The sequence below is a fragment of the Aulostomus chinensis genome, chromosome 11 (assembly GCF_037954235.1).
Source record: "Aulostomus chinensis isolate RoL2024-O1b breed Wild chromosome 11, RoL_Achi_v1.0, whole genome shotgun sequence".
In the NCBI taxonomy this organism is placed as follows: domain Eukaryota; kingdom Metazoa; phylum Chordata; class Actinopteri; order Syngnathiformes; family Aulostomidae; genus Aulostomus; species Aulostomus chinensis.
In genome coordinates this window covers 7,537,072-7,822,448 of record NC_141330.1, presented here as the reverse complement: position 1 = coordinate 7,822,448, position 285,377 = coordinate 7,537,072, and the positions used below count along the sequence as shown (strand labels likewise).

The window sequence follows — 285,377 nt, the reverse complement described above, 5'->3', positions numbered from 1 at the left end:
GTTGGAGGAAGCCAGAGAGAACCCACGCAGGCACAGGGAGAACATGCAGACTCCACACAGAAAGACCCTGTGCCCGAGCCGGGGCTTGAACCCGGAACCTTCTTGCTGTGAGGCAACAGTGTTAACCACTGCACTCTCTCGAATATTGTCATTATAAAACATCTCTGTTCAGTCTTGTGTACATCAAAACAATTTAAAGTTTTCAGACTCAAGACAAGCACATAGTGCAGCATGAACATTACAGTGGAGATGACTTTGAAAGTCACGCATGAACTCTGCTTCAGGTGTCAAAGAGCTGCACAGCCTGGTACCTGCAGACTGGACCTCACTCCCATCTCCTATTTAACTTGTGTTGTGTTGACATGAATGGTCTGAAATGGACTTCAATCTATGACCATCAAAAGAGGAGGACATATTAGTAAGGAGGCTAAAGCGCCTGTGCACTAACATCTCTTGTCAGCATGTCTCTTAGGGCTTGAGGGAGTGAGATTATACTCACTACACAGCATTATAACCGCTGGCTACCGTTACATCAGCACATTTTTTGGAACGTTGTGTACCTTATTCTCCCTATGTGTTTACTGCCTGATTTGACTTCTTTCTCCCTGAAATTCTTGTCACACATTAAGAAGGTTTGCTGATTTGTTCCCTCAAATAGGGTTTTATTGCAAAAACAGGTCACACAAACAAATCTTTCCATGGTTGTGTCTTTGGGGTTTTTGTGACATTACTGTTTTCTGTTAAATTTCTGAGCATGTAGACTTTATATTTCATCACCTTTATTTATTTATTTCACTTTTTTTTTGAGAAACAAGAACATCAGGTGAACTGAACTGTCATTGATTTTTCAACACAGCCCTGTGTGTGCGCAGCATCTGTCACATGGAAAGACTCTCTATTTGTGTCTGCCACTGACACAAAGTGGTTTAGGGATTTGTCGCCTCCCTCCCTGCATTGTGTACTGGAATGACAGAATCCTGGCTGGAACTTGTAGGTCACACCCAGCATGTTTTTTCTTGGACTTGTGCTCGACATCCAAACAGACATGCACTCCTACCATTTTACACCTTATGCACCTGACCTCCACAAACTGCAGGAGTACAAGCACAGGTGAGGTGCAGTTTGCAAGACAAAAATGACAGGAGGATCGGGCCCAGCGAGTAAGATATGTTCAGCTCCTGTTGATGCGAGAAGGATTACATAAGTAGATTTAAACCAGTGAAAAGGGGGACATGTTTCATTAACGTCACTGGTGCCAGGTCTATATTTGGAGCATGAGCCCACAGAAACAGACGTGCAGGGATGAAAATAGCCTTTAATAGCCCAGTTTGGGAGCTTTATTCCATCCCACTCTCCTGCCACAAGGATAGAGACAGACGGAGCGCAATCCGCAGAGAGCAGCTCTATTCACCCAATCACAGCACTCCCTCGGGCAGAGAAGGAAGGAGGTGAGTGTGGGAAAAAGGAGAGGGGTGGAGGCATGGGGGATGGACATAAAGAAGGATGAGATGTGGCGACAAAAATGAGCTTGGAGCTGTATTTTTTTTTTTTTTTTTTGCCATTTAGGAATCAGAGTACAAAATAGCTGAGTAGTTTAGCCCACAGGAGTGTATAATATTTCTAAGAATGCATGACATTTTTTCGAATCCTGCACATTGTATCATAGTTATTGGCACATTTAGAGCTAAAATGCAACATAATTCTTTGCCATTAAAAAGCAAATTATATTGAAAATGGTTGGAATACACATTTACCTGTGAAAAAACAAAAACAAACAAAGTTCTGCATGGACAAAACAGCAGCAAGGCTCATTCTAGTTAGTAAACTGCCTTAAACAGAAGGACAGACAGTCACAGTCACTGCTACTGCTACAGATGAGGGGCTGGGAGGGAGTGGGTGGTGGAAACCCAATCTCCTCATATTGGGTGCACATTACCCCAAGAGAGAAAGGAAGAAACAAGAGGCCCAGCTGTCCTTAACAATGGACCTGCTCTCAACGGCCAGGACTCAAAAGGCCTAATTCTGGCTCTCTGGGGGCTGCTTCCAGGGAGACTAGCCAGGGCATGCTTACATTCAAGACAGACGTGTCCATTGCTTGTTTGGGCAAGTTGGTGTCTACGTCTGTATGCATGTTCAAGCATGTATGCATGTTAAGAATCATTAGAAATGGTTACACTAGACATTTTAGTTGTGTACCCTCTATCAGCACCCCAGGGCTAATTAATGATAACATTCGTCTGTGTTTTATCCCTCGGTACAAATTCAATTTTTTGACTTTGATTCTGTTAAGACTCAATGACAGGTTAAGCTTATTAACCGTTTTTTTTTGGCTGCTGTTCATATTTGCTGCACAAAAGAGAGGGACAGTCACATGAGCTTTTGGTAGAATGATGCAAGCAGCTGAGACGAGTGTTTTTCGTAGGTTGGCTCGTCTGGGCTGCTGCTCCCTCATGTCACGGTGCTACAGGATGACGATCTCTGGAGAATACTTGCTAGTTATGTATCGTAACTCAAGGCACTATGAGTATAGGCACAACCCTCTGCCGCAGCTCGTCTGAGCAACAGTGACCCACTCTGAAGCACTCCGGAGAGAGATCGGAGTGAAGCCGGCACTCCTTCACACTAGAGTGCACTCACTAATACCTCTAGGGGATCACGGTGGTATTACCAGGACAGACAGGTTGATGCCAATACTTACAAATGATTTCTTTAATACTACTGTTAACAGATCTTTAAAGGTCATTCCATCTGTTTTTTTAAGTGATTCGTAGCATTTTGGTGACAAAGGTGATCTACTGTTAGCGTCAGAATATAAAAACCTATTTCATCTTTTGGGTTGCCGGTTGTTTATTTAAGATAATCATGTCCTATATAAATGATTGGGTTATTGATTTCAACTTTTATGTCCCTACTCAGTACCTATCACAGCTATGTGGCTCTCCAGGCATAGAACTGTTGAAAAAAAAGAAAAAAAAAAGAAGAGGTACAATCTGTTAAACGATGACTGAGACAAATTTGCCCCAGAGGGGATACAAAGCAGCAATGCAACGTTATGGGGTGGTTTTCATTACACATTAAAATAAATCAATCAAATCTATACATACACATGACTCTGTAGAAAAATAAGTGTACACACTGATAACATCTGTGGTATGTACTGCTTATGTAAACAGCCGGAGCATCCTCAGTATCCTGCTAAAGAAAAACTGGAATAGTGGCTGCTTGCAGCAGAGATGGAGCTGGTTTAACAAGTGCATTTTTTTTTTTAAACATACGGGATATTAACAGTTAAGATTCTTCCCCATAGTGTTTTCCTGATTTTTAATCTTCATGTAAATAAAAATCTCTGTCTGTTTGGATGCCTTCAGATTCAATTATATCTCCAATATAATGAATGTTCCCAATTTACCCTTCCAAAAAGTCTTTACTTATCACGACTGAAGGGGACGGCAACTCAATCTAAGCCACACAAGCTTGGCAGTTAGTCACACCCAGCCCATCCCAGGTCTGATCAAGGCCATATGTGCATCTGTTTGCTAGGCATAAATGCAAATGATCTTTAGAAACAATAGAGAGCCACAGGGATTTTTGTAGGTCACCCCAAAAGTTAGCATTGCCATGGGCTCCCTCAACCTAAAGCCAAAATTGGATTATTGTAGAAAAAACTGTTGTATTTTTTAGCAAGACAAGTTACATAAATGAGCAGTGCTTGTATGATTTTTGAAGAATAAATGCAGTCGTTATCAGTAAGCACAAAGCTAACTTTGGGCTACAAATTGCACTGCAGGCTAAACACAACTAGCGTCACAAATCTTCTCTTTTCACTGCAATGGCATTTACTGTCTGCAACAACATCTCGCTTCGCCTCTTTTAAGATGCAGTGATGTTTTTGAAATTAAGAAGTGCAGGATTTGCTGATGCAGAAGGACAAATATGAATTAATTTCACTGAAAACTCATTGAAAAAAATCCTGTTGACTTTGACATGAGGGAACATTCATGCTAACTTCTTTTAAACTTATTTTTTGGGACTCTTTTATGCACCATTCTATCGCAGAGAACCATTCAAAAGAAAATTCAGTGACAAGCATTTATCTAAACTTGACATCTTGCATTGGAAAGATATTTTAACCCAACCCATGTGGTGCTCCAAGCACATTGTGGAAAATGATGTTATTTACTTGCAAATACTTGATGATTGGCATGTTCTCTCAATATTCATAAAGTGCTTTTATAATAATCACCGCCTTCGGCTGTCATTCTATATTGTGTGCTAACTGTTGATTGTTGATCGGATGACGTGACGGTGAAAAGTGCATGCGTGAGTGTATGGCGTTTGAGTAAATATATTTGGCAGATAGATGTGTGGGTGAGACAAAGAGAGGACAACGTTGTGTGTGATGGTGTTTTGTGTAGGTGATGGTCCCTGGGGTATTCCCTGCCAGCGAGGTCTTTATTCCATGCAGCACAAACAGCCAGAACTCCGCAGGGGAAAGCACCAGTCAGTCAGTTCTAGGGCTTATATTGAAGGTTTCCCCTCCCCCATCACAACAATGATTCTCTCTCACACACAGGCACGCATGCAAGCTACACATATGCTCAAAGGCATATGAGAATGCTTCCACACACATGCATAGGACTGGCCTTTTCTCCTTCACACACTCAATTGTCCTCAGTGCCCTCCCTCTGTTTATTCATGGCGACCCCAGTGCTGATACCATCTCATTCTATCTCAATTACATCAGCCAACTCCCTATCCTCCTCACTAGGAACTGTTTTTCCTCCTCCCTCATGCTTGCACTTGCACCGTCTGTCAGTTTTAATGTCTCTTTCCATCTGCATTTGGACTTACATAATAAAGCATCTATATTTAGAGAAATAAAATAAAATAAAAGCAATTATGATTGCGTTCGTCAGTATGTTTGAGGTGTGAGGTTCATGGATTATAACCCAAACAAACAAACAATTGTGGGTTCTTGACAAATAAGAGAAGTGTATGCTCCATGAGAGATGATTGGGTGGTTGCAGTCAATTGCATCACCACTCTTGGTTACTGCAAATAATAAGGCGCACTGGTCACACATTATAAACTCAAAGATTTGCAAATGGTAGCATGATGTAATTAGACAAAAACATAAGACAAGATGCAACAACGGGTCTGAAATGATTTATTACTTGTGTTCAGGGTTACGCGCTCCCATAATTACATGTCTCCCTCCTTTTTTTCTGCTTGAGAAATCAGTTCTAATGGCTGAAGACATTCAAAATATTCCTTACCTGCTGAGGTACATCATTCTCTGTGGCAGATAAGCCTTTAAGTGAAGAATTGGGGTCTCGGTGCGTCATAAATCATTTTTACAGATTAGATTTTTAACACCCAATTGCATCTAACGTTTCACCCTCACGTTGTCGTTTTAAGTCACATTTATGAGTCACAGGTGTCTCACTGCTCAAACAATATTGTCACACAAACCAATCTGTTCTATTGCAAACCATTCTTTGTAGTATTTCATCACTATTCCAGTGTGAAGTGTCAGAAAAAAAAAGCTTTATGATCCAGATTGTTCACATCCCCGCTGCCTTTTATCATGATTCCCTTGCTATATTTCTTGCCCCCTGGTCAAGTGCTCCCATTGTGTTTTTTGCACCGCTCTTGACTTAATCAACTTCCTTTTGAAAATAATATCTGAAGAACCTTCTCTAAATGCAAAACAGTGAAATTAACTGTGATAATGACTAAAGCTACTGTGCTGTGAAGTGAATTACTGCTCTGCATGACTCTTGCTGCACAAATGATAACTCTATTCCTTTCCTTACTTAGAGGAGCATTTTTGTCAATTCAGCCCACTCTAAATAATGTATAAATGCAGTTATTATCCAAGGTGGTGGTGGCAATCACACTTTGTTTGCTTGCTTTTTGGTCTGGACAGTTGTGTTTTGTTTTGTTTTTCCTGTTTCCTGAATGTGTTAGGAAATCTGCCCCTATCCGCTGCAAAATATGGAAACACAGGAAAATAGAAAGTCTGCCATTGAACTTCTGCAACGCAATGACCATCTAGTTCCTGTGACAGACAATAACAGGAAGTGCTTAACAAGGTACCCAACAGGCGTTCTCAAAAGTGGCGAAGCATGGGATTCTTTCCACAACAATGTGGCTGTTTCAAGTGGAATGTTCTCCAAAAAAAAACAAACTAGTTTTTGATTGTAAAAAAACAAGTTTTTGAAATATTTTTTTTGAGAACCCAAGCAACACTTTGTATCTTTGCATATCCATGTTAATATGTGATAATAAGAGGCTGAAGAATGTTTATTTATCCGTATCTTATATCATATCAATTTATCCATTTTGACATTTGAACTAATGAAACTGTAAACTGGGGAATTTATTGTTTTTTTTCATCCTTTAGATTTGCGGTGGAGGGATGATTTCTTTGTAAAAATAAACATTTGATTCTAATTTTTAACGGCTATGACGCTAACGATGTGTGTTTTTGTACTTTTTCCTTCTCTGGTGTACTCTAATCTGACATCACTTCAATTTTCAAAATCAAATAAATAAATGGAACACATGTTAAAACATTAACACTATTTTATTATCAAACAGAAGAAAGTATATTATAATTATTAGTATCATATTTTTCCACAGTTTCTGCCTGCAAACTTCATGGAGGTGTTTCATTCTACAATATAAGGCAACCAAAGATGTGAGTCCAACGAGTCGAAAACTCAATGTGCTTAATTAAAAGTGAAGAATAGGAAAATGTCATAAATGACGAAATAATAATAATAATAATAATAATAACAATAATAATAATAATAATAATAATAATAATAATAATAACAACAACCTGGTTTTAAAGAAGATGCTGTCTCAGCAGACCTGAGATTGTGAGGTAAAGAGCTCCATAGAACGGGACCATAATGACAGAGACACCATGAGCTGACCGAGAATGACTCATTGGTCCGGTGAGTTGGTCTTTAATTGTCACTCTCCAGGGTCTGTCTGAGCATGTCAGTGACCTGGATGGGAGCTAAGCTAAAATGCAAAGAGGGTCGGCCATCTTGGACTTCAACTTTTGCCACTTTTGATGCATGACGCCAAGTATCTGTCTATTCACATGAAAACAACTTCACAATATGTGCTTAAGTTCAGGTTCATACCTAAAAACAATACAGTGAAACTGTAGCTGTCCAATGTTCTCATGCTGACTCGTATCTGTGGTGGAATCAGATGGTGTTAGGATGAATTGTTGAAATGCAAACTGAAGGTCTTTGATGTCTTGTGCTTCGAGTTGATTTGTACAAGAATGAATCAAAGCTATAACATTATTCAGATATTCTGACTGCTCAAACATGACTATAAAGTTCACATTAGTCTTAATGAAAGTGGACATTGTAGGAGTGGACAATGAAACTTCTCGGGTCAGTTTTGTACTGATATTTTGCAACTCTACGGACATCTTCTTTAAAAATGTTCTCAATTAGGTTGATTAAAAACTAAATGTTACCAGTACCCGTTTGTAACTGTGTAAACTCATGAGAGGAGTTGCACAAGGATAAACCAATGAAGAAAACTGGCAGAGGTCTGTTTTTGTGGCTGTAACCACAACAGATCATAACACAATGCAGCCAAAGGTCATTTAGTGACAGAGAAGAAACGTTTCTTCCTGATTGTGGTCGCTCCTATTGTGGATTACATTACTAATTTCATCTCTCGTTATCATCCAAAGTTCAGTTGTATTCCTTCTCAAAGATTATCAAGTAAGAACAAGGAAATGTAAATCTGGATAAAAAGTAAATGCATAAATCTTAACCTTCATCTTACCTGTCGTCCAGGTTATTATTTGCTGTACAGGCAATACTAGTAGCCAGTTTTATTGTTGCCAGATTTAATAGGGACTCTTTCTCAAAAGTGTGTCTATGAAAGGGTATTTGAGCTCAGTAATTTCAAGTCCTCTGTACTCCACATATGATCTTTTACTGTATCAAAGCCAGCATAATATTTACCATCTTTAATAAGCATTCTTATGTGCAGCTACCAGAGAAGTTATGCTACTTTTTTTTCCTCCCTCAGTCTGTAATTAATGTTCTTCGGGGGATGTGTAAATATAGTTGCTCAGTCTTTTAGCCAATTACGCAGAACAAAGACGGCGGATGTCAGCAGAATCCTCAGCGCTTTGGGAGCTCCCAGCACAACCAGGACTGACCTTCAGGCTTTCACTTCTTTGCTGCTCCTTATCAGCACGCATTACTTTGTTATTGTCATCCAGGCTCACTGCAGTCTTTCAAGGACATATGAATTATGCCAGAAACAAACTTTAATTTGTGAATTTCCACCTGCATTAATACCTTAATACCTTGCCACCAACGTCTGGTGCTGACCCACTTGTCTTTGTGCAATTGTGTTGATTTGATGATCAACGATTACCATGATCGGTGATGGTTTTGTAAATCCTGGAACAACACTTGAACAAGACTTTCCTAAGTCATTATCACCAAATTCTATTCAGTGTGATTCCATAACACATTAATCACAGTTCTCACTTGAGGAAAATCTAAATTAAGACACCTTAATATCTTAATAGAATATATCTTCCAAACCATGTCCCCCCATAAATTTGTATACATATATTCCAAGTGAGAGGACCAGAGTGCTTAACATATTTCTTTCTCAATGAGGTCATTGCACTTGCTGTAAATCATAAAGCAAGATCTTGAATTCTCAGAATATAACCGGATCACTGTGCAATCAAAATGCAAATTATGATAGGATTTTACCAAGAATGTATTTTTAAATGAACTGTGATTGAATCTATCAAAGATGGTCACACAGCCTGGCTATACAGAGGACAATCATGAGTGAGAGCTTTACAGTTTATAACAACTTTCATATGCAGTATCTCAAATGTGCAATGGAGATGCATTAATATACATAAAAAGAATTTAAGCCCGATTCTGAGATGTTTATATCTGGAGACAACCTCTAACTTCCTCAAGCAATAAAAACGCCCCCAGTGTTCTCAGGTTTCTCCCTAACATTTGAGAAAAGCATTACTTTCTTTTTTATCAGCATTTCCAATCAGTTTTGAATGCAAAAGATGAAACTGTGTAATACTAATAACATGCTGTATTTTGGCAAGAGTCTCTCTAATGAAGGAAACAGTCCAATAAATCACTGTGTCATCAGCATAAAATAAAAGTTGGCAACATCGACATTGTGAGCTAGACTATAAATTTATATAGAAAATAACGGCAGAACTAAGACAGATCCCTGGGGTACACCATTACAAATGTTTTACTAGTTAAAGATGAGGTCATGAAACTGAACACAATGAGTCCTTTCAGAGTAGAAGTTGACAAATCATCCTGTTGCAGGTATTCATATGAAATATTAAAATACAGTGGTCAAAAGTGTCAAAACATTTGGATGGATCTTTCAACAGAGACACACATCTCTGCTAACCAATGATATTGTTCACTGCCTTTGCTAAAACCCCTTGTCCACTGGCCAAAAACCTGCTAACATCTGGCTTTTGTCAGCAGTGGGAAAAGATTTAATCAGTATCAATCCCAGGTCAAATGATCCTGGGTATATGCTGTAATTTGCAGCCTGCTTCCGATGCTGTGCTATGATGCATGCTCTCTAATATCGTTCAGCCTGTGCTGAGTTCGAAAAAAAGACAGAGCAAATTATATAAATTGCTAACCACTGCCTGCAGTGCTGTTTACTGTACCGTTTGTTTAATCTCTTTTTTCTGGCGTGTTTGTGATGTTCCATAGGGCATCAAGAAAAAAGAAAATCATCGATTTTTTTTGTGTGTCTTTTTGTTGTTAGTTTACCAAGTTTTCCAGGTATTAAAAAAAACAGTTGTAATAGGGCTATATTGCTTTCTGTCACCAGACCAATGTTTGGATAAATAAGTCCCTTTACCCACTTTTGTCTCGAACAGTAACATGTTGAGGCAGTGCTAAGTACTCCTGAGTTAAACGTAGTAGACAAAGATGTTCATTGGCTCCAATTTGCGTCCCACTTCAAGAAATTCCAATCTCACACCTACATATGAGGAATGGTCTGGGCTCCACTGTCATCGATATACACGGAGCCAGTGAAAGCTTATGGACTCTCCTGCTAATTCTATCACTACATAATGTCTGTCACGATTATAGCGGTGTCGCAAGTGAGTTGGTCCCTTTTTTTTTTTTACATCATTGGCACTCATTTACTTACATCAGTAAACAAATCAACATTCATACGAATTTCTCCCCATGTGTCGTAACAGGTAATTTACATTATTTACATGTCCTAATTGGTTTAATTTACATATGTAAGGAGCAGTCAGATCAACCTACCCTCCAGGCTTTTGACTGAAAATCTCAATAACAGAGACCTGATTTTTTTCCCCCCCACAGAACCAGAATCATATTTACTCTCTGTCACACAACAAAGTATGACACTTAAAAACACCAACAACATCTAGGAAATGTGAGCCACATTGGGTCATTATAAGAAAAGGACACTGTATTGAAAAGGACAGAAATGCCCTCAATTTTCCTTACCACTGCCTTATTCTGCATTAATTTCTTGTCTACCTCCTACCTCTGTCAAAAGGCCACACATCAATGATAATGCAGTCTATAGGACCCTTAAAAAGTGCTGTGACCTGTGATGAAAAATCAGACAAGTCAGCCGGAGGTGAGCCTCATCGCCTACAGGATGTTTGAAAAATAGGTCACACGTGTGGGAAGACTAATTCTTGTGTCCGAATTATAGAAAATAAGAGGATTCGTACTTGCCACTGTACACACAAGGACCTTGACTCTCTCAATACCAGTGGGACAGTGTTTGGGGTCACAGAGCATTGGTGACCATTATAAATTAGATTTAGTCTTGATCGCGTCCAACCTGAGGGAGGGATGAATGTGCTGTGCAAACAAAGTGGTCATTCATCAGCATTGCCAATCACACCAGACATGATTGAGTTACACACCCTGTGGTCACAGGGCTAGGGCTTGCGTTACACTGCTTGCTAAGGCAAACAGAAGCATGTTGCGCTCATAAGCTCAAAGGTCAAAAGGTTTTGGACTCGTTGGTTGCAAAGATTCCCAAAGAGGTCACATCTAAGTTTTACACTTACTTTTACAATTACCATTTAAATGTCATGACCACATATATGTTAAAAGGTAAAACCAGTACGCTACACCTTGAGTTTCTAAGCAACACACACTTTCCAACTCTATAGAAGTTAAAAAACGAATCCATTACCTGCAGATTGGTTTCGCTTCAAAAGAAACTTCCTTTCAAGTTATCTCACAAAAGGAGTGATCTCATTTCTAACAAGGACACACAAATGGAAAATGAAAACATTAAAAAGCCAAAGTTTCACATTCTAGAAGCAGATTCAATAGTCATGCCAAGAACAGCATTTTACATACAATCAAATTTTCTGTACACACTGCACTGGTTCACTGTGAATGTGATGCCATAAGCATGTGCTGAATTCCTGTCATGCAGAGTTGCATCAGTTGAAGTTAATTGCTTTCAGCATGAACTGTTCGGATCCCCTCCGCTGTGTGCAATTCTGTTAACACGCCTAGTTTGTCTCAAATCGGGACATTTAATGTAACATACTAGGAACCTAATCCCTGAGATTACATAGTCATAATCATTAAGCAGTAACAGCGATTCACATCAACGGTTTAACAGAAGCTGAGTTTATACGAGGTGACTTAGCAGGATTTTTAAAAACAGTGACTATTGTGGCGTATGTCTTGAGGGATTTTGAGGAGCCAAGCCCAAACCAAATAGTCTGCTTTTTTCTCCTCCAGTTGTCTCAAGAGTAAACAGGATGTGTGTAGCACATTACAACGGGGGAGGGGGGGGGGGGGAGCTCAGAAGGAGGGAAGGAATGAAGAAAGAAAGACAAATAGACTGAAAGCAAGAAATAAATACATTTGTTTGACGTATTTGTGCAGCTAATTTGAAGTAGCTTTTTAAAACAAATGTCATCACTGACAGAAGTGGAAAGCATGATTCGTAACAAACTTTCATGGACGTTTTGTGACAGACAACATCTGACGTGTCTTTTAAAAATAGTGCTCCAAAGAGGAAGTGAAACATTTTGTGCTCAATTTTGTCAGCGACACATGACACAGAAACAGCAGCTCACTCAACTCACAAACTCAAGTCAAACAATGTAGATGATTGTGATGGAGGCAGGAGCTGTACAAGTCATCTCTTAGTCTTGGTTGCAGTGTCACAGACCTGCTGTGTATCACATAACTTTCATCATGCAACTGGTTTGTTGTTACTCAACAGCGCACATTACGCAAAACAAAACACACACAAACACACACACGTACAAAAAAACCCTTACAGACTCATACTGTCAGCCTCTCATCACTTGGCACAGACGCACCATGTAAATTTTATGACCACAGCATGTTGCTGCTGCCAATTCTTTGCTCTGAGTGAGATTCACTGGGACACCCACAAGAGCCTCGGGCATTCATCTTTTATAATGCTGTTTTTGTCTCTATTTGATGGTGTCAATGAAAGATTTAGGGAGATGCTTAATCCTGTGGGTCCAGTCAGGTAGATGGATATTGCTACTGCTGCCGTTGTGGTGATGAGACCCACTGTGGAGGGATTGAGGGAGGCAGGGTGCAGACTGACAAGCAGACAGACAACCATGGCTGATAATATTGCAGGAGGGAGGTGCTGATGGCCTGTTGCCAAGGTGACACAGGCCAGCCGGGTTCTGTCTCATTTGCAGATGCAAACGAGACCTTGCAGCTCCTACCGACGCTTACTAAACCTCCTCTAGAGACACAAACTGAACCCCCCCTCCTCCCCGGAGGACAGCTCCTGCATACACCTGATCGGGGAAGAGAGGGGATGCGCAACCATTTATTTGCTTTTCACGTTTTCCTGTGATATGCCTCCATTGTGGCCAGTCTGCCTTGTTTCCTTTGCTAAGAAGGATTGCTTATGGTGTCTAAGTGTTCAACAACCCCCACATTGACATCTTCCCTCCTTGTCTCCTCTTCCATTGATTCTCTGTTTTGAATTGGCCTATTCAGAGAGGGGGGCTGATAGCAGCGTGCGCTGTTGAATAACAGCCCTCAGTCGACGCAGCACTCCACCCCAGCGACAACAAAAAGGCAGACTCCTTTGTTTGGCTAAAGGTAAACAGCTGGGAACAGATGATGCAGGCCAGGCTGATTTAAGTGGCCACTGCTACTGTGGTGACAATGTTTTGTTGTGGTAAAGACAATCAGATGAGAGGAGAGGGAGGGTGAGGAGTAAAGCAGGCAGAGAGTGAGAAGCCGAGTCAGATAAAAAGGAAAAAAAAAAAACACTAATTTCAAGTGCAGTTTGGGCTCACTCTGTGTGTCTAAAATTCCTGTAAGAGCACTTCCTGAAAACACCTGAGAGGAAAGAAAGAAAGGAGTGCCAGAGAGAAGACGTGCTCTTGATGTCAAACAGGTTTGAGAATAAACCTCCAAACCGAAGAAAAACCCAACCAAGAAAATAGCCAATAACAGACAGAGAAACACATAAAGTCCTCATTCTCCTGTTGTGTTTGCTAGAAGCAAAAAAAAAAACATTTTCCTTACATAGCAGAAGACAATTATTGTATTCTGTGTCGTTTTAAGGTAAACACAAAACAACGGCAATGAAACTGCCATTAACAAGTGTGGCTGACGCACACTTATGAGAAATGCCACATATGTCGCGCAGACCAAATCCTGAATGGTTAAATGGTCATGAATAATTAGGGCATTCTCTCAGTGAGCAGATGTCTCTTTCTGCTGAACGCTGCTTCTCGCAAGATTGAACGGACGGGCAAGATAAGCCTGGTGCGAGGGGCTCGAAGGATAGAAAAGGAGAAGGGAAAAGATTGGATGATGTGGCCTGTAAGACAATATACCATGTGTGCACAATCACACACGCGCGAGTATAGATAATGCCAAGTCTCAGGATGCACTCATAGTCTGATCAATGCCTCAAGCCTCCTGACCTCCCCCCAAACACATAAGCAAACTGCACTAACATTATTTATGAGTATTCCCACTTGAAGCCCCTGAAGTCTGAAGAGACTATGGAGGCTAGGACCCACTCAGCTACATAGTCATTGTGTCACTGATCCCATAAATTACTTACCGTGGCCCTAAAATATTGATAAGGCAATCACCATCTCACCAATAGAGAGAGGAAACGTTCTCTTCCTGAGCTCCAAACATTGTTGTATTTGAGAATGTTCCAATTTCTGTAATAAGTGTTGAGTACAGAGACGTCAGATTACTCAGTATTGCAACACAGATGCGAGGTCATATTTCAGAGAATGGGAAGTTTATTCTACATCATGGACAATGTAAAAACTCCACATTATGTAAAGAAAGTGGTGAAAAAAAAAGATGACATGGGGAAGCCTTGCCTGGAGGTGGTGGGAGATTTTCTCAAGAAACTCAAACAAAATAAAAAGAAATAACAACTGAGGGCACGATGACAACGTAAAAGAAAACCTTCGGCGCTTGACTTACTACCTCCTTTAATGAGCTCGCCAATGTAATGAGGAGAAATGCATCATTGCAAAACAAATGGTATATTCCAGAAAATGCTCCCATACTTGATTGAAACCATGACATCACTGATGATGTCAAACCTTTGGCTTCTTGGTGAAACTCCACATCTTTAGAAACTGTACACGATTTAGAAACTTCACAAATAAGGAAAATGATTCAGTTAGGGACAACGTGAGGAGTCTCAGAATTTTATTAAAATCCCTTCTGAATGTACACCACGTATGCTTTCTCCGAATGGAACATGTGAGCTTGTGGTCAAGACATGGAAATTTGTGTAAACCACTCGTGAGCCCAAAACTTTTAGCAAATTTCTTCTTAAAGGCCAGCAATGCATACAAACAAATTAACAAACCTGAGAGTGTTATATTAGCAATACCCCAGATATCTGAGTTTGCATGAAAACTGATGCCCCAGTATTAAGTAAATGCCCAAAATTCTGAAAACGTGGTTGTTATAACAGTTGCACAGAAAGTACTGAAAGTCTTGGAGGTGCAAGAGCACTGGACAACAGCCACATGTGCAACAGTAGCGGCGAGTGCAGCTTCAACAGCCAGTTAGCTTCAGGATTTGAAGAAGAAAAAAAACAAAACACAAACCCATGGAGATGGCAATGAATTAGCGAGTGTGAGGTTCTAGCCCTGAAGCTAGCAACGACGTTAACCTCGGCTCACAGACTCGCGTAAAGAGAGAGTTCTGTTCACTTATGTGAGCGGGGTTGTACGAGGTAGTCATCCGTCGTAGCGGTCTTACCTTCTGTAGATGTGGGTCAGCGCTTCCTCCTTCCAGCAGTGCGCTGACACTCAGGATCACTCTGCCGGACACAGGACACTAGGAAACAGCCATGTCACACGTTTTGTTACTCAGCAGTAGCAGTTTATGATTCAAACATAATCTGATGTATGGATACAAAGTTCTACGGTTGCAAATGTAGAGCTAAAAGAAAGTAGCGTACATGTACACTGATACTGCCTGATGGTTTTGCTGCTGGATTTTTAGCTTTGGCTTCTAGGCTGGGGGGGGGGGGGGGGGGGACTTGTTATTGTCAGTGCTTGATTGACACAACTCACCATGTGAGTCTGCTACTAACCCTTCGTTCTCCGGTCAGCGCCACAGTCAGCATTTACTTATCCCCTAATGTGTACCTCAGGACATTCTTGGTTGTTTTTGCCACTTCATATGTTGTAATTTAGACAAAGTACGACAACAGAGTGTCAAAGATTTATGGAGGCTGTCATTTAAGGGTAATTATGGTACCATGACAAGCATTCGCTCCTCTGTTCAACAGAGTAACCCTGTGTAAGTGTTATCCAGCCATATTGGGCAAAAATAAAGGTTTATTGTTTCAGAAATCTAGTTGTTTGCTCAGTTAATTCAAGGCAGATGATAAACTTGACACCAATCATATAAAGGTAAAGCTAGAAACTGATTAACTTTCAGCAAGAACACTAGCTCCTATTAAAATGTGCAACACTCTATTGCATAACAAATATTTCATTAATAAGTGGTGTAGGCTTTTGTTTTCATTAGTCTTCGCTAACTGCACAGCTCTAAAATCCGTGCTGAATGACCACCTACACTTCAGCAGTCACGGACCAGTGGTTTTATCGTGTACAACGCAATCAAAATATCTAAAGGTCATGTAATGCCAGGCAGGATGAAGTGTATTCAGCCTTACAGCACATTGATTTGACTTGACTCTTTAAAGACTGGGGACGGTAATAACTGTCAGCAGGAGGAGCAGCAGGCACAGAACAATGTTAGTGATGGTGGTTCATTGTAGTTGTGACACCATTCAATCATAGGAATTCTCATGTCTTCACTCTTGTAAAGGTCAGCGAAGGAAAGAACAAGCGAGCTATCAATATATAGATTTGTCTCTTTAGAATCAAACAAGTGTAGAGGACTTGGACTCTGGGATTTAAAGCTGGAGCAACAATAATTGGTTGTTATTAAGCGGATTGTATTACACAGATGTAAATTCTACAACAACAAGAAAAAAAATCAATGGTAAGCAAACAACTTAGTTCCTGAAGCGTTATAGATTCCCACAGCTTCCCATACGTGATACACAGATTTTGAAATGCCTGGATGGCTCCAGGTGTGTCTGTATTATGATGGCGAACAAAGACGTGAGTCAGACGACAATGCTGACATACACTCCTCTGCTATGCTGTGAGGTGCTTCTCATCTCCCTGCTTTATCCAGCTCAGTTAAATCGAGGAATGTCTTGTAAACTGTTGGTACTAATGCCTCATTTCTGCAAAACCTCTTCATAAAAGCTGTGTACGCAGTGACGGAGAGCGAAAGGCACTCCTATCTGTCATAACTGAAGTGACTAGATAAAGGGAAAGTGTTTTGCACTTACAGACATTTTGTTTTCTGTCAAATGCTAACAGTCGCCTTATCGCTCACATAAATCTTCATGTCTGAACAAGACAATAAGTTACGGGAAGCCTGTAAATCTAGACAGCTATGAGTGATTCTGGCTGGTCTTTGTCATCCTATGAATTTGCTCATGAGTCAGACACATCACCAGTCAAACTCCGCGTTCATGCTCTGACATTTGGTAACGAGGGAGCTGGGTTTGTCTGCCAGTCTCAGACAGGATAGAAGTCCATCAAAGTCCATCAAGTAGGCAATGGTATTTGTGTGTGTGTGTGTGTGTGTGTTTGTGTGCGCGCGTGCATGTGTGGGTGGGTGCGCGTGCATGTGTGGGTGGGTGCGAGTGATCACCACATCTCGGGGAAATCCCTCTAGGAAGATTCAGTCAGAATTTTTCGTTTCGATGTTTCACTTCGAAATGGCAAATGGTGCATCACAACAAGCTGGTCAGCTATTTCACAAGGAAGTGGACTTTGCTTATGGTCTGGACTTGTTTTCCTTCCTCTTGGCAGAAAATTGCGTCACCATTTTTGAATATACTTCACACCTCTCAAAATGCGAATAGAAGTGTGAAGTCACTTTATCTTCCGCCTCAAAAAATGTTTTGCTGAGCCAGCTGGAAGAAAAACTGGGAAATTATGAAGCTGCCAGGAGACAGTTAGTGCTGTGCTGCCGGTTTTGATTTGGCAAAACCTCACTTGCTCTCATAGGTCTGTAACTATAGGTGACGTTCTTTCTTTTATAGTGTATGAGACAACAATGGAGAGACAACTGGTATCTGCATCAATCTCATCAAATCTGAATATTTGTTTCAATTTCATTTTCATGGTCAATACTAAAGTTTTTATTTTCCTTAAGTGACACGTATGTAGAAACTAACTACAGACGGGTCGGAGAGGTGTTTATGGTCACAGTGTCATCATGTTTTTGGAAATGAGAGAAGCGTAAATGGGAATTTGAAACCCCCACTGCGAAATCCAGTGGTTGTGGGAACCATTCACTACACTTCCTGACTTTCTCCCTGTATTGACGTCAGAATCTGAGTGCATGAGTGATATTGACATGAGTGCCTTTCTACCGGAGTTATTTGAAAGCCGTCTGCGTCTCACACAGACACCAAGAATGCAGGATGGAATAGCTAGACGCATGAGGAGTGAGACAGCATTGTTATGAGATGTTGTTAGATGAGTAATACAGAGATGTTGCTCAGGCTCACAGCCAGGGTACATTTGTAGGTGAGGTCCACCGGCAGCCCTCGACAACAGCAGCAGCTTTAACCTTTTTATCATCCAAATAGTGTCTCTGCTATCACTACCGTCTCCCCTTTCCATTAACTCCTTCCATTAAATCCTTTCAATTAAAATATTCTCAGCCGGCACTGGTAGTTTGGATGAGATCCCCAGAATATTCGGTTTTATGAATAAATCAAAAGAAAGGCCTTGTAGTTTTAGTAAAATAAATATTTTTTGTCAACCAGGAAAATATGTGAAGTGACAGCGACATTTCGGTGTAGTGGCGGCACATAATCTGTTCGAATGGCATGAGGGCAGCACAGGAACAATATTTATGTATTTATGTTGATCAATTAGGATCCTTTTTTTCATGGTCAAAGACAAATTCCCCCAGTTCAATGACATCTTGCAACGAGTAACGGTTACTTTGGTAGGTTTCAAATCAGGGGCGGGCGTTAGTGGTGGTTGGAACAGACTAACGCTTGGTTTTGCAGCAGTTGCTCAAGTCCTGTCGAAGTTGCCTGACATCACATTTCACAACTTCAACCCAAACAAACAATGCTTTCTTAACCAAATGGCGAATTTGCCCAAACCTCACCCAAAAAATGATATCCGTATATTTTTCTATATTTTAAAACGAGAACCGGCTCTAGAAATTGTAATAAACACAGAGGGAGATCGACTACACCTGTCGACTATTGTGGGGTTTTTTTCATGTGATATACATACCACAGTCATTTTCTACTGTAATAATAGCGTCATTGATTCAAGCTGAACACTTGAGTGTCTGCAGCTGTTATATGATATCTCATATGACACGGACTCTACAGAGCTTACATGGGCCATGTGTTGACGTCACTTTTTTACATGATAGCATGTTCCTTGACATTTCTCAGATGAAAGCTGGAAAAAAAAAAACCCAGGATGTGGCTCTGGAAGGAGCTGAAAAAAGTAAAAAGCAAAGGAACCTATCAAGATTTGTGTTACCTGCTGAATTCAATAAATCTGCTTAATTTCAATCAATGATGCAAGAGGTTTGTTTGTGTCTTTTTTCCAAGCAATGAGAGACTTTGTAATTTTTTTCATGGTCTGTTAAAATTTAAGTAAAATAAAGCTGATTAGATGGCTTTTTTTTTTTTAAATGTCAACTTTGGAGTTTTCAGTATATGATGACTTGTAGGCTTTTGTAACAACTGCAACACTAAAGTTTCAACACTTGCTTCAGGGTGGGTTGAATGCATATGACGGCGTAACCTTGTTGCAAACACCAAGTCCAAATCATTACAAATGATTAAGAATCTGCTTTCAAGTTTAAATTACAATATTGATTATTGATACTTGTTTTCTCTAAATGAATTATTTATGTTTTGGTTGTACAATCAGCTATTTTGAAGACTTTTGTTTTTGCTTTTCCTCACCACGTTTATCAAAAAAAAAAAAAATTTCCACACAATATCAACTGCATATTTCTAATACATGTGGATTTACCGATTTGTTTTTTCATTTAGACATACAGTATGTATCACTGTGCATAACTTGAAATTTATCAGTGCGAGAGCCCGTTCTAACTTAAATGACCAAAGTTGTCTTGACAATGCTAACCTTAGAGAGAATGAAGTCCAAAAATGGATGAAGCTTAGCTGTGTCCAGTTATATCTAATCCTACTGTGTCTATCTAAAGGATAAACTGCTCCAGAGTCAGTTGCAGGGCATTAGTGGATGGGATCCATTTCCTTAACATGACTGCTTGTTAAGTCAATGCCTTTTAAAGTAATAACTGATGCAACCCTTCATTTTCTTTAATAAATGATGATTGCAGTGTCATTTTCATTTGTGGAAGCTACTAACAGCTGTGTAGAGTCTCCACCTCCATGTGCAGAAGATAACAACAAGGAGGACAGAGGACAAGATAAGACATTGTGCTCTGCGGTCAGGGAGTACGCCCTCCTCTCCTTCCTCTTCTCTGTCCCTCTTATCTACTGCCTCTGTTTTGACCTCCACCCTGTTGCATGGTGTTTAGTCAAGGGAGAAAACAACATGGGACTGGAACATGTACAAGTGAGGACCGTTGAAAACGTTATCCGGTAAATTCCTCTCTGAAAAATGTAGGTTTTTTCTTCTCTCTTCAAAATAAGCTATCAAACTGTTGCTGAGTAGCTTCAATTTGGTATGCAATGCATTTGCTCTATAAATGCAGTTTGTGAGGTAATATACCCAGGATGGAAAATTTGTTTTGTTGACAAGTTTATAAAAATAAAAAAAAACCTTCAAGTATGATGTACGTTGTTAGACAAGGGCAGCTATCAATCTCTAATTATATCAGTGTTCCAGCACCAATACGCAATAACAATAGTTGCAATAAATTGTAACTGCCATGCAGGAAAAATGGCTGGTTTATAAAATTTTACTGCACATGTTTGATGGGTAGACTCATCTTTTAGTGCAGCTTCCTACACTCCACAGTAAATTGCACCACACTTCAGCCTTTTATTCTCATTGGTCTACTTCTACACCCGAGTGCATAATAACTTGATTTTAAGCACTTGAAAGAACCGTCAGTGTTTTAAGTTGAGAATGACTGTACCGACAGACTTATGTAAGGCTTGTGTGGCTAAAACACTGTGAGCTCTTTTGTTAAGAAGCATTGTGATGAATGTGACTGTTAATGTCTTATTCACTACGCAGTACAACATCATCTGCTTTTACAACTCAGTGTAATTTGCGTGTAACTTTGCTCTTTATCAAGATTAATCAGTAAAGACAGTCATCTGCTGCAGTAGTCAGAGGCAGCAGCCTGCAAACTGGGACAACAAAAATACTCAGTGTCAGTTTCATTGATTTTCATTTGCTGCATAGTTAGTTTTTTTTTTGTTGTTGTTGTTTTTTTTTTACTTCCACCAAAAGGGCAATGAATTCTCGAACATTTGCGAGCTGTGTGACAGAGGGGGGTGATGTTTTTGGGTGCCGTTTGTCTGCTGGTTAGCAGGATTATGCAAAACTATGTGGCTGATTTGAACTAAACTTGGTAGAGGAGGGTATCATGGGCCAAAGGAAGAATACTTTAAATTTTGGGGCAGATAAGTTTAATTTAGCAAAAAACTGTATTGGTTTTATCCTGGGTTTGTTTTTGGTGGAGGTATACGTTCCTTGCATTCTAGTACGCAATTGATTTGGTCTCCTGTCCTTTGGTGCCACTTTTCTACCCGTTGGAAACTTTTTAAGGGGACCTTCATTTAACCCCGTTGGAATACCTGAATCTTATTTGTCTGTACAAATAACAGTTTTCCCTGAAATACACTGGGGCCATTTGTGAGTTGTAATATCAGAGGGGTGGAGGGTTTTTTTTTCTCGCATGCTTTATTTGTTCTGTCTACCCTGCGGCACAAACGGAGCCGGTTCTGTAGAGTTCCTGTGTTATAAATGCCTGGAGGACCACGTCGCAGTGCATCAAGGAAAACAACCAGATCAGCTGTGGAAAAATGGCAATCTGCTGTGTGGTCAAGAGATTCTCTTGCAGTGTGATCAGTGTAACTGCTCCAATTGATGACAGCGACTACTGACTGTAACATCCCTCACTACCCTCGCGTTACACATAACAGTTTGGCCCAGTGTAGTCATGGCCTTAGAGTAATACTTCACCCTAAAAATTAGCATTTATTTATTAATTAATTACTCACTGTTAAACATCTTGAATTCATAAAGATATTTTCCCTTTCACGACTTCCTGGTGAATGCAGAAGTCAGAGAACTCTATCCACGTACTTAAGCTAACGGAGACCGAAGACTTACAACAGCAAAACTATCCACGCTTAGTACTTCCAAAAAAAACCAAAACAGATTTAAAGGAAAAAAAATACCAAACTAAACAGTTATAGTTCTACATGAGCTTTACCATGTGCACATGTTTGAAGTCAGCTTGTACATTCAATCGTGTTCATTGGCCAGGACTCTGCTTTCCACACACCATTTGAACCCCCAGCCATGGATCGCTGGTAAACTTACAATTTGCATATTTTCCCAGTTAATCTTTGGTCTCCATTCGCTTCCAGCAACAAGTATGTGGCTAGCTAAATATATAGACCTGCAGTTCAAATAAACATTGATGTAATGTGAAGAATGTCATCTTTCAGTTGTTTTAGATATATGACAAAGGCCTGTTGGTTTTTATACTGTATCCTCTGTTCTTGATTCATGGTTTCAAACAGCAATATCCAGGGATGAGCCCAGAGTGGATCTTGGATAAGCCTTTAGCCCTTGGCTTAGGTCCCCACCCCCATCTCTCTAGTGCTTGCTCCTTCTCTTTCTCCCTCTGTTTCCTTCTCTCAAACAGATACACACATACTGGGACTACAGAAGCACTACAGACAATCTTTGCCAATTTAATAAAGAGAGACTTTGTCATGCGTATCTCTCCTACAGCTTCCTGGCCAGAGTGACAACAGTGTGGGTGAGTGGAAAAACAGGAAGAGGACAGGCAGACCAAATTCATCTCTAGTGGGCAGCGGATCGCCTGTGCCTGTGTTATCTGTGCTGAAGCTTGAGTGTATGTGCGTGTGCGTGTGTGCGTGTGCGCGCGCGCCCTCACCAGGACATTGCTCAACATTTCAAAGTGATGGTGGTGTAACACAGATAGGCCTCCTGGTCCGGAAGGAGAACTAGCTGTTTCCTGCTGGTGATGTCTAACTGTCAGCGCCAAATTACAAGCAGGATATGGCTCTACCATTATCGCATGACGCGAAGACCACTGGAAAAGGCCACAAGGGAACATGACCCTGCAACCATCTTTTGGGGAAACTCAATAATGCATGATTTGTGTTTTCTTTATGGAGAGGCATGATTGCTTGCCTGAATGTCCCTCTGGAGTATGAATATCTCTGAAAATGAACAGATCCCTGTAAGTGTTATTGACTTCTCGTTCAAAGATACATAGTGCCTTGGCTGCACTTTTGTCACCCCCCCCCAGAGACCAAAGTTAGCCAGCTATGTTTACCATTGACGCAGTTTACCACCTGCAATATTTTCCATATTCACACACACTTTCCCTCTCAATGATGTTGCCGCAAAGATGTTGTAACCAACTGCTTGAATACTAACTGCGTGTATCCAAACTGATTTCTGCTGTGAGTGAGTCATTTTGTAAATATAGGGACTGACAGCGCTGACTTTCAATTTGGGCTCAGCTGTTTAGTAGCCCGGTAGGAACACACAAACATGTGTGCATGATGACAGACGCACACACATGCACAGCTGTCAGTGGTTTGAGAGCTCAGAGAAGACGACATTTGAATTCTGCAATGCATACATGTAGTGGATGAAACTGCAATGTGCGAACATGGCATGACATGAAACCCTGGCTTGGAAGTAGGTCATATCATAGGTTGAGCAGTGTTTTAGCTGCCTGAAGTGTTATTGTGCCTTTGTATCAGAAGATTAGAGCGGCTTTAGCTTGACAGCCAAAGAAGTTGCCCAGATGGTAACCAGAAAATGAAGTTATGACCACAACAATTGAGATTCCACAAAGCTAACATATCTGTCATGCCAAGATGTTGGAGTAATATAAAAAGCTTGTCTTCATTCCCTTAATCTGACACATAGACATACTGTATCTGTTAATGGAAAAGATGTGTGATGAACAGACAGTAAGGCCACATGTCCATGTGCGTGGGTGTGCGCACCACCTTATGCCGCTGCCCTATCCTTATGCGCATGAGCATAGGTGTTATGTTTGTTTGAGGAGGGGAAAAGTGTCACCGGGTGCCTCAGCTCCACCACAAACCCGACTCCTCCTGACATCTGTGAGTCAATTAGCTGAAAGAAGAGAAAACATCCCTACCCCCTCTCTCCTACACCCTCCCTTCCCTTCATGCATCCCTTCCTCCACCAAACAACTCCAACCAGCCAGCCAGTCAGTTAGGTGGTGTAGCATAGCAGCTCCTGTCTGCCCCGGCTGGTGTGAGGCACTGGGGGAGGGGCGGTAGTGAGGGCCATGGGTGGGAGGGTAGTGGGGGTGATGAGGTTGGATGTCAAGAATGTGGCTCATGGTCTACTCTTTTGTGTGTTTTGTGCAAGATGAATAGGCCCATGGCAGGCTGTGGTGCTAGCTGGCTGTGGTTCCCCGTTGACTTGTGTGTTAGGCCTAAAGGCCTTGGCTTGCCCCTCTTGAAATGAGACAGACTGATAATAAAGGCTGCTGGAAGAACAACTTCAACGCCCACTACATATAGACAAAACTATTTCAATGTGTTATTTCATCCATTGCTCTTTCTTGTCTCAGAGTTGCTCAGAGTGTGATTCTCTCTTTGGTCTATCTCTCTCTGCCCATGTTTCCCAGAGCCCTCCATCAGGATACTTATTGTTTGCTAAAACTGGTGTGGGGGCTGTTCTTTTCTGTGCCTAGTGCATCCCATCTTCCCTTTCCCACTCGTCCCCAATGCCCTCCACGTCCTCAGGCTACTGCTATGGAAATATGCTTCAGTCACATTGCTAATTATTTAAGAGTCGTCACCTCATTAACAGTACTGGGAGATAATGAATGATTAATAGGTCACTCTTCTCCTCGTCACTTTGTTCTCCCACTCTCTCCCACTCCCTCTTTTCATAATAACTACTTGTTTGACAGGTTGAGCTGGCTGTTTGTTGTCCGTTTCGTCTGTGTATCCCCCGCTCGCCTGCGCTGTATGTGCATTCCTGGAGGTAACTGGAAACATCATCAGTGGCTGTAAGGCAGGAAGTGCAGTGAAGGGGACATGATTAGTGTTTGTGTCGACAATGATCCCTCAGGCTAGAGAGCCTTGAAGAACGGACTTGCCTGGAAATACAGGCAGCGGGCTTGTGGTTCTGACTATATGACTGACATTGCTTGGTAATGAGCCAAGATTGGATACATGAAACTAGGGAGAACTCCAGCCATGTTTGTATAGCGTGTATTAAGTCATCATTGGGGTGTGTGTGAACACCTGCAGGCACTAATACTACTTATCGCATTGTAGAATCAAGATAAGGGAAAGGGAATTCTCAGCTGTGGTGGGGACCTATTTTCAGTGGTTATCTGGTGCCTGAAACATCTCCTCTTGGTCTCAACTTTCTCAGCTGAGTGGAACCTTTCATTCTTTGCAGCAGTGTGATGTCTCTTTTTCTGCTGACATTGAAAGGAACAGAACGATTCAAATGAATACAACACTTATACAAAATACATCTCTGTGTACATGAAATTCATCCTGTATAAAGCAAGAAAGGCCCCTGCCAAGAGAGGAGAGGATGGCAAGAATATCATGGAAAACTACCTCTTACCCATTCTTCTGTGCATGCAGGTATTTTAAACCTCACTAAACACAATCAGATTGACCCCCTTGCCATTGAATGTAAATGAGGTACCTTTCTGTTTTATTTCCTGCTTTGTTACATCGGAAATCACCAAGGCTCTAGAAAAACTGAATCTAAAAGCAGAACCTTGCCGTCTTGCCAGAGTTAAGTCCTTCTGAATAAAGGTGTTGACCGGGCATAACTTCCTCAGCCTGGAAACAGAGTTGCTCCTCTGCCGCCCAATACTTGGGGAAATGACGAGCAAACGCGTGAAACGTTGCATGACATATCGCACTGACCCGGGTTTCGTGTTTACTTTGGTGGCGAGTGGCACCAGAGCCAGTAAATACCTGAGTCTACTCTCTGGAACCTGACATTGTGGTTTTAATGAGTTGATTCAAAGCAGAATTATCAAGAGAGTTTTAGGGAGGTTGCATGCAAACAAATGGAAACAATCACACAGTACAACTTGCAAAGGACACAAGTCGGAACATCTAAAGCTTGCTGATAGACCTTGAGGTGCCACCCTATTTTGAGTATTTTTTTTCAGTTCCAAATCATCTCATAAGTTCCTCGTTATTATTTTTCATCATGCATCATTCAACATTTACAAAAACCCGAAATTTCCCAAGAAGCGCGTGCTTGATGACACTATCCAGGAAAAACTCCCTTTTTATTAAAGGAATTACCGCTTGATAGTCGTCTGTATGAGTGGGGCTGTTCAGAACAGCTTTGCTTCTGGTCATACTACAAAGCATGCAAATTAATTATTTTATTCAATAGTGTCACACATTAAGTTGGTAGAATCATCTCACGACTGAGATGATCACTAAATTAATATCTTTAGAAGTGTTTTCAACCCTACAAACCATGCAAGATGAAGATTTTCATATTCCTTTGTACCACAAATTTAGGCTGATTTGCTTTATGTATCAAAAAAAATTCTGATGGCATAATTCACTCTATCATGTTGCTCATTTCTATTAACAAACTATATTTCTCTACAGGGTGGAGCTTGATTCATACCTCCGCACTGAAGGGTTACACCATACCTACAGCAAACCAGTGCTGTGCAACGGGATGGAGGTTCAGTAAGAATCTGTCGTCTTATTTACTTTTGGGATTATATTGTTTTATAGAATAATAGTTACTGCACAAAATAGGCCCGTTCAGTACATGAAACATCCCACTGATGAAAAAAGACATGCAAAATAAAAAATAAAAAAATCCCACTGTTTCACCATCGGATTGTACAAGACCGAACAGAAGGAACAGGCTGTAATAAATGGGGAAAGGAGCGCTCCTTTAACTTCACATGGAATGATGACAAAAGTTGTTGGAAAGCTGCTTTAATGTGGTGTGTTCCGTCAACCCCCCACCCAACCAAATTACTACTTTCACTCAGGCCTCACCCCCACTTGTGGCCTCAAGTCCGTGAGTGGCAGTTACCAGCCACCCTCCCTCCCTCACCCACTTCTCCACCATGCTAAGTTGCATTCAGACCCTCCCCCACTCCCTCCCCCCAATAGCCTTGACTCAGGCTTATTGCCCTCTCTCAGCTGCTCAGCTCAACAGTGACTGTTGATTGGTGGCTGAGACTGAGAAGGAAGCAGCCTTGGGAGTATTTATAGAGACTCTCTCATTTACCAGAACAATAACAATCCTCCCCCACACGGAGAAAGAGAAGCAAACTGACTTTTGGTTTCACACAGATCGCACTTTGTCCTGTTGACTAAGACGAATGTGACAATGATAACGAGTTAATTTTAAAGTTTCAGGTTAATGCAGGTCAAAGTTCAAACTATATTTGAACTGATTTGACGTGGCAACATGGCACTCGGTGACTCTTAAAACAGGCCACTTAAACATCAAGAAAGACACTGAATTCTAACAGTTGTGAAAATCCAACATGGGTCTAACTATGAGATCCAAAATATAAATGGGTAACACTATTTGAATTTCGAGCTTTATGTATTGGGCGCAGCACCTCTACATCAAGATGACACTGGCCCTAGACATTTTTAAGAAGTTGAATTTTGGTTGAAACCTACAAAGCTTTCATCTCACTGCATCATTCAAAATCAGACATATTCTTCATAAGAAGTAGATTGATTATGTAATCAAGCAGAGATGGAAACGTCCCATAGCCACCTGCTGGTGCTGAGGGTCATTTCTTCTCCTGCAGGTGCTGAATGCATGCTAGTCGACCCTCAGTTGGAGTCTTTTTCGCTTGCGAAGAGTGCAGACACGGGCAACTTTAGTGATTAAAGCCACTTGAAAAATGACAATAAGGACATAAAAATGACTCCATTTTGATGCAATTTTTGTCTACACAGAACCAAAAAACATAACCACACTGCCACCTCAACAAAGCATTTTACATCGCACTCTGCCAGTAGACAATCAGACAATTTGGTGCTGTGACTACCTCTGCAGGTTGTACACAGATGGTGAGGCGTAGCAGCATTATCTTGAAGAAGCTGGGGAAAAGGTGCTATGGCTTAAAGATCATTTTGTGCCTGTTCACTGAATCTTATGGTGTGCATCTAATCCTCTAGTACTGTAAACTCAGGATAACTCATTCAGGGATATATTCAGTCACTGAAGGTAAGGGTGGAATCAGACTGATAGTTAGAGAAAGATTGTTATTTAGATTTGGATTTGAATTCACCGCAAGCAAAAATAAAATACATGCCTCCATTAAGAAGTGCCTCCAAATTCAGGTTTGTGCATCTCCAAGGCAACAACATGACCCACTGGGCTAGCTGAGCAAAATCGGTGTTACTGCTAGGTGTTAAGTCTTAGCAACCCTATTTAGTTACAGTATTATTGATAGTAACCTCTATTGCAAGTATTAAATCTGCTACAGGTTTTATTGTTGTGTTTCTACCAAGTTATTTTTTTCCGCGTATTTTGAAGTATGTGCGACATTTCAATGTGATGGAAAACGGCTTTGAGTAAAAAAAACTGATCGTCCGTCAGTCACAACTTAGAACGTTTTGTTGGCAAAATTAAGAAGAAAGGAGTAGAAAGGAAACCACGCAAATCGCCCTGACTAATGTTAAGGAAGAAAACAGCAGGGCAGGGTTAAACCTCTTCAACATTCAAATGTTGTTGCTATCTTGCAATTCCAAACTAGTGATGATTAATGCCAAACAGGTTAAGACATGAGTCCAGATACTTTTTTTTTTTTTTTTTTAATAAAAACGTGTCTAATCCCTGGTGCTATTTATAGATCATTACTACTACAGCGCAGTGCTGTTTGTCACGTACAGTGGCTTGGAAGCCAAAGTCGCTAACACAAGCATCGTGTTGAGTTTTGTCACTGCTTCTGTCTCTTATTTACAGAGTCAGTGTTAGCTATGCAAAAGTAGAGGATAGTATTTTTCTGTTTACACACAGAATCCACTATGTTTACACCCCCCCCCCAAAAAAAAAGTATTGAATTATAATCAGGCACTACACATTTATTCAAAGTTTACAATCACCACAGCGCTAATATAGGGTTTGATATAAACCTGGAGAGAGGATGAAATAAGTTACAATCAATGGTTAAATCCTGATGCAATACAACAACTTTAAATAAGTTGAACTCATGACAGCAACGTCACACTCCCTTAGACTTGTTCACAAGCAGTGAGGTAAAATGCAAATCCTTTGTTATTTTTTCAATTTGGTTTGGACATACCAAACAGCACATGGACTGGCCATTCGAACAAACAGCTTGTTCCATCATTCCATTGTTTTCCAACTGCAGGTGCTACATTTCTTTACTGGAAAAGAAATGAAGCTGATAGACAATGCATCATCCAGCAGCAGGATTCCTCCGCACAGAGTATCAGTCACTCTATTCCAGTGGTTACCTTCACTCCGAGGGGGCTTTTCACACGCTGCCAGACACTGTTGGAGAGCAATGAACATTGGCCCCGACAGTGTTTGTACGCTCCCTTGAAGTCTGATGTGGAGGGCCCGGGAGCAGCTGCTACATGTTTGGTGTGTTTTATTGCCAGGTATTGGAAGTTAGAAGGTGGCAGGAAACTGCATTCGCCTCTGTGAGCAGATCAATTCTTGCAACTGAGCTCAGGAAGAGGAGAATTGAGCTCAGTCTTCTGACAAAGCAACGATTGACTGTCACCTGCTCTCACTTGAGTTAACAAGGAATATCAAGACCTCGATAAGTGCAATTTAAAAGCCTCTAAAAAGGTATGGTATTCTGAGAAAACAAATGTGTGGATCTAAGCAGCAGATTCCTTCTGCCCTGTTAGAGGGTGAAACCTTTGTGAAATCACATTTTATTGCATGTTTTACAGTGTGGCAGAGAACTTTGTCCAAGCCTTGAATGGAAGGCTTGCTCCTTATTAAAACATAAAGTCTCTTGTTTCTTCCTGCATGAAATTCAAACATGCATGAACACTCACACATAAGCATAGGAATCAATAACAGCTTAAGGCAAGGTGTTAGTCGGCTCCACCCCAAAATCGTGGCGGTGAGGTGGATGAATCCATCAAACATAAACAACACAGAAGGGTTGATGGCGTAGCGCTGCAGTGTAACCCACCACCTTATCAGAGCGGCACCAGCATGCTCACTTGATACTGAAATACAAAATGCATATATTCCACTACAGCCATGGCTGATTGGGATTTCATGCAAATATCTTGGGTCTTAAACAGATGCAGCAATGTGATCAGTGAGGTCCGGAGGGTAGGAGTACTTTGCCTGTGTTCTTTATTATAAATGACACCATTGTGAGATTTTTGCCCTCAGATCAAACACAAAAAAATGCATTTTCAACATATGTGTGTCACAGGCTGCAGGAAAAGTGCACTCATCATAACTTCTGTTGATTCTCTTTTATTTGCAGTAACTGGCTGGGTGAGTTTCTCAGAATGTGCCTGCACCTGGGAGTGGCTTATTAACACGAGCTTAAAGTGGCTGGACAATGTCAAACAATGACAAATGCCTGCCAATGGTTGCCCATTTATAGACAAATTCCCTGGACAATAGATTGGCTTGCTCTCTCAAAGTGGTTCCATTCATTTGCAATTGCTGGCGAGAGGTCGTTGTCCTGAAGTGGGCAATCACGAACACGTGCATCTGCTGGAGTGGAGCTACGCACACACGCACAGACATGCATCCATAGTCCATGCACAAAGCAAACACACATCCGTGCACAGCAGTATAGCTTCACTGCTGCTGTAACCGGTGTTGCCTAGAATAGCACACGAGCTACATTCCTCTGTCCTCCCTGCACCGGCTCACACAGCCTCACACTGGTGGGTCACATGGACTCGTTGGACTCTCAGTGATCTCGGAGATGAAGTGTACATGCACACACCCGGGTAACACTCTTACTACACGTACGCAGAGGTCACACAGATAAGTAGGTGTGGACAAGTTAGGAACGTGCATAATTGAGCCTCTCAGATGGCTCACAGTGCTCATTGTGTTTATCTAATTATTAGTTCTATAAAGCTCATTTCCTATTAGCCAAAAACACACTAACATTTGGCTGTTGTTTAATGGTTTAATCAGCATTCAGTCCTGAGTCAAAGAACCCTGCAGTATGCACGTGTATTTATTGGCTCTGATTAGTATTGATGTGAACACAATACCCAGGTGAACACGGTCATTTGCCTCCACCCACATATGACCAACGGCTGCAGCTCCACCATCAACAATCCACACCACCGTGGCAATGAAAGCTTGTCACCTCTGCCACTTTTCGTCAGCTCGGCTGCAAATTCAGCCCATCAGTGACCTGAATGCTGTTTTCTAGTGTAGTGTTAGGGAGCGTTTTCACTGTTTCACTTTGGCTCGAGTCGGGTGGGGTCAGGTCAGTACGGCTCGGCTCTGGTGCATTTTCACTAGCACTGGGTACCACGTCAGTGCCAGTATAAACATGCTCGTAGTTTACTGTGTTTTTAGGCGTGTTTCTAAACACATTGTTTGCAATGCTAAAAGTGGCCTAACAGAAATGAAAGAAAAAACACAAAAACCCCCCCAAAAAAACAGCAACGTAACTCATGTACTTGCAGTAGAATCACAGGGAAGACATATTTTGGATCTAGGAAGTTAACATGGACGTGAGATGATCATCTTCAAAAATGAACAGCGCTACCATGATGTCTGAGCTGGAAATGACTGTGGTAGAAGTTGTAAATAAGGTCACAACAACGAGCTTTGCTCCTTTTCTCTTTTCAGTCTGACAGTGTTTGCAGCCTCATTTAGCCACTTGTAAGCAAATGCCATGTTTAAGACACATCAATACTTTGTAATTGACAATTGTTTTATTTACTGATGTGACTTTATTTCGGACACTTAACAGAAAAAAAGGCCATGAGGGAACTGGATGTTTCACAATGCTAAGTTCCTGCCGGGTTTTAGGACTCATTCCTACACTATTTCATGAGAAAGGGATTTTTTTTCTTTTCCTTGTATTTTTTTTTTAGCTGTTGCTTTTGTTTAAAAGACTTCTACAAAGGCACGCATGCACAATGCAGAAATGCTATTTTTTTTTGGTATATTTGTGTGGAGTGTAAATCCCTTTCTGTGTGCACCAATAATGGACCGTAAAGCCGATTCTGACTCTGAAATAAACAATGAAAAATAAAGAATAAAAAATACACACTTTAAGCCTCCATTTCTTGACCTCCTGTCCATGCACATACACACCTTAAACACACAAAAAACATGACGTTGTTGCGTTAAACATGTCTTTCAATTCTATATTCCATCTTGATGTCTCCAGAGTAAAAAGGAGGTCAGCAGGCTGCTTGCCTTTCTCGATCTGTAACAATCTCCTTAATGACAGTCTGATCTATCTATCTATCTATCTATCTATCTATCTATCTATCTATCTATCTGTCTGTCTGTCTGTCTGTCTATCTGTCTGTAATAAGGCCCTTGTATTGTACAAACACAGGAGCAGCAGTTACGTGTGATGACAAACAAGATGTCCACATCTTCTCTCAAAAAGAAACAGTGGGGAGGAGGGTATTTAAATTGGCTACAGTGTCACAGCTCTCCAACAGCCTTTTTTTTTTTTTTTGTCTACGCCCATGCACAATCATATTAATAGGCCAATAGGAACAAAGAAGAGGCAGGACCGAGGCTCCACCTCTCCCCGACTGCCTTCCTCTGAGCTTTTTAGATGTACATAATCCCGGAGTTGACCCAGAAAATAGGCAGTCGTTTCAAGATCTGATGCGGCAGTCTTTGTGCACACCGTCCCCTCCTGAGCATGAAGCGTAACCCTGTGGAATACACACTATAATTCGGAGGAGCTTCGCCTCGCAAGGAAAAACAAACAAACAAACAAAAAAACTGTTTAAACAGACGGAGCTGAAGCGGAGTCGCGCAACTTTGTGGAAACGTAGCCGACACGGGTGAGTGATTTTGATCGGGTTTATTTGTTAGAGAAATTGGGTTTTTTTTTTCCCTATCGGTGTGTGGTGGTCTCAGGGACTGCTGCTCTATTGTTTGCATTTCCTTGTTTTAAACTGGAGATTAAAGAAATAGAATTTGTAACGTCGGGGAATAAAAATTAAAGACCAATATTTAAAATCCGAGCGATAAAATAGAATCGGAAGGAAGAGCTTTAATAGGTATCATTAGGAATGTGGTGCTTCAGCTGTTGGGGAGATGTTGCATGATGTCAGTGTTCTTTGTTGCAACATTACGTGCGTAAAATGTAACAGATTTTTCTGTCCCAGCTGACATGCAACAGAGAATTAAAGCAATGCATTAGGCGATGCACGCATTTGCCTCTGTTTCTGCCCATCTAGGCGTGCATGAATTATCCGGGTGAAAATTCCAAACAATGTCGGATGTTAACCTGTAATTTCAACCTGGGCGTTCATTCCTTGGCACAAAAGGGGAGGTGTTAGGACGACCAAACACACGAGGAAGATTCCCAGTGTTGGTCGTAAAAGCAAAACAATTTTGCAGATTCCCCCCCCCCCCACAAGCCTTGTAGATGTTGAGAAAATATCATAAATTAATCCAAAGGTTTGTGAAGAGTGTGTTCACAGTAGAAGAAGTCAGTAGTGGTTTGCACTGTAGCAGCGAATGTCTCTGTGGTGTATTTTAACCAGTTTGGTCACACTGGATTGGATGTCATGTCAGCATCAAGCAGAATGGGATCTTGTTTGCCTCTGTAACAGATTCTCCTCTCTGCCTCTAGACAGGAGGCATGGCCGACCATCTCATGATGCCCATGAATCACAGCTCAGCGGGCGCCAGTCTCCACGGTTACAGGATGGGCATGAACGGCCTGCAGGCAGGTCACCAGCAGCATGCCAACCAGCAGGGCATGCGGGCACTGCCCAGTGGCCAGATGATGCACTACGGTGGCGCCCAGGCCAACATGGAGACCGCCATGAGGCAGCGGCAAGGCATGGTGGGTGGACCCATGAATGGACAGCTGAATGGGGCCCAGATGGGTCACCACCAGATGACCTCTGGTAACATGATGTATAATGGCCAGCCGCAGCAGCAGCACCACCCTCAGCAGCAGCAGCAGCACCACATGCATCCGCAGCAGCACCAGCAGCAGGCCCAGCACGCTCAGCAGCAGCAACAGTTCATGAATGGAGGCTTAACATCTCAGCAGCTCATGGCCAGCGTGCAGCTACAGAAACTCAACACCCAGTACCATGGACACCCACTTGGGCCTATGGGTGGTAACCACATGGGGCCCACAACCCAGTACCGAATGAACCCAGCCCAGCTGGCTAACATGCAGCACATGGCCGGCCCAGCCCTGGCCTTGAATGGTATGGATGCGGATATGATCGACGAGGAAGTCCTGACCTCGCTGGTCATGGAGCTGGGCTTAGACCGGGTCCAAGAGCTGCCAGAACTCTTCCTGGGCCAAAATGAATTTGATTTCATCTCAGACTTTGTCAGCAAACAGCAACCCAGCACCGTTAGTTGCTGAGAGGACCTGATTTATGAAGGCGAACTAACGGACACTGACGAGTGAGAATTGTCCAGGATGGATGCAAAGTGCTCATCTCTTTACTTCTAATTTTGTGAGCACCTCTCTGAACAACCAAGCCAAGTTCAGCGCGGCGTGCACAGGAGAGAACTCTGGATATCCACAGCGAACGCACAGTGCTCGTGTGCTAGTGGCCAGAGGGCTGTTGGCTATCAGGCCTCGTCCCACCTCTCCCATTTCCTGGACATGAATGTAATAAAGTAAAGCTGAAATTGTCAAAAGCCACTCTGAACAATGCTATGACACTGTGTTTCCTCCAAGCCTGGACTCCATGACAGTTAAAAGGTGTATTTATTTATTCCTGTCTGAGAAAAATGATATTAAGAACAACCTCTGGGGGTCCAAATGGTTTTATTTTTTTTTTTTTTGAGGAAGACAGAGGACAAGGTTAATTATAAGTTCTCTTCTTGATTTTTTTTTTTCATCATTCTATCTGGCCTGGTATTAAATTAAGCTACAATGACAAGGTCGCTTGAAAAGAGCTGCAATTTTCTATCCAAAAACACCACCCGCCCACCCAAAAAAAAAATCAGGCACCACAGAAGTAGAACATTGAACAGATTTTGAAGTTCAGAAGTGCTACTGCCCCTTTTAGACGTGGTGTTCTACTGCTTGTACTGTATGAAGCTGTAAAACTCCAACATGTCCACACTGTTGTGTTCTGTTGGAGATTTAGAACCGCCTTAATCGTGCAGATTCTTATTTATTGGTTGTTTATATTGTCCCCTTTTTTGTGGATAAGATGTGGGGTGGGTGGGGGGCTGTGGGAGGACTTTGTGAAAGGTTTTTGAGGATCAATAAAGATGGCCTGGATAGAAGTGTGGCCTGCTTTTCCATTCATTGCGCAGCTCCTCCCCCAGGCTGTGGGAGAGCTAGCTAAGTGCTTGGGTTAACCTGTGGGTGAAGGGAGACCTCAGTTGGAAACATTTAAACAGATACAATATTTATACCTTTTTCTTTGTTTTTGTTTTTGAAGGGCGATGTACCTCATTACCATAGCTACCTATAATTTGTCCTTTTCTTCCCCCGATAAAAGAGGAGCGATGTGACTGACACCGTATGACTGACATATGGTGATAATTACGTGTTTCTCGGCCGCTTAACAAAAGCAAAAGCTGTATCACGCATCGGTGTTCACCTTCTGGTATCTCAGGTAGTGCTATCTAAACAGCTCAATTCTTGGGGATAAGCTCCATAAATGCCATATAGTGACAGTGGAAACGTTAAGCATAATTACAAAAACCTAGGGAGGCTTCTAAAAGCAGTGTTTAAATATCACAACAGCTCTGCAAACATTTGTTTCTTTACTGTGTGTAATGTGTGTATGTGTGTGTGTGTGTGTGTGTGTGTGAGCATGGTTGGGGGAGGTGAAAATGACCAAAGAATGCTTACCTTGATGGGGGTTTAACTGACTTAAGACTTTTAAGCCCTGACTCAAGGAAGGGCTGTGCCTTTTCTCAGCTCAACCATCGGATAGTCAAGGAAAACCAGCAAGCTGTCCATCAACAACAAACAATAACTTTAAACAATCTAAAATTGGCCGTTTCCAGTCTTCGCCACAGCTAGTCAGTGTGAAACAGTTTCCCTCACATAATTGCATTCATTATGAAATGAGGGTTAAGAGATTCTCTGCAGTGGTTGAGTCTGTCGGGTTGGATTGAACCTCCAGGCTATGAAAGTGCTTGATTGGGGTCGTGTTGGGAATATCATCAGCTTTTCACATTGTCAACAAAGGCATCTTTAGTGGCATCATTACTAACAAGGGGAGAGTGAGAGCACCGTTGTTTTTCGCTACAGTAATAGTGGCTTGCTGATTGCTCAATGTTCGAAGCAACTCTTGCTTTTTAAAGCGTCCTCATCTCCTTTCATTTATCCAATTGTGTGGAAGTCGAGGAGCTCTCAATTCAATCGTGGCATTGCGGATGATGTGTTCTGAAATCTCCTGGCCGTGGATGCAGGCCTGTTTCAAATAACAAAGACTCTCTTAAGAGTGTGCATGTGTGTCTTTTCTAAGAGAATAGACTCAGAATTAGGCCAACAGCCTTGGCGCAGCTTACCAACGGTAGCAGGATTCTCATGCCAATCTGGTGAGATGGTCTTCTGGTGTGTGTCTGTGTTTGTGTGTGTGTGTGTGTGAGAGTTCATGGAGCATGCTGGCACACTGTCTCCTCATGTATCTCATAATTGTATGCTGCTCCTTGTTTAGCCTCAACTAAATGCAGAGGTTTTGTTTCTTGATGGCGACTCCTTAGACAAATGGCTAACTATGCCAAACAGCCCTGTTTGCCTTCCCAATCCCTTGTTATGACTGCCACCTGCCTCACACAGGCCGGTCTAGACGCAGGCTAAGCAGGGTGGGACACCGAGACGTCTACAGTTAGCTCTGTTTTCGTTTTCAGCCCACCCACAGCAACTGAACATTGTGTCTTCCTGTGGCAGCTTGCTTTTTTCTCTTAATAAGTCAGCAACTAAAAGCCACGTTATGAGAGAGAGAGCGTGAGAGAGAGTTAAAGTGAAAGATAAGAAGAGGTGGAAGGATCAGGTTTACAATTTGAAATTAGAAGAAGGGATTTTTAATTTTTTTGTCTTGGGGGATTTCTCAGCTGGGATTTCCAGCAACGATTTTAAGATTCCAATGAAAACTTGACATGACTTATGCTTAATACAGCCCAGTTAGCTTAGCTGACTTCCTCCCCAGGCTGGTGTTGAATCTATGAACTGAATATTTTCTTTTATTTTCAAGCTTTGGTCCAGCTGGTGCCAAGCCTGAGCTCAAGGTAATCTCAGGCCTTAGCGCCAATGATAAATGGCTTGTCATTTGCTGTTGTCATGCATAGCCAGGTCTACGTGCGCGCACACGCACACACACACAGATTCAGCACACAGCCTGATCAAACAGGCTAACAGGGACACCTCAATATCAGTGTGGAGCCAGGGGAAGATAAAGGATTTATGTCTCATTGTGTCCGATCCTCCCACCCACACCTACAGCATGTTTTCAGATGATGGTGTATCCACTGTTGGTTTATATAATCTCAGTGGTGAAGAATTAATAATAAAAAATTAATAAAAACGAGGTGGAGGTTTTGTCCTGTATAACAGACGATTGATTTGAACACTGATTTAATTGCTAATTTTAAGATTAAAGCTAAATGAGATGGGGAATCCCCTTCAGTGAACGGCAAAGAGAGTATGAAATACACAAAGTGTGAATCAAAGTGGGAAGACAACTTCAGTTTCCCACATGAGTGTGTGTGTTATTTATTGACAACAGGGGCATGTTTCTATCTGCGTGTGTGAATATTGTGTGAAGAAAGCGCATGCTATAACTTGTCTGTTTTAACAAGAAGGTTTCAAGGTTTTTGGCAGGTTTTGTGTTAACCTTTTGTGTTCATGGTTGTGTGTGTGTGTGTGCACAGGCAGGGGGTAAATAAACAGCAGATCCCTCGGGGCAGGGTTCATTCCGTGGATATGTTGCTCAAGCCGAACTTCCTGATTTTCGAGCCAAACAGTCACCTTGTACACGTCCAATCTTATTGGACAGTGTTCTTCCCTCCCTTTGCTTTAGATTCCCCTCTTTTAAAAAGCAAAAAGTGTGCAACAGGCCTTTTGAGTAAAAGATCAGTTGCTGCACTGTTGGATTCTGCTGCCCCGTCTTTCTCTTACATGAAGGAAAAAGCTGTATAATCACATCACACGTTCTTTCCTGCAGACACAGTTTAGCTGCGTGTCACTAATTGTTTTGGTTTCCATACGTATCCTGCTGAGCAGGCTTTTAAATGCAGTCGTGTACCTCATGCATGTAGCTTCCAGAGGTAAATGGCTGATTTTGGCATGTCGAGGCAGGTGACACAGAGGTTGCCTAGTGACTAGCAACTCCTCCTCCATCCCCCCCTCCCCAAATCTGGGGTTGAATGGTTTGCCAGCTCTTTGAAGTAAAGGGAGGGGGTATAAATAATTTATTTTCCTGCACACAGCTGACACTTCTCTGTCGAGTCAGCTCAAACACATCAAGGTGTCCCAACAATGTCTAAAGGTGGTAAATATTTAAGGGTTGTGTGATTTACACAGTTGAGCCAAACTGAACGGAGCTGCGGTTTCGCAATCGAGGCAGAAAGTTAACCTCGGCGTCAGCATAAACATACACAGTAGAGCTGTTTTGGTAATAGTCATAATGTTTTTATTATGCTTTTCTGTTCGCCTGTCTGTGATCAGGAACAGTACAATTCAAATGAATTCAATCAGAGAAAATTACCCTTCAAGTACACTTCCATCGTTTGACACTTCGATGTGTCAAAACCTGCCAGGCAGAGTATAAAGACTTATTAACATTAAACAGCAGATTGACACAGCAGCAGCAATGCGTGCGCTATTTAAAAAGACTCCGAACAAAAGGCAGCAAATAATTTTACACCTTTGAAGCTTAAAGTGTTGCATTTGTGTTGATATTGTGTCTGCAAAGTGTTAATTCAACAGCGGCGTTCCTGTTTTCACGCTGTATAATATAAAATAGAGTTAAATCAACACCTTACTTGCAACAAAGATTGAACACAAATCTGAGGTCGAATTCCGCTGCAGGGCTTTTTCACTGGATTGCATTATGTTGTATTGAGTTCATATTATTGTATTTACACCTTGTTCTGGCAGTTTTATTTGACCCAGGTCTGTTTTACGGGAGCAGGGAAATTATTTGGGCCAGCCCTGAAGAGCTGCAGGTTTGTAGGTTAGAACAGAGGCAAACAGTATTAGCACAGGCTATGTTCTGTACACAGTGTCTTTATGAGCAGGGCTTTAAACCTACGTGCTAATCTGGTGACAGTGGCAAGCACATGCTACCAAAGACTGGGGGTGGAATTAATACAAGAGAGCAGTTCTTGTCGGGCTGTACATGTGTCATTCTGTTGATTAAATCTCTATTCTGCAGAAGCGTCATAGAAATGGCAAGAAAAATCTTGCAACATCTGGGTGTTGATTGTCATTTTTCACCCATGTCTTTGATTCATCCAGTTTTGTTTTTAAAAAAATATATTTTTAAACGTGTGATTCATGCAGTTTGGACTCATGGATAGATAATACCCACGCTGCAGGGTGACTAACATTTTCCTTGCAGGACAATCCTGACATCAGCTGGCCCACACCATCTGTGGGCAGGGACGGACGGGGCGGGAGGCCTGTCAAGATTAGCAGATATTTTCTCTCAATCAAAAGTCAAAGGAGACCAGCAAGCAAAGCGGTTCTGCAGCTGCAATTATGGAAGTTGATTAAATCAAGGCTGATTTTAGAAGCATCCTTCCTAGAGATAGAGATATAAATATTCTACCGCTTCTTAAACAAAACAGAAGTGTTTGCGGATAAGTACTCTAGATTGTTTTCACATCTTTTGACTCAACGCTTAGGAGCTTTGTTCCAGTTCTTGACCAGTCAGCACATCGCTTTTATATCTGGCAGAACTGTGTGTAGACCTACTTGTAAATATTGTGACCCGCTGTTTGATTGACGTGTCTGTTTTCATGACACTGCTGTCCCATCATTGAGGCTCATTCTTTAACTTGTACACAATGTGTTTCAACAGTAAGAAGTCAGGCTGACTGAAGCGTCTGTCAAGTGTTAGAACACCGCTGGCATCACCTGAGCGGTCCAATCAGCTGATCTGAATCAGCTGGAGATACACGTTGCCGTGGTGACGCTAAGTGCTTATTTTCTGCAAAGCAAGACAAGAATTCTGTTGAGGGAACTGGATTATCACTCAAAGACCGACAGCCACAGTTTAAATACCAAGACAAGACCTACACGAGAGGTAGTGATAACACGTTGTGGTGACAAACGTGGGAAACAGTGAGTTTACATTTGCGTTTCTCTCCAGAAAATCCTGTTCTCACTTCACACTGGAGTCTACTGAGTCGTACTCTCACTTGGAGGGTCACAGTGCACCTAAGAGAATTAAAATGTGTGAAAATCAACTGTTCTGATTTCTTCAAAAATGTGATAAAGTGAAATTTGTGGCTGTGAGTTGACGCAAATGAAAGCGAAGCACCGGAACAGCACCCCCCCCCACCTCCCGTTACTGAAACCCTGCTAACAGGCATACAGATGAAATGGCACAGAAAACAGAACCTCCTCCTCCTCCTCGGAGGTAATAAGCCTTTAACAATGACAGTTGAGAGAGATCTTCTGCAGAGTAAGTGAAGTGTGCTCCTCCATGCTCAACTGTTGAGGCATTTAGATAACGCACTGTAAGCCAGGATGTTGCACAATCTGAAATTGTTTCAAAGGTCACCCTGACAAAGAAATGTGAGTATACTTTTTGCTACTGATGCCGGGGGCTCTGCAAGCACACCAGGATCTAAGGCCAGCTGGACCCTCACCCCAACTGAAAGTACCTCAAATGCCCAAAGGCATGCTGGGAATTCTCGTTTCAGCTGGGGAGGAAGGGTGTGTGTGTGTGGGGGGGGGGGGGGGGGGGGGGGGGGGGGCACTGTTGGACAGATCGCGCTCTTCTTTTATCATCTTCTAACTGTGCTGTCTGTGGAGCGCACCGTGTCAGTCTGAGATTACGGCACATCCAAGTCAACATGTGAAACAAAGACCAGAGAATTTTTTTTTCCTGTCATAGTTTTAACCGATATGCAAGCCCACAAGACTTCCTTTCACACATCCTGAAACTGTCTTGCTGCTCTACATGTTCTATGACTGTTCGACAGCCGTGGATGACTCAGGAGCTCTCCACAATTACCAGGGGCAGGATTTCCCCTGGTATCTTTATACCACTGTGTCAAAACAGTAAAGAGAATCTATTGTGCTTATATGTTCTGAGATGACCCACCCACACACATATATACACACACACATATACACACTCTTAAGGGCTCTCCCCTCTGCATATCAGTAAAGAGAGAATGGCACCTAATAAAAAAAATCCCACTGTAGTGTTAGGAGCTGAAGTGATGACAACGTTCACAAACACAATATGCAGCACAAGGAGCTGTTATCTCTATAAATAGAACTGGTTTCATGCACAACACTTTGGCTACTATTACACATCAACAGGCACAGACATCAACCACGAGCTGCGAGCTTGTCACATGTGCCCAAGCATAGCGCACAAACACAGCACAGATTGTGTGTATGTGTCATATGCTCACACACACAGAGACGTGCATTCATACTCATCCATGTCAGTTAGAATCAGTGGGTTTGGTCACTGTTTTCAACCTCGACATATGTTTTCCTGTTTTCACAAGGAGGATGTGGTTAGATTTTCTGTCTGAGTTGCCTCAGTAGCAACGCAACATTCGCCCACAGGCCTAATAGCCCACTCATGTACTGACAGGAATAATGACAGCAATATTTACCAGAAACAGCATTGATAAATGGTCCAAAGATCAAAAGGAGATGAGGCTTTAAAATATGGAGCATAAATGACTGTACGATACAGCTGATAATTCAGGAACAAGCGTAGTCTTCATGCTATATAAAAATATCACAGCCATCATCATGCTGAGTCTACCAGATGGATATATGGCCACCCATGGCAGTGCACGTCAGTGAGTCCCAAGGAGAAACACCAAGGAGACTCACTGAGTGGGACTGACACGGAGCTCTGCTGTCCTCTACTGGGGAAATCCTGTCAGTGGGAAATTGAGAGTTCAATAATTTCTTCTAAATTATACGAATGAAATTGTTGTAATTAGCTTGCAAGCACACACGCATTTCTAAAGTGATTGGCCAACATCATCAGCGTAGTGTAATTAAAAAAAAAACAAACCCAATATCTTTTACAGCCTCAAAATGTCAAGAATTCTCCAATCAAAGTTTCTCCATCTTGGAAAACATTTACGTGATATATAATGAGTGTATAAAAAGGTCAGGCTCGTTAGAGGAGGAAAAAACTGTCAATCACAGCTATGCCTCACAAGCGATGTCCAAAACTTTGCAGCATGGTTTGAAAAATAAACAAAGAAATGAATTAATAAAAACAATGCCGCTGAATTATATATATTTATTGAACAGTGTTACATTATGATAGGGCTCTCCATGTAGGAACTCTAATAATATAGTATAAAAATTAAAAAAGTACAAATAACAAAGACAAGACAAGGCATTGTAAACATCCAGAATAAGAAAAAAGAATCCTCATGGCAGTATTTTCAGAGTTAATTGTCCTTTCATAAAGCATGATTTTTCTCCCTAGAACTGATATTATTGTAGTTGCAAAACTGTGCCTCTAACAGAGACATTAATTAGAAGCATTCCCAACTATTGGGATGAGTGTAGTGATTTCCTTTCTTTGTTTAGAGTTTTCTCTCTTTTAAGCACACCCAACACAAACTGTTGAAAAAGGCAAAAATACAAGTCAATATATTCATGAAGTACAAAATATGAAATGTACAGAATAAATGTAACATATTAAAAGCAGGCCAAAATAGCATTTTACAGTTAAAATGGCCACATATGAGTCTTTAAGTTATACTGAAATATTAAAAAGATAACGGACATGTGGGCGGTGCTGTGTATTCCCATGCTGCCTCAGGGCTGGATTGTGCTACACAAAATAAACATCCTCATTGGATGAGGTAATGACAGGGGTATGTCATACCAAATATGGCGTTTTTTTTTAATGAAAGTTGCTACATGTAGTGGTCAGTATATGTCCAGTCTGCAGTGCATTATATACTGAGCCTAAGTCCTTTTGAAGGTTCTGTCTGCTTAGCTGACCTCACGCCCGTTTGAGCTTGTCGATGTGAAAGGTGAGTTTGAGGGCGGGGCCGAGCTTCAAGCCCATGTATTTCATCATCATGTCGCTCCGTAGCAACAGGAGGGCTTTCCCGTCAATCTCCTGTAACACAAGACAGGAGGGATTTACTATTTAGTGAAGTTACAATCCCAGTTATCATCATCTTTATGAAAGTATACTTACATGTTTTCTGAAAAGGTCAGCATGCGGCGCCAGCACTGGGTCAATGTCTCTGATATATTGCATGACATCCTCTACTGTCCAAAGGTTGGGGTCCTGACCACTGGGCCTGGGGCTCTCCCGAAAACTGCCTGAGCCTCAAGAAACACAAGCACCCAGCATCTTTTTAAGTACGAACAGCCTACTTCCTCTCTCTCTCTCCCGGTAACCCCATCTCTCTCTCCCACTGTGCTGCTTACCTTTGCCACTTCTGATTGTTGCCACAGTTTCACAACATATGAAACACAGGTTAAGAGCTAACTGCCAAAAGAATAAAGATATTCGTCAATCTATTCATCTTGACTTCTGTTTTTGCAATCTACTTAACAAACCATGTCCTTTAACCTTTCTCTGAATATTATTGTTTAGCTTGGCCATCCGTCTGGATACAACGGGGTTTAGGTCCAGACCCTGACTGGGATCCACCAGTTGGTGATGCTTGCTCTATACCAGATGAACTTGTTCGTGTTCCCACATAGTTGGTACTCAACTCTCTGATTTCTAAATTACATGAGGTCACCAGGTAACACTAGTCCCATGTCAACAGGACTTGTGTCTCAAACGTGACAGGGAAATCCTATGCAGCCTCATCAGTCAAAGTGTCTGATAACCAAATGCAATCTCTCGAAGGTGACAGAAGATTTCTCCACAGACGGCTGGCACGTGTCTGAATGAGTGAGTCTTCCTACCTGTGGAGTTGGTGTGATGCAGCAGCTTGGAGGGAGACCTCAGGCCTGGTGTTTGTGCTTTAGTGTTTGGGGAGAGAGGACTTTTCTTTAAGTGCTCTGATGTGGAAATGCTGTTCTCCATGGACTCCCCTGAGGAACATGGAGACAAAAGCTTTACTGTGAGATGATAACTACAGATTGAGGCCCATCTTTCACAGGAGTTTAAACTATTGTGTCTGCCAGCTTTGAGCATTTGCTAACATTAGCATCCTATATCAAACAGACCCGATACGTCACATGAAGAGAGGGAAAGAGAGTCTGACTTATGCTGATTTGTTGGGCCGATTAAGATACTGGAAAGTGTGAAAATTGTGATGTAAGCAGTTTCAAAGCAAATTAACCTGAAGCTGCAATGTGAAACAAATCTCTGCTTCACTGGAATCTGGAGGATTCAGAAGTGATGTTTTTAATGTAGACTAAAATTAAAAACGAATGCAACAGGGTGATCCTGATTACAAATGTGGCTGTAATCTTTACAAAACAACTATGAACAGAGTTTGTGCTCTGGCGTCCAGTTACTTTGAGGGGAGGTGGGGTTGGCTTTTAAATGGGACATTGGCCTTTATACATAAATCTCTTATTTTCCATTAATGTAATTATAATCCAAGGAAATTGAAAGATGATTAAATGATTAACCTTCTGCCCTAGAAAGTAATAGCACTCATTCCAGAGCCAAGAGACATTTCTGCTTTACTACCTCTATTTATGATTATATTAGGTTTTAGTTGACAACTCAGTGCAGCTGAATATTAGAATTAAAGGCCTTATGTAAATGTGGCACAGCATTAGCACTGAGAGACACTGATTATATACAATATACATTCTTGGTAGGCTTGTTTAATTTATTTATCTATCTAAATGGATTTCCAAACCACTTTCTTATCCAAGAAACACACTGGCCAGTAGTATTTTACAAAATCGTCATACAGAAGAAGAACACCCTGCATACACATGAATAAAGTACTGAACAAGGTGGTATTGGCATGAGTAAAGGTGCACAGATGTTGTGAGGGGAGGCGTACAACCAACAGAGGAATCAAAGCTGGTCATTACCACACATGAAGTACTTTATGTGGAACATGCAGTCTTTGTCCAGATCTCAGGTACTGTCGGAACATTCACACTACAACCTATATTTGGAGCAACATATGACAACCAAAATGGCTGAGGTGAACATCATGAAGCAAACATACCATCAGTAGAGTGACGGGGCATCTTGGAGAGTTTCTGCGGTAGGGGACTACTGTAGGAGTCCTGGAGGAAGCGCTTGGTGCCTCGGCCTGGGCCTGTTGTTAGGTTCTCTCCAAATCTCCTGTCTAAGAGCAGCAGATATTCTAGAACTTAGTCCAGGAGACAACAAGCACTACTCGACAAATAGAGGCAATTGGGCAAGATGATATATGCTGTTGGTTTCTGTCAGTGAATTAAATTTTAGGTTCGATTTTTTTCACGTCACACAATGTTTGTAAAAATTTAAATATGAAACACAGATGAACAGAATTCCCCTTTAGAAAAGGTTTGTGTTACTGATGTTGTATTTAATTAACTGTAGGAATCTAGTTTCCAGCTAAAAATGAACAGGTTTTCTCCTTGTCGGTATGTGATGTAACTGTACATTACAAGCATACAGCCAACATCTTTACCATATGAATAAAGCAGACACAGTCTCTGGCTTTAGTTCAGTTTTTCTATCACATAAAACTTAGCACATGCCAAAACCCAACCTCTCAGCTCTCCAAGCAGCCTGAGAAAAAAAAATGTGTTCAAGACCTGCATTAAGTTTCTCAGAAACCAGAGGAAGAGCCGTTTCTCTGTTTAAGTTTAAATAGCGCACTGATGCACAAGTGGAGCAGTTATCAAATGTGTGCAGTCGACCATAATTTGCAACCCTTTTAGCAATGTTTTTGCATATAGATCTAAATGCAGGTGTCATTTTAGACTGAGTTCCTTCTGAATCAGTAATCAGTAGAGAAGTATTTCTACCATGCAGTACATCTGTGTGGTTCACAGTGATTTGCTTTCATTTTTCACTTGTAGATTTATTTCCGAGGAAGATAAAGGCACATGTAGTTGCTTTAAATTAAATTGGCTATTTCCTTTCACGAAACACATTATTCAAGAGTTTTGAATATTACCAAGATATTTTGAGTGTGTGTGTGTTTGTACACAACAGCACTGACCTGTAGTGTATGTGTGACTGTCGTAGTGCAGGCTTCCTCTGGCCACAGGCTGACTGCCAAACAGAGGATCACAATGAAGGTTGTGGCAGAGTTTCTCCAGGAAGCGAAGAACGTAAGTGACACTACTGACTGTAGGCAGGGTCAGGGTGTGCTGCTGCTGGTCGATGTAAGCTGCACAAGATGCACAAGCAAAGAGAGGCAGATTAGATTGTCCTCAGTGTAGAATATGTCATTTTATTGCAAATGCAAAGGGGAAACATATTTATTCATAAAAATAATTAAATGAATTATTCATGTGCAGTAGTATCGCATTGGTATTTGGAAAACAGCTCTGCTGCTCTACTGGAAGATAAATAAAATGGCATACAAGTAAAAACGCTGGTAGAATGCTGCTTCATGTTCATTTAGAAAAATACAATAATGTGTTCTAAAATTAAAATAATCCCTACCTGAAATAACTTCCCCCCCCTGGCCAGACTTGAGGCAGGAGAAGACAGTACCCTGGTTGTGTGCCGAGTCTACACATGCCTGGACACACTGCTGAAGTACTGATGAGGCCCGACCTGGCCCAAAATGGTCCGGGAGCTGCTGGATCCGCCGTTGGTCCAAATGGGGTCCCACCTTGCCGTACTTGTTAAGGTAAACACACACTAGAGGGGAGACAACATACAGATGAGATAAGATTCACTGTTATGATTTATAACTGTAATTTACAAAAGTAAACAGGTAATTTTTCCATCCACTTTTACCGTAAATGTGACTGAAACTAAGCTACCTATACTATTTCTCTGAGCTGTTTCTGTCAGATTCCAGATTCCATTTACAAATGCAAATTAAGCGTATGTGTGGGTGTGCGTATGTGTAAGAAAGAGAGAGAGTGAGAGAGAGAGTGAGACTGTGTGTGAGTGAGCATCACAGAAAGGTAATCTGAATAATAGTACATACTGTGTGCAGGGAAGTCCAGACCTCTGCATGTGACGTACCTGTGGGCGCCTGTAGTGCAGAGTTAGGGATGGTGGCGTTGTCCAGAGGCACAGTGCTGGTGTCAGGCTCTGGGGTGCTGCTGGTGGGAGACGTGGGGACTGGATTAGGTACCACGCGTGGTTTTCTCTGGATACAAATACACATATCAGGAAATACTGTAGCATATGTATCTTAACTACTTCCATTATCATCTTTCATTTAATAACACACAACATGGCTATGTAAATCATGTAAGTAAAGCTCCTTTATGATGCTTTGCATAAATATATGGCAATAAAAGAATTCCTATCCTATCCTATCCTATGAAAACAGTGCAGTTCTGATGAAGCATATAGTCATACTTTGTATTTTTTGGCCAACAAAGCATCATAAATTCCTGTAAATGCACCAAGGTGTAATATACAGTACTTATATCAGATAGTCTGCTATATCATGTTGAGGATGACCATGTTTTAATTTGGATATTGAGTTGAGTTGTTTGATTAAATGTAAAAATAATTTGTTTTGATAATTTGTTACTTTTTCTGTGCCATCGCCACGTTCATCAAATCAGCTGCAACTTTCTAATAAGAAGATTTAGTTGTCCTAAGGGACGAGGACTGTAATGTGAGAGTTAGTTCTGAACTTGTGTGTGTGTGTGTCACCATGCAAAAAGCAGCTATTCTGAGAAAAGAAGCTCATAAGAAAGAAAAACCCTCTGAATAAAGTATGGCAGCATGTTCCAGGCTCGTTTCAATCAATCTCTCTTCACTACATCAGGCTGCCGACAGAATTCAAATCCAAGCTGCCTACCTTTCAGTAAAGTCATGGTATTCGTTTTTGAATTTTATCTCCAGACATTAGACAAACTACGACACAAAGGACCCTTTTCAATTTGGCTCTAACTTGAGATACACTATGCCACGTTGAGTCTGGCGCTGTCTTGTCTCATTGGTAAGGAATGTGACAACAAGGACAAGAAAAGGCTGTGGAGAGCAGAGAGAGAAAACACAACAGGGTAATTTCCAGCTGGTGGTCTGTTTCTTACTAAACAATTTGTTCACGTACCAGTCAGGTCACACTGTATATTCTGGAAATTAAATCAGTGGTGTTCTATGTTCAAACCAAAATGTCTTTCTCCAATATCCTGAATGACAGTTGAAAAATTGAGAACTGAATAAATCATTTCTGCATTGAAGCTTTGAGCCCGCAAAGATCTAACTCCTTCCAGCAAAGAAGAAGAACCCACCAGTGTCCTTTTTACACAGAACAGTAGCGTCCCTTGTGTGGTTAAATGCTGTCATGGGACATTCAGTGGTTTAATGGTGCGTGCGTTTGTGTTTGTAATCACTACTACCTTGCTGCCAGGCTTGGGCCCTCTTTTCTTTGGGATTTTGATAGGTTCTGCCTGAGTCTGAGCCTGCTGAAGAGCTATCCTCTGAGCCCAATTGGCAGGTAATCTACCCCTGGGTCGTCCTGGGCCCGTTGCTGGCCGTCCAGGACCAGCCATGGCATCTTCCAGCCAGCCAGCTCTCTTTGCCCAGCCCAACTGCAAATTCAATGAAGGAAGCAGAGAAAGGTAGGAGCAAACACTGTAATCCCTGTAAAATTAACTGAGGACATGCATGGTGAGAGATGAAGAGAATATATTTGGGATGAGGGTGAACCAACCCTTTTGGAGTTGCCTACCTTACTGCCAGGCTTGGGCCCACGTTTCTTAGGGATTTTAATGGGCTCCAGGCCTTTGCCTGGTTGGATGGTCTGTGGTCCCAACGCTGGGACCTTTGTACTCCAGGGCCCCGTCACCTTGGCTTTCCTACGGCCTGGTTTACGTCCTCTCTGACCTGGAGGCCTGCCCACCGTGGGGGCAGGGTGCATGGCCGGGCTCTCCACACTCCCGTCTGTCAATGCCCCAATACTCTTAGGCAACACTACTACATAGGCAAAAACAGACAAATAGATGCACAACAGTAGGGAGTTAAGTTAAAAGCTGTGGGCCAACAAAACAACGTTTCAGAAATCTGAAGCAAAGAGATGCACCTGCCACGTAACATGCATGCAACACTTATACACAGCAAAATAATTGGTGTCCCTGACTGCTCATACACAAATCTGTTTGACACAAAAATTACACACTGACTATATGTGGCTCAGGCACTAACTTTGTTATAAATAACTTTCCCAAATGCTCGACAAGTTATGTACTACTTTCACTCCACAAACTCATTCTGTTTGTTTAATGAATTAAACACCAGAGCTTGTGCTTCTCGCAGCAGCACAACAAAAAAGAAAATAATGAATCTTTCTCAGCAGTAAAATAGTTTTTCCTCCCATTATATCCCTGAAGACACCACACTGCAGTGCCTAGACAGTAGTGTGCTTCACACTGAAAGAGCAAATAGGTAGAGCAAGGTCACATGAAGAAGTGCATGCTCCAGATCATTTCATGGACTGCTGCTCACTTGGTGAATTTGCAGCTTTCAGAGAACTCAAGGGGATTTTTTTTTTGTTTGTTGCTGTTTTGTTTCCTCCAAATTTTCAGAAGGTCACAGAAGTAGATTATTGAGAATTTCAATGCAGTGAGAATGATGTCAATGCTACTCAACAGTATGGGAAATAACAGCACTGTACTGTCACGCATTCTTGCAGTACACAACTACGTGTATTTCTATGCTGTGTGCACGCATCTATCCACCCCACAGATGTGATCCCAAATCCCTCTGAAAAAGTCATACAACATTCAGTCAATAATGATCCAGAAAGCTAACATTTAATCACCAAAGAATAACATAATCATGTGTTAAATCTGGATCTGAAGATGAAGTGTATCAGCAGCATAACCTGTCATCCACACCAACTGACAAAAAAGAAAGATGAAGCAAAGGGGAAAAAAGTGAGTGAAACTATCAGGTAAGAGACAGGAGGTAATCAAAAACAGTTTTACAGCATTATTTGACACAAGTAGATCAAGAAATTACACTGAGGGAATGCACACATGGTTAATCCATTAAGGGTGGGGTGTGTATAATACATAAACAACATCCACAGGAGCTGTAAATAAGCTTATATAAGCCTTTATATTTACTTTATATAAGCCAACACAGCTGGCACAACTTCAACATGTGCATGCAAAAGCAACCACAGTGGAGAAAGAACCAGAGTATTGCAAAGATAGCTAACTTCATAGGCACCTGCGAGCCTACAGTACGTACACGTAAATGTACACGCACGCACGCACACACACACACTTAAAAGCACTGTTATTCATCCTGGATCAACACACGACAGGTTTACAAGAGGAACGATCACATTCATTAGCATAGGTCTTGGCCCGTGGGGCTGTGCTTATTAAACACTCTTTCAGATGGGCACAACAATCAATGCAATGCTCAGTCTGGGAGCTACTGGAACTCTTCATAAGGGAGCAGTTGTGAAGCTGAGAAAATAAAAAAAAACAAAAAACAATTCACCTGATTGATCCTCACAGAGTGGTTGAGTCCTAGATCATATGTTTAAAAGGTTTAAGGAGATCTAGGTTACATGTTCATTGATCAGTGGCAGCCCTTGTAAATACGGCACAACAAGCATGCAACAAGCAAACCTTTGTTTTTTTTCGCTTCCCCTTGAGTGCACTGAGTTCATTGAGTTCACAAATCCACCACTGCCAGCTCCAGCTTCATGTTACAGGATGATAACTTCTCAGGAATGTTTATTATATCATTTTGAATGCATTTCTGTAATTTGATTCATCTTAACTCACCTCTCTTGCCCAAACGAAAGTCAAAAATGTCTGGTTTCTGTACAGCTATCCTCAGATACACTCTTTCCTTCAGCTCAAACCCACTCTTCCTCAGTGTTGCTCCTCCCTTCTTTCTTTTTCCTCCCTTCTCCTCTCTCCTCCCACCATCTGCTGACAATGTAAACACTCCAACTTTAAAACTCCATGTCTGTCTTTTCTCTTCTTCTCTGAAACCTGTCTGTGCTCAATTCCCTCCAACATGTCTATTCAGACCCCGCTTGCCAGGGTGCCAACAAGAGGCCTGTGGAGGGGCATCCAGGCATGTTTCAATCACGTCATGGTCCCCACAACTCTGCCAACTGGGTAAGTGCCAAGCCTTCCTAAAACATTAGCAGGCTACAAAAACATTTCCCCCCTTCCGTTTCCACTCCTTCACACAGAGGATTCTAACAGATGCAAACAGATGGCACTGTGGCTGATAACCCTGGTCCTGCTTTCCTGTCTCTTCTCTTTCAAATGTCTTAATTTGAATCTGACCATTCCTTAAAATGACTGCAATGCTTTAAGAAAAGGGTGACTAGTAAATGAATAGAATACAACATAGACGCAAACAAAACTAATGTCATTTGGAAAACAAGCAAAACTACAGGAATGCCATATTCAACGTTGAATCAGCTAACCTGAACTGATTTGGATACAAGAAATCCAACACTCAACAGAAAAGGCTCACCTCCAGGTCTTATAAAACATCAGGAATGAAATAACAACAAACTCACGCTGACTCAGTCAGCTCTGATGCTTTCAGCTAGAGAATGTTTACAAAGCATTTCATGGAAATGTAACAGTAAACAGACACACTGATGAAATCTATCCATTGTGGTGGCAAAGATTTAGCTTTTCTGCATTTGTCAGGTTAATGAAAAAAGGTCATGCGGTACATAGTGAACTTTCTGTACTATTTTGTAATATCCAGTAAATGGTTTGATACAGCAATATACATTGTATAATGTGATCCTACAATATATTGTATCATACTGTGACGTTCTTGTCAATATCCAGCCCAAAGAGATAAATCTGACTCCTGCACTACTCTGCTAAACAAATGGGTCTCACTATGAGTAGCGATCATGTTAACAGCAACACCTTCACAGCACATATTCACAGACCTGTGAGAAGTGATCACACACTTACAATGTTCTGTTTTTGTTTAAAAGTGTTAAAATCAAAAACAAGCAAATAACGATTCGAACCTTTGGTGCCGGGTGGCTGCAGATTGTCCCCGGTGAGGGCGCACCAGCCAACTGGGAAGATGTCACGTGAGTCATAGCGGCAGTAGTAGTCAAATGCTCCTCGCCAACCATCAAAGGTGACCAGCACCTCAACTCCGCGTAGTGCACCCACTGTAGCCGGGCAGATAAAGTGAGGATTCTTTCGGTCTACTGCCTCCAGTTTCATGCCCACCTGGAAGGAGTTCTGCTCTGGGGCGGGAGGCTCCTGCTGGGGAATATGGAGAGGAAAAGGGGGGTCAGATATGGAAGTTGGTCCGTGAGGGATAGGAAAAACACTCCCGGTGAACACTAGTATACATGAAAAATGAGCAAATAAATATATTTTGCCCCACAAAAATACTGAGCAGCAACTACTTTTCAGAAATGAGCATATATATGAGTGCTGACCTTGTGAGCCTTGTACAGGTACCTTGTGAAAGATGCGAGACGGTGCCATCTCAGCTCCATTAAGTGTTTTCAATAGGAACATGGGCCAGGAGGACGCATTGAGACGAAAACCTGAGGATAACAACAACAGTTGTTGTAACTACCCCAGCTAAAATGTCCTACCTCTATTCCTGAAGGTTGAGAACATTAAAATACCAAAAGTAAAGAGATTTATAAGCTGTCAGGAGCTTATATTTCAGCATTAATATGATGCATCATCATCATCTGTAAACCAAGGGGACAAAATGAAAAGAGAAACGGTAAGGTAAGTAAAATTGTAAAAGTCAGCTTTGGGTGTCTTTACCGAGTGGCGGTTGCAGCATGCCGCCATTCTTCTCACAGTTGCCAATCGGCTGGATCTCTGAGGAGTCCACCAGGCGCCAGAAGTCGTTCTTATTGTCCGAGCCATCCAAGCGCAGGCGCAGCCGTGAGCCTGTCAGTCCAACCACTGTAGCAATGCAGGTGGACGTGGTGTTCCGAGGGTCCTGTGCCTCCAGCTTCATGCCCGCCTTGAACTCATTAACTGGGGGTGTAAGGCTCTAGAAGTTGTTGACAGACAAGTGTTAGTACGAGACTGCCAAACAAGTGGAGTGGAGAAAGACATTTGTATAGTTCAAGGTGAATTCCTTCCAAATGTTTTGATGTACACAGCGAGGCAAGGACATTGTGATTAATCTTGCTCACCTGTCGGAAGCAAGAAGCAGGTGCAGCATTAGCGCCTGTCTCTTTCAAGTATTTCTCCCAACTGAAATGCCCAGCTGTTGAGAAAAAAAAAAGATTGAAAATATCCATTTAAATTGGGAAAGGTTTATTAAATGTCAGCTTTCATGCAATGTTTCATTTTAAAAACTATTAAAAACATTAGTGGCACATGTCATGTTGATGATTAATGAAACAATGCAGAGAAACCCTTGGGAATTTTCCCCCTTTGATATCGCTAAGATCTTAATTCATACATCCCCGGCTGCTGTGGGTTATTTACCTTGGTACTGTGAGGGCACCCGGGAGGGCCGTCCACTCCGAGGATGCTTGATTCTTCTGGCATCTTTCCACTCTATAGCTAGGAAAACCAGTTCAGTTTCATCAGTCAGTATCTTGCTATGTCTACCCCAACCTCAGACACAAACATGTATATTTATTGTCATTTTAACATTTAATATGTGAACTTTTACATTTTACTACCTTTCTGTGGCACAGGCTTCCTCATGCTCCAGCAATACTGACCAGGCTTAAGACACAACAGTGACCTACACTATACAGAAGAGGGGGAAAATACACAAAAGTTGTAATTAAATGTGTTGAAACGTGACATTTTAAAAGACAGTTTAAGAAAAGTCCTCATTTTCACACTTTGATAAGCACTGATTTAACTGTAAAAGGACCCAATCAGGGATGTCTTGAGAACAAGGGATTAGGTAGCACCAACATGCTTTTACTGTGTTTGAAAGGGAAAAGAGAGTGTTTTCCTTGTCTTCAGGCAGGAGGCCATGCAGACAGACTGTATGCAAGTTCAGCAAGGACACCTGTGATGTCAGCGTATTTCAATCATATGTTAAAACACACAAAAAAGTTATTGCTAGCTAAATGACTAGCCAGCTGAATCTGGAGGCTGACATGAGGGTCACAGGTGGGATCCTGACAACTGTGCAGTTAGTCCTTGGCCACAAAAACTGTACTGCAACAGCACTGCACATTCAAAGTTTTAAAGACTATGTGTAGAGAGTAAGTAATTTATAGAAATAGAGTGGAGTCGATGCAATTTTTTTTTGACTGGAGCAGAAACATGAAAAACATGTTAGTAATGTCATCCAATTAGCTTCAGTACTTGGTGGTAGATATTCTGTACTAGCGATCAGTAAATCATCACTACACTCAAAGTCTACAAAATTTCTAGGTTACAATGAATGGATGGAGAGGGGCAACATGTTTGGAGGCTCAATGAACCCTGTAACTTGAAGCCTGGGCAGAAAAACACTGACATCAAGACACAAACACACAGGTCAACAGGTCAAACTGATATAAACAAATGCTTCAAGTATTTTCCCATCAACTCAGCAGATACACACTGCAAATATTGGCAGATGTAAGACACAACCATATTCCAGATAACCCTTAATTTAATGTTTGCAATACAGCAATAGAATACACACAAATATTTCCCACATATTATATAATACATGCTCAAGAGTTTGTATTTTCTCACCTCATTCAGCAACTAAAGCAAACTCAAACATTTTAATTAACAGGGGAAAAAACACTTCAGCTCTATTATAATGACAGCCAAGTAAGCAAAGATAGCAAAAAAGAGAAAAAAAAACAGTAAAACTACTACAAAGGACATGGGTTTTGATCAATGTGGATAGCTTTAGCGCTCTAATTTAATAACACCCACCTTAAAACTTCATAACCGTTGAGCAGCGTTTATCCCCTGTGGATGGTTTCCTTTTCAATAGAAGTGCGCCTTTTTCTTCCGCCAAGGGGGGATGGCGTTCAAATTAAAGCGACCCGCTACCTGTTTTTCCGCCTGGGATAGTGACAGGACGAACATTAGACAGCTCAGCGGGTTCACTATCCGCCTGTTGAGTGTGGAAAATGGAAAAGAAATGCTCACTTAGCACCTGAACGATAAGCTCCACATCCATTTAGAGCGGGCGCAAAGCGTCTAACATTGGCGAATTTTGCTGAACTCCATTCAAAACACAAAGCCAAAACATAGGAACCCCCCTCCACCACCACCACACACACACACACACACACACACCTGAATGGGAGCCAGATTTACGTGCCAGCAGCGCAAAACAGTTATTCAGGAGTTAGCATTAAACTGAAGGTAACCCCCGGCGTAAATACCAGCCGCAACAATACTGAATGAAAAGGCCAAAATGCACGCAGTAGGTCATGAATTACACACAGCATGCATGCTATGCTACACACGGCCAGACAAGAGACATGCCCACTACCAAGGATGCTAACTTAGCATGCTAGGTAGCTCGCTAGCTAGTTGACCTGGTTATAAATATTAGCATTAGCAAAAGGGGAGCATACAAGCATACTGAGGGTTGCTAGGGTTAATGTGGGCTCAGCGTTGAAGTCGTGCATAAAAGGAGACGTTGCTCGGTGTTTCCGAGGGTGTTTACCTTGCTTTGTAACGTGTGTATTTGTTACTGATGTGGATTTAGCGCTTGTCCGCCATTTTTTTTCCTACACGGTGAGGGGGAGGTGTTTTGCCAACATTTCTTGTTGGGCAGTCAAGCAAGTTTGATGTTGGAGGAAATGGCATATTAGTGACCCCTGGCGGCCAAAGGACGCCGCGTCAAGCACGGACAACAACCCGTGTGACTGTGAAACATCCGTTTGACAATTATTTGGGGACACAGAAACAAAGAAAGTATTACAACACAAAATCCCCGCAATACATCCTCCCTCCATTTGGATCATACGTTTCATGTTTTATTTGACTTGTTTGAGAGGGAAGTTTCTTATTGCTATATTTTACATTTTTAATTTTGTTGTGCTGTGTTTGATATCCCGAATATTTTGTCAAGCTCATGTATATGGATTAGGGTTGCACAGGGAATAACTCTTAGTTCACTGTGTGCATTTTTCCCACTTTTTATGAAACTAATTAGATTTCTCTGATCATTAATAACTGATTATTGTAGGTGTGAATAACCATGATTATACATTTATTGCAAGAAAGACAAATAAATGAAAGTAATTATTTTAATAAATGTTATTATTACAGCATTAAAGCATAACAGAGCATTTTTTTATTATTGAAATGGAATCTGAATTTTTGCCTAAAAAAAATTGGGGTATTAGCCTTGAGCATATCATGAATAAAAGTTGATTATCATTGCACACTAAGTATTAACCACTATTTCTTGCAGTAAATATTTTAACATTCTGAATAGAAATGTGGGAGTTTAATAATTCACGAATTCAAACTCTCAGAGCGAAACCGTAATAATATAAAGGAATACGGTGTGACTGCAGTTGTGTAATAAACCTGGAAGAGTACGACATTGCAAAAGATATTCCAGATAAATTGTATGTAGGTGTGAAAATTAGAAATATGGGCCATTTGGTAAAGCCATGCCAATTAGGCTGGCATAGCAACTGTAACTATGTGATTTGGAGAAACACCCAGCAGTTCAATTGTGTGTAATGGTCACCTGGCAGCACTGCTAATGCCCATTTCAGCCTACGCTGGGCAGGCCATGGCCCAGTGGCCCCCTGCACCCCAGGCAATTATGTTTGGTTTCACACGGTGAAAAGGGTTAATTGGCAGCACCCACGCGCCTGATTGGACCTGTTTCACGCCTGTCGGTCTTCATCGCATCAAAGGAAGCCTCAGTCCACCAGGGACCATTATTAGAACACACAAACACACACACACACACACACACACACACACACACACACACATATACACTTCTGAGTCTTTTCCTAAATTTAATGTTCTAATGACTGTGCAAAGACAGAGGAATGTACACATGAAAATGAACACACAAACACCCATCCAGACACATGAATGTACCAAATTGCACACAAACACAACTAAACCCCTCATACTGAATCACAGTTTTACACGTAACTACTAAGCATTCTCATTTAGAGTGTATTCAGCCTTGCCTGCACATGCACGCTTCTTTAAATGACTTTCTGGAGGGTTCTAACTCATATCACTAGGGGTCAGTGTTGGTTTATACAAAGTGAGGCCAGGTAATCAAGCGCTCCTGCTCCTCTCTCAGCACATTCATTTCATCATGATGTCCCTGTGCTTCCCTCCGAGGAGCTCATAATCCATCCCTGCTTCAATTTTCTTGTTTTATTCAATCCTAATGATGATTGGCATCGTATATTATATAACATTTCATGCATTTTTTTTTTTAGCTTATATCTTTCTTCATTTGAAAACTTACTAGACTTCTCTCACGGAGTTATTGTAATTCAAGGCAAACTAAGTATTGTGTGGTGAGGCTCTGTGAGCATGTCTTTCAGTTCCTCCATGTGGCTCTAGTTCTTTATTAATAAGCCTTTAACCACGGAGCTGCTGGCAGCCTATGAAACTCCGTCAGCCATTATACAAGAGAGTTTGACTGGCAAATAACATTACTTACAATGTGTCCCATCTCTAGTATAAATGACTTTCCAAGAGTTCTACAAATTGAACGCACAGTTTTTATTACGGGATATATATTTGGCAGTTGTGCAAGTCCAGCAGATGTGTTTTTGTGAGAGAACGACAGGATATTAACTTAAATTGCCTTCACTTAAACAATGAAATCATTTATAATAAGAGAAGAATTCTCTGTCTGCATGTGTCTATTCCTTATTTCTGACTTTTCATCCTATCAACTTCACCCTTGGCCGGTGTATTGCTCCCCAACCCAAGGAAGAACAGTGTCAAGTGTGAAGTTTTTTTGGATGAGAGGTGTCGCTGTCATAATTTCTCAACAGCATGTTCTCAATGACGTCCACAACGGGCCTTCGTCATCAGGGGCCGTCGACGGAATTTTCACAATAGTTTTCAGTTTTGTCATCAGTGAGCTCTTACAGCCTGCGGCTCATTGACTGCAGCTCAAGTCAGAGCAGAGTCAAGTGAGACGTTGTTTGGATGAGCGGTTCTCGAGAAAGCTGTGAGCGGTAATCCTTTTGAATGGGTGCTGCAGAGAGTAAAAATTGGAAAATGATAAGGAGAGATTTACATGATGTAGCTATGAAGCCACACAATAAAGGCACTTCATAAAAGTTATCGCAGAAAGAAAAAGAGCAGGGTTAAAGCAAAAAAGGCAGGCAAAACCATTATTCTAGTCACCTAAAACGCTTGCAAATCTTTTATACAAGCAGCACATTTGCAGATATAACGACAGCTGTCATCAGAAGACATTTTGAGAGGTAAAACCTTCTTGTAACCAGCAACATTCACATAAAATGTATGCCTCTCAGACAGACCTATTATGTCAATATGAATATAAATTTTCACATTAGTGTGTTTGCTTTTTTTGGCATCAATATGAGTTTTGGGTCTGTTTGGAATGTCTAACTTGCTCTTTTCAATTTATCACACTAATTGAATCTGGCCCTCGTAGCTGGCAATGTGTTTTTGGATTTCCAAACATGTTGCTGTAGGTGTCTGCTAGCCAATGGCATGGCTCCATCAGCGTGGTCTGTTTCTGCACATACAGACAGTACAGCGAGGATCTTTTCCCACTGTGCCTCCTTGTCACTTTCAGCACTCTGGCACGCTCCAACAAAGTCACCCCTCTCTCACATATCCAGACACACAGTTATCCACACACACACACACACACACACACACACGCATGTATGCAAAGCACACGTACATGCACATGTACACACAGTGAGAGGCAGATTGCGTGTGTTCCCTCCCAACTGTGCCTCAAAGGACTCTGAGCTGTTCCACAGACGAGGACATGCGCTCTCTCACACACACACACACACACACACACACACACACACACACACACACACACACACACACACACACACACCACACAAATATAAGAGTCCTGATACACACTTCCCATCTCTGCTGGCATCCTGGGAGGGACATGTGAGAGAGAGAGAGCAAGAGCATATGTTGGATAGACATTTGTTGGAGGGGGGATATTTCTCTTTGGATGTTGTCTCACAAGCTCTGACGGCATGGCGCAGAAAAAGGCATTTTTTCGTCCAATTTATTAATCCTTTTAGGCGATGTTCTCTGTTCAGAAATGCAAATTGAATCAATCTGAGGCTGACTTTAAGACTTTTCAAGTGGGATTTAATTAGAAGCCAGGGCCTGCAGTTTTTAATGAGAGAGGGGGTGGAGAAAGAGAGGGAGAGAGAGAGAGAGGGAGAGAAAGAGAGAGGCATGGGGAGGGAGAGTGGGTTGCGGTTTTGATCTGGGGGTCCTGCTGGAGAAAGGATACATAAACACCCACAATACACACATACGCACACACACACACACACACAAAGTTACACACAAGCACACGAAATTCATTCTGTCCCCTGTGCGAGTTCAAACCAGAGATTTTGTTACTGGGTTATGCATCTCAAATCCACCAACCTATATCAACACAGATGGAACAGACCATCACCCTGCTCGTCAACAATGAAGATCCTAAATAGAGGAAGACCTCGTAGTTAATATCAAAAAATAGTTTTGAAATCTGTTTCACTGCCGTCGTCATCACAGGACACGAAGAGTACAGGCCGTTGTTGCATTGTGTCCCATGTTTGTGATCATTACCTGCTGCTTCTCCTTATTCTCATGTATCAGTTAAAATAGAAGAATGTTCATTTTTCACCAGCGATCGGGCTCTTGAACAGGCCCAAGGATTCATGGGATCCCTAAACTATGGCTCCTATTAATAGTAGTTGTTATTAGCATTTCCTGGTGGGTAGTCCATGGCAGGAGTTTCTAGATCACATGATTTTCACTCCACAGTAAAAAAAAAAAAAATCCCCAAGTTGTCTTAAATACAAACCCCTCTATCCAAATGACAAGCTACTTGTTAAGCAGTTCCTTCTTATGTAAAACGGGATGAGATTTTCTGAATAGAAACTAGAATAATATGCTTTGGTTTTTGCAGTGCTGCTCTCTGAAATGTTACTTAGAATGACAGAATGGTAAGTTTAATGTCCGGCTGCTGCGTGTCTGTTGCATGTTTGGAGATCATCAGTTTTATAATCTGCTCTTCTCAACCCTGCAGCAGCTGTCTTCAAGGTTTTTGGCTTTTGTTACTCCCTCAAAATTAAGGATTGCACGTCAATATTGCATGTGCCTTGTGTTCTTCTACCCGCTTTTCTTTGACCATGATGTAAAATATCAAGGAAAAAGGAGAATTCATTCAGGAAACTACAAATGCTGCATTGCGGTTATATGCCCCCAAGATTTGTACCTGTCACCAAAATCTTTTGAATACATCCTTGAGTCGCTTGTACTGTACTTGATGAAATTCCCTCTAAGCGTTCCAGTCATATTGCATTAATTTGAGGTGACAGTGACCTTGACCGCCTACTAAGGTTTAAACCCATTTCAGTATGACTTTATGCAGGATAGGATAACAAGTTCACTGCTGTGGCCTAAATATGATTAAGTTTCAAACTTGTTGGATTAATAAACATCATCTGTCTACAAAAGTAGGAAGGACATTTTTTTTTTTGTCAAAAAAGCGTATCTTATGCAAAGGAGATAAGACGGGATGCACTGAAGCACATTTCCTCTGCATGGAGGATTCGACCAGCTCTTATCATCAATGCCACTGTGATATTTTCAGGTTATTTCACTCGGTAAGGAACCTTCCAAAGCAAAAAAAAAAAAAAAAAAGACTAGTACCACAACCACTGCACATATGAACTCACATCACAGGTTGAGCTAAGAGCAGTTCAAATGTAATTTTAGCTTCCCAGATGGTTCCTTTGGAGTAATTTTGAAGGTTGCAAATCGTCTTTTGACCGCTCAGATTTATCTTGCAGACCACTGGGGGATCCAAAAGTGGAGCATATTCTGTGTGTGCATGCCAAAATGTTTATTTTTAGTTATTATAGTTCTTTAACCATTGATGGACCCTCCCGTCCCTCCCTTACAAATGATTCTAGCAGACAGCGCTCCCTTCAAGAGAAAAAACTAGTCCCTGGATTTATCAGAGATTTCATTGCCATTTGGCTATCACGTGCTACATCTGATACATTTTGTGGAAATATGGTGCTGTTAAAAAGGGTGAAGTCGGCCTGTGGTGTTGGGATGTGGTTTGAGAGCTCACGCTCTCCTCTCTACAGTAACTCTCCACCTTCATTCCCTCTCCCCACTCCATTTCCTGTTACCCACTCACATTGGGACCAAGGCCAGAAAGCGTTGGCATTTTTGTGGGGAGATGTGTGACATCTTCACGACCGCTCTGTCTGATTTTTCCCTCTGTGTATTTACCCTTTTGTTGAGGAATCAACCTGAAGGAGGGGAGGGATTTGACTCATTAGTGCTTCTAAATAGACAATTTCCACTTCCAGGATTTTCTCTGTGATGCTGTCTCAGAGAAGATGTAGTTTGCCGTAAAAAAAAAAAGAGCAAAAGATAAATGTCAGGAAGATTGTTTCAAGCTTGCAAAGCTCACTATTGGTGAGATGAAATGATATGCATGAAAACAACAATTTTGGGTGCCAGCAGAGTTGATGTACAGTATTGAAGTGGAAGGAAGGAAATGATGTGAAAAGATGACTTTTAGGCTGCCACAAAAAGCCATGAATTTACCCATTAAAGTGAAAACTCTAGTGAGTGCCATTGCAAAATGTTTGACAACTAGTTGATACTGTCAATGTTTAAATAATACTAATTAATCTCCATTATGGAAACATGTAATTAATCTCTCTCTCCACTCTATGGCTGTCTCTCTGTTTCCTTCTCTCTCACATTTAATGGAACATGAAAGGGAAACCCAGAGAGCAAATGCTGTGTTGTGGTCCTCGCGGGGAGCTCATTGAGGGACTCACATCAGAGGAGAAGACTGCCAAAGAGACAGACGGGTGGACATGTTTTGACAAACAGACAGTTGGTCCAAAACTCCTCCCTGTCTCAGTGCTCTGTGCCACCTCTCCCGCTCTGTGTGTCTTTGAACTTAGGTCTTCATTAACAATCTGCTGATTAACAAGCTCAGGAACACAAGGGGTATATGGATCAGAGGCAGGGAGTGAGAGAGGGGGGTAATAAGAGAGGTATACAAGAGTTCACACACACTAAGAGCGCATTCCTGGAGGATCAGTTTGTGCTATCAATTATCTAGCTGATCAGTCAAGTCATATAGTTGGTCATGGTTTTGATTAGTTTTACTTTGGTCCTTGTTATCTTTCTCTTTTTCCTCAGAAAAACTTAAATGACACAACCATCATTTCAAAGGAAGTAACAAAGGAGGAGAAACACTTTGAAACATTTGCTACAGGGCTGTGTGTGTGTGTGTGTGTGTGTGTGTGTGTGTGTGTGTGTGTGTGCGTGTGTGTGCGTGTGTGTTTATATATGTTTATGTGTATATATATATGTGTATATATATATATATATATATATATATATATATATATATACATATACACACACACACATATATTCCTTTACAGCCACTGAAAAATTCTAATTACATGAATATATTTTTTCATTTCACGAGCTAAAGTTCCCCTCCATATGGAATGTGGAGAAACAAAAACTCTTGCTTCTGATGAGTTTTTTTTTCATAAAACAAATTATTCCTACATTAAATCCTTAAAAAAATGTCACCTACTTTTCTCCCTCATTAAAAAAATCCAGATTACTTGAATAAACATTAATTTTTCATTTCCATGTTTAACTATGAGTACAAGATGCCTCCCACTTCTCTATAAAGTCGACTCTCACAGTTTATTCACTGTAGGGTTTAATGATCCACATTATATTTGTGTATGTTGAATTTTTAGACAGGATTAACTTCCTTAAATATTTGTGATGTCACAAATCTTGTTTTTATGGCAGGCTCCTAAATCAGGCTTTCAATGAGCACAGAGACGATTTCCACTGTCACCAAGCAAAGTAAAAACAGCCTTCAAAACTCTGCTTATACGTAATTAGATACGGTGACACAGTCAGCTCAAACATTCATCATAAAAACATGTTTTTTACTGGACGAGAGCTTTAAGGATTTTTGAACAGTTATGCAATCAATTATAACGTGGCTTTAACTTGAAGTGAACTATTTACAATTTCCTGGTACTTTACCATATTTTTGTTTTATACACTGAAATATTATTCTAACTTACAACTTGGTTCATACTCTGCCAAAACGCTCTGCAGTCTTCCCCAGAAGTGTCACATGACATTGCTGCAACATGTCTTATTAGCTGATTAATGCAAAAAATAGCTCGAAGTTAGTCTAGACAAACTTTTAGACTAAATGAACCTTTTTGAGCTATTTGTTTGTTTTGTCTGACATGTACAAGTAAGCAAGGGACATTATAAATAATCTGGCAGAGCGAGAGTATTTCGTCTGCCAATGGCTGGCAGTCGGACCAACCTTGAGAGCAAGTCATAAAAGTGTCCACCATTGACATTTGCTGGAAAAGTGAGGGGCAGCTTAGTCCTCTGTGGCGTTGTTGTTTTCGAGCGACGCTGTAGAGATGTTTTGTAAGGCTATTCCTTGGCATTTATTCTGCTCAGTTTTGGATACAAGTCAAAATTGTTTGAAATTAGTTTATTGCTCGCAATGACCTCAAATGAAAGTTATGAAATGACACATAGCTCATCAAATCATATTTTAATTTGGATATTGTTCAGTGACTCTCAATAAAGTTTTTCAATTACTCTAATGTTTGCGTGTCCTTTACTGCTCATGACAGGGCATTGACCATCGTCTACAACTGTCTTTGGTCATTAGGACATGATGATGGACACTCGTGGTTTTTATTTTCGGCAGATTTTACTTTGGAACGTCATAAAATAGCTTTTCTGTGTGCTGTATTTATAACAATGGCAAACAGCATGTTGAGCACAGTGTGAAACTACATAAACATGTATGATAACTTCACTTTGTACAATTTTGTACCTCCAAGCAGGTCTACTTCTGTTTGTTGTACAATAAAAAAAAACCCGAATGTACCTTGAAGTTTTTTCCTCCAGAGTAAAGAAAACTCAAACATAAAAAAAGGACTGGCAGGTCAACTTTGACCCAGCAGATTGGCTTGATCAGAAAACACAGACACTGCTGCGCTGTGTTTGCACAGTGTGTGTCCATTATTACACTAACTGCAGCTTTGCTCTCATTCAGTATTTATAGTTTGAGATGGCTTCTATCAATATTTATTTATTAACTGCTTCAGAATATTTCATTACATCATTTTTCAGGCTGAGTATAGTTCAAGTTTGTTGAACAGAAACAGGACCGTAACTTGAACCTTCAAACTTTTAGGTCCATTACTCTGTCTGAATGAAATATCATCATCACCAGAACCTGAGGCAACAAGCTCCCTCCACTGTTGTTAAACCTGCCTTGCGTTTCAGAGTTGATGAGGAAATTGTCATGTTGGAGGACACTGATCGAAGCCTGTTTGGCAGTGAGTGGCACTTAAGGGATATTTCTCTGTTGCCACTAACCTCTTCTCTGACCACTTGAGTTAGGTGCTGTCATTAAGTTGCATTTGTGGTGATTTTTTTTTTTCAGGCAGCTTTGCAATCGTGAAAGTCTGTCGCGATGTAACGTTGTTGTAGTCTACGAATACCTGGTTAACACTGAAGATGACTGTTTTCCTTTAGCTGTCTGAAAAAAAAAACATTTAAATGAAAAGAACTTAATCTTGAGCTTGGTGGTATCAAAGTAATACTTCACCAAAATATTATAATTTCTTTATGAATTATTAATTGTTGGACATCATGAATTCATTTATAATATTTTTCCCCAGCATGACTTCTTGGTGAATCCAGAATTCAGAAAATACTAGACCTCATACTTCTTGCTTAAAGCAGCTGGAGACCAAAGATGAACTCACCAAAAAACAAACAAACAACAACAGTCATTAATAAACTCATCCAGAATAACCTCCTTTATCCTGTGGTACGCTCAATATTCACACTTTGGTTTTATTTGAGCTAAAAAACCAACCTTTCTAAAACAGTTCTGTGTCCACTTGGCACAAGTGTGTCCACGTGTTTGAACTTGGACTCGTGTACCCCCTGCTCACATTAAGAAGCGCTCATGTTCTATTCTGGAAAGTTTTTTTTTTATATACATATATATTTTAATGTTTGTTTTACTGAATGAAAGAACCCAACAGACTTGCCATATTTTACAACCCTTAATATTCTGAGGGTGTCAGTTAGCTCACTAGTTAGCTAGTTTTTTTTTTGTTGTTGTTGTTCCATATAGCAGTGCATGCATGGAGAGTAGAGAATGCTGAACTGCAATCAGTCACCCAGTAGCTCATACTCACGATATTCTTCCAATAAGCTAAACTTGAACTAAGCTTGAGTATTCCATTAAAATCCTGCCTCGCTGTTCCATTAGCTTCTAGCACCAAATATTTGACTAAAATTTTCTGAACCGAATCACAAAAGTCACACAGAGGGGAAAAATAAAACTTAATGAATTAAAGACATGTGACGGTGAGTAACTGATAAACCAATGATAATTTTTGGGTGAAGTATCGCTTTAAAATGCAGTATAGTTGACCAGAAAGAGCAACATGAGGATACAGTGGAGGTTGAACGAGCCGTTGTCATGTCTGTGTCAGTTTCCTTTCCAGATGTTCCCTGCAATGCACATGTGAAATTTTGTTGATCGAAAAGCTATGATGTCAAAGAAGGTATTAATTTACCCATTTCCTTATTGTTGGGTATTTTTTGGTGTGGAATGACGTTCTTGAAACTAAATGACTAGTATGGTGTTGGACACATATTCATTTCACACACAAACAACATTTTCGTAATTAGTCTGCTTAGTATGGACGAAATCCGAGAAAAGGGTTGCTGGGAAACCAAGAGAGACAGAGAAAGGAACATTAAATAAAACTGGGAGAGATTGAAAAACCCAGAAAAAGAGAGACAGACTGACACAGAGGGTTAGACAGTAGGAGAAATTTAAGCTGATGGGCAGAGACAGACAGCGAGCTCGTCTGATGGACAGAGAGAAAGAGACAGACTGACAGAGGGAGCGAGCGAGGGATAGGCCTGTTCTGAATTAATGACTGCTCTCATCAGAAGATGAATGCTCTCCGGCTCTCCCCTCGGAACCAAGCTCGCACATAAAAAGAAAGTCAGTCCAACGAATAATGAATACACAAATAAATAAATAAGTCAATAAATAAATGAATAAACATGATAGAACTCCTGAAAGACAGATTATGATCGATATACAGTCAGTGGTGTGCATTTGAATGCGTACATTTTTATAAACGCATTTTGCATTTGATAGTGAGGTATGACTTTGTATCGTGGCGTGTGTGTGTGTGTGTGTGTGTGTGTGTGTGTGTGTGTGTGGTTTCGGTTACACTAGTTTGAGGGTGTAAACAGGCATGTTTTTATTGTGCGTTTCCTGCTGTCCACATATATGTAATTGCAGTTGCCCATGAGTGTGTGCTACAAGTTTATTTGGTGTGTCCATGTGCATGTGTATTGGACTTCATGTGAGTTTGTGGTAGTGCGCTTTTGTTATTGTGTGAGTTGGTATTTACTTGTTTGTGGTTTTGTGGCTTTGTGATAGTGTATGCATGTATCCATTTTTATTAGTGCAGGAGTGTGTGTGCGTGCGTGCGTGCGTGTGTGTGTGTGTGTGTGTGTGTGTGTGTGTGTGTGTGTGTGTGTGTGTGTGTGTGTGTGTGTGTGAGTGGTGGGCTCTCTGGTGAGTCTCCTTAACATCAAACAGCTGGAAGTAATAAAATATTTAGGAAGCGCTGGGAGTCTGTGAATATTAATACTGCCTTTTCCTTCTGTCTCTCCAATCTTCCTCTCTTTTTCCTGTCTTTCTGTTTCACTTTTTTCCCTACCAGTTACTCCGACTCACCCAGCCTACGTCTCTCTTCTGCTGTTACATCTGTCTGCTTGTCCTCCCCCCCCCCTCTCTCTCCCCCTTTGCTTCTTCAGTCCAAACTCTTGCTCTCCTTCTCCCCCACTCACTGATTCACGTCGCTTTGACCTTGTTTATGAGGGAATCACAGTCATTTAATTGGAGTCCACTATACCCGCTGGCTCAAAGGGTGATGGAGGGAAAACAGAGGAGTTGACCTATGTCATGCTAGTGGCGCTGGCATCTCACTGTGTGGGGATAAGCAGTGTCACACGTCCTCTGCGCCACCAGGCAGCAGAGTTCACCACGCTGCGCCCTGCCATGTCCGACATGAAAGTGGACCAACAGTCAGATGGATGAAACTGGCTCCAGAACAAGGAGAGCCACGGGACCTTTTGGCCTGACAACAATGGAGGCTTGTGTCTCCAGTTGTAAAAGAAGATATACAATTTTTTTTCTTCACCTTTAAGACATTTTTATCATAGGAAAATGACTGTTTTAGCATCTACTGCATAAGAATTACTAACGCCTGAACAACTTGCTTGAATGTCGGACAGAAACAGTTTTACACAAGCGTTTTTGTATAACAGGAAGCAGGAATAATTATATTGTATAATTGAACGCAAATGAATTAGAGATGCAATTATAGACATATAAATATAATATCTAATCTATGCATTAGTTATCCATCACTGAGTTATCGACATAGACAAATGTCAAAAATCTGTAAAGTAAACAAAACTTGATTTTCACTTCAATTAAAAGAATATTTATAGTTTTATAGCTCACAATTTTACCTAATAGAAAGAAGAAACACAAGGCACCTGCATCCGTCTGTTTGTGTGTCCATCAGTCAATGTGTTGCTGTCAAGGCTGTTGCCATCCCTGCTGGCTCCGTACGACAGTTTAAATGTTAGGTGAAGATGAAAATCAGATCAGCATTCAAATCCAACTTCACTCTGGCATCAAATTCCAACAATGGAATCAAGACTGACAAAATCTCAATGTAAAAAGTTTGTGCGCGTTTCAGCTGCAGGGAAAAGACGAAAGTCCACGGTGTAAGGGTGTTAACATTTATTAGATGTTAGATTTCCAGTTGTAACTCAAGAAAACAACAAACCATCATCTGCTCTCGTCAATATGCTAGGGGCGTTAAGATACACTGATGCACCGAGATGTGCCAGACTATGTGGCTATACTGATTCAGACAGGCTATTGGTAAAAAGCTGAAAGTTAATGGTAAAAAAATCAGTATGGTATAGTAGAGACACATCGCAATGTGACACGCATAAATTCCATTTTTGCCTCTGACAGACTGTCATTGCTGTAACTTTTTTGAATGGAATAGCTGAATACGTATCGAGATGCGCATCAAATCAGTCATAGCGGGTGAGATACTCTGAGTCACAGTCTGGCACCAGAGGCTATGAAGCTGGCTTTGAGCGAACCTGTCAGGATGCTAACCTGTTAGTTGCCATCGCTGAAAAGTGAATCTGTCTCTTCTAACGGAACGGAAGTAGAATTAGTCATTCCTTCATAAAGTAACTGACAAAGAAAACCTGCCTGCATGGTGACCGCAGTGAGGTAGGAGTGCTAAGCGTTGACATAATTGTTCCCCCATGATCATGCAAGTGATGAGCACAAACGTGTGTGTGCCTCCGTTACACTCAAGGGTACCAGTTTGAAATATGGTCTACATTAAAGTAGTTTAATTTCTTTTTGCAAAGTTTTATCCTGTGAATGACAACATGCGCGCACAGACACACATATATAAATAGATGAGAGTTTGTATATGTCATGAACATGGACCCAATGAACCTGAGTTTTTGTGCTTCCTTTTACTTGAGACACAGACTTAGGTATGAGTCGCAAACCTTAGACTCAAAGGCAGGTGTCTGACAATACACAAGGTCAGTTATTACGACAGACAGCACATTAATATACATAAGGTAAGACAGGGAAACAAAAAAGAGCAAACACACAGACAAGTCAGACACGAAGTAGGACAGAATCCAGAGGAAGGTTGTGAATCACATCAAGGTCATTTGTTTTGAGCTGCCATTCCAAAGCTGTCTTTCTCTCGGTCTCCTCTGGCAAAAGGACTTTCTTTATGTGTGTGACAAAGAGACACGCAATCAGAAAATTGCACCGTATATTACAATTAAAAAGAAAAAAAAAACATGCACAACTAATACAATCAGAATTATAGAAGGCAGGTGGCAGGTTAGCATGGAGGAAGGAAGAGAGACAGAGAGAGAGATGCAGGCAGACTGACAGTGAGACAGGCTCTGTGCAGGCAGACAAAGAGATATAGTCATCCTGAAGGACAGGCAGATAGGAGGGCTGGCTGTTGTCAGCATCAGTGACAACAGCAGCAATGTAATTATAGACTCTCTGATTAAAATCAATCTCATTTCTGCCACTCACAACACATTTCGCCTGCTGAAAAGATCTCTGCCTCTCTGACACCTCAGCTGGTGAGAGAAATGGCAGGAAGTTAAGGTGGACAGATGGGCAGGAATTAAGATGGTGACCATAGCAGCCATCTAGCACACAAAAAAAAAGATTTCTGCTGATATATCACTTACGTCTCGTCTTTTCTCCTCTTCTGCATTTATGTCCTTTCATTACGAAGAAAAGGCAAGACAAAAGCTAGCAATACTGTAACTCGCACTCAATTTCAATAAATTAATATTACATCATAAATAACGTAACCACTCAAGCTAAATTGTTGTTTCATGAATTATTCTCATCATCCATAAAAACAAACCTAAAAGCTGGGTACGACACTATTAGAGTTGGTCTTTTTGTTTTAACATAAAGGAAACAATGGCTCTTTAGCTGATGAGCTCAAACTCTGTTGTAATAATCAGCCAAATTTACGTTCAGTAGCATTAACTGAGCTCTAATGCCGGTGTTGTTACAACTTTCAAGCTGAGCTTAGAGGGTGGCGTGGCTCAGGGGGTAGATTGACGGTCTTGTAACCATCGGTTTCACCACCCCTCACCCTGGAGACAGTGTCGAACAATCCTAGAGCAAGAACCGCTGACTAAAATTCCCTGACAATAGCTTCAATTAAAAATACACGTTGTGAATATTGTGATAATGATTAAAACAATTCAACCTTGTCAGGCTAATTAATAGTCCCAAGCTTTACATTTCATCACATAAACAATTTAAGTGATCATAGCGTAAAGTCTTGCATTAAAGCTAAAGCGAAGCACTCATATGCTCATTGATGTCATTGCTGACAGGTGAGTCTTGCAGCTACATTTTCAGGTATGGAGTTTTTCTATGTGGCGACATTCCCCTGCTGCCTCCAGGGGCAGAGCAAGTGCAGCAGCATCTTAGATCAGCTGATGGCTGCTTCTGTTAGCCTTATTTAATCATTTGGCTCTTCTAGAGATTTCAAATGTTATCAGACCAAATGGATCCGCATCAGATCTACATGATAAATCACAAATTACCACTTTTTAATTCACTCTTTACATAAGAGGGAATTCTGCACCCAAATACTGTGAAAGTATCACATCAGGAGGCAAGTATATCAGTCCAGCCCTAAAAGCCCTCCATAACATTTATGTTCTGTAAGTGCAGTAATTATTCGGAATGAATTTTTGCATTGTAAAAATGTGAAATAAATCCTACACATTTTCTAAAATTAATCATCTTCCCATGCACAAAGGCTATGCAGAGGGTCTGGATTCATTTGGATCTGAAGTATTTAATGGTGATGAAATTAAATCTATGAAGAGAATTTTTCACTGAGTTTTTCACTTTGGAGGGAGTAAGAACATGGTACTGTAAGTCCCATTCAGTAATTTGCAGATACAAAACCACCTGTGTGACATGTTTGTTTGGTAAACCATACATTGTAAAAAGGGCATCAGAAGCATTTCGATCAATATGTGTTAACAAGGTTCATACTTGCTGATATTTTTACCCCCAGCAAGAGGTGTATAAAGTAGTTAAAAGGTCTAATCACAGTGTTATTATGCAGATGCCTGAGTGGGATGCCAGAACAGTGAATACTTCCCCTACCTCCCTGAATTGGTCTGTAGAGTCCTTGTTCATAGACCTTGAGGGGTACAGTTTTTTTATATTGTAGACATATTGCTCTAGAATATTCCACGAGTGAAAACTCCCTTTTCCCAGCTAAGGAGACAAAGACACGCAAACTGAGTGAGTGAGAGAAGACAGAGAATCACATACACGGGCACGCGTGCGCGCACGCACACACACACACACACACACACACACACACACACACACACACAGCTGTTGAAGTAGAGAAAAGACAGACGAACAGAGAAAGGGAGACAGAGATGGAAGGGAAAGGCGTCAGTGTGGAGAGGATTTATGAGTGGGGCCTGTCTGTTGGCTATGGGCCTGGGCCCTCTGTGGTCCACTCCTCTGTAATATTCACCGCTCCTCAGGCTCCCATGTGTCTGCCTGTGGCTGCAATGTACACACACGCACACACACGCACAAACACGCACACATATACTGTACAAATGCGTGCACATATAGACCACTCCAGAAGAATCCAGTCAATGTATAATTACCCTTCTGCTATGTCACTGGGCAGATAACATCTGCTTCCTCTTTTGTCTTTTGTCATTTACTACCTCTTTCTGTCTGTTCATCACACACTGTTGTTTTTCCTGACTGTCCACCTGACCCTACGGGCAGACACTGGCAGCTGAAACACACCACAAACCACCAGTCAGTGTGTTCAACTGTAAATGAATTTCACGTGCATTTGACAAACAATGAGCTGCATTTGTAAACAATACACTTGGAAAGGTTGGTCACTTAAGCAGCAGCACAATAGAGATGAGATGAAAATAGTTTACAGTCTAGTCAGCGACGTCTCAAAAAAGTGGCTCCAGCAAAAAGATTTAAAAAGAACCAGTCTAAGAGCGAACTTCCAAAGAATCAACATATCGAGGGCAACACGTGTGGTATGAAATGATGTATGTATGCTAATAGTAAGCTGGTAACCAAGCAGCTTGTGAATGGGCCAGCACACTCACTCACTTGTGGCCCATCTGTGATACCCCAACTAGAGGCCCAGCCAATTCTGTCCTCAGTTTCCATGGAGGTCCCTCAGTGGTTAGCCCATATGGGTAATGGTTTGGAGACTGTAGCCTACTTGGGACCCATCCAGAACCCATTTTTACTATCTAACATTTCCAGCCCATGTGTATCCTGGATCCCAACACCAACCCAAATAATAACCCCCTCCGCGCCCATGCCAGGCTGACACCCTATCACAGTTAGAGCTCACGCGCATTTTCTGTTGCATAATTATTATTCATCTCGGCACTTCTCTGCAGATCTATGCAGACCAGGCTGTATGGGTACCTGTAGGGTTCTGGTGGTCACATCCTTCAAATCTGAATGTCCCAAGTCAGTCTAGTGATGAAAATCATTCTCGTCTTTATAAAATTTAAGAAAATGTACTCTCTTCTAGCCTATAGGTGTATGTTTCAGATATGTGGTAGACTTGAATTTTAAATATCTGACTCTAAAAATGAAGCTTGTTAGCATGCTAAAACAGCCATCGAACATTCATTGAGGAAACTGCATAACAGCAGTTTGTAGGCCAGCTAGCTAATGAGCTGCCTCGGTGCATTAAACAGCACAATATACCTGTGCATGTCATTTTATTTCCATTAGATGCTGGTAAAGTGTCTTAATAATCCACACTAGCAACATAATATGTGCCCTTGATGTAGCAACTGTTGGCAATTTGTTCACATCATCTCAGCTTTGTATGGTGTAACTTCCAGCTACCATAAATCAATCCAGCTAGAGAACCTCCCAAAAAAATCCATGTAAAATATTTTAAATATGCTAACATTATTTTTGACTGCAGTGAGGGATGATTAAATGTGATTTCTGTTGAACTTTAATAAATAAAGGAAAAAAATTATGGTTATATTCAGACATGCGGGTTGACACTCTATGTTTTCCCTGCAAACATCTGACACAAGTGGCTGTCACATCAGACGCAATGTACAAAATGATGTTTGGAAAAGCATTAAATGTCATAATAAAATGGATGGATGCCTACGCCCACAAGCTTTTAATAATGTTCATACTTTACATTCACTGCACACATTCACCAAAGCATACACGTTCAGAAGGAAATCAAATATTGCAATATACTGCACATATTTACACATACACACAAGGGCATGCACACACAGAAGTTCTTGATGCCGTACAAAAGCGAGTCAGGCCTTCATGATAAGTGAGTGTGACTGAGGAAATGTGACGTGTCCATGTTGAACTGAAGAGGTGGTTGTAAGACAAGGGAAAAAAGGAAGAGAAGGACTTTAGGAAAAGGAAAAAGTCAAAAGGGGATGTGTGAGTGAGTGAACAAAAAAGATGAGAACAGTTTTCACAATTATGGAAAGACATAAGGGAAGGATAAGAAAGGAAGGGGGAACAAGAGAAGAATAAAGCTGAGCTGATAAAGGAAAAAGAAGGTGAGCGGAGAAAGAAAAGGACAGTCAAATGGGAGCGATTCATGAGGGAGTCAAAAGAGAAAAGAGTATTCTGAGTGTTTGTGGCGCGAGCTTATGAGTTTGAGAGTGCGTCCACATATTCAAAGAGAGCGACTTGACAATAAGAAAGACAGAGGGAATATAAAAACATCAGTGGCATCAAAACAACAAAAGCAAGAAAAAAGAGGCAGAGGGACAACTGAAGAAAAAACAGCAGGGAGAATGAAGGGAACTTTGGAAATACCCCATAAAAAGTGTGTGTATTTGTGTGTGTCTTTGCATGTGAGGCTTCCCCTCAGTTGTCTCATATGGCTGGCAGTTGTGATCCTCTATCTCTGCCCATGACATTTCAAGAGGACAAAGACAGACAGATATAGCCGGCCCATGTGTCTTTTTTAACAAAGAATGTTGGACTGTTGGTATGTTTTCTGAAAATGGGATGTGATAGAGAAAAAGCATTGTGTTTGATCACACATTTAATACAGCGTTGATGAGTATTTCACAGATTTCCACTGGAATGCTGTGACAAGCAGTAAATCCATCAAGACATTTATATTGGATACATGACGCAAATACATCCTACACAGAAGTCATTCATTTATTCCTCTATAAATATGTCTTTATATTAGCTCATTTTAGTTTATTTTACAGTCTTGCCATAAGTGCCGGAGTTAAAACCATCTTTTAGAACCCTTCAACCCTGCAGAGAAACTCTAAATCCCTGCAATTAGTGTCTTCACTGGTCAAATTGGCACAAGCAAAATGCAATAAGCATAAATCCATAAAATATTGGTGCCTCCTTTCAAAAGTAGTACACACACACACACACACACACACACACACACACGCAGATAATGCATGTGTGTATGAAGAGTGAGGGGGACTATGAATGGGCACTGTGTGTATTTGCGTGTGTGCATGCATGTGTGATGCTGGGTTCACTTATGTAACAACCACAAGATACAGACAGTGGGAGGTTGAATTGGGAATTACAAATCAAGGAAGAGGGCAGAGAAAAAGAGAGACAATAAGATAGAGAAAACCACAGAGAGAGCTTCACATCAATGAGCCAGCATCAGCGAATCAAGGCAGACAGTGAAATTTGAAAGTTAAATTTAAGTAAAGAACCCATACTTATTAGACATTTTAGTTTATTATCCTGAGAACCCCCCAAAATAGTTGTTGTTGTCTGTGATAATTGAGCTGAAGCAAGAGTGAGAGGTAGATTCACTCACCACCAGGAAGTCGGACAGTCTTCACAGAGAGCCTGAGCTCAGAAGTGGCCTTCTGTGATCCCTGCCACTTCCAAACAGCATCAGGAAAGAGTGCTGCTCTGGCCGCCAGCCGGGCTGTCGCCATTGGGACGCAATTCAAAGAACCCCCGGCCAAACCATCTGAAACATGCAGAGGGGGGTGGGGGAATATTTGAGGATGTGAAGACCCAGCAAAAGTGTGTATTCAGGATCTTGAGTGTCTATCATTCTGCCCACAGAGGAAAATCCCCATTTTTTCCTTTGCTTTCCTCTTCTCCATTTCTATTATCTCTATTTCTTTACCCTCTGTTACTAACTTAGACGTTACTTACGAGGAGGAGAATCCTAAATTTTCTCTGTGAGTCAATGTCTGTCCCTGGCTCTCACTCCCCCTGTGTCTCACTTGTTTCTCCCTTTAGCTAACAGAGAAGAGTTCAAAGTGTACTCTTAATAGCTTACATGTGTTTCGATTAAGAAGCTGGCACGCACTTCCCATTTTAATGGGCTTTTTGCGCTCTTAGTTCACTGCTGGGCTAGGTTATGTGGTGGGGAATTGGAGGTAAAGGCCCTTAATTGCCAGGCTATGGCAAGAATGTGGTTGGTCAGATGGCAAGAATGTGGCATCGCAAACACACATATTTTTTTTCTTGCTTTTGGACGCATATGCTGGCACAGATGCTCTAACGATATGGGCACGACATGCACACCAAAACAAATGCTTGATGAAAACATCTGACATAACAGCTTAAGTCAAGGGAGCATGCTGCACTGTATGGGTTCTCCTTTAAGAGCCTTCAGTGTTTAATGTGATCACATTTTTAAGAAAATGTCCTTCGTTTATTCAAGACTGAGATTTTGAATGAGCAGAGAGAACAGCATGGTTGTTATGCCGGGACGCATTTGGACACAGCCTTGAGACTGAGAGGCCGCTGGCAATATAAATGTAGTTTTAGAAGAAAAAAAAGTTACCTGTACAACAGATATAGAACAATATTTCTCATCAGTTTAATGAGAAAATCAGTTAAAAGATTCATTATTAACTACTTAGGGGATTCAATTTTCCCTGCATGAAATCGAAACTCTTTATGTTTGTGTTCATCTTTATCTTTATTCTGCAGGATTATTCTTTCTCAACACACGTGTAGCTATGAGGTAGACTGTCACCAATTTAAAAAAAAATAATAGTGAACATAGTCAAAGCTTGCAGTAATGGAGTACAAAATACAAGTATGTCACACCTTTCTTGACAACAAAAAAATTCAGTTATAAAACATGTTACTGTCTAAGGGATAATAAGGGGATAAAGGGCTATTCACCCGGGAAAAAAAATCAGGAGAAGATATATTCACCTGATTCTGTGAGCAGGTACATATCAGTTGAAATAAACTAAACTGAACTCACCAGTTCACCTCATGAAGACAATGTTGACATGCCAGTGAGCATGACCCAGGGCTATTATTGCTTCTGCGGATTTTCTTTTATTTCTCTTTTCTTGTTTTTTCCCCCCCTCTCACATTAATGCATTATTTAGCTCATTCTTTTATGCGACAACATACAGAAGCTGGACGACACAGCGAAGGCCTCCTCCCCTCACTAACTCGCTCACTCTGATTTTCTCGCTCTCTCTCTCTAGAACACTTTACAGGCCAAAACCACCCTGCGGTTAAACAAAAAAGAAGAGAAAAAAACATACTGGTGCAAAATGATCCCAGCCATGTAAAATTAGAAAAGGGGAGGAAGAAAATTGAGTGCACCCAATGTGGCATGTGAACTAATGATGGGTTGGTGGGGTTGTTGGTTTCGGTGGAGAAGTGAGGAGACCAGTCATGCATGTGATGCAATCGTCACCTTTCGTCCAGTGTATGGTTAAAGTGGGCCGTGCCCCAGTAGTTTGTGGTGTGCCAACAGGGTCATGCCAGGGCATGTGTGTGGGTGCTGGGTCTGAAGCGGCAGGATGTGGCTGGAACAGAGCCGTGAAGAGTACAGCGGGAGGGGGTATTGAGGTGAGTGCTCATGAGATGGGGGAGAGCTGAGAGGATTGACAGATGAATCGAGGAAGGAAATGAAGAGAGACAATCCAATATGCACATGAACGCTCAACACAAATACACATACGTATACACACACACACACACATACACACAACCACTCCAAGTCACCCTATTATTATCATTATGCAAGTGTGACTGCAAATGGTCCCCCTGAGCAACAACAGGACTGAGCAATGAGCCCATAAACAGATATGTGCAGCAGTGTTGGCATTTTTGATGAGGCAGCACACACAGACACATATACTCATACACACACACTCACTCTTCCCCTCCGACCTCTGCTCGAAGGGAAGACATGCTAGCACACAGCCTGCCGTAGGGATTAAGCGACAGTGTGCCCAGCTGCATGCCAACTGCGCCCGCGGGCTGCCCTAACCCACTCACCCAAGGGAGCAAACGGCCTCTATGCTCGCAATATCACTATCTCGCCCTCTCCTTCTCTTGTCCTCCCTCTTAGCCCTTCGCTGTCCTTCTCCATCTCCCACTTGTTCTCAATACCTCTTCTTTCTCCTGCTGTTCTGTCTCTGGCTCTTTCTTTCTTTCCCCCATCCATCTCTCCATCTCACTCCTGCTGCCAGTCCTAGAGAGAGACTGACAGGCTGTGAATTGCTCTGAGGCTATACCCAGATAAAAGGCAAGGAATGCAGCAAGTAGACACACACACACACACACACACACACACACACACACACACACACACGCACTTCGCAGGGAATCACATCCACTGTCACATAGACACAAGTCCTGCCATTCCCATATTGGTGAGACCAATACACACTCCTCTGAATGTGGAGTGACAATGTCTTTGTCCAACTCCCCACCTCCCCTCACCCGATGTGGCTGGTCACTGACTTCAATGGTCCCAAGCATCAATCTGTATATATATATGTGTGTGTTTATATATGAGGACGAAATATGGGGAAAGTTGCTAGACTGAGGCAGAATGAGACGTGGAAAAGGAGAAACAGATTGAGAGTGTGTGTGAGTGATGTGTGTTTGTGAGAGAGAGAGGGAGTGAGAGAGCGAGAGAGCGAGAGAGAGATTGCGTTGCACAGTGTGTGGTGTCAGGTCTGGCTGCGTGAGCTGACACTGATTATAGTCTTCACAGCTCACTCCCATCACAGGCAACTATAGCCACGGCCAAAGCCTATATTTCAAAAAGTTGCAACACTGTGCAGTATCCAAAATTGCTTTTATGCCTCCAGCAGTTCGACCATTGGCTTCCCGGAACAAAATCTAGAAGCCATGCCATCTGATTGCTTGGTAGGTATAATGACAGGGCTTTAATTTCAGTACTCCATTTTGGTCCAATTTTTACAAAGATAAAACATTTCCATTACTTAGGACTCTGTATTTCAGCTAGTTTTTAGAACTAAACTAAATTCTGTGGCATCAGCCTATGACAGCTTAATGATCTATTTTGATTATATTTTTGATCAAATAGTTCTTACCTATGTTTTTCTAATATTATTTTATTCAGGGGTTGTTTTTTTCTTAAACTGCTGACATTTAGATATAAATTGGAAGAAAAAAAATCCTTCCAAGGTATAAAAAGATACTGGTCGCAGTATTTTTTTCTCACCCACTACCTTAAGCCTACAATATAAGCTAGCCTATACTGTACATGGTCAGTATATAATTATGTATAGCTGTAAAAAAAAAAAAAAAAAGAAAAACAACCCCCATCCACCCCAACAGTTTTCTATGTGAAACAGTTCTGTCCTGTTCCCATTGAGACACATGCTCCTTTGTGCCAATTGTGCCAAATGATAGGCCATATTGTCGAGTGTATAATTATAGCAAGAAGCCTCCTCTGTACACACCAATGATTAGGAAGCAGCGAAAAAAAACAAACAGTGACACTGATGACTGATGCCCTCTTCGAAGCTCACATTTTAAGTGACCAAACCATGAGACTCCTTTTTGTGTGTGTGTGTGTGTGTGTGTGTGTGTATGTACCTTTTTTTTTAATGTGCTCTCTCTTCTCAGTGTCATTGACTGCTTTATGCCAGATATAAAAAGCGATGCATGTCCAACGAAGCGCATAATGGGCAGATTTGACTAACGTATTAGTGCAGAGGAGTGAAAAAGAGGAGACCAGGAGGGAGGGGAGCAGACACAGAGAGAGGCAGAGCGAGGGAGAGGAGCAAGCGTGAGGCAGGTGAGATAATGAGAGGGATAGACAGATTGAAAGACATGAAAAAGGAGAAAAAAAGAAGAGACAGTTAGGGGAAGAGGTTTGTAACCTGTGCTCTATCCTTCAACGGAGGGAGTCAGCCTGGCATCTGCAGGCAGAGGGGGCATTAGCTGACATCCGCGACTCGGAGGCTGCGCCTGATGTGGATTGCACCAGCACATTCATGCTGAGTCGTGGTGGAGGGACTCTACTGTCAGATAAAATGACTCTCTTGTCAAGTGAAAACAACTGATAAACTGAGTGGATGTCCAGTCCGAATCAGTCTGAATCACAACTGAGGTAACTATGATGTAATCCAGGCAGGCACTGAGGTGAATTGGGACTGACTTTGATGTAAACCTGTGCAATTTAAGATCGAAGAAGCACCGAAAATCCACCCGCAGCCAGTCATGAAATGTTACCAGCTAACTGTTTGAAAGTGGGCGCGAATTTTTGTCGTCACAATTTCCAGACTAATTCATTTAAACTGAAAACGTGTTGTGTTGAGAGGACATGCAGTCCTTGGTTCTACAGGGGAAGCCCAAAAGCTGTGATAAGAATTGTTTTGTAGTTCAGAAAAACTTGATTTTCATCATCATTATTCACTGAAAACAGCTTTTTGAAGTGATGCTCACTGCTGGAAAGTAACATTTCATGATGTGTCAGTACAGTTAACAATTACAGTTATGAAATGCAGCGTCATCAACAGGACTTGAACTGGACTTGAACGCCTGTCCCCATTTAGAAAGTCCAGGGTTTAATGGAATGTTCATTGGAAATGTGGGACTCAAAGAAGACTCCAACACTTGTCCCCCTTTACAAAGCCCATGAACGTGATTCACAGGACTTTAACAGAACTCAAACACCTGCCTCCCATGACAAAGTCCACTTGTGGATCCAACCACCAAATCTAGACTTTCTCAGCTACGGTAGCTAGTACCCATCGGGTTGTTCAACTAGGGATGTGGTGTAGGTATAAAGTATGCTTCCAAAGTCATGATGTGTGCCACAAAAGTATGGAAAATAATGGGCATGTACATGAATCAATGCACTCAATTTTATGACTATTACAGTCTGGATTGGAGTCCACCTGACTCACACAGACTCTGCTGACGTGAAGGACGTAGCAGGCCCTATTGAGAATCTTTACGGTATTCATGCGAATCACGTACACCACGAGCATAGTTGACTCCAGCTGATTTGTGCTGACATGGAAGTGCCCACAGTGTGAGATGTTAAATCTTGCACTGTTCCTCCATTATCCATGCGTAAACTCCATGCTGTGTTGTGTGTACCGTGTATTAACCCCTGCTGGAGATGATGTGATTGGAACTCAGAAGAGGTCAAGCGTTGTCCATAGCCAACTACTGGCCTCTGCATAATGTAATGAATGCATTAGTTGCATCACCATGTCAGTCTTCATAATATCTCCAAAAGCGCAACATACTGTAAATGCCTTAGGCAGTCTTTACTGTATATATCAAGATGCAACAGCAGTATGCCTTAGAAATGCAGAACTCTAAATTTATACGTTCATTTGGCCTTAACTGCCAGCACAGATCTCTTACGATGTTCTTCTATCATCTACTTGAGAAATAAAATCTGAGCGCAAGCCCTTTCTCCACAGCTTGTTCAAGTAGATGTTTTTGCAACGCTATTTTTCCTTATTCTCTTGGATAAAATGTTTGGAGAGATGTGGCAACACGAGCCACGTATCTGTTGTTATAAGCGATCAATCAGATCAACTATAGTTGTGAGTCAATATAGTGCAGACACATCCGTACTGATTTGGAGTCCCTGCAAAAGCTAATGAATGCATACATAAGATTTATAGACACTATAGGAGGTGGTAAATGCAATAGAAAGAGAAGCATCCTAGTACTAATATCTGATACTGATTTTGAGTTCTTAGGTCACTTGACATGGAAGCTATTGAATTTTTGTACATAAAACATGGGGGATGAAAGTCATTCATATATTCATATAAAATCCAAGAGGTAAAATGCGATAAAATGTGATTTCCAGTCTCGTACTAATATCTGGTACTGATTTAGATTCCCAAACAGAACACTGAAGCAACAAAAAATAAATAAAATTGAATGCAGTATTTTTCAAATACAAAAAAGTACAATGACAACCATCACCTCTAGGAAGTAAAGAAGGAGAGGCAAGACTTTGAAAATTTTGTTTTAGGGCCGATGCTTGTTCCGCCACGCCACAAAGCATCCACAAAGACGCCTGCATGACATCAGTTATTCCCGTCAGCGTGAACGTCAAACTTTGTCATTCATCTGAGGCCCAGCGATGAAACTAGCTGCACAGCGTCATCGACATGAACATCTCCAAGCTTCCTGTGGCACTGAAGCGGCCTCTCATTTACAATTCACAGCGGGCCACATCAATAAAGCAATAAAAAATATCACAAGTGTTTTTTTATAGCAGCTGATATGTGACCATACACACTCAACACCTGTTGGAAAATAATGGAGCCCTTTTACAAAAGATCCCTTGTTTCAGTCAGCAAAGCATTTCGACACTTTTTTCTTTTTTTTTTTTTAACAAGTACAGCTAATTTTCAAAATGTTACACTGTTTTATAAAAAGACCAAAAAAATTAGCAGTTATGTTTTGTTTTTTGTACCAAAAACACAGCAGACTGTGACTTGAAAACAGAGAGGAGCAGCGACCCATCATTTTTGTGTACAGTTACAACTCTGATCATTACTGACTGGCTTAAAAATAAAACATCTGAAACTTAAAGCACATGGCATTCCCCTTTCACTGCTGATAAACTGTTGTGGTCTTGATTGGCCCCATATGTTGGATTTTTTTTTTTTTTTTTTTTAGTCTTGTTGTCATTTCAGTGGGTGGCCATACTGCATTGCATGAACATATGATGGAAGAATACTGATTTGTGGGCAGACAGACATGCAAGGAGCAGGTGTATTCTGTGGTGGCTCAGTCTTGGTCCCCATCACCCAACCCTCTGCTGTTTAATGACTGTGGTACAGCCTCAACTGTGGCTTTGCCCCACCCCTCCTGACTTTCTGAGCTTTTGAAATGTGCCAGCCAGATGTTCTGGGATTACACCTGTAGGAGACACAGACTTTGACATGGTCTCTGTGGATCTGCACAACACACACACACACACACACACACACACGGTGGTGATCATGAACCCAGATCTACGTCCATGTGTTCTGCAGAAGTGCATGCTCACAGATATGCCAACAGATGGATCGCCAAACATGAGCCAACATGCAGGCACACAGGCAGAACACACATCTTCATTCATCATCATTCACTCACCCACAGATGGGTGAATTTTAGGACTCGGGTGGGGAAGCAGGGTATGCCACCCTGGTGCTATACACTGCTATCCCACATCTCGCACTCCCCCTGCCTCCTTTTCTCTTTCGATATTGTGTGCCATTACACTTAAACATTTTGTAACTGGAGACTGTCTGGCTGGCTGGTAGAAGCTAATGGAGAGGAGCAAGTGTACAGAGAGGCTATAGGAGAGACAGTCTTCCTTCCTCGCACGCTGCTGTCAGAAAGCATACAGGCCTGATTAACGACAACAGCCACAATAGCTCTTTATGCATTCTCTCCTCACCGCTGGCCTGCTGCCAACTCACCCTCAGGGAAGGAGAGGTATACACGGTGTGTCTATGTGTGTGTGTGTGTGTGAGTGTGTGTGAGAGACAACCAGAGAGAGTGAGAAAGACAGAGAGAGGAAGGTGAGATATGTAATATGTTCTGATTTGGCTTGTGTGTGAGAAAGGTATGGGGAACATCCAAAAAGTGCCAAAGGAGAACAATAAGATGGAGTAAATCCAATTCACAACTCTCCAAACCACCAATCGTCTTTGTGAAATGAAATTAAAAAAATAAACAGCTACTTACAGATGCTTTTTATATCCATAATGTCTGTCAACAACTCACAAATTGACATAAATGTAACCCTTGCTCTAAACACTAAAAGAAGTCAAATATAACTGTGAGTCCAATAAAAATAGCCCTAAAAGTTTATATCTCTTTTAGGTTGTGTTTTGGGTCTCAGCAGATACTGAATACTTGTGGGTGAGTGCTTGCTAGTTTGTGCGTGCATGTGCAACTGTATGTGTGTGTGTGTGTGTGTGTGTGTGTGTATGTGTGTGTGTGTGGCTAGCTGGCAGCTATCTCCCCTCGCTCCTAACACAGAAAGGTTGAGAAGAGCCATCTTTCATCTCCTCTGCATCATCACAGCGTCTGCATTATTAATGGTCCTGATTACTGTAATCAAAAATTCTTATTTATTTGGAGGAGTCGGAGGAGGGGGAGGAGGCAGCGAGGCCTGGGCTTCTCTCTCCAGACAAAAAACCTTTGGTCTCCTGCTTTAATTTTTCAGAAATAGCGATGCCGCAGTGCCCTATCTTCTGCAAGTTCGGAGCTAAGCTAGTTAGGCGCACATAAACATGCAAATACTGAGACACTGACGTTCAAACTTTTCCTCTCCCAGTCTTTGAGCATCCCCGACACAGTCGCGCACACACATGCAAGCAGATGCACGCACGCACAAACAAGCACACTCACTCTCTCTCTCACACACACACACACACACACACACATACACACAGATAACTGTCAATAATAGCATCTTAACGAAGACAATCATCTAGACCTCCAGACAGCCAAGGAAATAAAAAGCAGAACGCTCTCATGCCTGCCTTTCATCTGGTTTTGAGCTTCTTTACCACCTCCTTTCCCTCCTTCAATAAAGTCTGTCTCTTTCCTTGCCTTCCTCATTCTCCTCCTCCCTTGCTTCCTCCACCATCCACTCCACCCTGTCTAATCTTTCCAGGCACTGCCATTTGCATGCAAATAGTCCATTACCCAGTGGCAGGGAGACACAGCCAGGAGCTCACTACTAGGTAATCAAGGACAAAAGAAGAGCAGGAGAGATGTGAGAAAAGAAGGGGATAAAAGGCAGAAAGACAGAGTGGAGGGAGAGAGGGAGCAGTGAAAGATCACAGGTGAATTACCATTGAGAAAGAAAGGCGCAAATCGACTTGGCAGAATGAAGGGAAGAAAGAAAGGAGAGGTGAAGCAAGGAGACAAGAAATTTCAGGAGAGATGGCGTGTTTGAAGGGGTGATTGGAGGCAAGAATGTTTGTAATGTAAAAGGTACAAGTTAAGTTGAAAACTAGAGTGAGTAGAGTGCAGCTTTGAGTGCAAGAAGGATCAAAGAACACTTTATTGCAGTTTGTCAGCTTGCCAATCTGCTACAGGTTTATGAAATAAGAGAGTGTTACCCTGAAGTAAGCATCCAGAGGAAAGGTTGTTACCTGCATGTTTTGTCTGCATTTTAAAGAACAGCTTGCAACAAATAGCTTGTCACTGTGGCACTGCCCATCAAAGGGTAATTTTCAAGCATTTGAAAAAGGTACATTTCAAAAGAATTAAGGGCGTACTTTGACATTTTTTGAATATATTCTGTGTGTGTGTGTGTGTGTGTGTGTGGGGGGGGGTTGTCAGCATATATTTGTCACAATGAAGTAAAATGGTTTCAAGACCATTTAGCTGCTTTTGTAAATATTGTTCATATTGTCAACATTCCTCACAACAAGTGCGCTTTGATGATTGTAAAGGAAAAATGTAAAAGAAATTTCAGCGTTTTGTGACAAGTGGTGAGGAAAAAGGGCTATTTAAAATTCCAATGGATGACAATGTCAGTGTATCTCTTCAAAGTACTTGTACTCTCTAATCATACAAATAAATTGATGGTAGAAAATACTCCTAACACACTAATACACTCAGTCCATGAATTCCAATTTGAGAATACAAGTACTGATGTGATAAGTCACTTAATCAATGAGTTGAACAACAGAAAGTTAACTGACAACAATTTTGATGAAGAACTTAAAAATGTCAAACATTTGTTGGTTTTATGGAGTGTTTTCTGTTCTGGTTCCCTGTAACTTTAATCTTTATCATGTGACCTTTTTCACTTTTAGTTGGATTAAAAATTGCAATAGCAGTTTTTCCATTGGTTTATACATTTTGTAGAGTCTCCAGTGTGAGATGTCCACTGAGGTAAATCCTAATATCTGGATGCTAGTATGCACATGCTGGACATGCTGATGTTTAGCAGGGGCAACAAACATCACATCCACCAGTGTATTTGTTGTATTGGCATGGTAGCACTTAATATTTCAGCACTAAAGAAAAAATACAGCTGAAGATGATAGGTTTTACTGGCACAATATATTTTACCACATATTGTGCCAATCCTTTACAGTGATTTTGAGATTTATAGTGTGATAAATGAAAAGATAAGGGATCATTGAGGTCAGAGGGATAAACAGTATCATCTGAGGACCATGTATGTCTGTAGAAAATTTCTTGGCAAACCACCTTGAGAGGGCTGCATGGTGGTGCAGTGGTCAGCACTGTGGCCTCACAGCAAGAAGGTTCCAGGTTCAAGTCCCGGCTCGGGCATGGGATCTTTGTGTGGGAGTTTGCATGTTCTCCCCGTGTCTGCGTGGGTTCTCTCTGGTACTCCGGCTTCCTGCCACCGTCCAAAGACGTGCAATTTGGGGACTAGGCTGATTGGATTCTCTAAATTGACCGTAGGTATGAATGTGAGTGTGAATGGTTGTTGGTCTCTGTATGTTGGCCCTGCGATGGACTGGCGACCTGTCCAGGGTGAACCCCGCCTCTCGCCCGTAGATGCTGGGATAGGCTCCAGCCCCCCCGCGACCCTTACTAGTAAGGAATAAGCGGAAGATGACGACCACCACCTTGAGAATGGTGGGATATGTCAGTCAGCATTGCTTCATATTACCAAGGCTCTGGATCTAAAATGGGAGGATTTGCTACTTTCCTCTTACTCTTATGATTACTAGTAGGACATTTTCAAAGCAGCAGCTATTTTGAACTGTGGTTACGGGATTAATGCAGGTGCAATTAATTCCGTTAATTAATTACTGCTATGTTCCATGTAAGTGGGTCTGATGCGGCTTTCTAATGGAACTCAAGAACATGTTAGTTGTGAACTTGGGTAAAGGAAAGGCTTGGTGTTCAATTAGTGAATGACACGATAACACAGACACAACAAATACAACTACCAACAGTAACAAAAATAATGATTAAGATAAAAAAGAAACGTACAAGAATGACTTAATGGAAAACAAAAGAGAATGAACAAGACAATAACAATACCACAACCTGATGGACTGGCTGACTAACAAACTGCAGGCCGAATACTGCTCGTTTTCTAGATATTTTCTGAATATATAAAATGTTTGTGGCCACTAGAAAGATAACATTACATCTATTTACCAAGTAAGGTTGCTGTAACACAGCTTTTATGGTTTACTGTCATTGTAGGCAACTTATCAAAAAGTGCATCGGCTAACGTTATAGTAGCTAACTTGGCTAATGTTACACGAGCTGGTAAATTAAATGATTATGCTTTCAGTAACATCAGCATTTTAATCAGACTTATAATAAAATGGTCAAGAAAACTGGCTTGATCAAAATTTATCCTCTGGGTAACGAAGGGTTCAGGGGTTCTGCCATTTCTGAAATTGCCATCAAACGCGTCACAACTCATGGACTCAAATCTTGGACTTACGATGTTGTAAATACCACAAGAGGGGATTGTTGTTGCAGTTAGTTCTCATGAAAACGTTAAACACATTTGAAGGCATCATGTGACCTTGTGCTGTGCATGTTGGCTTACAGGGATGGCACATTAATTAACAAAATGTTTGGGTTTTTTTTAATTACCCTGTTATATGGCAAAATGTCTTCTGTGTAAACAACCCACTCAACACTTTTCAGTTTTGACTGTCAATCTGATGTTTACCTTAAAAATGCTGTAGCCCCTGGAAATAGAGGCCACACAGGACATGATACTTGAGAGGTTCTTGGAGCTTTAAATTTATTGTTAGTCACTTTTGCAAGACAGTTTGTTAAGCAGCTTTAATGCTTCTACAGTTATTGGCTGTTTAACCAGGTAACCATAAAGGTTTAACCATAAATCCACTTACAGTATTACACTCTGCACATGTAACCTGTTTGCTTACATTTCAAAACGTTCCACAACAGACGGAACTCCCTGGTGATTGTTAAAACCAACACTGCCATGTACCTAAAAATGGAATTAAAATTAATATAGACTATTTTCTAGTAACAAATAAACTAGTATGGCTTTTTGTATGCTAACTTTACCATGCAGCTAGGAAAACAGTCATCATGGCTACCGCCCAACATTGTTCACCCTCTATTCCAGTCGTGCCGGTTAAATTATTAACAGATAACACCTTTAAGACTGTATTTACAAAAGTTTTCACAAAATATATCTATTTATACCTACTTATTTGTACCATAATGTCTCAGCATTGCTTACCACCGATCTCCAGGTTATCCACACTTAAACAGGAAGCATAGACCATAATGCATTTGGCAAAGTGACAATACGGCAAGTCATTGCTAGCCCCTTGACGCCAAAATATGGAACCACACACAACATTGTCAGAACTTTCTTACAATTTGTGTTCCATCTTAGCTGCATTTTTTAAAAACAGTATTTACAAACTGTGCCCTAAATGAAAACAACAAAGAGTACATGTATAAAAATTTTAACAATCGTGAGTGATATTTAAAACCTGAGTGTAGATAGTATTTGTCTAAATTTACCACCCGGTTACAATACGACAGAGCTATTCATGAAAAAACAATGACAAGCACATTAATCGAAAAGGAAACCAGGTAGTTGCAGTTGTCAGTATTAGGCAAAAATCTTAATTCCCAAGTCTGCATTATTCTGCATTTGAACACAAGTTTTTCCAGCAAACAGCTCCTCTTGGGAGTGAGTAATTCTTAACACTGCAGCCAGAAATGCTTGCATGTAAAAGCTACATCACTCTATTTTGTCAGCTGCATGGAAAATAAGATTGCGCTCCTGATTGTGAAAAGACTACAAACGGATGATGACATCTCAGTGAAATATTTAAAAGTTGTGGTTTTCATTCTGCCATCCATCTCGCTCCACAACCTGTCAGCACAGCCTCCATAACCTTCTACTTAACCTCTTGACGCGCTTGTTCCACCTCAAAATCTGAATATCACCCAAAAATCTTGTCTCACATTCAGAGCATCTCTCTCTCTCTCTCTCTCTCTCTCTCTCTCTCTCTCTCTCACTCTCCCTCTCTGTCGATGGATGCTTGAAGGAGCTAAACTTCTTATGGGAGAAGAAGTGCATAAGCGTCAAAGGAAATGAGCCCCCCTGCCGCCACCTCCAAGCCCCTCCTGCCCCCCCCCCCCCCCCCTTGCGAAGCGGTTGATTGCGGCCCGTTTGATGTCCTAAACGCAGCGTGCTAAGATTTGCTCTCTGTTCCTCGCCGAGCCCGTTTGAAGCTCTGCATGAGCGACACACATTTTCGACGTTACACTCTGCTAAAACGGGCAATTATTTTTTTCTCCCCCTTTTCATGTTTGGCTTTGGAATCGCTGCACATATGGAGGTGGCAGAGGAGAGAGACAAGGAGCGATGACTTGCACCCACACACTCCTCTAACTAAGATGTAAATATGCATGGTGCAAAGACCTTTCTTCTAAGACAGTCACTTTACTGTTTCCTGAACTTTTTTTTCTTTTCTCTGTCACAAGCATTACTGAAATTACACCTCCTGCAGATATCACCAGCATGCACCTATTAAGACTCATATTACTGTCAGTAGTGCTTGGTTGAACCTGCCTCAACCACTTCTCAGCATCTCTAAGCACTTTCATAAGCTTCCTCTGTCAGTTGTGGGAGTATAAAAGAGTCCTCTGTGATACAAGGTGGTGTAAACGGTTTATTCATTGTATGAAGCTATACTGAAACTGCCCCAGGCTTGCTTCTGTCTACACCCACAACAGCAAATTCAAGACAGCAGTTTGGTGAAGAAAAAAGCTCTAACCTTGGACCTGCTCCTGACCCACCCCCTCATCTTTCTTTAAGGTCACCATTCATGTAGTTTTGTCATTTTATAGACTTGGATTTGACACATAGTTGACCCTCTGCTACAAAGATCTCTCAGACTACGATATCGGCTTGGCTGCAAGTTTGACTTCATATGCTGTGGCACACTGGTAACATATGCAAACACACACACTCATACGTACACATCCAAGTGCACAGACACGCATTTCTCTTAGAGTTTGGCCTGTGCCCAGCATTGCACTCCCCTTTTATGACCCTTGCTTCATGGTTTATTTAAAAAGTAACAGTCCCTTTATAGGTCATTAAAGCAGAAATAAAAGACAGCAGACAGCCTGCAGTGGAGAGAGGAGTGAGCAGACGCCAGCCAGATTGGCTTGACACTCACACACGCACACGCACTATCACACACATACACACAAATGTAAGCATATGCAAGGGTGCATCCAAGGCCAGGGGTTGTGATTAGCCAAGTGAGAGAGAATAGTTGCACATCATCACTTTATGCATTGTTAGCCTGGTGGTGTATGGTGCCATGACAACAACAGGGCTGAATGTATGCATGCAGCAATGCATCACCAGATTAATTACACATTTTTCTGTAGATACATAAACATAACACATGTAAAATCGAAACACACACACACACACACACACACACACATCTACCAGTTTCACATGCAATTTCATCCTCTTTCATCTCTCTCTATCTCCCTCTTCTCCTATTTCTATATCACACACACACTTACCCTCTCATTCGCACGCTTTGACCTGTGTGTAGTGGTAAAATGGGCGTGATTAACTCTACAAAAATGTCAGCTGAGAATAATAGCTGAAATGTAATTATTGGACGAATGGAAGGACAGATACGACAGAGAAGACAGGGGAGATAGAAAAGGGGATGGGGGATGTTGCATTCATTCTGTTGAATTGATGACGCGTGTACAGTGCTTACAAAAATATTATCAGCATGGGACAATCGTGGGATTAGGCATAGTTTATTGAGAGGATTAATTACATTTATGTGAGCATAAATAAAAATAGTAACATTTAAAACAGACTGATGTTTTGTGTCCTTCTAAACATGGATTCAAATGAACTTTTCCCATCCACCCAATCTACTGAATGATTAACGGTGACTTTCTGATTGTGTTTGTCTTTTTTTTCTGCATTTTTAATCATAATGCATGTCTTTGGTGAAACACACAAATAAAAGAAGAGATCTGCTCCTTAAATTATGAACTGCAGTGCATTTTCGCAAGAGCAAATGTGAAAGCTTCTATACATCTTATGAGTTAGTTCTGCTTTAGAAATCTGTGTGACTATTAATTTCATTTAGTGTAATGTCCTTGGACAGAATGGTGGTGGTGTATACATGTGTAATTGTTTATGAGACAAAGACGAGAAGAAACAGTGACAGTGCGTGGGTGTGCACATGTTGTATTCCAAATTGTAAGATCGTGTAGGTCTGTATTTGTGATAAAGGCAGATAAATATGGTTATAGAAAGGCTTCGGTGTGGAGAATTTAAAGGAGGGTCTGTACATATGATTCATTTGTGCCGCTCCAGACAGTGTCATTTGGATTATGAGTCATTTTAAGAGAGAGAGATCCTTGTAAAGAAGATAGTCTGGAGCCGTGACATAGATTCTTGTGTAATGTGTAAGATTTGTGGGGTGTGTGCATGTGTGTGTCTTTACTTGCACATGTGAGCCTTTGTGAAATTGTTTCCTTTCAGGAACAGGGAAGCAGCAGCCTTTTCCTCCTCCTCTCCTTCTATCTGTTCATCTCGGTCTCATCTAACCGACCATATAGAGCGAGACAGTGAGTGAGGGTGCAGAGAGCAAGGCCATAGTCTTATTAGTGATAATGAGAGAGAGCCACTCTGCCAATTTACATCCGTAATCTGATATTAACTCCTACCACCCACACTGAGGGAGCACAGAAGTGTGCAGTCGTGCACGCGTACACGCACACGCATGTGCGCACACACTCACAACTTTGAAATTTGTTATTCATATTCATGAGTAAAGAACATAACTGCTTTTGGGGGAAAATCTACGGCAGCCTCTAAGGACAAAGGAAAGAAGCTCTGAATCAAAAAAAAAAATTGAATACATATAAGTTGGAGCTAAATAATGTTCTTAATACTAACTAGCAAGTTCACCCAACAGTCTACCTGGAGGCCACTTCTGTTAATGTTTGTGTTTCACTTGTTTAGCTTTTGCAACAGATTTATAGAGCACTTCTTTTATGTTTTTGGTTATATTCCTTCGTAGAATTTAAATCTGCTATAGTTCAATATTTCTTGGTAGCCTTGTTTTACAGTGCTGCGCATCATTTAAATGAAGATCACCAGAATTAAGAACATCACATGCAGAGGAATACACACACACACACACACACACACACACACACACACACACACACACACACACACACACACACACACAGGCTGTCACTCATAAAAAAATTATGACATATCAAAAACCCAAACCCCTGCCTCTGTTTCTATATCAAGACACAAATGGATCCAAGAGACTGATTGATTCAGGGAAGCAGGATTCCCTCGGGAACTTGACGAACTTGATTGTACAAGATAAGCCTGTCTCTCAACGCTTTGTGTTCCAATAAGATCCAAACCACCCAGAAGGTGGTAATCACCGTAAGCACTTATGTCAGAATCCATACGAGGATGCAAGAAGAATCAGTTACATAAACCAGTTTCATGAATCTGTCTCCTAAAATATACTAGACTATCCATTTAGAATTCTGATTAATAATTTAATTAATGGGTAAATTAGCATATCAATAGCGAGTAAAGGTTGAAGTTTGGAGTTCTAATTAGTCAAGAGGCAGTGTTCACTCTTGTGCAATGTTAAATAGACCCCAAGATGATAGAAGTATAACACCATATACAAATGGACTTAACTAAAGAACAAAGGGGTGTGTGTGTGTGTGTACTCGTATGTGTTAGAGAGAGTATGCTTGAGTGTGTATACACACGCTTGAAAAAAAATGTGTGTTTTCTCCTTTGTTCTGCCTTCGTATTTTCAGTGCGCACGGGTATGAACACGTGTGAGGCCAGAAACAAAAGACAAGTGTATAAGCAAAAGGTTTCACCTTCCTCCTCATTTAAAATTGGCCAATATGGCTAAAATCATTCACGATGGATGCCATTTCTTATGTCATGCTATATTAATTGTTCAATAGATTATTTTATTGATTACGTTGGTATGGAACTAACAACCTTTACTGGAAGGCCTCCTCTTGCTCTGTATTTACAGATTGTGTCGTGTCCTTGTAGGTGAGCAGAAATCCCACAATAATCCTAGTTGCTAAATAACCTGCCAAAACTTAACATTGTGGTAGAAATTCTACTGCCAAATCTCTGTTGGTAAACGCAATCAGAGGGTATGTATTTGTGTGTGTGTGACATCTTTGTAGAATAATGCTGCCAAATTTGAAAATGGGATGTTGTGAATAAATAACAACAGTGGTGTAGCGAAGCAAACTGCAGAGCACCTGAAAAATGAATCTTTGAGATCCTTAAAATATATATAATATAGCTGGAACGAAAATAAACAGCCCAGTGTTCAGCCATGCTGCTGGTTAACTGCACTGTGAACATGGGAAGGGGTTCCTCTGTGGGCAGCATTGCTGATGGAGTCGGGAGGAAACCAGTTCTTGGCTCTTCCTACAGTGACAGCAACCCAGCATACCTTGTGTTGCTGATGACGAGAACTGGAGGACTTTGCGACATAACCGCTGGATAAAACATGTTGACTCTGTCGATAGCGCTGCTTACTTTGCTGACACTGGATTGTTAGCAAGGTCTGATATTGGGAAGGAATTTGCATCTGGTTCAAGAGACCAAAATGCGGGGGGCTGTCTAGTGGTCAAAGAGACATTAAAGGAAAAGAGGTCGGAGAAGTAAGATGGACCTAAGAGATCATCGGCGAGTCAAGGGCGTAGTTCAGACAACAACATGTTACAGGAAGGGATTGGAGGAGACGTGCCAAGGCTTATACACCATTGCAAAGCAAAGGTTCAGTCTAAAAAACACAATGAATAAAGTCAAAGTCTAAGCATTATGCTGGGTGATGTTTTATCATGAAAATAAGTCGCTTCACTGTCCTCCATGTACTACAGTACCACTGCAGGCTGTGATTACACTTTTCTATATTCATCTTTCAATTTAACTCTAATTGTTCAGCAATGCCTAGCAACCCAGTTATAAGTGCCTTATGGATGTAGGATGTCCATTGCTGAGCATTATAAGATACCAGCACATCTAATCTCCTCAGTTCCCAAAGCCTTACTGCGAATCAAGCGGAATCATGATTGTCACTGACTGTGCTGATATCTATGTTCTCCTTCAGATGGGCACCTGTTTGCCATTCAAGTATCGGCACCAAGCACACACTCAAAATACACAATTAAAATACGTTTCATTTGAAATTAAAATAGTTAAAACAATAAAGTATGTTTCAGGTGTGTTCCCATCTTGTGCTTGGTCTACATAATATCTGCTAAAATTCTCCATATCCACTTTGTCCTCAAACATACTCTAACAGAAAATTACATTTGTTGTTAATGTTGTTCATTTAGGAATGCATTTGTCATGAACACCAACACGGGTGCCTTCTTATATTTGAAAATGGGAGAGCAAATTTGGAAAGAGACATAATTGGACTTGGAGTTGGTCAGGAAACAGCCATCCACACTAGCTTACACCAGGGAAGTCAGTTGCCCACAACAGCATTACTGCTCACACCATCAGTCACTCAATCCTCCCCATTCACCATTGAAACAATAGAATATCATAGTACACATGTTCAGCGAACACAACTAAGCTGTCATGGTCAACAAAAAATAACATCCATATCAATTCAGCAATGGTACAATCCTGCTTCCCTGCTAATTTAACATTTGGGTAGCGTCTGAGAGCTGAGAGGGTTCATTCGTTCTTTTCCTATGTTCAATTTTCACTTCATGATTATAGACAAGCTAAATGGAATGTGTCTCACTTTTGCCAGTCTCCCATGATTGACAGCCAAAGAATGCCGTGGCAAACGATCAGCGACAGGTTCAACTTAACCAACTCAGAGGGTGGTCCAAGGATGTGTGATTTTTATTTTTATTTATTTATTTTTTTTATTTCTTGGTTTTGTCAGTTGCTGAAAATAGTAAAATAATGATTGCTAAATAGCTGCTTAAATATAATCACCTGCTTGCAAGGACTGCGTGCTGATAAATGTATCTTTAACTGACAAAGAGTAGGGTGGATATACCATGACACTGTTCTCCCTGATAGAAATGGATGATAGATATTTTAGAACATCCATTATTGAGGTACTGTCCTCAACTACATGACTTGAGGTATTCTCAGTAGTTTTACTTGCCTTCAAAATAGTGACTCTTCTCGATGGAAGTTGGTCATGAGCTGCACAGAGACCTGCAGGCACGCCCAAAGTTTTTTGCTCAGGTGTGCTGAATTGAAGAATCAGAGCAGTTCAACTTCCTAATGACGTGCCTAACACCAATGCATTTTAAAACAGATGAAAGTACTGAGGGCGACTCTGCCTCTTCTTCATCAGGGTGTTTGAGGATCAACTGACTCCAAAATGGACTAAGGAGCAAGTGATGACGAATGTTTTAAAGCATTTTTTTTTTTACATTTTGACATTTTTAACAGTATATAAACATGTTGTTTCTTATTGATGCATATAAACTTACTTGTTAAGTAAATGTTTTGACCTTGTCCATTCTTGGATATTTCTTTGGCTTTGTTTTACGCTTCTTCTTCTTCTTCTTCTTCTTTTTTTGCCATTACTCAGCAGTAGGCAGCTGAGAGGTATATATAAAGAAGAGGGAAGAAAGAGTGGTAATGATGTGCAACAAAGCTGTAATTAAATTTGGGGAGCTGCAATCACAGAGTATAGTTCACATCTTAACCAGGCCACTCCAACTCCCTGAAAAACACAAGACTTTTAAGTGATGTTCCCACGGAGTGCAATGTACAGTATGCATCTCTATTCTCCTGAACGAAGAGGACTCTTCCCAGCCAGAAGAGCACACATCCTGGAACTAATCCAGCCGTCTGTCAGCTTTATTCTCACATTTGTTGCACTGTATGTTGATATAATACATGTCTAGTCATCTGCTGAGTCAGAGTCTGGCTCCAAATTGGGATATTCATCATTTAAAGTGCAAAAACACCTTGTCCTGATTTACAAAAAAATATGGTCTATATTTGTTAGACCATAATTTATACACGCTCGCTTGACTAACAACCAGCTCAACCTATGTTCTTTACATTTCTTTTATAAGATCCAAACAGTAATTGCTCCTCTGATTTTGAAGTCATGCAAAGCATAGAAGAAAATAACATATTAAAATGATGGCATTTAACTCTCCTTCTTTTGATTACAATATATAACTATGACCTCAGCACAACTTTTTCAGCTTCCTACTCGCACTAACCTTAGCTACATTTACCTTAATCAATCACAATTTCAGAACACATCATGCATCGAGTGGTACTCAGATACTTCACAATCTCACTTTTTAGTCTGCGTTGCCATGGTGCATATAGTATGCTCTTGTGATTATAAGTAATCTGGAGCAGTGTTGTTAGTAGAATACTCAAAGCCTCATCAGTTGTGCCATTATTTGCTATAGGCTAAATTACACTGCTCTTGGCAGATTGCATTAATCATCATGAACAGACTGTAACTTCTTCAATTGTCCATTGATAGTAGGTCACCCACTGAAATAGGCTTTCCCATCAGTGCTGTTTTTGGAGTGCAACATGGCAAAAATTTGCACCGCTAAGTCCTGCCCTTTGTGCTTAAAAGTGCCTAAAGCTTCTCGCTTTCGAGTAAGATATTACGAAGAAAAATGCAGCCTGCCCGATGATTGTGCTAGCGTGTGCACTGCATTTTGTTTGACTGAGAGTGACTTCTCCTTCTCAATATTGTGTGTGCTGCCTCCTCTGCACACTACCAGTGCACTGTACCACACACCCTTTCTCACCAATTACCTGTCTGTATATCTCTCCGTCTGTGTTGTGTGATTGAGAGAGGAGGGGAAAGTGAGGATGTGTGTGTGTGTGTGTGTTTGTGTGCATAAGGTAGTTTGTGCATGTATGAGTGTGTATGTGTGTGTGAAAGAATGTGTGTCTGCGTCTCATTCTTCTGCCTCTGTTTCCCCTCCGGATCTCATGTATAATTTATGGTACCTCTCATGAATATGCTAATTAGCCGGCGTGCAGGGAGAGGTGAGAGGGCTTCCCCTGCTCTATTCTTACATTCGTCAGATGAGAGAGGAAGAGAGAGAGAGAGAGAAAGAGAGTGAGATGGAAAACAGAAAGATGGAGAGATTGGAGGAAGAATCTTGAAAAGTGCATTGCTATGGATGAGAGTAAGGGAAAGAGCGGAAAGCAGGAAGGAGAGAGTGAGAAATACACTTTTGAAATCACAAATAAGCATTGTGGCAATATGGACGATGGTGAGCCCATGTTGTGCTATATTGTGTTGGAGACAAATGAATCACCCATGCTGAGGGGACGTGGAGAGGCGAGATTGGAAGAGGTAGTGAGAGAAACAAGGAGATGAGAGGGGAGAAAAGGGAGAAATAGTTGTCATTGTTCCATCAGCATTTCAGCCATGTTTTTGATAGGCTAGACAGCCAGGCAAATAGGACCCTTATTCCATTTTCAATTGCTTCTCCCATAAATAGATGATAGGTGCCAAGTTTCTGAAAAACACCCTTCTGAGTAGTTCTAGACAAAAGGCAAAGGGGGTGATGCAAGCTCCTCACACTAATCAGATAAATTGCAGGGAGAAAGAGGTAGAAGGTAGAGAGATTAATCCAATAGCTAACAAACTAGAAACTAAACATCAAACGAATCGTCTTCAAAGTTGCATAACATGAAAAACCTTTTAAACCACATCAAAACCCTCACAGACAGCTGAGGGAAGATCTCACTCTCCTTTCTTCTCTCTTTTTCTTGAACTTTCTGTTTGTCTGTCTGCCAGCCTCTTTCTCCGCATCTTTTTGTCTCACTGTCAACCTCTCTCACCCTTGCGTTTCTCTTCTCTCCCTCTTCAACTACCCCCCCCCCACCCCCCCGGAAATCAATCATGAGAAGTGAGTCTCATGTGAAATAGTGCATGACATGCAATGAATGCCTATGTGTTTTTATGTGCATGCAGGTGTGTGCATACAGTTAGTTGAGTGTGTGTGTGTGTGTGTGTGTGTGTGTGTGTGTGTGTGTGTGTGTGTGTGTGTGTGTGTGTGTGTGCGCACGCATGTGTGTGTGTGCCGCCTCTCCCCCTGGCACCCTCTGGGTAGAGAGAGCATTCCAGCGGGCAGCTGATGACTCAGCATCTGTCGCCCTGCTTATGTAAGTGAGCAGACACAGCCTGGATAGCTGACTGACTGCGTTAACAGACTAACTAGATGAATCGCTGAGTTACTGACTGACTGACCAACTGACTCTGTGAATCAGCTCTCTGATGTACTGCCTGACGGAATACCTCTCTGTTCTAAACTGGTAAAAATGTGATTTAACCTTGTGTACGACATGCTAACAGCCAAATAATTCCAACCAAAAATGACCAACACAACCAACATAACATCCAGATTTTTGGGGGGGATTAAATGACTCATTGGAAAGGGAAAACACACTGAATAATAAACAGGCTATTGCATCATAGAGTCCTAAAGATCCAGCCAGAATGGTCATTTATCAACAGTTGTCATGAATCTATTACTGCAATTTCACCAAAAAGGTGAGAAAACTTAGGAAAAACATAAAATTAGGATGTGATGGAGGATGGAGGGACTCTAAGGACGGTCAAGCTGCAGAGCAGTGGCTGGGTATGCATCCCTAGACACAGATAAGGCATTTGAAATACCAAATTGGACATTGTTATTTGTTCCACTCTATAAATTAAGCTTTGGGATGTGAGGAATACTGCATAATTAAACAATAGCTTGAATTTTCAAAAGTGGACCAGAGCCTGGCCCCATGTCTCCTCCTCTTCGTGTGGAATTATTTATGTGTCAGTCTTCATTTTGGCTAAAACTAACTAAAAACACTCAGAAAATTAGGAACTATCTATTGTGTAAAAGCAAATTAGCTGATATGAGCTGTACAAAAAAAAAAATAAATAGAGCAGCCATGAATTCCAATCTCCATTTTACTTCTCTTCACCCCTCCACAAAATTTCAAAAACATCTCAGTTCAGCGTATACATACTGCTCAGCGGAAAACTTGTTTCAGTTAATTCACAATGACACCATATAAACAAAACAGTATGGCACTCTCATCACGTGGAAACAAAGAGTTATCTCATATCTTCACATCTTCCACAATAATTCCACAATAAACTCTATAAATTCTACAAATTATTACAATATCTATACCGGCTCAAGATCAGAATAAAGACATCATTCTCTCCAGAAACAAACTTCTGAGCCATAATACCTAGTTATGCCTTTACAACAATTAGAAAATACTAATCTGCAGCTAACACAGACATTACCCATGCTCCCAGAGCTCAATGAACACATCAGGCAACTGCTTCCACTCCACCTGGCTCTGGCCACCGACTCATTACTTCTGGAAACAAGTCACTGACAGAATTTCCCTCATTATGAGCTGTAGCATCGTTCTCTCCCTCTCTCCCTCTCCGTCTCCCTCCATCCCTCTATCTGCTCAGGGACCTCTCAGTTATCAACTCACCCATCCAGAACTCCAGACCCCTACTCGATGCTCCCGCTATTGCCAAGACAACCATCCTAGAAAACAAGACACAATTACCATTGCACAATCGTTCAACCTTCTCTGAGAAAATACTTTCATCGGAAAAAAAACCTCACATTAGCTGCAAATCATACAATTTCACAAAATCCCCCCCCCCCCAAAAAAGCGTCAGTTAACTAATCCCTCATACACACGTGCACACGCACAAATTTAGGCATTTATGTATACTGTCATGTCTCACAATATCGGCACTTTTTCCCGATAAGACAGGGCTTTACCAGCAAAAATCAAGCAGATATTTAAAGGGTAAAGCACAAAATCCAATTGAAATTAATAAATGCAAGTAGGCCACTTCCAGTCATGATATAAATATAAAATTAAAACGATCTTAATTAGGCCTTAAAACCACACTGTAACACATTCATGTTCCACCTTTCAGTGTTACCTGGTGAAGACTGGAACAGACTCAGTCTAACCTGATCCAGTTCTGTTGTGTAAATCTCCATTTTGTAGTACGTGTCCCCATCTAGCTGACTCTCCAATTTGCCAACTTGCTGACCAGCTAGTTTGTCATCCTCCTGGCTGGCTGACTCACATGGCTAACTGGAGCAGGTTAGTTGGACGATGTGGGCAAAAAACACTGGATGTCTGATTAAATGCTTGATTGGCCTTTTTATGTATTGGACTGGAGTCAGATGAATGAGGTCGAGAGAGGGTGGCGGTGGGGGGGGGGGGGGGGGGGCACAGAGGCAACCCAGAGTTCATTACAGTAAACTCTGAGAGGCAGTGGTGACAGGTTGAGAGAGAGAGAGGATATGGGGAAAAAATTGAGGGTGACAAGAATACTCTGAGCCCCCATGCAAATAGATGCAGTTACCTAGATGGCTTGCTCCTTATACACAAAGAACAGAATCACAAGCACCTGCACACACAATGCAGAGTAGCAGGGAAAAACACACACAAACAACATTCACAGGTTTACCCTGGAGCTGCAGACACAAGACACTCAGGGTGTGACAGTGCATGAGTGGCTGACAGGAGGGGAAAGAAAGAAAGAAAGAAAGAAAGAAAGAAAGAAAGAAAGAAAGAAAGAAAGAAAGAGACAGATCCAGGAGAACCAAGAGGAAGGAGAGTGAAATGTGGAGTAGGTGTGAGTTGTGTGACCTTCAGTGCAGGGCTACAGGGAGGATCGACCTCAGGGAAGCATGGGTGGCTTGGCAAAGTCACTCTTTTACAGGGCTCACGAGCAGACGGGGTCAGGTCAGACAGCCAGCCTGTGCGCAGACACTCTGCCGTCAGACATGAGGTGCAATAACACTCCACTCTCCATTTAAAAAAAGAATACACCTCCAACATGTACACAGTTTGCTCTCCAGTTCACACCTCTCACTTTAGTGGCCACAGACAGTAAGAGGAGGAAAACCGAAAGTAGAGGAGGAGGAGGAGGAGGAGGAGGGGGTGAATGCGGGAAGTGAGAGAGAGATAGAGAGAGAGAGCAAAAGAGGTGTCGCCTCTCCTCACTGATCCCTTATGCTAAGAGGGATTTGCATACATTTTTAATCAAAGCAAATTAGATCATAACCAAATTAAATCACGCTTTCCAGCCGCCCCCTTCTCTGTCTGCCTCCTGTTCCACCCACCCACCTATTCCTCATCATTTAATTATAGTCACTAATAGGTATGGTTAGACAAAAAAAAAACCTCTGGAGTTAATTGGCAAAAAATATACGTAGAGAGTGTATTTGCTGCCACTAAACGGTATATATCCATCAATCTGGTGAGAGCATAGAAACTAGATTTCATACAATAAGCAAAACTAATTTTACATTGCCTGCAGGTTTATGTCTGGCTTGGCCGCATTTAGTGGCTTTGCAACTGGAACTGTCAAATGCGTACCTCCAAATACAAAGCAATAAATCAAATGAAAACCCACGTGCACACACACATACAGTGTAAACAGGCGTGCATGTTGGCTGACAAATCAGTCACCCACTAGAGAAACTAGACACCTCCTCCTACATTCCTTCAACACCCAACGCCAAAAACAGATTGGTATTGCAAGCTATTGACCATTACACAATGACTTCCTCCTGTACCTCAATTACAGCGCTTTTCTGAGCAGTCATTACGAGGTCCACCCCACTTCACTGACCTAAACATAGTCACAATTTGTCACGATTTGATGCCTGACAAAAAGAATCCTCACAAACCAATGAAATCGTACATGGATGTGACACTATGGATGCATCACACCTGCGCATACCCATAAATGCACCCCAAATAAACACAAAACATATGTGTGTTTGAGTGCATTCAGTCTCTTTCTTTCTTTCCCGTTCTCTCTCTCTGTCACACACACACACACACACACACGCACACACACACACAAGCACACTAACTCACAAAGGTGCCTGCAGGCCTATTTAAGATGCAGAGTCCCATGTCCCAGTAAATGATATTAAAAGTCATATCATGAATAAATCAGCCGGCAGGTTTCTAAAGTGTCCTCTATGACAAATTCACATACAGTAGGTGGAGGGAGAGGGTGATGGTGAAGGAGGATGCCATCATCAAGATCACAATAGGCACGCACTCCAACCAAACACACGTGGAACCAAGCAATTTGATGGAAAGGGTCCATACTTCGTCTGAACTTCCCCATCAAATATTTTGCATTTTTCTCCTTCAAACTTAAGCTGCAGTACAAAAAAGGTCACTGAGAGGTCACATTGGACATTTGAATGGTTTAAACTGGTCTCTCGACTGAGATTATATTTTTTTCTAAAAAAGACGATGCCACAAAACATGAAGGTAAAACATGTCTTGCAAATGTACACAACCCAAAAGATAAACACAATTTAAGCTTCACTCTTGACAGCGAAGTCACTTTTCTCCCTTCAACATGGATGTAATCAATTATTAAAAATGCAAGTTGACATGGGGTGAAGCACAACTGGAAAAACATTTTTTGTTTTCTATACACTGCTCAATTTTAAGATTTGGGCCTATTTTGCTTCCATTTTGATAGAATACATCCAAATTACACATGTAGGTGTTTATTTATTGCACATTTTAATTAGTTAAGTCTTTATTTGTATATTCAAGCATTCCAGAAACTCAAAACACAAAAACAGATGACCATAATGTAAGTCGTCATCTCCTTGCTGACATCTGTTCGCTTATGTTTTTTTTTTTGTAGTGTAGTAATACTTCTTGTTTTGTTTGTTTCCTCTCAAAATGTATGAAATTTTATTTTTCCTATCTTTAAATGCTGTTTTATGTTGTTTTTTCCTCTTTAATCTTTTTTTTCCCCCCCTTCAAACTCTGAGCCAGAAATCTCCTCCTCACACACATACACAAAACTTTTCAATTTCCTATTTGGATTCTGAAGGTTTTTATACACTCATATATCATTCATAGCCTGATTTATAGAACATTTTATTCTGAAGAACAGCTAGCTAAACCAGTTGCTATTTTCGAATAAAAAGAAAAGATACCTAAAATCAGCAGAGAAAACCTTTAACTCTAATGTGAAAACAAAATGAAACAAGAATTTTGAAGCTGGCTTTAGGTATTTGTTTTAAACCTGTACGTACTAAATTAAACATCTTATTTGCTCATTTTAACAATAAATCATGATTTAAAATACCAAAATATTCGCCCCCATGTTAGCAGCTTCATCAACAGGGGAGGTTTCACTGTTAAATTTATTCCCCATTCACCTATAATGTCCCACCCTAAGTCTGGCGTATTTCAATCTGCAGTGGGAAAAAGCGAGGACAGCTCTTTTCTGAGCCTGTCACGAGAATCTCCATTAACAGGTTAAACCCACCTGGAGACCGACTTCTGCTGCTTTAAGCCATTTGAGTTCCATTAAGATAGAGCAGAGTTCACTGAGGCATTTTTGGACCATTTCAGCTCTGACCTGTGGGAGAAATGTGAGACACAAATCCTGAGGCTATAAACAGCCATTTCCACAGTATATTTAAAGGAGCGCAAACACATAGCAGGCTTTTAGATTAAAAAATATACTTAGAGTGAAGCATTTTGAATCTGAGCATATAAGCACTGACGTTAAGGTTTAGAGATGTGATATGATGCTTTTTTTTTCAACAGCAGTTGCAGAAAACTAGAGGAATATGAGGTTATAAATAACAGAAGTGTTTCGTGCATACCCAGTTTTACTAACGTTTTCTTCTCGCATGATTTGATGGATAATATTTCCCTGATAATAATCCAGCACAGGTTAGAAAGCACCACATGCTATGAGCTGGCACGCTATAGGCTAGCGAGCAGGCATGTTAGCAGGCCTCACGTCCGAAACTAAAGCAGTGAGCCCATGATATTCCATAAATTCATTCAGCCAAAAAGACAAGGACACAAGTTGATAGCAGCGTTTAAGTTTAACGAATAAAAGCTGTCTGTTGCTGTCGGCAATTAGAGCTAGCCAGCTTGTTTTTGTAGTAACATTAGCTACATCATGTAGTCCTACCTGCTAATTAACATTGTCCACATTGCATCCACATTAGAAGTGGTTCAGCGTGTTATTTTTCAGAGTGCTTGACTTGCACTTCTAGAGAGAGCAGAACTATTACACGCCACTAAGAAAAAAGTCTGCGACTTTTTGACAGTCTTATAGCAACAGAAAAAGGTTTTTCAAATGTGCTGCTTTTAGTTCATCATAATTGGCTTTGGATGCTTGGTCACTAAATTTGAATGACAGTATTTTCTGAATTATGATGAGTTATTCCATATTACCATGTGTATTGACTGTATGTTATTCGAGTATAGTGAAATGATACTATTTAAGCATTTAGCATCATGAGAACGCCATAATTGGATCACACAACCTTCATCTTTAATTCCAGCAACAGGTGAACATGGGAATGCAGAAGGTTTACCTGTAGCCGAGGTCCGTGCAGATTTGATCAGTCCAAATGAGCCAAAGTTCAAAACAGGGGACAAAAGACAAGAAACACACACAAAAAAACCCACAAAAAACTACGGATGTTTACAGACATGACACTGACAGAAAAGAAAAATGACAGAAATTATATACTTTCAAGATTCAGAAGGGGCAGAGGAAACGAGGTATATTTAAGCAGGAAGACAAAGGATTTGTTAAAGACTATATTCAATTCAGCCGCCTCCAGCGTCTTTTATACCCTGTACAGGATAAATATTGTACATGATGAACGAATGAATGAATTCACAGTTTGCTATGCAACCCACTGCAGCGGTTGTGATCTATCCTTGAACAAAACATATGTTGTGGTAAGTTCAGTCATTTATGTAACCGCATGTTTCCACTTTGTTGAGTCTTTTAAGTCAACCGGGTTGCACTGTAGTTAATGACTGAACACTTACGGAGACAGATACAGCAATGCCTATCACTTCAACCAAACAGAACTGCGCTCAACTGGATTTCCCAGACCTTGCACACATGGAGTGAAGTGCAATTGGCTTTTTGTTTGCAGAAAGCACATTTCAGGGTGTAGCTGTTGAAAAGAAAAGTATACCAATATCACCACCTGTACAAACCACAGAATTGAAAAGACTCAGTGCATTCTCCTTGTTTGGTGTATTTTTGCTCCATACTGTGCGATTCTGTCTTGTTTACATCTAATGTATGGATCAAATGTTGTTCCTCTTCGTGTTTTTTTTTTCTTTAGATATTTTCTGTATCTAGAAATTATGTTTGTTTCTTCCATTGGTATCATAAAGGTGAAAGATCAAGTATTGGTAAAAGTACAGTTCATTCTAAATCAGTTTAATCTGTCACAGTTACAGAATCTTGAGCCAAAATTTTGAGAGATTAACAATGGGAGAAAAAGGAGTGTAGGACTCCACTGGGAGATGTATGCTAAGGTGTGTGTGTCTGTGTGTCTGTTTATGTGAGAGAGGGAAAGGGAGAGAAAGAGAGATAAAGAAGAGAGAAGGGAGTTGGCTGATGGGCAGAGGCATGCTGCCTGCAGGTTCAATCTGCCCGCGAGTCAGTCATCAAACTTTCACATCCACACATCAATTATTCAACGCTCTGCATTGTCAGAGTGTTAGCATGCCACAGTGGCAGACGACAAACCTGGGTGAGAACAGAGTGAGAGAAGGGGAGGGCCAAGGAAATAAACTAATGATTTGATAGATGGAGGGACACCGCGACGATGCCCCACTTGAATTTAGCAAGACCTCATTTTAAAAGGCCTTTGCATATTTATTAGTTTGAGCATTCATCAATTACCACTTTCTTATTTTTGTTTTTCCATTGAATTGATTAGATTTGTCTTTACCATGTCACAACATCTGAGGGTGTATTAACGTTGTACACTTTCTTAAACTAACTGAGACTGATCCATATTAGTTTTGGTCATTTTAAATGCAATGATGCATACTTGTTACCCTCCCTTACTAAAGTCTGTCTCCTACGCATGCATACATGAGCAAACTCAAAAGAAACATGCTAACATGTAAATGCATGGCTGAGAAACAAGCATTCCTCAAGATCAGTCGAGCTAGGGAAATCAGATTTCTCTAATCCCCACACCAATTATGAAAACATCTTTCTTTATGTTTACTAGAGAAGTGTATTCTGCATTTACATACATGTAAACACTCTGCGTGTTGCTCTTGCACTTGTATCAATGTTTTTCTGGAAGTCAGGGATTGTAGGGTAGCATGGGACAAAAAAAAGATTCCACCAGCACTGCAGAGTTCCCAGGACGTGTGTGTGTGTGTTTGTGCGTGTGCGTGTGTGTGTGTGTGTGTGTGTGTGTGTGTGTGTGACCTAGTTGTGCTGAGGTAATCACAGTGGGAATATCAGAAAAATGGTGGTAATCTGTTGGGAGGACAGAATGAGCCTCTGTGCAGTGAGCGCATATGATTCCCAAGCATTAGTGCTCCTAAGGAGAAGTGCAGTGACTCCATAGGTATGCTAATAGTCTACACCCTCCTACAGCCGACTATAGCGGTGAGTTAGCGGTGACAAGAACCATAACACAGCCCCGTTTGTTATGACCTGAAGTTATATACTTTATCAAATCAACCAGAACTCACTGAAGTGTCACAACAAAAGTCACATTGATCAGAACAATTAAAACATACAACTATAAAAAGAAAATACATAATACAACAAATCCATCTTGATTCCTTGCGTATTCATCTTGAAACTCACACACTGGTTCTCCATCGAGACTAAGATATCCCATTTCCAGACAGAACGAGTCCCTGGTCAGAGAAACACCCAGTAATGTTCCTCTGAATGTCACCAGGTTTTCAGCTGATCAAGCACACAAACGGTCAAGCACATCTGCACATGAGATGTGCTCACACACAACATGTGCTCACACACACTCGCACAGAGGCCCGATTTCCCACTTGTGTGTGAGCCAGCCATTGGAGAGAGCGTGGAGACGACTGACAGCCAAGGTAAAGTGCTGATGGTAGGCAATAACATTCCTCAGGAATTCTTCTCCAATGCTGAGGCAGAGGGGAGCATATGAATGTTTGGCTACATAATCTTCTTTATCACTCTAATCTTTTATTTTAATCTTCTAAGAAAATTATATTGGGATTTTTGTATAAAACTATGTCAAAAGGCCTTATTGAAATTGAAATTAATTCACTAAAATGAACATATTTAATCTGAACTCAAGTTAGCTGAAGGGAATTAAGCAGGGAACTATAATGCAAATGAAACCAAAATATGACTAAAGTGAAAGAGAGACCGAGAGACGAGTTGATATATAAATGAACAATTCCCCCGTGTCTTTGGCTTTCAGTGGATTCCCTAAAAATAACCACAGTTGCAACTAGGACTTCATCTGTCCTTTACCTTTGACCTTTAAACATCTCTGCAGCTGCAAGGCAAGCTAGTGACCTCTTCATCTTCGTGGTTTCCACAGAAGACACAAAGACTCACACACAAATATGTTTGTACAATTACACTTCTCAAACTAACTTCTAACTCCAACCTCCAAACACACATGACTAGAAGGTCAAGCACTCGCTAGGGAAGAGATGTTCACCTTACTGTGGGATGGGTGCGATTCCATGGAAGTACGATCCTGCGCACCTTGTTTAGAAAGTTGTGATTGTAATCACACATCTGATAGAATAGGACTCAGTATGTGCATGTGTGTGTGTGTGTGTGTGTGTGTGTGTGTTGATAATCACGTTCAAACAAAAAGGCCTTAGAAGGGTTTTTTTTTTTTTGGCATGAAAACTTTCATCACCTCCAGTTAAAACATCCAAAGTTTAAGAAGTTAACAGTCATGAAGAAAAACAATACTTTTTTCAGCTTAATTGCAAAGCAAGATGTTGTGTTTCAAGCCCCTGGTTTTCTGCTAAAGGATTTTTGTCTTGAAATTTTTCTCTTTATATGTTGAGGGTTGAAGTTTTATATGTAGAAAGTGAGTTACAAATATATAATCTCATTTATGTCATTTAATTTAAGAGAATGGGCATAAAAGGTTAGGATGTGTTTTTTTCAATGTCAAGGATACCTGCAAGTACATTATAATTTCATCATTCTCTGTTAAAGTTAAAAAAAACACACAAAAAAACAAAAAACAAATCCACACAATAAGATATTTTATTCACAATTGTATTTACAGGCAGGTTTCATTCTGTAGAGCAAAACATTCAAATATGTTAAGCAAGTGTGAGCTGCAGAACTTATTTCAGCTATTTAACAATTCAAAAATCCAAATGTGTTCAAGATGGGGAAACAGAAGTTCGGCATTGCTTAAGTTTCCTCCAGGTTTTAGAATTCATCCCTGCCTCTCTGTTGCATTACTATTTACCAAAAAGAGCACTGATACTGAACAATTCTGCAAAATCCTTGAGTAATTTGAGATCTGTGAGCAGCTACTGCTAATGTTATATTATATGCAAACACAGTAAAGAGGGCATGATTGATTTATTAACTAGAGGTAACACTTTGTAGCGCTTACGTCTGCCAAGGCCGATGTGATGCTACCCATCCATGAAACTTTGTGAAAGCCGCCCATGTAGATTTTGCATAATTCTGCTGACAGTAGGGCGTTCAGAGAGCCCAGATCTCCACCAAGACCACTGTCATAAAAAGCTTTTTTCTTTTCTTTCCTTTTTTTTCCTTTTTTTTTTGCAACGTCAAATGGATCAACCACAACATTTAATGTGTTCTCACATCAGCAAGTTTGTGGAAATCACCCAAGTAGTTTTTGCATAATCTCACAGACAGACAGACAAACAAACAAACCAACATGTGGGTGAAAACACAACATCGCTGGTGGAGGTAATAAGGTTAGGGAAGGGATGGCTGGATGGTTACAGCTAAAAAGCCAAAGTTTTTTGTCAACACGCATCGTCGTCTGTCCCACTTCTACGCTGTCAGCTAAATTGGTCAACAATGTTGCGGTTCTGGTTTACTGCATCCTCTCCCACCACATTTTTGTCTACACAACTCCTCACCACCAACATACCCCTTTTGATGTGGGCAGTGTTAAACAAGGAAAACTAATTAAACTTAACCTCAACCTAGGACCAAAATAGTCACTAAGTGAGGGAATTTTTGATTTCAAAGATTTTTCTCATGTTTACCTTCTTGTCTTCTGTCAGAATGGTTTACACACACACTATATATATGTAGACTTGTACACACATTAAAGCTGTTTTCTCATCTGGTCATTTTCTGTGGTACAGATAATCATAAATATTCACTTTCTCCTTAGGTGCTCTCTCTTTCAGTCTCAGACACAGAAACACATTTTGACCAACTGTGCTGACCGTTCATGTCCACTGGACCATCCCTGATATACCTGAGGTGCAGCGAGGCATGGGCATGCCAACAAGGCGTCTGCATGCAATCTTGATCTCAAGTCACTCAAGCAGGCAGCCAGAGGATGTGAGGAGGAGGATAGGGGGGTGGTGGGTGGAGAGAAGAGGGGCCCACCGCAGAGATCATTTATATTTCATAGACCTCTCAATTAGTGTCAGTGTTCACGGGTAGGAGGTTGGGGAGCGGTCCCCGTCCACTTGGCCTGCTCCTCTGCTCATGCTTAGCCTGTACCATCAACCTCCTTACCTTCCCCCTCCTCCCTCTCTCTCCAGTACACAATAGGAGGTCTGATTTAGGTTCACGTCAGAGCTTTTTAAATCATAATGGACGTGATGCCACAGGGGATCCCCGACAGCAGCTTCATCTGATATCATTCCCTAAATGCAGTAATGATGTTATTCTAAATGGGAGAACATGAAGAATTAATAATAATCCCACGGGATGCTTAAGTCAGATGTTAACATTTATCATTCTTTTCATGATGTACATTTGGCAAGGTAGGCGTTGTCATAAAACAGCAAATGGTGGCAAAGACTATTTTAAACTGCATTAAATATAACGGTCCCAGATTAACGAGTCGGCATGTTTTCAAATCTTATCAATAATTTAAAAACTCATTATCTTAAATGATGTGTAAATTTATAGTTGAAGGTTAAAAACAAGCTGCACACAAGTTCAAAGTATTTGAATTAGCAACCCCTACCACCATCACCTTTCCAAATACACCTCTCATGTGGCAAAGGAATATGAGGATCGTTATGTAATTTCACTGCCAGAGCCAAATATTTCAGTTCATTGACACACCACACGGGTATCATCTGATATTACCCTACTGTTATCTTACTCGGGCTGACTATAAGTTAAAAGTGACAGCTTTAAACTGTGGAATCACGCAGGCAAACACCATTACACAGTTAGTGGTGTACAGGCGCAGTAGTCGGTTACAGTCATCTAATCAAGGGTATAGCCAAAAGCTAATCTGAGGTTAGACAAAACACTATTTTCTGGTTTATGTTTCATGTAAAATGTAATGTTTAATTATTTGACCGCAAATTACTACATTCATGCAAAAGCTTATGGTCAGGTTGAAGTGGTTTTGGTATGGTTCAGGTTAAGACCCCCTACTACGGTTCTCACGTGTCATGTGATTTGTTGTCTCGGTGGTTTCATCACAACAAGTTGGGGCACAAATCTTACTTTCCCGCTTCTATGACTGCATTCATGTAGGTCTTGCTGTCATTGCTGCGTTCTCTTAATTTATGTTGTATTATTTTTACACCAATTACCATAACCGGTTCATGAATCCCCATGGAGCAGACAGCATGATCAGTAACTTCGAATCGCTGATTATGTCAGGGATGTTTTAGGGTTGTTGTTTTTTTGGTCTTGTTTTTTTCAAAATTTTTCAAATTTTGATATTTCGTTTACAAGCACAAACACATAAACAGTTTTCCCCAAAAATTCTGATCGTTACTGTCATTCCGGTGTGTATGTGTGTATGTGTGTTTCTGGGTGTTATGTCAAAAGTATCAAAAAGGATGGGATGGAAAAGAAGCACCGAAAATGTTGTGAAGAGTAGACTTTTCTGTAAGATGACATTTGACTTTATGCATCAGGTTCTATCACTTCAGGCCTTGCTTTTTGCCGTCTACATAAAGAGAAACAACTTTTTCTTTGCCTCCTCTTCTCTCTTTCCTTCTTAACCCAGCTGGAAGCTCCAGCTGCTAGGTTATAGCTTGTCTGATGCTCCCCTGTGGCTCATTTAACCAGAGAAGGCAGCAGAGTAGAGGCGAGGAGTAAATGAGGGTTTATCAGACAGACAGAAAACTCCAACCAGCCGATGGGAAGCATAACTGAGTGAAATATTGAAGAGAAAAGAAAGGAAAAGTGATAGAACCAGAGCAAAGGGGAGAAATGGGGAGACAATTACTGCATTTACATGCACACAAAAAAAAAAGAAGATCATCGAGAGAAGTCAAGTTTTCACTGTTCATCAATGGGGACTTTTAAACTTTTCTCGACAGAATTTTAGACTGGCAAGAACATAGGCTACAGGTATCAGTATGCACCTCCAGGCACACATGGACAGAGAAGAAATCATTGTGCAAACCGATATGCATATGCATGGACAACAAACGCTGTTCCTCCAGTGGAAAGCGAATTATGTTGGCCATGTTTGTTTGAATCTTTCACCATAATGGAGGAAACCAGGTTTATGTGACATTCAAGAAATCAGGTTTGGACAGGAACCTGATAATATCTAGGCAGGCAAAATGCACTGAAAGAAAGAGAGAAGATAAGTGCTGTCCAAATGGAGACAAAACACTGTGAATTGATGGACTCAGAGAGGAGAGACTGAACAAGAGTTACTATCATCCAATCGGTGGCCATGGGGGGTAAAGGTCATACCTAAAGGCCAATAGCAATTGGTTCCCTTGAGAGGAGTCACAATACACATCTGGCCTTGAGCTCATCCATGCATTTTCTATCTCTCTCTACCTCTCTTTTAACACACTGCAGGGCGACCTTGAGAATGTCTGCTGAATTTCTTTCCGTTTTTGTCCTAAGCATCCATCCTCCAACTCACTGAACAATTAAAGCTATAGGAAGCTCGGAAATAGAAGAACCTCCATTTCTGCGAGGGGGAGACTAGACTGCTCAAGGGTATGGGTGTGCATGTGCGTGGGTGGTACCAAACCTTAGGTCAGGGCCCCATCTTTTTTTCTCTTGATGCACTAAGTAGCAAGCAAAAATGGCTTCAGCGAGCACTTTAGGGTATGCCCTGGGCAGGGATTACCGTGGTCTGGGGACTAGGGGAGAAAGGCAAAGGTCAGAGGGCTAAGAGTGTGACTCTGTGTGTGTGTGTGTGTGTGTGTGTGTGTGTGTGTGTGTGTGTGTGTGTGTGTGGTATATTGTACAAGCCTGATCATTTCTTTTTGTGGCTAAGTTTATTACGATTTAGACATTATTTAATAGTATACCAGGGTACATCGACATTGTAATACCAGCAAGCTCTCTTTGGGCAAAAGGTCAACAGTAAGACAAGAGACAAGTTGTATACATCAACAGTTTATGAAACAGTCACTATCTTTCCATTCTTGACCATATTGCTGGGCTAAATGATGACAGTCCGTCTATGAACAACAGCACTGGAAATTTGTATGTAAACTGAATTATCTGTGTATAATTCTCGTAAGAATGGCATATTTTTTCTGACATAATATCCAAAATCAATCACAACCATAAAATGGTTGCAGTCATCAAGCTTGTATTTTAAAATGACCCGTTCTCCTCAAATTTTGGATGAAACTTAGAGAGGTTTCAGTTTCAAATTTCACTTGATCCTCAAAAACATCCTACTTTCAATACTCATCTTGCTTTACTTTCTCAATATCAAAATCTGGTAGAAATCTTACACCAGTGATGCAGATGATATCCTAAATATATATATTTTTGACGAATATTCAAAAATTATTAAATTTTTGTAATTATTGTGATTCTTGAACTTCTTCAACCGCTTGCTTTAAACATGGACTGGTCATTTTAATCACAATGTTCCTCCAGGCCTGATCTTTCAAAATCGTATGCACACTTGCGCAGATGACATACAGTCATATAAATATGGGCAGTTATATAAATATCCCTCTTCAAACCAACAACCAATCATAATTCTTGATTCTTCATTTGTCTGTGGAATTATTGGCCAAACTAAAACATTTTTTTTAAGTTCATTGACAGTAAATCTGAGATTGTTGTCACTTGGCCCAGAACGTCTACCTGCCTGCTTCACTGTGATGACCACTCCTTAACCAACAAGAAGTTAGAAACAGAATCGTTTCATTTTGTATGCAGATCTCTGTTATTTTCTATTGTCTAGGACTGTCTTTTTGAAAAAAAAAATAAAAATAAAGAGCATCCACTCACGGAACAGACAAGGGGCTACTCCAGATAAATTGGGTTTCAGTATCTTGCACAGACACTTCAATATATGGACAGGTTGGTCTCTTGAAAGGCCTATCTAATACATATGATTCTCCCTAAAATTAAATTTATACCTCGATTTTGTGACCGGTCTTTAATATTTCCTTTAAATGCTGCTTCACCTGTGCAGCAGCCGTAGAAATCATTAAACTTAGATCATCTGACAGGGAAAAATTCCTTGAGGGCAGGATGATCACCAATCATGTCTACACAAGGTTATATAATTCATGATCTGGAAGGTGCCGGCTCTCATTGTTGGCAACTATTATGTTGGAAGCCACTGTACAATGGAAATCATGTCAAAAAAAAAAAAAAAAAAAGCTTGCCAAACCAAAATCAAGTATGTTTTTGTGGAATTCTCGATCGGAGTACCAAAAGGTATGAGCAAATGACCTGGGCAGTTTATAAAAGTTCAACATAGGTTTGTGGTTTGTGAAAGGACACAATCAGCTGTGAGTGCAGGCTATTTGACTTTGCCACACAGAGGAGTACATCATCTGACCTCAGTAAAGTCTAATAGACTGACAGACCAGATAGCCTAACAGTGACTTATGCAAGTGAAACTGATCCAAGTGAGGATCTCTCCCCCATAGCAATGTCACGGTGTATGCCTACCTTCAGCACTCATTTGAAACCAAAATTCACACAGGCAGAGATGAGCTGCTGTGGCTGTGAGGCAACCAGAGCACTGATCTGGGAGCAGTCTCGAAGGCCAGCTGAGGAGAGCTGCAGCTCTGGGCTCTGGGGAATAGTGAGAAATTAATTAAGAGTGAAACAGCAGCAGGAGGGAAGATAGAAGGGAGGGTGGCATGGGGGGACTGAAGGAGAGAAGGAGCATGAGAGAAGGAGAGAAGGAGCCTCTGGGAGTCGGCCTCCTGGAGGATCAAGACAATTATTGCTATTATCATTGTCTAATTTTTCCTCCTTAATGCCCTCCACACATCATTCTCAATACAATTCACTCTACCTTTTCCCTTCACCGATTTTTGCCTCCTTCTTTCACTCATTTCTCCTTCTGTTCCTCCTTTTTCTCCTGGCCATCACATTGAGGACACGCTGCTAGCCAGTGGGTGCTGTAGAGGGAGAGCAAGGGAAAGCCTAATGAGATGTCTATCGCCTCCGTCTAGACCGGACTGCTCCACTCAGAACAGAAGCACCACCACACCACCCTGCAATGTATTACACACAGTACCCAGTCTGCCTACAGAATGCTGCTGCTGCTGCTGCTGCTGAGGGAATAGTGAAAGGCATGGTTTGTGTGTGGATAGTGTGTGTGAATGCATGTCTGAAGGGTGTGTGTCTGGGAGATGTGTAGAAGCAGTATGTGCTTCCGAAGTGGATGGCATGGGCTGTGTGTGTCTCAGGGGTACACTGGCAGAGCTGTGTTTTGTAGGGAATGGGTGTGTGTTTTTGCACGCTTACTTATGTATATGTTGTGCACAGACATTTCTGAGTGACAGTGTGTGCTACTGCCAGTGCTATCTCTGTAATTTGAGTGTGTGAGAAACTGGGCCCTTGGGCAGACAATATTATGATGGATGCCCTCACACACACACTCCTCCAATGTGATTCCCTGTTAGGGCTCTCCTCTCGCAGGCTGACAAAAAAATCTGCCCTCCAAATCCCACCGTCATACACACTATGTTTGTCGAGACCCCCTTTTTATTTCCTGATGGGCAGGCCCATGGCAGAGCTCCATGACAGGGACCTTTACCAGCACCAGGGGGACCTCTGTTGTTCTGGGGGGACCTCTCCACTGGCAAAGTCACTCGTCATACTCAGTGCTCATTTACACATGTTTCCCAGCTTCCATCTCTATTTGCCTTCATCTTATATAAAAAACATACTTCATCATTTTCTATCGATGAGTAATGAAAACCTATAAATACAAGCTTTTTTTTTTTTTTTTGCAATAGAAATCACGAGAATTTTCCTGAAATTAGTTTCAGTGTCTTGAAACAAGAAACAATGAGGCCTTTTACTGAAAATGAATAGCTGAAAATTGATTTCAAAAAGAAAGATTGGAACAAGCTGCTTTAGGGACAGATCAAAATGTTTTTCACTGTGATGGCACACATTTCCAACCCTTTTATGGGCATCAGGGGAATTTAAGGGATTTTTTTTTCTAACAGAAATTTTTTTTTTTTTTAAAACAACAATCTAAAATAATATGATTTAATAAAAAAAATTATAAAAAAAAAAAAAGATTAAATTCACTCAACTGTGCAAATCAGTTTTCAGTCTTATGGTTCCATTTTCCTGGCGCAGATTTACGGAAGGTTTCTACCTTTACATTTCAAATGCTTTTTTGCTGAGAGATTATCAGAGAGTGTGAGGTACTTATATTACATATACATTGTCAGAATCAATTGTTCATTGTCGGAATCCATAATCTGTGTTTGAAGATGGGAAATATAACCGAGCATAACCAGAGCACAAATAGTGACCCATACAATTTTTTGATAATTTTGGAAAGAAAATCTTCAGTCTTGCATATTTTCTGTGTCACATCCCACAAGTTTTTCTTAGGTCAGAAGTTTGGAGAGCTCATCCTCATAGTAAAGGGGCTTGTAATGTGTGAGCTTCTGCCATCACTAAGTCATTTGGTGTCTAACCCAAAAAATTCCCAAGACAGCAAGCTGTGTGGTGTAAACGCGGCTTGAGGTGCCACTGAAGGGGCAGCTGTTAGCTGTTAGCCTAGCATGACGCTATGAAGGCAGTCAACATCTTATCATTTGTCAGCTCAGTTCCCTGTGGAGTGAGCTGTGAAAAGCTGGAGCTTGTCTCACTACCAGCCCCTCCCTCTCTCCCTCTCTCCCTCTCTCTCTGTCTCTCTTTGTCTCTTTACATGGGTTTCACAATCATAAGACCTTGTGTGACATCTCTTATGGTAACCTGGCTACTGTGCGCATACACATACACGCATGCACACACACACATTTTGATCATTAAAGTGCCACTTGTTTGGATGGGTAACGAGAGCCAGAGACAGAGAGACACAGAGAGAGAGGGGGGGGGGGAGAGAGAGAGAGAGAGAGAGAGAGAGAGAGAGAGACTGAGAATGAAAAAAGGAAGCAGAGAGAGTGAGGAGGCATGAAAGAGAGACAGAGCTTGTTAGCAGCCATGCTGAAAGTCTGCTCCAGTTATTTGGTCGAGTGAGAGGCTCCGCCTTCTTTTAAACTCTTCCACACTATCTCTTTTTTATCCCCCCTGCCCTCCCTCCTGCTCCGTCTTCTCTGAGCCTCGTTGGCTCCAGGTGACAGGCTTACTGAGGGTCAAGCAAGACTGCACACTGGGTGTGCACCTTGCCTGCGTGAAAATGCACACATTTACTGTCTCTCTCCATCTCTCACTCTTAGACACACACACACACACACACACACACACACACACACACACACACACACACACAGGGCTTTCAACTGCAGGCCTCATTAACTACACTACAGCTGCCCCTGTTTTAGAAACACTCCTCAGCATGCTCTCTCTCTCTCTCTCTCTCTCTCTCTCTCTCTCTCTCACACACACACACACACACTACTTCACACATACATACATTTGGGCTCTAACACTGACTCACACATCTCAGACACACTCAAAGTCACAAGCACATACTGTATATTGTCTTAAAATCTTTTTAGTTCCTTTTGTATACCCTGACCGTCAATCAAAAACATCGTGATGAGATATCTAATCACTTGGCTCATTTATTCATTTTTTTAGTGTCTCACCAGAAACTTCTCAGCTGTGCTACTAAGCCAAAAAAAAAAAAAAAAGAGGGAAAGGGTGGCTGAGTGAAATATTGAAAAAACAAAGAGAGCATCTTTTAAACAGACGATATAGCAAACCAGGCAAAAGTATGAGTGAATATTAGACAAGCCTCGGTTTAAATATTTTATGTGACAGTCAGTCTGCTCAAGAATTATATACAGAATGAGTGAGGAGCTCAACAATATCCACCGTTAAATAATTATTAAAACAAATGAGCTGAATGTGACACATAAAGGAAGAGAGACTACAGCTCAGAAGGTAAAAGCCTCAACTGATGTTCCAACTTAATCTCGTAGAATCTGACGTGACTTTCAACGTGACTACAACTTGTTTAATGACATCAGTGTGCAAACACCATGGAAACAATGCAATTTTTTTTTTTTTATTTCATTAATAATTTATTGGCAGGGTCTTGAAATTGCATTCACTGTGTCCAAAGAAAATATTATTCATAAACTATACCCACAGTTTTGAAATTTGTCATGAAAATCATATATTCCATGTTGCAATCTATGATTACCAACCAATATGTAAATTATAGAGTAAGATGTAAATCTCATGGTAAACACAGTCAACAGTAAAGTGTGAAACATCATGCAAAAGACAAGAATCAATTCTTAAATCGTGGAAAGAGGATTTCTAGTCTGCAGACAAATGTCATGTTTTAAACATGTCTGAATTTTGGAAATTGGGTAAAGTCGGAGCGGTATTGAAGTTTTCCAAATTTATTGAGGTGACATGGGCAAACGGTAGATTTCAAATCCACGTCTGTGGTTTGTGGGCACAGATTGTGCTGTGCTGTAAACCGGACTCTAATGTGCTATGGACACCTGTCTCCCGCTGCCATGTTAGGCCAAAAACAAACAAAAAAAAGTACAGCGATATAACCAGGACTCCTATTGGTCTAAATCACCAATTTCCTGCCAACAAGTGTGGTGCTTGATGGTACCAACCATCACCCCAACTTTCCTCCTAACACAGACTCTTTTAGTTTTCTTATCACAGGAACCACCACCCATCACGTCTTTGCCATTCGCTTGCCTGAAAATGGTTCTCACTTGATTTCTAACGCCATTTAATTACCATTACCTGCCACCACCTGAATTGCGAGAGACCGCAGCCACCATGGATTGTCTGTGTTATCACCTTGAATTGCTCCGTTTCTCACATAAGAGGGAAATGTAGACTGAATGCAAAGGATACTAAGCAAAGCAATTATGAGCTTTTTCTATATGATCCACTTCCGCTGTGATTGGTTTCCATAAGATGAATTATTTCACCTGAATTCACCTCCGTGGTGTACCTCATGAAAAGAGTGACTGTTAATAATGGTAATCACTTTCGCATTATTTATGTGTGTGCTTGAATGTATCTGTGTCCCGTGGGATCCTGCATCGCCTCGGCACAAACAGCTCTTATCTCCTGCGATCGAGTCTGACGCTCCAAAGCTGCTGCCATCAGCCACAAACTCATTAATTACTCTTTAGTATCAAGCCGTAATTAGAGACACCAATCAGGCCCCCACTCCTCCACACCTCCCCCCCACCCCAGCTCCTATTAGCACTCCACACCGTACTCTAGTGAGCTAAGTTAGTGACTAGCACAACACTGAGATGAGCTCCCCCATGTGTATGAGGCCGTGTGTGATTAGATAGGAGAGAGGGGGGAGGGACGGGTGAGGCAGGGGAGGAAATAAAGGATGAAGAAGGGAGGGAAAGAGGGGTAGCAAGGTGAGGGCGGAGAGAGATACAAGAGGGAGGTGAGGTGATGCTCAATAGGAACATTAATTTGACATTAATTGTGTCATCACTGCTTTAGGTCACCCCCCCACCCCCCACCCCTCCGATGCACACACCGTGTCTCTTCTCTAACTCCTCATGTGCGGCTCAGGAGAAGAGGAAACATCTGATTAGATCTGTCTTGTCTGACTGCACCAGAGGAGGGTGAAAAAGGGACAAGAGGGAAGAGGTGAGAGGGTGGGGGTTCGCATTCATTAAGGACAGTGACTGGTGTAATAACATGCAAAGAAAGAGATAGACAGGAGGATTTTGTGGTTGGAAATTGTCTTTTAATCAAGAGGAAGTCAGTAGCTGTGGGCACCCGGGAGACATTCAACTTGATTATGTAATTTATATTATTTTTATAAGCACTTTGACGTGAGATTACAGAGTGTGATGACGTGGGATTTGAGAGTGATGCAAAGTTTTCGGGGTTTTTTTTGTTTTAAAATATATTCCTGATTGAATTTGTTTTAAATATTAAATAAAATGAATATTTGATGCGTACATAATCCATTGGTGTTTGTCTAAAATGCCTCATCTTGAGAATTGAGACAAACACATGAAAAATTTAAATACAAATACTGAAAATTAGTTCCTTTCCTTCCCACATCACTGTAGCTTTTTAAAGATATAGTCCGGCTGATGTTCTGGTAACAACAACCTCTATCAATCTTGTGTTTGAACTTCATTAAAAAAAAAATCAGCCGTATACTTTTGAATATATGTCGTGATACACGATCGTTCCAGTTGCGCAACTGCATAATGCGGAAGAGGGCCAACTGGCCTTTGTTAACAAAAAAAGACATACCATTAATGTTCCTTGTATTAATTAAGTACAGTTCATGTGCATTTTTTCCAAGAATATTTTATTTTGCACAAGTGCTAACATTAAATTGTGAATGCAATATTTATGTTAGAGTGATAATCGGGAATACATTGATTCCCATAAATGTTTACTTTTGAGTAAAAGAAGCAAACGAAGAGGACACGATTGCGTATTTACCTCGAACCTTTTATTTTACTTTGAATCTATAGCTAGACTGAACCCAAACGACGCTGAATTCTTATGCAAACCTCCACACGGCGCACTCGATAAGCTCTCACGATGTGTAAAATTTTTTTTAAGACATCAGGAAAGTAATTTGGACTTCAGTGAGGATGGTTTTCCTTATCATAGATACTGTCATCAAGCCCCACATGCATCAGAATATTAGCCTTGTTTCAAGTTAATCGACCCCGATCTGTTTGAGTCAGGATCAGTCTACCGTCTCTTTAACAGCTCACATGGTTGATTACAGGGCTGATGCTCTGATATCTCCCATCATCTGCTTTGACAAATCCAGATCATTTCAAGACTCATATTAGCCTGAAAACGTCCTAATTTATACATTTGGCAGCAAAAGAGTGGATGAAAAAACACACATGCTATAATTTCTAAATTGATTGACAGGTCTTTTAATACATGGACTAACACTAGACTGCCACTAAATCCAAGTTATTAATGTTTGCTGATGCTGTTATGGTTTGTTTACATCGATGTGATGAAATTTAAGCCATCTGAAGTAATGCAAAGACTCCTTTGTGGTGGACTTCATATACAGCCTTACAACTAAATGAAGCATCTTTTCACAATTTTAATTATTGGAATAAGCTGTTCTAAAATATGATATAGTCTCAATAGGTATGGTAGAAAGTGTACTGATATAAATGTCATTTAATTTCACCCCAGCTTAGGAAAAAATGTTCATATTTGTCCTGCAGGTTGATTGTTCTGGCTTCAGCAACAGAAAACCTGCAAGGTCTTTTGGACGACCTTTTTCACCTCCACTTCTGGGTCTCTGCTCGAACTGAATGCCCTTTATCAACAATTCTTTGAAAGTAAAACAAAATGTGAGAGCAGTAGCAATACACCTTGACTGTATATCATCAAGAACTACTTTCTTTAGAACCAAGAATATTTTTTGGCATAGCAAATACAGTTTATCTTGATTTTTCTACTCCGTAAGCTTTCAAAGACATCATTTCACCTCAGTGTGTCTGTGATTCTTCCACATTTTCTCCCGAAAAAGTCTTTCACTTGACCTCTGACCTCTAGTCATTGTCATTTTGAGGCATCATTTTGTCTCTATTGTGTATTTTTGCTTTTCTTCTAGTGTAATTTTCCGTGGTTTAACCCTTCTTCAGCAATGAGGTCTCAGTCCTGTGAACTGTGATGGTCTCTGAACAGTGAGTTTGTAGTTCTGCTGATGTTTGAAACAAACTTTTTTTTTTTTTTTTTTGCTTTTTTTTCCTGCTGCAACCAAAGTTTAGTGCTCAATTTGAATTCTTTTAAATCTCACTGCGGCTTTCAATCCTCTTTTTTTTCCGTTTCAAAGCGGCTAAAACTTGCCGGCTTTGGCCTCTAAAGAACAGGCTGTCATCCTCATCCCTTGCTCTTTTCATGTGCAGAGTCCATTTGGAGGACAATTTTTGGCATCTTCAGTATAATTCCAAGAAATTTTAATAGAGAGTCTGATTTTTCCACTAGTAGGTAACACAACCCAGATAGCAGTGAATGTTTGGCCCAAATGTGGCCTACATCTGTTCTTAGTTCAGCTGTCTTATGGCCCACATTTGGCCTTGAATGACGGCGTTAACTCAAGGTGAGTGTGGCTGCGTAAAATCAGCCACAGGTCCACCTTATATGGCCTATATCTCACCTTAAGATATTTGGGCCACATCTGGCTTGCACAGCACAGCGCCATGATGCCAAAAACGTCCCATATTAGCCCAAAATGTGTTTGCTATCAGAGAAAGATTTGTAGACGATCCACATATACGTGTCGTTTGCTGTTACATCCTAAAGTCACGGTAGTAGAATGGAATATAGTGATTAGAAATCAATGGCCTGGTTTCCCTCTACATTATTCTTTTCTGAGAACAGTTACTTTTTTTTGAACAGACAAAAAAGATTGTGATTATTAAATTACATATTTATAGTGGCTGTGTCATCTGGAGGCGGTACAGCGAATTATTATTTTATGAACAATAGAATCTTAGAGATAAAGCATTTTTTCCTCTTTCCAGTTCGTCTGGAAAGTGAGAACTGCTGAATCCTCATAAGCTCTCAAGGACATCTGTACCCTGGAGCCTTGCTTGGGTGGGTCTGTCTGTTAGCAGTTAGCTGTGTCCCCAGCCAGCCTTTGGCTCCAAGGGCGGTCTCTACAACGATATCGCTGGGCCAAGTGAGGAAGGACCTGCTCCCAGATGCTTGAGTGGATGAGTAATGACACTGTAACACCGCTTCTCTCTCTCTCTGATAATGAGGAACAGAAGAGCAGACCCTCCCCGAGGCACAGCACCTGGACTAAACTGCCTTCCTGTCTACTTCAACCTCTATCTCTCGCAGGAGACAGGCAGGAAAGAGTGAGACTTTGGCCATATGCCAGACTCCAAGTCTCAGTTACACTCAGTCGCCCTCAGTTTGATCCAATTGCAGATCATCGTTTAGGTTTTTAAAGGATCAACAGACCTTCAAAAATGCTCGGGTACTTCAGCTTTTAATATATACTACCAATATTCTCCCTGGCTTTCTCCCTCCACACCTATACGTCTCTCTTTCCCTCCACTTCTCACCTCTTTCCCTGCAGAGACTCTTCGCCAAGTGGAGTCAATTAAAACTGTACATCTAAGTGAGAAATGACTGTTTGAACGTGTGTGTTGGTGTGTGTATACTGTTTCATAACTATGCCTCTTTGTGTAAACGTGTGAATTTGTGGTATTTTCAAATATAAGTGTGTGACTGTGCATGTGCAGTGTGTGTCAGTGTCTGCGTGAGTGTAGAGGCGGGGGCTCCCCTGGGGCCTGGCAGTATGGCGCTGTAGTGCTGCACACTCCTCCTGTGAAAACGCCTCCAATGGGACCAGGACAGCTGTGGCCAACCTACACTGCTTCATGGGCCATAACAAGCCTCATGACAGACACACACACACACACACACACACACACACACACACACACACACACACAAAAACTATTAGTTCGACGTAGACAATTCTGTCTGGGTGTCTCCTTGTTTTGTCTCTTGAAGAGCTATAATTCTCTCTCTCTCTCCCTCTCTCTCTCACACACACTCACTGTCTTTTTTCAGATGCAGTCTGAGACACAAGTGATGCTTCCAGACATATGTGAAAGTACTTTCTCTCCCAGTTTTAATTCATACAGCCCACTCCTCCTCCCTCCCACGCAGCAACTTGGTGTCCTGGTCAGGCACGACTGCAGAGAGGGATCTGTATGTGTGATGATTTATGCTTAAAGAATGAAGTAAGATATAAAAAAAATTACAAGTAATACAAATGTGCTCAGCTTGGCAGCTGAGAAACAGCTCCTCACAAGCAGAATAACCTTAGGAAAACCCATTTCTGTCTTTCTGAATTTTAAAATCCAGCTGAAACAGCAGTTTGAGAGTGTCTGTTATATGCGATGCATTTCTGTGAGTAACAAGGATAGACATGCGGGAAATAAGGTTGCGAAGAATTTGATTGTAACGCTGAACAGTGGGCGTGTCCAAAGCATGTCATAAGATAACGTCAGGTGAGTCCCTGACAGTATACACTGATGGGACAGCAGTATCCGTCAGCCAGAGAGAGCATGAAGCCCATTTTGTGTTCCATGTATTTGCTGAAGCAGTCCTTTGTGTAAAAAAAAAAAAAAAAAAAAAAAGTTTTCTGCATGATCTGGAGCTGTCACACATCCCACTTTCCTAAAAATGAGGAGGTCGGTGATCACAATATTATGGAGGAAAAACAGGTTTTCAGGAGGCGAACAGCCAAAAACACACAGAGGGACTGTTTTTACCAGCTAGCAAGTGAATGCATTTTCATTCTTAGCCATTTATAAATACCACGAAATGCTGAAGACTGATTAACAGGTGGATGTCATGATATTAGTTACAAGTGGCTGTCGGATGCTCATGTAAGGATGCTTTACTTTTTATAGGAAGAAAAAACCTACATCGACAATAAAAGCCAAAAACAGTATTTTGGCTTTTATTGTGAATCGGTGAATAAAGTGATCAAGGATCTGAAAGGGTCCAAACTGCCCATTTCATTTCAGCTTAATCAATGAATCTCTTTTTTTTATACGGTCAAAGTTTTACAACTGCAATTACAAAAAAAAAAAACAGCTTTTCTTTTAATTTCATTTATTTAACAGTCACCAGATGATGAGATACATTCTCTTGAAAAAAGAAATAGACAACAAAACTGATATTCTTTTGCGATTTTAAAAACTATTTTACAATATTCTTAATATATAGATTTTGTACAAAATAAAAGTAAGTAAAAGGGTAGAGTGACATCTTAAAAAACAGAGGGGGGGGAGGGAAAAGAGGAGTTGACTCAAACAACTACCACATTGAGGAGTGACAAAGACCATTCTCTTTCATAAATAAATATAGGAAAATTAGACATCATATATAGCTCTCTTTCCAACAGAAGGGCATCACTGTTGTTTTCAGCACGGGTTATAACATAACTGCATTGTGAAGCCCATCTGCTTAGAAAATTCCACGCATTTTCCATCCGCAGATTAACTGGAACCAGTGCGGCTAAAAGCCTTGTAATAAAGGTATTTACCTCAGTAATGGATCTGATAGTCTGCGCCGTGCTTGACCTTTGGCTACAACAGTAACCCCCACCCCACCCATACCCCTCTTCTTTTCCTTTGTGTGCCATACTTGGTACGACTAAATGCGGGGAATCTCCTTGAGGGAACTAGAGAATGGGCTGTCCTCTCTTTTCCTCTCCCAAGGCCAGTGAGAAACACGCTTCCTCACTCACTAACACAGAGACAATTGAGCAGAGCACATGTGGGAGGGGATTGAAGCGTTAGGAAGGTCATACTGCACTACCGACACCATTTCACCATAGAATTCCATCCGCACACGTGGATAATTCAACGCTGTTGGTCCTCAGAATTTCAACAATACAACAACAACTACAAGACAACAGAATAAACACACAGAAAGGGGATGTGGATGGGTGTGGGGCTTTTGCAAGCCTTTTTGACGTAGATTTTTGCCACGCAGATTGGCTGACTTTTTACTCCTTACATCTCTCTCTTTGCACTGCTGAAGTATTTGAAGCTCGGGGTATACACACCGAAAATATGGATACAAGGAAACGGTACAGAAAATAGAGATGAGTTACAATACAAATACACTACCTGTCTTCAGATACACACACACACACACACACACACACACAGGCCCAAACAGCATGGAGACTGAGGCGGGTGATTGCTCCCACTGTAACAACAGACTTGGTCTATCCTTGTCTCCATCTTTTCCATGTGTACCCTCTGTGAGCAGGCAAGCGGACAGTGACATTGGCCTCCTCAGAGCAGGACGGCAGGCAGAGTGACTTGGCATTAATCACAGTTTTGTCTTGCTTTCTTGGCACATTAAGTTGGAGAGGCAACTGGCTGCCTGGGCGGCAGGGGTGAGATATAGGAGGACAATGTGTTAGATTCTCAATAATGACGCATCGCTGCCGCATCACTTTGGAGATTAAAAGCAAGATGCTGAATTTCAATCAAGCCACATTAATGGCTTGGTGTGAGTAATGGTCACTTTGTCTCCACTGGCAGGCAGAAAGAGCTCAAAGAAGGTGGGAGAGAGAGGACCTGGCACGGGAAGTCCAGGTGAGACAAGGTGATATGACATTTAATTCACCAAATTGCATGCTAGCCAGTAATGATAGAATCAATTTAATGATGTAGTGACAACATGTTTCAACCATCAGCAAAAGGACATTAAATATTACATCCAAAGAAAAGGTCTGGATGCATGAAGCTGTAAATCACAGGACTGCTGTAAGACTTTTGAAAGGAAATAAATTGAGTGTGTGAATTTCATTATCAGTCAAATATTTCTTTTCAGATCAGAAATCTATGCATCTTAAATGAAATGTGCTGTATTTTATGTTTACATTTTTGTTAAGGTAGGTTATAAGGAAAGGGCTTCTTAGATTTTGGCTTCAACCAAAAATTCAATTGGGATTTTTTTTTTTTTTTTTTGCTACAAAAAAGGTTCCTTCTATCGAAAATGACTTTGAAGAAAGAGTCCAATTTAAATTCAATGCCAAGATCTGACATGTTATCAACGGAGCTTGTGATTTCCTCATTTGTTCCTGTCACATACTGCAGCCACCTCACAAAACATGCCAAGCTCTGCCTGAGCTGCTCTGTGAATACGCTGCACTGCGAGATGAGACACACTTGCAATAAAGTGCATTGAGAGTTCAGTTCTCATTGCAGATGAGAAGCGATGTTCGGCAAGCACAGCTGAGAGATTGTCATCACAGTATAGCTGATATGAGGAAAAACCTAATGTGACATGAACTAGATCTCTCGGGGGGGGGGTGATCAAAAAGGGAGGGGGGGGGTGACAGAGGAATTGTCAAGACAACAAAGAAAGACATGAGTGTTGGTCCTATAGTCTCTGTGTCAAGTCAGGAATGTCACAGTTGAGCACAGTGCTTTATGGGTAGGATAGTTCGTTCTGAGGGCAGGATTTTCTGGCCTAGATCTCAGCCAGGAACCCAGCTCTGGTTGGTATGGGTTTGCTGTGGACCAGCCAGTCCACTCATCCCCATGCCCATGGTCACACCCATACCCATACCCATTCCAATGCCCACCCCCTGGGCTAGGGAGCAATCAAAGTTAAAGTCCATCTCCTCCCCAGAGTCCATAATGTCATGAAGGAGGATGGACTCCACATCACAGTCCAAGCTACCGTGAAACATGTCGATATCCAAGTCAGCTGGTAGTCTCTCATGGGGGTGAGGTTGGTGGTAGCTGTGGTAGTTGCTACTACCATTACTGCCCACCATCCCCTGACCATGGTGGTACGGTCCATTCGCCATGGCTTGGTGTTGAGGGTCAGGGTAATGGTTGTGACGGGGATGCGGGTGTGGAGCAGCGGCAACATGACAGGAGTCCTGGGGCATGCCAAGCATACCTGCTGGGTTTGGGGGCAGGGTGGTGGAGGCAGGGAGGTGGGCATGTGATGGGGGGCTGTACAAGTATGGAGTTTTGTGGTTGTAGGTCTGCAGCTGGTTGTTGTTGCCACATGGGGTCAGAGCCGGAGCCCGCGGTGGTGTGTGGTTATGGCTCTGGCTGAGGTTGTGACCGTTGTGAGTGAGGCTGTGAGGTGAGTTGTGGTTGGTGTGATTATGTGTAGGAGTATGGCTGTGAGTTCTGTTATGGCTGTGAGCTGAGCTGTGATTATGAGGTCCATTGTGGGTGTGGCCATGGCCATTGTGGTGACCAGGGTGGTGGGTGTGATGGTTGGAGCCAACTCCATTACGAGCTTGGCCCATCATGGCATGGCTTTCTCTCTTCTGTCCCAGCATCATGTCTTTGGGACAGTATTGCTGCCCAGCTGACACGCCTGTAAGCAGACTCTGCAGGGCGTTGGTGCTGGAGTATGCCCGCATGGTTCCAGAGAAACTGGCTGGCTTATTCTCTTGAATGGTCTGCATAGGTGAGTGGTGGCGCAGCATCCCCATGCTTGTTGCACCATAAACACCTGTACCGTAAGAGCTCTGCCCCTTCACTCCAGAGCTGTAGTGGTAGACAGGGGTTTGGTGCTTATGTCTGCCAACAGCAGGATGCTGCTGATGCTGCTGTTGTGTATGATGATGATGATAACCATCCTCCATCAGCTGTTCATCAAGACTGATGGCACCTGTCAGGTTAGCCAACTGAGGCAATTGCTCAAGGGGAGGACAACGATTCCCTGCCCCCATGGATGGAGAGCGGGCACTGGTCGGTGAGGGATAGAGGTGGGGGGAGGTGGAACAGGACAGGCCGCCCTCCTCTGGTTCCTCTGGTTCTCCCTCAGCGAGGATGGGTGACAGACGCCCACTTAGGGTGGAGGCTGACGAACTGGCCCTGGAGTGAAGGTCTGTCCATGCGTCAAACTCTCCCTCGGTCCCAGATGTTCCTCCAGATCCTTGTAGGCCTTTTCGTGGTGGGCTGCCATGGTCGGGGGAACCCTGAAGCCCAACAACAGCAGACCCAGCTCCTATACCAGGTCGCCCAACTCTCTTGCCTCTAATGCGACCTTTGCTCTTTAGATATTTAGTGCTGTTGTCCATGGAGACTGCTCGCCGGCGTGGAGCCTTGCCCATCTTGCCTCCATCTGGGTTCAGCATCCACCAGGAGCTCTTCCCTGTCCCCTCATTCTGCACCCGAATGAAACGTGTGTGGAGGGACAGGTTGTGTCGGATGGAATTCTGCAGAGTAAAAAGAGTAAATGTCAGTGATAAAAATGAAATTAAAGTATGGTATTAATTACATCCATTTAATATTGTACTTTCACTGCCATCCTATCAGTGAAAATTTTAATAAAATAATCAGCAACCAAAACATTTTGACGTCAACAAATACATCCAAAGCTAATCACGACCACAGCTGTCAACCACACTTAGAAATCATTCAGTTTCCACATGCTGAGTCATAAAAAAAAATGTTCCCGTCAGTCAGGTTTCTTCCATATATAGAATCATTATTATTATAAGACTCAACCCTCTGTGCAATCGGTGTCAACCAAAGTCACAAAACACACTCAAAAACACAAACACGTTCGAAGGACAGCTACAGCTGGGAATGAGCGAGACCCCATCAGCCTCAGCCAACCTAAAACGACCTGAGACAGGGTCTTCAGACGCTGTCTTTATGTACGTCAATCCTCCCACTTTCATTTCCATCAATCCATCTGTCCTCCTCTACCTCTCCATTCAGCCAGGCTGATGTAAGCTGCTGTGCTTGGGTGTACTGTATGTTTGATGTCTGTGCCAGGCTGGCTTCGTGCCAGCCATGTCTCGTTCACCGCTGTATCTTGAATAAGGGGGGGATGAATCGCAAGATTGAGCCAGGGGCAAAGAAGGCTAATGGATGTATCCCACCTTCCAATATCTACCGTCACTCTCTATTTCTATGCCCTCCCTTTTCTGTCTTCACTGCAATCCCTCTTTCTCTTTTGTCACTAAGTGCAAAATATTTCTTTCCGACTTCTCTTGATTTTTCTTTTCCTTATTTCACACATTTCTGTGCTCAGAACAGTCATTTTCCAATTCTGCCTTCCATCTCTATGCCTTCAATTATGCAGTGTGTTACCAATTACTTTCCCATTATCCTGGCAGCATGTACAGTCACTGACTCAATAATTCATAGGATATAATTTTTTATTATCATTTACATCTCAAGGGCTGCTGAATGCTGAAGTTCCTGATGTGCAACAGAGGCTGTTGTTGTGATTCTGCTTTTTGTTGTATGCCAGGCGTTTTGACGCTCAGGCAGGAAAATATCAAATCAAAAGCACCTCCTGTGGTTTGGATATATACTGGTAGAATAGATTGATTCAGATTGAGGGGTATGCACACTTCCACCATCTCCATTATGTTGCAGATTATTTGTATTCACACTGAATTGCACGGCAGGGAAACAAATAAATCAAATTATGGCAGAGAACACATAAATGGGAGGCGAACTGAATTCAGGTGATCTGTGAATGCCTCCTTGGGTTATCTCGCTGTGACACCTCCAGCATTGTGTAACCATGGCAACCGGGTAAACGTGCAACAGCAGAACTATATCATATTGTGGTGAGAGTCAAGAGAGGGAGATGGAGAGAGAGAGTGGGGGATGGGGAAAGGATGCAAGAGGTTGTTTGATGCTGGCTGCTCCAACACTAAACAGCCTTTCATCTCAGCGGTGTGGGTCTGCAGGGGATGCCTGCTCCCTACTACGAACAGCTTCTCTACGTGCCGCGCCAGCTCCCTGTCTCACCCTGGCTGGATCATCTACCTATCATACCATTCCAAATTATCCCCATCAAGTCCTGTGCATGCCTGAATTAAAACATGTGTAAGCTTTCAAGCCATTCCACCACAGCCGATGGTAAATGGGGCATCTTTCTCAGAGCTGAACCACTTCACGCTGCAACTCTGTGACCTGCCTGATTCAAATCTCAATTTATCCCCGTATGAGGGAAGAGCAGCCACATTGAACTTGAAGGGATTTGTCATCATCCCAAACCCTCTTTATCTGATGAATCCACCTGCTAGAGAGATTTGAGAGATTTCGGACTGTGGCCAGCCGTGGCATCATCATCATCATCATCATCATCACTAGCTGATGGCATCCTGTCGTGTAGCTTTCAACCACTTGTTTTTCTTTGTCATCCTGTTTGTTTGTGTGGGTGTGTATCTGTAGCATCTAAGAATAGCTCAGCTTGCAGGTGGATCCACTGTGGGTGTGGTTCTCCCTGCCTCCTGTTCCCTGAGTCTGAGTCAGGGGCAATTTGGCCAGACTATGGCCCTCACGCCCCCGAAACAGGCAGTCACTACTAATCCCACTCTATCCCAGAGTAATCCCAGACAATCCTGGGCTAATCCCAAGTTGATTCAGGGGCACTCCCAGCTGGGTGTCTCACACGAAGCCATGCCAGGTCACCATGGACACAGTGGGCAGCCCGGATATTCTATGATCCAATAGTAATACTACAGGGGAGATTGAGATGTGGTGAACAGGGACACTATGAAGCTCTTGGAGGATGTAGTGTGAAACTATTCCAAATGTTTGTGAGTTTACTCTGTGTTCTGTCCTTGAGGGTTTGGCTTTGCCACATTTCTACCCCTACGGATTGAATAGAATAAAAATTGAAAACTTTATTATGTATTAAATATTCATAAAATGGAAATTTTCTTTCAGCCCCCTGGCTTGCTGAGGCAGACGGATGAAGCCAACAGAAACATACAATGACAGAGAGGAACACACACATCACACACCTGGGTTCAGGAAGCTACGTCCTATTCAAATCATATCCCTTTAATACAATAGGCTGAGTGCAGAGGGCTAAATAATGAATGAACCAGTGGCTTCTGCAAGGAGATGCACTGCCTGATCCCATAATACTGAAAAAAGTTATGAGCAGCGGTGTGAGTTTTTGTTTTGTTATCCTGGACATGGACGTCAACTCTTGCCAACAAACACGACTCAGTCAGGTCAAAGGGGGATAATTTGACTATAAAATAAACAAGGATGGTGGTAATAGACCAATCACAGCCAATTGAGAGGAACAAGGTCACAATAGAATAATCAGTGCCGACTGAACTTCTATTGAGGCCTAAAAATCCAGATTGAGGTATTTTTAACAATAGAAACCATTGAACAGGAGAGGTTTCTTTGTCCCTGAAATAAAAGCTTGAGATTTTTCAACAAATTTGACATGTTGACTTTCTTTTCACAGACAGGCAAAGAACTAAGCAGATTCTTCATTGTCTCAAAGAAATAATGGTCTAACATAAATTACTTCATCCTATTTGGGGATCAACTGGAACAATTTTCTGGTATTCATTCATAATAACCCCTTCCAGCACCCTCCATTGAGCTTTTTGAAATTTTTGCTCTACTGTTCACCTTTCCGTCATCCATGCCACACAGATTTAGAGCTGGGAATAAAATAAATTTAATAGAAAGCAATAGTGAGGTTTATCACATATTAATGTCTGATTGACAACGCAGTCTACCTGCAGTATCAGGTCAATATGGGTGCTCAATATGCCATAAACTCACTTTTCCCACAAGAACTGCCGCAGGTTTGTCAGTGAAGCGACAGCACCCACTTCATTAGCTCGGTCCCCACATTCCTCTTTTGCCACTCCCAAGATGTCCAACAGCATTGGAAGTAGATATAGCGTGGGGTGAGAGGTTGTTGTCAGGCCCAGTGGTTTGTCTGGGATAACCTGACTGGCATGATGGCAGCTGGGGGTTACAGGAAGACGGCGGGAGATGCAGGGGTAAGGGGTGGGAAAATAGAGGTAAAGCAGGGGGCCCCTACAAGCCACACAAAAGGGGTGCCCTCAAATGCCCTCCACTCACCCCATCCCCCACCCCAACCCCCTATCAGAACCTGCTCAGGGTTTTCCCGCTCATAAACACATGCTCACACACAGAGGGGCAAGGAAACAGGTCAAACGGTTTATAGGACCCATCTTGTGCCGAATGTGCACTCATTCAAACTGAACTGAGTGTGAAACTAAGGACTGCGAGTGGGGTCTGGGAACCGGCAAAAAGAAACCACTCACCCGATTCAAACAACCTCAAGGGTGAAGCAGCATGGTGCGCTTGCCCAGCTAAGAACACAGCAGCTGTTCTTGTAGTGGCACTGGGTAAAACCGTTTGCCACACTCGACTGGTATTACCAAACCATTTCATGCAGAATGGAGCCATTATGTATTGTCAAAGGGTATCCCTCTATGGTGCACATTCATTTGATGGGCCTAAATCAAGAGGGAGTAACAGAAGCGCTAACTGTGTTTATTGTGATGCTGTTTTTGCCTGTGCAGAAGGCAGGAGGGATCAGGGGGAGGGGAGATTTCAACACAAGCAGTTTTGTTCAGCACAGGAATGAGTTTTGTCAGCTAAGCTTGTCTCCAGGCTATTGGTGGAAATTAGCGCCGGCTAAATATTCGCTTTCCGTGATTGATGTCACGGCTCGCATTGTCCCTTTGAAGGGAAATAAAGAATTTAGAACCATGTGGATTAATAGGGACGGGGTTGGGGGATTTTTATGTGTCTGAGGGGGACTTGAAGAGGGACTAAAGGGCCTAATGGCTGCACAGATATGGCACAATGGAGCTGAGACAATATGTTGTATCAGAGAGTGAGAGGAGACAAGACTATGACAGTGAAAACAAGAGAGAACATTGAAGATTGTTTGTGTGTATGAGAGTAAGTGGAGAGAAAGAGAGCATTTGTGTGTGTGTGGGTGCGTGTGAGTGTGAGTGTGAGAGAGAGAGAGAAAGAGAGAGATGTAGCTATTTGCCTGAGAAGCTCAGAGTCAGATGATTAAAATCCCTTTAGGAGGCTTCTTTAAGAGAGACAGATGGGCAGACAGGCCTGTTTTTGGAATGCAATCAAATCGAAAAGATTAAAAAGGAGTCTCTTTTATTAGGAGGTGAGAAACAGTTACTTCTCTGCCACATGCCATCATCGCCTCTACAGCACTGGTCACGACTGCATTGGCATGCGAGGCACATTATAGCCCTTGTTGGAAAAGGACAGCCCGTTCCCATCACAGGTCGTCAAATAGCAATGCTTTAATTGTCACATCCCTGGATGTGTGATACGGACTGTTTTGAGTCTCTATGAGACGCGGCCGACTGTCAATTAACTCCAATGTCAAGCCTTTAAGTCACTACGAAAGGAGAAGTGCATGCATGGACTTTCCCCTCACTATTTGTGTTTTGTATCTAGGTCTAATCAGACTTTTACAATGAAGTTGATACGTCATAAAAGTAACTATTAAATGTTTGTGGCAGCTGTTGACTTGTGGTAAGTGACAAAGACGTGACACGATTCATGCAAGATTTGAAATCAGGAGAACACTCAAGACCTAAACTTACTTCCTAATGCAATTATTGTCTTATATTCAGTTCAAAATAATCGAGTGCATGTTATAAATTCACACTGAAGCGAGAGGCCGCTGCGTCTCATACACACAGGAGGGTGTCTTGTGTGAAAGCATCGCCATTTGATATGATGGAAATGCTATAATTTGACGTGAGATGAGAACATGTTGGAGAGAAATATACCTGGCGTTAGGAGTAATATCTCTCTCACTCACTGTGTGGTCTGTGAAAATTGGCAGCAGTTTTAAATATCTGGTTGAAAATGGGAGAAAGTCAAAAATGTGTTAATTCCTTCCAGGATCATGACTGAAAGGCTGAAGCAAGCAGGAGTAACTCAAGGAATTTTTTTCCCGATAGCTGTCCTGTTGTAGACGGGACTTTCACCTAATCTCAACACCAAATCTGAACAGATACAATTCAGAAGTGCAATCCCTGGGCTCCCATTGTACTTGAACAGACTGGGTTTGCACAGTAAAGTGATTCAAGCACTGTGAAAGGTGCTCTGAATTCGACCCCATTATTCTACTACTCTGCGGGAGTGCCATTTATGAAAAGGCTTAAAATGGAAAGCAAGTGTGTGTTAGTATGCCTGGTAGCCTCAGATCAGGAAGTGGCTGTGGAGAGGGGTGTAATGGAGTTGGTAGGGGATTCCTGCCTGACTGTGCACTAATTGCAGCCAATGGTTGGCGACTCAGCCATGCCCACCCTGGTGCCAGAGGAAGGGCTGGCATTGGGGTGGCAGGGTGTGGGTGAGAGAAGGGCTGTCACAGCTTTTGGGGTTAAAAATAGAAACTGACAGATTAGAAGAGCATCTGAGACCCGGACAGGGAGTCGGAAAATCCATTCGCCTGATGCCAGGGGCAGCTGAGTGTTTCCGGTGGGCGTAAAGGGGACACAATCTGGACATCACATCTGACGCCCACGCACAAAACGACGCCGAGGAGCGGGCACATGAAGGGGCACGTGCCTCTGAATAGCATAGGTGTGTTTTTTCCACTGGTACCTACAACGTAGACAGACCTCACACCCTTCCACTGAGGATTCACACAACAGGTGTTTGGGCTTGGCCACCTGTGGGGCCCACCGCCTGCTCGCACTTCACACACTTAGGGAGCAAACTAACATTTTCCACTGGGCTTGCCATGCTTTTGTTAAAAATCAACACATTTCTGGACTGGCTTTAATGGCTCTTTTAACAAGATCGGTAAGATTGGCATGTGCAAGCGTGTGCAGGTCTATCTGCATGTGTGCACCTGTGTGTCTATATTTGTCTGCTTAATAGTCAGCAGATGCAGAGTGGATTTGATTATCCTAAAACCTCCCTCTGTTATGTGCAAGGAAACTGTCGGCCCATGGTGAAATCAATGCAGGCCTGGACTTTTTTCACACTCAGCCTCCACATAATCTCATTCATAACAATGAGAATCTCATTTCCCACATTGTAAAGGTCAGTGCACACCTCTGATCACACTTTAATAAACATCATTCTGAACATTTAATTTAATTTCAGCAGAGCAGGAAGCCCATAGGTAGCCATGCACATGGCATGCAAAATTTATTGGATTGTCCCTTTAATTGCTTCAAATTCACAGCGGTGTGAAGAATAGCTGCAATCTCAATAGAGAGAAAAATAATGCACAAATACAATAAAACACACACACACACATCTGCCAAAGTCCCCCCCCCCCACACACACACACTCACACACATACAAACACACACTCAAATTGAAGGGATATAAGTAGAGTGAGTCAAGTGCTGTTTTTTTGTTTTGTTTTTTTACATTTGAATTAAATAAGCTTCATAATTTTTTTTTGGGGGGGGGGGACCAGCAGCAAGTCGTGCCTGCACATCCTTGTCATCACACATTTTAACTCTCACCTAAAGTGGCAAAACACACGTATAAGCTCAGGCACACACACAAACCTATGCACACACTCACACATACACTGAACACACATGCCAGCATGACACAAAGCCTGGCACACTGGGCACACTCATTACCGCAATGCCAAGCTACCAGTTGCTAAGGAGACCTGTGGGAGAGGGAGGGTTCCTTGTTGTTGCCATAGCAGCCAGCTCGCTCCCTGCCAACTCTCTCCCTCGGGGAGAAACAAGGCAAGAGGTGGGGGGTGAAGTGGGTAGAGGTAGGGGGCAGCAGTTTAATAGGGCTATGAGGTGCAGAGGAACTTCATTAGCCGTCAGTGTGCGCTGCACCAACCACTGCTCCCCATGAATGCCTACCCACATGTAACACTTCAGCCTGCACACTGCCACTTACTCACGCACAGCCCATAGACTCCCACTTGTTCACACACCTATACGAAAAGAAGATAGAGTGGCATGCTTAGAATGAAAAGCACGGAGTTGGCGGGGGTGTGTCGGTGGTGCTGGGGGGTTGAGTATATCTTCACGGAGGAGGGGCTGAGAGGGCAGAGGTGGGTGAGGAACGAAAAGAGGATGGGGGAACAAAGGAGAGCCTAAAGAGGGTCTTGAATGTGGAGGCCCGCATGAAAGTGGCTGGGATCTTGAATCAGAGGCTTATCGTTTATGGCTGTATAGAGGCATTTCGCTCCTAAACCTTGCCTCCTCTAAACCAACCTTGACCTTCAGCTGCAGCACCCTTCAAATGATATAATAGAATATAGAGAATATATATATATATATATATATATATATATATATATTTATAGAATATGTATATAATATATACATATTCACACACACACACACACACACATACATACATACACACACACACACACACAGAGCACGGTGGTGCAGTGGTTAGCATTGTCGCCTCACAGCAAGAAGGTTCTGGGCTCCAGCCCCCCCCCCCCCCCCCCCCCGCAACCCTTAACAGGATAAGCGGAAGAAAATGGATGGATATACACACATATACATACACACATTATTTATACATATACACACATATACATGTGTGTATATGTGTGTATGTATGTATATATATGTATATATGTGTATATATATACACACACACACACACAGATACATATGTGCGCACACATATACGTATCTTTCAGTGTGTACGAACTCCCTCAGACTGCCCTTATTGTCTTTCACTAATCTGATTAAGTGAAAGGTGTCTTATGTTTGACATTATTTTGTAAACGTCTGTAGCTCTCATAAATTTTGAAAAAAATTGAACAAATAAATAATCATGAAATAAAATACAAAATGTCAAATGTCCTCTAATGGAAATTTACAAGCCAGCAGCTAATGAGCAGCTTTTCCCCAAATTAAGAGGTGTGTTTATGCTGCTCACAGAGGCACGAACAACAACAGTGCACAACCACCAGAAATTGATGTTATGACAATAACATGGATGACAATAATTGACTATGATATCTATGATATGACAGAGCTTTTATCAAAAGGCTTTATCTACATTGCATAACCAGTAAAATGTATGTACGTGTGTGTGTGTGTGTGTGTATATATATATATATATATATATATATATATATATATATATATGTGTGTGTGTGTGTGTTTAGCATATCTTCTCAAAAAGGTAAACCTTTTGTACATTTCATGCATGGTGAGCGCAACATTACCAGCCTCATCCATCTGGTTAAGTGAAGAGTTATTTAATAAAAGTATACGTGAGACATGTAGATGATTAATATAACTCAGATTCAAAAACAATCAAGTTGGATAAGAAAAATACTGCCATCCTTGCCTCACTCTTAGGTCGCGTTCACACTGGCCTTGAACCCTGGAGCGTTTACCTCCTTGGTGCGGGTCGTTTTGTTTGGTGTGAACGCTGGCCTCAAACTCGGGTGCGGACCAGTCAACCGCTCTCAGGTAAGCCTGGTAGGGGTGGTCTCAGACCACTATCGAGTGCACTCTAGAGCAGTTTACTTCTGGTGTGAAACCCATCCGCACCAATCAAAGGAAGCGCGCCGTTTTACACGTCATATTCTGTTTGTATGATGAGCCAACTTTGTGATTTTAACATGTATGTGATTGTGAGCTTTTTATTGTCCACTTACCTCACTGGTCCCATTTGTATGTCAAAGGAAAAATATATAGAGGTAGGCTCTCATTATTGCCTGCTGTCTTCTGTGATACGACCATCCGATTGCAGAGCTCTTCTGCAACATGAGCGTATTAATAAATTATTTAATTGCCGCAGTCTTCCCAGCCGTTCATATGCGCGGTCCATTAAAGTCTGCTGATATGCAGTCCAGATCAGCACCAACGTGAAAATGAGCAGACGCCGCTCGTAAAAATTGCGAGGGATTTGTCGTCTACCTGCCTTAACTGCATAAGTTATCACCGAACGGCTTTGCTGCCACGTGACAATTTTTGGACCATTTGAGTTTGGCCTTGTGAACACAAACCGGACCAGTTGAGAAATTGCAACAATGTATCATCCTCGCTTTAGTTCGAATCAGAAAACGGACCTTTTGGTGTGAACACGACCTGAGTCTGCACCCTTACCCAGTACCAATACACCGGTATGATAATGATCCTAGAATGTGCATTTCCAAAAGAAAAGGCAATGAAAGTACACACAGCTTTTGTTAGGCTGCTGCAGAAAGGTTGAGCTTGCTGGATATCGAACTGCCAAGTCAGTGCTCGTGGTAATCACTTGCGGAGCACACCCTAACCACATGGCTTTCAATCCACTATCAAAACATCTCTCTGTCTAAATGATCAAAATTATTTCAGTGACAAAAGAAACTCCTAATGCACCAAACAGGGGGTATATAATGACCACAAATGGTTGGCACACCAGCTTTGCTCGTCGATTTAATACCTATGAAGTCAAGTCCATCGCCGGAGACTAAAAGAAATCTACCAGAGAGCAAAAACAGAACAGCACGCGATGATCCAGGTTTAATTACTGGCAGCAGTTAGAAGGAGCTCAGCATTGTGTTGGTATACTCGTGAAGCATAAACATCAAACACCTGTTGAGCAAGAAAGTCGAGTGAAAGTTATTTGGCACCTCAACACCAGATGTTTCGTCCATTGAGCAACAAAAATTTTAACCACCGTTGGACTTGAACAACTTCAGACTGTCGAGGAAAAAACAGCATTGTCTTCAGAAAAAAATGCTTTGAAGCTGGGATTTTTATATTTTTAGTTGAATCGGTGAGCATGAAAATATGTACCATGTTTCCACACTCCAAAAAGATATTGGGAGTAGAGTTAGATGTTTACATTGTGTGAGAGAAGAGACTTGTGGCTACATTTTGATGCCATTATGTGATTATGGAGATAAATCTGTGTGACTGAGAGCATTTAAGAGATTTTTTTTCTTTCTTTTTTTTTTTTTCCTGGAATCCAAAAACCACTGCTTCACACTCTGGGTGGTCATTTGACACACTAAAGAAATTGCCAAAAAAGTTGTAAAAAGCCTTTAATTTGGAGGCAAGAATCTCAGAAAGTTTTCAGCACACACCGAAAGATTAAAGTCTTGAGAGTGTTTAGCAGTGTGAATGGAGTCAGGTTATGCATGTGCTGCACGTCCAAGGAAGAGGTTAGTGAGTTATTGGCACCTTTCATTTCTAAAAACCTTAATATTAATATCAAATACACTAGCAATCATACTTTCATTTGTAAATCATGTTTCTAGCTGCAAATGTGGCCCAGCAGTAGATGTATGAAAGCAATACAAAAATCCTGCCAGGTAAGAACTGTAACTTTTACATGTGACTTACAATGAGACGGACATGTAAAATGATCATATTACTGTCTAAGAGGGGCTTTAGTCTAGATAGACAAAAAGATGTTTCCACATGAATTCCCACTAGTTTGGGCATGTGATAAACAGCTTCAGAAAGAAAGAAATCGAGGTCAGGAAAGCTTAACTCCTGTATTTGTATTCAGGATTCGCTTTCTGCTTCAAATATTGACAGCCTGATAATGCATGATACCCTGCGTGCTTGTATACAGTGAGGAATAACACCCACCAGCCACTGCACCTCTTCACCCCGACCCAACCTTGACCAGTTCAATCTGAGATTAAATGAGGGATATCGAGAGAAAGACACTTTGCAACTGAGAAGAGTGAAGAGGTTTGGGGGGGACAAGAGTGTGTGTGTGTGTGTGTGTGTGTGTGTGTGTGTGTGTGGGGCGGGGGGGGGGGGATTCACCCCTCCTCTCTCTGCTTCATGAAACAAAAAGAGCCCAATTAAGTTGGTTTGAGTTAGGGTCGTGTGTGTGTGTGTGTATGGGGGAGTAAAAATGTATGCAATAAATGGAAATAAGGGGGAAACACACTGTAAGTTGTGGAGACTATGGGGGGGGGGGGGGGGGGCTTTCTCCCTCGCTGTTCTGTTTCCCTCCTCTGGCCAAACTTGCTCTCAGCTCCTCGGCGGGAGACGCTGAAATATTAATCGCCACACTCCAGCCGCAGACTAGTGAACACAATCGCTTCAAACTCCCACCCTAATGAGTGTGTTCATGAATGGCTAATGCGCACAGATGGGTGGCTGATGGCTGGATAGATCGCAATGGGAAGGTGGGGGGGTGGGGGTGGGGGGGGGGATTTTGGCGGGGCCTAGTGATAGTGGTTGTGAGAGGGAGCAGAGGCATGCCATGACCTTTTAAGAGCCTCCTGAAAACTTAATTAAGACCGCGCTACTCTTTCTTTCCTTCTCCGAAACCTCCACACACACAAACACACAGGCTGTCTCAAGTTCTCATGCCTCCGCAAACACACACACACACAAAAAATATCTCTATGATCCTCCTCTGCTATCCAAGTGCATGTCGATTGTTTACCCCCTTGACCTTTGCACTTTCAACCCGCTGAGCTGATGCGCAAAACCTTTCAGGGGGATAAAACTTCAAAATGACTCACGCAGGCTTTTTATGAAGACGTCACTTCCCCGGTCATGCTAATGCACACACTCATCCTGGATAAACAAAAACACGCTGAGACATTAAATCTGCAAAAGCAGGTATGTCTCCCCTCGCCCCCCGCGTGGATACATCTCAGAAGGAAGACAGAACAAAACCACGGGGCTTAGAAGGACAACAGCTCCTTCAGCTTATTTGCCGTTTACTTCCACAGAGAAGTTGGAGTTTCTATGTCCCTGATGGGCTGAAGCCAAACCTGCGTGTGGGTGTGGAGGCCAGAGCACCCTCTCAACTAGACCTTGTTCTTTGGGAATGTTAAAGCGTCACATCCATCTTTTATGGCTGAGCCTGACCTGTTCTCTCACCCCTGGGATACACTCATCTCCCTATGCATCAATTTCTGCCTGTTCTTTACATCATGTTTGCTCACTGACGTCACAAACGTGGTGTCAGCATGCGGGGGGTAACAGAAATGCGGGTTAACGCATCTTCCCAGGACTTTCTATTACCATAGAGGCCACCTACGGATTAGGAGCACCCAGCGTGCGGACGCATATCCAGACACACACACACACACACACACACACACACACACACACACACACACACACACACACACACACGCACGCATAAACTCACAGCATCTAATTAGAGGAGTGAGATGCTGTGACCTAATTCCTAACCTCTCCTCTGCAGTCAGTCTCAGGGCCCCTGCTTGGATCGGTTGGATTAGGCGGGAAAATAGATGGCGCCGTACAGTATGGGAATAGAAATGAGAGGTCTGGGTGGGGTTTTGATGATGTATTGGACAGTGAAAAAAAATACTTCCCTCAAAAGGTGGTGGGTAGTCATCTTTTTTTTCTTAAAGTTCAGAAAATAGTAACACCTACTTTAATTTCAAACATCAGAAAATGTTCATACGAATCATAAATTAATTATACATGAAGATGTGGGGGAGGCAAAACTGACATCGTCACAGCAGGCCTATGAATTTTTTTTTCATAAAGGAAAATAAAAATAAAAAATACAAAGGTAGGCTTCGATTAGCCTGTTCGGTTAAAACAACACCAGTTATTTGACCCTTGTCAAGAGTGACATGACAAGGTCAATAGCACTCTCTGTCTGTTTAATTAATGAACAGCCACAGTTAACGTGAAATGATCACGACCTCCTCACACCACATAGTCACAGTAGTGACACGTAATGTGTTAAAATTATGTGGCGACACCATGAAAACGAAGCCAATGGAAATCATTATTTTCCAACAGCGAATTTAATTTTAAAAAGCTGTTGTCAGTGAATAATGATTAAAATAAAACCATCATCCACAGAGCTACATTGTTGCAACAGGGATTTCACGTGTCAACCACGATAAATGAAAAAGGGATCCTAATAGACTTTTCAGTGTTTCTCTGGTGCCATTCCACATGCTGTGCCACCATCGTATAATGCAATGTTATGAGGTCGTGGCCATTTTTTGCGTTCATTTCTATTATTTTCATGAGTTGCGCAGCCAGGTAGCTCCGCAAAAGGACTTGTAAAAGGTTAATTTCATTGTGAGGTCACCAGGCAACCGGCCACTTGAAGGAAGTTATTGTGGTCGGGCACAAGCACTCACATTAAACCAGTGTGTGTGTGTTCATACTAGCACTTTTTTTTGGTGTATTGACTGAACAAACTCAACATTTCAATAAGAGAGCTTTAGAATGGGAGACAGATTTACCTGGGTCAGGTAAACTGTTGTGCACTGTAAAAATCAGTAGAGTTCACCGTTTCTCTCCAGCATATCTTTTACGAGCACTCTCTGCTTAAATTCTGAGTCTGCATCCGTATCGTCCTTTCATAATCTTCACTATGTCCTCATTTGCATATTTATTCGTCATCATGCTCACAGGCCAAAGGACAGGCTGGGAGCATCCTTAATGAGCGAACTGTCCCTGTGATTACCTAGATGGCCCGTGTATCTCCGTTGCATAAAAATTCCCCGAGACAGACGCAGCTGGATGGAGGCGTATTTACAGTGGGTGCGTGACAGCGGGCTCCACTGTGGGGTGCTGTGTGTGCAGAAGGAGTGATGGTCACACACCAATACACATCTGTCAGCATCTTTACATGTGAGAAAACTCTACACCTTTATATGTTGTGTGTGTGTGTGTGTGTGTGTGTGTGTGTGTGTGTGAGTGAGTGAGTGAGTGAGTGAGTGAGTGAGAGAGAGAGAGAGAGAGAGAGAGAGAGAGAGAGAGAGAGAGAGAGAGAGAGAGTGTGTGTGAGTGAGTGTGTCACAGCTCTCCTGGAAGGGGGCTGCAGCATTTCCGCCTGAGTGCGACTGTCAGTGGGCATCACTCAGCCCGGCAGTGTGGCAGGACGCGAGGATCATTAGTGAAGACGGAGAGAGCGAGAGAGGGAGCAGAATAGAGGAGAGTAAAGGAGAAAAGGGGAGAGAGGGGCAGTGACTGTGTGAGTTGGGCAGCGTGTCTTAATATCCGTCTTGAGAGCATTACACACACGGCAGTGCACTTTCCTCTCAGTCACGCAATCGCCCCACCGCAGAGACCCCAGCATGGCCCCCTCCTCAGTCATTTTCTCCCCTCTGTCACTCTCGCTGCCTCGCTCCATCTTAACCACTCTCACTCTACGATTGTCCCTCCCTGTGCCTCTCAAGTCGTGCCCTCACTTGAGTGTTGCAGGTTTTATTTCCCCATTGCTCCATATTTATCCATCCCTTCTCCTCCTGTGTTCTATTTCAGTCCATCGCTCTAAGTTTCATCGACTCTGCATGGCACAGCCGATCCTCTCCTTGCACTAAGCATCATTGCTACTTGACCTGCACTTAACCGCAGCAAGGAAGAACAGCTGTACAACATGTGTAAGCAGATGTAGATCAAATATGTCCTGCCTGCCACAGTGCAAGTGTCTTGAACTTCTGATTTCAGTGCCAAGCTATCATGCACATATAATATTATAATAGGTAGATAAAAGTCAAGAATGAGCCCCTAATATTTACCCCAGATATGGTCTAAAATTCAGTATAAGCCTCCAAATTTGTATTCCCTTATTCCTTAATGTCACAGGGAATAAATAAATAAAAACTAAATGTCTCTTTCACACTCACGGAGCAGAGCGGAGAGGCCAGTGGAGTGAAGATAGCGTTAGTCAAGTTGACAACTCATTACGTTAAGTGTTATTCCAGAAACTCTTATTCCATCTTAAACCACAAGACAGACAGACATTGACCCCAAATGTCTGAAAGTCAGCTGAAAATATCTGAATATGTATAACACCCTTAACCAGCGCACCAGCAGCTCTACTGCTACACCCTCAGCAAACACAGAGGTAATACTACCTCACATCGTGGCTTTTGTACATATGAGTGTATATTGGCACAAACTGTTCTTGTACCTTTACTGCATTAAATTACCCTGCAAATTGGGAACACTAAGACTGTACTTTATTCTCTGCCTCTAACCCCTTGCAGTTGTTTGCTCACTCCTTCAACCATCAGTTTATTTACCCATTAATCCATCCATTCATCACCTGGCACACGGCATCTGTGTGCTTCATCTCCACAATCATTCATGAAGCCCTCCACCATCCAACTGTCTGATCATCCTCTCTCCCTCCAGGTCAATGACCTGCACTGGGACACTCTACGCTGGAAACCAGAATCAACATGACATTTAACAAGCAGAGCAGCCTCTAACAAGCTACCGGTGTTAGCACAAGTGCTAATCCTCCCCTAGTTTGCTTGCTCAGTGGGTTTCCTTGTCCAGCATCCGTCTGTTTACTTTATTGTCATTGGATGTTATTATACACATTTAAACCTGTCCTGTCACACATCTGGACCTGCGAGCTTAGTGCTGACACCTGCTGTGGGTGTAGTTCTGCATTATTATAGTACGCCGATGTCACAGAGTCATATGAGTTCATGTGGCGAGCTGCCAGTTCTTCTGAATGATTGAAGGTTCAGGTGGAATGATGGAACCTTTTAGATATTGGAACTGATCCTGAACCAGATGTGGGAGGGTGGAAGGGTGGGAGGGAGGAAGAGAGAGAGACAGATACAGAGAGACAGACAGACAGACAAACACTTATTCCAGACTTTCATGATCCACAGAGGATGACTTTGGAGGGCCCCTGACAAGTGCCACCCGCAACACATATTTTTATTTGTTTTTGAAAACAATGAAATAGTTTGAGGTTTAGTACTGACATTGGTGTCCCCCTCAGGATTGATAATAATCACTTTGAGCCCTTTACATTTCATCTGGAGCCAGAATCTTTGATTTTTCCAAAGCCATGGGCTTATGACCCAATATCTGCAAGACTAGTATAATTCCTGTAAGCCTCAACTGTATTTTGTGCTTAATAAGCTACTAATTAGCAAATGCCAGCATACTGACAAGCCTAACCACAGCCATACTAAAAAAGTCTTTTAGCATGGTTACTGTGAGCATTTTAGCATTCGGACTTTTGTATTTTAGCTCAAAACACCTTTGTTCCGTGTGAGAGAGGAGAAAGTTTTAGTTTTAACATAGAGCAAAAGAAATCAGCAATTAATTTCCTAATTTCAAGATGAACAAAATGTGAATCCACAACAAATAAATCTTGATTAGGCTTGTTGTATTTCTATGAAGGGATTTGGTGATTGTAATATAATGAACAACATTAATGACCTAAGAGGCCCAAAAAGCACCCAAATGACCTGTTTATTCAACAGTTCCCACTCACACACACCTTCTGCCATTTGTCTCACCCCCAGATGCACACACACTTTTCTCAACAGTATGACAAACATCACTATATCTCTCCCATTTATGCTACTTGCCAAAGTCCTTATTACTTATTATTCTAGGCACACAGTCCCAGAAATATACAAAGACAGCACACACACACACATACACACACACACACACACACACACCCACGCCGCATTGACCTCAGCAGCGTCCTGTCAGCTCCCGTCCTGCATCTCTGTAGCACTCATCCAGATCTCTCCCTGGCCAGTCTTTAGGACCTGGATCACTTGTAAGGATTTGAGAAAAGACTTCGCTAAGATGATTGCTAAAAAGGAGGGGATGGGGAGGGGGTAAATTACCGTTGCACAACTGCGTAAAAACCTTCTTGGCTCATGATTTGCCTTACGTAATATATTGTGCGGTTGTGCATGTGTGTATGTTCCCGAAATACCACTCGCCCTGCAGCCCCTACCCCACGCCATTTACCCATTTTGAACTAATTGAGGGATCTTTTTTCAGAAGCTGTAATTGCATGCATTTAATTATTTATTTTGATGGAAAGCAATCTGGTGGCTAGTGAAGAGATGGTGTGTGTGTGTGTGTGTGTGTGTGTGTGTGTGTGTGTGTGTGTGTGTGAGTGCGTGCGTGCGTGTGTTTGTGTGTGTGTGGGAAGGAGAGATGGCACAAGACTGGGTCAGTGTAGCTTTTTGGGTAAGTGTGAGGGCAGACCCACTGTAACTATCTAACTGTACTATGTCTACTGGGATTTAAACGTATAAGAAATTTACCATGTATAAATGTGTATATGCATGTGTGTGTGTGTGATGCATCCCAAAGTGCATGGCTTTCTGAGTGCAATGGGAGTGCACTAATGGACGCACACTTGAACTGAAGTGTGCAGAGTGTAGCTGAAGTGCAGCCAAGTCTGGCTTCCAGTCCTACTTGGAAGCCCTATAATCTACTCTCTACTATTCTAGCTCTCTTGCTCGCCATTTTCTTCACTTCCCGCTTCGTGTCTCTCTATCAATTTAATGTTTTCATCCCCACTTCATTGACGGAGCCGGTCGCCCCCGTGTCCCCACGCTCTCCTTATTAAATCTCTTTATCCTGGTTTTGAGAATGAAGACATGCGGATCAGCGTGGCTGGCTGCGGACTTTTCCTTTCTTCTCGGTCCCCCTTTCCCTGCTGTGTCGTGGAGAGAATGAAATAAGGGAAGATGACATGTAACCACCAGTAGTCTTGACCTTTATCAAGCTCCGGTGCCTGAGGCAGGGTGAATGAGACATTAAGAAAATGACTGAGCATTATTAACCCCTACTTACTTACACACACACACACACACACACACACGCACGCACGCACGCACACACACACACAAGCACGCACACACACACATGCGCACGCACATTGTCTAGTCAGAGCAAAGGCTTTAACGCCTTTTTTTGCACTTTTCTGACAGTTAAGAATAAGCTCAAGCCAAATGATCAAACTGAAATTAACACTTATGCATTCTGTTTCATGTCTCTTTAGAAAGAGAAGGACGGGTAGACTGGCCCGACCTGCCAGCGCCGATTGTTTAACTGTGATTGATCCCTTGTCGAGCTCCAGCTTCTCGCCACTCCGCCAAATCCTTTAGAGAATGGATGTTTCATTATAAACCATCCCCACAAGTTCATCACATGATGTATCAGCCTCTTAGAGTACGCTGGACCTGTGAGAGCCAGATGTGAACCCTGACAGCTGCAATCTCTGCCAAGCTGTACTTCTAATGATAGATCATTTCCCTGTCCCCTCACTTGTTCTTCTTTTTTTCTATTTTTTTTTTTTTGTTGCATATGTGCACAGCTGGTACGTGTGCATGTGTGGCCAACCTTCTACTCTAGTCAATCAATGAGCAGAGACAATTCCCAGAGTGACATTTACGGAGAAGAAAGAGAGCAATTTATCACTTTAGTTTTGGGATAATAAAAGAATGACTGAATGAGTGTGTGTGTGTGTGTGTGTGTGTGTGTGTGTGTGTGTGTGTGTGTGTGTGTGTGTGTATCTGTGTGCGCCTGTGTGAGTGAGCAAGAGAGCAGGCAGGAGAGAGAGAGCCAAAGATGAAAAGGGGATTTCAAAAGCACATGAAAGGAGCAGGAGAAATGAGTGAGGGAAGAGGGAAATGAGTGATAAAAAGGCTACTTTGTGGGGAGGACTGAGAGTGTGAAATAGAACAAGTGAGGGAAGAAGAGAGTGCTGTTAGTGAGTGACAGCGAAAAAGGGAGCAGGAGAAAGAAGGGTATGGAGAAAAGCCTGGGGTACGGAAAGAAAAAAGGCAGAAAGACAGAGGAGAGAGGATAGAAAAGGGCTCTCGGCACAGGGAGAAAGACGTGGAAGAGACGGGGATGAAGAGGGATCTAAGAGAAAGACAGAAAATGGGGAGAGGAGACAGTGAGAGACAGAGCGAGGCAGACCTGCTGGGTTCATTCAAGGCTATGAGCAGGCTCCGCATTCAGACCTCATACGGTCAGCATACTAAACACCGGACCCAGTGTCCTAACCCAGATTAATGCCAATGACACACAAATCCAATTGGGAGAATTTCACCACACCCCCCTCCACCCTCCCAGCTTGACACACAGACATAGACACACACGCGCACGCACACACACACACACACACACCCCTTCCCCCTCAATCCCAGCTGGTCTCACATTCACCTCATAACCCAACAACCTCACCCAAATCCTGTAACCTCCCCACACACACATGCCGGCTCCCACACAGATTGGCTCATACGTGGGTGGGTTGCCTTATAGGACGCTCCGGCACACCCACACCAAGGTCACCATCGTCTTTTCAGCTCAGGTTAGATGACATTACAACTCAGCGGGGTGCAAGACCAGCCGATGCCCGAGGTGACCTCCACTGTGTGGTTCAGCCACGGCGTACCCAGCAGCTATTAGCATAACAAGCATCATTCTTGGACATAACTCTCCCCTCTCCCAGCTGCCCTCCTTTTTCCCATCTACCTGCTGCAATCAGTCACCGTTAACTACATTTCCCTTTGTGATGCAGCTCCCTCCATCACTCGCCAGGACCGCCAAGCTCAGGTAAACTGATCGACGGCCCTTATAAACTCTCCCCTCCCCTCCCACAACCCCTTTGGTTTGTGACAGAAAAAGGAGGGGTGGGGGTGTGATGGACAGGTGGGAGAGGTGCAGGAGAGCATGCAGCTGCCAGGAAAGGTTCATAGAGATGGAGCATTGTGAGATAGACCATTTAACTTGGCATACATCATCTCTTTCTCAGGGACAGACGTGACAATATGCGTAAACACACACATTTACACACATGCATGCAAACATCAATCTACCACATACAGGAAGAAATATCCTACTAAGAGAAAAAAGTGAATTAGGAAATATGGGTAGTGTGATTTGTGGGATGCTAGTTCTGTAGCCGGGAGAGAAATACAGCTCAGAGCGCACTTCATCTTATAGCAGGAGCGAAGAGGAAGACACATCTGTGTTGTTTATCTAATGCCCCCATCTAGTTACAATGGCTTGATCTGAAATATTCATATACATGTATGACAAGATCAGGCCCATTATGTTGCTCTCTCGGTGGGGCTTCACTGAACGGACTGAATAGAAACCCATCAGTCAGACTAAATTATGAAGACAAGACACATTTCATAATCCTATAGATAGGCTTGAAGAGGAGTATTATTGTAGCCTGATATAAATCACGGGAGCACACATTATATAGTGTCATCAGTATGATAATATGCTATAGGCTATTTCAAGGATAAACCCACAATGATAATATTTCACAAAGCATGTAACCAAAGGAAAACACATTAGGGTTTGTGTAGTGTGCATCATCAGGCAATAATATGAGTTGTGTTTTAGGCGGATCTTTGAGGAAACAAATGATACGTCAATTACAATGAACCATAAATCTTACAGCTTACTCGGGCCTATCATTTTCCTTCCCAATTAATCTCTACGTACGGTGTCTTTAGCACGCATGACTCAGAGGGAGTCTGATGAGGAGACAACTGTCCATCCAAAATTTAAAATATTCTATTTAGAATTATTGAAAAAGAGGAAAACTTTATATTCAAGTGAAAACACACTGACATGATTAAATTGTAGATATATTTTCTGCCACAGTTAACTTATTATTTCAGCCCTATAACCGACCACATCATCTGGCATATTACATCGTTGTTGGCCAACAAATGAAAACATTCCACAGTCTGTATCTAATCAGAAATATATGAGGCACGTCTTTAAGTACAAATAAAAATAGTACGTTCATAGTGCATTACAGCTATTACGGTGTGCACTAATATGTCTCCGCCTCAGGCCACTGCGCTGTGATCAGTACGAGTGGCGGAGATGGAGCAGAACAGGCCCCGTAGTAGTAGAGAAGCAGACAGAGAGAGTCGACCCAGCATGACTACCGCCTGCCTGAGTAGAGCAGCCTGCCCGCAATTAAGGTGGAATCAGGGAGAAATCTGCGCTGCCTTGATAATGAGCCTCGTCTGAATTATTAACGAGAGCTGTTCCCCCGGGACCCGAGCTCCCACTGAGCCCATCAACCCCCCCAACACACCCACATGCGCACACACATACACTCACACGGGGAGAGGGGAAAGAGACGCATGCATTATATTCAGAAATACACACACACACACACACTCACTCACTCACTCACTCACTCACACTCGCAGAGAGACACTCACACGTTACTGCACATTGACACAGATGAGCAACAAGCCACTACACATGTTGACTGAGATTTCTGGCACCACAAGGGTTAACGCATTTTATTCACACACTGAAGTGAATACCCAAAGCCATTAACGACATTTGAAATTCAAAAATTAATTTCTGGAACAAATGAAATCGGAAACGGATGGACTTTTCTTCGTAAATGAATAAGTAGCATTGCGCTTGATTTGACAAATGCCAAATAACTCCGAACCTTTTTTGAAATGTGAGTACAGTCTTGTCAATCAATTCCTGAGATGTAAGTGTATTATTGGAGGATGAGTTATCCATTAGTCACTTTTGGTGCTCATGAATGAAAACTGCTTTAATCTTGGTGGTCTACACCACCAACACAAAGCAGCAAAAAGCAGTTCCTCGAGTGGCCACTTGGGGATCCGCTTCAGAAGTGAGTTAATCCCCACAGACACTCCTGTTAAACTGAACTTCACGGATAGGAACACATTTACAGCTTGGTATGAAAATGGCTTTTGCTCAGATTTCCCCCGTCATGACAATTCATTTTAATTTTGGTGAAACCAACCTTTTAAAATTATTTTAAGGTTTAAAATCCATTAAGTTGCACATGAGGTTGTTGACTCAGTTCTCATTAGCCGCTCCCTGGCCATTTTTAGAAATGTGTTTTATGTTCAGTTTGTCTCTCCGGGGGGGAAAAAAAAAATCAACATGGTGGCGAGTTCAGGCTTCAGCCCAATAATGTGACATCACATTAGCGCTGTCCATCGGTTGTAATACTGTCTTGAACATTCTGACAGCCTCTGGATTAAATCCCCCAGCATAATATTAACAGTCAATAGATTTTTTATTATTATTATTATTTGTCACACTGTAAATCACAGGGACAAACTACATTTTTATTGGGGTCAGTAGCTGTTGGGTAGCTGAGAAAAAAACCCAGCAGGTTTGTTCCTAATTTCCCTGATATGTAGGATACTGAATGCCTAGAGTGAGTCCGACAGCAATGGCATGTTCTCCCCAATCACATAACCAAGGTTTCCTGGAAATAAAAAGAGATTTGTTCAAAACATACAGCACTGGCGTAACACTCAGGGCTGTCACCCCTCCCATCAAATCTCCATGACATCAAACTTACACAGACTGAGAGAGGGAGAGGGAGAGAGAGAGAGAGAGAGAGAGAGAGACACACACACACACACACACACACACACACACACACACACACACACCACATTCTCTCCCTGCAGCTGTGAATGGTTTTGCCAAAAAATCTGTGGGCACTTACCAGAGCCACCCCTTCCACATGAGCCAATCGGCGCGAGTCAGTCAGGTTTCAAAACAAATCAGACAGCAAAACAGCACCACAGAAAGTCTCTTCCGCTCTCGGTCAGCCCCCTCCACCAAAATTGGTTCACCCCACCCAAGAACAGAGTGTTCCTCCATGGGTGGTTTGAGGAGGCACAAGTGTTTCGTGCAAATGTGTGTGCTTGAGGGAATAGTGGAAACCATCACCCTACGGAGCGCAATGGGAAAAAATGACAATTCCCCTACGCTTCACCATGCTTCGTTTTAAGAAGTAAAACGAACTGAGACATGTATTAAATATCCAGAGAAGTGTCACCAAACGACTGCAAAAAAAAGACCCAAAAAAAAGGAGCCGATAAGCTTGGTAGGAAATGCTTCAACAGATGAAGTTCAGTTCAGCTGGAAAGAACAAATTAGTTCAACCCTGTCGAATTGGGAGCTTGATGGTCTCATCCCCTAGTGTTCTGCTCCAAAAGACCCAGTAGCTGAGAAGAGTTGAGCTGGGGAAAATCCAGCATTGTTATCCTATTATCTCTGAGATAATGTGAGATATGAGATTTCCCTCAGATAAGAGGAGGCGCGCTGCTTAAGGCAGTCTAGATCACTGGCAAGAGACTGAAGCTGAAAATCCTGATGCCATAGCTCTCTGAGGAATGACTCTTCACCTCAGTTGCCCTTGTGCTAAAAAAACCACAAAGAATGTATAGAGCCTCTCATTAGACATAGATGGCAGGAAAGCAGAGATACAAAGAGGAGATAACGCGTCTGTCAGCTAGATGGGGTGATAAGAAATAAAATCAAAGGCAAATTTATACTGTTTTTCATAGAACCGTCTACCCTATTTGAATGTGTGCCCGTGCTTTGGTAATTTGCATGTACATTAATTATTTTCAGTGAGAAATGAAGTGCCTTAAGGCTGCAGGGGGAAAGGCATTGAGAATGGGCTGCTCTGGCATCAGACACCCAGCTCAACCTGAATATACTGCCTGAACCCAACCTGGCTCCGACAGTCGCAGAAGCCAAGGAGAGATGTAAGGTGCTCATAATCCTGTGCCATAAATCTGTCCGGCATGCATCATATGCTCTCATTTTGTGAGTGTGTTTGTGCGCATGTATGTATGTGCATGCGTGTGTGCGTGTGTGTGTCTGTCGCACTCTCAAATTACTCGGCTCCCCCTGAGCCAAGACGAAGGATAAAATATGAATCAGCTGATGTCTAGGATACTTTCCAGTCTCTCCAGCCTTACCGACCATCATCAAGTGACACAAGCATCCACACATGAGCCCTTAAACTCACGCACGCACGCACGCACACACACACACACACACACACACACACACACACACACACACACACACACACACATTTCTACACACTTAAAGTTTGAAGCCTCTCCACTTCATGCTAAGCTTCTGTCAAACACACTCTCGGCTGCACATTTGACATTCATATCCCTCATATTTGCAGAGAGTCTCTCTGCTGGAGCTGCTGAAGGCTGTGCATGGTGACAGGATTACAAAAGTCTGTCCATCTCTTTACCTATAAATCAATTAGATCATTTGATATGATCTAGTCCTGTGATAAATACTACTGTCTGTGGAGAGAGGGATTATCTGCCTTTACAGGAGATAAGACATTCCGTCTCCCACCTTAATTTTCTAGTCTTTCCTTACCACAGACACTGCACACTTACTGTTATAATTGATCCCGCTCTGTCTCTGAGCTCCCTCTTTTTTCATTTGTATGATTTCTGTCAATAAAGGAAGTCCACTTTCCCTGTTGGCCCTGCACTACCTAAACACACTTGGAAATAACAGTCTGGTCGCTTTGGACGTCTGAGTGACTGCCTGGCACAGTTACCAACCTGCCGCACAGTCCCCAGACATCTCACTCCCCAAGGTCTGGAAAAAGCCCAGTACTGCAAACACAGACGGGGGAATATATTTGTAAGGCTGAAAATCACAAACAGATGCCCTGCAGTTGCCTGACCCCTGAACTTAACGTGGGAGTACACGTTTCTTTTTATGCTTAATAAACTACAACCACTTAAGTGCCACATACCACCCATGCTGACACGTAAGTAGGCCCCCTGTTAATCTGATGAATACCTGGAAATCTACAGGGCATTCCCCACTTCAAGGTCCCTTTCAACCCCCCCATTTAGGGAAGTCAGGAACTAGATTACGCATCATTCTCTGCGATGGCACGTCGCTGCCTCAAACATACACATCAATTTAAGAGGTCAGCCCTTCCCACCGCGGCTGACACCTGATGCTTTGACGTTCCTGACATGTGACTCACCCACGCACAAAGCTACATGCACCTTCCCACTGCACATACCTGCGGGTTTTTTAAACCAGAACAAGTCCACCCCGAAAAAAAGCGGATTGACTTCTTTCCCACCGCAGGTTGACGAGCAAGTTGCCTTTCTGGTTTGTTTTTTCCAGTGCGTCAAGTTTGACATCACGATTGCAAATGAAAAGAAAAAGTAAACCATCAATCCAGGGGACAGTGACGGTGATTTTCAGCCATTACTGTTTTATATATTTTGCTCCAGTCGATTTTTCAAACGCAACACCAACTCAACAATATCCGGGCGCTGCTTGAATGCTGATGTCATACCATTGCGCCGGAAGGGTGTTACTAATTACCACATACACATGAGTTTTGTGTTTACATCAATGGAAAAGAGAGCAGATAAATATCCGTGTCTACTGCAGATAGAATACTGATTAAACCCTTTCACATTGCAGACAAAAGCCAGATGTTAGCAGGTGTTAAGAGCATCGGATAGATTTAGTCATTGAAACATAATCCGTGGGACTTCAAGATTCCTGAAATTCAGGACACTGCAAACTTCTGGGTTGGAAACTAAAGGCCAGGGAAGTTACTAAAGATGCTGTGGTTGTGACAAGCGGGGTAAGAGGGTTCACAAGTGCACCATTCCTAACCCCTCCTGCCTTAAGAAGGTGATTGAGAAGTCATGCCCTCAGAATAATGCAGCCTTCCTAGAAGTCAGAAGCCATTAAAAGGAGCTTAAAGGTACTGTCTAGGGGTGCTCATTGTCTAACACTCTATTAAAGGCTGCATCACACTCTTTCTAATATGGGCAGAGCAGCACACAATCTGCTTTTGAGGATTATTTCCCTAGAACCACCATGTGTGATCCAGGTTCGATAAACGGTCTCAAGAGGTGCCTTCACTTTCAGTTGGATATCCCTGCTCACCCCCACCACCGCCGCCCACAACCCCCTCCCCTCCAGCCTGCCAGCCTCCTACGCAAACAGCCGAGCTATATCACTTAATTTCATTTCATTTCATCAGCAGCTTAACAACAATTACTCCTTTAAAAAAAAAAAAAATCCCTTCGACAACAGAAAGACATCAAATACGTTGCTCATGGACATTGAGATGATGATACGAGTCATGTTTTCAAACACGCAAATGCTGCTGTCAAATATAATTGCCTGAAATGATGATAAAATTACACGCATGAGAGCTGATCTGATTCTACACTTATGTGTCCGGGTTTGCGGACCGAATCTGAACATGTGACTTAATGCTACCTTGTCAAACTTGCTTGATTTTACACACAATCCAACATGTAATCCCTCATTATACCATCTGTTTTATGTGCCCATGCCCTTTTTATTACAAGACTGTCTCTGTCAAAAAAAAAAGCTAAAGTTTGCAAAAAAAATCTATATTTATGGACCTTCTGTCACGCTCCTTAATATATTAAGAGGCTTTCATTATGCATTCAAAACACTTCTACTTCAACTGGGATTCTTATAAATGAGCAAAGTTTACTAAAAAGTTGTAAACATTGATTGCAGGAGCCAAAGTAGGCAGTTGCATCAGAAATTCTACTGTACATAATGCGCATGCAGCAGAGTGATAATATTCCCATTTGCTGTTTGCTCGGTTCCTCTACCTAACATGTGACTCCTGAGTGTGTGTTTACATGGCCAGTCTGTCTCTGAGTAAAACCAGGTCAAGCCCTGTTCTTTACATGATGGCTGCATGCTTTAACTGACTTACCTAATCCCCCATCATTACCTGGAGCAGGCCCCGTGTCTCGTCTGTGGCCTGAAATGGCCCAAGACCTGCCAGTGTCAAACCCCCTAATTTGCAGTTTCATAAATAGCAGACTGAGATGTTGCTAAAGATAACGTGGCTTTGTGGTTGAAGAAGTAACCCTCTTGGTTGGAGTGCAGGCGGGCTACCTGGAGACGTGCCTTAGCAGAGTTCACTTTAATGGGACAGGATTAAGGTGTCAGTCAGGTGCTTGGTATTGACACGGAGGCCAACTCCAAGCAGAGTTTATGCTATGCAAAAGTAACACAACAAGTTTGGACAGAAGATTGATTGCTCATGACTGTGGTATCTGATCAAATATGATTTCGTAAACAACACGCCTTGATAGTCCCCAGTATGAGGTCACAACTCTATAATTGTTCCTGTTAGAGAATAAATATAGCGTTTGATTGTACGCTCAAGAATGGGCTTACAGAAGGAGGGAGATGTGACCCATCAGTGTGACGTCTCTAAATCCTGTTTAGAAGTGAAAGATATGCAAGAAACCCATCCGCCAACACAGGAACTAGATTCTACAGACTGACAATGCACCCACAAAGACACAACATGCAATACATATTCATCCAGTCATATGGAAATGTCACATCTGCGTCTCAGCCCGGAAAGGTGAATGAACTTCCTGTCCTGTCCTCTGTCCTCAAATAGCCAATAATAAATAGAAACAAGATGAGACAGAGAGCAGAGACTGATAACACGGGCATATGTCCAGAAGGTTATTCTAGGCTCTCAGCCAGACAAGGCAGCGGTGGTGGATTGTGGTCAGTCGTGAGCTCCCCTGTTGAATATTTACACTGTGGACAGCTGACCTGTGATCTCACAAGTGTCACACTGTTAAAAAAAGAAAAAGAAAAAAAGGAGTAGAGAGCAATATGTCGTAGCTGCTAGAATGAAATCACTTTCTTTTGTTAATCTGTCACATTCCCCAGCAGCAGATTATGGATATAAATCATTAACCACCCTGTTTCTGCCTCCACTGAGAGGATTTCATGCACTACTACGAGCTGGGTTACACACAGTGGCTCCACTTCAGTCTATGACATCCTCCCATCAATGATCTATTAGGGTGACTGACGGCAGTAATGAACTAAGACAAGATCACGCACGGCACCGCTCGTGCGTAACCGACACGGAATCCCACGGTGACATGGCACAAGAGGTGAAAATAGTGGTGACTAATACTCATATTTTCAGCTCACACTCCCGATGATTAACGACCACATCACACTGGCCTTTTTGTGTGTGCGTGTGTGTGTCGCTTACCTTCCAGCCAGCTGAGCTGTTACTGTCGCCCTTATCCTTGAAATAGGGCACATAACGGACCATCCAGTCGTATATCTGTGACAGCGTGAGTCTCTTCTCCGGGGTGCTCTCAATGGCGCGGGTAATGAGATCCGCGTAGGACTGGTTCCCCCATGCGTTCCGCCGTGAAGACTTGGCTTTGCGCAGCGGTCCGGTCACATCGAGCGCCGCGCCAGCCAGGCATGGGTGCGTCGCGCCTGTGGGTGCTGGGGCGCCGGCTGGATGTTTGAGCTCCCCCGGCGTTCCGCCCACGAGTCCGGCTCTACAAGCCGGAACGTCCTCCGGTTCTACCTTGATGTTGGCCAGTGGAAGCCCCCCACTGACCTCGTGTCCACCGGGGAAATCCTCCGGGCAAGGTAGCGGCCAGGTGCACGAGCGAGGCCGGCTTTGCGGCTCGAAATCCGAATCAACCTGATGAACGTCTAATTCGTCGTCCTCCATCATCAACATTTACCCTTCAGTTTGAAACGGAACAAATCAAAGCAGGAGCAAGGGAGGGGAAATACATCCACGATCCCTTTCACGCTGAAAAATTCGCCTTGTGGTTAATATTAAACTTACAGTCTTCAATCAATGACGAGAATCTCAACGGAGTAGGAAGATCATGGTGGATGAAAAGCACGATCACAGCACCGCGTGTAAAGATAAGAGAAGTAATAAAAGTAATAGTAATTTGTCGTCCATTTTACCTGAAGTAAAATATCATTAAACGGCTCTTAGTTAGCAGTCCACATCACCTCCAGACAGTCATCACAAACGCGTGTGAGCGCCAGTCACAGGAGCTCCTCCATCCAGCAGCGGCAGCAGCAACAGATGATATCTCAGATAAGGAGCGTATGTGTGCAAAGCAACCGTCGATAAATCCTCCAGAAGACAACAGGAGGAATGTGGGGTGGGGGGGGGGGGGTGAGGGGGTGGTGATGGTGGTGGAGGGGGGGGGGGGGAGAAGGAAAGGGAAAAAAAAATCACCAGGGCTGAGTAGAGAGCATCCACTGAGGCGATAATGCGTGATTACCGTGAATTATTAAATCTTCCAGTCTGCGCGGATTAAACTGGCAGCGGCACATTCAAGTCAATTCAGCCTGAGCAGCGCACAACTGTCTGCGATTATAATGAAGAGGCGTGCGCATGTGACGAATCAATAAATCCCCAGTCTGAGAATTTAAAAAAAAAAAAGAAAAAAAAAGAGAGTTCAGCAATCAAAATCTCGTATCCACTTGCCAGGTTGATAAAATTCGCCTTTATCGCGCCTCCTCTCTCTCCCTCTCTCTATCCCCTTTGCCTTCCCTCGCTCTCAGATCCCACACATGTTCTCATTTGCTTACAACTCGTTCCGTCGACGTGAACCGAGGATGACGCGCCGGCGCTGTAGTGGAGATGCTGCCAATTGGAGTGCGCTCACGAAATCAATACCCTCTGAACATGATTACAGCGAAATCCCGAACTCCATCTCCTCCACACACACACACACACACACACACACACACACACTCTTTTTCTCTCTCTCTCTCTCTCTCTTAACCCTGTCGGTTATGAACGGAGACCCCAAATTCAAAACTCTGCATAATGTTCTTCCTGGCGCAGCGTCACACGGCGCTTTGTGTGCCAGACTCCACGCCCAACCGCGATTAAATGAAACAACAACAACAAAAGTCCCATGCACAATTTTACACGGGCTTCTCCTTTAAAAAGAAACATAATGTGACCGGGTTTTGTGCGTAAGGCGCCGTGTGCAGTGGCCAAATGCCCTCCAAGGGGACTCACAGGAGGTTTCACCTGATTATTTGCGGGCTATACCTCAGTGAGTGTGATTTTCTATGCCGATTAGTCAGATTTAGTTCAGATTAAAAGAGATTAGGTAACCCTAGATTTTAATCCAGGAGGAGTGAGGTGAAATGGGGCTTTTCAGAAGCCAGTATATATCTATATCTATCTATATCTATATATATATAGATATATAGATATATATATATCTATATATATATATAGAGAGAGAGAGAGAGAGAGAGAGAGAGAGAGAGAGAGAGAGAGAGAGAGAGAGAGAGAGAGATCTAAATTATAAAAGGGGTCCACTATACAGTCCAGTCAAAGTTAGGAAGCAAAAATAAAACCCTTGACAAGAGAGAGCAGAGATGGTCTGGCAGACACAGCCGTCAGACGTGTGTAATTCTGCTTCAGTGACCGAGGGGGGATTCCTCCCCTCCACCCCACCACCACCACCACTTCCTCCTCCTCCTCCTCTTCAGACCTGACAGCTATAGGCGGGTACAGTCACAGGTGCTCCATTCTCATTGGCTCTTTATCCTCTTTATAAATAAAATGCCTTCAGAGCCTCACACAAGTTTCACCTTTATTCATCCTGAAAAGATTTGCTGACCTCAGAGCCCATTTTACAGTCTGCTTCACTTTATATGCAACATTCACACCTGTTATGCTGGGAGATTATTACTTATTCATGGGCATTTTACAGGCAGCTCTACTTATACAGACTCACATGCAGCAGCAGCTACAATTTCTGATGTTTAGGCAGCAGTTCCATGTGAGCGTTGTAATTGCCCGTAGGTAATCAGTGTGACCTGAAGGGGGCATGTCAGTGTGAATGCACTAACAGCTGGGATTTCAAATGCAGAGAGAAGTTCACCTTAGTTCACCTACGCTGACTGGCTGGCGTCACATTTTTTGGAGTGACTGAAAAGACTTTATGAGCGGCATCAAAACAAGCTCCTGTACAGCACAGTGGCTAAAACTGTCACCCCGCCCTCTTCGTGCAAAGCATGCACAGACTGTACTTAAAAGTTGCACAACATAGTGTAGACTCAGACATGCCTGATGTTGAGAAATCTGTGTCCAAAACACAGGAGGATGCGTCACTGTGACTTAATGCTGAAATTCAATGGAATCAAATTGCGACTGCTTTGTTTTTGATGTAGTTGATTTATATGCTTTTTCATAATCTCCGGATCACTTCAATATGTTCCAGGGAGTCGAACCAGCACTGGAGACAGCTGCACAAGGTGCTACTTGTGATTCCTGTTCAGACTTGAGGTTACATAATGATTACACATTAAGTGAGGGAGTAGAGTCAGACTCACAGAGAGGAGGAAGACCCACGCAGTGCGAGTTTAAAAGCTTCATATGTGCTAAGTCGCTTCCAGGCTGACAGGCTGTCCCCATACCAGACATTCCAGAGGCAGTGTGGCTGGCTGCAGGCTCTGTGTGGCTGATCCTGGAACAGCATGTTCTGCACAGCGGTAATCACCTCAGCCAGCCACAAGCAAGGCAGAGTACCACGGCAACAAGGCAGAGCTTTGTGCCTGTCAATTTGCACCCCGAAAAAAGTGCTCAGATATTTCATTCCCATTCCCCCACCCCTCCATTTCTTCCAGGCTCATCCTCGACCCTCTCAGCCTCATGAGGTTGTGTAATGCATCTCTCATCCTGTCCAGTGAGATTAGGGTAAAAAAGGAAGCCAGAGAAGCCACAAGACCACCCTTGGGAGATTGATGTGTGTCTGGGAAAACACCTCTCCTGGTTTTCTCTCCCTCTCAGCTTCTCTCCAAGAAGCATATGGACTCCCAATGACACAGGAAGGAGAGGGCTCAAATCCAGCTATTGGGAGCCTTCCTGAGTAGGCGAAGCTGTATTTGACCCCATCGTGGCACTGGCCCAAAGTAGGCTGACTTATAGACTTCCTGCCCTGAGTAAAAGCCAGCTTTGTGTGGCATCCATGCTGCCAACAAGGAATATTTTGCTGAGAGAGAGCAAAGACAATGGGTGCCAAGAGTTCTAATTAGACCGTGTTGCGAAATGGAAAGTATAAGGCATGTGCAGGTAATGGCTTCTCTCCCCATTTCTGGGGTCTAAAAAATGTGATTAATTAACACTATTCGCCTTAGCCAATTAATTATATTTAAAGACTTTAAGACCGTTAACAACTAAATGAGCCAAAGAGGACAATCAGGGTGCACACTTCTCATACCCAAATGCACACCTCGCTTAATTATATAAAGCAATAAACTAATTAAACCAGAGATGTCAGATGGTGAATCTGTGCACTTTAAATCATAATGGTTATTATTTCAAAAGTGTGCACAGAATAATTTAGAAAATAATGAATAAGGACAAATGTTGTTGTTTTTTTCTCTCAATGGTGAGGATGCAGGGCTTTTCCTTGTTTTTTTAAACATTGCCAACTCAACATGCAGACTTTGTGGGCCGCTGAATGGGAGTAAAATGCAATTTGATGAACTCAAATTGCAACTGTTTAAAATGCTTTAATAAATTGAAAAGACTAAACAGACTGAAGAATACTTACCTCTTGTTTGTTCCAGTCCTGCCATGGGGGTTCAGCTTGCAAAAAATTCTGATGAAAGCCATGTCTACAATCATTTAACCACTTGAAAACAAAAATATTAAAATAATATCACGATGAGAAGTTTCATGATCAGTCCCACACTAAGGCCAGTGTGCCCTTCCACGTCCAAGGAAACACATACAGTAGCATGATGTATGAAGATATCAGCATGTACAGTATGTGCCGGGAGAGGGTGGTACTCTCGTCTCCCTTTCGTCAAATAAAGCATGCATCATATCATATTGCCTCTGGCAATGAGTTAAACCCCTCACTTGTGCAAGTCAGTGGTTGGCTGCATCCACAATAGCCGAGTAGGCCTGATGCCAAGACACTGATTAGCCTAGCTATGCCTCTGCTCTCCAGGCAATGTGGAGTGGAGGTGCAGTGGGAGTCCAGCTCATCACTGCAGAGCACTGTGCTAAACTCAAGTTTAAGTGGAACAAAGCCAGAAAACTGTAGAGTATCCATGCTGGACGTATAAAGCCTTGGGCAAGGAGGCATCTGCCTCTGTAATACATAATTCACTCAGAGCTGTAACATCATGCTTTAGTCCCTCTGCTTGTTGGAACATAACACGGTAGGGCTGCTCCATAACCGCAAAAATCCTTATGATCGTTTTGGCGAATATTTACATCATTGTGACTCACTGACTTTGTTCGTTGTTATTCGTCTCACTCCTTCAATCCAGCGTTCCAAACACCTGAATCAGTATTTATATTTGTTGACGGACAAATGAGTTTCCTATTCACCGTATGGAGTGTTTGTCACCATGCAAAAGCATCGTTGTGAATGGGACACAATAGCTGTAGTCCTGGATGTTGCTTCACCGACACTGAAAGCCCGAGGTCACTAAAGCAGTCTGTGTCTGATAAACAGTCTCATCTAGCGCTCAATGTAAGCACAAATATTTGCATTACATCATGAAAATGTATAAAACGCACACAGAGGGTGATTTCTCAAGGTGCACTGAGTGTATGTGGAAGTAAAGTCGCCTCACCTTTCCACCTGAGCGAGCTTGTCCCCATCACCTGTGATATACAGGTAGGTCAACATGTAGAGACAGCCTTCAGCCCTCCAGTTCTCCCTTCAGACATGCACACGGTCACTTTCCATCGCAAGCCCTGCAAATGCATCCTCCTGGAGGGATATTATTAGACACACTCATGTCTTATTGCCCACATTATTATCACAACAGACAGGATGTGCATTAGTTACTTTGGTCTGCACAGAAGCTTGGCCATATTGTTGACACACTGGCATACAGGCCATTTTGATATTCAGCGAGTACGAGGGAAGAACCTGAGGCAACTGTAGTGCTTTCATGTGTAATAGTCCCAGCTCAAGTTCCCATGAAAGAGGCACTAATGGGTTAACAGTAGAAATGAGAGGGGAAGAGAGGGGAAAATCAATGCTTTTGTTGAGGGGAAGAAAGAAAGGCTTTCACAGGTCTATGTATCATTAAGCAATTGAGAAAGCTAATTAGAGTGGGGGGTTTGGGGGGGATGCAGATCTCACAGCTAATTATTTCCATGGCAACCACATCTCCTGTAGATGATCAGAGGTAGAGATTCAGCTGGCTCCAATCAGATGGACAGTAACAAGAAGCACGAGAGTGACCCCTAGTGGGATAAAACGTGCACGTTCATTGAAAAACTACACCAGCAACTACCAGATGAAAAGTACTTTCCTAACTTTAAATAAGGGTTGCATAAGTTGGAAGAAATGAAAAAGCAGCATATTTCACACTATGGGATTCTTTTTTTTCCGAGCTGTTAATCATAACTTGACTCTAAACGCAACCTGCTCGGAGCATAGAATGTCTGGTTCAACATGGTCAATGGAGAGGCTGATTATCAGACGGACGCCCCACCTCCTGAGGTGTTCCTGCTTCACCTGACAGCACCATTTCTACCTTCTTTTCCTTCCTGACATGATGCTGTTGCTCCGTGAACACGCAGCACTCCCTTTATGCACAGAAGCTGATTTTTGTTGCGAGAGACACTTGTAAAACTGAAAAAAAAAAACAGACAAAACTTCTATTGACTGATCAAACGTTGTAATATCTTGGGTCAAATCAACAATTTCCAGCTCAACAAACTGGAACAAACTGAACAGGCAAGTAACTTAAGGGAAAGCTGTGTTGTATTTCATTTCACAAGTACTTGGACAAAAACAATAAAACAAAACAAAAGATGTGATGTGTCCAGGTTAGTCGTAGAGTTCTAGATCCTCTATATGGTGTCTCAATGTCTCTGTTTGCTGGGGTCGATCTTTTCTAGGTGAACCAGAGGTTTGAGTTGCTCCGCAAAGCTCCGCATGTCTTCTGACACAGTATCCTGGCCAGCGGGCGCCAACACGCTCAGCTCCACCAAGTAGGAGAGCGACAGACGTTCTGTGTTGTCGGTGTTCCCAGGTACCAGGATGCGCGACAGCTTGCTAACGACTACTTTCATCGCACCTTTACGGAATATATGCCCATTGGACACAAACTCATGGTCCATGCGAAAGCCCATTTCATTGAGGAACTCTGGCAAGCTGTGAGAGGCAGCCACATCCACGCAGTTGCGCACCAAGGCGTGACGACTCTTGTCTCCCACTTCAGGCTGGCCCAGGTAGCGTAGATGCCACGGTGCGGTGGGGTGGGAGAGAGAGCGCCGGGCACGGAGAATGAAAGGGTTGCCTTGTTGGCCCTTCAGAAGATAAACCAGTTCATGATCGGTAAAAGACTCAGGTTCCATGTTGTCACACAGACCTCGGAGGCGATGCAAGAGGCTTTCCAGAGCCTGGTCTAAAACACTCCCTGAATTGAAAAAGAGTAGACAAAAAACATGAATAATACAATGTGGTGCTAGGATGCAGGAAAGAATTTATTTATGTCTTCATGTTTTGTTTTTAAAATCTCTCCTCACCATCTTAAGGGGAAGCTTACTGCTGGTTGCTAGTTTGTATTCTAGCTGGTTCTGGTTGCAGCGGTCAAGTAATATTGCTTTAGGTGGACTATTTCCTCGCTCACACTGGTGAACACGCATGCACTTTAAGGAAGATATTTGGAACAACGTAACAGGAGGCAAAAAACAGAGGCATTTCATCTTGAAAATAAGGTTTAAGACTCCTCCAACAGACTTCCAGAAAAGGAACTGTAATCACCGATAGCAAGAACAACCCATTTTGCCATTCGATCACTGACAACATCAGAGCCATCCACAGCATTGCATAGTTGAGAACACATGAGTTATTGGACTTAGAAACTATACTTACAGTACCTTAAAGCACATAATATGCTGCCTGCGTAGTTAAGATATTAAGTTATTGCATCACTTAGTGCACCACAGCCACTACAAATTGTATTGCTGAGTCCTTGCTTGTGTGCTCTATGCAGGAAAATATGCTGCACGAATACGTTAGCTTAGCAAAACACTGCAAGCACGTCATGCTGCACCCACAAGGTAGATAGACATTAAAAGAAGGAAAATGAAAAGAAAGAATGAAGAATGAAGAAAAGAAAGATAATGGTGTACTACTACATTTCAAGTTAAGAGGAAAAAACAACAGACATTTTTTAGAAAGGTGTTGTGCAAACAGAAGAGATTAAATGTGACTTTTTAAACTCCTTGAACTCTCCTGAGAGGATGGAACATCTTTCTCCAAAAGAGGACTTGGTGTTTTGATGCAAAAACCACATCATGCGTTGATATCATTTTCATACTCCTCAAAACAGCACAGCCCCTTGAGAGTGTCTGAAATGATTTACTCAAGAGTTTTCTTTTACTTTGTTACCTGTTTGTATGTGCCTACTTCTGTCCCCGAGTGTCAATGATGAAACTCACCTTGCAACAGGTACTCCATCATATTGATGGTTCCGCCGGTGACGGGCATCACAGTGACGGGAGGAGCCTCCATCTCTCTTCACGCTTGTTCTTGTTTGTCTGAGGGAGGGTAACATTTGTTGTAATAACGGTCGACTTTAAGCTTCTGTGTTTGACTAAAATGTTTCACTTAACGCGACGTGTTCATGCGTAACCTAGGTTAGCTTAATAAAGCCAATTGTCTCGGTTCGTTTCCGTGCTAAATTCCCTGCGTTACCTGAGAAAACTTCAACCACCAAGCACAGAAGGTGGTTAGTTGAGGGAAACTGTGTGTATGTTGGATGTGTTCGTCCTCTCCGCAGGAAACACCGAGGATTCTGTGGCCCCCACACGTCTGTTCATTCAACGGATGGCGATTACTGTTAGCCACAAGACGAGCTAGCGGCTAGCTAATCGAAACCACCAACTTATCCAGCGCAATATCCGATGTATTTTTTTTAATTAATACAAAAACTGTCTCTGTTTTCATCCTTAATGGGCTGGGTGTAGTTAATTGTCCTTCTGCTGCGGCTGCTACTGCAACTGCCACTTCTTCTTCGTCTTCTTCTGCTGCAGCTTCTTCTTCTCGTTCTTTTGGGTTTATTGGCGGTTTACATGCGCATTACCGCCATCTACTGGACCGTGGCGTGCTGAACCGTCAGACAAAGCGAAACGAAAACTACCTTCTCTATTGTTCCTGTTTCTTGAAAGTTCATTCATTCATTTCTTTCTATTCAGGATCGCGGGGGGCTGAAGCCTATCCCAGCGGCCCTGGGTGAGAGGCGGGGTTCACCCTGGACAGGTAGCCAGTCTATCGCAGGGCCACCATACAGAGACAATCAACCATTCACACTCACACCTACAGTCAATTTAGAGAACCCCCAAATTGTATGTCTTTGGACTGTCGGAGGAAGCTGGAGTACCAGAGAGTACCCAAGCAGGCACGGGGAGAGAGAACATGCCAACTCCGCACAGAAAGATCCCATGCCCGAGCCGGGACTCGAACCCAAAACCTTCTTGCAGTGAGGCCACAGTGCTGACCACTACACCACCGTGCAGCCCATTTCTTGAAAGTAATTGATGAAAATATTATGTACTTAAGATCGTACTCCTGTAATTTGTATTTTTAATCACTTGATACTGATATTAATTCCCTCCTTTCTTTATCCATATAGAGAAAGTGTTATACAAATAGAGCAAGTTTACCACCAGCAATTTACACTTTTACTGCAATCCTTACTCTCAAAAAATACCTATCAAAATTAATCCAATGCTTCAAATATCTTTAAATGCAATGCAACAAATCATTCTTTACTCAACTGTTACTTTTAATAAATGACACACCTTTTTTCTATGTTTTCATTTCACTATACACACATTCATTTTCGTCTCCATCATTGCCATGTCTTTTACCATCCCACTGGATGGTAACAGATGAATAAATCACATCAGAATTGTCTTCATCCTGCAGGGACAAGAAAAAAAAATATTTTTAATAGTTTGACCCAAATTGTTAGCTCACTGTTGTTCTATTGGCAGCATACTCATCTCACACATACCCTGTCAGAACATGAGCAGCGTCCATTACAAACACCTTTAGAGACACAGAAGAAGGAAAATGTTGCTCAATCTGTCTCAAAGCAACAAACCACCACAGAAGCAAGAAACAGGAAGTTTAGATCAAACAAACACCTGCATATCTTACCGGCCCACAGTCTTGATCTGAGGTTCCAGAACAACGCAACAAAAGTAAAACACACAATGGCTGCTGTAAATCCATAAATATACGCCATTGTATCTGTAAAACCAATAACATATTCACCAATTTTCTTTAGATTCAGGACACAGATCTTCATGTGAGATAGAGTAAAGACCTACCTGTTGTTTTGTTTGATGCATTTGATGGTGTATTGTTGCTGTCAACCGTACTGTTCCCATCGGACATCTGCTTTGCCCGGCAGTGCAAAGACCCACCTGGATTCACGTGCACTGATATATTCATCGTGTCTGTCTCCATATTTGGTGTGCTGTTTGGTTTGATGGTATCGGGGTCAACATCACAAGTCACAGCACAAGAAACAGAGGAATTCTGATGATGGTGGACTGAAATTCAGCAAAACAAAAAGTCTCAGTTTTGCCATTGACTATTGATGTAACTTACATAACTCTGTTTTCTCACCTGTGACCACACACAAGATGATAGTAAGTAGCTTCTGTGAGTGTCCAGCACATTTACTCATCCAACAAGTGTATTTCCCGGCATGTGCTCTTTCGACATTTGAAATATGTAAAGATTTGTTTGAGGACACAATTTCTGGTCCTTGTATGGAGCTGAGAGTCATATTTCCTTGAAATCTCCATGTTGTAAATTCACCTGGGCACGCATCTGTAAAACTGCTGCCTGCAGTAACATAAGCAGCTCTCAGAGCTTGGCTCAGAATTTCTGGTGAGAGAAGAGAATTATTTCAGTTTCAAGAGGAGAAATAATGACAACTACAATCAGTCTCACCTTTCTGCACTCTCACGGGGGTATTATTCTTGCGCTTGTTTTGATAAGAACTCTCACACGAGTAAAGGCCGCCCAGATCTTCTGTGAATCGATGTATCATCAAGGAGCCATTCGGAGCAACACCGACTTTATCCCTCCAGAAGCTGTCATAGAATGGTAGTCCTCCCTCTCCTTGGTAAAAGATCTGGATATGTTCACCATGTTTGTCTTTCTGGTACAACCATTTGAAAGCGCTTGAATTTCCTCTTTCATATTGGCAAGGTATTACAGCAGAACATCCGAGTGGGAACTGAAAGACACCTGTTGCTGCCAAAATATTATTTTCTATTTAAAAAAAAAATTCCACAATTCAGAAAATGAAAAAATGAAATTATTTATAATTTATATAACGACCTATTATTTATAACGACCTAAAATGGCATATATTGTAATTTGTTTAATTTCTATTTTGCAGAACATATGTCAATAATTTAATCAGTTACTTACGGTTTCCTGAGGTGAAGAGGGACGAGTTTGAAATAATCAGAAGAAAAATAAACAGCATTGTAAGTTCTTTAAAGAAATAACGACCACGCTGGTGCGACAGAAACACCCTCTCTGCAGTTATTTTCTCTCATCACAGCGATGGCTGATGACTCAGAGGCTGTGGTCCACAAAAAACAGAGGAAATGAAAAGTATTTTTGAAAGGAGAAATGATAAGAATCAAATCTGAGTAACCATTTGATTTTTTTAACATATTTTACGTTATTTAATGTTTAATTCTTGACTTCAAACATGAGCTCATTTTTATTCTGTTATTTTGATTTTGGTGATATGCGGAAATTTGAATTGAAATTATGGCTAAAGAGAAGCGTGCCTTGTGTTTCCATCCATTTTCTTCCACTTATCGTGTTAAGGGTTGAGGGGGGGTGGAGCATATCCCAGCAGATAATTGAATAAACATTGGAAGTCTTACAACAACTTACATTCATACCATAGGGTCAATTTAGAGTATCTACTCATTTGGACATAGCATATGCAACGATACAATGCCGAGTAAGGATTCCGTGCTCAAGCCAGTACTTGAACCTGCAACCGTCTTGCTGTGAGACGACAGCGTTAACCACTGCACCACCGTGACGCGGTACCAGTTGAATACGAGGGTGATTGATAGTCTAAATTGACCGTAGGTGTTGTCTGTGGATGTGAATGGTTGTCTGTCTATATGTGTTGGCCCTGCGATGGACTGGTGACCTGTCCGCCTCTCACCTGAAGGCGGCTGGGATAGACTCAAGCCCCCCCCCCCCTCCCCCCTCCCGCGACCCTTAACAGAATAAGCGGTAGAAAATGGATGGACGAAATTTTAAAAAGTTAGGGGGGGGGGGGAGTCGTTCCACGCGCGTTTTACCAGTCGTTCCACGCGCGTTTTACCAGTCGTTCACTGCTTCCTCTTCTATCACACTAAACCTGAGATTTCCGTCAGGATTTGAAGTCATCATTTGATAGGCAGGGCTGCGTGGGCAGGAACGGTGAAGATGCTCCGCCCACTGTGCGGCCATCGACGCCTACGTCATATTTAAAGTTGTCCTTATTTTCCCTTCAGCGCTCATCAAGCGGGCTGCTGAGGACTTAAGTTTCCGCAGTCAGCGGAGGAGGCGCAGTCATGATCACTCAGGTTCTTACGCGGTTCAACTATTCCGGTTGGCACGTGCATCACTTGTTTGCGCTTCTCTGTCTCGTCGCGTTCGTCTACAAATTAACGCTCCTCTTCATCAGGAGAAGGAAGCTCTTAGGAAATATTGAACAATTTCCAGGACCACCGCCTCACTGGCTGTTTGGACATGTTAAGGAGGTAAGCAGCTGTGCGACATAACCATAAATAAAGGTTGCAAAATCTTTCGTGAGAAATTATAAGACATTTTTTAAGAGTGTTTACTCATGAACTCATGCACATCAATCATGTTACTTTACAGTGCGGAATTGCCGCACCTCCCTCCGCAGATGATGAGAGCGCTCCACCACGCTGGTGATTTATTTACAAAGACGGAGTGAAAATTCTTCTCCTGTATTTCATCTTTCAGTTCAAGCAAGACGGGACAGACCTGGACCTGGTGGTCAAACTCGGAGAACGCTACCCCAACGCCTTCCCCATCTGGTTCGGTCCCTTTGTGTCTTTCCTGAACATTCACCATCCAGATTATGCGAAAACTCTACTGACGTCAACAGGTGAGCGATTTTTGTTTTTGTTTTTTACGACAGCTTTACTGATGTGTGGTGCAGCCGATTTCTACCCATCGCAATCGTATCAGTATCGATATTGAGGTTCCAATATCAAAATTATGTATTTACAGAGCATTATTCATTAAAAAAATATATATATATGATCGGCGAGATTTACCATCTTTATTTGCTGTTGAGGTACTTCAGTGCACCAATTTTGGACCGGAAAATATGTTGTTGCTGTTTTTAACTGTATTTTCTTTAAAAAAAAAAATAAAAAAATAAGTATAAATGAACCTTAAAAATATGAAATATCTTTGCCACAATATTTGATAACTGCATTGGATGGATCATTCCAAAAAAAAAATAATATTGGCTGTTGTATCAATTTAATTAAGTTGTTTTTTTTAATCCAGCATCAGCCCCCGAAATCCAATTATCAGCTGAGATCTGTTCACGCCCATATTTGGAGTGATGTTTCAAGTTATTGCACTGCTTTTCATTATTTTGGAAGTAAAGTGGATTTTGAAACTCTCAATTGAAAATATATATATATATATATATTTTTTTTTTTTTTTCGGAGTGATATCGTGATATTTTATCACCCTCTGATATCAGTATTATTGGTCAGGCCCCATTCTGTACCTTCACACATCCTCTTTTAGTCCAGCATAACCAGTTTACCGCTTCTGCCTTGGATGTTGACACATTTCATTTACTTGTTTGTTAATTTACAGAGCCGAAAGATGATTTTGCATACAAGTTTATTGAAACTTGGATTGGTAAGAGACCCCTCCTCTCTCTCTCTCTCTCTCTCTCTCTCTCTCTCTCTCTCTCTCTCTCGCTCTCCAGCATGTTTATTATTATTAATCATTCTCTGCTCCATCACTCATTGCCTGCTTGTGTCTTCAGGGGAGGGTTTACTGACAACGAAAGGTCAAAAATGGTTTCGCCACAGGAGGCTCCTGACCCCAGGTTTCCATTATGATGTATTGAAACCGTACACAAAACGGATGTCTGATTCTGTTAAAACTATGTTGGTAAGCGCAGAATGTGGTGACGTTGTGGTGAGAACTCCCCTCGCTATCCCGCTGATGTGTCACATCTGTTCTCTATCTTCAGGACAAATGGCAAAGTTATGCAAACACCGGCGAGTCCTTTGAATTGTTTGAACACGTGAGCCTCATGACACTGGACACCATTTTAAAGTGCGCGTTCAGTTACAGCAGCAACTGTCAGACCGAGGGGTCAGTCCACACAGACATCCACAGACTCTGTCAATGTTCTGCGCTCTCATTAGTCCAACGTGACCGAGCAGTGTGTCTTAATTTTTGTCGTTTCAGTGGTACTAACAAATACATCAAGTCGGTGTACGAGCTCAGTAACCTGGTCAGCCTGCGCTTCAGGACCTTTCCGTACCACAATGACCTCATTTTCTACCTTAGCCCACATGGCTTCAAATACAGGAAGGCGTGCAAGGTTGCTCACAGTCACACAGGTAAGGCCGATGAAACGTATGTATGAAACAGAGCTTTGAACAAAAGTCTGCAATCCTCATCCATGTTGTGTTTTAAAGACAAAGTCATTCAAAAGAGAAAAGAAGCCCTGAAGGAAGAGAGGGAGCTGGAGAGCCTGCAGAAGAAGAGGAACCTGGACTTTCTGGACATCCTTCTGTGTGCCAGGGTTCGTTATCAAAACACCGAATGCCACCATGTGATACTCTGTACTATACATGACGACGTGATTCATCGGGAACGCCGTGAGAAAAATTTGTTCAAATCCCATATAAATGTCCACTTTAACTTTAGGATGAACTGAAAATATGTCAAAGGGTCAAAGATAAAGGTCACGGTGACCTCACTTAAGAGAGAGAGGCACAAAAACCACAATGTAGTCTTTCTAGTTTGTTGAACAAGTGATTTCTGGAAGTTTCAAAGTATATTCTGTCCTGACAGACTTTAAATGTGATGTGAAGTTTGGATTTATTTCAGTCAATTGAATCATGATGTAGCCCCTGAATATGGAAGTCTCCCTTCTGAGGAAGACCCGGAGACCTGAAGTAGTTAAAACACCACAAACCCAGCTGGAACAGGCCAGTGGCAGCTCAAAGTTGCATCACGTGCTTTGGACTTTGCCAGCGCTCTCGACTGTCCGTAAACCTAAACACACACACACATGCTGACTTGCATTTTATGAAACATAGTCCGTCTCTCTGTAGATGTTGAAGATTCACCAACCAGAACCATGCAAGTATTTATTTGAAGTCATAACAGGATTATGTAACAGTACGTGAGCAAGTAGCTGCACCTCTGACCCAGTGAGGTAAAAAGTAAACAGATGTACTGCATATGTGTTTCCATTACTGCCACTGTCGGGTGTATTTTTAGATACTTTATCAACCCAAGAGAGGAAATTAGGATGAGCAGTCAACTCACACACACACACACACACACACACACACACACACACACACACACACACACTCCAGAGCAGCTGCTGTGCTTCGGGGAGCATTTTCAGGTTTAATATCTTGTTCAAGGGCACCTCAACCATTAATGTTGAGGGAAGATCCGTTCCCTCACTCTGCTGGCCCACATTTGCCCAAAACAACAAACCAATTTGAGGTACTTCCTCTTTACCTGTTTTCTTTTCATGCCACCTCCTACTTCGACCATCTCACTACATTATATTGTTACCTGGTGGCATGTATTTGACAGCTTTATTTACTAGTAGTAATCTACTAGGAGTGCAAGAAGACGCTGTTTCCTGACGCAATGCCGTTCAGTTCAGAAGTTGGCTGGCTTGGTTATAGTGATTTTCAGGATATTTGTTTAGAAAAAGTGAAGGGAAAAAGTTAAACAAACGAGGGGAATCTTCTTTAACTGTACTACTAGACATAATAATGATGTTGCTATAAATTATTTGTCATCAATTCAAGGATGAGAAAAAGCAGGGGCTGTCCGATGAAGACGTACGAGCTGAAGTGGACACCTTCATGTTCGAGGGTCACGACACCACCGCCAGCGGCATCTCCTTCATCCTCTACTGTCTCGCCTGTCACCCGGAGCACCAGAAGCTCTGCAGGGAGGAGATCATTCAAGTCCTGGATGGGAAGGATGATGTGGACTGGTAGGCTGACGCGGTGCAACGCAGCAGTGGGTGTGGTCAAGTATTGGATAGATTATTGATTGTTACTATATCTGTCCTTTTTTTTTAAGGGAGGATCTGAGTAAAATTCCTTACACCACCATGTGCATCAAAGAATCTCTCCGTCTTTACCCACCTGTGCCTGGAATTTCCCGACAAACAACCAAGCCCATGACCTTTTTTGATGGGAGGAGTCTTCCAGAAGGTCGGTTGAGCGCTTTTGTTAAGTTCTTTTGCTGTTTCATACAAAGCAACTTTGAACCCATATCAGATAAAGATAAAATATTAACCTCCTGTATGCTGATTTGTTTTTTGCATAATGACACCTTGCACAATTCACTGTGAATATCAGTCTCTAATGAGTTGGTGCAGTGGTTTGCACTGTCACAGTGAGAAGGCTTGAATCCAGAGCGGCGTGAGCGTGGTTTCTTTCCGGGTACAAACATGGATGTAAACGTTCTGTGACTAATTTGCATCCATGTTTGTACTCAAACAACAACGAGGCGATCATTCGCATTTTTGTTTTTGCATTTCCCCTCAGCGTCTATGAAAAGTTGTACTCTCAGTTGACATTTCAAATAAAGTCCCGTGTGTTTGAAGAGGGATCAGTTGCACAGGATGTGTAAAGATGCAAATGCTGTCACGAGTATTTGCACTGATGCACCAGTACAAAGCTGCTGTGTGCTGCGTGAGTGATAAACAGTTTAACATATACAAATTTGGTCTGTTTGCAATCACACAGTTTCCAGGAAAAAAAACTTAAATATTTGCTTTTTTTTTTTTTTTTTTGTAGGTTCTCTAGTTGGGTTAAGTGTGTATGCGCTGCACAGGAATGCAACTGTCTGGGAAAACCCTGAGGTAAGAGACGGTGCAGTGGAAGTGGTAGAATCAAGTGTCCCTCTTGGCGGTTGAGCATGTCAGTTGATTAGTATCGATATTGGTAAAGCTGTGTGTGTCCTGGCGCCTGCTGGGTATATTTCTTTACTTATTACATGATTGTCTTTTTCTATCTTTTGTAGGTGTTCGATCCACTCCGTTTCCTACCAGAGAATGCATCCAGGAGGTCCCCGCTTGCCTTCGTACCCTTCTCTGCCGGTTCAAGGTTTGTCTCCACCTGATACCATGTGATTGTTCACTAGGAAGCAGGCGGGGAAGTTGTCTGGTTGCAGCTGCTCTCTGTCTACTCATTTACCTGACTGAAGCCTGCTGTTCATGGAGGTGTAACCTGGCACCTGGCAGCTTTTAACAAAACCAAAAGCTTAAGGTTTCATCAGGGACTTCAGAAAAGGAGGGGACCGAGTGAGCTCAGCCAAACAACTAAACCAGCAACTCCCTGGAATTCCAAGTCTTGAGTCTTTTCAGTTTGTGCAGGGCTGAAGAGAGGGAACGTCTACGACATTACAAAGTTGGGATCACCCTGCGTTTTTTTTTAGATATTATATTTTTACCTATTATGCACTTTGGCATTGTACTTGCAGTCAAAATACATGCCTTAATCACTGGAAATGTAAACGTATGCTTCAAAAATCGCTGTTCACTTTCCAGATTGGTTATGATGACAGTAAAACAGGTTATTTAAAGTTAGCAGTACTTTATTGGAATATTTGATTGTAAGTCACTCATACAGTTCACTTGTATAGTTGTTTGTGCTGATGTAAGTCGAGTTGGAGCTGAAAGGAGCCTGAATTACTTCTTATGTGTGTTAATACAGTTTAGGTGTCACGTAATTACTAAGTTAAATACAGTTTGGAGAAGAAATAACTGTAAATGTAGCAACTGTAACTTTTGTATTCCAGTAGAGTATTTGCTTCTCTTATCCTTTATTAATGGCAAATATATTCTTCGATACTCTTTAATTGCACCCCTAAATTTTTGATTTTATTTCGTCTCTGGAGGAAAAGGTCTTTTTTTTTTCTTCTTTTTTTTTTGATGAGTCATTTGGCTGCTATTTGGAGGGGGGAAAAAAGTCATCCGTTCATCCAACACGTCAGGGAGTCGTGAACCAAATCAGAACCAGGCTTACTTTTGCTCTGTGCTTGCAGCATTTGTACACATTTGTATTTTAGCTGCACAATTTTAGAAAATCGAGAGCTGGATTCATGTTACTTTTTCTTTCCAACTACTGACTCAGAAGTTCCCATAAAAGTGGGGAAATGCGACTGTTTAACGTGCTACGGTCTGTAGATGACATATTATTGGTAGGCTGAGCTAAATTATCAGGCGCTTTTTGTCATTCTGTTTTCAATTTGGTTGGAAAGGATGAAAAACTCCAGTATGTGCATACTTCTCATATCGTTTGTTCATTTTCTGTTTTCCTCTGAAGGAACTGCATCGGTCAGAACTTTGCCATGAATGAGATCAAAGTGGCGATCGCACTGACACTGAAGAGATACCAACTGATCGAGGACCCCGGTCAGAAACCCAAGATCATCGCCCGTCTGGTGCTTCGCTCTCTCAACGGCATCCACATTAGGATCAAGCCTTTGGATGCTTAAGTGTCCCGCTGGAAATCCGAGAAGTGCCTCATTCAGTAACAGAGTAATCACGTATATTGTAATGTATTACATATATATGTAGTATTTTCATGACTGGATGTATAACGTAATGAATTTCCTAACACAGTGTGTGTGTGTGTGTGTGTGTGTGTGTGTGTGTGTGTGTGTGTGTGTGTGTGATCTGCTGGAAGAGGTTTTTATCATTTCTTTTGAAGTCTTCTTGAAACCAGATTCTGACTGGTGTTACGTATTTGCACCATTAGTTCATGAGTCACATACGTGTGCAGAAGATATTTCCTTTGTAAATCCATCCTCGGATATATTTCAGGTTACACTCGGCTTATGTAAGTTTCATGATCTAGGTTGTAGCCTCTGATTGAGTGCTGTTAACTTGTACCGATGTTATTTTACCGTCATCTTTTACTGTTTTGTGATGTGAATGTTCTGCAAATACTTTCACTAAATATTAACAAAGTTTACTGCCATTGTGTGAAGAGTTGCGTTTGACAAGAGTAACTTATGCCATTTGAGCTCACTTGAACTGAGTCCAAAGTTCTCCTGAGACACTTGTTCAGGGTTCCAGTCTTTAGGAAATAATACACAACAGGATCAGCAGCCTGTCAGTTCTGCTCTCGGCCAGTACTGCAGTAGTACTCACATAAGCTGAACCAGAGGAACCACCGCTGTATCAATGGAGTAGAAGCGTCAAAGCAAGATGAAAATACTGCACCCTTGACTCAAATGTTTTTTGTTTTTTTTTTAATTTACAGTCATAATACAAAAATGTCACCAGCAGAGTTTTTAAAAATGCAATGCATCTTTCGATCTCTGATATCCGACCTTTCGCTAGTTCAAGTATCCCATGAAAGGAACGACGACGCTTCTCAATCAGTGCACCTTTGGTGGACTTTACAAGACAATAGCACTCATGTTGGTCGGTCAGCCCTGTAAAAATCAAAGTGTGTATAATAAACACTGGCCGAGAGCCAAAACGGATCCTGGCGGGTGTCACGGCCCCAATCTGTGCCTCGTGGCCCCCCTGGCGTATGTCAATCATCCATCCGCTTCATCCATTTCCTGTGACCTCTCTAACTTTGACACCAAATTTTCACCAAAATGCTTGAAACGCAGATCACCGCAAAAGTAACAAATCATGGGACTTTTAAACTGTTAAAAAGAATTAGTACTGAGTTGTTGACTGCATTATTGACTACCGTGAAGAAAGACGGTTCCTATGGTGACGATCTTCTGTCTGCACATGTACACTCTTGACAGTTGCATGACCATAAATCCAATGAATGATTCATTTGCCCAACTTTATTTTTGCATCAAAATCGCTGTGGGTTACGACGCTAGGATCTATTCCACTATATCTTAGTACTACTTGACAGCAGTTGAATCAGATGGCAGATATAAAACAATGTAAAATCCATACATTAACAGTATAGTGGTGAAATAAGCCAAAAAAAAAAGGAAAAAAAAAAAAAAGGTCATAGGACAAATATGATCAACATACTGTTAGAACCAAGTAAATGGCTTTCATCCAGAAAAGAATTCACCTCATTCATACGTAGATTTTGGACACGCTTTTAGGGGTTAAGGCTGTGAGCGACGTTACGGTGAGAACACGGATCTTTGTTCACCATGTAGCGGCTTGAGAGACAAATGCTTGCCATGTCATATTGGTCTAATATGTAGACAAGGAACGATTTGAGTGAGGAAACAATGCTGTGATCATGTTAGGTTCAGTGTTAAAAAAAACAGCCCTGTAACTTTCCTGACTTCCCACAGTAAAATATCTCATATAAAAATACTTTTTTTTTTTTTGACAGTTGTTTAATAGCATTTTGAAAATATCGAAAGGAGTGGAAAAAAAACGTTGAAATATTTAGGTAGAAAAAGAAAAAAAAACAGATTTACAACCGATACAACTAAAACGTAACTGCGCTTGGTGAATTCACTTCTCAGCTGCTGATTTACTCATCTGTGTGATGACCTTCCAACAGACCACAGGAAAATTACATGTGATGAGGTTAAGTAACACAACCAACAAAATGAAACGGATAAAAGTGGGTGAGTCCACCTCAGCCAGGTCACAGTCCTGGAAGTATCTGCTGGGAACCTGAGAGTCAGCAGCTTCATCCACCTGGTTAGATGAGTAGTGACGGGGTGGGTTTCTTTCCTGGCCAAGCTTCTTTTGCGTACTTCTTTTTTCGTGGCTCGTTGTGGGTCTCTGGTAGGTATGGGGCTGTGACAGGGGTGGGGTTGAGGGTGACAGGGGGCTGGGGAGCCTCTGGGGCCAGGTCCACCTCTGGTGCTGGATTGGGGAAAGGCAGGGGAAGCCCTCCCTGCATAGCAGCACCTCCGGGAGCCCCAGTGGGCTGGTTCTCATGACTAGTGGGAGGCAGGTCTCCGTAGAGACCGCTGCTTAAGCTGTAGCCATGGATGCGCTTAGAAGTCAAGTCGTCAAGACCCAAAGTGTTTTGGCCCTCAGATCTCCGTTTCTATATCAGGGACAATACAGTGGTAAGTTTAAAAAGTTAGTAGCTGATGCCAAACATTTATTACTTTACAACTGCAGTTGTTGTTGAGCAACTGCAGCTCTAGAGTGCTGGATGTAGAAGAATCTAAGGGCACCACTGGAATATAACATTCAGAAATGGGTTTTCTTTGGTGTACAATTCACGAAACAAAGATCTGTTGTGTTTTTGCCTTGAGAGCCCTTTATTTCTATGTAGGGAGTTGAACCTCTTCCAGAGCCTTTCATATCACACCGCAAAGCTTCTACTGTAGCACACACACAACTAAAATAATTATAGTTTTAATACACGGGGAACATAAAATATTCGACATTTTAGAGGGCTCTAATTTTGTAATCCAACTCTCTTGAACCTGCAAATTGAAATCAGGAGACGGAAGAGCAGAAAACAAGGCTACACTCGGTGGGATCTCTCCAAATGGAAATCACTGCAGAGGGATGCAGAAGTCTGAGCTGGGCAGCTCAGTTAGTCTGAATGGATTCTCCTTCATACTTTGAAAGGCAAGGATTAACACTTTGTTGCATTCTGAAACTTTGCCACTAGATGTCACCACACAATGGTCCTCCATACGCTGAAACCATCTCTTTACCTTGATGGGAATGACAGCGGTCTGCACCATGTTCCTAAAGCGTCCTACTGAGGGGTCGATATCCTCTGTAAGTGTATAAAAGACACATGTTAGAAAACATCACTGATTTCTTCCTGGTCCGATGAAAAGAAACATTTGTGACTTAAGGTAACATTTGATTAAAAAAAAGAAAACTGATATTTTCTTCATGCCTGTGACGTCTCACTGCCTCATCCTTTCGGTTTAATCAGTTGTTTGAAGTCTATACATATCTTGTACTAAAGGGCAATAATGGTAGAAGACTTTCAAACTGTAACTGATGAGTTAAAATGATAAATAAATAATTTGTGCAACATTTCTTTTCACACCACTTACAGCAATCATTTGAGAGCCTTAATGAAAACCAAAATACAAGATGAATGTCAAGAGGTAGGAAACAGCTCTCAGATGAGCACCGTGCATCCTTCACACAACGAGTAAATAAACAGCACGCGACTCGACCATTCCTTCAGGCTGACACAATCAACAAGGCAATATTAGTACTTTTTAAACGTGTTGGGTGTTGTGTTTGTACAGTGAAATCTTTATTTCGGATCTCTACCTGGATTAATGATGGAATCCTCCTCGCTGAAGGTCACTCTAGAGTTCCTCCGTTTCCTCTTCGGCCTTTGGATTTCCAGGTTTTTCTCCTCGATGGTCAGGAGGGAGATGCGCTTGTTGTGAGCCGTGTTGAATTCTGTCAGGTTCTTGGAGAGTGAATTGGCCGAAAGAAAAATCGGGTCATTTCAACTCTACGTCTGACACAGGAAATACCAAGTAGCATTAAGGAAGAATAAACATAATCGTGTGAGCGAATGAAGGAGTGAATGAGCGATGTAGTTGGTAGTTTCTATGTTAACATGAACAGGACGATCCTGAAACATAACCTCCATCTGAATAAGTTTTGGTTACCACTTGCATAATTTACAACGTAATAAATAAACAAATAAATAAATGTACCTCCAGCTCTGTCTCTTCCTCAGGAAGTCCAAGCAGTCCTTTCAGCTCCTCATCATCTCCTGTCTTATTGTCTCCCGTGCCAGTGTTTCCTTGGGTTTGGGGTTTCTCTCTAATGGTGTACGTTCGTGTTGAAGCCCCAAAAGATATTGTAGAGTCTATGGGAACCTGCTGAGGCTTGTGTGGTTCCAGACGGATGCGTCCAAGGAAAGTACCGTGTGCTAAAACAAAAGCAGATTTGTACGTAAGGGTATCTGTATAATAATTCAGTATAATTACAGTGGGGGTAAATGAGTTATAAAGCTGCGGTTCTCAAAATGTCTTACTGCTGTTGAGGTCTATGAGAAACAGTCTTTTCAGGTGTTTATGGTAAACCAAGGCAGCATGAACACGTGAACACGACTGATGGTCGATGGTGAAGTCACAACAGTCTGGATTCCTCCCGAACAAGTAAAACTTCTTTTCATCTATGATCAGCTTCTGCAGAGGGGGAGACAGTGTCAGTCCAGTCATCGAACGGTGATAAAAATAGAGAAGCAGGTTATATAATATCTCTGTGCCTCTGAGCCATAACTCAACAGTGTTGCTTCCCACTGAAAAGCTTAAATCTCAGGGCTGATAGTGCTCTGGCACCTTTAGAAGCCATGCAGCCATAGAGAACCCCAGTATGAAACACAACTGGGACACTGTCAGGCTCGTATCCGGTGCAGCTCATACAACAGCAACCTTCACGCATTTTTACAATCATGTTCAGCAAGACCAATGAGCTCCCAGTTACCTCGATCAGTTTGTCTCCCTTCATCACGTCTAGATGGAGCCCTGCGGGTGGCTTGCCTCCCCTAGAAACAAAACGAGTTAGCAACATGTAGAGAAATATATCTGGATTCGTGTGTCCACGGGGGCTGAGAGCGCCCTGGCTTGCGTGTCACGGTTGATCATCTCTCCCATAAAAAAGGAGTGTATCAGCCTCTGCAGACATCTCCAAGAAACGTTTCGATCGAGCGACACCACTCGCAAATTCCACCGAGCTTAAAGCGCTTAAATCTGAACTTGTTCTATCTGCAAAAAATAAAACACCACCGTTACCTGACATCCCAAAAATGCAACACTATAACGTAACAGAAACCCACTTTTGTGTCCGTAACGCTACACGAATGCCAAAGTTAGCCTGCTAGCTTGCTAACATTAGCTGGTGGCGATAAATTGCTAAATTATCACCAAATTTAAAGTACTAAGACGAATGGGAGGAACTCGATTTGCTCCTACGCATCTCATGATGCAGTACGGACAAAAGGTTACATTTTAGCGTGTTTATTTCCTCACCATGTTGGACAATCAAAAGGAGGAGGACCGTCTTTGCTTATTTTAGCCGCCATCTTGGTTCATCCTCTCATGGCCGCAGAGGATGCTGGGTAATCACGGTCCTGGGTTGTCGGGTGTTGCAGTTTTGCAATAGGAAGCACTCCAAGTGAAACTACCACATACTACGTATAAGCTAATGAAGTATAAGTATATTGTTTTTCTTTAATAAACACGAACCCTTACCCATACACTCATTACGAAAACTCCAACTGAGAAATAACGTCTATAAGTGAGAATGAATTGAAGAACCACTAGGGGTCCTCAGACCCTGTGATATTTCTACAAAATATACAGAGAGAACCTTTAGTTTCTAACAAGATTTTTGTCAAATGATCTCATGAGCATGGCATCAATTATGTAAATTAATTCAATTTAATTAATAGTTAATTAATTTATGTTAATTAATTAACATTAATTCAATAAAACATTTTGAAAAACTAAAGTGGTGGTTTCTGGAGATTGCAAGATTATCTTCAGAGACTGAACACAGATATTTCACTGGTTAAATAAAGTGGATTCTCTTCATAGGTGGTGTCACACTTCAGAAAAGTGATGCAAATGTGTGTGTGTGTGTGAGGGGGGTGCTCATCATGGGGTTTAATCAACAGCAGTGGCGCAGATTTTATTTGTACAAGTCTGTTAGGTGTTACCATGTCACCTCACTGAGGTTCATCTGCTGTGCAGATCAGCAATAGGAAGTGAGGCTGCTGCTGCTGCTGTTGCTCAGGGAATCTTTGTGTGTGTGTGTGTGTGTGTGTGTGTGTGTGTGTGTGTGTGTGTGTGTGTGTGTGTGTGTGTGTGTGTGTGTGTGTGTGTGTGTGTGTGAGCAAGCAAGTAAACATTATTGTTGACTGGTTGGAAACTCAGCTCTGTCTAATAAGTTGTAGTACAAAAACAGTGGAGGACAGAAATGTTATCAATCTTGAGAGCTAATCATCTAGTTTAATCCTGGAGCAGAACTGATATCCCTTACTAGGTCCCACATGTATTTATGCACTTATATTCACCCACTCACACACTCATGGATGTGGTTCAACTAATTTTCTGGTAAAGGGTATTATTTACCCCAAATGTTCACAAAATAACACCGCTTGATATCCAGCTGTAAATGCAAGCATTTTGCAAAAGCCTCTGTCACTTCCTCATTCACATTTGTGGTTTTTGACTGAAAAGCAACCCTGTTGTATGTCATGCTATTCATTTGTTGTCTGCCTTCGCCTCTGATCAGGCAGAAGCACAAACAGAGATGGCAGACATGAACGTGTTATCACTTCAACAGTTCATGGCATCACTAGACAAGACTTGTCTGCCAAAGATTTTACAAATTTGCTCTGGAGTGTACTTCCAAGGTAGGAATTAGTTTGGTATTTTTTGTAACTTTTGCTAATTTTAACTTAAATGAAGCCGAAGCTTCACATCAGTAGTTCTTCAGCTTTTTTCATAATGTATTTTTGAAATTAGTTTTTAACTTTGTATCATACAGCATTTGTTCAAATTGCCTGTATTAAAAGGTACAACGTAGACCTGCAATATCAATCAGGCTTGAACAATGTCCCTGTAACTGAAAACAAATTCAAACTTCAAGATTATGTCTGTAAATGTATTCCAAACCATTAGTTTTATCATCAGACTACAACGTGATATTTTGACTGCGATGAGCTGGATTAGAGACGTAGTTTTCCATGATGCTGAGGATTTTTTTTGTTCTCGGTAGCAGTTTTTTTTTTTTTTTCAGTTTTGTGTCGCTGAAGAAAACACCCTAGATTCCTTAAATGCAGAGAAGGTCGATGAGAATTTGTCTGTCAAATCTCCCAAGTGTAGTTTTTGAATCTGTTCAAGTCATTTTGGGTTGTCGTTAGTTGCATTCAGTCTCGCTGGTCTGGCCTCACCTTAAATGAGAGTACGTGTACACAATTTAAGAAACACAACTTTAGATTCCAAAATAAATTCGATTGCCGTAACTGTGACGCGTCTGTAATTTGTTGTCATCTGTATTATAATAAAAGTTTACTTGATGTGACAGGAGCAGAATAAGACTGTGCACATGTTTCGGTTGCAAAGCTCACATTGTTCAACAATTTGTGGGATTGCTTTTAGTTTGCAAGACTGTGCCCTGACTGATAGAAGCAAGACACTGTGTAATTCGTGCTTGTTTTACTTTGTCCCAAATTAGTTCTGTTTCACTCTCTTCTCCCTGACATTTTCATTTTCACTTTTTCAGGGTCTATATATGAACTTTCTGGACATGAAGTGTGCTTTTCCACCGGAGATCTATTAAAGGTCATTGATTTTGACCTGTTGGCAGTTTCCTGTGAAGACATCAGCAGCAAACAGACATTTGAGCTGCCTGCGGACCACAAAGGTTGGTTAAAGAGAGACATCTCTGTCCTCGCCACAGCAGCTAAAATATTTCTGTATCTGACTGCCTTGCTTGCTCTCTCAGGCTTGTTCAAGATGAAACCAGATGAAATGCCCTACAGCTCAGTAGAGGAGATGGTGAAGATGAGGCCTGTGAGCATCTCGTCCAGCCTTCCCTTCACTTTCACCAGTTGCTCAAAGATGACCTTTGATAATTTGACCCTGGGAGCTGGGAAAAATTTAACCGTGCTATCCATGGAGCGGCGTGAGAGTGAAGAGTATAATTTGCGCTGCCATGTTGAAGGACATCAGGACGCCTCAGCTGAAGTGTGTATCCCTCTGTCTACACGAGGAGAATTTCGTGTGTGCGAGGGCATGGAGCGCTACACCTTGCAGGAGATCGTGTCATCGCCGTTCCTGTGCAGTCAAAGGTTTTGCCTCATCAACTCCTCCTTGTGTGAACGACCGCTTCTCCTCAGCCCCGTATACACGGTCCACGCCGTCATGAACCGTGAGAATCATTTATCCAATCTCTACCTAGTTTCTAAAAAGCTATTTGCTCCACAGAAAGCACATCTGGTTGAATACTTCAGAACAGATACAGTTTTTATTGAAATGTAGGCAAGTCAAGATCAGCAAGAGCTTGATTTTCATGGTATCACAGAATATGACTGCACACGGTAGTAAACCAACCTGACCGTTATCATCGGTTACATCCGCTCTTAAAGGAATGAAAATGGTTGAAGAAATGCTTTTCTTTCTTTTTTTTGTAAACTAAACCTGAAACATTTCTTCAAAATAAGTGGATGTGAAAATGACACCTTTAAAAGAGTTCAAAGAGGAATAGCGATTGAACGCTCCACCAGCTGCATCCTCTCAAAATCTGAGAAGTAAAGAAAAGATAAGATAAACCTTTATTCGTCCCTCAGTGGGGAAATTGGCAACTTATCTTAAAGGAACAATGCGATAACCATCAATAAAATAAAATAAAAAAAATCATCTTTATTTACATAGCACCTTTTATACACAGAATGCAATGTAATTGTTACACTTTCATTGAAGCCAATTTCCTTGTACACGAAAGGAGACTGAAGGAAATATCAGATTTTTGTTTCAATTTATTTATTTATATGATGTATTTCTTTTTTTTATCAATTTTTAAAATATCTTAAGTTTTATGAACATTTTAAGTTAACTGTAGGCTACTTTACTTTTTATCTTATATGTTGTAACTGTATGACTGTAATTAATGAGTAAATATTAAATTCTGGCAATATTATGAATTAATGTAAAAATTTTACACACAAAACCAATTTTGAGGTTATGAAGTATTGTGTATTTTTGTCCATTAAGCAACCAAACTCTGAGTATGGTCAACATCAGTGCTTTAGTTAGGCTTTTTCTGTATCAAAACACTCTTTATAGCAGTACAATGTGGACATTCTTCTGATTATGAAGTGTAATCCAGACCCAGACTGCTATGGTTTTGACTTCAAATTATTTTCGTCAGCGGTGAATCGCTACTTTCACCTTTCAGATGTTGTAAATTCTCACTATTGCTTGTCACGTTTGATAAACAGTGAGGAAGAATGTGCTGAAGTTTCCATCCAGCTTGGAGGTGGATGTGCTCGATGTCACAGACATGTGTATGGACGTGAACTTCGTGACCCCCTGGAGTCTGACTGAGGTCATGTCCACGCCCGATGAGTCCTTCCCTGCGGTCGTGGAGATCCTGGAGAGTCCAGAGAGTCGCCCTCTGCTCAAATGCAACTGGCTGTCAGAACTCAGACAGTCCACACAACTGATTTTCCACCGAAAAGGAGAGTCAGCCATGATGCTGATATCCACAAAGAGCCGTAAAGCGCAGCAGTACTTCCTGGTGTCGCAGCAATACGGCGGACGGTTTCGGAGGCGGCCGAGGGAGTTTAATTCAGTGTATGAGCTGTATGTTGCTTCGATGCAGACACCCGGCCTGAGGGTTAGAGTAACAAGGAACAGTGAGGAGATTGAAGAGGAAGGTCTGCCTGCCCTCGATGTGGGGGATCAGCTAGAAATGATCAGCTTTGAAAAGATGGAGCTGCATGGTGGAGGTAGAGTGGGACAGAGGCAGTTCACGGAAGCTCTCTTGTGTCGCTACCTCCAAGACCCGGATGATGGAGATGAGAGAGAGGAGGAAGAAATTCAGCAGGATCAGAGGAAGGACCTTTACCTGCCTTTGTATATGCAGGGTCTCTTTGTGGAGGTTATCACTGACAACAAGAAGTACAGTCTCAGGGATTTAGGCATGAAGTTTAAGTTGCCAATCGACGTCAAACTGGTGAGTCGTGATGCTGAACTCGAGGCTGATCCACTTGCTGGGTTTCCATGTCTCAGAATAGAGGGGACTTTGCTGGAGCCCACCATCCTGGCAAGCTTCCTTCACATGCCGGACCACTGTTTTGAGATCCCAGCCCAGAGACTCTCTCTGACCGTCTCCCTCACCAAGAACCCGCTACCACAGCCCATGGATGAGCGTCCTAAGTGCCGTGTGGATACAGTAACCGAGGTGACAGACACAGTCTTCTATGAGTTCAGAAAACAGGTTAACTCAGAAGCTGCTCCTCCACCTCGACCGCCCAAGGGAAACTTGTCAAAGTCTTGCAAAAAGCCATCAAACCCTTCAAGCAGAAGCTCATCAGCAGCAGTCAAACCGAAACTTCCATCACAAAAAAGCATTCCGACCAAAGAGTTCAGTGATTTGACCTTAAACAGCAAAAGGCAGCCCCCGGCTCCCCCAGCGTCAGTAAGTCATTTTTCATTGGAATATTCTCACTACCCAAAAGCAATTTTGTTTCAGTTGTCATTCTTGTAACTGAAGTTGCAGTGACATATTTTCTCTTACAGAGGCAAAAGTTAAAAGTGTTAGAATTACCACAAAATGCCAATACTTCTGCTTTTTCCTGCGCCACAGAATATCAAGTTCATTGAAACCAAAAGCTTCTAACTTTCGTCGTAGGTCCTCTTAGATGATCCTCCACCCCCTGTAGCACCACAAGAGCACCAAATTGTTAAAGCGCCATCGGGGAAGGCTCAGCCAAACACCTATGTGGGATTGAAGGAATCCAAGAGTAAAGGTAAAGCTTTGTTTTGTACGCATTCTCATGAATTTCCTTTTTGTTTTTTAGAAATACTGGATGTGAATGATTACATTTTCTGTTACCTCCCCCCCAGTGCGTGATGTTCAAACAGATGTGGACAGCGACCATGAATATGAACTCGTGGATCAGACTTTGTCATCAATGGTGAAAAATACACTAGAGAACTTCATATTCTGGTAGACGTTGCATTGCAGGGATTTAATTTGGTCGTTTGAGTGCTGGAAAATACGAGAAGTATGAGAACGAAACATTCAAACCTCCTCAAAGTTGTGCTTGGAAGCTTCCTGATATACGGTCCGCATCTACAATCGTGTAAATTATACATCGTGAAATACCTTGACGGTTAAATACACCAGCTGTTGGTGTAAAACGGCTGAATCATTGAAGTGCTTCATGAAGGTGGCGTCTCATGTTTACGTCGCTACTGTGCATGACGAGGGGTTTCCATCTCTGCTCAGAGGCCACAGTCTTCAACACCAAGATGATGAAATGGGAGTGCTGCAGTTTCTTGTAAATGAAGTCTGTAGCAGTCTCTCTCTGACACGCTCACACACACACACACACACACACACACACGTTTTTTGCATTTTGGCAGTCATAATCATATGATCATAGAAAGCTGATCTGAGAGCTACCCAATGTGTGACATCCTCTTTTTTTGCAGTTTAAGTGTCTGGATGGTAGAAGTGAATGAACTTGCTATGTACTTACACCACTTTATAAAGACAGATGTGTTTTTCATTGTTGTGCAAGTTGCTTAGGGCACACAACAAAATGAGATTTTACAATATTTATTTGTGATGTGTAAACATGTTTGTTACCTACTTTTCTGCATCATGACTGACTGTTTTTTTGCTGATTCTTGCTCTGATGAGCTCTCCTAATTTTGTCTGTATCTTATTGGAAAAACGGCTTTAACGTGAAGTAAAACATGAACAAAAGGAGAAGAAATCTCAACTGTATTGTGTATTTTTTTTATTATATGTAACTAAGTAATGGAGGCAAATCTTTAAAATTACAAAATGCTTTACAATGAAGAGGGAAGAAATGGACAAAAACTGTGTTTTGTTATTTTTTTAAACAGAAAAACCTTTCAAAGCCGCAATATAAGATGTGTCATCAAACTTGCACCACATCCATTAACCACACTGTGTTATCACCAAAGGGCTTAAGGGATTTTAAACGACTCCTCTAGCTGTGATTCAGGGTTTGTGTTTGACAGGAAGGTGTTGAAGGGGTCTAGTCGTCACTGTCTGTTGATTTGTAGTGGTCTTCGTCAATGGTGGAAAAGATGTGACCTTCATTACTCAGGAATTCCACCGCTTGCCTGCGAGAGAGTAAAAAAGGAAAAAACGAAGCTTTAGTGACAAAATTTTCATATGGACTTTAGGAAACCCCAAACGAAAAGTGAGTTTTCAAGCAAAATATCAGCAAAAGTCATATTTTGGGATTTTTAGAACCTAAAAGACTCGTTGAGGAAATACCCATAAGTTGCATCATTCTACATACAAGCCAACAGAAGTTACCCTGAACCCTGTAGCAGTCATGACTGATAAAAACATAGCAAGATCTGAGGTACTTACTTGATGACAATCAGACTGATGCCACTGAGCCTCTGCTTCAGCTCCTGAATGCTGATGCCCTGCGGTTCCGGGCAGCCTCTTATCAAACTCAGCACCTGATGAGATGGTCGAGATCATTTAAACACGGAAATCATGTCAAAATAGAATCACAGAAACCCACTTTAACCATAAGAACGTCCCTATTTGAAACTACGTGAATACTTTTCTTAGATGAAAAACAAGAGCATGTGAGAAGCGTCCCTCTGCCTGGGGATGAATGTCACTTTGGGCGTGTTGGCCTAATCTAAAACTTCTTTGAAAAATGTCATGGAAATTGTAAAAATATTGGCTCACCTGATTCTGGTTTGCGCTTAACCCATTGTATGCCATGTCGGAAGCACCTGCATAGCCGCCTCCCATCCCTCCCACACTTCCGGCTCCTGTCCGAGAGAAAGGCGTGATGTCACTGCTTGTTCCTCCTCCTGCTCCTCCAGTTGACTGAAAACGAAAATGAAACCAAAGAATGACTGCACACTTCCCACCAACACACAAATCTCTAAAATAGACAGACAGGAAATTAGAATTTTCTAAGAGCACATAAGAAACCAAAAAGGAATCCAGTTTCAAGGAATAACATCTGTTTGATACGAAATGAAAAGAAATGTCTTGTGGTGGTTTGTCGCAGCTTCAACAATGAACGTGGGGAAACTGAGCTCTTTGACATTTCATTTCCACTGATTTCAATCCGTAACAGTCGACATGATTCTTGCATGCTGAAGTAACGTAAATAAAGTGACATCTTCAATTCTATTTGCTACTTGACTTGAAGAAGCTACTTGACAATTCTGGTTCAGAAATACCAACCTTTTTCTGAATACTGAGATGAAGTCTTCTGAAATGATGTCATCATGTGACTCACTAGAGCTGTGGTTCTCAAAGTGGAGGGGGGCCCACAAAATAATTTCAGGGGGAAACCACCACATGTTGATGCAGACATTTTTTTTAAACCTTTTTTCCTGACTGGAAAGAGTTTTTTTGTGTTTTTTTCCCCATTCTACAGCCTTTGATAGTGATATAACTTGTCTTGATTTTATGGAGTGTGCGAGGGTGAAAGTGTGCGCCTGTATTTTAACAATGAGGACTTTCTGTAAATATTAAAAACTACTTGGTGTTTTTTAACTGACATTTTAGTTTTACACATTTAAAGGCAGTTTCCTTATTGATATAAGAATTTATTTCTAAGAACATATGTTGACGAAGGTGGTGGCGTAAGAGTCTAATGTTGAAACTCACTATATAGCCTGAAAGAAAAAGAGAAATTCTCTCGTATGAGAAAATAGACCACCACTTGTGCAAGAGATGCTCTGTGGCTTTTCTACTCTATTAGGTTCTGAGAACTTCTCTAAATTATTTGACCTGAAGGAAACATTTTCAGGAACAGATGAATTTGTCTGACTTCCTCCTGCCATGCGACTGCAACCTTAATCAGTAGTTTTCTCACCATTGTCAGTGTATTGCTGAGTGCCATGTGGGCATGGACCACCTCAAGCATGTGTGAGGTGATTTCATTCATGTCCTCCAGGGGCCTGATGCTGAACGCCACCACAGATCTGTGGTTCTGCAACACAAAAAAAAACCACACGGTCACACTCGAGACAGAAAAGGCTGCCGAGTTCACAGCTGCACTGTAGAGTTTTGTTGTTTTTTTTGCTTCCTCCTCAGCTGATTTAAATGTAAGGGCAGCACAGTGGTGCAGTGGTTAGCACTGTCGCATCAAGACATTAAGAAGGTTCCGTGTTCAAGCCCCGGCTTGGGGACGGGGTCCTTCTCTGTAGAGTCTGCATGTTCTCCCTGTGCCTGAGTGGGTTCTCTCTGGGTACTCCAGCTTCCTCCCACAGTCCAACCCCACCTCTCGCCTGAAGGCAGCTGGGATAGGCTGACGCTTCTTCTGGAGGTACCACCAAAATTCTCTCAGCTGGGACCCCCCCCTTCAAAAGAACAAAAAACAACAACAACAACAACAACAACACCACCCCCCCCCCCCAAAAAAAAAAACAACAACAAACAAAAACATTGCAACTCCATCAAAGCTCTTTCAGACACTCCCAGCTGGGCATTTTCAGAAAAGCATCTTAAACGTTGAGATGTGGAAAAACATCATTCGAGTGTTCAGAGCAGGCACACGTACCTCGAGTCAACCCCCAAACCAATCTCTCAATTAAGATGCTGTGCATTTTAATAACCAGGTGATTCTGACAATACTCTGCATTAAAATGTCATATCCAAGAATAAACAAATCTAGGTTATTGAAACGAGGACAGAAAGTGCATTAGCATGGTTAGAATTAGTGTAGATTCATTTGTGTCTGGCTACTATGAACATGAGCAGGGGAGTAAACTCACCTGAAAGGAGCGCAGATTACCAGAGACTTTGACATACGTGCCTGGAGGCAGGACAGCACTGTCCACACCGGGGTCCTAAATGAAGCAACAGCCAAGAGTCACCAGGGTGGTACAGTGCTGGACGTTCCTAACATAAATCTGTCATAGTTTCACAACGAGGATTTACGAAGCAGCTAACAAGTTTACTCCATCTGCTAATTTTATGGGACATTCAATGCATATATTCCACATTCTGCATGTGCGACGTAGATTTTTTTCTTTTAAAAATGAAATGAAATGTATATCTAAACCCAAATAATAAATAATAATGAAAAAATTGATTCAATATATCAATCAATAAAGTGAACAACAATGTGGTGTTTGGATTCACATTTATCTTACAAGAAAACAAATATTATTAATCAAACATGGCAGACACTGAGTACATCATCATCATATTGTTACATGATAAGTTGAATGGTCACAGGACCCACCACTGACCTCTGTGTCCACCCACTGCTTCACGTCCATGGGGGCGCCTGTCATGTCATCAACCTTGTACTGGATATTAGTCATGGATTTGTCTGTGCTCCTGATGATGCCTACGATAGTAACCTAGGAGACAGGACATGATCTTATATCAAAGGGTCAACAGAATTTGGCACATCACGTGGGGCTAGGGGCATTATATTCACCATTTCCTGGGAGAAACACAATCAGTTGATAATAACCATTAGATTTAACCCCAACGCAATGGTTTTCAATGAGGATGAGAATAAGAAATTTAAATTCCATCTTAATATCGCAAGGTTGCAATTACAATGCCAGACATAAATGATTGAATTTTTTATTGCAAATTTATTACAGTCCTACTTTCAACATCATCTTACTTGGGCAACTTCCACATCTCCCACTTTGAAGGCCTCATCAGCCTGAGCAGCAGACATCAGCTGAGACACGGTACAGGGGATTATCTGTGTGGCCCGGGTCCTCTGCAAAACAAACAATGCTCACTGCTGTTCTTTAACATCTACCAGCCTGGGAAATACACGCACACATACAAGCAGGTCTAGTTCCGTAATGCATATCAAAAAATAAATAAAAGCAAACTCTAAGAGGACTTGTTATAGTGGTAGCTCATTTCAGTTGTATCGCTTATGCCAGTTTTAGACTTGCAGTGGGTTATCATGAGGCTAACAGTGTAGCCTTCACTACAGACCCCTTTCTTCTCTCCTCCTTGGGATAAACTAGGAGATGCGAAGCCTCCTGGGGACTGAGTGTACCCTCCAGTCATAGTCGACTCGCTGTATCCTCCTGGGAAGAAACAGCATCGTTCACTTGCTCTGCTCCACACGAAGCACACCGTTAAGTTACTGCTGACTGACCTCCATACAACAACCAGTAAAGTTATTCATGCTAACATTAGCTGCAGTGAGACAAGCTAAACTAAGCAGGTAAGTAGTTCACCCCGGACACTGAACTCACCCTGATTCCACATTTTATTAGCACTTAGTGTTTAAGTTAATAAAATTAAATGCGAAACGACGCTGACAGTATGGAAGGGTAGCAACAAACAGGACGGCTGTCTTCTTCCTTGTAAGGTCCCGCGCGCCAAACTCGGCATACAGCGCATGCGTGACTGTGAAGTCCCGCGAACCTACAACGTAGGTTTGACTTACTTTGCCCTAATTTTTTTTTGCCAGACATTCTTTCTCTCCAGAAACGAGCATATTATGCGTTAATCACTAGATATAGCACTCTGAACATACGTTTAAAGTATACTTATCCCTCAATGTTTCCTTTACACGGTGACAAATACGGTCTACAGCTTTTAAGTATGACCTGAAAGACAAAATTCTGGGATTTTATAATATAAATTCTCCACTTTAACTGGAGGCTTTGCTGCCCTCGTGATTGCTACAATAAGATGCGCTATATTCTACCAGTGCTTTCATTATATCTTTATCTGTATTTATTGGAATTCAGTAGGTCACGTAACATTCAAGGTTTTAGACAACTGTGCATTTTCCATTTAAAACATTGATGTAAATTTATAGGAGGCGGTAAATTGCATGAAGGTGTGAGATTTATTTCACCAGTCTTGCGATAATATCTGGTATTGATTAGGAGTCACGAGGTCACAGGTCACCGGTGCTATTGAGGAGAAGAAAAAAAGATTTATTGTGCGTTGAAATAGCCGTGAGAAATAGATGAAGCACTGAAATGCATTACACATAAATAAGTAATGTTAACAGCTGGAGTGGATGGCTCAATTAAACGACTGTGGGATGTTTCATCGGGCGCCCTATAGGAATATAAAGTCCTATGCTATATGTAAAAATGCAGTTTTTCTTCAAGTGTCTAGTTTTCCAGTTTGTATTTTAAAATTAACTGCTATTGATTTTGAGTCACTGGCTTGCTAAAATATTGAAAGCTTCAAATTAATGGTTTAATGTATCCTACGTATCCTGTAGATAATCATGAAACTAAAGTGGTTATAAACCTGTGACGCCAAAGACGCGTCAGACCGACTCTGCCCTTTTGTACTCAAACCTGGACGAGTCTGGAAGATCTGCTTTCCTCATCATGAAGGGAGTGAAGCTGTTTTTATATTGTCTGCTTTTAGAAGAGGTTCATGCCCTGTCAGGTATGTTGGGTGTTGGGGGGGGGGGGGTGAATTCTTTCAAAAATATTATCCAGTTGAAAGCGCACGGACGGCTTCATGTCGGCTTTTACGCGTTGTGTTTGACCAGGCAACTTCTGGCACATCACGGATCTGCACTGGGATCACACGTACAACCTGAGCAACGCCGAAAGGGTGTGCGACTCGAGCGGTAAAAGACCTGTAGCCAATGCGGGGAAATACGGAGACTATGTTTGTGACTCGCCGTGGTCCCTGATCAACTCCTCCATATATGCCATGAAGGATATTCTCCCAGACCCGGATTTTATTGTATGGACAGGGTGTGTTGCCTCATCGTTAACTGTTCATGAATCCGACTTTTTTATTTTAATTTCCAAGAGCACAAATTCATACTTTTTCATCATGTTTATATTTATTACGCAACAAAGCTTCCAAACTAGCCCACAGAAAGTTGCCTACTGTGAGTCCTCATTATAAATGAGCTCTATTTGAGTGAACATCCTTGGGTCCATGAAATCATTTCCGCTCAGTCATAATCTATTTTTATACAGTGAAGGTGATTTTGAACATGTGGTTTCTTAGAGATGACACGCCACACATACCCAACGCTGATCTGGGAGAAGAGTTGGTGCTCCACATCATCAGCAAGCTCACAGACATCATACAACTTGTCTTTCCAAGTATGTGTGTGAATTATAGAGGCACTTTGATGAGAAAACATTGAAGATGGACATTTGAGTGTTTCACTACTCATTGCGCTTCTTATAAATGTTCTCTGTATTTCCTTCTTTAGACACTAAAGTCTACTCTGCCCTGGGAAACCATGACTACCACCCGAAGAGCCAGCTACCACCAGGGCCAAGCGGCATCTATAACAAAATAGCAGAAATGTGGAAGGACTGGTTGGAGCCAGACTCCTTGAAAACATTTAAAAAAGGTGGATTATTTGAGATCATATTTGATATTTAAACCGATCACCTCATTGTATTACTGTAGTTGGGAGTTATTTCACCATATACCTCTTTCACAGGCGGATATTACACAGAGAAACTGCTGAATCAAACCGGTTTCAGGATGATGGTTCTCAACACAAATCTCTACTATGACCAGAACAAGCTGACCCAGGACATGGAGGACCCAGCGGGCCAGTTCAGCTGGGCAGACCGAGTTCTAGCAGAGGCAGCCAGAGACAAAGAGAAGGCAAAACATCTTGTTTATTTGTGTGTTGCAAGGGGAGTCATTTGAGTTTGACAGTGCACGCTATATCTCTCTTTTCTCTTTTTGGTGCCAGCGATGAGGCTCAATAGGAAGAAAACATTTACATATATCCTGTTTGTCTTATTGTCAAACAGAGTTTTCTTTTGCACGCTGTTACGGCGTCTTCACCCATGCTTCGCAGAGTCTTTCATCTACACTATATAAAACTTGATTTTGTCTTCTAGGTGTACATCGTAGGGCACGTTCCACCAGGTTTCTTTGAGAAAAAGAGAGATAAACCTTGGTTCATGCCACAGTTCAACAAGCAGTACCTGGAGTTAATTCGGAAGCATCATGCTGTCATACTCGGACAGTTCTTCGGTCACCACCACACTGACAGCTTCCGCATGTTCTACGACTTAAAAAGTAATCTTACGGCTACTGGTAGCTTTTAACTTGTACCTGCATCACTCATGCTTTTACGCAGCCTCTTAACTTTTACCTTCATCGGGTGTCAAAATGTTCCCTAAAAATCCAGGTCATAGGTGAGGATTATCTCTCTGTTCGTACAGACTCTCCTATCAGCACCATGTTCCTCAGCCCAGGGGTCACACCATGGAAAACAACACTGCCTGGAGTGGTGGAGGGTGCCAACAACCCCGGGATTCGCATCTTTGAATATGACACACAAACACTCCTGGTCAAAGTAAGTCAAGAATAGGCACACTGCATCTATATAATTCACACCTGAATGTGTAAGACACAGCCTACCAAATTATTTTTTTTATTATAGGAATAATGATACAAACCTATGGAAGTCCATTTCCTCCAGAAAAACCAACAAACATCTAATAAAATCTTGGCGACAAAAATATTCCAATGGTATGAAACTATTATGAGAGAGAGGATCAAAATGATGAGGCACAAAGTCCAAATAACGAAATCAGTAAAAAATCTTTACGTTCAAATATCTATATTTACAGATTTATGTTAATTTCAACTTCCGTTCTCTTAATTAGGACTTTTAATCTTTTTTTTTTTAACTATCTGCCAAACTTCCTGTCAGCTTCCAAACCAACCAAATCGTAGTTCACATGGCTTAAAAAGCCAGTTACGAGTATGTCAAGTACATTTCAGACCAAGTCCCATCCAAATTAATAAAGGTTCATTTATGACAGATGTTCAGGACTCTGGTTTCTGTTCTTTAACTCACCAACCAAACACAGGATGTGGTGACCTACTACCTGAACCTGACTCACGCCAATGCTGCCCGGGCGCGCTGGGAGAAGGAGTACCGCCTCACAGAGAGCTTCAGAGTACCAGATGCCTCGCCGTCATCCATGCACCAGGTCCTGGAACGGATAGCTAATGACCTTTGCTACCTCCAGAAGTACTACGAGTTCAACTCTGTCAGCTATGACCTGTCGGAGTGCGACAGCGACTGCCGCACTGACCATGTGTGTGCAGCCAGACAGGTGGGCTTTGAGGAGTATCAGGAATGTGTAGCAGGAGAAGGATCCGCTTCCTTTCAAGGCAGTTTACTACCGATTCTCTGTGTAGCGGCGAGTCTGTTTGCCAGTAATCATCAGTGATAAGCATTCACACCACAGATGATGGCTACCACAGATTACTGAAGGTTTGTTTCAAGATCAGGAACTGTGATTCTGTGACTGTGTTAGTATTTCTTTTAAACAATCAAAATTTCGGATCTGCTTCCCCCTTTACAGTATACACTTTTACTGGTACTGGATCTTATTTCCTATAAATAAAGGATTCTTTTTTAATTCCTATTATGCATCATCTTACAGCGTGTGTCTGTCTGGCTTTGCTGTATCTTATAAACCAGATGCTCTCACATAAAAATGTAATGTTATTTCAAAAGGAGCAATGAACCTCCTGTGAATATCAGTAGAACTGCAGCATTAAATTTGTTGTTTAGAAATGGTTAAACTACGTACCTTATAGGAAAAGCAAAATTATGAGGGTTTCAGGTGACCTAATGTCACTGTATAAAGTTGAAATGAGCTTGTAATTACTGCCATTAAACCAAGTGGAAGTTACCTGGTTATATTGGACATATAACATGACAATACTGGACTTTGAGCCTTCTGTGAGGATATATTTATTTAATGTGTTGAAGCAACAGATGAGTGATGAATCAGTCACACAGAGGGCTGCACTGAGACAAGTTCACATGATCAGGACCTGTTTGGCAGCGGTAAACGGCTGCATGGCGGCGTCCAGGGCTTGGCCGTATTCTTGGAGGCTCACCTCACTGCAGGCAGGAGCCGTCAGCTTTCCTTGGCGGATCAGGGAGCACAGTTCAACCAGCATGGCTCTAAATGCTCCTTCAAAAAGAGAGAAAGTTGGTTTACTTATAAAATTAATTTTGAAGCGGTTCTTCTTTTTCTGCAGGAGTGGTATAGCCATGCCAACTCACCGTGTGGATGATCTCGCTTCCACTGTGTGACCCAAAATCCGCGAACTTTCACATCCTTAAAAATGAGAGCACTCTGGAGAGAGCAGGTCAGATCAGATGTACAAGCAGGGACTGATTGTTAAATGTTGATTGTCACAGCAGGGTTCATCTTACCACAGGGACAGTAACAGGCTGTTTAGCCATCCCTCCATATGTCACCATGGATCCTCCAACCCTGCAATAAAAGTAGCAAGTTAAGATCCGCCTTTATGCGTCCTTGTATTTGTATAATATCAACTCACTGTAAATGACGCAGCAGTTCTGTTGCACTCTTGCCTCCAACTCCATTTAATGCCAGTTTAGGCTTTGGACAAGACTTTAAAGATTAAAAAGAAAGGATTGAGTTCATTCAAAGATAAGAACAATCACATCTTTAAAGTGGTGTTCAGCCCCGCAGACCTTGAACAGCTCCTTCATCTCAGGTCGTCTGAGTGCCTCCTCATTGATCACATGACTTGCTCCGATGGCCCTCAGCCTATCGCTCAGCTGTGCGAACTCTGGCCTTTGATGGAAAACACAGTTGAGTTTATTACTGTAATAAAGTCAAGCGTCTATTTAGAATGTGGGACAGAACGCCGTACTGGCTCTGAGTAGGTGCTTCGAAGGGAACGCCGGTCAGATTCAGACAAGCGTCAGCTGAGCTTAGACTCTATTTCATACATTCACAAATGTGCAACATTACACACTTAAATTCCAAATTATCGTGCCTGGGTATACCTGTTTCGAACAACGTTGATGGTGTTAATTCCTCTCGCTGCAGCAATTTGTATAACAGCCTGCCCGACTCCACTGTTGGCTGCATTCTGGATCACAGTATCACCTGGATGGACAGGACGCCCACGGAAAAACAAATGTACAAACTTTGACCGCAGGTGCAATTTGCGTTTTGCATAATGAACTCTTGAGGTTAGTGGGTGCAGGGCTCCTCATTACGTGTTATTAAAATCTGAAAGTATCAGGAAATGGTTGTTTTTAATGCTGTGTGAGAATACAACTAGAAGTACATGTTTCAGTATCAAAGTGTGACCTTACTGCTGATTACATTTCCATTTTGAAGTGGGTCATTAAAATAACTCCTCGACTGTATCTGTTAAAGGGAACTATGTCATGAGTTGAGGGAGTTGAGTTGCCCCCAACATGATGACATCGTTACCTGGCTTGAGGTCTTCAAAGTCAGAGAGCATCCTGAAGGCGGTGCAGGGATTCACCCCGAGTGTGGCAGCAGACAACAAGGGAATGTCATTTGGCAGGGAGACAACATCGTCCTCAGCCAGCACAGCTTCTGTCCTCCATGTCCCTGCACACGCACAACCCCAAAAATCTCTCACAGGGAGAATATACAGTCACTCTACACACTCACTGACATACTGCAAGTGCTCATTTACCCAGACCAGCATCTCTGGGGATAACCCAATCTCCTTTTTTGAGAGACTTCACCTGGCTGCCCACTTCTTCAACACGGGCCACTCCCTCATTGCCCCCGACAGCCGGGAGCTCTGGCAGGATAGCGTACGTTCCTGAAACAAGATTGTTTGATAAGCTGCTTATTTACGTGATTTACAAGTGCTGCTCCCAAGCGTGAGAGCAACGATGGTACGTCTCACCTTGGAGCATGTTGATGTCGGATGGGTTGATCGGAGCTGCCAGCATCTTAACCAGGACATCCTTCGCACCAATGGGAGGGAGGTCTATATCCTCCAACCTGGCAATCAAAATAGTATTGTAATTCAATGCATCAGGCACTTTTTAACCAATCTTTTGCTATTTCCTTTTGGTTGGGATTACTTAGGTTTATCGACAAGTCAAAAGTATCATATGCAATGCCCTCACACCTTATTTCCATCTTTGTCCCTTTTATTCTAAATTTCAACTAATGATTGCACCAGCAAATAACAAGATATGAAATCTGAGTTTGTAAAATCCACTTCAAATGAAGCCTGCTCAATTACTTGAGTTTTTCCTGCTTTGACTCATTAATCCTTCAGTTATTTGGCAGAAAAAAGTTGGGCTTGTGTCCCTCTTTCTGATAAGAGACTGATCAAGAATGAAAATAACATTGTTTTTAAAGCCGCTGGTTGATTGACCTCCCTGGCGAAATAAATAAATGAACTACATAGAAACTCAACACAACACGCATTATGCGTTATAAAAGGAAAGCCACGGTATTCATAGTTTTTCATTTACTGGGACATTTAGTATAACCACTGGCGACCTGACCAGGGTGAACCCCGCCTCTCGCCTGTAGCCGCTCTCCCGCCCCCCGCGACCCTTAACAGGAATAAGCGGAAGAAAATGGATGGATGGATGGATGGATTTAGGTAAACCACAATCGTTACAGCCTCTTTCATGATATATTTCATGTAAAAAATTAGCACCTGACGTCAGCTGGACAAACTGAGACTAACCACAGGTACCTCATCCGCTCGGTAAAACGAAAAAGTCAAACAACAAACCGCGGCCAAAGGTCTTACTGAAGGACGTGAAGAGGGTCTCCGTGTCTTCTGTACTGAAGGGCTTTACATGTTCGAGCGGAGAGTCCAGCTGACTGACTAAAGAGACGAACGTTAGCACGATCTCGGTGCCTTGCTAATTTGAAAAGAGCAACGACGTTTTTTCGCCAGGTTCTCTGACGACTTGAGGAAACTGCGTGGAGTAACAGCCACATTCTGACGCTATAATCAACTAAAGTATAAAAACAACCCTACGATTCGTTAAGTGTTATCTTTGGAGTAGTGTAGCTAACATCGTTGCACAAGTCTGCCATATTGGATGTTACCACGTGTGATTGAGCGATCGAGATGATAAACAGACAACAGCGCTCGTAGTGGGCACAGGCGGTAACTGCACTGCCCATTTTGGGGACGATATAGAAGTGGCAGGCAGAAAAAAAACAAACCAGGAATTGAATGTTTACGTGGGTTTTCACGACTTCATTAAGAGGGACTGGACTTAAAAATAGTCGTTTCTAAATCTTACCCTACGAGTCTTTTCCCACTAGAGAAAAAAAAAGATTTTAGGTTGATTACATACAATTAAAACAGAAAACTTTGGTTTTAAAGTTGTAAAAAATTGGTGACCGCCATATCCTTTGTGCATGTTTTTCACTTTCACAGGTCCTTTTTTTATTTAGATGTAGTTCACAGCTAAGTAAGGCTACTTTTAGTCACAATAGAACATGAATATTATATGTAATGTTATGTTAGTGCCTCTCCCATTACTGTGTCTCGAATTTCTGGCAATTGTGTAAAGCAGATCACCTAATGTCTTATAATTTCTGCTCTAAGAAAATGACAAAATGAAAATCACACTTGAATATTGACATATTTATTATGAAATGGAGCAGATGTTTACATATCGAAACATAATCACAGTAATACTTTGAAAAGTCTTCATGCTGCTCATGTTTCGACAATCTAGCCGTCAATCGCCTGAGATCAAGATAATTGTAGTTTTATGGCGGTAAACATGGATACATTCATCAGTAATAAATGCACATTTCATTTTTTTTTTTTTTTTTTTTTTGGAAGCAGCTCAAGCCATTTACCCGAAAAGATACACCACCACAAATTAAATGGCTGATGGTCGAAAACAAGATGTACCATGGAAAGCACATGGGGAAAGCAAACGGTGATACATGTGACCAATGTTACCCTGAGCACAGTCATCTTACAGGTCCTTGGATTTTCAAGGTATATCTAAACCATCTACCACCCGACAATCAAATCACAATAACACATCACTGAGGGGTCAAAGAGGTTTGTTGCAATCCGAATGTCTGTCTGAGTTCTCAAATAATACTTTGAAAACATCGCTAAGGACAGCGAAAGATTGCAAATATTACAATACAGCACTTTCATTTAACCTTTATCTAAATAAAGTGGGTGTCAGATTCACTGTAGGTCAGGTTACACTGCAATCGTAATTGGAAAATTCATCATAACATTACACAGTCTTGGGGTGGCAATAGAGGGATTCTTTGGGTGAAAAAGAAGAAAAAATAACTAAGGCAACAAGATATAACCTGACTTCTCAATTTAGTTATTTTGAGGCTACAACATATAACTTGTTCCCTTTTCTCAATTTGTGGCCATGAGGTTTAACTTACTCTATCAGTCAAGTTTTGTTTTTTTTAAACAAGTGACATCTTATGGCCACAAGTTAATTAAATGATGGAGTCGGTTGGTCTTTGAATAACTAAAAAGGGGGAAAAAAATTACGGGTTGTGGTCTCAAAATATATGTGTTTTGAGCGCAAGAAAAAAAAAATCTCCCCCTGACTTCTCCAAACTTGATCAGGAAGCTTAAATCTTTCCCCGTCCTTTACATCATGAATGGAAACCAATAAAAATACGACCAAAAACAGCAGAATAAGAGTATCATCCATGACTCATTCTCTTTGTCATAAGCATTGATAGTCTGAAACAACAAGCATCAGCCATGTGTTGAGATGAGACAACCCTGGATTATATACTACTAGCCCCAATCCCTTAACAACATTCTACTACATCCCCATCTACAACAATTATAGAGGAAAATACAATATTAGTGGAACATTTTTTTTCTTCACGTCGTATCATACGATGGCATGTTCTGCTAAAGAAATATAAAAATGTGGCTGCATGAAACGTTAACAAGCATACGAGGGTGAAAAAGCTTGTAAATCTCATGTGTCATAATCAACATGTACTTTTGAAATGAGTAAAAAGAGAAACTGTTGCACCTTAAGTAGATACTAGCGAGCCATTTCACTTTGGCTCTTTTGTCATAGGCTTCACATGGCGAGGATGAACGTTTCCTCCCAGCTGTATCGCGCCACTCATCGACTCTTTCCAACACAATCTGAAGCAATCCCTGAGTTTTCAGATTGGTAATTCCTGAGATGAGCCGACGAGTTGAGGTAATTGTTTTTCTAAAAAAAAAAAAAAAAGCAGCTGACTGTAAGTGTTTTTTTCCAAACAGTAAAAAATATATAAAATATGAAACATATATTCAAAAGCGATTGAACTGAATATAAAAAGAAATTAATGCATTAGGCCTACACATGATTAGTGCAGTGTAACTTTGCATTGGTTTTGGCATAGATAGATAGATAGATAGATAGATAGGTGTGACAATGGGCCTACAGTCAGAGAGGCTCATTGTGCACAACACACACAAAAAAAAAGATCATACAAGGCAAAAGAAATCAAACATAATCACAGTCAGTCCTCATAATACTATGTATCTGCACAGTGTGTACTGTATACTTTTGTTTTTGTAGTCATACTGCAGTGATTTACTCTGAAGATTTATCAAACGTGCGCAAATGTACAAAGTACTACGAGTACCTAGAAGTTAAAAAAAATATGTCACTTAAATGTTTTCTCAAGTTTTGTAGCTTTGATTTGATGGTTTCCTGATGTAGTTGAACATTCATTGCTCGAGAGGCATCAACAGGAGCTTAAGGAGAAGCGGCAGCACTCGTGGATGAAAATAAATACGTAGTATGATTCTTTAAAAAAAAAAACGCTTTAGAATAATTTTACATATATATTAAATTGGGTGTATAAGTCTCAGTCAGCGTCTCCTGTAAAACGGGAGTACAATGCTGATTAGCTAGCTAGTTCTACAGGCTCCTCCGTGCAGGCTTGGTGTTCCTGAACTATGACCCTACTAAGGGTGATAGGGAGGTAATGTCTTAAATAACTACCTAGAAGTGGATATAAACAAAAACACCAGCATCCTACTGGCAACATCATGTCTGATTCTGCCTCGTTTCATTCAAGTATCGAGAGGAGAGCTAGCTGGAACCCTCAGTAACTCGGTTCAGGTCAAGTATCTTATCAGAAGTGATGACGTACATGTGTTTGTTTCACTTCAGTTGGAATTCCATCAAATCCAAACTGAGGTAATGAGAAAGAATTTCACACAGCAATCATTAACATAATGTTTGTGTTAACACTGTTGTGCAAAAAGGATTTGATTTAATCCCAATTCAAATCTAAAAAACAAAAAAAAACAAAAACAAAAAACCCACAACTGTTTTCTGAGCAGAAAATAACTGGTTTGCCATCAGCGGCGAAGAAAGTAGCAGATCAAACAATACGGTCGACTGCGCGCCTTTAAAACAGCCAGCAAAACACTGGGTGAAAATGATGAAAGGAGAAAAACACAAACTGACCGAAAGCAGGAGACTACTTCTGGTCTGACATTCATTTGGCCCCAGGAAAACTGGATGGTCAATTGCAACATTGGCAGGTGCCAATACATTGCCTATAGCTATACCCAAACACCCCCCCCCCCACCCCCCATTCCCTCATGCGATATGTAAACTAACATTCATCACAGAGATACCGACTGTCATGTCTCTGCCTGCTTGGATAGTCAGGTGTAACAGTCAGGAAGGAGACAAAATGGTAAGGCAGCATATGTGTAGGTTGACACTGAACATGACTGGGTGTCACGCAAAAACTACAGAGCTATAATATCCAGAGCAGAGGCCACGTCACTGAAGAAAATGTAGAATCTATGAAATGAATCTGTTAGATGTCATTGCTCACTACAATCTCACCCCTCAAAGAACAGTAGTGATTCTTAGAAAGCGTCCTGAGTGCAATAATACAGCGGTATTCCTGAGTGTTACACCAAAATGAAAACAACAACAAAAGAAAACTTCAGCAACATTCTTCACGAGAATTTTTTTTTTCAACCTGAGGTAGTTCCAAAAGAAGCTTCAGGCGGAAGTGGATCTTACGTCCCACCTCTCCATCAAAGCAGTTTGATTGGCTTCTGTGCTTCCCTGGCTTCAGTGTGGACCCGATTCCTCCTTTAATCCGAGGTCTCGGGGGGCGGTGCCGAGTGACTGTGCTCCTCCTCGTCTCCTCTCAAGGAGGACGGTTTTCCCTGAGAACCCGGTGAGGACTGCTGTGCTTTGATTGGGCAATGGGCAACCATGTGGTCGATGCTCTGGCAGAAATGGCACTTTTTGGGCTGGGGTGGGAGCTTGCACTCTTTGGCGTGATGGTCCAGGCCTCCGCAGTTGTAGCACCTGAAACAGAAAGGAGTACATAATCAATTAGCTCCAACACCTAAATGAAGTAACAAGTCAACACTCATGTGGATACCTTCACCATGGAGCCTATGTGGATACCTCCAAAAGTTCCCCACTTGTTCCTTCTAAAATTACCCTTCTTTCCAACAAATTTCATCAAAATCCTTCATTTAGTTTTAACAACTTCTTGCTTATAAACACCTGTGATCACATTGTAGGCAGAGCACTTTTTAGTGTGGAGTTTTTCCTTTTTGCCACTAGGTGGCAACATTTCACCTGGAATGTTTCAAACTGCAAGGGCATCCCAGGTCACACGCTGCGCTCAGGGAGGAACATGACAAATTCCAAAGAACCTTTCTTGAATGGTTGAAAAAATATTTGACAATTATAAAACATCTTCATCTCAGCATCTGAAAATGAGCGTCTGTGGGGTTCAAAATACATTCAATTAGGAAGTTAAAGACAAGATTTGAAGAATTAAGTGGCAGGATAAAGGTGGAATGTTCCACCACATCTGAAGTTATTGGAAACAGCTTGCCAGCTTGTCATGCTGTCAGCAGGCCTCCTATGGAACCCTATTGACCAAAGTAAGACCCCCATTTAACCGGCATTGAACTAGAGAGCTGAACACCATGAGGGGCCAGCAAGAGCCATAAGGGGAACCATTAGCCACCTCTGTTCTGACATAATCTATAGAATGGCCACGCGTGCAGGAGCGGAAGACAGATGGGTGGTGGGCGTGGTGTGGTCAGCCTGTGCTACCATTGAAGTAGCAGAAGTTTGGACGGGGTGGCTGCCAAAGGGTCAGTGTGGCTTTGTCGTAGTGGCCGTTGGGATGGTGTCAGTGTCTACACCATCACATCACACACCCTCCCTACATCAGCATCCATCAGGAGGAGAGTGGAGGGAATGGGAAGTGGTCCTTTGTCTCCAAAAGCTGCAGCAATGACCTCTGAACTCTGACCCCCACACCCTCTCCTCAGTTCTTTAACCCCGAGTCCCATCCCCAGCCCCCAGCCCCCTTGCATTTACTCATACACTGTTACCATGGCAACACTGACCTTTCACCCGCTTGCCTGGGCTCTTGCATCTGTTATCAATTAAATGGACAGGAGCTTTTCCCCTTACCTCCATCATACACGCGCTCGCAAAGATTATCCATGAAATATGGACTAAATAACTGAGGTATGCTTCCATGAATCCTGAGCTGAGAGCTAGAATCAAACATCACGGTGTTGTCCTAAGGATGCCTGATCATCTGTTCCAATCAGCCATTCCTGAATAAAAACACCATCCAATATTGCATAATGAGATACGCTGGAGGGGAACGATACCTTATCAATGGATTAGCGTGGTCTTGGGAGAGTTATTGAACCCCAGCAGGCCTCACAGGACTCTTTGAAGCGGTAATGATCTCGGTTCTCACACATACTACTCTCTGGCTCTAATCACAACTGACAGTGGGGTGAAGCTGGTACACCTCTAACCCCGCTATATTGATATTCAAAGAATGATGCCAAAAATCAGGGCCTCCTCGTAGTTCTGAGGCTTTCCAAGAAACCTCTGGGCTGTTAGATGACATAATATTCTTAGGTTGTGTGGCCTTTTGCTCTAATTCCTAAAGGATCATGCAGACGGTATGCTCAAAGAAAATGTTACATGAAGTACTGCAAACAACAGACAAGCATAGGTAAAAGTGTCTTCCTCCTCTAAAAAGTTCTAGGCTGTTCGTTTCCATGTTTCTCCATTGTAATTTTCGACTTTTTGGTTTCAGAGTTGCAAAACAGATTTTGCAGAAAGGGTTTAGAAAGACAGAGGGAGGTAGAGAAAAAGGGGGAGAGAGAGAGAGAGAGAGAGAGAGAGAGAGAGTGAGTGAGAGAGCGAGAGAGAGCGAGTGTGAATTCACCAGGGGCTTGCAGATTTAAACAGTTATTGATCCAGGTCACACGTCAACCCTGCTGGTGTGACCCTTGCTAGGGCTAGAGGTGGGGGGTTGGGGTTGAGGGAGAGGAAGGAAAATGGAAGCTAAAACACTATCCTATCCGATTCCAACTGATCACAGCAATGGTCGATCATGGACTTTGGAACTCTTGGGGTTCGCATGGCATCAGGACCTGTAGTTTTTCAATCTTCAGTCAAAGTCTGACATGTACTGAATATTCTTATTCTATACAAGCTTGTTTTTTCTGCACTGATTTAAGGTAAAAATTCATGTGTCATGAGTCACCTTTTGACACTTATGTACTTTGCTTTATGAAAGAGTTCAAATCATTGTCCCTCTGTCCCGCCCTGCTTACCGATCTCCTTTCGAACGTCGTTTCTGGACCTTTTTGCCTTTGGGTCTCCGGTCGCTGCCCACACAGTGGGTTCCACCGGGTCCTGTAACTCGCTGCGACTCCAGGCCCTTCGATGACTTCTTGAAGGTGAACTCCACGGCTTCACCTTCCTTCAGGCTGCGGAAGCCTTCCATGTGCAACTTGCTCTGGAGATGGGAAGAATATTTTAAAACTATGTTTGGGGACCGCTGAAGAATCAAATCATTAACTGGATCAATAATTTTGATGTTGAACACCATTGAAGACTTTGACAGCTCCACTTGTTTGACACTTCGCGGCGCTATCGGAGTCAAGATAGGACTTATCAACTATGGTATTTTAAGGTGATCATTCTGTCTCACCTGATAAATGAGCAAACATTACAAACCTGACTGCCCCTCCTTTGCTTACGCACACACTCACACACACACACACACACAACATTAAAAGGCACTGTTGCTTAATGCTTCTTTGTCTATTTTGTTTCTGTTTGAGAGGTAAACCTGATGAGGATAACCTTCAACCCATCCCCCTCTCTGGAGGAACAGCATTCCACACAGCTGCCCCCACCCACATCACAAAGCTCCACTAACAAACTGACCACCACCACCTCCACCACTATGCCTAAACTGCAGGATGCAGGGGTTAGCATGAGGGTTGGGGGTGGGGTGAGAAGGCGGCATGGCTTCTCTGGGAGGTTGGGGATCAGGATGACATTCCTTGGATAGTTGTTTGGCAGAAAAACGTGCAAGATAAAAGTTGAGGGGAAGGACCTGCTTCGATACTGCTGCCTCAATCTGCCGAATCACTTTTTGGGGAATAAAGATGCTGTTTTCATTTACAAGCTTGTGTAAGCGGACCAAAATTGCATGGGCTGAATAATCAATAGGATAACAATGGATGTGGAGGGTCTAGAAAGCTAACAAACAATTCTCTCCTGCTTACCTCCACATTCAAACCATGACCACCTTAAATGGCATTTGAGGCGGCTCCTCTCTTTGGAAACCGTTCTTATTACCGAAAAGAAGGAAAGAGGATGAAAGAAGGTGTAAGGAGGATAAAACTGAGAGACTAACACAACATGGGAACTTCCCTCTAAAATTCCCTTGATAAAATAATGAGATTAGTCTGTGAATCCCAGCTTGATGCAGATCAAGGATGAAGTTTGTGATGATAGACATTAATCCTGTTTTGTCTCTTTCATTTTTTTTGGGGGGAGACTTCACGTCTGTCTTATTCAATTCCTTGTGAGTCAAACCCAAAGCAAGTGACAGACCAGGCCGCTAATTAAAAGATTGTAATCTCCAAGATGGACCTTCAGCATACACAACCAGTAGTGGTTGAGGCTCGGAACGCTGGCTTTTATGGTGAAAAAAACAAAAACAAACAAACAAAACCGCCATCTTCTGACCATCTGCTACCAAGTCCTACATAGCGTGGAAATAACTGGTGAGCCATGACATTTGAGTGGCAACATGGATGTCCGCTGAGCCCAAATCCCATCAAGCCTCTGGTGACCGTTAACCCACTTCCTCTCCCATGTGTGACCTTCCCCACCCCCCTAACAGACCCTCAAAAACTCATATCAGGTTCAACTAAGTCATTCTCAGACAGGTAGAGAATCAGGGAGGAGCGTTTCACGCCAAGGACCTGAAGTTGTGGCGATTTGAGTGGCGTCGACAGTCAGCTATGTTCAGAATGTGTCTGTAAAGCCGAATGAGATGGAGAAAGACATCAGAGCTGCGAGGGACAAAAGCAGGACTGCTGCTGGGACAAAGAGGGGCTCGGTCACGGCCGAGGGGTGCTTCATTCAGATGTATGGCTCTATTGTCCACCTGCACAAAGGCCAGAGGATCCTGGGAGTTTATTTTCCTTGACACGTGGCCACTAATTTTAGGGCTGAGGTCTTTTACATTGCCATAACCCCATATAATCCATCATTGACACACGTGTAAAGCTTTTATTGTGAAAGAGGTGGAAGTACAAGGTTATGTAATTCTTCTGAATATAATTGAAAATACTTATGCAATCTAGATCAAGATCATTGGAACTTTACTGTCTAAACTTGCACTTGAAGAATCTGGAGGGAAGTTGACTTGATTTCAAGACGAGGAGAACGAAATCGATTGGGTAATAAAAAAAATCAGCACCCAACAGCAGTTGATTTAATACCTTCCCCAAACTGCTGGGCCTCTACTTTTAATCCTCAACTAGCAAACAGTTAATGTTTTTTTTTTTCCTTTATCAACTCTCATTTTTGGTATGACTAATCAAAACACAACTTCCGGCGTTAAGTTTCAATGAAATTTAAATATCTTGATATGCATCAGCACAATGAGGGCTTAACTGTAACAACCCAACTGCAATTTTGTATGTCTCTAGAGAGGAAGGCCTTCAAATAAAATAATCCCTTAAGTGAGTATAAGACAATACCACACACAGACCCACACACAGACCCACACACAGAGGGGGTTGAGCAGGCAGAAGAGAGCCTTTAATCACTTTATGACAGGAACCTTGAGATGAATGAGCAGCTAGTGGGGACTCCTCTCATTCACATGCTAAGCCTTTATCTTGTCAGACAGCACGGGGGGGGGGGGGGCGCACACACACACACACACACACATGCACACACACACACGCACACACACACACGAGAACTAAGGAGGACCAGCAACCCCAGCCTCACCAAGTCCCAATTGACTACCCGAATATAAAAGTGGAGGAAGGTTTTCATCCATTAATTGTGGGAGTTTGAGCAGCAACTGGATGTGCTCAACAAGTTTGATGGTTTTAGATGCCAGCAGAAAACAAATGGGGTGATACATGCTGATTAACCACCGCCTTCATTTACATCTCCATAAAAGTAGCATTTCAACTGCCATTTTGGAGGTTGGCCTTGTGCTGATGGGCTGTACTGAGGAGTCCTTATCATTTTTCAAACTCTTAATTGACATCAATGGGAAACTTGACATATCAAAAAGGAAACACACACACACACACACACAACAGCTTTCTAAAAAAACAACCATCTGACACAAATTTCATAAAAACTGGCCATCGCACTGACTCACACAGTAACGTTCCCTTGAGTAGGACAGGAAAATGATTTCATTCATCATTGGTGAATCTATCAGTTCTTTTTAGATTCATGAACTGTTTGGTCTATAAAATGGCAAGAAAATGATTATTGATGATGATGATTTTATATATATATATATATATATATATATATATATATATATATATATATATATATATATATATATATATATAATAATTCATCATATAAATACTTACTTTGAAGAAGCTAACATGAGTTGTTCTAATTGCTTATTGTGTAAATCAAACAGTCCCAAAACCAAAGACTTTTGCTTCTCATAAATGACAAACAAACAGGATGAAATGATGACCAAACTACTTGAGTTTTATCTCTGATTTCGTGGACTGATGAATTCATTATGGCAGCACTACTCATGAGGAGCAGTAATTAAACTACACTGCATTCGTTGGTGTTCCTAATAAAACGGCAAGGGAGCGTATGACGTCAGCTCTGTCTCCAACGTTGCTGCATTAAAGAAAGTTTGAAAGCAACTGTCTGCCACTTGAATAAAACCACCTTCCTCTTCTTTGTCAAGAGATTGATAAGTGACAAAATCGGACCTCCAACACGACCGCGTATCGACTCTTCACCGCCAAGAGTGCGGGATCAATGCTCCCGCCTCCTCCTCCTCCTTCTTTAAATGATCTATTTTCATGTCACCCGCACTCACAGTGATGCATACACAACACAACTTATCTTCTGGGCACTATGTTGCCACAATATTAAGAGAGTTTATCACTTGCCACCCCTGCGCCACGAGGGAGGCCTGCAGCTCAACACGTGTTCCTCTGGGGCAGAAACACCCACCACACTGCTAAAATACAACCCCCCCCCCCCAACACTTCCTTTAACCACCCTTTTCTTTTTTTTTCAAAAACAGCATAAAATTAAAACCCACTCAGAGAGATGGTGCTTATCATTCGTCAATATTTCAGATCTTACTGCGCACTGACTGCCTGATTTGACTTTGAAATCAATTAAGCTGCATTGGCAGCAGGTGGGGTCTAATTCCTGCAGCTCACGAGGGACTTTTTGGTGCATCAGCGATGTTGTGTTTGTTGTTGTTGTTATTGTTGTTGTTGTTGTTTCACAGTTTCAGCCACAGTGATTTTACCTGATGGACGAATACGTCAACCGGCTCGTCCAGTGGTACTCCCTCCCGGTCGGTCATGGACAGGAACCCGAACCCCATGCGCACGTTGAACCATTTACACACGCCGATACCGTTGAAAGACTGTGAATCCTCTTCGGTGCTCGGTCCCTCATCTTCCTCGGTCTTACACACTCCTGCCACGAGAAGTAATGTGAGAGAAATTCAGCTCACACGTCAGAAATTAACACACACACACACACACACACACTCTCTTTCTCTGTCACACACACACACACACACACACACACACACACACACACACACACACACACACACACACACATCTACACATTTCAAAACTTCCTCTCTATCTTGGCCGCATCATCAATCAATCGAAAAAATCGAACAAAGCAATAAACTGATGGGGATTTTTGACCATCATCGGTTTCTGGAGTACAGCAGCGAACGGGAGTGGGGGTCCAAATCCAAGAGTTTGTTTGGCAAAATTTAGATTTGATTTTCTAAAGGTTTCAATGATTCGATCCGACATCCCGTGACTGAACAAAACCTCAAAGTGTTCCGCTACAATCGATCAGACAGCCCCTCAGCACCACGGCTGAATTAATACGGATTGTTTAGTTACTCAACCTGGGAATTCCTGGTTCGAAACAGAGCCCATGTCTTCACTTCTGCCTTGAGTCCAAATCAGCACCCAAACCTACAGTATCCCCCCTTTTACCGCCCTCAGAACCTTCTAATCCTCGCAGATTGCCACTTTCATGCAAAATGTGGTGAAAAGCAGAAGCTGCGCAGAGAGAGGGAAAGCGGGAGAGGGAGGTAAACAAAAGGGGGCTGGCAACCTTTTCCCCTAAACAATGAGGGGAGGGAGTGTGTGTGTGTGTGTGTGTGTGTGTGTGTGTGTGTGTGTGTGTGTGTGGGGGGGGGGGTCATCGGTTAGAATTTGCTGACCCCCCCCCCCCACACACACACACACAGACACACACCTCCTCCAAGCAAAGACAATGCAAGGAAACCCAGCCCCTTCACTCACTTCGACCGTTCCTGAATAAAACTCTTCAATAAAAGAAAAGGAAGAAGAAGAAGCTCCAAACACCCAAACGTACCTTCTGCCATGTTCGTGCGCCAGCGTTCACTTGTGTCGTGTGTTGCTCCTGGAGCGCGTTTAGCTCTCTCCCGCAGTGGTCAGTCGGTCAATACAAATGACCATATCTCATCCAACAAACCCCCCACCACACTCTCGGTCATGTCCACGTGATTCACAAATCAGGGTCCCCAAGGAGAGGTGGCATCTCTGTGATGGAGAGGTCCAAATGTGGGAAGTGGCCAGTGACGAAATTAAAAAAAAAAAAAAAAAAAGCTTGAAAATTGTCACGTCACGAAGAACTTTGTGAGAATTTACAACCTGACCGGGAGCAGGAAGGGAGTTTATTTGGAGTATATAGATAATAAAATTCAAAAATACTAATTAACCCATTTTTTTTCGAAATTATCCAGCAAAAAAACCCCACTATAATAAATTAGAATTCGTTCCTTATATTTAAAAAAAAAACAAGGCGCAAAGGTGGAGTCACAAACATAAAAGGTAGAGAAAACTAATCTTTTAAATATCAAATTAGACTACATTTAATTGGTTTAGATTTGATTCGTATTTGAAAAGTATATCAAGAGGAATAAAGTAAAGTAAATGTAATTTAAAGATACAGAAAAAGAATTCATCATTTCAATTTTTGTAATTTTATTTTTTACGTTCATTCGTTCTTTTGAGCAGGGAGTATGTGACCCCCCCCCCCAAAAAAATGCAAAAAAATGCAAAAGAACGGTTTGGGGGGGGGGGGGGCAGCTGAGGGAATACGACGAAGGCCCAGAGAGTTTAGAGGCCTAAACAAGACGAAATGAAATAAACTGAAACAGAGAAGAGGCAGAACTGTTTTAAAACAGCTCAAAAAAAAACAAGCTGGTACAGAAAACAAGCAGGGCTGGTCACAGGAATCGGCTGATCGATACTGATTGATCACATCATGTTCAGATGTTGACTCGTCCTTGTGGAATGATGGATGAACCCGAGACACGCGAGGAAAGGGATCTTTAAACAAAAAAACAACCAAAAAACAACCCTCTCTTAATCATAATAATAAGATTATCATACACGAATTAATTTACAAAAAACGTTTTCAAACCTTTTTTTTTAAATGAGTTGTTTGAAAACGGTCATTTTACTCATTTATTTCCCTTTATCGTAGTAAAAAACACAAGAATTTACTTAATTATACCAAATATCGGTAGGATGTGTCAGATTTATTTTCAAATTTCTATTCCGTGTTTGCTCAGTGTTTGTTTGAGAGAGGACCGTTTTAATTCAGCTTTTTAAATTAGAACCACATTAGGACTTTTTACTTTTTACATTTTTTTTAAAAGCCTTTTTTAGTTTCTTATTTGAATGAAAAGTCACTTTACCCCCCGCCTTTGACCTGATGTCACAGAGGTGATCCATCGAGTTGAACAACCGTAACGACCCCTTGTGGACCCTCGACACTCAGGTATTTATAACCCTAAATATTACATTGCCTGGTCTACGTCACCAGTACTAAATATCCTTCATCTAGTCAAAGATTTATGTCTTAAACCTGCGCTGAAATTGAGCATGTTGGGATTTTAGCTTTGTATGTCATATAGACATCATAGACCTATAGGATTATATCATTAATTTAAATAAACTTGTCTACCTTTAATGTCTTGGGTGAGAAAAGAAAAAAAATGCTAGGCTATCTTCTAGCAGATAGATGTAATGAAGTAATATACGCGTGTCTGCATTTAAAAAAAATATTTTTAATCTATTAAACTATTATTTTGGTAAATCGTTTTAAATGTATACGGTTTGCAGAGACGTTTAAATGTAATTGTTATAAATTAAGTTTTGACTCTCATTTTTTAAAGTCTTCAGACCAACTCTGTGTTTGGAAATGTACAGTCTATGAGCAACACCTACAAATCAAACGTTTCAATTGGAATTCAATCGCCGAAATTGTTCTGGAAAAAACTTCATCATTTGCCTGTACCATGTTTTGCAATGTTGTGAAAGCAGCATTAATATAATATTATGTAATTGTTCTAGAAAATCTAGTCTGGGGGAAAATGGTATTCAATATTCTATATTATTGACGCGTTTTTAAGGAGCTACGTAGGCACTACTTTTTTGTTAACTTAAACAGTGGAAAGTGTTGGTGACAGGTTTGGTTTAATGTCGGCGGAGTGATACTCGTGACTGAATTGAAAAGTAAACACGTTGAATTGTGTCTCGTGATTCATTTCATTTAAAACCGCTGATGTAAAGTAAAGTAACATAACAACACGAAGCTTTCTGGTGAATGAAAACTTCCGAGAGTTTAGAGTAATAAATTGTTTTAAAATGGTTGGTTACACAAACGGTCTGTGCTCTATGCAAATAGAGGAAGGTACTAGACGAGGAGAACTGGGCCAGTAATCAGGTCTCAACCAGTCGTGTATTTTTGTCATAAACTCCCTACAAGTGCTGGCTCGAATCATGTTCAGTAGCCAAAGCAACACTTATCTGCTGGATTAAATAGCTGCACCAGTGTGAGTGATGCGTATTTTCCTGACTGAAAAGCAGCCTGTGCCTACTTTTTAAAAGAGAACATGCGGGTGACGTGTTCTCATCTACTTTACGGTAACGAACAGGAGAAGCTAAATACATACTTTGTTTCTACACATTTAATCTCGTACTGTTAATACTAATAGCGTTTCTATTCTTCTTCTTATAATAATAATAATAATAATAATAATAATAATAATAATAATAATAATAATAATAATATTATTATTATGTGACAGTTATAGTATAGCTGCTCAACTCAGCTATGGGATCTCCGTCAGCACCTGAAGGCAGCATGTTGATGTTTGTGAGGTTTCTAAGATGGCCACTTGATGTCAGTATTAACTCAAGTGCTGGAGGAGTCACACACCGCCTCAACTTCAGTTCTGACTGTTGATGATTTGTCCCTTGTTAACGTGATTAGACTCCCAGACTCTGACGGACCATGATGGAATTACTAATGACGACAAAACCGATCTTGTCGCTGATCTGCGGTCATGCCTTTCAAAAATGACGCTACTAAAGGCAACAGAGAAATTTAACAAGCCCGCCTTCTAGAAAGCAAACCCGGCTGTGTAAATGCTCAACCAACCAGCCAAGGAGAAAAGAAAATCCCGCGGGAATCACCAGAGAGCTCCGTCCCTTCATGTCGACGTCTCCGGTGAGAACATCCGGTGATGACAACACGCAGCTCCACGGACTGGAAAGCATGAGGCTGCTGCAGCTGAAGAAAGTTCCCATCCAGCATCCAGCTGCGTCAGGTAGTCTGCTGCGACTGAGCTGCCAGCATGTAGCCGCTGTTCGCTGGTCGGTGTGATCCTGCAGGACAGGGAGGACCGTGAAGTCAGACAAGGCAGAAGCAGGTCGGATAGTGTTTATTCTCGCTCTTGGTTCCGTTCCAGAAGGGGCTGCCACCCCACTTAAACATGGCAAGACTACGAAGGAAAGCCTGCATTGCTCTCTTTCTCTTCACGCTGTTTATTTTCGGGACTATGATGGGATTGAGGACCCTAAAGCCGAGTGACGGGTTCTCAGATCTGGCTCCTGGCTTGGAGCTCCTGCCGATGATAGGGCGCAAGGTGGACCAGCGCTCCGTGTCCCGTGACGCCCCCGCGACCCCGGGTCAATCCCAACCGGCTGCTGGCAGCAACACGAAAGTAGTTCTGCTCAACTCCGGACCAGAAGGGACCATATTCTATGATGTTCATATCTTCTACTACGTCTGGTACGGAACCCCACATATGGACGGTAAATACATCCACTGGGATCACATTCTGGTACCACACTGGGACCCTAAAATCGCGTCCAGCTACCCGAGGGGCAGACACATGCCGCCCGAGGACATCGGCTCCAGTTTCTACCCCGAACTCAACCCGTACAGCTCGAGGGACCCGGACGTGTTAGAGTCTCACATGGAGCAGATCGGAGCATCTGCGGCAGGTAGAAGCAAGCACCCCGAGACAGAGAAAGAGCTGAGTATTAGTTTCATTCAGGGATCAGCAATAATTTCAAAGCTGAGCTGCCTCCTTTTTTGCTTGAGAGGCAAAAACACTTTCAGCACCACACAACGACCGGACAGTTCCCGACACGCTCAGCTGACCAGAGAGGGAGAAACCCCTCAGTGAACTTCTTCCGTCGACATTATACGTTTTCTAATTTCCTTTCACACACATTTTCAGGGCTTAGGGAGCAAAATCTTAAGAGTCTAGTCGAACTGAAGGTGTTTTGTCCTCGCAACATAGCTCCGAAGTCTGGGGCAGCGCGGTTGAATTCATTGTCAGGACATAAACGAGTACACATATTTATTGAAAATCCACAGAACAATTCATTTCTAAACTTACAAAACAAACTTTGACACAAACATACTGATCATTTTGGAAGTTTCTATTCTATAACTCAAAAGAAAAATTCTTGTATGTAGGATTTTGGTGTGTCAGAGAGAGATTAAACAATAGAAATAAGAAGAATCTCAAGCTTGCAGATAAAACCGACTTTATTACGGTAAATGGTCAAAGTCGATTTTATCTGCAAGCTTATGAGACAACTCGGCAAACATGTCCACCAACTTCAACTTTTGGCCCCTGGCACTTTACATGTTTGAGCCCAGATTAAAGCTACAACCAGTGATGAGCTCAACCTTGCATGAGTGGGTGGTCCACAGAGCGAGAGGGAGGTGAAACCTGAGCATATTTGGATTTTGAATGAAGGAGCAGACTAACACACTTCCTAAGTCCAGTAAGTGGTGCGATACAGCCTTTATGTGTATTGCTGTTCCTCATTTGAGGACAACACAGATTCATTCTGAGCAAATAAAATGATGTTTGTTACATCAGACTTACCTCCTGTAACCACTGGGCGGCACTATGACTTAAATTCAGCTTGATGTCTTTAGGGTCTCACTAAATGCGAGAAGTTTGGAAAAGATGTGCAGTCCAACGCATCGTCACGGTAACACAAAAAACCCCCAGTCTTCACAGTGACCCACCACCAACTTCTTAAGGCATTTCTGACCAAGTTTTGAGAAGGATCTGGTCGACCTATGATGAGGAGTACACAAAAAAGGGAGAAAAAAATGTAATTTCACATTGCCAACGGGTGGCGCTATGACTCGTCTCACCTGAAATGCAATGGGTTCTTCCTTAGCCTCCTCTACACTTCCCCTTCAAAACTGATGATCAGCTCAATTGTTTTTGGAAAATTCTGCATTGTTTGCAGGATTTTTTTTGTTTTGCTTTTACATTTTTTTTGTTAACTAATGTTGCCCTGGGTAGTCAGTCCTGCTTCTCAAGCTATTACTATATGCTTCTAGTGCTCTAGGAGGTTACTGTACACCAGCCAACCATCTGTCTGAAAATGCACCGCCTTGACAGATGCATCATGGGAGCGCTGGCTCACAATGTGTGTGTGTGTGTGTGTGTGTTTTTAAAAACAATCCATTTAATTAGACGCCCCTTCCAACCAACCTCTTAAATAGCTGCACTTTACTTGGATGAATGATTCCCCTGCCATATTCTTAACACACACACACACGCGCGCACACACACTTAAATCCTTGGATATTGTAATCTAATAGTCCCCGCAGCTGCAGAGTGTCCAAGTGGACATGAGCTTAATGAATTAGCTGCATATCAGATGTGCCAGATCCCCTCTGGTGCCAGGCACGGCACTGTGACTGTGATGAAGTCATTTCTCAGCCAGCATCAGAGCATGAACAAGCATATCTCTGCAAGAATTTATGAGCTGTCACACAGCCAGGCTGCAGAAAGAGACCTCTGCTCGAACACGGCATAATAAAGAGATGACGTAGATATTCATCAATCAGGTGCAGAGTAGTCAGGAAGAGAAAAACACCAACATCTTTGGGCTTCTTATAACCAAGCACCATAATTAGGCGACCGTTAATTAATTACCAGAGCAGATGATTTACATTGCTTGGCTAAGGTGTAACTTACTGTGTTAACTCAGCAGGCTCAGTCAAATATGGCTGTGACACTGTGTGAAAAGAATGTAAAATATTGCTGCAACCCCCTCAGCACAGCAGACGGACCAATGGTGTCAAAAGTGAGCCCGGAAGCACTGATAGCACTCTTTAGGACTATTGACTGAAGGAGGTCATGTGATCGCGGGCACTGGTTTGTCCGTTCGTGTGATAACATCACAAAGTTGTGGATGGATTTTGATGTACTGTAGAAGGTAGAATGATAGCGCTTTAGTTGATGAGTTGGATTTTGGAATTGATCCAGATCAGATGAGGTCACGTCACCTTAGCGGAGGTGAGCGCCATCTCGGTGCCCTTAGTTGACATGAGCTTGTTTGTAATTATTGCAGCACCCCCCAGTGGTAAAATGACTCATTTGTACACCTCCCCTGGAAAGCATCTTGAGTCCTCACACCAAGTGTCAGTGCTAAAGCAGGCGAGATATTCTCTCAACTTCCAATGGTGAAATGATTCACAAAATCAAAAAAAAATATCAAATAACTTTGGGCAAATCTTGTGTCCTGTGAAATATTTGCAAATAATCCAGTATGGCAGCCAGAGGGATCCGGTTGCCATCACAAGATTTCTTGCCCTTCAGACCTCCCATGCTATCCTTAGACAGTAAATCCATTATTTAAAGCCAACATCAACAGACATTAATCAAAACATTTTGGCAAGGCTGGAGAAAAAGTTGTGAGCTGTGGAAATATTCAAAACTGGTAGGGTGGTGGAAGTGGTGGAGCTTGGGTGTGTTAAACGCTGCTTGGTCGGTGGAATACAGGGACGTTTCAACGTAGAAAACCAGGCATAAGGTTGAAAAGTTGCATATATGCATGCACCTGCAACAAATCTGTTCAACCATGGACACCCTAGCTAGGAGACGAGGTGGGTGATCCTGCAGTTTCACAACTTGTCCCCAGTTAACAAAAGCAGGACATTTTCTGTTCCTGTTTCTCACGAGAGGGTCGTCAACTTACTTTCAGCCTGAGATTCATTGGCTCCGGAGAAGGTAACAGATTTAACTGCTGATTTAATCCACGTTTCAGGCTTTACACCTCGTCTCTGTTGTATTCACGAGTGTCTGTGACTGAGATGGATGGTCACACTGCTGTGTTTCCCTGTGTCTCCAGGGGTCCTGGTGCTGTCCTGGTATCCTCCCGGTCTGGCTGATGACAACGGGGAACCCACTGAGGATTTGGTACCAGCTGTATTGGATGCTGCATACAGACACAACCTAAAGGTAAAGAGGCATCAGCACTTTTTGATGTGTGAGTGTGTGTGTGCGCGTGTGTATGTGTGTGTGTGTGAGTGAGAGAGAGCGAAAGGAGAAAAGAGTCAGAGGCTATAAAACAGAGTCGTGAATTAAACCTACTTTCAGCTCAGTTTTGATTGTTTTCTGCAAATTTTTGCATCCCGTCTGTGATTTGAGTTGTTCAAGTCAGCACACAAGGATGTTAGCGTTCTTTTCAACAAAAAATACTGATCATACTTTTCACATGAAGTAGTTGGAAGGTTGCTACTGGTGTGAGAATGTGGGTAAAACTTGCAGCTCCATGGGGGTTTAAGAGTGAAAGTGGATGTTTTTAGTGATAGCTGTTATTTTATTCCCAAGGAGTGATGTGCAAACATGATCTGTCAATTATCTCCCCATCTATTCATCTCACTAAGAGCTGACTGAAAGAGAAGGTAGAGGATTACTGATGGTGCACACAGGTAAGCAGAGAGCTTAAAACTGCTCTAGCGAGTAATCTCAAACCAGGCGTTATTCTGTACTGTGTGACGCACGGGAGCGTCAGTTTGCTTTTGGCTCAGGAGTGTAACACTGAGAGCCGTTGAAGCTGAACTTGTTGTGCTGTGCAGCTTCGAAAGCCGCCTCTGCTTCTCAGGGATTTGACTCCGGATGTTCGCAGCTGCGGTGACATTTCCAGCATTAGAGAGAAAAACGGGTCAAAGAGCCGTGGCTGCTGGATCAGTTGTTCAGCAGGGACTGAATGAGCTTATAGGAGCACATCAGCATGGTGGAGGGGAGTGGGGATGGGGGTGCAAAACCATATTGCCAATTAGGTCGGAAAATGGCACTTTGGAGGAAATAACATGTTGGACCCACTGCCTGCTGTCGCCGTATTGAAGGCTTATTAAAGTTTTATAGGGAGCACTCGCTTGTAATGTGATCCAACTCATGTCACATGCAGGACCAGTACTGATAAAGAGGAAATAGAGGAGAATATAAACCCGTCTGTCAGTGTTCATTTACCTCTTTTGATTATGTCCTGGCATTTCTCTGAAAAACAGCATATAAGGGATTCATTCACCATGAAGGATTGCGAATTTAAAAAGCTACTCAAGGGTTTTCTCTCTGAATATGAACAGACATATAAGATAAACAGGCCTGTAAGACTTTTCCTATGTCAAAACAGGTAACATTAATCATTCATCAACAGCATTTGCTGAACACGCCACATGTTTAAGTGAAGAAAATCGGCCAGCTGACATGCGAGGAGACCAGAAAGTGGATGCAAGGTACATGCTTTACTACTCCTTGTTGAAAAGGAAGAACAAAAACACAGCATCTTAGCAGCTATGGGACGTTTATGTTTGGTTCATCGGACATAAAAGTCCACAGAACTGAGATATTTTATGTTTAGGGAGAGTTGCTATCATTGCTTCAACTCAGCCAGTTCCCTTTGAGAAAGAACTCCTTTCATAAATGTGAGAGATGATAAATCATTTGTCAAGTTTGTTGGGAACTAAAAAGCTCCATATGCAGAATAACCATCAAATTCCAGCATAGGCTACACATGTATTATACTACAGTATGCATGTACAATGTATTCAGAGGCATTTCTATTGACAAGATCTTTGCTACCATGGTGCTACAGACTGTCTGATCTAGAAAAGAATAGTTGAGGTAAAAAAAGAGCATTTGTCCTTTGCTTCATCACAAATCTCTCAGGCATAGAAACCAAGTCACGCAATCCTGACCTCAAGCAGACTTTTGGGCTCTTGACACTCCTGAAGTCCTCAAGAACATGGCAGAAAAAGAAAATTGAAATGATCACGACTGACTCAAGGACTGATCAGAGGCAGAGGTATGTCAGCCTGTCAGATTCAATATTGCATTTGCCTCTTCAGTTTTTTTTAGCTGCAGGCAAAGAAATAATGTACCTCTACAAGGGCAAAGATACACACAGCGGGATTAGACATGCACCACTGGGCTGATGAGGTTCCACGCATAATGCCGTCAAGAGAAACACTAAAAAATTGAATTTAATGCCACACTTTTTTTCTCTTTTTTTAATCATCGGTGACCCATCAAGAATAAAAAGCATGGAGGGAGAACATCTGCGTGTCTCATTGAAATACGAAAGCTGTACTTGTCTTTGGGCTTAATTAAAGAACACTGAACAAAACTTTAAAGGCACTTTTGCAATTATTTCCAGTTTTGTTCTGTGAGCTTCCAGATCTCTCAAATTTTGCCCCTAAATGTGTTTCTATTTCTGTAAGCGATGATTTTTTTCGGTGCCCAGACAATCCATCTTTTACACAAGTACCAAGATGCTGCAGATTTTAAGAAATGATCGCTACACGGGTGATGCTAATGATGCGATCAATAAAAGGTCAGCCCTGTAGGAGTTTTTCTTGCATGCTCGCACAGAACGTGTCACAACACCGGTCCAGTTTAGAACATTTGTCAGCTGCACGTGTGACGACTGAGACCAGAGGCATGAGCAGCTACTCGTACGGCCGGTGAAGGTTTGAAGTATCAGAATTGCAACCGCCTGAGATGTGCCGACACCCCCAGGGGCCTGGCTGCTGTCTGGCGTAGGAACAGACTTCAGAGGGTTAGCCATGTGCTTGTTGGAGAAGCGTTCCTTTTAAAATGAATCCTGATCTCACCTCTGTCAACACTTTTTGTGTCTAAACCTATCCCATCATGCTAAAAGAGGGTCGAAACAAACCACAGACTCAGCTGCATGGGTTTTTGTAGCTCTAGTGATTTCTTGTACCTGCAAGCATCCTTTCTTGCAAACATCCTTCCCAGTTCTCATTTGCTCTGCAAAGATTTAAGACATTTATCTTCCCACAAAGCTGTAGCAAAATGCTGACAAGGTAAAGACCTTTGGCTCTGATCACTTGGAACGTGCAAATTTTGAAAAGCAACCACCTCAAATAATTTCTTTGCTCTTTTCCTCTGAAAGGCAAAAGCTAAACAGAGGGAGGAAAGCCAGAGTGAGCAGGACAGATGGTCCCAGTGGCAAAAGCCAAAAATATATCAGATGGAAACACAAATGTCTGCAATTTGCTTTTAGTAGCAGAATTGAAGTTAGTTAATTTTGAGAAATGTTTTGCATTTTGTGGGGTGTAATTCCAGTAAAACAAAATGAATTACTGAAAAAAGATTTATAAGCTCTACAGAGATAATCAATGAAAAGCCTGCCAGGAACTGAGTAATTCTCAGCACGGTCATGATTCAGGACTGCTAAGGTACGTCCATTGTTCCTCGTCCTGTCTTATCTTGTCCTCAGTTAGCTGCTTGATGGAGAGACTTGAGGCTTGAATATGAAGATGAATGGCTGACTCCTCCGGGTAAAGATTTGTCAGTGGAGGTTAAGTGAGATGATAGAAACAGGAACCAGCAGACAAGTAAAATGAGCCTGCTAGCGATGTTTTTCACTATCGATTAACAATTTGGCCTGGTTGGTAATGACAAGTTGTTGGCATAACTCAACAGTTGATTATCCGATCAACCTCAGACTTGGCGTGTGCATGGCTGGTGCCTCTGGGATGGAGAAGTCTGATGTGTGAGGAGGGCACAGGGTGTGAGATGACAGTGAGAACGACAGGCTGAGTTTCTGGGTAGCTTTAATGCAATATGTTGATCAAACCGATGTCAAACCCAGAATGACTGAGATCAGATTGTCAGGGAGGTTTTGTCACACAGCATCCAGTCCCGCCCCTCAAACAACACACTGCACTACATACAGGGTCAAGCGGGACACACGCACATGAAAAAGGGCGGCGCATTGGATAAAGGGTCAGGGCATGTATTATCAATAACATTGCATTATGATTGAATGACATTGTACTAGTACATACACAAAATGACATAGCTGGCACAAGAGTTAACTCTCAAGGACATGTAGAGGTGAATAAAAGTGGGGTTTGCTTCTGTCAATCAGATTGAACACTAAAAAAGAAACCCTACTACTGCCGTACAGGCAATCCCACACCACCCAGCAAAAACCACCCCAGGCCCTCTCAAGTAACGCTGAAAAAGAAAGCAATGTACTCTTTTATTATATAAGTTGAGCAGTATTTCAGCAGCACCCACACACTGCTTGTGTATTGTGCAGTGGAGTTGGAGAGCAGATCAGAGCGTAGCTGCTGCTTGACCTCAGCTCGTACGGAGCTGAAATTGTCTCTCTGCCCAGGTGAGGTGGGGCCGGTTGCAAGCTGGGTGCAGGAGGGAATGAGCAGCAAAATGAGGGGAAAGCATCATGGGTGCCATGACTCAGTTTGCCTGTCTGAACAATCAAACCCCTCCGGGGTTGTTAAACTTCCTCAGTAACTAGGCCATGCAGCAGCATGTTCACAGGGGAAGGGGACCCCTGGGTGCCCAATGATGGCATCAGCTACACTGAGGCTTACACAGTCCTCAGTTGCTGTGTGGCTCCATGCAGCTTTGACAACAGACTGAAACGGATAGTCTGGGATCAGGACACGTGCCAAGCTTTGTTTATATCGATCTAATTGATGTAAAGGTCTTTGTGTTGGCTCACATCCACCCCTCAGTGTTTTCTGCATGCAGTGGCATTAAATTCTGCTCTGCTTAGCATAAATCACAGGCGTTCAAGGCTTACGCTGTCAATGTTTATGAGGTATTAAAAAGCGTTGACTCTGTCTCATTTACTTCTAAATTGCCATGGAGCACTGGGCCACTGTGCTTGGGAAATAAGCTAAATTTCCTCCATGCCTGAGCTGTGCTGCAGTGACATAACATTTTTTTTTCCTGTTGTGGCTTCATATCCTCCAGTAGCTCACAGGTTTTGTTTTTTTTTTTTTAAAAAAAGGGTCGATATTTGATTCCAGGGATGTTACTATAAAAGAAGTCCAGAGAGTTATGTCTTCATAAGCACTGGCTCTCAGCTGCAGTTTTCTCAGTTGTCCAGGATATAGTGTAGTGTACATTCCTCAGAAGCATATTAAGTGTATCTGACAGCATCTAAATGCATGTTATCCTGCACACAAAAGCACCAAGCATCTCCATTAATGGCATAACTGACCGCATTTTTCTGCTTTTGAAATAATCTGCTCCGATACAGAATAACACTCACATCATTGACACTATCGACATTCTCGACAGTAAAACATCATGAAGATAAAAGAAAACACAATGAATAAAGATGAATCAAAAGTGTTTGTAAAAGGTGAAACATCCTCTGTTGTCTATGTGGAGCTGTTTTGATAGATAGTGATAAATCTCAGTGGAAACCACTGCTTCGAAGTCACAGAGCAGCGCCTCAAGGGACATCAACATTTTGGCCCAGGCTGAATAATCTTGACAACTTTATGATGGATTGCTATAAGACACTCAGTGTCCCCAAGGGACAATTCTAATGACTTTGACGCCCCCTCAGGATGAATAATAATCACTTTGTTCATCCTTTAACCTTCTGTCCAGCAGATGGCCGCCCAAAATTGGCCGCAAGGTTGGATTTGGCCCGTAAAATAAAACGTATTGGCCTGTATATATATATATATATATATATATATATATATATATATATATATATATATATATATATATATATATATATATATATATATTTTTTTTTATATATATATAAGGTCCTTATTTATGAGTGTTTTGTTCAAAATTCTATCAGGTGGCTGTGTGAACCTTTAGTCATTCACAGGATGGCTGAAGTGAAATTGATTCTTCACCTAAAAATTGTATTTGGCCTTTCAAGTACTCACAAACAGGCATCTTGAACTCACCAAGTAGTAATTCAGGAGGGAGAAAGGGACATTTTGTAGTCTTAAGACCCATTTGTGAGTACTTGAAAGGCCAAATACACTTTCTGGGTGAAGTATTGTTTTGAGTACACATTTGTTATGTCACAATGAAATTGTGTTCTTGTGGTTGAGTGTTTCATTGCAACCTAATCTTGAAAAACTGACCTGTAATATCTACAAAACACTGTAGAAAAAGACATTCTAATGTCTCTGTACCATGTAGCAGCTACCGTAGTTGTTATTGACCAATGATGGCTTGGATCCCAGATTGCATTTATTGAATATCATTTATTGAATGAAACCTATGGTCTTGATAGCATACGCCCTGCATTTTAACAACGAATGTGTTGCCGTTGAGGTCCAACCCACCATTAAACTTCAGCTGTCACCCTCCAAAAGAAAGATTTGGGCACCTTTTAGCACCGCAATCAGACAAAAATCATCAGTTAGACGGATACTTTGATTTATGGCTGTAATATTTTCACAATGACATTAAAATGTGCTGGAAAATATTCAGAAAGTACTGATACATGCTATTAAATTGGCTTGTCTGATTCAACTGGGGCTGATAATGTTTGAACTAGACTCGTGCCAAGAAATAGAGGCCCACACCTCTGAAATATCACCCCAAGTCCCTGTTACGCTCATTCGTGCTGCCTTCTGCCATGCTCTCAGTTTCATGCTAGTGTTCACTGAGACGGAAGCCTAAGCTGTACCTCGAGTTGTCACCTCACTGAACTAAAATTGAAAATAATAAACTTAACTAAGGTGATGAACTTATGTTCTTTTTTGTCTTAAAGGTGTCTTGATCAAAGAGTTTCAGTCCACTACTAGAATATTAGCACTGTCAAAGCACCGTTGTGCCTGTCCTCAAGCTATAAGTGAGGATCAGACACATTCACACACCGTTGGTGAGCCACTGACATCCTCCATCCTCTTAAAAAGCATTTCCCCTCACATTGTGAGGACACTTCGACAATACATAATTTAAAGCCTCCCAAGTCTCCGGCGTGACTTAAACTATTCAACTTAAGAACTCTTTGTGTCACTGTAGATCCCTGGTTACACTGCTGCTTTTGTTTCGTGGGACGCAAGTACACGATTCACACAGAGCTATTAAGTAAGTGTTAGTGACGTCTCCAGAGATGCAGCACTCTCTGGGTGACAGCTCCTGCTTACTGTGAATTTGTCATGAAGCTGCTCAGTCACATCCTGTCTAAAAGATCTGCCTCAGTGGCTAAGAGTTGCGGTGTTTTACTCATAGATTTGCGGAAAAAAAACTGTAAACAAATAAAGTGACCCGTAACAAACAGGGCCGTAGAAAATTGCAAAACTGGTCAGTCATGCACAAAGTTTAAATAGTCAAACCAATTTTAAAAGAAGAATTGTCACTCCCGTCAGCTGTAATAACATTTGATTGGAACATGAAATGCATTTTGACCTATTTTCCTCTGGGCATCTTATCAAACTTTAATGAGCCAGAAAAGCAGAGGATCATGTTGTTGTGTCCCTGAGAAGCTGGCTCTTAATTCAAAGGTCATCGGTTAGTGCTGACCATGCCAACTCTTCTTTAATGAGAGGAATGTGATGAATGGAAACCAACGTGTGCGTGTGTGTGTGTGTGTGTGTGTGTGCATCTGTATGAATGTATCTCTAGGTTGCATTCCACATCCAACCATACCGAGGGCGAAATGACCTGAGCGTACATGACAACATCAAGTATATCATTGACAGGTAGGCGCCAACTGCTCATCCCCATCACAGTCAGTGTATTAATGAGATTTTTAATTTAAATCAATGTATCCGAGGTCTCTGCCTCGATAATTGGGATTAATTGGCCCAAATGTGGCCCACATCTGCTCTCAGTTCTCCGATAACTCACCTTTAGCTTAGCTAGACAGCTAATCAACCAGGAGTGTGACCTGAAGAACACAAACTTTAAGGCTTGATGCAGAGTTTAAAGAACAGTAGTTGCAAATCTTCTTTTAGAAAGCATTTCTGATTATATAAGAGCAGTTTCATGTTTTATGAATGAGTCACTGAAGCAAAGGAGTTTGGTTTGACCTTTTGTTTTGGAGTTAGAGTCACAGAGCAAAACCCCAAATCCCTGAACTTCAGTTTTCAGTGAACCAGCAAGAATCATATTTTGTCCCAACAGTGAAGTGCATTGATGTTGACTGGTCCTGTTGGTCAAATGCTGTAAATAACAATTAATTACTTTCATTAATGTATTTGTTGAATCTATGAAAGAAAAAAGTGAAAAATGTAATTTACTTTGCCTAGAAATTCAGGGTGACAGTTTCAAACTTTGATTTTTCAGTGCTGGCCTCTGTTTAAACTGTCAAATTAACACAAGACATCTAATAAAGAGGCAGATTGCAACAATATCTGGTGACCCCATCAATGCTCCTCTTTAAACTGATGTTAATGACCCATTTTTTGTCCCTAAGGACTCTTAATGAAGGCGAGAAAATCATCAGTTTGTGCTTTGAGAAGTTAATCAGCTAATTGTGTCACCACTAACGTGCTCGGATGTCTTCAAAGGTACGGTGACCACGGGGCCTTCTACAAGTTCACCTCCAGCACGGGGAAGAGCCTTCCTCTGTTTTACATCTACGACTCCTACCTGACGCCTCCAGAGTCCTGGTCTGAATTTCTAACAGCCACCGGCTCCCACAGTGTGCGTGGTTCAGCCTATGACTCCATATTCATCGCCCTGATTGTGGAGGAGCGCCACAAACATGACATCCTGGCCAGTGGTTTTGACGGCATGTACACTTATTTTGCATCCAATGGCTTCTCATTCGGATCCTCTCACCAGAACTGGAAGGCTATCAAGGCCTTCTGTGACGGCAACAATCTGCTCTTCATCCCCAGTGTTGGTCCAGGCTACATCGACACCAGCATCCGCCCGTGGAACAACCACAACACCCGCAACCGGGTCAACGGGCGTTACTATGAGACAGCCCTGCAAGCGGCGCTAAACGTGAGGCCAGAAATTGTTACCATTACATCTTTTAATGAGTGGCACGAGGGGACCCAGATAGAGAGGGCCATGCCCAAAAAAACTGTCACCCGTGTGTATTTGGACTATCAGCCACATGGGCCCGATCACTACCTGGAGCTGACCCGGCGCTGGGCGGAGCAGTTCAACAAAGAGAAGGAGCAGTGGCTCATGTGAGGGCTCACACTGGCTTGAATGCTGTGAAAGTGTATAAACACGAAGGCAAAGACCAGGAGAGGACAATATGGAGGTCAAGTGGATGTGTGGGCTTCTGCAAGTGTGTATTTGTGCTCTCTGACGAGGGCCGGGTCAGGTGTGTGTGTGTGTGTGTGTGTGTGTGTGTGTGTCTGTCACAGTTCAGGTGAAGCATCCTTACAGGGTCATGATGCAAAAGGGTGTTAGAACACCCATAGCTCATTTTGCCTGATCTGAAACGGTTGGTAAACTTGGAGCTTCCTTTTAGTTCTGTTTGTCTTCACCGAGAGAAAAATGATGGTTCACTATTGGTCAGATGCATCTGTGATGGGAGCAGGACAGCGAATACAGGGAGAAGAACCTGTGGACCGGACTGCTGCAGAGTTCTGCTACTTTTTCTATCTTCTACACAACCTACTACAGCTTTCAAGCACACTTTCAACACCAAACTGCAGATTTCCCCCACTAGCTGGGTGGGATGGAGTTCAGGTGAAGTTCTTACCATGATCTTACCGTGCCAGGAACACAGGCGGCTCCGTTACGGTTTGATGAAGCAACTGCCTGCTGTATACATACTTCCAACTGTCTTCCTTTCTTTTCTGCAGCTACAGCTTCATTAGCCAGGCTCTTGGCTACTGTACTAATTATTTTATGCAAAAACCCCTCAATGAGAATCTAGCATAAATACTGACTGTCTCTTTGCCCAAGTGGAGAATATTTGTTGCTGTTGTGTAAAAAAAAAAAACAAAACCACACACGAATCTTATGAAACTAAAGGTTTTACATGTTAAGAAGTCCACTTTATCCTCGCAGCTTTCATGTTTGCCCACATTTTAAGAGAAAAGGTGACGATTGTTGTTTTGGATTGGATTTATGAATAAATGTTCTGTAGATAGGGTACAGCAGTGTATTGATTTTTGGTTTAAATTTAACGCTGTCTAGCCATTCAGCCAAGTAGAAACTTTCAGTCAAGCTTTTGAGAATAAAAGTGTGCTTCTTGATGTCATGTTGGTTGGTTTTTATGCCAAGAGCCCCTCTGAGTGGTCTAATTTAAATCTTGGTTGTACTTGATCTCCCCTGCCAATGATGGAGCGTTTTCCCCGACTGCGTCTGATCCCGTTTTATATAAATGTATCAGAATAAATCAGGACTGAAATCCAGATGGAACATCTCAGACTACATCCGTGCTCATTGATGATGAGGCTTTTATTGTGGCGATGCCAAGGTTGTACGATCTTTCCACTTCACTTTACATCAGGTGCCAGGTATAAAATAACATTCAAAAAAGATGCTTCAGTTTTTAACAGGCAAGTGGGCAGACAACATTTATACATCCACTTGGTCCACTGTGCTAAGCAACAAACATTTCCTAGCTTGTAAATGTAGTAGAGTTTAAGCTACAATATGAGAGAAAATACAGCTGAATTTCTGAGCTTGATGTTAGCTAATGTATAAAGGGAATTTATTAACATTTCATTAAAAAAAAAAAGAGTACAAATATAGTCAGTATAACAGTATCAAACACTGACAATCACTACATACTCTCCGTCAAGATAAATATTTTAAGATAACTTGGATCGCTGTGGCACTTGGCAAAAATATGCCGTTAAATAACTTACTTAGTTGCACAATTTTTAAAAAAAATAAACAAGAAACGTAATGAAATCCCAAATGATCCCATGATAGCAATCGTATTAATATAGAACATATGATCCGTGAACAAAAAAAACCCCACACCAAACCCTCATCTAGCCACCGGAAGATTATCAGCCCCTAAATTCATTCCTGAGTCCGGGGTGACTTCAACCGTTCATCATTCTCAGCCAAGACTCAACCTCCCGCGTGAGCATGAGAAACCGTTAAAGCTCGTTGTGCGCCTGAGCGTGTTGAGAGTTCAAAGGCCATCATCACCCTGAAACCTCCGAAAGCCCATGTTTGTGTTCCAGCACATTGCGGGTTGAAGAAAAGGCACTGAAAACAACAACAACAAAAATCACAGGCGTCTAAAAAAAATGATTCTCTGTAAAGCAAGTTGAGTCAGTGATGCTCACTTTAGCATTTGTGGCAGCTGAGTGTTGACAGACATAACTGTCAACAGTCACAATTAATAAATTATTACAAGGTAACAAACTTGTGTTTTAAAGACTGTAATATCATGTTAACACCTGTGGGAAGAGGACCTAATGTACAGCTTCTCTTTATTTTGTGTCCTACTGTCTTGGAGAGTGAGAGTCACAGCAGCTGCTTCCACTGGCTCGGTAACATTGGTGGTCGAGGCAAAGCAGACATTCACCTCTACGGGATTTATTCATTAAACACACCTGAACCTTTTAATTTACCTGTTTATTTGATCTCTGGTCAAACCGTAGCTTCTCCATGCAAAAATGACACAGCCAGAAAGTGCAGCGGAGGACATTCAACACTACAGATAAGTACAGGCTGTCGCTAGCTTGGGAAGAATGAGACTATACTCTTACAAAGTGTACCTTTACTTTCTCTGTGCTACAATCAAATAGCTGACTGGATACATGAGAACACGTCCCATGCGACTGCATTACATTCCCCTCAAAGTAAAAGATCAAACTTACCAGCCGGGTCTGATGATGCGGTATTTGCTGTGTACCGAAAGGTCGACTACTGTTGAGCCGAGGCGACGCTGGTCTCCTATTGGTCCACCGTCTACTACCACTGCTAGTTTGGGCCAGAGCTCCTGAAACTCCTTCAGAGGAAACACACAGCGCTCTTAGAAGATAATCACATTCCAGTGATTGGTCTGTCCAGAGTGAGAGGCTAACAGATGGATACTGTGCCGCTAACACGAGGCTAACAGAGAGCTAGCATGCTACGGGAAGTCTGGTTGGAGTTCGTCACGATAAACAATTGTGAGGTTCAGTGAATGATTGTGTTTTGGGCAAAATAAGGAATTTTTCAAGGAGGTTAGGTTTGGATTTAAGTTGATCTTCCTCATCATGATCATGTGGTTAAGGGAGGAGACAGCAGTGTGCGTCTCTACAGTAACTCCACAGTGAAGACTCTGAATCTGCTCACACCGCCAGTCCAATCGTTATGTTTATGTACTCAGGGGCTCAGCTTTATTTACAAGCTCCTGAAGATGTAACTCAAATTTAATAGTAAAATTCAAAATGTGCTCATTTATTTGTCTCAGTGTGAAACGAAGAGACACATACACCTACACTCAACTGGGAAGCAATCGAAAAAGAAAAGGGGAGAAAGTGTTTGCTGCATCGTAAGCTCTCGTCCTGCATCGTCTCTCAGCGCGTCAGTTGTAAACACACTTACGTGGACGGCCACAGTGCTGGTGTGTGCGCTGATGTTGGCGCTGGTCAGCGCGAGAGGTTCCTCACACATCTGGCAAAGACGCCTCATGAAGGCGTAGTCTGGGATGCGAACACCTACAAGCTGAGCGGCAAAAATAACAGATGTTAGGGATTCATTTAAGGAAAAAAAACAAGACAAGAGACTTATCACGTTCACTGAGCGATTAGTGGTGAATTTCCCATTTTTCTCATGGATACTCGCAGATGTCCAAGTGTGGACTTACTGAGGTGAAGGGGTTGAGGTCCGCATTGAGGGTGTCCGACCGTTCAAACACCAGCGTGACAGGACCAGGCAGCAGGTCGGCCAGCAGCTCTCTCTTCACTGCCACCTTACAGAATCTACACACACACACACACACACACACACACCGTGTTTGACGCTGCCACCATCTATCAGTTCACAGTCACTCTGCTGCAAGGGATGAACACAAAAAAGAACTAATTTCACACCTCACAGCCGATTCAAAGAGCCTTGGACGCCTTTTTTAAACCGCTGCAGTAGTTTCTGTGTACTGACATGGGGCCAGACTTACTTATATATATCCTGAATTTCTCCCACACAGATGGCCAGCGGTTTCTGCTCATTTCGTCCTTTGATGTCGTAGATCTTTCTGACGGCCTCCGAGTTCTGAGCCAGGCACGCCACGCCGTAGAGGGTGTCTGTTGGCACGGCGACCACGTGACCCTCCTTCAGAGCCTTCACCGTGCAGCTCAGGATGTCAGCAGCATCTGCAAATCCAAACCAAAGAGGGTCAACCAGGCTTTAACCACAGCAGCACCTCGTACCATGACAGAAGTCCAATATCATCCTGCTCAGTGGAGCACAGTGAAAGGTTCTGGGGGATGGGAGAGTTGCAGCAGACAAACCAGGGAAGGCAGAAAAGAGATTTGTGGGTATTTGCTGGGACACTCAAGAACTTCATCAAATACCACAGTTCACAATAACCTCCTGTGAAAATGTTTGTTAGTTCAAGCAGGCTCAACTTATCTCCTATAAACTGTATACAACTACAGTTTATGGCTCATCTGTAGGTAAAAGTCGCTTTGAGATGAAAAGATGAGCAAAAATGTCGTACTTCTCAAACGCATACCAAACATTAAGGCTTCATTTTTGAGGATTTCAGGACAGCAAAGAAAAGCATTAAATATGATTTTTGCCAATCTGTTCCGAACATTGGGAGGTGGACTGAAATCTGGTTCTACTCGTCTCAGTCTGGGCGTTAAAATGGGATTTCAAGAGAATTTTGAAAAGTTTCGCGATTGTTTTAACTTGACACGTCAGTCACATTTTAATTGAAAACGTGTCATGGTGTCATGTAGATGGGTGAGCGACATCAGGACACAACAAATCTGACCTTATCACTTGCAAAATACAGTGTAAACAGAATGAGAACTGGTTTGAGAATAAACCAGGTTTGCCTGCACTCTGAACTAAACAATACTGGATGGAATGTGTACAATTACCTCACTACCACAGCCATAACTCTTTTCAAACATTACTTATCACATCACACTGAAGTACTCCCTATTCGTACTGCCCTGTGGACACATTATATCGAAAATTCATTTGTGGTTCCCGAGCTTCCAATACCATGACCCCAGTTTTGATGGTACACGTGGGCAGGGCTAAGCCGGACGCAATGAAGCGGAAGAATCTGATGTAACACGCTGCAATGTTTACGTTAGTTACCGTCACAGCATTGGATACTAAAGCAGCCATTCATCCCATTTCTACACATTCCGGGTGCGGACGCACATGCAGCTCAGCTGCTGAATAACATAACTGACCGGTCTGGGCCTCCGCTGAGACAAGCGGCCCGTTGCAATTCAGCGGAGACAGACGCAGCACTTTGGTCTTCAGCTCTTTACACATCTCCGTTCCGTGTCGTGGAGCCGCAGCTGAACTGTGCGCTCGTCGGGATTTAATCAAATTCACAGCGAGGTGACACAAGGACTTCATACAAGAGCTCCGTCCAACCACTGAGTCGTTTCACTGTCGGGGAACATGTTGCCGAGGAAGTCGGGATACTCTTCCGGGTGACGCCCCCAAACAGTGACATAGTTTTCTTAAAGGGCCAGCGTTTCATTGCGCTTACACCCAGATGCAGTCCAGCATTTCTGTTGATTTTATTATGAGGTTTGCTGTCTATTACTTACGGTCCAAATTAAAAACTAACTATTTTTGTTTCACGTTGTATACATGACGTATGATGGAAGTAAATGAAGGCACAGAAATCTGAAATGGCATCCCCCCCCCAAAAAAAAAAGTTACAAGACAATCCCATTCATTAAAATGACCAAACTAAAACTAAAATATCCTTCATAAATTGGCTTTGCAACATGAAGTGGCACAACAGTGGTTAATGAGTAATTTCAAGCACCTAAGCAAACGGCCATTAGCACACACCTCTAAATGATCATTTCATCAGGGACATCTGAATCACCTGCTGTTAGTGGCAAATTTAAAACTTGTAATGCAGACTACAACTACCACGTCTGAGGTCATGGCCTCCAACACAGGTAATGAAGCTCTGCAACATTTCGTCACAGTTGCTGCAGATCGAGCACTTACATTGATTTTGTGTAAATTACAGATTGCACAGCAGCCAAAATGTCCAAGCCGATTACTGACGACATTTCTCAAGTTCAACAGGTCAGTCACAACCAAGAGGTTGTTGGAGTAGAGAGATAAGTTGAAATCAAAGTGACCATTTTCACTCCTTCATAGCTGCTGGGAAACATCGAGGATCGACTGGAGACTCTGTCTGACAAAATAGGCCTGAGCTCCAAAATCCTGGAGGACATGAAGGCTCTGAACGATGTTCTGAAGGTGAGCTTCGTTCTTCCAGCTTAAACATCTGTGTTTTAAAAAAACTTCAAAACTTAATTTTGTTTGTATCCCACAGAGAACGGCTCTCCAGGATGTGTCTTTACCACCACAGACCTGATCACAAATGGATCTAAAGACTTCCTTTCACCTCATTTAAATAAATTAAATTTTTAATATAAAAACACTTGACTGAACACATTTCCGTGACAAGTATAAGGTTTTATTAGTATTATATTGCTCTCAATTCAGAAAGTTATCATTACTTTATACGAAACAAGCATAAGCAAATATTTTCACATTATACATTCTTTAAAAAATACAAATCCTTAACAATTCCTCACTCTTTGGGTGACAAAGACATCTTTTTGGAAGCCCACAGGTTTCCAAATGTTCTTGAATATTTGGAATAACAAAGCTTCCAAACAAAATACCACACTGCCTTTTTCCAATTTATTTTCCAATCTGCTTCCAAACAAATGTGATTTGCTTCAGTTACCATTTCAGGTAAACCTCAGGAGGACAAACGTGGACCCAAAGTCAGAAACTCTTCTCTGCTTACTAACTGAAACAAATATTGGCATCTTTAACTATCATTGTAGACGAGCCAACAGGTTATCAATGTGAAAGGCTGAGATGATTAGATAAGTGAGTGAGCCCAGATGAAAACGTTTACCCATAAAGAAAAGCTGCATACGTTTGACCAAAACAATTCTTAGAACAGAATCATTCGTTAACACTGTACTCCTTCAAAACAAATCATTGGTTTTGAACCAGTTACCTCGGAGGCAAAAGCAAAGCGGGATGCAGACATGAAATGGAAAAACCCCAAATTCAAAATACAGTGGAAGTTAATATCAACTGGCATGCTTCATGTGTATGCATTGGAAAGGCAACTTTTGCCACTGGAGCTCTGCATATAAGATTGTAGCACAATATCTCATGAAGGGTGGAGTAAGAATTCTTGTTTGGGTGGCGGCGTGTGTGTGTTCATACATCTGTATGCCACACTTTAAAATTGCATAGTTCATTGACAGTATGTATGTTAATGTGACTCCTGGCAGTAACTCCAAGTGTTTCAACATGGAAAAGGTGAGCATCTTTCTACAAAGGTTTGTCATCCCATGGTTCCTGATACTGCATATCTGGAATGGAATGGTTTCGAGCGTGAAACGTGTCTGGATGCTTTGATAGCATATCGGCCCGTACGATACATGTGAACCAGGGAGAACTCCAGCAAATTACAGTAAAAAGAAACAAAATACCCAGATGTGAGTCGGTGATGTGCGATCCTGCAATAACAAGCATCTGTTACTGTTGAGTAGCCGCGCATATTTGAAGCAGTGCAGCACATACATCCGCTTCCCAAACTGTCTGTGACCAGCTTTCCTATGGCCTCACTGCGATTCTCCACGTTGGCTGAAGCAAGAGCCCATTGAGGGAAGGAGGCTCACGCTGGTATACAGGACCTAGCCTCTTGTCTCTAGCATCATTGCATTGTGTGCCACACTTAAATTATTCTGAGCTGGAGGCTATGGGTTAAGTATAGTTATGACAACTGAACAGAAGACTAGTTGCTTATGGAACTATGCAACAAAACTGCAGAAAAAACCTGCACAAATGTGATCGGGGGGGGGGGGTGTTAAATCACAGGAGTACACATCAGCTCCAAACTCTGCAAGTTAGTAATTCAAAAGTCTATACAAAAATACAAATTCTGGAATAATCTACAAGTTTTCTCATATGTTTACACTAAAATGTACTCTATTTACACTGTCGCCAGGACACCATCTCGTTTTTTTTTTCAATGATACTTTACAGCAGTTGTATACAAAAAGTCTATAGTGGTGCTGCACCTCAGCTAATAAGCTGTCAGATTACTCACCTTTGAAGTTAGTGTGCAATAAACAGGGAAGAGTGCAGCAAAAACGTAGGGCTACTGCAAGTGTGGGGCATCTCGAGAAACAAATTAAAAGGAACCAGGATCAGTTATGACTCGATGCATCCCTGAGAGGGTCACAGCCCTAGAAAACATGGGATGTTGACAGCAGTTGCTTACTGCTCGTTTTATGGACACACTTTTTCTCCTTTTTGCAAACAACAAGCAGATCCTAGAGGGTAATTAGCTAAATTGTGCAGTCGTCTTTGTTTTCAAGCCTTACCAAAACCCATTACGTTCTCAAAAAAGAAAAGCAATTCAGTAACAAAGATCAACTAAAAAATACAAGTCATCAGAATAAATTAATAAAAGATTTTTCTGCTATCTTAATGAAAGTATTACAAGTATAATGAAATCATCAAGCATTTAAATAAATTAAAATGTACAATTTTAAATTAGTTTTTAAATTACAGGCAAGTTATTTAATGTGTTGACTTAATTACACAGGCAGATCTGATCACATTTTCTTCCTCATTTTGTAAATAACTGTCACATTTGTAGAAAATCACATTTCCTAGCTTTCCAACAACAAATACTGAGGAAATCGCTTCATGTTACTTGACAGTCATATGGAAATCCACTGGGAGCTATACGTGATAAAACTATAGCAAATTCCTCTGATACAGTGCATTCTGGTCAGTTGCATACCAGCTTTAAGTATTTGTTAGGGTCTCTAGTACAGTACAAAGATATACAGACAAGTTGTTTTCCTGCTCAGGCTTGTGACTTCCAAGCCAGGAAATTTGAAATCTGAAGTTTTCAGTGCTTGGACAACACTCGCTTGTTTCATTCTATCGATTCAGACTGGATTATACGGATTACTATATACAATTTGATTATGTTTGACAAAGGCTCTACTGACGTTTCCCTGCATTAATTAGCATTAACATGCTAAATCTCAGTAAGCAAACTAACCCTGCTTCTAAAAACTACTGCAAAGAGACTCAACAGCAAAATTATTCATAGTTTGTGTATATATGTTGCACAATACCATAGAGAACAGAATGCACTGCAGGTATAGGGGGTTTGATGCACACACTATATAAGGAGAATGAGTCGAGATGTGGGTGGAATCGATGCCTGTGGATGAAAGGGTGCTACAGGCCACCAGGGTGCCAGACTGGCAGCTCAGAAGGCAGCTCTTCTAAGGATTGCCATCCGTGGCCATGTTGAAGTCATCAGTGACCAATAGCAGAGCCTCAATGTTGGTGGCTGTCTCAGGACTCTGCAGGGAGAGGAAGTCAGAGACATCCATGTTGGCGAGCCCCTCAGATGGAGGGTTGGGGGCAGTGCTGCTCACTATAGTGGAGAAAGTCTGAAGTGAAGAGGAATTGGAAGAAGGGGCCTCCAACCTCACTTCACCCACCTTGGAGGAAGACTCAGGGTGGCAGGATGAGGAAGATGAGGAGGCAGGATGGTGTGGAGGCTCTGGGGGCTGCGATACTGGGGGAGGAGGGGCCTCTGACACAACGGAGGAGGCACTCTTTGAAGTCTTGTCTTTAGCGGAGTCCCTGCAGGCACACTGACACTGGCACGATTCCTCCTGCTTGATGATGATGACGGGCAGGCTGAGGCCGATCTGTTGGACTGAGCTGCCTGGAAAGAGAATTTCACCAAGTTTTCAAATGTACAGACACAACAGACCATTACAGATACAGTTAAATGTCTCGGTGAATGAGAGTTTTATAACTTTTCCCAATGACCAGCAAAGCACACTAACAGAAAATGGATATAATCGAAGGCCCAAAAGAGACATTTTCTCAATTAGATTATTTTCTATTTAATAATACAAACCTTTCAAAACTTCTGGACATCATGTGATAATACAGAAATATACTGTATATGAATAATATGCCATTATAGCATGAATGAGTGAATGCAATTGCTGTTATGTAAAGTTTGTCAAAAAAAGTTTACGAGCTCATTACACAACATGAAGAAATATGAGAATTGACACCCTCTTACCAGCATTTCCTCCCACTGGTATGGCTGTAGTGAAGAAAACTTTCTCCACTTTGGGAGCTCCTTGATGTGGCTGTGAACAAACATGGATGCCACAAATCAAGTAAGATCAAAAACAAAAACAGTAAAACATAAGAGTACTGCTGGGTTGTTGGCTAATCCTTCATGTGGCCAAACTTACAAAGAAGTGAACATGTTGAATGCATCAACATGAGCATGTTTACAAGCACATCACAAAATTACATTCCAGTGACTCACCGCTTGTTCTGGATTCTGCTGGCTGTTGGTGGCACTGCTGAGGATCCACTGGAGGTTCTGGTCCGACATCACCAAGCTGGGTTGCAGGAGGTTCTGGGTGGGTGCTATGGTAATGGTGGCAGGTGTAGGTGCCAGACCAGGGCCGGAACTGGGGACAGGGTTGTTGGCCAAAGGCACTGTTTGTGCTGCTAGCGCATCTGTTGTGGTGCCTGCAACAACAGTCACAGCAGTACTGGTGTGTGGCGCTGGGGTGGTCAGTGCTGGAGCCACTGCAGGAGGAGCAGAGAGGGGAGTGGTCTGGGTGGCACCATCCGGCTGAAGGAATGTCGATGGCAGTGCCAAGTAGTGCTGGGGGGTGACATGGCTTGGTGCTTGGACAGAAGCCTGAGCAGGCACGTCGGAGATCTGCTGGGGCGCTGTTAGCTGCATGAAAGGGGGCGGCTGCGTGGAGGTGGCAGCTGCAGTGCCAGGAGAAGGTGTGAGGGCCTGAGACGAAGAGGTCTGACTGAGCTGGGAAGGAGCCTCCATGACTGCTGTTGTGTGGCAACGAGACGAGGAGGTAGGATTGAGAGAGAAGGTGATTAGAGGTGAGGCATCTGTCACTCTGGGCTGGGGAGGGGTCTGTAGGCTGAAGGGTTCAGCAAGGCTCTCTGAAGAAGGAAATAAAACCCATATTAGTGGACAGAAACATTCATTACAATTAAAATTAAAAAAAAAAAAAAAAGTTCACCAGCGGGATTGGTATCATCTTGGCTGACACTATTTTCAGGACTCTGGAACATGAGCTCGAAGATTTTCACAGGGGTCACATTGTTGAGGTCCAAATTCTGCGCCTGGCGTATATTTAGAAAGACACAAACATTGAAATGACACATTGCAACAGGCAGAATCTAGGAGCTTTAAATGTCACAACTGATGTTTCATTGCCTGATTGAAAAAGTCCAGACTCACATTGTGGATGTTCTCTCGTAGCTCAGAGTCTGTAGAGATGAGGCTTAAGTCACTGAGGCACAGCGAATGATTTGCATCCTGCAATTAAGAGATGAATGGGACCTAATTAAACTACAGCTACAGGATCCAGAGCTGAGTCACAACAACAAGATGTGGAAGCTAAATTGGACAAAGCAAAAACTAAAGTGTCGAAAAAAGTGGTAGGTTTTGTTGAGCGAGAACTGCAAATGATGACATTGTGCAGGGATGCAGCTTGTTTTTAAGACTAAAATGCTGTGTAGAATGTCTCCTTTATCAAGTTAGAAAGCCTGGTTTACATGATTCAAAATGTGTATATGAAAGTAACTTCAGCTAGTGAGGCAGGGATCATGGGTGTACAAAGAAAACATTACCAGTTGTATAAGACAATGGGTGTTACTCATCAAACTGGCTAGCGAACGAATTTGTACACCCATACAGGCATCAACATGCACACAGAAAATAAAAAATCCTAGCATGTGTAAGTACAAATTTGTATTTAAGAATATTTCATGAATGAGTTCAAATGTGTCCAACACACTGAGAAGCTGCCGGGTTGTGACTCACTTCAGACAGCGGGTGGGTGAGGGTGACGCTGAAGGGCTGTCCTTTGTCGTGGCCCCGGATGTGACTCTTCAGACTGTATTGGCTGCTAAAGGTCTTCTCACAGCCATCACTGGGACAGTTGAAAGGCTTCTCCCCTACAAAACAATTACAAAGAACATAAATCAGCATGGCGGCAGGTGGTGCAGTGGTCAGCACTGCCACCTCACAGCAAGAAGGTTCTGGTTTGAGCCCCGGCTCCAGCACGGGATCTTTCTGTGTGGAGTCTGCATGTTCTCCCTGTGCCTGTGTGGGTTCTCTCCTGGTACTCCAGCTTCCTCCCACAGTCCAAAGACATCAAGAGGACCGTAGGTATGAATGTGAGAGTGAATGGTTGTCTGTCTATACTGTATGTGTTGGCCCTGCCATGGATTGGCTACCCACCCACACTAATTTTTATGTGGGTGGGTTAAAATTATATTCATAATTTTTATATATCTATATATCTATATATCTATATCTCTCTCTCTCTCTCTCTCTATATATACACACATATACATATACATACATACATATATATACATATATATACACACACACACATATATATACACATATATACATACATACATACATACACACACACACACACACACACACACACACACACACACACACACACCTGTGTGTGTCCGTACGTGGGTTTTCAGGTGATGACTTGCAGCAAAAGCTTTGCCACAGCCATCGTGGTCACACCTAGAAACAAAGACATACAAAATTATGTCAGAGAGTAAAAAGACACTGATGCCTTTTCTAGAAGCAGGATTTGGTAGGTCATGATTGCTCTGCTCGCTGTATTAGGTTCAAACATATAGAAACCGTGTATGTGCAGAGCATGGGAAGCAAACTTCTATGTAAACTAGTCCCACGTGCAACTCAGTTTAATGACATGTGTTCTATACCGCAGTTACTTTATTTTCTACTTGTGTGAATTTCACCTGTTTTGATTACACAAAATATTCACCTGAATGGCTTCTCCCCAGTGTGTGTGCGAATGTGCTTCCTCAGGTCGCTGAGTGTGGTGAAGTATTTTGTGCATCCCTCGGATTCACAGTTGAATGTTTTCCCAGTGTGAAGTCTCTGGTGTGCTTTTAGTCTGCGGAAACAATAAAGGGTGTTCCAATAAACCTGAATAGGAAAACCAAACTGAGCAGAGTGGCATCACACATTTGATTTAATCCATAATAGTCTCGTAAACCACAGACTAGCGTTTGGTCCATGGTGTCCATCTAGTCCCATCACCAGCATATATAGGGGACTGTTGCCCTTTTCAAATACTGGGATAAAATCCTATTCCACGAAGGGTACACACAGCAAAGTGGTGTCTAAACTCACCTGTACAGGGTGTTGAATGCCTTCTCACAGCCTTGCACGTCACACTCAAACGGCTTCTCCTTGGTGTGAACACGGACGTGGATCTTGAGACTATAAGAGGTGAGGAAGGCCTTTCCACAGCCCTGCTGATTACACACAAATGTGTACTCGCCCCGGTGAGTTTTCTGGTGTGTTCGCAGGTTTCCTGCCGTGCTGTACGTCCTCGTGCAGCCTTCGAACATACACTGGTAACGCTTTACCTGTAGAGGAATATTAGCAGGAGATAAGAGGGAGTGAGGGTCCCAACCACGGGGTATTCTTCTCTAATGAATGAAATTATGCGGAGGCCAAGGCAAAGACAAATATACCAAAGTCTTTACCCAGCATTTTAAAAAGCCAGGGGAGAGTAATTTGATTTTATGCAGCTCAGCAATAACCAGACCTGCCATATGATGAAGTGACAGACTGAGTACGTGTGACCTTTCAGAGTGGACTTGAACTCAGTGACTCAGCCACCCGTCAGCACATGAAGCGGATGAGTATAAAAGACAACGACAACGACTACACCCCAGCCTTCCATGCAATACATCCCATCTAATTCTGTTTTGCAGCACCAATCTCCATTGCAGTCTCCTCTTCAACAGAAAAGCCCCAGGGTGATGTGCATTGAAGCAATCCATTCTGTTCTTAGGAAAATGCTATCCTCTACTGAACACACAGCCAACACAAGGTATGCTTGTGCTTGACTCCTGGACATGAGGAACGCTTTCATAAGCTAACCAGTTTTCTTCGGGAGAAAATACTCAACTTCATACTATAAAGGCAGGTGCAAACCACAAGGATTTAGTTTTCTAGTTAAAGATATTTCTATATTATCACAGTACCTACAACTACAATGTGTATGTAGGTGGTAATGCTCCATCAGTGCAACCCTTCAAAGAACTGTTAATTTTGCTCTAGAGGATGTCGGAAGGATCATTTGTTAAGCAAATGTCTCTGCAAACCCCTGTGGGAAGCCAGCTAAAGCTTGACGCTCTGTGGTGTATTCATTTCCCCCACCACTGTGACTCTCCTCAACCATTAGTTCAATCATTGTGAGAGCGTATTGTGTGCTATGGTGTCACATGCATAGAGTGGAAAAAAAAACCACACACACACTACACTACAAAGGAAAGGTTTCAACAGAGACACCACTGAATGCTTGATGTTGCTGGTCATTGAATGTTCAGGAAATAGCCACTCCTGCAGGGTAGTTTTCCATGGAGAGGACATGTTTTGACAAATAGGTCTGGATGTGCAGATTAATTTTGCTATTTGTAACAGGGCACTTAGGTTCACAACAGTGCAACAAAATGGCTATCGGCCACTATGGGATTTCATTGATGTCCTCATTCGAAAGTAGTGTAGGCATAAGAGGAAAATCTAAATTCCATTCAAGTCACTGTAGGTTCCATTTCTCTATTGTTTCCATCTACAATCCTCTTGGATATCTGCACAATGCCCAGGCCAGTCATGAGTATGTCACTACCATGACAAAGATAATATTAACCTAAGGACTATCAAGATAATAAACCTTTGCACACACATTGAATTATTACAGTACACAACTTACGGCATCATACCAACAAAAAATGCAAACAGCCAGTGCTAACAAACTATGCAGGCAAATGCAAAAGACGTATAGACACAACTACAAACTCTGTACTGGATTCGTCACTAAAAAGCGGATGTGATACACCATATTTTACAACCAACAGACCAGTGTGAACAAATTTTCAAATATAAAAGACAAAAGCAGAACCAGGAACACCCCATATATTAACTATCAGAGAATGAGTGTGTCTTTCATTGTCCCTTCAATGTGGTGAATGACGGCATAAATATTCTCCTGTTTCTCTGTATTGCTACCCCTGTTGGGTTTTTCAATTAAAACAAATGTAATGTTCATTTCATAGTTTCAAGAGAGTTTAGAGTTTGAAAACATATTGGAGACATCCAAAAAACCCCTCCTGTATCTGTTTGCTCTGCTATTGTTGCACTGATGTAGCCTTGAGAGTCTGCATTCAACAGGAGGGGTTGACCGATGCTTTGTTGAAGTAACTTCTCAAAATACAGTGTAATTGACCTTTAACAGAATGGCCTGGATTACCTGATAATTCAAAGTAGTGGAAAATCTAAATTTGTCTCCACACTGCAGCCTGACAATAGAACCAAAGTAGTTAAAAATTGTATATTCTCCTCTTTTAGTACTGGGTGACAAATTCTCTTGTCATTCGAAGAGAGACAAAGATTTTTCACTACACACTTAGGCAAGGATTTCTGCCAGTGAACTGCATTAGCGAGTTTTTGGTTGAGAGTTTCTGTGTGTGAGACAGTATTGCTGAAGCTCATGTACCGCACTGCTGAGGTTTGAAATAAAGCCACTAAAAATCCATAAATAATGCCAACACTACCCATCAATCACCAGTATTCACAGAACATCTCAAAACATGAGGTATCCTTTTGTGAGTGTGCAAAAGAAATGAGTTTGGTACCCTGTGAGTAATTTCCCATCCTATTAGTCTACGGGAGCTGTATTGTACTGTATATACACATTGTATTATTTACATTTCAGGAGATACGCTAATGGTGGCTCACCTCTCTTTGCTTGGTCTCCGGACACTCTGAGTGCAGGGTGAGGGTGGCGCCCTCAATGTTACGTGGCATTGGGGTGGAGCCTGGATTGATTGTGAACTGAATCTGATCTGGAGAAATGGTGTGGTGCACATAACCCTGTGACATGGCATCAGGGTCCGCCATGAAGGCCAGAGAGCCCTCCTCCTCATCTCCATCACCTTCCCCCTCAGTTAGGAATGTGACTCCATCTTCATCTCCTCCACAGTGACCCTCCTCCTCACCCTCCTCGTCCAACCGAATAGGGTCCCGCTCAATGAGCACTGTAGTGCGGTCGTAGACCCGACCAGAGGATGATGAAGGTTCAGCGATGAGGTGCTCATCTTTGTTAAAATGAATCTTATCTTCTTCCTCTTCTTCTTCATCATCATCCCGATCCAGGTGATCCACCTCCACCTCAAAGTACATTGGCGCCTCCGTATGAGGGCCATTCTCACTCATGGTCCCAAGTGCTTCTCCTTCCCTGGCCAGGAGGGCGGCACAACCTGTCAAATAAGGAGGGCATTCACTAAGTATGGTTCAAGACCAGTCTTTACCAGTGGTTTTAGTACGGTGTAGCTAAGCTGTCCTGGGATCAGATCTAGTTTACATTTTGCTTGTGAGCAGTCAAAAGGACTGATACCTGCTTGCGTTAGGGAGCTAGCGATAGACTGACCGCTGATGTTTGCTTGCATTAATGGTACTGGGGTTGTGCATAGCATTCACAATTTATATAAACTTTAACGATAAAGATGTTAAACGTTACTCAATTTGGTCTGACTGTCGGTGACTTCATCGCCACACACCAACAGCAGCGGGAATTTCAGAACAATGAAACGTAGCATGGTGGATGAGAGTAGAAGCTGGCGAGAGCGAGAAATTATCAAGCCACAATTATGTCCAGTGGGTGGAAACACTTTGGCTTTTGAAAAGATGGAGCTGTCCTAAATAAGTTGCTTGCTGTTTGTAGGACATGTAAAAGCAAAAATAGCAAGTAAACCTACTGTCAAATCAACCTAAAGGGATGTTGGCTGCACTTTAATTTTGATATTAAATATATTATTATTTTTATGTTGAAAAACAAAAGCAAAAGTCGCAGGGAATCCTACAGTTAAATCAACCTGAAGAGATAACGGTTGAACTATAAATCATGTACTATTTTTATGTTGCAAAACAAAAGCAAAAGTAGCAGGTAAACCTACTGTGGAAATGTTGGTTGCACTTACTGTATTATTGAAAATGTACTGAAAATTGAAAATGAGGGCAGAAATTTTAACATCCTATGAATTCAACCTGAAGTGGTGGTTGCACTATTCAAAAAAAAAACGTGAATGCATTTGCCGTTAATTGTTGTTCGTTTATATCCATAATTAATTTATGCCTGATTCCCATACAAGAAACAACAGAAATCTAGGAGACTTCATCTGCAATGTCCAGTATCCAGTTACTTATTTCACAGCCACACTGGCAGAATTTTGGGCTAAAAAAGTTCCTGAATCAGTTTCAATTCACTGAATTGTTTTAGATCTTATTGTTCTCGATGGAGCTCGATTCAAAACAGACTAAAGTGAAAGCACCGTACTACTTGTCAAGTGTGTAACATACGTGCGACAGTACAATGAGTGTGTCTTGAGCAAACACCCTTATGTCAACACACGGTCAATATCAATAAACTCAGTTATAAAATCCTGAATATCTCTTATCCAATATGTAAAAGGGCTACTTCATAAATACTCGGAAGGAAAACCTAACGCTGCCACATCGAGATCGAGAACTTTCTGATTTCAGGGACAGCAGTCACGAGACAGCCGAGGCTGAACCGAACTGACATTTTCAATTACTTCCAAACAATCAAAATATATAGATATATATGAACACACAACTAAATTTAAGAAAAAAAAGCATTGAACAAACGTTATCATTAGCATATGACAGATGTCACAATGAAGAGATTTCACTGGTCGTCATGCTGGGCTAACACACCACATCGCCGCCGTGACAGAGTGGCCTGGTGGTCAACACACGTTCATCTGCCCGAGTTCGCTCCGTTTGACTGACAATCCTCCACAAATGCATCTGCACTGAGATGGTTGGCCGCAAACTGCTGCCTCGCTGCGTAACAATCCGGTGTTTAAATACCAACCTGACGTGTGATAGCAGCCCTTCTTGGCTGTAGCAATGCTAGCCGCACAGATGTGTCGCTAACTCGCTGCTACAAATTGAAAATAAACCATAATTTGGATAACTTTGCGTTCAAGGCACCTATACCGGGATTCACACTTACCTATTTTAACAATTGTTTCAATTAACTGTGGAGAGACCACCTTAAAAGTAGGACGTCCGAATGAAGCGACGTTATCCAATACCCCAAGATATAAACCCCACACATAGCTACACGGACGTTAGCGGGCTAGCTACTCAACTAATGTTTATCTACACATGCTAGGTCTGCTAGCAACTACCGTTAGCTCACACCTTAGCATGAAAGCTTGCAAGTAACGTTGCTAGTTTACTGTCGGCACTTGACATTTCCTTGATAGCATGAAGCCGAACAAGTTTCGTTTAACGTAAGGAACTGGCAGGCGATCTTTTAACAACTAAAAATGGATGACATTAAAATATTTTTACCTGTGTTGATTTTTCTGTCTTATTCCTGTGCTTTGGATGTTCCTCCCTATCCCCTCCCTAAGATACCAAACAACGTCACAGACTCAGAGCCATTGCTGATGAATTGTGGGAAATTTAATATATATTTATATATATATATATCTTTTAAACGGATACTAATAAACTGAAGTGAGGTTGGCTGGTTATGATTGCTATACATATTTTCCATTTAAATGTTTTCATTAATTTACGTGGCACATTTAACCAAAATTGACAAAATGCAATATAAAAATCACAACAATTGTTTTAAACAATTTTATATATAAAACAATATGTTGGTTGGATCAGAAACTGTGAAATACAAATCATTCTTTTAAATAAAATATACATACATTAAAAACTGTAAGAGATATAGATGCTCAACAATATAAAATTAACTGTGCATCAACATGTCACAAAATTTTCTTTGTGACACCTAATTTAAGAGTTGTCACTTACAATGATACTATATATCTATACAAAGACTTATCTAGGAATATGCAACATCATTACAGTTTATTTCAAACACTGGTCTAAACAGTTTTAAGTGTTCAGCTTCACGTCGAAGGACAAGACGGTGCATTCCTCGATCTAGGAGGAACTTTGAATCAAGAAGTGCTGAAAGAACTCCTGAGTCTTCCTCTTTTGTGCAAGGTCCTGCTTTGTGGGGGACTTCAGGAGCAAGGAGGCAAAAATGGTAACTACAAAAAGAAAAATTAAGTATTCCCATTAGAACAAATGCCTGTTTATAAGCAGTTGGTTTTTTTTTGCAGCGTTTAAAGAATGTGACACAAATTGGAAGCAGTTGATACATGACTTGCATCACCAATCATAATGTTATATTTATTTTGCACTTTATTTATACACTGTAAATCAGCGTACATGCCTGAACATAAGAGAAATAAGTTCTCTGAGAGTTGTTTCAGTTATTTGCCAGTGTCTCTGCACCTCTTCATCAAGCTACAGCTAAATGGAAACCCCGTAGAGAATCTCTCTTTCTTGTCTTACCCAAGATGTTGACATCTAATCCATTGCTAGCGAAATTCTTCAGCAGCTCACGGAGGAAGGCAGCTAAATAGTTGAATACATTTTGATGGCACTGAGGTAGCATGGAAATAACCTTCAACCAAACAGAAATTAACAAGAAATCAGACAAACGTTTCTTTACTCCAGGTTGAAATGACCGACGTGTTTTTGTTTTTTTAAACTTCTTACCTTCTCACACTGACTGGCGCTGGAACAACATTCTAGGCACTGCTGGTAGAATGAATAGGGAACCACAGGCTCTGGGAGGGCATCTAAGAAGAGAAGTAAGGCCTCCGCTACCGAGTGGTTACTGCCAGCTGCAGGTCGACAACGTCAAGGACAATTCTTACAAGTATGTTTTGAAATATCCAAAGCAGAGAGCTCATTATGTATTTAGATTGGACACAAACACCATAACTGAATTGTGACACACTGTATTTTTTTGCAATGCATCTGAATTCCCAAACTTTGGATGTGAAATGGCAGCAAGGATGTTGACTTTCAATTCTAGTTTGTTGTTGTTTACACAGCAGTCAAATTACACTCGTCAAAAATGGAGCATGTATGTATTAACCTGAACTAATCTATTGCATATAGGGAACACCCTAAAAAAATAATATTTAAGTTAGACAGACTCTGTCATAGTCTAAATACTTACTTTTTTTTGAAACTCTAATTAATACTTACATAGGAGTATTTGACACAAATATTTTCAATGGCAATCACTTTAAAGGATACGGAGGGAATCTGGCATGCCAGTGTCAAGGCAGTCCCTTATTTCTGCAAATTCACTCCGGAGCCCGGGTTGCTGAAATATGTCTTCCTGTAAATAGAGGATAACCACGATAAGACACTTTTACTTAGGCTGAAAGTGTGCAATTCTTGTTTGTGACATCGTGATGCTGCAGTGGCTCAATTACATTCAAAACGTTGCATTTACTTGAATGAGTGCTTTGGAAAAAACATCTTAAATCCCTTCACCCACCAAACCAATGCAGAGGCTCATACAAAGACACAAGGGCAGAACGAGAGCGTGGTAAGGAGACACGACTTTGATAAACTTAATGTGTTTTCTTATATGAACTCTTATAATATCAGAAGAATCAGGTCCAGATATCACCCAGAGTTACCCTTTCACAAGTGTAACAGAATGACTGGTCACGCCAAACATGCTCTTGTGAAAAGTGAAAAGTTATGCACAATCATTAAACATTTTTGTGTTGAAAACCACACTCTTCCCAAACACCTATTTTTCCGATACACTTTCTATGACTGAGGAAAAATCCCATGACCACACAATCTCAGAAACATCTGTTTTCACACAAAAATAAAATGAGAATCCATGTCAAATTTGATCAGTGTAGTTATATTTACCCAAATTAATGACATGTTTGATAAAACTAAACATGAACTTAAGAAGTCAATATCAACCAAAAGACATTTTGGTAAAGGGACCAGAAGCAATAAAAGTATATTATCATCGTATTCATTATATTACAGTGTCACAGTATTGGATTGTCTGACCTGTTTGATTGCATTACGAAACAGGTGATCCACCATCATCCAGAGTTCTTTAGGAATGTCCAGAGGCTTTTCAGTGTTTGCTGCGCTCTCATTTCCAGACAATGACACCTGTTGTTGAGAGCAAATTCACCAGCAAGCAGTTAAAACCGGAAAAAGATTCCATTTTAGATAGTTATTTACACACAAATAATAAGCACTACTATACTGTGGCCTGTGAGAAAACTCTGAATGGGGAACTGTATGCAGGAACACTTACAATTTCTCTGAGGGTCTCTTGGGGCATGTCCTGGATGGGTTCCCTTAGCAGACACAATGAATGGATGGAGGTGCCGTAGCAACTGGGCAGGTAGTTCCCTGTCACAGAGATGAAGTAGTCCTTGCCACGCTCTAGGTGGAGAACCAGGATGTCTTCTATCTGCTGCTGGCCAGAATTAAGTTCAGGTGCTGTGAAGCGGTTCACAAAAACCTCAAGGTCGATGTCCACAGAACCCCCTGGAGTTTAAGAACAGTACAAGGTCAGATATGACGTTGATAATGCAAACCTGTAACTTTATTCACACATCCAGCAGTTACTGTGCAACATTATCATTCATTGGGATTGAGAAGCCCATTGGGCCTTGTGTACACGAAAATATTTATTTTTTTTCCATCTGAAAATACGTAGCTGAGAGCATGTGAAAACAGTTTGGAGGTTGGTTGTTATTAAGGTCAATGTTTGCAGAAGTAAAAATGTTGGCACAAGGTTCTTCCTCTGAATGAAATGTTGCCTGCATCACAGAGGGAGAGAGCACTCGCCAGTCTGTGTGGGTTCGTAGCTAACAAGGGAACGCCTTGGCGATCACAATAATCTGGTTCGAGAGATCCCGTTATTGTTTTTCAGTGCCCGTACACGTCTCAAGTGACTACCCGTCATTGTGTGTTCATCCTACCCCTCTGTAAAAATGGGGTGCTCTATTTGAAAATTAAAAAGACTTGCCAGCTGCAGAACAAAAATGCTTCGGTGGACATAGGCACTAGCTGAGTGGAGGTGCTGGGCAAGCTCATTCAAACAGATGCGTCTGACGGCACATACTGGAAATTAAAACATTTTCAGTAACAAAAATGACACTTAACATGAATGACAGATCTGAAACTGCCTCACTTACGGTCAAACTCAGATTTTTGTTACTGAATTATATAGCTCACAGCTCACTGCCTGTGTCTGTACATTGATTCCTTATTAAAGTGAAATCTGCCACTTCACGAGTTACTTACCCTGAGCAATGAAGCCTTTGGACGGGTTGGCTGTGAGCCAGGGCTTGCAGTATGTGGGCTCATTGGGCTTCTGGATAAACTCAAACTGACACGGGACCTGCCCGTCATTGAGGAGGCTCAACGTCTCTGCCTGGTGTGCCATGAACTTCACGTCTGTAAAGTGGAACTGAAGGAGGATGAAAAGATTTTTAAGGACAGATGAAATTTATTTTCCGTTGGGTAACTATATCCTTTAATATCCGCATTAGACTAAAAGCCTAAGATCAATATGAAGGTTCTTTGGTGCTGATTTACTCATCAGGTTGATAAAGAAAAGACATTACAAAGGCATGTCAGTAAGGTATTACAGCTACAGTTGCATTCTAATAGGACTGAAAGTGATAGGAGACTTTACCTCTCGCCTGGACAGGGTTACAGATGGAATACACTCATTCTCCATTTTATCTATGTCACGCACAATCTCTTCAAAGGTCTTCTTATAGGCCTCAGCATTGACTCTTTTGATCTACAGGAAAAGACACAACGAAAAGGTGATTAAATGAAGCATTTACATGGTACACAATGTAACCAATGATACACAGGACAAGCTTTCCAAAATGAAGCGTTCTCTGACTTGAAGTGGGCTGTAAAGTGGCACCTTTATAAATTCATTGACAGATATTTCATATTCTGCAACATTATGAAACAAAAAGCAACCAGATAAAGACCTTGAAGATGATACACAAGGATCGTATCTGGAATAATTACCCCGATGACGAGCAGTGAACTGACTGGCTTGTGGTCACTGGTTTTCAGAGCCATGTGACTCTGGTAATGCTGCTGCTTGATGTTCTTTCCTCTCCAAAGGATGCGGTCACACCAGGCAGGCACGCGACACTTTTCACTAAATGTCAACGAAATACGAATTTTGAATGTTATTTTTTTAATCATGAAAAGAAATTGAATACATACATTATATCAGTACCACAGTTGGTTCACACTTTATCAACAATGCAATAGTGTTTTGATCCCTGCATAAAATGTTTATTGTATTCATTTACCTCTATCATAGAGCAGTTTGTGAATACATTTAAAGGGATTATATATATTTGTGGCACTATGCTGCAGTGCTGCAACAATGAAAAAAAAAAAAAACACTGCTTGATATGCAAGTGATTCTGTCATTCATTGTTTTACCTAAATTTCAAGACACTTTTTCCCCAATGCAAGCTCAAGAGGGGTTGATCAGATTTGTCATCTTGTTCTACCAACATCAGCAGCGCTTTCTTCTGGATTCTTTTTTTTTTTAAATCTCCTTACACACATCTTCTCTCACCAATTTGCAGGTGCTGCTCATTTGCTCTCACCTGGTTCGTTTTCCGCTGCTGCTGTGTATCATGTGGCTGAACACTGCACTGTCATTTGTTGCTTGTGTTGATACAGATGATGTCCCTCATGACAATTTGGCAGAATCATTGTTGTTTAGTATTATTTCCAGTAAAATTATATCTCAAGATTGTGATTTTAATACAATGAATTATGCAGCTCTACTCAACAGTCTTTTTGACATATGACTCTAAATGACATCAATGTAAACTACTCTCTGGTTTTCCGCTTGAACCTGGCATAGTGGTACTTTGTGAATACTCCTGACAAAGCAGCTTTGACAAGATTTATCAACAAGGATTTTAAGACATGAGAGCAGGCGGAAAATATTTTCAAAGACATATGAATGCCGAGGAAGTGTCCCTAAATTTTTAACAATGGAAATGGAATGACAATGGAATGTCTTAACACCCCAAGTGAAACATTTTAGAGATCATCAAGTACTTTGACTGCTTTGTGTTTTGCAAAATGTGACATAAAAAAACATAGTTCCTCATTTAGTTTGCTAAAAACCTTCAATAAGCAGCTACAACTGGAGAATTCACCTATCATCCTGATAAATTGTTTCTCCATAATAATAACTGCACTGTCGAAGTATAATACCCCTTCTTAGAATGTTTTATAATTCTATTCATAAGAGATTACCTTGTGTCCCACTTGTCGGAGCCAGTGTCATATTTATAAGTGGGCTGGAAATCAATCTCTCCCTCCACGAAGCCAACAAACACGGCCTCCTCATCGATCTGCCTCTTGAGCTGTGGACGTAATGCAGCTAATAAGTGCCATCACTTATAAATAGCCAGGATGAAAAAAGATCTCTTTAAAAATTTAAACAGCACTGGGATTACCTGATCGTAACTGTGCAGCGTTTCAAAGTCCTTTTTGCCAATAAGCTCCTTCACATTGTTAACGTCAAGGTCGCTGATCCTGTAGTTGAGGTCCCCGATCCATAGAACCACACTGGGGATGGGGGAAGACAGAGGTAGAAACCTGAATCAAATGTTATGACTGGTCAAAACTGAATGAAATGATGTACATTTACCTTCTAATCAACAAACATCAAAATACAGATGCAAGATGCTTTTTTTGATTTAAAAAAAATTGCATGATCAATTCTTGCCATAATAAATAATAGTCATCTTTACATTGACATGACTTATTGTGAGAACTCTAATCCATTACTGGCTTCATACTCATGCTTCAGGATAGTGAGTGGGGGCTGGGTGGGGTCGAGCTGGCGAAACTGTAGACGGCTGCAAATGTCTTTGTAGTCTTGATTTCGTCTCTCGTACTCCTCAATGTGAGCTGCTAGGTGAGAGTTGACCACGCAGATATCAGAGTTGTGGAAGCGAAATCGGATAGCCACAGCACCCTTGTTTCCCTGCAAAAGAATGACAGAAAGATTAAAAAAGACTAAATATATGCTCCCAATAGTTGCCACTGATCTCTGGCCAGCCATCTGCTCTACACTGCAGGGATTACTAAATACATGAGCATTGAAGACAAGAATAAAATATTCTGCAACATACCAAGAATAATCGAGTGATGTAATGCATCATGGCTGAATGGGCATATGCCTAACAATTCAGAGTCAAGTCAAGTCAGTTTTATTTGTATAGCGCCAAGTTCCAACAAAGGTTCTCTCATGACACTTTCCAAATAGAGCAGGTCCAGTACCACACTCCTTCAATGAATCTACACCCAACAATTCTCCATCAGCAAGCACATCCAGCAACAGCAGCGATGAAAACCTTTCATTTGACAGGTAGGAACGTCGAGCAGATCCAGGCTCAATGGCCCTCTGCTTTGACTGGTTGGAGGACAGAGAGCGGGACAGAGACAAAAACAGATAATGGAGGAAGACAGATATACAGAAGGAAAGAGAGGGACAGAGAAAGAGGGAGAGAAAGGAGGAGAGACTGATGGACAGAAGGGAACATGAACAGGTGATGCTAAGGGTGGCAGCTTGAGCCTCTTCAGGTCTGCAGCCTCCTCCAGCAGCAGCATCAGTCAGGGAGGAAGGAAGGGAAGGGGAGGCATATAAATGCCCCTTCTTTCAGTTCCTGGTACCATATCATGCCTGAATCTCCAGCATGACAGTGAAGGCTTTGTGCACATCATTGTCTCACTAATTGTAATTTGCCTGCAATTTGGCCAATGACATGACACTGAAATAAGATGATGTTTTGTAGCATTAAAGCAATGAATAATCTTTAATAGTAAAAATACTTTTGCAGAAGTAGTTTACTTCTTGGTTTTGTTTGTGAGCAAACGAAGGAAAAAAGAAAGTTTGCTTAAAGCTCAGGCTCTGATCCCAAATGCTCTCAGCAGGTCTGTAGACCTGTAAAATCAGTCCTCACCATCCGTCCCATGATGCCAGTCCCCACTGTCTCAGCCTCCACATCAGAGATGAACTCTGCATGTTCCTTCTTCACATAGAAGAGCAGCATGATGCCCACAAGGCGCACCAGCTTCACCTGGAATAAAATGAAGTAGACTAGTAAACATCAGTTCAAAAATGAAAGGATAAGATACACTCCAAGGCAAGATGAGGTCTACATGCTTCTCCATGCACCATGGTGCAGACCTAGGGTTGACATGCCCCTTGCTGATCAGACCAAAGTGAACAGCACAACACGTGGGAACGCATACCAAGTGGACTGAGATCCAATCACTCAGATGGAGGTGGTGTGGGCCATATTTGGCCACATTCTTTTCTCAAGTTGTACACCCATATGGTCCGATGGATCGATGTCTTCTCAAGTGATGTCCTCTACTTAAGCAGAAGTACATACTCATTCAGTTTGGTTTGCCTAGCTGGCACCATTGAGTCGACCACTCTGTAATTATCTGATTTCCTCTCTTTGTGATCCCCCGCAGACTAGTCACAGGAAGTGCACTGCTGCCTTCCAGGGCTAAAAACTTCAATGCATTTGATCTTTGCAAGAAAAATGATGTAGTTTATCTGTATATAGAGCAGGGAAGTGAGATCCAATCACAACTGGTCACTAGAGATGCTTGGGGAGACACATTCCAATGACAGGTGTGAACCGGGATCCTCAGAATTGTCCACTTTTGGTGAGATCAGCTGTGACAAATGTTAATGCCAGTTATGAACAGAGCCTTAGTGACTCTGAAACTACATGACATTGGCTCCAAAGTGCTTTAATGCTGGTTATGGTGTCTTATCAGCATTGTAACGATACTGAACTGCAACAGCTACAAGTTAAAACAATATTCCTGGTAAAAAGATACCAAAAAGAACATCATAATATTGAAAACAGCTGCGCATGAGAGGAAAAAGGACAATTTATGGCCTCATGTAACAACTTTCAGACACTTATTTTACAGTTAAAGGATCTACACATTGTCAGCTACATCACCAACTGCCTTTGTCACTGTAGATGGATGCTAACTGTACTGAGTCTGACATAACAATGTCCCATAAACCTTGACTAGAAGACCCCTCTGCTCAGCCGAGAGAAGAGGAAGCTGATCTTGTAGAGTCAGCACTACAGAAAGAGGAACCAGATAAAAGCAAAGAAGGGGAAGAAAAAGCGAAAGACAAAAAAAGAAAAATACATGGCCTAACTAAGTATAAAACCATCAATGTGAACAAAAACATTATTAGCAATAACCCACGGAAAAACCTATTCACTGTGGATGAAAAATACTAATATGACCAAAACAAGGAATTGCATGATGTCACCCAGTACTGGGCATATGATGGATGAAAAAGTCCGAGTTCATAAAGGAAAAAAGGAGACTTCCTTACTAAGGCGTACTTGGCATCTGGATGCAAGGCATCAGACACAGCCTTCATCCACTCCAGCTCTTTGGGGGTGTCATTGAAGAAGAAAGCCTCTTTGCTGAGGTCAAGCTCCTGGAAACTATTAGAGAGGACAAAAAGTAAAACTTCTTCAGAGTTCTTTACTTTCATGGTATTCTCATAACTTTTCCACTCTTCAATACTAAAGAGCAGTAAACTGAAACGTAGGCAGGATTTGTGAACACAGCACTGTTGTTCTGTGGGTGGGCAAGTTCTCTGACTTAGAACAGGATCAATGGCCGCATACATCTGTCAGACGTTTGAGCAGTACATGTCTGCCTGTGTAATAGGATTAAGCAGAAAATTGCACATCATTCTTTGGCAGGTTTGATGTTACTTACCCCACGCAGTACATGTCAGGAGGGTTGAGGGGGCAGCTCAGCCATGGATGGAGGCTTTCTTTTGGTGTCTGACCGTTCACATTGTACGTGCCAAGAAAAAAACTGCAATAGATGAGGGAGTAATGAGCACAAAAGAGAAGAATACAGGGTGAAAACAAACCAAGTTTGAACTTTTCCTGTTGACTGATCTGTCTTTTTTGTAATTTACTATGTTGATTTTCAATAGATTCAAGTTGTGTAATGGTGCTCGCACCCCTTTTTAAACCGACTCCATTTTACTGCAGCACTCTGGGCTGCAGCTTTATTTTATGAAAGCTGGATGTGCTTTATTACTTGTCTTTTTCAGCAACGTTCTCATTTTCATTGAAACCTCAGGGGTACAAGTCTCACGTGATAACTTTTAACAGCTCCACTGCAACTTTTTGACAGCCTTGCAGCAGTCATTAACATGCCCACTGAGTGTTTTTCAGCAGGTCTAGATTTAAAAAAAAAAACAACAAAAAAACCCCAACACAACTCCTTTTATTCACTAGCTGTCTTACCTGACCTTCAAACAGCTGCTGCTCTGTTCATGCAGCACTGGTGCAGCTCAGAGCTCTTTATTTTGTGCTTACTAGCAATACCAGCACTTTTTGCCCCAACAGCACTAAAGCTGACGAGCAGCATGCTGAAACCATCCTAATAAAAAACAATTTGGACTGCTTTTCCAAGACTTTTCCATTTACCTGCACATCTGTGTTGATATTCAGTAGATTTTCAAAAAGTACGGTAGTAAGAGCTGAGAGCTAGATCGTGCAAAACTCAGTATGAAGAAAGCTACTCTACTACATGGCAACTAAAATGTTGTTTCTGTCAAAAGGGGTTCTAAATTAGTATGCAGTAAACTGAGATGTCTCATAGGTGGTTAATCTTTTATTGGCATTTAAGGAGACCAGAGAGGGAGGTCAGCAAATTAGATAACAATGTGTTTTCATTTGTGTCCATGGAAGCAGCCTCCCATCAAAAGCCCCTTTCAGACACACACTCTCACGTCAATGTGACGGCAATTTAATGTGAGAATCATGACTGAATATACACTTGTTTGTGTGTCACAATGGCAACTCGCAGCCCTACAACTGCATCTATTTTTTCATGCCCCAGATGATAACTTAATTATCAATATAATCAATGTAGGGAAAACTTTGAACAGGGGCAGCCATAGTAGACAGAATACATTTTAACTGAACACACACCGAATGTGCTTCTGTGTATTTTTTTTATATGACTTTTCATTCATCTGTTGAGTTATGCAGCCGGATGAGGAGAAAACTTAATAAGATGTGGGCTAAAAGTAGAAAACCCCCACGGAGAGGTGACTAGTCCATAACATGACCCACAAACGCATTCCACTCACACTCAAAGACAAGTTAGAGATCCCAAATGATCCCAGCACATCGTCTGGTGTCTGTGATGAAATCAGGGCCCCCAGGAGAAACCTGTCCCTGCAGGCAAAGTCCACACAGAGTTGGACTTGATAAAGATCCTTCTTAGTGGAGGCAAAGACTGCGATCCACTAACCAACCTCACTGACAATTCTACATACATTATTTCACGATACTACTAAATCTGTTCATTTCACACAAACTTCAAGTATTTGCATTTTTCATGCAGTAAACTTGACATTTCTCTTTTAATAATGTCACACTTTCACTACCAAGTGTTACTGATATTCCTTTTGGATTTTTTAATAAGATTTTACAGGTGTGCACAGCTCTACCAGCAGGTGGCAGTGTAGTTCAGAATTGAAACATTCTGAAATCAGCAAATGCTGAATGGAACATTAAATAATACCATGGCATCAACCGACGGTTTCATTTCTACAATAAATAATAAATGAGATGAAGAGCTGGAAGCAGGGATAAGGCGTGTTAACCCACTAGGCTGGCCCATTTCTAGCCAGAGGGGCTTAATTTAGCCGAGAGCTATGTACTCAGAAATACAAACCCACAAATGTTGACTCATTCTTTTTACATAACACTTCCAGGATCCAAATTGTGCTCCAAGATCCACTGAGGACATATTCGTGCCCATTCTCTGAAACAAGGCTGGCTGGCAGAATACCTCAACACTCAAGTATACAGAATAAAATGTCTCTTAATCCAAAGCTTTAGCATATCATTTGGTGTGTGTGTGGATGAAGTATATTCTCTATGGTACTGTATCAATTCTTAAAACATCTTATGACCGTTCGATAATAAGAGGCTTCGACAGAGTTTGTAAATTTACTTAGGATGATATTGTGGTCCAAGTATGATGTGTTTTTCCGGTTCTAATGACACCAAGTGAAGTGTTCGTGTCAAATATGACACTTGCTGCTGTTAAAACAACTCAAAAAGTCCATTAACATACCTGAAGTGCTCTCGATAAATGTACAGTTCTTCCTTCTTCAGTAGCTCACATTTGATAAGGTTGTCTCGTAGGCCGAACTGTGGCATGGCCAGTATCTGAGCTTTGTTAGATGCGGTGTGGCTGGAGGAACGCACCAGGTCATCCCGGTCGTCACGACTGGATATTCCAAGACTGCACATTACATAAGAAGAAATCACATTTAAGTGTGTGTGTGTGTGTGTGTGTGTGTGTGTGTGTGTGTGTGTGGATGGGGGTGTGGGGTGGATACGACAGACCAATATAGAAATACCATTGTTTTGTCTCACTGGTGTGATTTCACATGAGATACTATCAGGGTTAAATAATATGTTGCACTGTTACACACCTATATGACCGACTGACCCTAATGTACAGCTGCCTTGTATCGTTGGTACTCTCTGAGCAAACAGCATCAAATCCTGCCTCTCCTAAAAGCTGGGAATGAAATTCTACACGAAGCTCCATTTTCATGATGTCAATATGGCTTAGAGAAGAAATGTAATATGTCTGGGCCATATATTCTTCCAGGAATATACTGTAACTTAACTCCATCTTAAACTGCTATTTCTACCACACGGTACCAGCTCGACTCCACCCTAGTGGCTCTTTGCACTGTGATTATGATTTCCATTCTCATCATCATAGCAATGCCTCAGGAAACTGCTATGCTGTCATTTCTGATGTGGCACCAACGAGAACAACGATGCATATGAAAAAGGAACTATCAAAACCTGTCGAACCATTTGGCCATGACGATAAAACTAATGAAACATTTACAATTACACAACCCTAAGTTAAGTGGTAACTGTTGTGAGATTGCGAGATAAAATTTAGACACACAAGCGTAATTATCTTGATCCTTTGTACCTGTTAATTACTTCACCTTTGCAGTGAGAATGACCTTTCATGCCAAGATGCGGTTTGTTTGGGTAGATCAGTGATAAAATGATTGAGGCCTCTATAGGACACTACGTGTTTTACAGCGGTGATTCTACTGATGATGATTCTCTCAAACCAATCAGTGGTCTGCAGTGTTTTTTCATCACTTTTCAGTATGTGCTGAGCTCACGTGAAACTTCAAACTGAGGTGCTAGAACACAAAGTAGCAGGTAGCAGGTACCTGATGGAAAACCAAGATAGCCACGTTTAGCAGGTGCCACACAGCTTTAGAGAAGATACTCATTCTCAGAGTAGTAGTGGCCTTTGGGTTACACAAACGACCTCAGCATGTTTACGTTTCAGAGTCATTTTAATTAAAAGACATATTTATATATTTATTTCAGTTTAACTTTAAATCTGTATGGGTATCTGTTCTGCATATTATTAGTGTGTCAAGTCTCTTCGGATCAGCCTAAATTATTTACAAAAGATCCATTCATGCCATGAAATACAGCAATGCTTGCTTACACAAAGGGGGGGGGGGGAGACAATCACTGCATACATGTAAACACATGTAAAAGGGTAAACTAAACATGACCTTTCTGTCCCTCATGTGAGTGCACGTGTGTAAATGGTGTTTACTAGTTTTGTCAACTCCTGCCTGTGATTTCCTCTGAAAGCCTCACCTCTCTTGGCTGGAGTTCGGTGTGTCACCGTTAGGACCGTTCTCTCCTTCGAAACTTCCCTTTTTATCTGATGATTTCTCTGTTTGAAAAGAGTACAAGACAAACAAGAAGGATGATTACAATGATTAAACACTTAGTACAGAAAAATGGAACCGCAACCCCAGAGTCTGTCAGAAGTGTCTGACATCTTTACGGTAACACATATTTACTGTCCGCAGGTTAAAATACTGTTTGTCACCATTTCGGTTCGTGTGAACTAACTGGTCAATAGAATGAGTGTGTCTTTTTCTGTTGGTTAGAGTTGCTGCATCCTAAGTAGCTGGGTTTAACGGGCGAGTGCAAAGTATGAGACAGCATGGCCCCTGTCCCCTGCAACTTGGCAGGGAGCACAGCTGGCTCCTCTGAAAAGGAAAGCCAGAGTCTTTAGGCAGGAACTTAACTCTGCAAACCCAGCTAAAAGCACTGATATAGATCTTCACCTCGCACACTGAAAGCAGTTCGTCTGAAAAGATGGGCTCACAATCTGTGACATAATGGTTCTCTGATCCATTTCTAAGAAGGCTACTAAAAAAAAAAAAAAAAACGCTTAATGGACGACAGTGGATTGTCGTCAGATCAGTCAGGACTGAACAGACATACGCAAAAGCAAATCATTTCTTTTCTTTCTTTATTTTTTTCAAAGCTGCTTCTGTTTTTATATCTGTCATATCATGGGATCCAGCCATTATGGGATGCTGATCTTTTTCCTAATTTACCTGTTCAGCAGTAGGATTTTCTCAACAATAGGGCTTCATTGGTCCAACAGTATTATGAATGTTTTTGAGAATGTGTTGATTTTACCCAGATGGTGGCGTGAGGACCGAGGGGAATAATGGAATAAGGAGGAAAGACCAGAGGGTTTGGAGGTATGCTACAAAGATGTGCCTGTGCCTGTGCATGTGCATGTGCGTGTGCGTGTGCGTGCGGGTCCTTACTCCTACATTGCACTAAAAGCAATATATGAAAAAAAACAAAAAAAAAACATAATTTTTGCAGGCACACTTCTATCTTTGCTACATTTTTGTGTGACAGTGGAAACATTCGCATGGCTCCAATTTTGGAAGACTTTTGTGCCAGTACCCACATTTCCAAAAGCGGGCAACAAATGCTCCCATTTCATTTTGTTAATCAAAAAACTAAAAACAAAATGAAACATGAGGTAAAACAAGGGTTAGTCCAATCGGCTACAAACTCCATTGAAAAAAACATCAAAGAATCTTCAATGAAACTGAACAGCTGAATTTGGTTTGTGAACAGGGAAAGGGTACTGCCTTTAGTTTGACTAAAAAAAAAAACTATCAGCAAATTGTGAAACGCTTGCTGAAAATTGCATGAAGCAATGCTACTGATGAGAGGGCCAAATAAAACCAATTTGCAAATTCAGAAACTTAAATAAGCTGCAAGAACAAGAACTGAATAATTTTCAGACTTGGTACATTGAAGAGGCCGTAGCTATATCAGAAACATATGCAGAGTTTCCTACCGCCCATCAAGAAAATCAACATCTTGTGGTGGATTACACACCAGCTAACTTCTGTTTTCTCCTTTCATTCTGTTGGTCTTACAGTAACGGTCCTTATCAGCACGACATTTCCTGCTGTACAGATACCAACTAAAATGATTTTGCAGAATAACATATTCACATATTCAATGTTGGGCGAACAACTCGTATCTATTGCTTCACACACGTATTTGCTATTAATAACGGGGCCTGGCACTGGCCCCATGTGGCTGGGGGTGAATGGGCATATTTTACATTCCTGCACATGCTTTAGTACTCTAATGAGCTTAACTAATCTTTCAACAAGGAGGGAGGTGTGTGAGGTCTGAAACTGCGGTTTCACACCGACATCCCTCCCTAGCTGTTGTTGATCAGGCCGTTTCACCATGCTGAACTCTTCCGTTTTTAAAACAGTCCAAGTCAGTTGGTGCTTTTCAACTGCAGCTGCACAAAGTTCACCATTACACAACCGCCCATTTACAATATGCAACTATACATAAACTCAGGAAACCAGTTGTGTTTATTGTATTACAAGTTACAAATTTAAACAAAACAAAAGCTGCTGGAGCCAAACATTGGCAAAATCTCAAACAATTGATCATAGCCGGACAACAGTCGTGCCTTAATTTAAATGGAAGCAAAAAGTTAACAGGAGCGATTCAAGGCTCATAGGCTACTCAAACTTGGCTATCAAGATGTACCATGTCACAGAAAATGTAAACACCCAGGAGCCAGAGAAACAAGGCCAATGTAGTGTCTCTACAACGGACACTAGTCTTGGTCGCTAAACAGACTACTACACTACCAAGCAACCACAACAGGTGCGTAATTTACTGTCACATAGCGACCACTGGCATCACAGCATTTAGCAAAATGCCAGCGTTACCAGTTACTAGTAACGTTACATAAACATTGTACTCGTGCTAACCGATATCAGTTTAATGATGAGGCAACGGGTGGATAAAAATAGTTCCGTCATGCTGCAGGGGTTTAGGACTATCTATTTCGCTAGGCCCACTGGTTAACCTGGCTAAACTTAGCTTCTTTAAATGAATTGTCAAGAGCTGCTACTCGTTAGCATTAGCTCGTCTAGCTAATGAGTGTAAACCTGTCACGAAGTGATGAAAACCGCATCCACCACCCTAATAACAACAAATGCAGGATTTGCTCTTCATACCGGAGTCCTTCATCGCTCTTGACATCTCTGTGTACCGTTCCAACGCATTCTGTGCAGGAGAGAAATGTCCAGGGATCTTGGGCGTCGGACCTGCCCATGCTAACGTTAGTGGAGGAGGAGTTTACCTTCCCCGCAGCAAAGACAGGAGCCCTTCCTTCCTTCCTTCCTTCCTTCACGACCATGCGGCACACGCAACTGGCAAAAAAGCTCACATTGCGAAGTTCTGTTTACGATCTTGCATTCGATGAAAAATATGAGCAATAACAGGACGTGATGAGGGTTTTGCTTCCTCTTGCTCATTTAGAACACACTGATTGCTCTTTTTTTTAATATATTGATTGATTAATTTGAAGCGTATCCTTGTAATGTTGATGTTTGGGACAATTAGAAAGGAAGAATTTCAATTTTAGTTGACACCAACTGAGTCTGACAATAGGTGGCAACTACTACTTCAATATTATTTAGAGTTCGACAATAAAAGTCCCTTGGCTCAACACAAGGGGATTCGTTTTTAGCTTAACACCTACATAAAGAGCTCAAAACCTACTAGTAAAGGTATTTTCTGTAACTCCTGGTATTTTAAAAGCATTTATGGATTTAGAAATGCCTGATTATTTTTATTTTCTCTTCTTTTGTAGAAATGATGACAGTTCTTCATGGTACTGTGTCTTATGTGCACCTGTAAAGCACCTAAACCAGCACTGCGAAATAAATTAAAATAATAACCAAAATTGAACATCAAAAATATTCACAAACTTTGTATTTAATTGCACTGTCAACTACCCTGCCACGATAAGCACTGGCACATTTAAACAGAACGCAGTCATCGTAGTATCTACACGCACATCTTTTCTGTTACGACAGCAAAAAACAATCCAGTTGCGCGATGGTGGCGACCCACATGTCAACGTGCTCATCTGCAGACAGTACCAGCAGGATTCAAATGGATATGTTTAATGATGCAACCCTTTGATATTGGACTTACTATGGTCACGCACTGAATGAATGTTGGCAGAACTATTCGAAGTACATTGAACATGCAGTGTGTTGGCCAGCAGGAATAGAAACTGGGGTACAAACCTGATTTCCTGTGCTGGCTAAGTTTAGTCAGTGTTGTGCTGAGGGGTGCGAAGGCTTGTTTGACCACTCCCTGGCCCCTGGTGCCGCTGCGGTACTTGCTGATCCACTCAAACTTGGCTTCATGGGAGGGAGACTTGCAAACATCTAGAGAAAGGAGGACAGAGAACCAGAGAATTACAATACTGAAACTGGAATATAGCATGAGTATGATCTGAACTTTTCCGATCTCTTTTCAGGCAAAATCGGGAAACTGGAGAGACAAAAATAGTAATGTACTGCTATTTCTTGTTAGATTTCTATTGATTATTCATGTGCTGAATCTACACATTTTAAGTTGTACACCAACAAACACATTAGTCCGAATGAAAGAGCATTCACAGAAGAAGTTTTTCTTACTCAATTTAAAATATAAAGATGTATTTTTTTCTTAGTTTCTATATGATCTTCTTTCTTTTCTTTTACATCATTTTCTATTTTTCATGTTCATCTTAAAATGCTCCAAATAGTACCTGCGCATTTTTGTATGCTGAGCTCAGTCACAACAGTATTTCTACTTTATTCTAAAAAAAAAAAAAAAAAAATCTTCTTTTTGCCTTTTGCCCAAAATCCCCTTGTGTTAAAGTCGCTGAAGTTATACCAGGAATTTTCAAAAGAAATTCAAAGCAGGAAGATTCCATGCGTTGCTCTTCCACGAGTCTAGTTTGTACTACATCTGTGCTGTTTCTGTCTGACTCACACTCACTTCAAAAGCTTTAAATTTGACTTCAAATACAAGTTACAGATACTGCAACGCATGAAACAGTTTCAGTTTAGTCTACTTACCCTCGCCATTTATCATGCTTTTGCTTCTAACAACTGGCACTGAGTCATTTAACCTTTCCATTTTGGTCACACCACAAGAAATGTGACATATCAGTCTTCTCACCCACGTGAGGTTTCCACAGAAAAATAACGAGCCAGTGACAAAAGTGGCACATCTCTAACAAAGCAAACTGTCCGTAAAACTTTCACCAGCCAACTCCATTGTGATGACCGGCTTTCAGATGGGAAAACACAGAGGAAGTACGGTGTCCTTTTTTTAAACTGTCTCCATGCTGTCCTTTCAGTAAATGCCTGCCGTGAGGAATATTGTCACTGAGCACACCACTCATGCTCCACCCCTTACCCCTGAGTCTGTGTCTCCCTGCGTCACTTCTGATGACAGACGAAGACGCGTCACCGGTTTGTAGTAGTTAACTTGAAGTTGTTGCCCAAGGTTTTCATATGTTGGACTTTTTAATTTGAACCTAAAACTGATGTCCAGTGTGATTAATAATAAGATGCCATGATCTACCACATGGTTTCACCTGAAGGTGTTTAACTGGCTGAGCAGGTTTCCTCCTTGATAGAGTAGATAATGTGGGCTTCCTCTAGGTGTCTGCGCCTTTGTTCAGACAAACAAAACACTAAGTTATGATCCAACAAAACAAAAACAGATAGTGGTCTACACAAGCGTGTATAACAGGGTTTCAGCAGAGGTGAATGCCCTCAAAACAACGTTGATGGGTTAAAAACTGATGAGATTGCAAAATTATTAATCAGAATGTGTCACTTCCCAGTGTGTTTTCTTTATTTATCATGCTATATTTAGAAGAAAAAAAATACTGAAACAGTCGGATATAAACTATACAGCTTGGTCAGAATCCATCCCAGCATACCCAGCCAGTGTGTCACCATGTGGCTAAAGTGATGTGCTCGCTCATAAAGACTACCTCACTTCATAATGCTTTTTTTTTTTTTTTTAATAAATCAACATTACTCTAGCATCCAACATAGGAAACCGAAAGGTCAACTTGATCTGGTATTTAGTTCTTGGATGAAGCCTGTTTAAAGTAGGTCCAGTGCACTTCGAGAAAGGAAATTTATTTTAAGTTTATTTTGCCGGTAATTCTGGGACTCCGGTACATAATTGTCTTTTCTTCCAGCCAGTATGGCATGTACAAATACATTTAAAATGGTCTTAAAACACTTAATGAAGAAAGTCCAATAAATGTATCTTTTGGAAAATTTGTCCCATTGTGCTGCTCCCTGATTTGGATGAATAAAACTGTTGTCAGTGTCAGTTAATTGTTACATATTCATTTTCAAAATGCCCTACAAATGTTTTAAAATACATTTTCTCATGATTTTCACAAGCAGCTTTTGATTTTTCTTCAAGTCTGGACAAAACATGAATTCAAACTGCTCAAAGTCATGCGTACGGATGAAATATGGAGAAGAAGGCTGACCTACCGCTCCATGCCCTGTTGACCTCGCTGAGGAAGAGCCGCGAGTGGGACCCAAAAGGGAGTCTGAGCTCTAACATCTGTTCCTGGTAACTAAGTCTCACTCGGGTATCAGCTCCTAAAACAACAAGCAAAATGTCCTGATGCAGTGGATCTGTTGTCTGGCAAGTCGTGATTATAAAAATGTAAATTATGAAAACCTCACCGACAACTGCAAGCTCCTCTGGTGAGGAAACTAAAAAAAACAAAAAGAGAAAAAAACTTGTTGGGGTACAGCAAGAAATATAATGATTACACACACACACACACACACACACACACACACACACACACACACACACACACACACACACAACTGTCTGTTCATAAGGGGTGAGATACTGTATGAGACAGTGAGAAAGAAACTCACCCTCCACAACAGCAAAGTCAAGGCAGATGGGAACGATGTCCTCCAGTGACACATCATCAGCAGTGATGGCCATCCTTCGATGGGTATAAATAAAGATTCTGAAAACAATTATGACTGTTGTGTTAGTGGGATATTTTTTAATCATCCAACACATTCAATCTAGTTGACATTATGAATCAGCTATATAACAATGGGCACAGGGGGTTGATTCCTTGGCAGTAAACACCACATTTATGAGGTTCCCATGTAAGATGAGTCACTTTTACTTCTGTCCTGTTCAGCTTGAATTGTTGCGACTCCTAAGAAGGGCACCACTCTCACTGAGATCCCCCTGACTCATTAAAATATTAAAATTTGTAGTGACAGGATACAATCGTGGTATACAGTAGGTATATTTATGATAATACATGGAGCTGTGGCTATTAAAAACTCACGCGTGTTCCTTTGTGGACTCCACCAATCCCAGCAGTCTGCTTTCTGTAATATCATCAAAGAGGACATCACATTGCACAGCATGTTTACACCTCAGTTAAGGAACTCGAAAGAACGCAGTATTCTCTTGTGTCCATGAGTGTCAACTTCGATCAAACAATCGCACTTTGAACACTTTTCTGACACGGACAACTGCTTTAAAGGAGTTTTAAATAGATTCTTTTGGTGCATTCGTTTTCACATCGGCCATTTTGACTTAATACGGCAGGTAAAAAATGCCCACAAAATAATTACAGCTCTACTCCATTTTGTGATTTCAGTTACAGTTTACACAATAAAGCCCTGACCCACCTGAATGAAAAAGGGCCACAATTAATATTAACTACATCTGTTAGTACATGTCAAAATGACCACTGTGAAAAGGGCCTAAGGAGTATTTTCTTTTGTTTTGAACATTTACATAAGACTTAATAAGTGCACTAATTTACAGGAAATGCTCAACTGAGAGATAATTAGATAGAACACAGATATTATCAGCTTTCAAAACACGTTAGTTTTTTTTTTGTCGAACGACCTAAAAGTGAAATTTTCTGTACCTCAAGGCAGCATTGAAATATTCCTTACATGCATCTGTAATAGCTTTTGAATATTTTCCTAAAAACTCTTCTTTACAATAACTCTAATTCATGATAGGAAGATTACACTATTTTACAGCCTCCTTCCCCTGAAGTTATTTTGAAGCTATCTGGTGTAAGAAATTATATTAATTGCGGCTCTGTTCCATTTAGGCGAGTCAGAGCCGTGGTATCGTGCATACTGTATCCCTTGAACGGCTGTGACACTAAACAGGACGGGACCGGACTCAGGGTTCATCTATTACACCAGAGTTTACCCTCTGTTGACCAAACTGGAGGTTCTAGCCGGTGAGTTAATTCTGCCACCTGCTGGACGGAAGGACTTACTACAGAAAATGGTTCGTGTCTTCGAGTCAAGTCACGCCCGTCTCGTTTCTCGACTGCTGAAAATAACGTGTCCTCAAAAAGCCTCGCAGTGAAAATAAGGTTGTTGCCTACGTATGTGCCCGGAGAGATATCACCCATGTGTTTGTTCCTACATACCTCGCTGCGGACTCTTCTTCTACGGAGTCGTGAGTTAAACACCTTCGCTCGCAGTAAACACATTTGCGCATGAAAGTAGCAAAGGATACTATGATGCAGTTTTCTGTCCTTTCCAACGTGTCTTGAATTGCGACGGATTGATCCATGATGAGGGAAAGTTTTCACCCCCGCACATAAATGTCGAGCCGTCTCCACTTATTTCTCACGTGAAGTTTTCACCTGGACGGAATAGAGATCCGTAATCCCGCATTATTTCTTCGGTTCCAGATGTTCCTCCCTTCTTCTCCTGTCGATCCCGACCCGTACTGCCACGCACTGATTCGGTCTCCCCAGCACCCTGGGTGACGTCACATCTGGGCTCTCCACTCAGTTTGAGTTGGCTCGGATTAGGCCTCGGGCGAGAGATCCAAAGAGGATTATGTCGTGCAGTGATCCCGGTTGTTTCAACGCTTTCTCTTTCCAGGTAATAAGATCTTGCGTAAACGACCAGCAGTAACACATTGTAGGATCAGTGTGAAAAGCTCTGCTGCTGACTGAGGATCACCACTTGTCAGACATGAAATTAGGTTTGGTTTGACACAGAAAAAAACTCAACACAGAACTTCTGCACATGTATGCAGTTGAAATGCTGCATGTTTGAATGGTGTTGGCTCAGTTTAATCATGGTATTTTTCAGAATGCCAGGTTTAGAACCCATCAACATGCCAACGTAGCCGATACAACTGGCTGATATTGGCCCATCACAGGTACCGTATCTCATATGTGGTGTCTGATATGTGCCCGTATTAAATGAACAGTGAAATGCATTATTTCTGGCCTAAACTAAGCAGTAAAGGCCATTAATATAAATGTAACTGAGATACTTTTTTCTCTTAGATTTAAGAATTTAAATTTTGGGGGATTTTAATTGGATGTAATTAATTAGCTGTTATTAAAGAAAAGGAAAAATGCTTTTGGATTTTTTTTTTATTAGTATCATGCGAGACATTAATATGCTTTGAAAAATGTAATAAAATAAAACTCCACAGACATGTAGTTGATTAGATTTGTCCCATTTTAGACACAATCATTCTATTTAGTACAATAGTACATTAAACTATCACAAATTGGTTTGATTTAACAATTAAGTGATACCGTTACGACTTAAAATAGACTTCGTGAACCACACAGTATAAACATCCAACTCAAAAAAGTCACAAAACGTATTTGACGGAACAAAGAACTGGATTGCACATGTAGTTGTAATATTTTGTAAAATCTCTATTAAAATGCTTAAGCAACCCCCCTTCAACAGCTGGACATTTGAGTTGCATAAAGTGCATGTAGTCATAGCTGGCTATTCTCTTAATGGCTTGAAATGATGAAAATGTAAGAAAAATTGTTGGTTTGTAACCATTTACAACCACCTCAGCAAGTATTTCTATATTTGGGCTCCACAAGTCACCTGCGATCAGTTTACAGTGGGAAGGCACAGAAACAGTTTTTGGAGAATCGTTGCAAATCTCAGACTGTTTTTCTTTTCTTTTCTTTTTTTTTTTTTCAAGAAGGCAGAAGCTGAATGCAATCACAAGTAAAGGCAACGTCACGGCTGAAACCCCTTAGATGATCTCTTGAAATGTCACATTGGAGAGAATCGTACACAGTGATTATTTTGGTGGTTAATATGGCAATGTGAAATAAAGGTGAAATGAGGTGAGGGTGAAGTTGCCTCTGTCACATTTGTCTTGATTCGTGAACTTAACAGTTATTTTACCCTACAAATACTTTTCAATTTTCATCGGTCTGGAACCAGGCAGAAAATGATTGGGATGTTTAATGAAACGAGGACCACAATCAGCATTTTACTGAGGCTTTGTAGAATTCCAAACAAAAAGACAGTCACAAAGGAGATAAGCGAATGATGTACTGTTGACCTCTCGACGCTGAGCTTTTCCCTCTGGAGGGACTGGGAGGATGAGCAGGTCCCTCCTCAGTCACTCACAGCAGGAAACTGATGGCAATCAAGCTGAGGATGGAGACAATCAATTCTGTGTGAAGACGAGGACCTCTTGTGGCGAAGGAGGGGACGTTCAACGTGCCGTTCAACCACAGGCAGGAAGTTGTTGTGGCATTGCAGCACTCCAGATGACACGGAGGCACCGTGGTGGATTTGCATTGGGGTTTGCCTGAGCAGTTGGTGGTGCATCCTGCTGTCCACTGCAAGTTTGAGTTTACGCTCTCCTTTTTCAACTGGAAAAGTGGGGAAGGAAGAACAGTGCAGGTCGACTGAAACGTTCTTCAAACAGGGCATTGAAGTGAATAGTGAAGAATGGCAGGAATTCTGTCTTGTTAACTGGACGTGCTTGGACAGTCTTGTTTGGTTTTGGTAGTTCTCACCTGACAGTGTCGCTGTGAGGAGGAACATGCTTGCGAGTTGCTAAATGAAGTGTAGCACTTTTCGCCCGTACATGTACCCGTCCTGCATTTGTTCACCTATGAACAAAACCAAAAGGGGGAGGTGAAATACTGCACCCGGCTTGCACAGTTAAATGAAAAAGTGAGACTTTGTTGCCTTCTGCTTCCTCATATGCATCAGTGCCTGTGTTCCTGTGCCAGTGACATTAACGTGATATCCTTGATTTTCCTCAAATTTGGCAACAAAAAGCCACTTGGACTTGCTGAACTGAAGAGATTGCGGAGGTGACACGTAATGATATCTCAGGAAAGCTTTGAGGGACTTCCTTCAAATGCAGCGTGTATCAGCAGGGACTCAAGGATGAACTGAAAAGAATGTTGGGAGCCAAAGGTCAAAGGTCACTGTCACAGGCACACACCGGGACTCATAGAACCACACTTAAACACACTGAAACTTTGACCATACGTTTGCTGGTGTTGCAGGGGTGGTGGTCGTCATGGTGGGGACTGGAGTAGTGATAGCCGTAGTTGGAATTACTGCGAGAACCGAAAAGCAAAAACACTTATTCATGGTCGCCCGTACACATGCTGTCATGAACTGTATAATGATTGTTTAGAAGACAATTGTGAGATTGGTATTTTATCATGTATTGACATGACGTTAAATGGGAAATTTAAAGTTGGCGTTTGTTGCTTCTGTGTACCGGGAGTTGTCATCATCATCATCATGGATGCAAAACTGTCATTGAGGCAGCCAGTAGAATTGCAGCAGTCAATGGAGCAGTTGATCTGAGACGCGTTGACACAGCTATCGGCGCAGGAGGCGCTGCAGCTGGCAGTGTAGCACATTTCCATGTCCCGTAGAAGCTTAAACATGAAAGGATAACATATCAGGTGTCTGCAGTTGACAGAAGTGGCAAGTAACAGATGGGACTACATTTTGATACAGATATTTGTACTTTTGACCCGGCACATTTTCAAAAGCAGTTTTTTAATATTGTTTTAATGCATTTGAGCAGGATTGGTTTTATTTTGCATCATTCTGTGTCTTCCTAGCATTAAGACTGATGTCACCTACAATGGAGGGGACGACATCATAAAAAAAGACAATCCCTCGGTGTTCCCATCAATCCACCATCACATACATCGATTCTAAACTCCTCTTTTTAAGCTCAATTATTCCAGAAATCTGTTCTGGTGTTAATCACTGTATTTCAAGTTGTGTTGCCGACATTTAAAACCAGAGCAGTTGAGACAGTGGTTTTTTTTTGTTTGTTTTTTTTTAAATTTTATGTAAAGTTTGAATTGTTTAATATTCTTTGAATAATAGTATTTTTGATATGACATCTATCTATCATATTATTACTGATCAGTTAGCCATGTCTTTCATTCTTTCATACTTTGAGTATTTGAGTATTTCAGAGCCTGTACTTTTTAACTTATACTCGAGTAAAGAAGTTTAATGACTTGACTTTTTTTGCACTTTCACTTAAGTGAAGGATTTATGTATTTTTGCCACCTCAGACAACTGAGCTGTAAATGTGGTGCTTGAATAAAGAAATTATGAGTATTTTCAGATACAACTTTCACAGACGTGCAGTTGCTTCTGCAAATCTTCTGTATTTTTTCAGTATGCTAATAAATGTAAATGCATACATTGTTTTGCATATTAAATCAATGTGGCAACACATGAGATTTGTTTGATGCCTTCGTTAGGTTTTGTATTGTGTCAGTTGCAGGCCTACCTGACAATAGTTCTCCGCAGAGCATCTGGTGGCATTTTGACTGTTGTACATTGTGTAGCAGTCGGAGTAGTTACATGTGAACGTGGGACAGTAAATCTGAATTTGAGAGAAGCAAAAGGATAATTATAAAGGGTGAAGAGAGCGAGGTGTGATAAAAGACAGTTATAACGGAGAGTATTTGTCAAGTATGTTAGACTTGCCATGTTCATCCAGGTAACAATTGGCATTGTGGTGATATTCATTTCAACTGTGGCAAAAGAACGGATGACATGAGGAAGGAAAACACGGATGAATAATAATATTTGTTCTCTTTTTACATGGAAATGCATCTTGTGACATCAATGTAAGTCTTGTTATTTGTAGACGCCAAACTTACCAGTGCGGTTTTCTGAGTATGACATGGTGGTGGGCATGGATGAGGAGGGGGAGGAGGAAATGGAACCTGAAGTCATGGTGCTGGACTTGGTCATGGTTGCTGACAAAGCTGTGGAGGAGGCAAAGGTAGGACTGAATCAGCAGCACAGACTGAGCTGGAAGAGGGGGGAGAGATAGATGATGTAGAACTGGCAGCGTTGGTTGAAGGTGGTCATGGGGGGCTGGTTTGAAGTGAATAATAAACCTCTGGAGGGGGTTGTGTTTGTAGGGGACTGGGTGGTGATGGTGTTTTCGGTGCCTGCGAGTAAGGTTGTGGTTGTGGAGTGCAGCGGGGTCATTGGCATACCTCCTGAGGTGGTGGAAGAGACAGACTGCGTGGTGGTTGATGTCATTGAAGCTCCAGAGGTCATGGGGGTGGAGGGCTGAGTGCTACTGCTTGCTGTGCTTCCAGATGTGGATGTGGGGACCTGAGTGGTGGAGGTTGCTGTGCTTCCAGATGTGGATGTGGAGACCTGAGTGGTGGAGGCTGCTGTGTTTCCAGTGGTCATGACTGTGGCTGGTTGGGCGGTGGACATGGGTGCTGTTGTGTCTCCTGAACTGGTGGGGGTGGTTTGACCTGTCACTAATACTGATGGCAGAAGTAGTCCTAATAAGAGGAGGTGCAGGACACCTTTGCAGCCTGGTATGTTGGGAGACATAATGGGAAAATATAAATTTTTGTGCCTTTTGAATGCACTTGCACACCTTCGATTGGCACTTTTGTCATATGGATAGTACAAAATTTCTTGTAACCCCCAGGATGAAATGTCCCATAACATTTCATCCTGTCAACACTTTTAAATTGGTCGATATCCATCCATTTTCTTCCACTTATTCCTGTTAAGGGTAGCAGGGGCTGGAGCCTATCCCAGCTGACTTTGGGCGAGAGGCAGGGTTCACCCGGGACAGGTCGCCAGTCCATCACAGGGCCAACACATAGAGACAGACAACCATTCACACTCACATTCACACCTACAGTCAATTTAGAGTATCAATCAGCCTCGTCCCCTATTGCATGTTTTTGGACTGTGGGAGGAAGCTGGAGTACCAGAGAGAACCCACACAGGAACAGGGAGAACATGGAGACTCACACAGAAAGATCCTGTGCCCGAGCCGGGACTCGAACCCAGAACCTTCTTGCTGTGAGGCGACAGCGCTCTTGGTGGATATATTCATCTATGAATGAATGTCATTACCATTAGCATTTGATGCTAATGATCCAATCCAGTTGCTAAATGAACAATAGTATACCTGCTAAACTGGCATGAGCATGTTGATAATGTCAAGTAAGCCAAAACACTGATGAGCCTAAGTAATTAACAATTTCAAGCAGGGGATTAATAAAGGATTTCTGATTTTGATTCTGATTGCACTCTCCCAGAGATGCTGGGGCGTTGTTCTCCATCAGGAACTGCTGTCTACATTTAATTCAAGCTTCAGATGTTATGGTATCCAGTGGTGTTTCCTTTGAGACACATTCAAAAGATATAATTGGTAAAGAAGTATCCAAAACTGACAGATCATCTGCTTTCTAAGTTTGAGTGTCGTATGCAACGCAACCATGCCAACGTACTGTACGTGTCATTGTTTTGTTCACGAGAGAGTTGACGTGAACATTTTCCTTTTGAGACACTGGGAGTCCCAGAGTTTCAGTCATTCTGATCCATATTTCCTTCTTTGGTATAACTAAGACAGTTTGTCTGCTTAATGAAGGCTTGTGTGTTTTTGTTTTAAAAAAAAACAAAAAAAACAAAACACGAGGCTACGCACATTTGTAGAGTTGAAACAGAAGTTCTGATTCTTTCCTGTACCTTTAGTAAAAATGTGAAACCAAATAAAGTGCTTTTAAATGATCAAACACCCACTCATACCTGTGTCTTTTATACAAGTGGTGGAAGCCATTATCATGTTGGTGTTGGAGGAGGAGGAGGAGGAGCGTTGTTTGTCCAGCCTGTAACGACACAATATCTGTCAAGATCCTAATGAAGGACGAGTAAAACGCACACTTAACATGAATGAACATCTGCTGGATCTTCCGTCTGCAAGGTTTCGCATCATTGCAAATCACTGCCTGCAGAACAATATTAAATATGTGATGACAAACAATCTCTCGGCGGATTGTAGCGTGGTAGAGTTCAAACTGTTTACCCATGTTAATTAATAGCTGTGTGGATTACTGCTGTGCTCATTCATTGAAACCCACCTGGGCAGTTCTTTTGCTGTGCGCTCAGTCATCCGTGCTCTCCTCGTTTTACAATCCTGGGATTGTTCTGATGAAACTGATCTCATAATTGTTTGGTTTGTCACAATGACACATGATAAATCTGAGATTATAAACTTGTTTATTTACCTATTTGTTCCACAGTTTCTTCAAATGACTGACACCCTAGAACAAAAGCTGTCCGTGGTAGGTTTATACTTGATAAGGGATTCTCAGCGATCCCTCGCAGGATTATTTTTTACGTAGTGACACAATTATGTCACGTGTTGCCGTTTGCATGCGTTTATCAGTGAACACCATTAAAATGTGTTTGTTCCTCCATCAGTTCCCTTGGGAGACCCACTAAGCAGCACCGCTTGTTTTTTCCTCTCTCCCTTGGATCCCAGCATAGCCTCCGATGGGCTCTACACCCTGGAAACTGAGTGACAACAGGGGCCATTTTGGCATCCGTCCAAAATGCGTTTTAACGAGGAAAAGAAGGAAAGGAGCAAATTCATGCTACCTAAAGGCTAAAATGTTGTATTTAGGCTGCACCAAAGGATGTGTTCAGGTGCTAAATGGCCATGCTGTATAACTCACAATTACTTTTGGCATTGATACGTAACCTCACGACATGCATTTTGAGGTGTTATTGCAAGATCAGTTAAACTGAAAGAAAATGAACTGCAAAAAGAACGACGTTATCAGTCACTTTGAATATTAAGAAATTAAAGACAACAAACGTTCATTAGAAACTACTCCTGTGAATGTAATACCATGTGGTATTTCACATATATATTCATGATGTATCATGTCATATTTAATCAAAGGTCACTCATCTTCATCTAAATAGTTGTTAGTAATCAATCAATGTAAGATCTGAATACATTATCATTTCATAGATTGACAGACCTTTGCCACTGAGCCTTCAAAACATCATTCCCCTTCGGAGTCATTTGCCAATGACAGGAGTTCATCAGCATCCTACATCGCTGGTAAACTCCAGGTGCACAAATTATAAAACTGCATATCGTCATAATTATTAATCACGATCGGAAAACCTATCATTAAACTCAGCGTTTGTCTATTTCAATCCACTCACCGGCTAGGATGTCTGTGCGTTTTTCTTTATCAGCTGTGGTTGAAGTGAGTCTTTCTGTAGCCTCTCCTTTTCTCTCTTGGTCTCACAGATTGGTCCCTGTCACCTCCCCCTTCACTTCCTGCTGACAGCACTGTAGTGGCAATATAAGTGGAAACTCTCACCTGCACAGTTATACGAGTGTGAGAGGAGGAGACTAAAGGCCTGCTGGGATATGGGTGGGTCGGTAATAGTATCAATCTGCCCCAGAATTCTGTGATTCCAGGGGAATTTTTTTTTTTTTTTTTGCATTTTCACAAGAGGCAATTATGGGTCAAAAGTGACGCTTAATGCATTTTGAGGTGGACTTAAATCAGACCAGTAAACAATTAAAATTCTGTAACACAAAATTGCATCATGTCAGATTGTATTTCAATGTTTAAACGGTAATGAAACAAGAAAAATTTAACAGCCAAGTGTTTTTAATACTACATTCAGTCGTCAAAATATCTTGATAGATACTAGATAGATACGACTTCCCTGTGTGTTGTTTTATTGCGAGAGAAAGTATTTCATTACAACATGGCACAGGTTTCTTTGTAGAAAGGGAACAAAAAAAAAACCTGCACTCGGCAATTACAAAAATAACTTTGGGGATTAAATCTTTTCCAGACAGGTGATATTTGAATACCTGGTTTGCGAGATTGTATTTTGAACCTCTTGGTTTCGGCTGAACACAATGTGAAATCAGACCCCCTCTCTCTCTCTCCACCAACCATGAACCCCCCTCCACCAAGACTACAATTACCCCTTTGTGGCCTAAAGAACGCAGAATTCTTTGGGCACGACACAAAAGACACTTGCACAATCCAGGTGAAAGTAGTCCTTTCGTTTCATTGCAGATACATGAAACACACCAAATGTCTGCTATGTTTGGCTTATATAGGTCATTGTTATTAAGGATACAAAGTTTGACAACTATTTCTGAGAGTACGTGAGTGATCAAATCCACTGTAGGTTTCAATGACGTGACACGAATTGAGGTAAATATCTCTCCTCGCAAAGCAAGAGCTGTGTGGTTAAATTCACAGTCGGGGACAAAAATGCAGCTGTCATATTTCATTAAATACAAAGGTGTTGATCGAAATCCCTTGAGAATTCCGCTGGATCTCTGTGCTTGTCTTCTGTCAAACATACGGCGAGTTTCTTATTCGTTAGATTAAAGACTAATGCCTCATGGAAAGGTTCTTTCATGGTTTGTACATGTCCATCCCCTACACTATGATTCGAGTTGACTAAATATTGGGAAGATTTCTCAGTAGAGTGATGCAGGGATGACATGTTTTTGTTGGCCAGCCTTGCATCATCATGGCTTCATGGGATAATCGTGATAAATGAATACCGCTTTAATGATTTCTGAAGTGTAACTGCAGTTGTTGCAGTTGTGTATTGTTATGCTATGAACAAACTGCACCATAGATGTGTGACTTTAACGTCACTGCAACTTGCTTCTCCCTTCTTTTGCTCTGATGATGTTTGTAGTCTGGTGTTTTTGACCCGTAGGTTAGCAACTGCTGGGCAAAATATCTACTGTTAGTGTCAAGCACAAGTTTTATTTCAGGCATTTAACTAAAATCACATTCCGAAATCCCACTGACTTTGAGACTCAGGCACTGGAACTGGGACGTTTAGTGTAGTCCGTCACCTGTGTTCTGGTAAGGGCTGATGTCATGGAGTAGATGCATGTTTGTTCAAAGCCTCAAATGTGGAGGTGGTGATTGCAGAAGAGTATCTTTTTGACCCTGGTTGTTAACCAGTGGTGTCCTGAAGCAGCAGACAGTTACCGGATTGGTGGGAATCGGGGGGGATGAGGGACTTTCAGGTGTTCTGAGACATTCTGGCAAACCACCACACAACTCAGGGAGGGGAAGCAGGGCTCAGCCCAGGAGAAATGCTGACATGATGGATATATGCCTTACATGGAGGAGGTGTGAATGAACCGTCCATCATGAGTCTACCTTTCGGGAAAATTAAGTGGTTAATCAGGTAGATGCACTTGAGTATTCAATTCATGTTCATTTCAAATGAAAGGGTTAACTCTGTCCGGTAAAAACACAATATTGGGAGCGAACATTTGTTGATCAATTTTCCACCTCTTAACCACAGGTAGTCCTGCCCTCCTTCTCTCAGCAGGGGTAAGGGTTGCTCTACATGTGCAGGCTTATTCACATTAAAGATAAGGCTCAGTAGACCAAATTAAGCAACCTGGATGCAACTGGACTGTGTAACTCCATGACTAAGAGGATTAGACAAGATTTACGTACCCAGCAGTTGTCAGCAGTGCTGTTCACTCAGACGCGGTGCATAGCAACAGGTCAGCGAGTCTTGTACGCCACATTAGCATTCACCATGGACTAGGAAAGAGCCCCAGTGAACAGAAATGCTGTCCCCTTATGACCTCATTTGAGATTATTTCCTCCTGTCAAGACTCTGTCAAAGGTTAGTGTCCAGCTGTGCAGTTTCTCTCTCTGCAGCAAATGTCTGTGTACGTTTCCTGCGTGTTTGTTTGGGCATAGTCTCACAGCCTGCTTGGTTAGGAATCCTCCACCTGAGCTGTTGAATCGTGAGACCACAGTTCAGTACACAGTCATTAGTGGATCCTATAGGGAGATGTATTAGCATTTCAGATCCTTACTTTAAACATGTGTTCATACATTCTCCAGTCAGAACGCCACAGAGTGAGGTGAACATGCTTCAGCATGATGACATGTATCCTGTGGACGGCATTTACATGGACATTCAAGGGAATACTGTGCACCTGCAGATTCCTTTGGGTGAGAGCACAATGAATTATCTGTGAAATTGGAATTTGATATATTGTGAAATGAGTTAACAAGGGCTAATGTTTATGGGTGTATGCATTTATTTGCATTGCAGGTATGCCCATACAATGCAATCAGATTCTTGCCAAGGAAACACATTACACTGGAAACAGGCTGCAATCTGAAACAAACAGTGGGTGAGTAATTCATATAATCAAATCATAAAAACTGACCAATACAACCTGTTTTTAAATGAAAATTATTTATTTGAATGAATGTTCTTGCACAATGTGATTCTAAATTGGCATTATTCCTTTTTTTTTTTTTGCCCTGCGCAAGATTTTATCTAAATGAGTCCATGAAGTATATCATGACTTGTGTCTCATGCTATTTTCCCTTCCTTAGACTTAAATTAAAGGGAACTTCCAGGACTTTTTAACCTAAGCCACATTGTCCAATAACATTTGTAGCTTGAGTTATGACATGTGACCTTATTTGACTTTGCTCATCAGGTTCTGAGAATAAAATCACTGCAGCCATACCAGGTAGCCCTGACCGCACCACAGCCCTTCATAAAAGACTGACCAAAACTGAGAAAGAGATACTGTCACTCAGGACAAGGATTGCATGTGACCGAGCATCATGGGAAAGGAGGTTTGCAGAGCTGCAAAGAAAACAGGAAAGGCTGTTAAATCAGGTGGGTTTGAAGGTGGGTGGTGTGAGGCTTCTGCGACTTCGTCAGTGACATCCTGACTTGTGTTCTCCAGCTCGCCTCTGAAGTTGGAGTATTCGTCAAAGTGGATGGCTGTGATGACCAAGGAGAGTCAGGAATGGACAATGGAGAAGTATTTGAGGAGTGTTCAGGTCAGTGTCAGTCACAGTGAGTTCATTTACAATTTTTCAGCGAGACATTACCTTCAGAATTTGTTGTCAAATTAGCATTCAGTGTCTCAGGAGCGATGTACCAGGACAGAGCGTCTGATATGTCATCAAGAGGTTTCTCAGGCAGCCATTTATCTCTGTCATCAGCAGTGAGCTCAAGACCCGCCTCTGCCTCTTCAGCCACGAGGTAAAGCTCATCCTATTTACTTGTTAACACGCTGGGTGAGCAGTCTTTATTTTTAAAAATGTTTGTCTCCTCAAAATAGTGTTAGATTTGGTGGCAGTTATTAAATTTAGCCTTGTCCCATATTCCTTGTTAGTTTTCATCAACTTTTGTCATCTCCATTCTGTTTTTGTTTTTAAATTTTAGTTGATTCAAAGTCTAACCGGATTATTTCAGTCTACTTTTAATTAATCTAATGAAAATTGACCTTGATGTCTTTGTGGTGAGCTAAGTGTCTCCCAGATCATTTTGGGTCATTTTGAAATTAGTTTTTAGCACACTCTCATCCTTTTTACAATTAATTTTAGGCTCATTTAGTTGACATAATATCAAGAAGTTTCAATCTTATTTGAACCAATTTGAGTATTGTTAGTGTAGTCAAAGGTGATGAAATCTAAATCAAAATGAACACACAGAAGTGTTAATAATTGTAGGTTGTGTCAAAGTCATTGTAAAAAAATAATATTCATTTTTAGATAAATAAAAACCTGCTCATTGAAAACATATTAATGGTGTGATATCACCTATGTTTTCAAGAAGTACCGCGTTGTAGCAGATCAAATCGATGTCCCTTGTATTACCCTATGACCTCTCTTCCTCCAGTCTGAGGTCATGGAGGACGACATCCCAGGGGCCTCACCGAGTTTTTGTCCCTCACTCCCCCATGGACCTGCAGCTGGGTCACCGGGTCAGAATCATGCTGCCCTCTGGGCGGATCAGCACAGGGACGGTCCGTTTCCTGGGCCACCTGCAGGGGGAGGCAGATCTCCACCTTGGGGTGGAGCTGCAGACTCCTGATCATGGGTTGCATGATGGCAGCCACAGGGGCCACAGCTACTTTGAATGGTAAATGGTCCCATGTGTTTACTGTGTGTGTATCATGTAGGTTTTGTTGTTGTTGTAGTTGTTGTTTTCTGGTGTGTGACAATTGATACAACCAGAAGTTCAGTTTACACTTGAATATTTTTTTGTTCACTGGACGTTCCTCTGAGATCAATATTGCAGGATGATCACACTTTGTTTTTTGGTTTTTTTTTTAGAAGACAATCCAGTTGCTCTCTGTAAAAACTTTCATTAAATAGTTTCTGGTAAATGTTTATCTGAAATTGTGAAACTTCTTATGAATACAGAATTTCCCCCCGGGATTAATAAAGTATTCTGATTCTGATTCTGAATTAATCATATTGCAGATTTACAAATGAATAAACATTAACTTTTCTCCAATCCATGTAATTTTAAATGCAAGGCTGATATATAATATATAACCGCGCATAAGAGTGTCTCTGAATGATTGCATCACATTGCAATTCTTAGGTAGTCTACAGCCTCCAGACAGTATTCCTTAACACTTTATGGCTAAGCTGAATATGCAAATCCTGTTGAGGTTAACTTCACAGGCTCAAATTCCTACACTTAATGTGTGAAGCATCAACTTGACATGTTAAGTTTGAACTCATTTGCCTAAAGCCCTGCCAAATGTGACTAATTGTGGTTGGAAGCAGCTTCAGTCTTGTTTTTCCTGCAGTAACTCAAGCGGGGAAATGTAATATGTACATGAAATATAATACACATGGGAAGCTTACATTTTGAACACAGGTGAATACATTTCCTGTTGTTTTGTTGTCTCTAAGTTTATATCAGTCTATTCATTTAAGAGTAAATGGCCCTGAAACTTCCTCATGACATTAATTTCCTGTTTGTTTTTTTTTTTAACTTTCTCTTCTGTGCAGCAAGCCTGGTTATGGTGCCTTTGTACCATTTCACAAACTACTGATGGCCTGGGAATGACAAAAATACTGACGACCATGTAGAGCTGCCCTGGATGCACTAAAGTGAGGACCAGCTGAATGCAGAGTAGTACTGTAGACGCGGTTATTGACATGATCTATTATTACAGAGATGTACCAATTTGTGTATGTGTCATGTGTGTTTTCACAATTAAATATCTTTTCAGTCAACAAGTCTAACAAAGTTACAATCTCACTTTTCAAGTCATTGTAAGAGATCCTGAAAGAGGTTAAGAGGTTGCAGAGGTAAGTCATGTTCTTAGAGTAAAACACTACTTTTCAAGCAAAGATTACACAAATAACATTCAAATGACAACTTTAGATCCTAAAAACTGGTTCAGCACATTGTATTTCCCTTGAGTGACATTCAGACATTCTGAGCATATATGTAAAGTTGTCCCTCGGAGGCATTGTCCCTTCACATTTGTCAAACACATCTGTCAAACATATATATTCCAAAGGTTAGATTATGATGGGTTCCTTCTTGCCCTTTCACTCTCACTGTCTCTGCAAGAACTGCAGCGATGACAGGAGTGATAAAAAAGTCGCAGTAAAATTCAGGGCCCACCACAGGGTTGGTGCAAAATGAAAACGCCTTTATTTCACATGGCAATGTTAGTAAAAAATTGTGAACATTTTTAGTGAATATGAAATAAAGGCACTTTATTAGGGCCTGAGCCAGTACCTGGCGAAGACCCTATTATATTTCGAAGGCACACTCGCCACTTCAAAAGTTAATTTGACCCCCTAAACATGCTGGAAAACTCACCAAATTTGGTACGCACATTGGGTGCGGCGAAAAATTCGATAATTAAAAAAAAAAAAGAGGTGCTCTACTCAATAGCGCCACCTACATACACAAAAAACCACGCCACAGCCTGTAGGAATGTTCTACACACATGGGACCAACACCGTTGAACTCGTCTCATCAAGACGGATAAATCATACACTCACACCTGACCTAACTGTAACAGGATGTCCACAATTTGGACACGAATATCTAATTTTGGACAATTTTGCGCCACGAACAAACGCTATCCCTCCAAGGGCGTTCATGGTATCGCTTCCAAACTTTCACACATTACTCTCCCAACTGTGCTGATTAAAAATTGTTCAAGGTTAATATACTACGCGCTCGGTTTGGATTTTATAAGCCCTCAAAGTGGGGGAGACACTTTTCGCCTTACAATGGAAGTCTATGGGGAGAGCATGTACTCTCAGGGTACATACTGTCAAACAAATGCTTCTCACGTCTACACCATACAACCCACAGCTTTGAAAAACACATCACTGTATTCCTGACAAAAATCACTACAAAAATATGGTATTTTGTGTTACTTTTGACCAACGTATGCTGACTTATTCAGCTTTTACACACTACAATTCTGTTCATCCTCCACTCTCTCCACTCTAGCACAGATCAAAGACAGAGCAGTGGGGGAGGGGTTCTTAAAGGGCCAGCTCTCAGCTCTGCTCTCCACTCCAGCACAGATCAGAGACAGAGCAGTGGGGGAGGGGTTCTTAAAGGGCCGGCTCTCAGCTCTGCAGTCACACTGTGCAGTGCACTGAGGCTTCTATCTCCTAAACTACAAGGCCTAGGGATTTGCCGATTACACCGTTGGATTCGGGCCGGTGTCAAGGACGCGGCCGCAGGCCGCGCGGGGGCTCAGGCCTTAACAACGCTGCTTGCAGCTTTAATTTTTGTATGAACCCTTCAGTGTGCTATGGAGTTTTTTTGTTTGAAACTTGCAATTTATATATTTGATTTGGGTTATTTTTTTATTCACAAACAGTTTCCTCTCCAAATTTAAACAAATGTGATCATTAATGGTTCAGAAAATACAATTGAACCTCCTTTTTTTTTTTTTTTTTTTACAACTCAGTTAGAACATAATGTGACAAGCAGGAACAACCTCATCATCTCATCTAATTTAAAATTCAATAATACTGCAAATTTTATTACTTAAACATTTCCATTTTTTTCCTCAAGTTCCCTGTCACTTTTTCTCCGTTACGGTGGAAAAAAAGTGGAGCTTCTCATATTTTGCACAGTTGTTTGAGCATATATCACACGTAAAGCAGTCAATACAGGTGAGCAACAGTCAAAAGTAGGCCATAGGTCCTCTGAGACAAAGAAGGAACATCTGAGATGTGTCACTCATCTCACTTTAGAAGATGACAAAAAAGTATGTCTAGATCACAACATTGTCAGGGGTCAGACAAAAGGCTGCAGTCTCAGCTCGGTCGAGCATTGATGTTGTAATTCCTTTAAAAAAAGGCAGTTGAAGGATGTTTTGTTGTTTTCCATCAAAGGACAAAACTGCTCAGACAAAAATTCATGGATCAGTTAAAGCATCTTTTGTGGGGGGGGGGGGGGGGGGGGATTGGACTGTCATCCAACAGTAACAGATTTTTCAACTGACACCAGCTGTCACCTTATACACATACACACACGCGCGCACGCACACACACACACACACACACACACACACACACACACACACACACACTGACCTTTGCTGTCAGACAGCAGAATGAATTTCTGATGTGTTCAGACTTGCAATATAAGCTGCAGGGTAGAAGTTTTTTTTTATATATATAACTCTTTCCTGCTTTGCATCATTCAGATGAGTGAATTGTGCATTTTAGTTTAGTAGGAAGTTTGGTCAACACGTTATGATGTGAGAATTAGTGTCAAAAGTAATAACTGGCAAGGCTCTAAACCTTCAGGAAGCTTCAACAGACTCACACACATCTGACATCTTTGTTTTTCCTTTTCTTTTGTTTTTTTCAAACTGTTTATCCTGTGGCTTTACAAAAAGGACTGTTAGAGAACATAAATCTGCATGTTAAAGAGAACAATATTCCAAATTATATTGTCATTTTTTAATGCTTTAAATCATTGAGTAACCAAATATGCATGTAAAGTTGCAGAAACATTTTTGTTAAACTCATATTAGATAAAATAAGATAAACTTTATTCAGCTATATTCATCATAAATGCTGTAATGATAGAATTTCTGACTAATATAGTTGTCGTCGTTTACCGCTTTATCTGGTTGGTCCGGGTCGTGGGGGCAGCAGCCTCAGCAAGGAAGCCCAGTCTGTCCTCTCCCCAGCCACTTCCACCAGTTCTTCCGGGGGAATCCCGAGGCGTTCCCAGGCCAGCCGAGAGATATCATCCCTCCAGCGTGTCCTGGGTCTGCCCCGAGGCCTCCTCCTGGTTGGACATGCATGGAAAACCTCCCAAGGGAGGCGTCCAGGAGGCATCCTCACCAGATGCCGAACGACCTCAACTGACACCTCTTGACATGGAGGAGCAGCGGCTCCACTCTGAGCCCCTCCCGAATGACTGAACTTCTCACCCAATCTCTAAGGGTGAGCCCAGCCACCCTGCGGAGGAAACTCATTTCGGCTGCTTGTATTCGCAGTTTTGTTCTTTTGGTCATTACCCAAAGCTCATGACCATAGCTGAGGGTTGGAATGTAGATTAACCGGTAAATCGAGAGCCTCACCTTTTGGCTAAGTTCTGATATAGTCAATACATAATTTGCAGTGAACAGTGTAGTGTATACTAACGCAGGTGAAATGGACAGAAGTGGTGTTAACCTTCAGACATTTTTTGTTGAAAAGCCTGACAGCTGGTGGGAGGAAGGATCTGCAGATGTGCTCCTTCTTGCACTGCGGGTTCAGCAGTCTGCAGCTGAAGGAGCTGCTGAGGGACTTCAGTCTCATGCAGGGGGTGGGAGATGTTGTCCATGATGGACATCAGCTTGGCCAACATCCTCCTCTCCCCTACTTCCTCTACAGAGTCCAGAGGACAGTCAAGAACAGAGCTGGCCCCCTTGACCAGCTTATTCAACCTCTTCCTGTCCCTCTCAGTGCTCCTGCATCCCCAACAGGCCACTGCATAGAACACTGTAGATGTCACTGCAGTGTCATAAAACGTCCTCAGCAGAGTCCAGCACACTCCAAAGGACTGTAGTCTTCTCAGTAGGTGGAGGCGACATTTGTGGACCAGTCCAGTTTGTTGTTGAAGTGAACACCCAGGTACTTCTAATACTCCTTGATTACAATGTCTGTACCCTGGTTGTTCACCTGTGTGGTCAGCAGGGGCTTCCTCCGGAAATCTATCACCATTTCCTTCATCTTCCTGGTGTTGATGTGGAGGTGGGTACGCGTACACCAGTCAACAGAGGCAGTGACGAATTCCTTGAACTCCTGGTCTTTCCTGTCTGTCATTCGTTCAACAATGGCTGTGTTGTCAGAGAACTTCTGGTGGTGACAGCTGTCTGTGTTGTGACGGGTCACCAGTCCATCACAGGGCCAACACATGGAGACAGGCAACCATTCACACTCACAGCCACACCTACAGTCAATTTAGAGTATCAATCAGCCTCTTGATGTCTTTGGACTGTGGGAGGAACCTGGAGTACCTGGAGAGAACCCACGCAGGCACAGGGAGAACATGCAGACTCCACACAGAAAGACCCGGGGATCGAACCCAGAACCTTCTTGCTGTGAGTTCACTGTGTTAACCACTGCACCACCATGCCGCCGATGGTCGTGGCCACCACTGGTCAAACCTCAGCCACCGCGCTGGCCACTGTGACCGAGGCAAAATTTGGCCAGGAAAAAAAAAAACGGAATGCTATTACCGCCTAGCTGTCATTACGTGCTGTCATGCACTTTACTGCAACACACAACACTACTCATGCTTCCAATGCATGAACTCCCACTCGTACGGAAGAGTTTTGATTTGGGTACAACAGTTTTTTTTGCATGTACAGAGAGTGAGGTAAGGCCTAAGTTATTTATGTGTAAGCTCCTTCTTTTGAAAACAACAGTGTTTTTGCTTGACTTAGTAACATAATTGAGCTTGCTAGCACTAGCATGCTATGCGATCACTATTGCTTTCCAATTCGCTTTGGGTGGTTAGATTAAGCTGTGAGAATAACGCCTAGCAGTGACTGATTAAAACTGTTGGACAGCAGCAGCAGCAGCAGCAGCAGCATCAGTGTTGTGTTCCCAGATGTAATGATATATGCGGGAGCAAATTAAGATGATCGAGGTTTATTAATATTAAAATACCTAGAATAAAGTTAGAATAACACAGAATAAAGTTTTCTGGCATCCAATTAGCTATGTTATTAGTTTGAATTGGCCTAATACTATCAGGTATAGCCAACTTCAGAGGCTAAATAAAAACAACCATGTTTCTGATTTCTGTGGCAACCCCTATGTGAATTATGGTCCCAGCATGGCCACCCCTATAAAAATATTCTGGCTCCATTACTGACAAAACACACTGCAGCTTTTATATTTGGTGTTTAACAAAGACTGATTTATGATGAACTTTTACCTTTTCACAGGACTGACATTTGTACTACAGAGTACGAAGTTTCAGAACCAATGCTTGCTGTTATGGAGAACTAGAATGGAAGTTAAAACAACAAAAATGTATTACATAACATGCCATTTCCCAAAGGTATGAG

General features: G+C 41.9%; 18 protein-coding genes and 2 long non-coding RNA genes across 42 annotated transcripts in view; 7 read left to right on the top strand and 13 right to left on the bottom strand.

Moving 5' to 3' along the window:
• Positions 1-32,596: 32,596 nt before the first annotated feature.
• On the top strand, positions 32,597-37,481 carry cited4b (Cbp/p300 interacting transactivator with ED-rich tail 4b). 2 transcript variants are annotated; one of them, XM_086218062.1, is made up of 2 exons: positions 32,597-32,889; positions 33,691-37,481. In XM_086218062.1, the coding sequence occupies exon 2, from the start codon at positions 33,696-33,698 to the stop codon at positions 34,440-34,442; it is 747 nt and encodes a 248-aa protein (XP_086074188.1). In that variant the 5' UTR covers positions 32,597-32,889; positions 33,691-33,695; the 3' UTR covers positions 34,443-37,481. The 2 variants fall into 2 exon arrangements, with proteins under 2 accessions (XP_086074188.1, XP_086074187.1); XM_086218061.1 differs by having other exon boundaries at positions 32,611-32,889; positions 33,687-37,477.
• Positions 37,482-42,492: 5,011 nt separating this feature from the next.
• LOC147253060 (polycomb protein SCMH1) lies at positions 42,493-56,007 on the bottom strand. 8 transcript variants are annotated; one of them, XM_086218053.1, is made up of 18 exons: positions 55,918-56,007; positions 55,173-55,356; positions 53,963-54,032; positions 53,763-53,840; positions 53,465-53,538; positions 53,085-53,319; positions 52,764-52,852; positions 52,316-52,562; positions 51,087-51,233; positions 49,016-49,260; positions 48,684-48,875; positions 47,347-47,473; positions 46,813-47,013; positions 46,364-46,534; positions 45,377-45,499; positions 44,145-44,273; positions 43,420-43,553; positions 42,493-43,338 (listed from the first exon to the last, which is right to left on the bottom strand). In XM_086218053.1, exons 3-18 carry the CDS (start codon positions 53,985-53,987, stop codon positions 43,219-43,221), a joined length of 2,337 nt encoding a protein of 778 aa, XP_086074179.1. In that variant the 5' UTR covers positions 53,988-54,032; positions 55,173-55,356; positions 55,918-56,007; the 3' UTR covers positions 42,493-43,218. The 8 variants fall into 8 exon arrangements, with proteins under 8 accessions (XP_086074179.1, XP_086074183.1, XP_086074182.1 ...); XM_086218057.1 differs by having other exon boundaries at positions 52,316-52,559; XM_086218056.1 differs by having other exon boundaries at positions 53,963-54,027.
• A 67,342-nt stretch (positions 56,008-123,349) lies between these two features.
• Positions 123,350-157,313, bottom strand: LOC147253059 (forkhead box protein O6-like). The gene is made up of 2 exons (XM_086218052.1): positions 155,822-157,313; positions 123,350-127,668 (listed from the first exon to the last, which is right to left on the bottom strand). The coding sequence occupies exons 1-2, from the start codon at positions 156,308-156,310 to the stop codon at positions 125,959-125,961; spliced, it is 2,199 nt and encodes a 732-aa protein (XP_086074178.1). The 5' UTR covers positions 156,311-157,313; the 3' UTR covers positions 123,350-125,958.
• A 4,931-nt stretch (positions 157,314-162,244) lies between these two features.
• On the bottom strand, positions 162,245-164,645 carry med18 (mediator of RNA polymerase II transcription, subunit 18 homolog (yeast)). The gene is made up of 3 exons (XM_086217123.1): positions 164,298-164,645; positions 164,042-164,140; positions 162,245-163,014 (listed from the first exon to the last, which is right to left on the bottom strand). The coding sequence occupies exons 2-3, from the start codon at positions 164,112-164,114 to the stop codon at positions 162,458-162,460; spliced, it is 630 nt and encodes a 209-aa protein (XP_086073249.1). The 5' UTR covers positions 164,115-164,140; positions 164,298-164,645; the 3' UTR covers positions 162,245-162,457.
• Positions 164,646-165,452: 807 nt separating this feature from the next.
• Positions 165,453-166,900, bottom strand: LOC147253057 (uncharacterized). The gene is made up of 6 exons (XR_015118404.1): positions 166,569-166,900; positions 166,239-166,502; positions 165,938-166,162; positions 165,765-165,857; positions 165,619-165,653; positions 165,453-165,524 (listed from the first exon to the last, which is right to left on the bottom strand). It is a non-coding gene; the product is annotated as an uncharacterized LOC147253057 (long non-coding RNA).
• Positions 166,901-168,157: 1,257 nt separating this feature from the next.
• Positions 168,158-174,889, top strand: cyp4t8 (cytochrome P450, family 4, subfamily T, polypeptide 8). Its single transcript, XM_086218050.1, has 12 exons — positions 168,158-168,400; positions 168,630-168,774; positions 169,506-169,550; positions 169,681-169,808; positions 169,891-170,015; positions 170,112-170,266; positions 170,345-170,451; positions 171,707-171,897; positions 171,987-172,120; positions 172,709-172,773; positions 172,935-173,017; positions 174,239-174,889. The coding sequence occupies exons 1-12, from the start codon at positions 168,212-168,214 to the stop codon at positions 174,408-174,410; spliced, it is 1,539 nt and encodes a 512-aa protein (XP_086074176.1). The 5' UTR covers positions 168,158-168,211; the 3' UTR covers positions 174,411-174,889.
• A 290-nt stretch (positions 174,890-175,179) lies between these two features.
• Positions 175,180-179,945, bottom strand: ppp1r8b (protein phosphatase 1, regulatory subunit 8b). Its single transcript, XM_086218051.1, has 7 exons — positions 179,838-179,945; positions 179,293-179,353; positions 178,841-178,994; positions 178,518-178,735; positions 178,120-178,264; positions 177,540-177,604; positions 175,180-176,914 (listed from the first exon to the last, which is right to left on the bottom strand). Exons 1-7 carry the CDS (start codon positions 179,888-179,890, stop codon positions 176,561-176,563), a joined length of 1,050 nt encoding a protein of 349 aa, XP_086074177.1. The 5' UTR covers positions 179,891-179,945; the 3' UTR covers positions 175,180-176,560.
• Positions 179,946-181,093: 1,148 nt separating this feature from the next.
• themis2 (thymocyte selection associated family member 2) lies at positions 181,094-186,401 on the top strand. 2 transcript variants are annotated; one of them, XM_086218043.1, is made up of 6 exons: positions 181,094-181,225; positions 182,098-182,238; positions 182,320-182,745; positions 183,815-185,016; positions 185,230-185,347; positions 185,445-186,401. In XM_086218043.1, exons 1-6 carry the CDS (start codon positions 181,123-181,125, stop codon positions 185,549-185,551), a joined length of 2,097 nt encoding a protein of 698 aa, XP_086074169.1. In that variant the 5' UTR covers positions 181,094-181,122; the 3' UTR covers positions 185,552-186,401. The 2 variants fall into 2 exon arrangements, with proteins under 2 accessions (XP_086074169.1, XP_086074170.1); XM_086218044.1 differs by lacking the exon at positions 181,094-181,225 and adding an exon at positions 181,329-181,387 and having other exon boundaries at positions 185,445-186,400.
• On the bottom strand, positions 186,330-190,955 carry rpa2 (replication protein A2). The gene is made up of 9 exons (XM_086218046.1): positions 190,800-190,955; positions 190,534-190,628; positions 190,205-190,306; positions 189,816-189,929; positions 189,336-189,410; positions 188,435-188,551; positions 187,288-187,431; positions 186,955-187,049; positions 186,330-186,698 (listed from the first exon to the last, which is right to left on the bottom strand). The coding sequence occupies exons 1-9, from the start codon at positions 190,810-190,812 to the stop codon at positions 186,611-186,613; spliced, it is 843 nt and encodes a 280-aa protein (XP_086074172.1). The 5' UTR covers positions 190,813-190,955; the 3' UTR covers positions 186,330-186,610.
• Positions 190,956-191,174: 219 nt separating this feature from the next.
• On the top strand, positions 191,175-194,956 carry smpdl3b (sphingomyelin phosphodiesterase acid like 3B). The gene is made up of 8 exons (XM_086218049.1): positions 191,175-191,961; positions 192,068-192,278; positions 192,541-192,638; positions 192,752-192,895; positions 192,989-193,158; positions 193,401-193,581; positions 193,728-193,861; positions 194,382-194,956. The coding sequence occupies exons 1-8, from the start codon at positions 191,901-191,903 to the stop codon at positions 194,745-194,747; spliced, it is 1,365 nt and encodes a 454-aa protein (XP_086074175.1). The 5' UTR covers positions 191,175-191,900; the 3' UTR covers positions 194,748-194,956.
• A 292-nt stretch (positions 194,957-195,248) lies between these two features.
• On the bottom strand, positions 195,249-198,429 carry mecr (mitochondrial trans-2-enoyl-CoA reductase). The gene is made up of 10 exons (XM_086218045.1): positions 198,106-198,429; positions 197,239-197,336; positions 197,020-197,151; positions 196,788-196,931; positions 196,352-196,454; positions 196,034-196,136; positions 195,877-195,950; positions 195,749-195,809; positions 195,596-195,668; positions 195,249-195,503 (listed from the first exon to the last, which is right to left on the bottom strand). Exons 1-10 carry the CDS (start codon positions 198,297-198,299, stop codon positions 195,346-195,348), a joined length of 1,140 nt encoding a protein of 379 aa, XP_086074171.1. The 5' UTR covers positions 198,300-198,429; the 3' UTR covers positions 195,249-195,345.
• A 547-nt stretch (positions 198,430-198,976) lies between these two features.
• lin28aa (lin-28 homolog Aa) lies at positions 198,977-210,595 on the bottom strand. Of its 3 annotated transcripts, XR_015118524.1 has the most exons (5): positions 209,823-209,890; positions 209,196-209,368; positions 204,961-205,145; positions 202,323-202,660; positions 198,977-200,542 (listed from the first exon to the last, which is right to left on the bottom strand). XR_015118524.1 is itself a non-coding variant. In XM_086218048.1 (4 exons), exons 1-4 carry the CDS (start codon positions 210,306-210,308, stop codon positions 202,441-202,443), a joined length of 588 nt encoding a protein of 195 aa, XP_086074174.1. In that variant the 5' UTR covers positions 210,309-210,595; the 3' UTR covers positions 201,969-202,440. The 3 variants fall into 3 exon arrangements, 2 of the variants coding, with proteins under 2 accessions (XP_086074174.1, XP_086074173.1); XM_086218048.1 differs by lacking the exons at positions 198,977-200,542; positions 209,823-209,890 and adding an exon at positions 210,299-210,595 and having other exon boundaries at positions 201,969-202,660; XM_086218047.1 differs by lacking the exon at positions 198,977-200,542 and having other exon boundaries at positions 201,969-202,660.
• A 2,653-nt stretch (positions 210,596-213,248) lies between these two features.
• On the top strand, positions 213,249-227,249 carry LOC147253049 (glycoprotein endo-alpha-1,2-mannosidase-like protein). Its single transcript, XM_086218041.1, has 4 exons — positions 213,249-214,245; positions 217,414-217,523; positions 224,958-225,034; positions 225,845-227,249. The coding sequence occupies exons 1-4, from the start codon at positions 213,732-213,734 to the stop codon at positions 226,479-226,481; spliced, it is 1,338 nt and encodes a 445-aa protein (XP_086074167.1). The 5' UTR covers positions 213,249-213,731; the 3' UTR covers positions 226,482-227,249.
• Positions 227,250-227,687: 438 nt separating this feature from the next.
• Positions 227,688-231,867, bottom strand: yrdc (yrdC N(6)-threonylcarbamoyltransferase domain containing). The gene is made up of 6 exons (XM_086218042.1): positions 231,626-231,867; positions 230,371-230,566; positions 230,062-230,176; positions 229,800-229,919; positions 229,088-229,218; positions 227,688-228,470 (listed from the first exon to the last, which is right to left on the bottom strand). The coding sequence occupies exons 1-6, from the start codon at positions 231,795-231,797 to the stop codon at positions 228,407-228,409; spliced, it is 798 nt and encodes a 265-aa protein (XP_086074168.1). The 5' UTR covers positions 231,798-231,867; the 3' UTR covers positions 227,688-228,406.
• Positions 231,868-232,262: 395 nt separating this feature from the next.
• Positions 232,263-232,851, top strand: LOC147253047 (uncharacterized). Its single transcript, XR_015118523.1, has 4 exons — positions 232,263-232,357; positions 232,432-232,490; positions 232,566-232,667; positions 232,744-232,851. It is a non-coding gene; the product is annotated as an uncharacterized LOC147253047 (long non-coding RNA).
• A 20-nt stretch (positions 232,852-232,871) lies between these two features.
• Positions 232,872-245,076, bottom strand: mtf1 (metal-regulatory transcription factor 1). Of its 4 annotated transcripts, XM_086218040.1 has the most exons (12): positions 244,990-245,076; positions 242,347-242,867; positions 239,731-239,969; positions 239,360-239,491; positions 239,018-239,091; positions 238,360-238,493; positions 237,775-237,852; positions 237,554-237,656; positions 236,824-237,473; positions 236,569-236,638; positions 235,970-236,199; positions 232,872-235,828 (listed from the first exon to the last, which is right to left on the bottom strand). In XM_086218040.1, the coding sequence occupies exons 2-12, from the start codon at positions 242,821-242,823 to the stop codon at positions 235,748-235,750; spliced, it is 2,268 nt and encodes a 755-aa protein (XP_086074166.1). In that variant the 5' UTR covers positions 242,824-242,867; positions 244,990-245,076; the 3' UTR covers positions 232,872-235,747. The 4 variants fall into 4 exon arrangements, with proteins under 4 accessions (XP_086074166.1, XP_086074163.1, XP_086074164.1 ...); XM_086218037.1 differs by having other exon boundaries at positions 232,872-236,199; XM_086218038.1 differs by lacking the exon at positions 244,990-245,076 and adding an exon at positions 244,646-244,965 and having other exon boundaries at positions 232,872-236,199.
• Positions 245,077-245,153: 77 nt separating this feature from the next.
• inpp5b (inositol polyphosphate-5-phosphatase B) lies at positions 245,154-266,674 on the bottom strand. 4 transcript variants are annotated; one of them, XM_086218027.1, is made up of 23 exons: positions 266,427-266,674; positions 265,222-265,301; positions 264,788-264,885; positions 264,584-264,613; positions 264,386-264,496; positions 262,115-262,258; positions 258,318-258,396; positions 256,735-256,905; positions 254,347-254,448; positions 253,952-254,066; positions 252,537-252,653; positions 251,370-251,557; positions 251,025-251,136; positions 250,822-250,931; positions 249,559-249,694; positions 249,206-249,316; positions 248,812-248,977; positions 247,814-248,049; positions 247,558-247,665; positions 246,772-246,856; positions 246,223-246,350; positions 246,016-246,127; positions 245,154-245,708 (listed from the first exon to the last, which is right to left on the bottom strand). In XM_086218027.1, exons 1-23 carry the CDS (start codon positions 266,481-266,483, stop codon positions 245,599-245,601), a joined length of 2,706 nt encoding a protein of 901 aa, XP_086074153.1. In that variant the 5' UTR covers positions 266,484-266,674; the 3' UTR covers positions 245,154-245,598. The 4 variants fall into 4 exon arrangements, with proteins under 4 accessions (XP_086074153.1, XP_086074154.1, XP_086074155.1 ...); XM_086218028.1 differs by lacking the exons at positions 264,386-264,496; positions 264,584-264,613; positions 264,788-264,885; positions 265,222-265,301; positions 266,427-266,674 and adding an exon at positions 262,937-263,226 and having other exon boundaries at positions 245,156-245,708; XM_086218029.1 differs by lacking the exons at positions 262,115-262,258; positions 264,386-264,496; positions 264,584-264,613; ... (1 more) ...; positions 265,222-265,301; positions 266,427-266,674 and adding an exon at positions 261,160-261,349 and having other exon boundaries at positions 245,156-245,708.
• Positions 266,213-280,075, top strand: LOC147253043 (uncharacterized). 4 transcript variants are annotated; one of them, XM_086218034.1, is made up of 9 exons: positions 266,213-266,366; positions 266,605-266,800; positions 276,892-277,002; positions 277,106-277,187; positions 277,503-277,687; positions 277,758-277,854; positions 277,930-278,059; positions 278,699-278,941; positions 279,826-280,075. In XM_086218034.1, exons 3-9 carry the CDS (start codon positions 276,928-276,930, stop codon positions 279,881-279,883), a joined length of 870 nt encoding a protein of 289 aa, XP_086074160.1. In that variant the 5' UTR covers positions 266,213-266,366; positions 266,605-266,800; positions 276,892-276,927; the 3' UTR covers positions 279,884-280,075. The 4 variants fall into 4 exon arrangements, with proteins under 4 accessions (XP_086074160.1, XP_086074161.1, XP_086074162.1 ...); XM_086218035.1 differs by lacking the exons at positions 266,213-266,366; positions 266,605-266,800 and adding an exon at positions 276,391-276,667 and having other exon boundaries at positions 278,020-278,059; XM_086218036.1 differs by lacking the exons at positions 266,213-266,366; positions 266,605-266,800 and adding an exon at positions 276,394-276,667 and having other exon boundaries at positions 278,023-278,059.
• Positions 267,381-274,325, bottom strand: LOC147253044 (uncharacterized). 2 transcript variants are annotated; one of them, XM_086218031.1, is made up of 10 exons: positions 274,193-274,325; positions 272,762-272,841; positions 271,198-271,530; positions 270,853-270,960; positions 270,677-270,723; positions 270,477-270,572; positions 269,436-269,598; positions 269,198-269,268; positions 268,714-268,809; positions 267,381-268,566 (listed from the first exon to the last, which is right to left on the bottom strand). In XM_086218031.1, the coding sequence occupies exons 2-10, from the start codon at positions 272,796-272,798 to the stop codon at positions 268,315-268,317; spliced, it is 1,203 nt and encodes a 400-aa protein (XP_086074157.1). In that variant the 5' UTR covers positions 272,799-272,841; positions 274,193-274,325; the 3' UTR covers positions 267,381-268,314. The 2 variants fall into 2 exon arrangements, with proteins under 2 accessions (XP_086074157.1, XP_086074158.1); XM_086218032.1 differs by lacking the exon at positions 274,193-274,325 and having other exon boundaries at positions 272,661-272,848.
• Positions 280,076-285,182: 5,107 nt separating the features above from the next.
• The window catches only part of zc3h12aa (zinc finger CCCH-type containing 12Aa), a 6,533-nt gene continuing 6,338 nt past the window's right edge, over positions 285,183-285,377 (bottom strand). For both annotated transcript variants that reach the window (XM_086217122.1, XM_086217121.1), the window contains exon 6: positions 285,183-285,377. This exon is cut by the window's right edge and continues 1,333 nt beyond it. The gene's annotated coding sequence lies outside the window, so the exon portion shown is untranslated.

Bases quoted from the DNA above. Each gene is read 5' to 3' on its own strand.
- cited4b (XM_086218062.1), top strand. From the start codon at position 33,696: ATGGCCGACCATCTCATGATGCCCATGAATCACAGCTCAGCGGGCGCC.
- LOC147253060 (XM_086218053.1), bottom strand. From the start codon at position 53,987: ATGAGGAAGCCTGTGCCACAGAAAG. The intron at 51,234-52,315 runs GTTCGAATCGTT...CATTGTCAGCAG, and splicing joins GCAGCCACCCGGCACCAAAG to ATGGTGGGAGGAGAGAGGAG. The intron at 46,535-46,812 runs GTAGGGATTATT...CATCTTGTGCAG, and splicing joins GGGGGGGGAAGTTATTTCAG to CTTACATCGACCAGCAGCAG.
- LOC147253059 (XM_086218052.1), bottom strand. From the start codon at position 156,310: ATGTTGATGATGGAGGACGACGAATTAGACGTTCATCAGGTTGATTCG. The intron at 127,669-155,821 runs GTAAGCGACACA...TTTACTCTGCAG, and splicing joins ACAGCTCAGCTGGCTGGAAG to AATTCCATCCGACACAACCT.
- med18 (XM_086217123.1), bottom strand. From the start codon at position 164,114: ATGGAGGCTCCTCCCGTCACTGTGATGCCCGTCACCGGCGGAACCATC. The intron at 163,015-164,041 runs GTGAGTTTCATC...TTTTCAATTCAG, and splicing joins GATGGAGTACCTGTTGCAAG to GGAGTGTTTTAGACCAGGCT.
- cyp4t8 (XM_086218050.1), top strand. From the start codon at position 168,212: ATGATCACTCAGGTTCTTACGCGGTTCAACTATTCCGGTTGGCACGTG. The intron at 170,016-170,111 runs GTCAGTCCACAC...TTGTCGTTTCAG, and splicing joins AGCAACTGTCAGACCGAGGG to TGGTACTAACAAATACATCA. The intron at 171,898-171,986 runs GTAGGCTGACGC...TTTTTTTTTAAG, and splicing joins GGGAAGGATGATGTGGACTG to GGAGGATCTGAGTAAAATTC.
- ppp1r8b (XM_086218051.1), bottom strand. From the start codon at position 179,890: ATGGCGGCTAAAATAAGCAAAGACGGTCCTCCTCCTTTTGATTGTCCA. The intron at 179,354-179,837 runs GTGAGGAAATAA...TTTTGTTTCTAG, and splicing joins CCTTTTGATTGTCCAACATG to GGGAGGCAAGCCACCCGCAG. The intron at 178,995-179,292 runs GTAACTGGGAGC...CCCCCTCTGCAG, and splicing joins AGGGAGACAAACTGATCGAG to AAGCTGATCATAGATGAAAA.
- themis2 (XM_086218043.1), top strand. From the start codon at position 181,123: ATGGCAGACATGAACGTGTTATCACTTCAACAGTTCATGGCATCACTA. The intron at 181,226-182,097 runs GTAGGAATTAGT...TCACTTTTTCAG, and splicing joins CTCTGGAGTGTACTTCCAAG to GGTCTATATATGAACTTTCT. The intron at 185,017-185,229 runs GTAAGTCATTTT...CTTTCGTCGTAG, and splicing joins CCCCGGCTCCCCCAGCGTCA to GTCCTCTTAGATGATCCTCC.
- rpa2 (XM_086218046.1), bottom strand. The intron at 188,552-189,335 runs GTGAGTTTACTC...TTTGTGTTGCAG, and splicing joins GTAATCTGCGCTCCTTTCAG to AACCACAGATCTGTGGTGGC. The intron at 187,050-187,287 runs GTGAGCCAATAT...CCATCTCATCAG, and splicing joins TAAGCGCAAACCAGAATCAG to GTGCTGAGTTTGATAAGAGG.
- smpdl3b (XM_086218049.1), top strand. From the start codon at position 191,901: ATGAAGGGAGTGAAGCTGTTTTTATATTGTCTGCTTTTAGAAGAGGTT. The intron at 192,896-192,988 runs GTGGATTATTTG...CCTCTTTCACAG, and splicing joins CTTGAAAACATTTAAAAAAG to GCGGATATTACACAGAGAAA. The intron at 193,159-193,400 runs GCAAAACATCTT...TTTGTCTTCTAG, and splicing joins CAGCCAGAGACAAAGAGAAG to GTGTACATCGTAGGGCACGT.
- mecr (XM_086218045.1), bottom strand. From the start codon at position 198,299: ATGTGGCTGTTACTCCACGCAGTTTCCTCAAGTCGTCAGAGAACCTGG. The intron at 196,455-196,787 runs GTAACGATGTCA...CTGTCCATCCAG, and splicing joins CTTTGAAGACCTCAAGCCAG to GTGATACTGTGATCCAGAAT. The intron at 196,137-196,351 runs GTATACCCAGGC...TTTCCATCAAAG, and splicing joins ATCAACGTTGTTCGAAACAG to GCCAGAGTTCGCACAGCTGA.
- lin28aa (XM_086218047.1), bottom strand. From the start codon at position 209,853: ATGGGCTCTGTTTCGAACCAGGAATTCCCAG. The intron at 209,369-209,822 runs GTTGAGTAACTA...TTCTCGTGGCAG, and splicing joins TTCGAACCAGGAATTCCCAG to GAGTGTGTAAGACCGAGGAA. The intron at 205,146-209,195 runs GTAAAATCACTG...TCCCATCTCCAG, and splicing joins TTGACGTATTCGTCCATCAG to AGCAAGTTGCACATGGAAGG.
- LOC147253049 (XM_086218041.1), top strand. From the start codon at position 213,732: ATGGCAAGACTACGAAGGAAAGCCTGCATTGCTCTCTTTCTCTTCACG. The intron at 217,524-224,957 runs GTAAAGAGGCAT...ATGTATCTCTAG, and splicing joins CATACAGACACAACCTAAAG to GTTGCATTCCACATCCAACC. The intron at 225,035-225,844 runs GTAGGCGCCAAC...ATGTCTTCAAAG, and splicing joins ATCAAGTATATCATTGACAG to GTACGGTGACCACGGGGCCT.
- yrdc (XM_086218042.1), bottom strand. From the start codon at position 231,797: ATGAAGTCCTTGTGTCACCTCGCTGTGAATTTGATTAAATCCCGACGA. The intron at 230,177-230,370 runs GTAAGTCTGGCC...GTGTGTGTGTAG, and splicing joins GAAATTCAGGATATATATAA to ATTCTGTAAGGTGGCAGTGA. The intron at 229,219-229,799 runs GTAAGTGTGTTT...TTTCCTCTGAAG, and splicing joins CCAGCACTGTGGCCGTCCAC to GAGTTTCAGGAGCTCTGGCC.
- mtf1 (XM_086218037.1), bottom strand. From the start codon at position 242,823: ATGAGTGAGAATGGCCCTCATACGGAGGCGCCAATGTACTTTGAGGTG. The intron at 239,492-239,730 runs GTGAGTTTAGAC...TTGTTTCCGCAG, and splicing joins GCATTCAACACCCTGTACAG to ACTAAAAGCACACCAGAGAC. The intron at 236,639-236,823 runs GTGAGTCACTGG...GTTTGTTCACAG, and splicing joins AGCAGAATCCAGAACAAGCG to CCACATCAAGGAGCTCCCAA.
- inpp5b (XM_086218027.1), bottom strand. From the start codon at position 266,483: ATGGATCAATCCGTCGCAATTCAAGACACGTTGGAAAGGACAGAAAAC. The intron at 258,397-262,114 runs GTTTGTACCCCA...CTTTTCAAACAG, and splicing joins TAGCCAGCACAGGAAATCAG to AGAAATCATCAGATAAAAAG. The intron at 250,932-251,024 runs GTAATCCCAGTG...TTACGTCCACAG, and splicing joins CGCTGCACAGTTACGATCAG to CTCAAGAGGCAGATCGATGA.
- LOC147253044 (XM_086218031.1), bottom strand. From the start codon at position 272,798: ATGATAATGGCTTCCACCACTTGTATAAAAGACACAG. The intron at 270,724-270,852 runs GTAAGTTTGGCG...CTTTTGCCACAG, and splicing joins ATACTCAGAAAACCGCACTG to TTGAAATGAATATCACCACA. The intron at 268,810-269,197 runs GTATGGTCAAAG...TTTTGTTCATAG, and splicing joins CCCCTGCAACACCAGCAAAC to GTGAACAAATGCAGGACGGG.
- LOC147253043 (XM_086218034.1), top strand. From the start codon at position 276,928: ATGATGACATGTATCCTGTGGACGGCATTTACATGGACATTCAAGGGA. The intron at 277,188-277,502 runs GTGAGTAATTCA...TTTGCTCATCAG, and splicing joins CAATCTGAAACAAACAGTGG to GTTCTGAGAATAAAATCACT. The intron at 278,060-278,698 runs GTAAAGCTCATC...CTCTTCCTCCAG, and splicing joins TCTGCCTCTTCAGCCACGAG to TCTGAGGTCATGGAGGACGA.